The 288,358-nt window shown below is 40.6% G+C and overlaps 1 protein-coding gene across 1 annotated transcript; it reads right to left on the bottom strand.

Moving 5' to 3' along the window:
• Positions 1–47,463: 47,463 nt before the first annotated feature.
• fgfrl1.L (fibroblast growth factor receptor like 1 L homeolog) lies at positions 47,464–183,036 on the bottom strand. The gene is given in 7 exon segments (NM_001092951.1): positions 47,464–50,257; positions 52,258–52,611; positions 53,665–53,949; positions 57,236–57,316; positions 110,808–111,080; positions 177,750–177,841; positions 182,729–183,036. Coding segments are annotated over 6 exon segments (1,455 nt in total). The 5' UTR covers positions 177,811–177,841; positions 182,729–183,036; the 3' UTR covers positions 47,464–49,856.
• Between the last annotated feature and the right edge of the window lie 105,322 nt (positions 183,037–288,358).

The raw sequence follows: 288,358 nt of genomic DNA, 5'->3' as shown, positions 1-288,358 counted from the left end.
TAGATAGATATATGATAGATAGACGATAGATAGATAGATAGAGAAGGACATTTATAGATAGAAAGAAAGAAAGAGAGAGAGAGAGAGAGAGAGAGAGAGAGAGAGAGAGAGAGAGAAAGAAAGAAAGAAAGAAAGAAAGAAAGAAAGAAAGAAAGAAAGAAAGAAAGAAAGAAAGAAAGAAAGAAAGAATAAAGATAGATAGATAGATAATAGATAGATAGAGACAGAGAGAAGGACATTTATAAATAGAAAGAAAGAAAGAAAGAAAGAAAGAGAGAAAGAAAGAAAGAAAGAGAAATAGAGTGAAAGAAATAGAGAGATAGCTAGATATAGATGATGATAGATAAATAGATGATAGATATATAAATAGATAGATGATGATAATAGATGAAAGAAAGAAAGAAAGAAAGAAAGAAAGCATACATAAAGATAGATAGATAGATAGATAGATAATAGATAGATAGAGACAGAGAGAAGGACATTTATAAATAGAAAGAAAGAAAGAAAGAGAGAAAGAAAGAAAGAAAGAGAAATAGAGTGAAAGAAATAGAGAGATAGCTAGATATAGATGATGATAGATAAATAGATGATAGATATATAAATAGATAGATGATGATAATAGATGAAAGAAAGAAAGAAAGAAAGAAAGAAAGAAAGAAAGAAAGAAAGAAAGCATACATAAAGATAGATAGATAGATAGATAGATAGATAGATAGATAGATAGATAGAATTGGCACCATATTACAATTACACTTTGTTTTCCATATTAATAAACCCATGTGTTACTATTTATATGTACACACTGCGTAATAAGGTTAATGTTAATAATGTGCACTCCCCTGTAAGAAATATTTTATGTATAAATTTCACCATATATTTCCCGAACCTGACAATTCCAAGTTTTACAGCTCAGATTAATATTATTCTCGGCTGCTACTGCAGAATTACATTTATGACTCTCTTTATTAATCTTACTTAAACCCCTGGCAATGCTTAAATTCCTTGTCACCGAACTCCATTTGCCCCTGTTCCATGTCGGCATTCACCTCTTCCACACAAATTCTTATATTGCACAGTAATATTTCTCTCTGGCTTGGAGGGGAGAAGCAATAATGGACTGTAGTGACTGAACCAACCACAAAATGTTTTTAACGGCTCCTGGAACGGAAAAGAACCTCTCGTGGGTGTTTTCATTGTCGGGACAAATAACCGCAAAGCCGTCTGCTGCACAAAAAAACTCCCTAAAAAATTGTCCTAGGAGAATGAGCAGGTATAATAATATTCATTCCTAAGACCCGTGCGCCTCTTAAAAACCCTTGAAAAGTCCCATGACATCAGGAGAGTCACAGTCTGCCTTGTTGTAGAGATTTGGGCCAATTACAAATGTGCAGGAATTTTTTTAAAAAAGGAAATGATTTAATTTACAAGGCTGCATTTGCCAAATGAAATAATGAAGGCAAAAAAGAATTTAGTTATTTAATCAATTAGAATTTACACCAAGAAATGGATTGTTCTAAGCATACAGAGCCAAGGAATGCCAAAGACTTTCAATGCATTGTTATTATCCCATAAAATTCACTCCAATGTGATGCTCAAACCTGTTTTCCGAGTCCAAGATTCAGCGGCGTTTTTTTCACAGGCAGAAAAAAAGAATCCAACTGGAATTGAATCAGACCGCAAACAAAATTCTAGTCATTATCTAACCAGAAAGGTGCCCGTTATCGACAGTATATTTTTAGATTCAGATATATTTCCCTATTTGCCTTGGTTACTAACTGCTCCGGTTAAAAAGGATCTCCTAAATGTCTCATCTCTTCTTCAAAAGCCTGCTCTCATACAGTCAGATCAAAGTTATTGACTTGGATGCTTCAGCTGTCTTTCCTATGGCATTTGACATTAACCACGCTGAGACCATTCAAAGCTTGTGTATGTTTCTGATATGCCAGCCATCAGGTCCTTAATAATTCAGTGAATGTCGAGAGCTCTTTAGTTATTTATGTATTCAGCCTTTATTTAAATATCATAATGGCCATTGCAGAGATCTTTAAAGGGCCATTGTACACTAATGTTTCCTACAGAACAGAGATTTGCACTAGGTAATAAGCATGTTGGTTTTTTGTAGAACTTTGTACAGGAGGGGTGTATCTGCTAATGCTGCGGCCATTTATAATTTCATCTTTAGATGTTTCCGACCTGCCACATCCACTGATAATATGCTCCTCCTCTTTGTCCTCTAGAACTTATCCCCTTAATTATAAACTAATAAAAGGGGTTATAATAAGAAGAAAGCCAATGAATGCCATCTTAGGCAGGATTAAATCTAAATACGAAAGAAAGAAAGAAAGAAAGAAAGAAAGAAAGAAAGAAAGAAAGAAAGAAAGAAAGAAAGAAAGAAAGAAAGAAATAGAGAAAGAAATAGAGAAATAGAGAAAAAGATAAATAGATAGATAGATAGATAGATAGATAGATAGATAGATAGATAGATAGATAGATGATAGATAGATAGATAGATAGATAGATAGATAGATAGATAGATAGATAGATAGATATCACTGTTTTATTATTAAAAGTAATATTTAAAAATAGAATTATTTCTTTGAAATGTACTCTATGGCATATGGCCTAATTATATTTTAGCTTGGATTAAGGAAAGAAAGAAAGAAAGAAAGAAAGAAAGAAAGAAAGAAAGAAAGAAAGATATCACTGTTTTATTATTAAAAGTAATATTTAAAAATAGAATTATTTCTCTAAAATGCACTCTATGGGATATGGCCTAATTATATTTTAGCTTGGATTAAGGAAAGAAAGAAAGAAAGTTAAAAAGAAAGAAAGAAAGAAAGAAAGATATCACTGTTTTATTATTAAAAGTAATATTTAAAAATAGAATTATTTTTCTAAAATGCACTCTATGGGATATGGCCTTCCCTCAATTCCAAGATTTCTGGATAATGGGTTTCTGGATAACGGATCCCACACCTGTATCGAACATCCAGCATACCACAGGACTTGTTCAATTCATGTAAATTCAATTAGAATCAATGTTTCAGTTTTTGTTGGAAATATTGGTAGGCTCCCAGGCTGAAACATTTATTTATGGATACAATTTGTTGTGGGACCATAGTCACTCATTTGGTAAATGTCTTCACATGCTTTTCTAGACTGAACGGTCTTATCAGCTTAATTAAATATGAAGTTGATTTGTTTCAAACAGAACATATCCTTTCTTAGCACTGTGTTGTTTAAAAATCCAGGTATGGGATCCATTATCCCGAAACCCATTACCCATAAGGCTTCAAAATACAGGAAGGCTGATGGATATACTACATTTTATCCAAATAATTTAATTTAAAAACAAACATTTTTCTCTGTAATAATAGAAATAATAAAACAGTAGCTTGTACTTGATCCCAACTAAGATATAATTAATCCTTATTGGAAGTAAAACCAGCCTATTGGGTTTTTTATATGATATTTTAATAGCGTTAAGGTATGAAGATCCAAATTAAGGAAAGATCCCTAAATAAACCCAGGTCCTGAGCATTCTGTATAACAGGTCCCCTACCTGTACTCAGAAGTGGGAAAATGAATTTTATAACACGGAATTAGTTTACAAATAACCCCATGCATTTCTATTCTAGGATGTAGGTAATATTCCCAATGTACATCTGGGCACTTGTGGGTTTATTGGTGTGCAGGCGCAGTTAAAGAGCCGGACACATGGCTTTCATCTTGGTACGGGAAGAGAAAATAATTTATAGGCCAAATGTTTATTGTTTCGGGGATATGGTACAGCTGTTTCCATTGCGGGGAAACAGAACGTGTAAAAAGTTAACCAGTTTTTATGAACAGATGACTTGAATTATGACATTTTGTATTGGAGCTGACAGGTTTCTATTCAATAACGCTGAACCCTATTTATATGAAGTATCATTAGCTTCCATCTTTGTGTTACTTTCTCCTTCCATCACCCGGTGACTCGTGTTCACTATAAGTTAATTTCACATACATCACATAGGCAGAGTCTTGGCAAACCAACCAGGTTTTCAATTGAAGTCCAAAACAGTAGTTATAACTATCCTGTATCATATCTGATTCAGAACTCACTTGGAACGTTGGTACAAACTTTACCTGCCAATAGGTTGGGCCTATAATACAGTACTTAGAAGATTTAGTAGCAGGCTGCTCAACCTAATTGATTATTTGTCCAGAACAGATAGTACAGTCTCTTAAATCAATGCATAATTTAGCTGAATATTTGCTGAAATTGCATATTGTAGAATAAAAAGATAAGTAACTCAAAAACCACAAATAATAAGAAATGAAAACCAATTGCAAATTGTCTCAGAATATCACTCTCTACATGATACTGAGGGGCCGATTCACTAACTTCGAGTGAAGGATTCGAAGTAAAAATGGTTTTTTTTGGGCTACTTCGACCATCGAATGGGCTACTACGACCTTCGACTACGACTACGACTTCGAATCGAAGGATTCGAACTAAAAATCGTTCGACTATTCGACCATTCGATAGTCGAAGTACTGTCTCTTTAAAAAAACTTCGACCCCCTAGTTCGGCATCTTAAAGCTACCGAAGTCAATGTTAGCCTATGGGGAAGGTCCCCATAGGCTTGGCTAACTTTTTTTGATCGAAGGATATTCCTTTGATCGTTGGATTTAAATAATCGTTCGATCGAACTATCTGCGCTAAATCCTTCTACTTCGATATTCGAAGTCGAAGGATTTCAATTCCTAGTCGAATATCGAGGGTTAATTAACCCTCGATATTCGACCCTTAGTGAATCAGCCCCTAAAAGTTCATGCAAAGGTAAACAATCCCTTTAACGTTTGACTTTTAAGGCTGAGGAGCTGGCTAACCAAGGGAAAATGATGCAGTATAATTACAGGTTGAAATGTAGAGAAGAACCCTCAATGGCTGGCCACCTTCCCCCAGTTCAAGTAGGTTGACACAGTTTCTGTGTAGAGCCACTCTAATTTATGCCAAAAGGGGCATATTTTAATAATCTGGCCATTCTGTATAAACAAGTGTCTTTTCTTAGTCATCCAAGATGAGTTCTGGGTATAGAGTTTTCCAACTCTACAGGTTGGTAAAGTGCTAGTTGAGTTTGTGAGGGTTAGTCTGGAGTCAATGAAGGTACCCTAAACCTTAGAATATATTCAAGTATAAGCAGGCATTCCCTAATACTAAAAGGGCAATACACTTTGCCAGTTGTATCCCAGGTCATTTCAATAATTGCATGAAGGCTGGATTATTGTCAGTCTGGTTCCCAGGGAGAGAACTGAAAAAGCTGTGACCCAATCAAAGAAAAGGTTCAACCAGCATCTGTGCGTATGTGCAAAGACAACATGCAAAAAAAACATTGACAATGTACAATGGGTTTATATAGTTCGTGTGTTGTAACCCCTGCAGTTTGAAGAGTTGGACATATCATTCTAGAGGAAAACCCTATGAGTAATAGCTGGAATAGGTACAAGGCAGACTTCAGACCTCAAGGATGGTTCATTCAGTACATATTAGGATTTGTAGCCTTTAAGTGCATATTATATGATTATGACTTATCTCCACAAACTGGACACATCATCAGCCTGGCAATGGCTGCCACATTGAGCTAAGGCATAGGAGGGCAATCACAATATATATAAACTGAAATATATCCAACAGTCCACTCCGTGCCTTGGAAGTCAATCAAATCCTTGCTCTACTAAAGCTGTACCTTGCCTGGGATTTCCATAAATAGTGATGCATTCTGGTGCATAAGGAAGGGCTGACTTGTAATATTGCTTAGACTTGAGTAGATATTAGCATTGTACTGTCTGTTTACAGTGAGCTCTAATTTTGAGCTCAATGATAGGAGCCCCTAGTTATACGTTTCCAACAAATGAATTGTGTGCTATACTAGGTGCTTCTAAACAACCCCTGTCTTCTCTTGCTTTCATCTGCTAGCCCCTGTTTAAGGATGACTGGCCACAACCTTCTTATTGACCCACCACCACCACCATATTGAGATCTGACCCTAAAACAGCCAAAACATGATGATTTTTTTTAACCCTGTTCATCTTTACTCTTAATGGTAACATGAAATAAGGGCTTAGAAATTCCCAGAGTGGATATGGAGTTAGTTGGCATTTCTGCTGTTCAGCACGGTCAGACAAGATGTGAAACAAAAGAACATAGTAACTTATAATTTATTATATATTTTGAGTAAATGCAATAAAAGTTGAAAAGATTGCACCTGATTGGCCCTTTACAAACACAGTTCACTGCACAAAACACCATTTTAACTTGCACGTTGCCATATTTTGTTGACACAATGCAGTGTTTTTACTTGATTCCAGTATAATTGTGAGTGCACTGCAATTGCACCAGATGCATCTAAATGACTATTGCACATGCGCTTTTCATACATCATGTGCAGTTTGGGGCTGTATCACTTCTAGCACACCAATGCACTCTATAGTAACAATACATTACCGTGTAATTGTTTTGGCATGTCTATTATGGATATTTATGCAACTTGCTGGGGGAACCCTGGACTTCCAGGGTTCCCTAGTGCCAATGGGTGCAAATGCTTCATCAGGTAAGATGGGTTTATTGGTGCTCAGTGCAACTATAACAATAGCTTTTTTTTAGCAGCTCTCCAGTTTGCAATTTTAGCAAACTGGTTGCTCGGGTTCAAATGACCCTAGCAACCCTCCATTGATTTGATTAAGAGACGAGAATATGAATAGGAAAGGCCTGAATAGAAAGATGAGTAAGCAATAACAATAAAGGTTTAGCCTTACAGAGATGGGGTCAGTGACCTCCGTTTGAAAGCTGGAAAGAATCAGAAGAATAAGGAAATTAATTCAAAGATTAAAAAATAATCTTCATAAATCTGCAATATATAGTGAATAAAGTACCCCCTCTTGTAAAATATAAGGATATTATAAGTTACCTCGGAGTTCCATGACCTGTATAAAAACACTCGGCCTTCGGCCTCGTGTTTTTATATGGTCATGAAACTCCTCTGTAACTTATAATATCCTTATATTTTACAAGAGGGGGTACTTTATTCACTATATATTGCAGATTTATGAAGTTGGCAACACCTTCCACCAGTTGATAAACAAATAAATGATGTGCAGGGTCAAGTAAAATACGATATATAGCCCTTAGAGAAAAGAATGACCTCCAAAATTGCACCACCCCATTTAGTATTTCATAATTCCCAACTCCCAAGAAAAAAAAAATAAAACTTAACATTTAATGATATGTATTAAAAAATCCAAAGTAATAGAGAGGCTTAAAATTACAATTAGGAAGGAGTACATTACGGGCTTAAACTTGCAGTGTGACCCAGGATGAATTAACCGTTATAAATGTTGGATTGGTTATGTAAGAAGACTCCTCATCGGGATTATCTGCAGCCCCCCTGCATTGGTGCAGTCAGCAAGGACCCTCTACAATCAAACATCCCCCTCCCCCAGGGGCTTGTGCACAAATAAGTGAGATTGCGTTCGGGGTTGAGAGTAAAGGTCCCCGTAGACGCAAGATTTTTCTTTGCCGAACGACCGATTTTGGCGAAATCCGACCAATCCGACAAATTATCATGAAGTTAGTGGGATTCGAACGATCGTACATTTTACGATTTTTCGTCCGACATCTGTCAGAAAATTGATCGGCCAGGTTCAAAAATCTTTATTGGTCCCAGTGCACTATGTTTGCAGGGCCAAGCAGGCAGCTACCCTTCAGTTTTGCTGCCAATATCGGCTGAAATGGTCTTTTTAGTTGATGGACACATCGTACATTTAAACGATCGTTTCAAGATAATCGTTGTCTCACGATAAAGAAAAGATCTTTACATCTATGGCCAGCTTTACAGTCCCTGCCTGCTTAAGCTACGTCGTCGGCATTTCTTCCCGTACTCATGAGAGTCAATTGTGCTTAAACTCTGATGCCCAATCAGCCCAAAAACAACCGCGAGTTCCCCCGCATGTCTGTGGAAACGGCCGTTTAAGCCCGTAATGTACTCCTTCCTAATTGTTATTTTAAGCCTCTCTATTACTTTATTTTTTTTTTAATACATATTTGATATATTTTTAAATACAAGGGTCGAATTTCGAGGGGTTAGATCCAACGAAATTTGACTGGGGAATAGAATCGAATAGGCAATTCGTGCAAATTTACACGCTGGCGAATAGTTGAATGGGCGAATATTTGCCAGGCGAATAGGCGCACGATCGAATATTCGATCGAATGATTGATCGAATGCCTTTGTATTCGATCAAAAACTTAGAAAACAAGCCTATGGGACTTTCCCATAGGCTTTTAAGAAATTCGGTGTGTTTTAGGTGGCGAAGTAGGCAGTCGAAGTATTTTTAAAAGAGACAGTACTTCGACTATCGAATGGGCGAATAGTCGCAGCGTTTTTGCGCTCTATCTATTCGAATCATTCTACTCAGGCGAATTTACGCCAATTCGATAGTCGTGGAGCAAAAAAAAACTACTTGAAATTCAAGCTTTTTTCCCTCTATTCATTCACCCGAGTTTGGTGAATGGGCCCCTAAATGTTAAGTTGTATTTTTATTCTTGGGAGTTGGGAATTACGAAATACTAAGTGGGGTGGTGCAATTTTGGAGGTAGTTCTTTTCTCTAAGGGTTATTTATTATACCAAAATATAAACAAGCAAAAAATCAACCGCAGTCACAGGACTTTTTAGTGCAAAAACTAGTTTGTGGTCTATTACAACGTTTCGGCTCCTACACTCGTGCCATCTTCACTTCCTGAAGAACAGAGTGTAGGAGCCGAAACGTCGTAATAGACCACAAACTCGTTTTTGCACTAAAAAGTCCTGTGACTGCAGTTAAACTTTTGCTTGTTTATATATATATATACATATATACATATACAGTATATATAAATCTGTATATCTTCCAGGTATAGAATATGGGCTGAATAGTGATGGGCGAATTTATTCACCAGGCACGAATTTGCGGTGAATTTGCGCAATTCGCCGCCAGCGAATAAATTCGCGAAACGCCCGCGAAAATTTTGCCGAAAAAATTATCCGGCATCAAAAAAAATAGACACCGGCGCTGTTTCGCGAATTTTTTGCCGTTTCGCAAATTTTGCGGGAAATTCACGAATTTTCCGGCGAAGCGAAACAGTGCAAATTCGCCCATCACTAGGGCTGTATAGAAAATGTGTAAAATCTTAATCAGTCGTATATTTTTCATGCAGGCCCTTTGGTTCCTTAGATGCACTTCCCTTCTCCCAAAAATAATGATCATTGGGTTTCCAGATGGCTATTCTGCGTTGTGTTACTTTCTGCTGCCTATATGTTCCATGAAATAATGGAATTTTACATTGCATATTCATGTTTGGAGAAGGGGAGCTCAATTACGAGATGAATGTTCCACTGTCAGGGAACAACAAAGTATCAAGTTAAATGTATAATTGAACAGGAAGCCGGAAAATTATTTTAATGAGGTGAGGGATTGAGATTGATCTTGAAGTACAAATAGCGGGAGACATTTGGAATGTGGAAGAGACTGGAGGCAATGGAGACTTTTCACAACAAGCACAGAATACAATGTTCTTACTGTTCTTATGCAATTGGTCATGAGCTTTATTTAGCCTTTATGGGGAAAGTTCCTTTATGAACCTTGACTAGACTGCAAAGTAGGAGATTATTGTGGGTACCCAGCGCTAATTCTCTGCCTTTTAAACCATGCATCATTGCTTGTCTATGCAAAATCCTCCAGACATGCCACAGAAGAGAAACTTTAGTCTAGCGGTCATAAATACAAGCTGAATCTTGTGGACAGCATCTGTCTTAGGAAAGCAATATGGCTCCCATTCAGCTGGAAGTTGCCAATGTTCAAAGAACAGCCAACTGACTGACTCTCTAGCAACTGACGTGGTGGCACATTTCATTCATTTGAAGTAGTCCTCACCCTTCCCTGATGGTCCACCGTATAATCTGATCATTAAAACCAATGACTGGATCAACTGATTGGGTTCCACAAATGGATTGCCACAAAGATCTACTTGTTTGGTGATCTTCTTGCCAAACTTGTATGGCCAAATCCAGCCTTAATGTAGATGATCAGTCAGAATTTACTGCTGATTGGTTGTTGTTGTTGTGAGCCACTAATCCAGAGCAAAACGATGGACACTTTTAATATAGATAAATATGTATAGTTTTGAGGCCAAAACTGTATTTAGAAATGGAGAATACTATTTGGCTAGATAATTCAATGATAATGCCAACCAAAATATCTCTATCAACATATATTTCCATATCAGCAGAAAATATCGATGGGGACAGCGGCCGCCTATTAAAGGGTGACCCCATCCAGTTGGAATGCTATAATAGGTGGCAGTTGATATCTCTGCTTTATAGCACTGTCACTTCACTAACAGCCTCCATGCGATCTAATTCCTGTACAAGTGTACAACATCAGGCCTGAGGGACCCCCGGCCCCTGTATCTCTTATCCATTTCTAGAAAACTGAATGTAAATACATTTTGAATGACTTCAGAATAAATGGTTTTTTAGTATTCCTGTGGTTTTCAAGGTCCCTGAATAACTGTTGTGAATTTAAGATACAGTCCTGCAAGGAAATGATCAATGGTGAATGGAGGTAACTAGCAGTCCAATTGTCAGCTCTTTCCTATTAAAGGGAATAGTCACAAAAGATGTCCAATTAACCCAAAATAACATAAATTACCTGTTCCATTGCTTCACGAGGAATATTATAATGAATGACAGATAATGTAGAAAAAAGCTCACACATAAAACAACCTTGTAATACACAAGAGAAATGTAACATATATCCTTAATGTGCTGAATGATCTCACTTGTGCCACATGACTCCCCTGAAACCTCATACATGAGACATACTGCAGCCTTGTGCCTTTATATGGTCACAGAACAACCCCTCAGTGACTTCTAATATCCTTATCATTTACAGTAGGGGGTACATTATCCCTTATAATACATGAGTGATACTCAGAGTTCCCTGTATAACTCAGCCTGCAGCCTTGTGCCTTTATATGGTCACAGAACAACCCCTCAGTGACTTCTAATATCCTTATCATTTACAGTAGGGGGTACATTATCCCTTATAATACATGAGTGATACTCAGAGTTCCCTGTATAACTCAGCCTGCAGCCTTGTGCCTTTATATGGTCACAGAACAACCCCCAGTGACTTCTAATATCCTTATCATTTACAGTAGGGGGTACATTATCCCTTATAATACATGAGTGATACTCAGAGTTCCCTGTATAACTCAGCCTGCAGCCTTGTGACTTTATATGGTCACAGAACCACTCAGTGACTTCTAATATCCTTATCATTGACCGTAGGGGTACATTATCCCTTATAATACATGAGTGATACTCAGAGTTCCCTGTATAACTCAGCCTGCAGTCTTGTGCCTTTATATGGTCACAGAAAAACCCCTCAGTGACTTCTAATATCCTTATCATTTACAGTAGGGGGTATATTATCCCTTATAATACACGAGTGATACTCAGAATTCTCTGTATAACTCAGCCTGCAGCCTTGTGTCTTTATATGGTCACAGAAATTCTCAGTGACTTCTAATATCCTTATCATTTACAGTAGAGGGTACATTAACCCTTATAATAAATAAGTGATACTCAGAGTTCCCTGTATAACTCTATTTAACTCTATAACCTGTATAAGTCTGCAGTCTTGTGCCTTTATGTGGTAGGCGGTGGTCAAAAAAGATTTGTGACCAAAACAGTTCACTTGTGGGCCCATTTATTAAACCTCAAATAGTTCTGGTCGAGTTTTTAACGGGAAAAACTTGAATTTTTTTTCTTAGCAAAGGGGGCGTGGGTAATATTCAATTGTTAAATCCTTGGGTGCACTTGTTATTTGATATCAGTCCAGACATGAAAATTGCCAGTTGAATTCTTTAGACAAAGCAAAAATACAAAATCCGAATAGACCAATCAGAAGAGAAGAGTCACGGTTCAATAGGATTCCACCAGCCCTCTATTGTACAATAGCCCGGCATGAAATCCTTAAAAACACAAGGTGTAATGATTTATAGCACTTATATATTGCTTAATCTGTATTTTGTTGAATTCTTTTTTAATTATTTTCCCCTTTAAAAGAAAATGATCGTCTGTTTTTTTCCTTTTATGGGTGCTGAGTGGCAATTTAGTGCATTTTTATTGTAGATGTATTTATTTGCTTTTGGTGTTCTGGGTATTTTAAACTGCACGCTGGTTTAACAGGAGTTCAGCGAGGGGCTTATGTTCCCGAGCACCCTGTTGTTTTTGGATCCCGTCAATACCTTATGAGTTCTGCCAGTCCAATTTTTCATTTCCAGCGTCTGACAAATGCTCGTTTCACAAATAACAGATTCTGCATAGTTTACGTTTGGAATGAAAGGTGAGCCACAATGTAGTATGCCTTGGCTTACCGACATGTTTGCTTAAATGCTTATTTCCTTGTTGGTATGCCAAATACATTCCTTTTATTTCCAAAAAAAAAAAACTCCTTGAAATTTGGGAAACATCACACCAGCATCTGCATTATGGAAAGTCCCATGGTTGAAAAAGATTTTATTTCCAACGGGGCAACTTCCAAAATGGCTATGAAACTGTTGTGGCTAGTGCCAATTGCTCAGTGCCAGAGAGAAGATATATTCATACAAGGAAGCCACTGAGCTGAGCTATTCATTATTTGTTGGCACATCGCCCCGTGAATACCGATAGTAAAGTCAAGACCAAGACATTTTAATGTGCACCAGCTTCCAAGCACTTGTGGGGCATCACCCATCCTTATCTAGATGCAGAATGTCTAGATGAATATGTCTGCTATTTATCATGGGAAACTGTGTAAATATGCAAAAGATTTGAAAAAATCATGTTTTCCATTTTCATTCAATGCCCTATAAAGTGATTGAGTACATAAATATCTCCTGGACACCCATGGATTCCCCCAGCTGCCCATCCCTCCCCCAGCTGACACCAATGATCACCCCTCTATCCCCTGAAGAAAATGGCCATGCATACACCTGCCGGTCTGTTGTACGGGGCTCAGTCACCAGGATTTCTCCCAGTATCAGGGTGGGCCAGTCTAATGTTGTAGCCAAGATAGGTGCCTCATAATCCCTTCTCTATAGTGATGGGCTCAATGAAGAGCACAATTGCCCTGCATCTGGGGTCTGACCAGCACCTACTCTTGTTGGTGTTTCTATTTGTGACTTCCTGCTAATTTGCCTAGTTTGGTGGAGCTTTGGTCATTATTGGTGCCTTCCAGGGATGAGTGAAATATTTCGCCAAAATAAAACGCACAAAGAAAATAATGGATAGTAAAAAACATGTTGCGCAGTTTGAAAAATTATTGCGTGAAAAAACACCCATTGACTTAAATGCGTTTGGGGTCTTTTTTGCATTTTGATCATTTTTGGCAAAGCGAAATGAGTCCGATTTGCACCATCACTTGTGCCTTTCAGATTGCTGCTGTGCATAAAATAGGAAGATTATGATAATGGATAAATAGATAGATAGATAAATAGATAGATAGATAGATAGATAGATAGATAGATAGATAGATAGATTAGTGAAAGATAATTTATATATAGATAGACAGAGAGAAAGAGAGAGAGAGAGAGAGAGAGAGAGAGAGAGATGATAGATAGATGATAGATAGATAGATAGATGATAGATAGATGATGATAGATAGATAGATAGATAGATAGATAGATAGATAGATAGATAGATAGATAGATAGATAGATAGATAGATGGATGGATGGATAGATAGATTAATGAAATATAATTTATATATAGATAGACAGAGAGAGAGAGAGAGAGAGAGAGAGAGAGAGAGAGAGAGAGAGAGAGAGAGAGAGAGATGATAGATAGATAGATAGATAGATAGATAGATAGATAGATAGATAGATAGATAGATAGATAGATAGATAGATAGATAGATAGATAGATGATAGACATGGAATGGATGGATGGATGGATGGATGGATAGATAAATAGATAGATAGATAGATAGATAGATAGATAGATAGATGATAGATAGATAGATAGATAGATAGATGATAGATAGATAGATAGATAGATAGATAGATAGATAGATAGATAGATAGATAGATGATAGATAGATAGACATGGAATGGATGGATGGATGGATGGATGGATAGATAAATAGATAGATAGATAGATAGATAGATAGATAGATAGATAGATAGATGATAGAAAGATAGATAGATAGATAGATGATAGATAGATAGACATGGAAACCCCAAAACTGGTCCAGGATCCCAAGAAAAAACAAAGCATTATTAATGCCCTGGGATGGTGATCTTGGAAAGGCTAGTTTGAACTAAGCATCTCCCTGAATGGTGTTAGGAGAAGGTGCTCTCTATACAACTCTGCAATATTTTAGATTTATTTAAAACAATCTAACCTAGGGAGGCTAAAAGCTGCTTTCTCTAATTGTCCTCTCCTCGTGTCCCTCTGACTCTCACAAAATGAGTAAGGAAAGGAAAGAGCCGTTGCCTAAATAAACAAAACTCAATCTCGGGCAGTTTCATCCCGAGCCAAAACTGGAAACTATGCCCAGGGCGCTAACAGGAACATTTCTTGTGTGGTTTGGACTGAAACAAATTGAAAATTTGCTATCTCTAATAAAAAATAAATAAGCCAGGCAAAAAAACCTACTAATAGCAGTTTTGAAGAAAAATGTCCATAATTGCATATTTCTGAAATATGTTTTGCAATTGATGTAAAGTTATATAAAGGGTCACTATGACTATACAGTTAAATTTTCCTGTAGAACTGTCTGGGAATTATTATGCAGACAGACAAACTGTAATATCAAGCTGTCTCTTGGTGCAAACTATGAAGAAACCAAAAGCGAGGTTATGGAAGGTGCAAGCTATAAACAAACCAAAAAGTGAGACTATAGAAGGTGCAAGCTATAAACAAACCAAAAAGCGAGGCTATGGAAGGTGCAAGCTATGAAGAAACCAAAAGCGAGGCTATGGAAGATGCACGTTATGGAAGGTACAGTATAAAAAGGAAAGGAAAAAAGTTAGTCCCCTTAGTCCTGTTAACTCCTGCCGGTCCTTCCTCAGTCTCTCAACTGTAATACTGCTTCATAAAAAAACAGATCAGCGCCTCTCGCAATGGAGAAAACATCCAACAAAAAAACAGAAAGCAAAAGATAGTGTAGTATTTTTGAAAATTACACCATTTGTTAAAATATGGAAAAGGACAATGAGCTATATTACTTCCACTTTAACATTTGCTCTTTCAACTCAAATAGAGTGTCCCATGTGCAGTGGCGTAACTAGACACCTAGGGGCCCCGGTGCAGAATTTTTGCAACCGGGCACCCCTCCCCGAGCAAATGTGCCACAGGTAACAATTAATGATCCAATGTCATAGGACTGAACTTAAAAATTATTTTTACATACAGGAACTGGTACACTTTTTTAGGGCAAAGTACTGTACAACAAAAATGTAATTTTTACAACACAGTACTAGTATTGTGAAATAATCTGGTGCAGACTGCAGTGATTAAAAATCAGGGAAGCAGGAACAGCATTGGTGGGCTTGGGACATCTTTGGAGGTGAGCCTGTTAAATGTTTGTGCTCCACTCATTGAGGAGAAATAACGCAGTAGCATTTTTATGTATAATTGCACAGATAGCATAGCATAGATGAACACAGTGGCAATCTCATGTACTGTATTATACCCCCAGAAATCATAGTAAGATACACACAGAGACAACCTCATGTATAATATCCCCAGAACTCATAGCAGGATGAACGCAGGGACAATTTCATGTATAATACCCCCAGAACTCATAGTAGGATAGCACAGCGGCAATCTCATGTATAATACCCCCAGAAATCATAGGAAGATGAACACAGGGTTGACCTCATGTATAATATCCACAGAACTCATAGCAGGATGGCACAGTTGCAATTCCATGTAGAATGGCACAGTGGCAATCTCATGTACAGTATAACACCCCCAGAACTTAAAGCAACATATATGCAGTGAAATTCTAAGTATCAGGCAAAATATTTTTAGCTCCACTTTTAACTTTTGGAATAATGTTCTTTTTAATGCAGTGCAGTCGCACCCCCTGCACCCCTGGTAGTTACGCCACTGGAATCATATAAAGGGAATCATATAAGGGCAAATTATACAGGGGAATCATATAAGGTGAATCATATAAGGGGAATGAAAGGTGGGGATATAAGGGGACTCATATAAGTGGAATAAAAGGTGGGAATAAAAGGGAAATCATATAAGTGCAATGCCCTACACTAGGAGGGAGACAGAAGACAGACTGGCATATTCCTGTGATTTGGGGCAGATGCAGCAGCAGTAGCAGCTCAGGTGTCAGTGGCAAAGACTGGGAGGAATTGGGGGTCTCTGGTCTGTGCCAATAACAATGTGGTGCTGATCCAAAGACTAGGGAGTCCCCATCGCACCCCCTGATCCACAAGCAGCACCGCTCCAGCACCCCCATACCTCGCACTCCTTCTGCCTGTTCAGATGCTACGCCCCGGTGCACCTCGGCTCTTACCCACCTCCTCCCGGAGTGTGTGGCAGCTGCTGCTGCGTCTCGTCCCTAAGTTCCTTTCTGGCTGCAGCTCATCTTGCGCTGTGCGGCCTCAACATTTACCAGGGCCCGACAAAGGAACGGTTTAAGTGCATGAGCGTGCCGTCAGTGACATCACGCGCAATGCGCTAATGAGAGCAGCGCTCAGCGCACTCAGATAAGTAACCGCTCTACAGGGACGCGGGCACCACCAGGGGTGCAGGGGCATGAGCCCTGGTGCCACTGCACCTCCTGCACCCCCGGTAGTTCCGCCACTGCCCATGTGTTTTTACCTTTAGATGATCATTAAGTCCTTTAGGCATGCATATATGTGCAGCCGCTCCAGATACCTCCACCAGAGTCAGCCAAAATGCCTACTTACAAGAAAGCAGTTTTAAATTCAAATGTAATGTTATTTTTTCTTCGGTTTCCTTCCTCCTCCGTTACTTCATATGCTCCCACATATAAAACAAGACTTCTTTAGTGTAAATCATTTAATAAAACTATTTAAAAACATAAAATATTTCACTCATATTTCTCTAAAAGTATATGCGCTCGTATGTAAGTCCTTTTGCGGGTTGCCCAGTTGGATCCGGGATAGGGGTAGTGCCGGCGTCCGCTTCTCCCTCGTGGCTCTTCCCCGCTGCTTACTGTTCTGTCCCCACTGCCTGACGTGTTTCGCTGTCCAATCAGCTTCCTCAGAGGCATGGGGTGTGCAGCTTGTAAAGGTCCCCATAGACGCGACGATTCTTCTTGCCGAACGACTGATTTTAGGGAAGCCCGACTGATCCTCCTAAATTATCGTGCGGTTAGTGGTAAAAAATCTTTGTCGGTCCCAGTGCAATCTATCTATGTTTGCAGGGCCAAGCAGGCAGCTCCCCTTTGTTTTCCAAATTGGTCTAGTTGATGGACAATTCGTACAATCTTTCTGAGATAATCGTGGTGTCACCATGATGATCGGATCTTTTAAAAATCTCAACATCTATGGCCAGCTTAATTCCCTTAAAGAGCCAATCTCGGCTGGTTGTTATGGTTACCCTTCCGCTTCTTTTCCTCCTGCGTTCCATTATGCGGTTGAAGTCTCCTCTTAAGCTTTCCGCTTTACTATATTATTTTACTCTCCTGAGCAACCAAGCATTTTTTTTCTTGAAATCAGAGCTTTTATTCTACCGTGTTTTTCTTCAGTTTTGTCCCCTTTAATTCAAATAAGTCCCGAGGGGGTATATTCAACCCCACAGATATTACGAATATTACAAAAAGCAACATACGTGTTTTTTTACACTTTTCATCCATATTACACATCTTATTGCAGCACAAATACATGGCTGAAACCTATCACCAAGCATAGATGAATTTTATACATTTCTCCTCCAAATGTCTAATCAATTTAACCCTTTCTATCTTAATATATTCTCTTTCCCTTTTTTGGGGGATTTTATACCTTTTTAACCCCTTTTCTGATTTAATGGTGTATTTTTTTCGTTGTGATAAATCCATTATAATAAAAAATGTTTTGTTTTTTTCCAGTTTCTTCTAGATCGTTTCAATGTGTGTGTTTATTATTTTGTGTTTTTTCAGATGAAAATGCTCTGTGCTTCAATTTACATGAAATAAATTATTTATACCTATCGTATTTTTCCACTATTCAATAAAGTGCTCTATGCGTTAAATTATGTGGAATACAATTATTTATACCAATTAATTTCTTACCTCTATTTGATCCTTTGATTCTTTAATTTAAAAAATATATATATATTTTTAAATTTTTTAAAAATTCATGGGTTAAATAGGTTAATTTATAAAAATGCCCGTAAATTCATATCTATGTTAAATCCTTTTGGGGCCAGGATTTGCATATCATAGATCCATTTACTTTCTTCTTGTAGTGTTTTCTTAACCCTATCCCCTCCTCTCCGATTTACTATTACTTCTGTTATGCCCCAAAATTTCAGTCCCTTTGCATTTTTATTATGGTGCAGTTTAAAGTGACACGCTATGATTCTCCACACCCTTTTCTATATTTCTCACGTGTTCGTTTGTCCTTTCTCTCAGGCTTCTGTTTGTTTTTCCAATATACTGCAGCCCACAGGGATACTCCAAGCAGTATACCACATTTTTGGTGGTGCATTTAATGCAGCATTCGATGTTAAATATTTCCCTAGTGACATTGGATTTAAATTTTTTCTTTTTATTCAGGGCGCATGGGTAAAAACCTTTCCATTCCTCTTTTTGTTTTTCTTTCTCGTTTTATTCGTGAGGATATGATTCTTAACCAGTATTTGTCCCAAATTTTTTGCCCTTTTATATATTACTTTGAAGCTATGGAAGGTGCAAGCTATGAACAAATCAAAAAAGAGGCTATGAAAGGTGTAAGCTATGGAAGGTGCAAGTATGAACAAATCAAATGCAAAGCTATGGAAGGTGCAAACTAAGAACAAACCAAAATCGAGGCTGTGGAAGGTGGAAGCTATGAACAAACCAAAAATGAAGCTTTGGAAGGTGCAAGCTATGAACAAACCAAAAGTGAGTGCCACGGTCGGTACCCAACACCAGAACAAATGCCAAGCACTCTGGTCTCGGCTCGTGCTTCACCTGTGTGACCGCCTTTGGCCTCGGGAGGAGCCCTCGGCTACTTGGATGCCACCAGGACTTAAACGAGAGGTGCAAGGCTAGAGGTTCTGGATAAGCAGAGGGGCATGACTGTTAGCAAAGTCTTTGGGGCAGAAGGTCGTGGTACAAGGTGTTAGACGGAATCGTAGTCGGAACTGGCCAGGTCGAGGCAGGTAGAAGAAAATGTAAACAAATCACTGGGCAGGCAGCGTTCTAAGCGAGGTCAGACAGGCAAGGGACAAAACCGGGAGATCAATCAGAAGGATTTAGCAGAAGGGATAGTCGAATTCAGGCAATGGATCAGGATACAGAGGTCAGAATCGTCAGGAACAGGCGGGGGTCTCAACAGAATCAAGCTCAGAATCCAGAATATTATTTACATGGATGACTATATATATATATATATATATATATATATTTGTACAAACTGGAGTGGAGCACTAGACCTGTCCGTGACTTAAGGTGGCCATACACGGGCCAATAAAAGCTGCCGATAGACCGAGTCGGCAGCTTATTGGCCCGTCTATGGGGCCCCCCGACGGGCTTCCCCGAAAGATGGCCAGATCTCGATCGGATGGGACTAAAAATCCAGACGGATCGTGGCCGCATCTGTTCGTTGATGCTGTCCCGCGATCCGACCGCCCGTAAAGCCACCTTTTGGATCCGATCGTTGGGCCCTAGGGCCCACAATCGGATCAGCCCGATATTGCCCACGTCAAGGTGGGCATATCGGGGAGAGATCCACTCATTTAGCGACATCACCAAACGAGCGGATCTCTCTGTGTATGGCCATCTTTAGTCCATTTGTGTGGACAAATAATATATGTCTCCAAAAAAGTCCAGACACCAATGTAAGTGAAAAAAACAAACTTTGCTAATTGAGGCAAACAAATGTGCAAGGTTTTGGAGCTTCCACCCCTGCCTCAAGCATCATAATCATCAATGACATCATACTATAAACTAGTATGGGAGTTAAGTTTGAGATTTTGGTTGTTTAAACACCCTCCAATTTGAGATGTACGTTTTGTAATCTGAGAAAAGCATGATCTAAATGATTGGAACTACAAGTTTGAATGATAGAGTTCAGGAGATAATGTGAGAACTATGAAACTTGCATATTGTATAATTTGGATCATGTTAAATTGATACATATGTTAATTATGGCTGTGTTTATTACTCTTATAAGCAACTGATGTCATTGATGATTATGACGCTTGAGAAAGGGGCTGGAGCTCCTAAACGTTGCACATTTATTTGCCTCAATTGGTAAAGTTTGTTTTTTTCACTTGGACACTTGGTGCCTGGACTTTTTTGGAGACAGTATATCGGCCGACACTGAATGTAGTCGAGACCTGGGTGCTCATGCATGAAAATTAAATGGAAAGTGCATAGTGATGACAATCACAGGATTTGTACTCAAAAATCAATAAGGATAAAAAAAAAATCAAAGTCTAGTTCCTTTTCTAAGGTTGGTGTATTGCTTGTTCCCAAATGGGACCAGATTATCATATAGTTTATAGATATAAATGATGGTTTTTGTTCGGATGACATTTGTTGCCTTTTCTACAGAAAAATAGCTGCTGCTTGTATTATTAACCTGGAGAGCATGTACCAACATTAATTTTGGCTGGAACAGGTAGGTGAACAGTAGGGGAGAAATGAGTTCTGCAGAAAAGTCGGAAGATAAATGTATCGTAAAGAAAAGCGAAAAAAATAGGGTTTGGATGATTGGATACTCATAAAATGATTGCTGTGCAATATGTTGGCGCTCTAAAAATACATGTTAATACTAATAATAAAATGCTGAAACTTTAACTACATTTTCAGAGCTCTTCTTTTGTAGCTCTTGTACTTGAGCCCAGCAAGATGTATTCACAGTTTATAAAGGTAAGTTGTCTTTACTTTGTCCCTACTTGTGCTTGTCTGAGAAACATCTCCCAGTCTATCTATCTATCTATCTATCTATCTATCTATCTATCTATCTATCTATCTATCTATCTATTTATCATCTATCTATTATCTATCTATCTATCATCTATCTATTATCTATCTATCTATCTATCTATCTATCATCTATCTATTATCTATCTATCTATCTATCTATCTATCTATCTATCATCTATTATCTATCTATCTATCTATCTATCTATCTATCTATCTATCTATCTATCTATCTATCTATCTATCTATCTATCTATCTATCTATCTATCATCTATTATCTATCTATCTATCTATCATCTATCTATCATCTATCTTTCTATCTATCTATTTATCTATTATCTATCTATCATCTATCTTATGAACAGTTATGTGGTCGTACTTGATTGGCATATATTTGTATGAATGTGCCCTAATGAAGAAGATTGAGGCAGACAAGTGGAGACAAGTGTATTTTAAAGGCAACCCAGAATGAGCACCCAATAGGGGGACTACTCCATAAATATAATGGAGGGTCAGGAACATGACACAGAAACAATACTGAACCTATAACTTTATCTATCTCATCTGGATGTTGCAAGATGTGTCCATATACATTATCCTTGTCACCATGAAAAGGAATCACCTTCCATTGGGCCATGCTCAAGATGCATTCAAGTGCCATGTAACCTATTAAACCTTCTCAGCCTCTTTGACCCTTTTTGTGTAGAAGGCTCTTTCATCTATTAATGCATAGGTTGCTCTTTACACCATGGCGTGACATAGATCAACGAGCAAACTGGATAATCTAGCTGGCACCATAGGCACTATAGGGTTGGGGTTTTTTTTGTCAATTAATATGTGTTCATAATGTACTATACTCTGATTAAAGGGCAACAAGCTCCAGCGTACATGCATCAAGATGAGCCATGGAAGCAAGTTACATTGCTGCAGATCTAAAGGATGTGGTCAGGCCAATAATATATGTATTGTAATTGACTGATCGCGTAACCATCTGGCATTGCAAGTACGGAACAAAATGACTTGTTATTCTACCAAACCAAGAAATATTTCTTCCAAGTCACTTTAGGGTGTCTATTTTAAAAGGAACAAGTCATTCACCTGGCAAGCGACTTAAAGATGACCACAGACTCTTTCCACACTGTAAGGGTCAGCCGTAGGGAATTTGTAACTGGAAAAGATTACAAGTGAAGTGTGTGACTGCTTGGCTTCTGTGGATGCCATCCAAAACCCCAACACTTTACTTAGCTTCCTTATTTAAAGGCATAGTCATATTTAGAAACAAGATGCTATTTAAGGAAGGTCAAACTTTATTTTAACCATGTGAGTCAGGGAGACATTGCAGGCGCTAAGATTTCGGGAATCTCTGGTTTCCAGTTGCCACAATCCCTTTTAGCAAAAACAATTAGATAAACATTTTTTCATAAATCAAAATTTCTGAAATTATTCACATTTCTGGGCTGAAGAGTGCAAAATGCAATTCCGAAACAAAAATATTTTACCCATAATACAGCATTTTTTACCAATAATGCCACAATAATCTCAACTGTGTTTTGAGTTGCACCTCAAATGCGATTGTTCTTGCATTTTGACACAAGTTGGGTCCAAGATGATGTTTGCATTTGATTTATTGGGCCCAAGTCTGGTGCACCTATTGCTGCAACTCATTGTGGGAACTCTGGAGCTACTGCCAGTTCCAGGATAGACATAGTCCTGCGATTCCTCAGTGTTAGCAGGACCATTTATACTGCATATTCTTCTTTTAGAAAGAGGCGGTTTCTGCAAGGCATGTTAAGTATATAGAATTTTGATTCTACAGGTATGGGACCTGTTATCCAGAATGCTCGGACCTGGGGTTTTCTGGATAACGGATCTTTCCGTAATTTGGGTCTTCATGCCTTAAATCTTCTAGAAATTAATTTAAAAATTAAATAAACCCAATAGGCTGGTTTTGCTTCCAGTGAGGATTATTTATATCTTAGTTGGGATCATGTACAAGCTACTGTTTTATTATTACAGAGAAAAAGGAAATCATTTTTAAAAATTTGGATTATTTGGATAAAATGGAGTCTATGGGAGACAGCCATTCTGTTGTTCGGAGCTTTCTGGATATCGGGTTTCTGGATAAGGGATTCTATTCCTGTATTTGTATTTCCCAGTTCTTCATCTCAGAATGATTTATTGGTGTCAAACCCCTCCTGTTATGTAGTTCTTGGAAATGCAGTAGGTGGATTTCAGTATGAGTAGAGTGTATTTGTGAGTCATGCTTCTGCAATGAGGTCAAGCAGAGATAAGGAACTGACTTTAGAAGGGTGTGGAAAGGTGTTACTCTATAAAAGAGCTGAGCTATTTTAGCAGCAGAGACAACATCAAAGTGCACCATCAATATTTAGCATCCAGAAGCATGGCATGGCAATGCCTCCATTCCCAACAACAGAATAACACATACGTGTTCTTCAGCAGCTCCCCCTCTACATTAACTGGCCATACAATACTGTAGACTTGTGATAACAAAGCTTTGAACACCTTATCTCATGGGAATGAGAAGGAATATCAATAAGAAATGGTCCTAAAGCTGGCCATAGATGTTGAGATTTTTAAAAGATCAGATCCTGATCGTGAGACCACGATCTTCTCAGAACGATTGTGCGATCGTACGAATTTACCATCAACTAAAAAGACCAATTTGCCAGGAAAACAAAGGGGAGCTGCCTGCTTGTCCCTGCAGACATAGATAGATTGCACTGGGACCTACAAAGATTTTTTGACCTGGCCGATCAATTTCCTGACAGATGTCGGGCGAAAAATCGTAAGATGTACGATCGTTCGAATACCACTAACCGCACGATAATTTAGAAGGATCGGTCGGACTTCCCTAAAATCAGTCGTTCGGCAAGAAGAATCATCGGGAGCTTAATATAAGTGGTTTCCCCCAACAACATTGCAGTTGCATAGCAAGATTAGTAGAAACTCTGAAGCCTTACAGGTTATATTAAGTGAACGTATTTCTATTCAGATTGCATTCATGGATGTAGGTATTTAGGGAGAGCCAATTGGACAACAATCAACAACAGAAGTCAATGTTTGTGCCCTTCACGTCTCATCATAGTGAAAAGTTGGCTCCCATCGTTTGAAATGGAAATAAGGATAACACTACTCAATAAAAAAACTAATTATTTATGTATTAATGAGCAACTTTCCCCTATTTAGCCTGGCTGGTACTATTTTAAGTCTTTTGGTGATGCGATTCTGGGAGTTCTATCTACAACTGCCTGTTGTGCCAGAGATTTCTTTTTGTCTCCTCTTTCTGGAGCAGCACATTCCAGCAAACAGCAGAACCAGGCAAAGAATGTCATAGCTCCTGATGCAAACCAACTGCTTGCTGCTCCCACTCCATGCCTGGTTAGGTTTTCCACCTTCTGCTGACACCAAAACAAATGCATATACATATGTTAGTAAGTGTCAGGTGGGACGTGTGGAGCAGGGATAAACTAATTATTCTGGTTTAGCTATGCCAAGAACTCTGAATGATTTATTTAGGGTTGGTTTTAAAATGCTTGGATGTCTTTCCAAAAGGGAGTAAAAAGATATGGCGACAGGAAAGTCTACGCATTTCAAACATACTATTAATGATTGTATACATGCCAATGACTTTTATTCATATACTGGATATACAGTACACATATTGACATCTTCTTTGTGCTCAACTCTTGAAAGACACCACCTTTCCAAGTCAACTCCACTTTGAGCCAAAGATAAATTCCTTTCTTTTTTTTATTTGATTTTTTGTGTGTGTGTGTGCTGGTGGGAAAAGAACAGTTGATGAATGTCATTAGTATCTCAGTCTTTGGAGATGTAATATTATCAGAACTGCAAATGTCAAGAGGAAAACATCAAACAAGGAAGAGCCTTAACAGCTGGGACATGCAACAGATGTTCCTTAGACAGAACCAGCACAGATAGATACTATATATCGATATTGAGTTTCACAAGGTTGGACTGACGAAGTGAAGACACACAATATAGGAAGGTGTCACCCTAGATTAGAACCAGGTGCCTTCTCAAAAGTATCATCTGATGTGTTCTTCGTCTTACACAAACCCCACCGCTTCATGCCCTGAATGCATTTCTGACTTTGTTGCCGCTACTACAAGGTGGTCATGGATGGGAATTTACCAGTAGACTGGAATTAGCACTTCCCGATTTAGACGTAAGCTAATCGCTGCCTTGCACAATGACTCCACCAGGCAATCTTTCATGTTTGACAAGCGATTCCATACATTTCAATTGATCACGCTGGTATCTGTGGGTGTAGAGTTATTGTTTACAGTGTACACAAAAATAGAACCGCAGAGTAGCGCCGGCTGCATAGTTCATTTGTGAAAGAGGATTAGCAGCAGTGGAAAACTAATTGAAATGAATATTCTTACATCAAACCAACATTTTACTGGTTGATAATTAAATTTTGACCTATTTATCTCAATATGTTTATTATATTATTTTCATTGTATGCAGTGCTATTGATTTAATCAATGGTGAAGAAAACCATTTTAATTACTTAGAATAAGGAAAATGACCATCCAACTCCCTGCCCCCATATCACATACACTAATGTGGGATAATCTCAGTCTTATAAAATGAAGGTGTCATATTGGGTATATTCAATTTGTTCAATTTTTTCCATGCAGCAAGATAATTATTCATTATGTACACACAAAGATTGGGATTATTCATTATACAACACTTTAAATGTACTAGATTCTATTACAATGACATACAAATAGCCTTTAACTTGCCTGGGGTCCATCACCACAACTCACTCCTGGGCCTCCAAACAGAAAGAAAATCCATAATTTAGGGCTCTTATCTTTTGGAGGCCCTGGGATAAAATGTGGCTTTCCAAAGCATATGGTCCCCAGTTAAGTCCATTTCTCCATAAAGCTCTTATGTTTTTGTGATCACCCTTTAGAGTATTGTATATTGGAAAACTATCTTGCTTCAAGTCAAAAATGGTGCTAACTGAGTCAGACACCCAACATAGTATAATACAGAGGTTCTCCCAATCTGACTATGGGGAATGGGGGAAGCCTGAAAGTAAATTAGTTTGACAAGAATGTTATTTTGCTCTACTAGATAACACTAGAGGTTTATTTAGTATGAAGGTCATTGATTTAAATATGTCACTTTCATCTGATGCATTAAAGGGGACCTGTCACCCTAAGAAATAATTTCAAATTCTTTTCTATCATGTTAGTTGAGCAAAATAAACTTTACTTACACTGTATTTATTATTTAAATTTTGTTTCCTTCTGTCTTGGAATTATACAATAAAAGCAAGCAGGCAGCTGCCATTTTGTGGTCACGGTTATTAAGGGAAATTGTGCATCACCCCAAAATCTTGTGTATGAACCAGAATGAGGGACCTAATGCCCATATACATTGCCCTACACAATTATAGAGCCTGAGGAGGGAAGGGGGAATGTGAGGAGAGCAGTGACATGTAGGAAGTGCTGAATGGAAAGTGAAAGTAATTGACAGCCCCTCCTCTATGCCACGGGCATAGAGGCGGGGCAGGTAATATTTAATTGACAGTTTAGATATTTAAACACCTTTATAACAGGTATGGCTGTTTTAATGAAAAAAATTTTTGGGGTTTCATATTTAATTTGGAAAAGACTTTCATTATGAAGTTTTTATGTGTAGGTGACAGGTCCACTTTAAGAGTTTGCCTTGGTCTGTATAAATGTTGTGGTCACACCCTCGTGGTACCACTGCTTAATAATTTAAAATTGTTTGGATTTAGAGTAGGTGTTCCCTGTGATGTCCAATAAAAGGTAAAATAGTTTTGGAGTTTTAACCTTGAAAAGCAAGTTGCAGATAAAACTCAGTCCCTATAGAGTTACCTAAATAAATACTAGAATTCATAATAATTCAAATGAAAGTGAGCGTCGTAAGTTAAGAAGATGGACGGAGTTTCACAACAGGGGTTGAGTCTGTGTGTTACCGGTTATGACCAGGGCAAGTTTTAACATTGACCGTGTTGGGTATTAGAGCACATTAGTGCACCCCATGGACCTGTGAATTAGGCAAGCAGTATGCCCCTTGGGAAGTTAATACAGAACCTTATTGCTATTAGTTAGTGAATGTCATGTACACCAAATCCCCACTCCATATATCATGTAGCTTTGGTGCTTAAGGCACAGGGAGATTAAAATGACTTATGCTGACTGTAATGAGCTAACCCAGGAATGAAATACATATTAAATGAGTCAGAGTTAATTGACTTACTTATGAGTCATATTTTACACTTCATATTTTTTTGTACATATTGAAGAGATCTTGGGAGATTGTGCCCACTTACATTTTTGGGTAGCCAACTAATTCTCAAACAATAATGCTGCCATAAGAGTAGACATAGTCAAATCCTCAATTACTGTAGATATGCTAGAGTGTGCCAGGATGCTGAGGCACAAAAGCTCCTTTAGGGTAGGGGCACACGGCGCGATTTCGCCGCGATTCTGCGCTAAGCGAGTTGTCGCTGCGTTTTTTAAGCCGAAATAGCTTTGCTAACTTTGGCGCTGGCGTCAATGCAAATCGCGGCGAAATCGCTGCGCTAATTCACACGCGGCGATTCGTTTTCTATTGTCGTCCGAAGTTGCCTCGCTGGGCATTTCCGGGCGACAGTAGAAAAAGAATCGCCGCGTGTGAATTAGCGCAGCGATTTCGCCGCGATTTGCATTGACGCCAGCGCCAAAGTTAGCAAAGCTATTTCGGCTTAAAAAACGCAGCGACAACTCGCCCAGCGCAGAATCGCGGCGAAATCGCGCCGTGTGCCCCTAGCCTTAGGGTCACCATGTATTATAGAACGTTTGTCCCCATCAACTCCTAACAGCTCCTTCAATAACCTTTTAGATTGCCAACCTCTCTGGTATTCCCTCTTCATAAAACATGCTCATTGGTAAGGAACTCTGATCTTAGGGAATATTTGCACTGTGTCCCTGTGATAGATTAGCCCTAGTGAAACACTGTCCTACAGAGCTTACAGCTCATGGGACAAAGGCCATTTAATTAACACACTTGTATAATACCTGTACTATGGTTTCTGAGACTAACATACACCATCAATGTTCTCTTCTATGCATTCTACAAATTAGAAGCTTCTTTTTCAGAACAATCTTGCCAATTCTTAAAGCTAAAAATCTGCACCATTCATCATTGCATCATTCATAAGATCATTAGCTCCTGATTTCTTTAATGTGATTCAGTAGCAAGCAATATTCTTTATCTACTGCACCCAGAAAAGCTCTGAATGTTGGACATCCATTTACATTACACTGAAGCAGGGGACCCTTATCTTCTTGCATTCCTGTGATATATTTTTTTCTGTGGACAGGCCATAGTAAATAAAAGTGGAAAGGGGCTCTGGCAATGTAGAAACAAATCACGTCAATCAAGTATGTCCAGCATTTAGCCCTCGACTAGTTGCAGTGTATACACTGCTGGGGGGGCAGATAATGCACATCTCTTATATATGTACATCTTATATACCGTAGATATGCTGCCTGATATTTTAGCTACTTTGCACCCAATGAGATGGCCACCGATGCTGGGGGCCCAGGACAATTTCCCTCATTCTCCTTTCCTAAAACCAGCCCTACATTTTGAACAAAGAAGGACTAGGCTGGTGGTAGGAACCAAAGGCATAAGGGCAGAAACATGGCTACATGGAAACCATCATGCACCCACATTAACTACTGATTAGTCATGCAAGATGTGGATTTCCTATGTATCCAGTCTCAAAGAGATGAGGTCAGATCTAGAGATAGTAGGGTTAAAACAAAAACTCCAATCCATAGTAGGACAGCTTATCCACATAACAATTTACTTATGTTTCCTAGACGTTATTCATTTTAGTTATCCAGAACTTGTGAAGCCCTTATCAACTAGAAACTACAAGATCCAGAGAGATATCTTTTGAGATGATTTTGAGCAGACCTCCTTCAAGACGAGACTTGCCAACAGAATATTCTGCCCAGATAATTCTCTTGACAAATATCCAATTGTCTTTTTTTCATGATGACTTTGTCATTGGATAATAGGCACTTCTGCCGTTGATCTTTTGTTCCGAGGTGTTGATTTTCACCTTGAGAAGTCATGGAGGTGAGGTCATGGTGCGGAGGGATGGATGAGCTCATGCTTCAATTAAAATTCCAGTCTCCAGCTGCTGATTGCATAATTGTAGTTCAGAGGTCTGTTCCTTGCCTTAGCAGCACTTACAGATATTACAGTTTCAACAGGTTGGACTCTTTTTGAAATATGTTTAATGTTTAAAGCATGAAAGCTTCTACTGTCTCTAGTTACCATCCTTTTCCTATTTCCAACGTAGTTTAATAGCAATTTTACACGCATTTTTTATAGAGAGTTCATTAATCAGTGGAGGTATATATATACAACGTATTGCATTGGTTCTGAGCCAAAACATGAGACACAAGTCTGTCCATTTACCAGTGAATGAGGCTCTTAAGAACCAGTGAACCAATGGCCATCTTTATTTCACCACAAAAATGATCTCACCCCTACACACAGTACATAGATTGCTGCAGGCAAAAAGTTTGCGTCCTACCACAAACTGGGTCCTTTGTGTTTGAACATCAGTCTTTTGTCCTGGACATACATTCCTGTTTAACACAATTCAGCAGGGCAAATTTTAAAAGAAAAAATTAGGGCTGCACCGAATCCAGGATTCGGTTCGGGATTCGGACAGGATTCGGCCTTTTTCAGCAGGAATCGGATTCGGCCGAATCCTTCTGCCTGGCCGAACCGAATCCGAATCGTAATTTGCATATGCAAATTAGGGACGGGAGGGAAATTGCGTGACTTTTTGTCAGAAAACAAGGAAGTAAAAAATGTTTTCCCCTTCCCACCCCTAATTTGCATATGCAAATTAGGGTTCGGATTCGGTTCGGTATTCGGCCGAATCTTTTGTGAAGGATTCGGGGGTTCGGCCGCATCCAAAAAAGTGGATTCGGTGCATCCCTAGAAAAAATTGTGAGTACATTTTGCACCTTGGGAACTTGATAAATGATGCCAAAACATTTATAGATTGAATAGTATATCCACAAGAAAATCCGCAAAAAAATTGATTAAAAAAATGATAATAAAAGGGCATAAAAGCCTGGTAAAACCCCGATTGTGATCTGGCCACTCACATGGTATGAGTCCAGCAATATTTTATTATTTGGATTTAATTTCCTTGTTGCTATCAACAAATATTCAACTTACCATCTGTTTTTAGAAAACACTTTTCAGTGGTCTATAAATAAGCTTTTATGTTGGAGTGAGACAAAGATGATGAGAGAGGAAGCAAGCGAGTGGGGGTGTAGAGTTTAGAGGTTGGCAGAATACTAGAAAAACTCTTTGGAAGCAGCAATACACCAAACCTACTCTGGGTAGAAGCCTTAGTCTTAGGTGAAATGGAATAAGGTGTCCTAAATATGTTGACAGGGAATTGCACAATATTAATATTAGGATCTGGGCTAGAGTTGGGTTCCGGATGGCGGGAAGAACTATAGCTTTTATATATAAAATATTTGGAAAAAGTATGGTTTTATTGATGTAATGATGAATCTCCCAAGACTTTCTTTCACTGCTGAATAATTTGTTTGTAAGTAGGAAAATGCCAAAATATCTGTTATTGAACTTGAGGAGTTTAAATTGTCCTCACCATACATTTGTTTCCCTGATTTTCATCTTTCTTCTTTTTGAATCCCTCATTGAAACAGCCTCACGTATGTTCCATCACCCTGTCTATCATTTGCAGGACATTTAGATTTGGAATCGTAAATATTTCTGAAATATTTACACTGTTGTCTGAACCACTTGAGAACATGTACAATGAATATGTCAATGAAAGATTTTAGACTATTAATGTCATACCATTAATTGACAAATTACAACACACAGCATCCCCAGCATCCAGTAATTCAGCGCAGTAATTTTGATCATGCTCAGAGATCACCAAAACAACATAAGGATCCATCCATAACTAAGTCTCTGGGCTCAATTTTGAAGCAAAGAGACCTGCAGCTGCCCCAATCAAAATAGCATTGTCTGTGTTCTGCTGCACTAAATTCATGAGGTACATGAGGAAAGGAAAACTTCTTATAGTGATCTGGGCGCTTCTCTTAGCCCAGATTATAGGAGATTCCTTATCTGCATTCTTGTATTACTGTTTTCACTATAAGTGCTCTGGAATTTGTGTGTTTTTTAGAAAAGATAGCTTCTCAATCTAGCTAGTTAAAATAGAATTGAGACCACAGTTCCAGAAGCACTGACTTCTCCTCCTTTGTGGGGTCCCGCAGTTAGTAAAACAATCAGCTAGACAATACGGGACTTCTCCACCCATCTACCAATTTCCTTTTCCTACCTTTTCTTGGAATCAGAGATATTAACAATTGCACTTTAATTAATTCATATGTGAATTAATCCCAGTTGGTGGCACTTTACCATTCTTATTGATGTTTTAGCTGGTTGTTAGTAATTTATTAATTTGATGTTAAATGAATTGTTTATGAGTTATAAATTACTAAGTATACACAATATTTAAAAGGAAAATGTCTTAGTTTTACTCTAATTAATGCTAATTTATTGAGGTTAAGCACTAGCACTTTGTGGGATGAATTATTAAAAAAAGGGGGGGACCTATAGATACTGAATCACGAGATTTACTAGTTTAACTGAAATCAAATCACACAGTGATAATATATAACGTTTTGTGTTTTTTCTGATTAAAAAGACGGGGATACTTTTCTTCTTTTCTCCTATATAAAGAAAGGAGGCATCACCCACCTGCACCCTCATTATTTAGAAAGTAAGGGCAAGTGCAGAAATGCTTTGTGTGTCAAACCTGTCTTGCTTATCCTTGCAGTTCTGCCCAGATGAAATCATATAATGTCTATTTGAACCAAATCCAAACCCTAAAATTGAGTGGCTTTAGCCATTCTTTCGCTGCCAGTTGCATCAGTTAGTTGAGACGTTTCTATAAAGGACAATGGCGTCGTATTGTGACCATTATGCCTATTATATGCCAATTTTCTTTTTCCTTCATTCCTTCCTTCCTTCCTTCCTTCCTTCCTTCCTTCCTTCCTTCCTTCCTTCCTTTCTTCCTTCCTTTCTTTTTTCCTTCCCAACCCTACCCTACCCAGGCAAAACAACATTCCCAGTCATGTGGGTCTAACATAGTTAAAAAAATCAACATGGCTCTTCTATTGATAAAATCATTTTTGAAAACCATTTATGACATTAATTTAATCTACCAACTCACTACTGACTGGTTTTACCTGTAACTATAATATGTTCTTCTTCCTTTCCTTATGATTAATCATGTTTTATCGCATTTTCCTTGGTCTGCAAAGCAAGGCTATTTTTGTTCCATGACAAGGTTAATAGGTTCTTACAGAAGAAATGACTCAGGTAACATACACGGGTATAGTTTGGGGATCTTGCTTGCTAATAGTTTTTTGGCTGTGTAGTTGTGCCACTCTCAGTGAAAGGCAGTAGTTATCTGTTCCACTCACAGCTAAAATGATTTAGTGGATCACGTTTCTGCTGCCTGTGCCAGGTTTCAGTCCCTTCTGATAGAAACACAAAGCAAAAAAGCCAGCCATAAAGCTGTTATCTTTCAAAAAAAAAAGTCTCAGTTGCACCGTAAATACTTTTCCTTTGTGATTTATATGATTGGTTTCAGCCTAGGAACTTTTTCCTCTCTCCATTGATAAGGGCTCTCATTCCTTTTATATAAAAGGCTAGGATAATGAATAGGGCTAAAGAATTGTTATCACTTTCAGCCTCTGAAGCAGTAAGAACATCAATCCAAATTGGCATTGATGCTTATCTTAAATCCAGCAATGAAAGACACACTAACAAGGCTTCTAGAGGGAATTTTGAAACTAAAACAAGACTGAAAAGGCTACCATATTAATTTACCAGAGGGCAATGGCCGCTGCCAAAGAAACAGGGGACATGAAGAAGTTTATGTTGTGATTATATTAAGTATGGAAGCTTAGTGGTGGTGTGTGCCTTGCAGTATTGTGGTTCTTAGTTTTGTTTTTGACCAGTACACTATCTGCAAACAGTCTATTCAGGTCCAGACTGATTTTGGAAATAGGCCCTGGCATTCAAGTGCACAAAGGCCCAAAAGCTCATCCACCAGCCCAAGAAATAGTGACTGGCATTGGCCAGAATCTGCAGTGTTGTGGGTTGGAAGTTAATGAGCCTTATGACAATATATTGTAAGCTGAATAAGGTGAATAATGTTTAATCTCTGTGTAAATGTGCTGTTTATATAAAAATAATAACATCATGGTCCAGGTAACATTACTGAGTAATATATGAAATATGAATACAGCTTATGTCTGTTATTCTTACTTTCCAGTATCTGTTAAAATGATCTTCAAGACTAGAGCCAGTGCTGCATTAGGTGGTTGTGGGGCCGGAAAAAAATGGTCAGTATAACCAGTGGTGCTTCCATTTTGACATTTAATGTGAACTACAATAATCCCACCCTGATGTCCTTTGGCTTGGAATTCAAGTTACGTTCAACATAAAGTTCTGTTTAGCCCATCTTGCCGTACTATAATCATCCTGTCCTACTGTTGCCACCTTGTCCTTGGTTGTTTTGTCATCTTACTCTACTCTCCTCATCATGATCTACATTCACTATCGTGCCGTACAGTTGCCATCTTAGTCTACTCTCTTCATAGTATTCTACATTAACATTGTCCTACAGTTGCCATCTTAGTCTACTCTCTTCATAGTATTCTACATTAACATTGTCCTACAGTTGCCATCTTAGTCTACTCTATCTTATTCTACTCTCATCATCTTGTTCTACATTTACATTGCCCTACAGTTTCCATCTTATTCTACTCTATCTTAAACTGGGCATAGATGCTTAAAATAGATCAGCCGATGTTCTGCCCCTGACAGCAATTTATACGAAAGTTATGTCTCCCACTCAAAATTGTACGATCGGTAACACATGCAGAGAAATTATCGGCAGCCGTCAGAAATCTTTTAACCTGTCCGATTGACCAAACGACCGATCTCCACAGGACGAAAATGTCGGAACTCTCCACACTCCACGAAAATCGTACGAATCCTCGATTCATACAATCAGATCTTTGCGTCTATAGCCAGCTTTAGTCTTTTCTCGTCATCTTGTTCTACATTAACTGTTATCGTGTCCTCATAGGCTCAAACTGAGGGACAGATCATTGTAGGGGTACATTTTTATTTTCAACAGAAACAGACGAATGATAAGGTGACTATTTAATTTTTTGTCTCTAATAGAGGGAGAATGACACCCAGGACAAAAAAACAAGCTACTCACTCCTCCTTACCTGAAAATAACAGCACAAAAGAGAACAAAAAGCTGTTTTCGTAGAATAAGGCTATATTTTATGGTTTGCAAGAAGTTCTATTCTAGTAACATTTCCAGGTTTAAAGAGGGGCCAGGGTCTCTGTTCCCAATTCTGTCTAGCTTTTAGGTTCGCGGGCTTAAGGATGTTGGGAGTGTAAATACAAACACAGCTGAAATTTTGATGAATTGATTGACTTATCTAGGTTTGCTTTTCCAAGTAGTATTTCCTAAGGGAACCGATCATTGCATTTGTTTTTATAAGAAAAGCTACAATGGTGTCATGTAATCAGTGAATCTGACATACAAGTTCCAGTGATATCTGACAGATCAATGCCTGATGGGAGGTGGGGAGGCAATGTTAGGATGTGTTTGATACTGTTACAGTGTTTATTTGTTTGGCAGTATTTCATTTCTTCATTTAAATGTAGTCATTAAAATGACCACATGCTCATAGATTGACTTTTTTCAAAATTGGACCAGTAACGTCATATAGAACGTATATAGAACGTATATAGAAAGAAAAAAAACCCACCAAAACATATGAAACTTTAAAATCGCAAAGTCTCCGTGGAGAAATCGAGCGTCATACGATGGATCGTCGCCCTGTCGCCTTTGCTGAAGAGGAGCGCAAACAGAGTTTCGGTAAGTTATTTTTTAATAAAGTCTTTGCGATTTTAAAGTTACATATGTCTTGGTGGTTTTTTTTTTGTTCTATACAAACACATTTTTTTTTAAAAAAATGTTGACGTTACTGGTCCTTTAGGTCAGATTTTTACATAATTGTGCAATGATCTTCATGTGTGTTGTTCAGTTTAGCCAATGAAACCAAAAATCTAGTCAACCATTGAGTTTCAGGAAATCCTGGTTTTGAACCAGAGACCCATTGTATTCCTGCCACTGCTCCCCCCACTTGAGCCACAGGAGGTAGTGTGGAGACGGCCTGATCTTGGCAGAATATCTTTTCTGACGCTGTCTCCATGTCAATCTTCCACGATCCATGCCCTCTATCCTAGCTTGCTAAAGGGCTATTTAAGTACACTTCCCAAACTGCCCAATTCGGGTTCATTGGTCATTATGACTTGTCTAAAGTTCGCCATAGACGCAAAGATCTGATCGTACGATTCGTAAGATTTTCGGACCATGTGTTGAGAGTCCCGACAATTTTCATCAGGCGGAGATCGGTCGTTTGGTCGATCGGACAGGTTAAAAGATTTCTATCGGCTGCCGATAATATCTCTGCGTGTATTGCCGATCGTACGATTTTCAGAGGGAGACTGTCACTAGCTTTGGTCGGACATAACTTTCGTACGATTGCTGTCAGGGACCGAACATCGGCTGATCTGTTCTTTTACTACTTTATTTGATTGTAATGGTTAGTGGCACGTCGGGAGATGCGCAGTGTTGGACTGGGACACCAGGAGCCCACCAAAAATCCTTAGACCAGGGGCCCACCCAAACACCTTTAGACCAGGGGCCCACTCTAAGTATTATTTTCTTCCTTTCCTTAGTCAACCTCTATTCTCCTATTCTCTTTTCTTTCCATACTATAACATATTATTCCATCTATTTAACCTCTTTATTCTCATAGAAAAAGGGAATGGCCATGAAATACGCCAAATATTTAGAAGCAGGAGGGCTCACTGACACCTTGGCCCACTGGTATCCTGGTGGGCCAGTCCAACACTGGAGATGGGGAAGTCCAATCGTTCGATGATTCCTACGATCGGATTTTTGCTTCTATGGCCAGCTTAAGCTGAGTGCCCCTGTTATCATCTTGTCCCTGTTATCTTGTTCCTGTTATCTTGTTCCTGTTATCCTGTTACTGATCCTGAAACCTTGCTCCTGTGACCCTGCTCCTGAAATCCTGTCTTGTTCCTGCCATGTCCCTGTTCCCCCTGGTTATAACTCTGACTGGTTCTTTCACTTTGAGAGATTAGTATTAGCTACTTGTGAATGGCACATGAGAATCCATGGTACTTGAGGGAACTATGCCATCCTCACCCTGCATAGATTACTTTTTGTAAACACAAATATGTTTGGTGTTGACTATTTTTGTGTATTGCACAGATAAAAATACAGGCTCGCATATTTTTAGAACCTTTGGCATATCTATAAAATGATTATTATGCCAGCAAATAATGAAATTCTCTAGTGCAGTAGGAAGGTCAATGCTAATCTGTCTCCATACTCACTATACAAAGCAAATCATGGTTTAACTTCTTTTTTTTTTCTGTGCTTCATGGTCTGACTTCAGAGTCATTTTCCCCAGAAATCTAGTCCAAGCTGTTTTATTTGCATTGCTACAGAAAAGAAGTTTGCTAATGTCCAAGAAAACGGAGCAATGCGCCTGAGAGTCACAGTGGGATTATAAAACCCAGACATCCCGAAAAAGTGCTATAAAACACTCTGTGTTCCATACGTCTCCATGGGATCCAGCAGTAGAGTTAAACAATTGTGACATCTTCCATAAACAATAACCACAACTAATGGAAACGTTTAATCATCTGGTTATTGCACGATGTCCCTAACAAAATATTGGGCACTTTGCCTAAACTATTGCTGCTTTTTATTTAAAGTGCTTTTTCAGAACAACATTATGATTTAAGAGAAACCATCAAAAGCCTTGGTTATTATAACAGGCATAACTTATATTATCTATTTGCTCTATTTGGACATCTTAAATGGTGTACGGCTGTGTCACATTAGCTTAGTATAGGCTACTGCAAAATACAATATGAGAATATCCTCACTGTAAACTAGGTTATTTCCTGCAAAATCAATTAACTCTATTGAAAGAAAAAGGTCATCCATTATACTGTAATTTGTTATATTTTTTCCAGAAATGCTAAGAGTGTAATTTACCATGGTGGCTGGCTCTTATCCTTGCTTTTTGTCAAAATATATGCTTAAAGGGATTCTGACAGGGAAAAATATGGGTTTTTTTTCAAAATGCATCAGTTAAAGGGGACCCGTCTCTCAAAAAAATTATTTTATCACGTTAGTCAAGCAAAATGAACTTTAATTACACTATATAAATTATTTGAATCTTGTTTCCTTCAGTCTGGGAATTCATAATTATAGCAAGCAGGCAGGAGCCATTTTGTGGACACTGTTATTAAGACAAGTCTTGTATCATCTCAGAATCTTGTTTGTGCACCAGAATGGGGGACCTGATGTCCATCCCCATGCCCTGGCTACACCATTAAACGTTGAAGAGAACGGGGGAATGTGTGGAGAGCAGTGACATGTAGGAAGTGCTGAATGGAAAGTGAAAGTAATTGCCTAAGGCATAGGGGAGGGTCAGGCAATATTTGATTGACAGCTGAGATTTTTAAAAGAGCTTACAACAGCTATGAATGCTTTAATAAAAAATAGAAATTGGATTTCATGTTTAATTTGAAAAGAACTTTTATTATACAGAGTTTTGTGTCTGGATGACAGGTCCACTTTAATAGTGTTGCTCCAGCAGAATCCAGCACTGAAATCTATTTTCAAAAAGTGCAAACAGAATTTGTTATTTATATTTTGAAATCTGACATGGGGCTGAAATAATAATCTGAAATAACAGTATCCACTGGCACTGTTTTGCCAAATCCCTATGCTATGGCAAAAGAATATAATTTCATAATGAGTTGTAGGTATAGAGTTATCAAAAGTCCTTGAAGGTCACAATGCAAAAATACTGAATATGTTGGCGCTCTAAAAATACATATTAATAATAATAATATGGAAATATGAGTAATGATGAAAATATAAATTTTTGACCTATTTATTATTACAAGACATAAACCAAAAGCTGCTTTTAATTTGTACACAGGAGAGGATTTCTGCTTTTTCCATGTATCCTAGTGAGATTCACATTTTTGTGACCATAGTACAATTCTCCCAATATTCCCTTTCCATTGCAAGAATATACAATAATAAGACGTATCCCTTACATCGTTCATATACTTATATTTACTTACATGCAGTACTATTAAATTAAACCTCTCTAAAACTGAAATGGTTCTCTTTCCTCCAACTAACACCAGTAACATCCCGAAGTATCCATCATAGCTAACAATTCCACTATCACCCCCTCTCCCCAGGCCCGGTGCCTTGGAGTTATCCTAGATTCTGCCCTGTCATTCACTCCTCATATCCAGTCACTTATTAAATCATGTCACTTCCACCTAAGGAACATATCCAAAATACGATTATTTATCACCCAAGATGCTGCCAAAATTCTTATTAACTCTCTCATCATATCGCGTCTAGACTACTGTAACTCTCTTTAAATTGGCCTCCCCCTCCAGAGACTGTCACCTCTCCAGTCCATAATGAACACTGCTGCGAGGCTCATACACCTCAGCAACCGCCCCTCCTCTGCCTCGCCATTCTGTCAATCCCTGCACTGGCTTCCGTTACCTTTCAGAATCAAATTCAAATTAATGACACTGACTTTCAAAGCACTTCATAACTGTGTCCCACCCTACATCTCTGAACTCATCTCTATATACTCACCCAACCGCTTACTACTCTCCTCTACTGACCTGCTACTCAACTCTTCTCTCATTACCTCCTCACACGCTCACATTCAAGATTTTGCAAGGGCTGCACCCCTCCTCTGGAACTCTCTCCCACGGTCTGTCCGACTTTCTCCCAACCTTTCTGCTTTCAAGAAATCTCTGAAAACGCACTTCTTTCGAGAAGCCTACCCTCACTCTGCTTAACTACCAAATGCAACACCACATACAGTACCACATTTCTCACCCACTTAATTCAATCTTGCCCACTCCCACACCTTGTGTATTACTCCCTTCCCTTTAGAGTGTGAGCTCTTTCTGCATAGGGTCTTTTGTACTGGTATTGATTGTGATGTATGTAACTCCATATGTTCTATGTATATAATTCATGTGATTTAGTTGTATAATCACATTTACTTTACAGTGCTACGCAATATGTTGGCGCTATATAAATACATAATAATATAATATAAAAATAATAATATTACACTCATCAAAGGAAACAATAATTGGCCAAATAATAAACCAGCTTTCACTAAAGCAATACATTTATTGTGTTTGCTCAGTCGCTGAATCTGTGTTAGACATTTACTGCATGAAGACATGAGTTATGGCCATGAGAGAGGGTGGTCTCGTATCTTCTTCTGACCAAACTATAAATTTTTATCAGCTAGGATCCCATTATGAAATTCTGTATATCAGCAATATAAACATCAAGCTCCGGGGCATAAACATGGATTAACCCTGACAATGTGCAGCGCTATCATCCCTTATAACCAGAACACTGACATCGCTTCCATTTTTGGTAAGTCGTCTCATTGTAAAAACAACACAAGAAAACATTTCTGGACTCTGACATCTTCCCCAGTGTTGGCTAGCGTCTATCTACAAATACAGATTACAAGCAAAATATAATGTGCTAAATGATGAAGCCTGAATTTCTTGAAGATTAATGTTAGTGTGACTAAATAGTGTGTCTCAGGCTCCTTTTCTGGAGCACCATCTGGTAACAGAAACTCACTGTAGTCGTTGCCCCTATAACACTGATTTGCAAAACCATCATGTAAAAAAATAGGCCTTATTACTGTGATTTATTATTGGCTTTGAGATTTTTTGGACCATATTTATAAAAACATCAATATTGGAAAATTCTATTTATGAATTATTTCTAAAACCTCTGTGTTTTGGCTTCAACCATTTCTCTTTCTCATTTCCTGCTATTCATAAAAAGATTCAGCATCGAGTTTGATCTTCATTGCTGACCTGGAAAAATGTGTTATTTCTTATGGGGGGGGGGAATAGTAAAAAGTTATATTTCCTAAACATTAGTGATGGGCAAATAAATTCGCCTGGTACGAATTTGTGGGCAATTTCTGCATTTCACTGGCGGCGAATAAATTTGCAATTCTCCTGCGAAAATTCACCGGCGTCAAAAGAAATTTTGGATGTGTCCAACAATTTGCTTGCGTCAAAATCGCTACGCGTCAACACTATTCGGACGCCCATTGACTTTAACGGCAGCATCAAAATTGATGGACCAACTATTGGACCCGTCCAATATTGGACACGGGCGTCAATTTTAGATTTTCGTGATTTTTCAGAAATTTTCCGCCCTTTCGCGAATTTTGCGCATTTTGCGGGAAATCCTCAAAATTTTATGCGAACCGAAATGGGAGAAATTCACCCATCACTACTAAACATCAATACCATGTGTGAGCGTTATTGAAATCCTTAAAATATCATGGGATTTTAGTAACATTCTACTATTTCTATAAAATCCCCATTGATAACATCTCACTTTCCCTTGGATTTTAATGTATATTTGTATTTTTTACAGGCATTTACCGTTCAAATGGTAATCGACAAGGAACAACAAAGCCACAAATCTTTTATTAGGTCGTTTACTTGACCTAAGGCTGATAGTGGGATGTTTGAAACTGTAGGATTCGCTGAGAATATGGTTTATATGAATATGGAAAAGTCAATATGGAGCAGGCACTCAAAAGGAAAACTTCCACCTGGCAAATGTTCAAATGTGAAAAAGTTTATTGTGTCAAACAGCCTGACGCGTTTCGTGTTCCAAACACTTAGGGGCCGATTCACCAAGGGTCGAATATCGAGGGTTAATTAACCCTCGATATTCGACTGGGAATTAAAATCCTTCGACTTCGAATATCCAAGTCGAAGGATTTTAGCGCAAATAGTTCGATCGAACGATTCGAAGGATTTAAATCCAACGATCGAAGGAATATCCTTCGATCAAAAAAACTTAGGAAAGCCTATGGGGACCTAACCACATGTAAGGTCACATGAGCCAATTAACAGACAGAGTTCTGCCTTTTGCTTCCTCACTTCTTCCTGTTACAGTTAGTGTTGTAGTATTTCTGGTCAGGTGATCTCTGAGGCAGCACAGATAGAGTCACGAAATGGTGGTTCAAGGCAAGAGATGTAAAAGGGCAATATTTATGTAAATATATATTCCAGTTTGGTAAGATACTTTAATATGTCATCCAATTTGATATAAACTATCTGTTGCTTAAGTTTTCATTTTGGGGGTATAGTTTTCCTTTAAGTGGGAGAAGCAGCGGTAGGAATACAACAGGCCAATGTTTTGAAACCAGTTCCTGACACTTGCTTGATGTGCTCGTATTTGCTAGTCCAGCTAAGTAACACTTTTGGGACAAGCCAAAATTAATACAATTTGGTGCAATTAATTCATTTCTTTTCATTTTCTCCTCAGACTGGTCATTGTAGGTAAGTGTGCCGAGATACTCTCCAGGGAACCTCACATTCCATCATTCAATTACATTTTATCTAGTCTCATTTGTCCTGCAAAGTTTGGCATAACTGTATTTACCCAAATTTAATAATGTGTAATAATGTAAGTCTTAACTACAGTTAGAAAATGACTTTCAATTGTCAAAAAGCAGAAAGCTATTTAGTGCCCTTTGTTTTTGAGACATGATTGTTTGTTGGATATGTTAAAGCAGGGGTCCCCAAACTTTTTTACCTGTGAGCAACATTCAAATGTAAAAAGAGTTGAGGAGCAACACAAGCATGAAAAAGGTTCCTGTGGGTGTCAAGTAAGTGATGTTATTGGCCATTTGGTAGCCCCTATCTGGACTGGCAGCCTACAGGAGACTCTGTTTTGCAGTGCACCTCATTTTATGCAACTAAAACTTGCCTTCAAGCCTGGAATTCAAAAATAATCACCTGCTTTGAGGCCACTGGGAGCAACATCCAAGGGGTTGGTGAGCAACATATTGCTGGCGAACCACTGTTTGGGGATCACTGTCTTAAAGGGTAAACAAATCACTCATCTTGTCAGTATTGGAACCTGAGCCCAGGATTTAGGGAGTCTCTTGGAAGAATCTCTTGGAAGAAGGTCTTTTTTTTTCTTTAAGAAAGGTCAGCCAAACCAAGAAAAGTAATGAGTCCTTACCGATAGTGATGGGCGAATTTGCGCTGTTTCGCTTCGCCGAAAAATTCGCGAATTTCGTGCGAAATTTGCGAAACGGCGAAAAATTCGCGAAACGGCGCCGGCGTCTCGTTTTTTTTCTGCGAATTTTCGCGGGCGTTTCGCTAATTTATTCGCTGGCGGTGAATCGCGCAAATTCCCCGAGAATTCGCGCCTGGCGAATAAATTCGCCCATCACTACTTACCAAGGAAACAGGCATGGCTACTGTTAATTATGATCGTTATCTTGAAGTTATGTGTGGGTGGGATATTTGCACTGCTGTATGCCACTTATTTTAATGTAGAAACGCAACCCTAGTAACCAGGCTAATTGGCAGTTGACATAGGGTTCCTATACACCCGAATAATGCTTTTAGCTACTGTTTCCCCCACCAGATTAATATTTTTGAATGTTTAGTGTACATATTTCTTTTGTGTGCATTAAGTAGAGCAACAATAATATCACGTCCCTGCAAAGAAAAACTTACGTGCTCTCTATAAATGATGTGAAGATCATAACTTGTGCAGGTGGGCAACACGCTCCTCTACATATAGGGGTTCCACTGTTTCTTTATGCCCCTCCCAACCTACAGGAAAGCAGAAGACCGGACGTTCCATGTCATGACCACAAAGAGTTATAGTGGACCGATTGGGCTTGTGAATCCCATTTGGCTGCAGCCAAGTCGTTGAATTTTCAACCTTGGGACAATGAAGTGTAATTGGCCTGTCCAATATGACTTGAAAGCAACATGGTAATAAATAAGCCCCTTGTTCTCATTACCCTTAAACATACAGGACTGTAATCCCCTCTTTGGCACGGCATCTTTTTGTAAAGAACCCTTTAACCTTGTATTCCACTAAAACTGCTTTTGTTTGTGAGTAGAATCACTTATAATATCGTCTTTATCCCAGAAAAAGATTTCTGTGTCCAAAAAAGAAAAACATCTCATTCCTGACTATTTATTTTCTCAACAAATAAAAAGTAGCCTATTTATGCAGCGTGTGTGCCAGTTCTCTGCGGCACTCGAAGAGCCAGCCACGTTGGCTAAAAACACTTTCAGTCTATTGTTTCACACAGTTTTTTTTTTTTGTTCAGCAAATGAACTGTGATTTTCTCGGGTTAAAGTGTGTTACAACCGAAACCAAGCAAAACAATGGCACCAGAGAAGGCAGCCAGAGTGGGATCGGAATCATAACAAACTCTGCAGCTACTTTTGCTTTTCTTTCTTTTTTTTTTTCTTTGTGAATAATGGCCAGTAGCAAAACTTCTAAAATGTGTCTGACTGAGTGATTGCCACCATAAGATTTTTATAAATTGTTAAATGAAAGAGAAACTGGCCCAAGAGCACCAGGTGGCAACTAACAAAATACGGCTCTGAACATGAAGGGGGTTATTTGTTAAAGGGATACTGTCATGGGGAAATTTTTTTTTCAAAATGAATCAGTTAATAGTGCTGCTCCAGCAGAATTCTGCACTGAAATCCATTTCCCAAAAGAGCAAACAGATTTTTTTATATTTAATTTTGAAATCTGACATGGGGCTAGAAATTTTGTCAATTTCCCAGCTGCCCCAAGTCATGTGACTTGTGCTCTGATAAACTTCAATCACTCTTTACTGCTGTACTGCAAGTTGGAGTGATATCAACCCCTCCCTTTTTCCCCCCAGCAGCCAAACAAAAGAACAATGGGAAGGTAACCAGATAACAGCTCCCGAACACAAGATAACAGCTGCCTGGTAGATTTAAGAACAACACTCAATAGTAAAAACCCATGTCCCACTGAGACACATTAAGTTACACTGAGAAGGAAAAACAGCAGCCTGCCAGAAAGCATTTCTCTCCTAAAGTGCAGGCACAAGTCACATGACTTGGGGCAGCTGGGAAAATGAAAATATTTCTAGCCCCATGTCAGATTTCAAGATTGATTATAAAAAAATCTGTTTGCTCTTTTGAGAAATAGATTTCAGTGCAGAACTGCTGGAGTAGCACTATTAACTGATGAGTTTTTAAAAAAAAAATGTTTTCTGATGACACGATCCCTTTAAAGTCTGAATGCCAAAAATTAAAAAAAAAATTATTTTTTTTTACCTATAAAATCTCAATTTTAGTGGAAAAAACTAGATTTTTTTAAGATTTATTATACTGCTAGGATGGAAAAAGTCTCAATCCAAAAATCCAGCATCTCAGACCTGCCGAGGTTGTATATAAGTCAATGGCAGAGGTCCCTATCCTATTTGGAAGTTTCTGTGGTCTGTACTGAAATTAGCCCAAAAATCGACTATTTTGGACTTTTCGGCCAAAAATCTAAAAAATGTGGGCTCTTTGGGGAAAAAGCCTGAAAAAAAAGTGATTTGGGAAAAACCTCCAAAAAATGCACAATTTGGGTTAATGCTTGATTTTAACAAATTTGTGCCTGATCCGATTAAATTGTGCTTTATTTAATAATAAATAAGGTCCAATTGTGGATTCTAGTTTGGTCTGACTTTTTTATTTAAATTCAGATTTTGATAAATAAAGCCTGAAGTGATTTCCCCAGGTCAAATCTAGATACCCAAATAATCCCAAGAACACAAAGAACTCTCAATAATGAAGAACAGACTAACACTTAAAAAGGCAATGTATACTGTATACCTATATTCAACATGAACCCACTTAATAAGGGTTTGTGCCCAACTATGTCTTTCTACTTGTTTTATTTCTTTAATAGCCCCTTAATGTATTTATACTTGTACATACACTGGTAGATTTAGGCATTGCCTATTTATAAGGTTTCACAAATTCACACGGGTAATAAAATATTATTGGGTTGTTTTCCCCCCTCATTTCACCCAATGGAAACTCTTTGACCTCCAAGAAGAAATAATGAGATTTCACCGCCTCTGAGCTGAAGAACAAAAGTTCTAATACTGTAATAGAAAATGACCATAAAGACATAAATATGATACACAGGAACAATGCATACACTGTAAAATGTAAATGTAGCAAAGCCTTATAAGTTACAGTTTGGTGCTGCCACTTGGATCATATAACTCACTGAAACTTGTGTATTATAACAAAATGTAATGTTCCACCTTTTGTTTAACCTGAGTATATAAACAGTCACTTTGGAGTTCCATGTTATTTATAAAAACACTTGGACTGTTCCCTTGTGCCTTTAAATGGTCATTGAAGCTTTGTTGACTTCAAGAATTCAAGTTTGTATCAAAGAGGAAAAATCTCCCTGTCTTGGATGTTAAAGGGCATGTAAAGTCTAAAATAGAATAAGGCTAGAAATGTTGTATTTTATATACTAAACATAAACATGAACTTACTGCACCACAAGCCTAATCAAACAAATAATTTATGCTTTCGAGGTTGGCTACAGGGGGTCACCATCTTGTAACTTTGTTATACATCTTTGCAAGACTAAGACTGTGCACATGCTCAGTGTGGTCTGGGCTGCTTAGGGATCGTCATAAACAAAGCTGCTTGAGTTCTGCATGGCTGGGAAGTAAGGCGGGGCTCCCCCTGCTGTTCATAAGTATGACTGTTTCCCTGCTCAGCAGTTAGGGACCGTCTGACAATACCAATCCACAGCAGTAAATGAAGGGAGAATTTCACTGCATACAGTCAGGTTTCTTATAAAAACCGTACACATATTTAATTAAAGTATATTGGAGATAGGTTTCTTTTCCATTAAAGAAAGTAAAAATTGGATTTTATGTTTTTGCCTTTACATGCCCTTTAAAGGAGAACTAAACCCCCCAATAAGAGCTCTACCAACTACCCTAGATAGCCCTCCTGCTTCCCCCCGCATTGTTGATTACTGCTGAAAGTGCCCCTACCACAGTTCTCACGTATCAGTGCAGAGTAAGTGCAGTGGAGCTCATTAGCGCCATCTACCGGCTCTTCGGTCTTCTTCCTTAAGTAAATGCCGTATTGGCACATGCGCAGTTGAAGCAGTCTGCACATATGCCAAAAGTGCAACAAATTGCCGAAGGGAAGGAAGAGGACCCGAAGAATACCAAAGAGCCGGAAGATGGCGCCCATGAGCTCTGCTGTGCTTACTCTGCACCAATACGCATGTACTGTGTCAGGGGCACTTTCAGGGGGAACTATGCGGGGGGGGGACTATCTAGGGTAGTGGGTAGGGGCTTATCTTATTTGGGGGTTTAGTTCTCCTTTAAAATATTCAGATTTTGTTCACATACTTTTTGTGGTGTAAATGGTTTATGAGTGCCCTCCCTTAGCCTTTTTCCTGCCCCAAACAACTTGATATATTGAGACATTTGCACAAATCAATGATCACTGATTGGTTCTGGAATCCTTTCCATGGAAATCACTAAATAAAACAAATAATACAAGTTCTCTCATCTTAAAAATGTATACCTTCTGAACCCAGTTGCCCATTCTTGTTTGGGACTCACATTAAAGGAAATGTATCAATGCTCATATTAGCTATGTTGTTTCCATTTTTTTCATCATAGGTCCATTTTTTCCTCAAATTTTTTTTAAATGTTTCTTGATTTTTTTCAAAAACAAAGTTTGATGATCTGGATGACTTATCAAAGCTCTTTCTAGACTTACTCAATTGTTTATTTTTCTTCCTTAAGAAATGTTTGTGAGCTTTGAGCAGAGGAACTTCCAAATACTATTAGATTTCAAATGAGATGAAAATTTGTGACAAATAAACAAAGGGAAACATTTTTTTGGATCATTCATATATCAGTCTCCAAGAGAGAGTTGTTTGGAGTTGGGAGTTCTTTCAGTTTAGAGAGCCACCTTATGAAATATAATAAATAGCTCAATAACTATATTCAAAAATTATAAAGAAGCAAATTTATTAAACACCCACTACAGTCAGGCGATTCCAATTTATATAGAGGTTGATAAAGAAAGAATAAGAAAAACACACGTAAATCCTGAGCCATAAGCAGATTTTATGAAAGCTCCAAATGGCACATTTTATTTTATACACATCTTACTATACAAAAATGTATAATATACACTTTCACATACCTAAATGCAAAAACAGGGAGCAGTTACAGAGGACATTTCAGGCATTTAGCTTCATTACGCAAAATATTCTAACATTTACAAAAAAAAACACAATCTTTTATTTTAGAAGTATTTACCAAAAATAAAATCTTATTTAAAAAAAACCTACACGGAAACTGGATCTTTATTATGGCATTACAGAAATGGTGCCAAGAGGGCCATCTGGGTATTTCACAGACCAATAGATACTGAAATGTTTTCGAGACCACTGTGGTATTCAAGGATGAAATTGAATTTTGTTTTAATACAATAATTAAAGAAAACATTGAATTAATGATCGGTAATTATTGGCTCTCTCAAATTCTGAGGGATAGTTGTCTTTTAGGGGGGTCCTTTTCTTAAAGAGCCCTTCCAAGAATAAAATGTAGGAAAATGGAAACAACTTGAATTGCTCCAAATATTAATCATTTTTGAGAAAATGGCTGATACAGTGATATAACACGTATAGTAAGGCAAGTTGGTGTTATTAACAATTATAAAAGGAAGCTCCAGGATATAGTAAGTCTCTCTTTCTTTTTTGTCTTTTTCCCTCTGTAAAAGTTTAAAAAAAGATAGTATCTTTGGGAAGAGTTTGGGGAATTTTACTGTACAAGATTGTCAATAATTTGTTGGCAAGGATAAATTCACATCATTTTTTTTTTAGATGTACACAAAAATAAAACTCCAGCTCAGGTGGCAATTTAAAGATGGAATAGTTGGGGACCTTTTGGTAAATAAGCCCCATTTTGACATTAAGGGGCAAATGCATCAAGGGTCGAATATCGAGGGTTAATTAACCCTCGATATTCGATTGGGGAATGAAAATCCTTCGACTTCGAATATCAAAGTCAAAGGATTTTGCGCAAATACTTCGATCGAACGATTCGAAGGATTTTAATCCAACAATCGAAGGATTATCCCTCGACCAAAAGAAGTTAGCCAAGCCTATGGGGACCTTCCCCATAGGCTAACATTGAGTTCGGTAGCTTTTAGGTGGTGAACTAGGGGGTTGAAGTTTTTTCTTAAAGAGACAGTACTTCAACTATCGGATGGTCGAATAGTCGAACGATTTTTAGTTCGAATCGTTCGATTCGAAGTCGTGGTCGAAGTAGCCAAAAAAACACTTCGAACTTTTTTCTTCTATTCCTTCACTCGAACTTAATGAATGGGCCCCTTAATGCTCACAGGCATCTTTAAATTGCCACCCTTGCCTCCTGCTACATTGTTCATTTTTAAAGAGTCACAGCAGAAAGAAAAAAAATACAGAACCTTATATATATTCACTCAAAAATATCTATACAAATTACCGGTTGATGAAAATAATATTTTACATAGACATTATTTTTTTTCTGTTTAACAAAATAAATTAAATATACATGGCTTTAGTTTAAAATCTATATAGAATTACATGGTTTCTATATTCATGGATCGTTTTATAAAGTTTGTATCATCCCGACATGATTAAAAGTCATATTGCAAAGCCGCTGAGAAGCTATTGCTCTTATCGACTTACACATATTACAATATTATTATTATTATGACTATTTTGAAATAAGCTATTTAAATACAAGGAATACAACCAATTGGTAATGGCAAGCACTTTTTGTTTGAATTGCTTGTTTTATCTTTCGTGGTGAATTGTCTAATGCAATCAAGGTTGGCTTTGAGGAGCAACATGAGTATTAACATAAATATGGTTGGTGGCTACAGTTTATTCTGTGGCATGTTGCACCTTTACTATGGTGCATCACTGGAATCAGGCACATTAGAGGGGCCTGAGAACCCCCAAGAACAAGGATAACGACAATAGTGAAGACATTCTCCATACTTCAAGCGACCACGCTAGCTTATATCTAATGCATATCTGTAACTTTCAGCATGAAAGACATTCCACCGTTTCTCCTTTGGTGCTGGTCATCTGGAAGCACAAGCTTTCTGTTAAGAATTCTTATCTGTTAGGGGGATGGCATCAAAGTAGGGTCAAAACCCAAAAGCACCAACAGCAGGACACAATATTAGGATATAACTGGCCCTGAATTGAAACAACCAAAGAATCCCTCCTGTGCTTTTCATAGAACACATTGTTTCTTCACACCAAACTCCCACAAATAAAACAACAAATAAAACCATGTCCCCATTTTTAATTTGGGGCCGTATTTTCCTTCATTATTCCTTCTCTTTGTCGCTCTCAAATTATTTTTTCATCCATGTTTACTGGCAGTGTAAGCTGAACCAATCAGTCTTTCTGAGGTACCGCTGAGAATATAAGTCACTTGAGTTTGGCCAACACCTAGCACTGGTAATGAATGTGCTGGTGCTGGTGGACTTTGGCCTCCACGTGAGAATGTGTGTGAGTGTGGATATCTGAATAAATCTTTGGGTACATTTTTGATGCCATGGCCGGTGCTAAGACAGGTCCTTGTGATAGTAAATGCTGCTGCTGAGCAAGGTACTCATCATAGTTTATAGAGGAGATGCCCTCTTTGTCAGGCATCTGTGGTATGGCTACCCTTGCTGGTTGTCTATGGATGGTGGCTGCAGCTGGAGGAGAACATGGTTTCTTCTTCGTCTGACAAAGCCAAAGAAGAATTGTCCCAAATATAAAAACAGCTCCAGCTGGTATTCCGATAATCACTGGCCACGGGAGGCTGCTGTTTGACAAGGCCACAGGTGCAATGGGAGGCTTTGGGTCTGTAGAATTGGAAGTAGGTAAAGAAAAAAGATACAAATTAATAAAACTGGAAGGGAACAATGAAAAACAGATTTCAAGCACAAAAGAGCATACTACACTATTTTGATAACAAAGCTCCTGCCAAGCAGCAGTGCCGGACGCCAACATATAATGCTTTGCTGGTGGTATCTTATTAAGGTCTTAAAGGACAAACAAACAGTTTGCTTTTGTTCACTGGTTATCTTGTAGGTTCTGTTTAATTTCGCCTTTGGACGTCTAGCAGAATAAACTCAACCCGACCACATATGGTTTCAAAATACGATCGCTCAGCAGTGAGTCTGGCTTCCTTGAACAAACTGGAGATGAAATGTGGTTAATTGTCACTAATACCTTCCTCTTATGTCAACAAGTCAGAAATTTCAACTATGTGGTGCAGTTTTCAAATCAGTTTTGGCCCTGCCAGACAATGTGATGCTCATCGACTGTTTTCAATTTAATAGCAGTCATTTTCTAGTCAAAATTGGACAATGAGGATTATTGCACAGTAACAATTCACAGTGGTTTCCTCTTCAAACTTAACTATCTAGAGACCCTCCAGCTGCTTCAAAATCACAACACCCTTCAACCTCAGCTTGCCAACTTGTCATTCAATTAAACCTGTCCGTCACACATGCTAAGCTTAAGCACTGTGCTAATTCTGCTAGAAATGTGTTGGATGAACGAAAGCACAGAATACTAGGACAATCATGGAGATGTAGTATGACACCTAGCATTAATGATGGCTTCAGAGCTAGTACGTTTTTTGGGAAAGCAACAAGAAGATTGAGGTTGCTAAATATTTGAACAAATATGAGCACCATTTACAGAAAATCTGACTGTGATTAGTCCCCATATTTGTAGGGGCTCATTAAAGGGATCCTGTCATCGGAAAACATGTTTTTTTCAAAACACATCAGTAAATAGTGCTACTCCAGCGGAATTCTGCACTGAAATCCATTTCTCAAAAGAGCAAACAGATTTTTTTATATTCAATTTTGAAATCTGGCATGGGGCTAGACATTTTGTCAATTTCCCAGCTGCCCCCAGTCATGTGACTTGTGCCTGCACTTTAAGAGAGAAATGCTTTCTGGCAGGCTGCTGTTTTTCCTTCTCAATGTAACTGAATGTGTCTCAGTGGGACATGGGTTTTTACTACAGAGTGTTGTTCTTAGATCTACCAGGCAGCTGTTATCTTGTGTTAGGGAGCTGCTATCTGGTTACCTTCCCATTGTTCTTTTGTTTGGCTGCTGGGGGGGAAAAGGGACGGGGGTGATATCACTCCAATTTGCAGTACAGCAGTAAAGAGTGATTGAAGTTTATCAGAGCACAAGTCACATGACTTAGGGCAGCTGGGAAATTGACAATATGTCTAGCCCCATGTCAGATTTCAAAATTGAATATAAAAAAATCTGTTTGCTCTTTTGAGAAATGGATTTCAGTGCAGAATTAACTGATTCATTTTGAAAAATGTTTTTTTCCCATGACAGTATCCCTCTAAGGGCCTTATTTATTACATTTTTAAATAAAAAAAGTCTGACAAAAACTAGAATCCACGACTGGACCTTATCTGTTATTAAAAAAGCATGATTGGATCGGGGACAAACTTGATAAAATCGAGAGAAAATCCGAATCATATGATTTTTTCCCCAAATCGCTAGTTTTTTTCTGGCTTTTTCCTCAAAAGCAGGACTTAATCCAGCGCAGACCACAGAAAATTCCAAATAGGATAGGGAACTCTCCCATTGACTTATACACAACCTCAGCAGGTCTGAGATGGAGGATTTTTTGGATTCTGACGTTTTCCATCCTCGGGGTAATAATAAATCTCGAAAAGTTCAAGTTATTTCTTTCCACTAAAAATTCCGATTTTGTAGTAAAAAAAAGAAATTGATTTTTTTTCTAGTTTTTCGCATTCGGACTATAAAAAACAACCCCGTAAATGTTACAAATGAAATACAATTTTAAAGTTAATTGTGCTTACCTGGCAATACAGTCAGAAATGCACTTTTGAAGCTGTAGCCCATTGTGTTAGCTCCAAGGCAAATATACATTCCAGCATCTTCTTCCCTGGCACGGTTTATAATGAGTTTATTCAAATATGAGCCGTCAGGTCTGGACCAAACGTCTCCTGTCGGAAGCACTATAAACTTCTGCCCGCCAACATCGATGGTGGAATTGTACTTGTTCTCTGTGCCGTACTCAACTCTCTTCAACCACTGGATCACCGGCTTCACATCACTGCGCACCTTACATTGGAAAGACGTTGTGCCGCCAAAGTCAACAGTGGTGTTGACTGGATGGTTCCCAGTGAGTATGGGCTTGGATCGAGTTCGCTCTGCAAAAATAGAAAAAGGGCACATATTGTATTCTGATCTGCATTTTTAACTTACAGATATAGGCAATATAGATATATTTTTTAATTCAGCTTTGTAACATTAGTATAAATTTCATTTTGAACAAACATAAGCATTAACAGTGATATAAATTAGGCTGTAGGTTATACTGAAGATGGAAACCAGGTAGAAAGGTCAAAGAGCGCCATTTAACATACCGTGAAGGATTTAATGTGGGAAATACTATGCCAACTATATGGGGGCACAGTTTAAAAGAAAACGAGTCCTCATTATATATAGACTTAAGAAAATACCTTCTTCAACTCAACATACTTCATATTTATTGATGGCCAAATCCTTCATTGTGACAGTAGGTACACTGATCGCGGGCGGTGTGTGTCTCATGTGAGCGGTGGGAAAATACAGATCATACAAGCTGCTAAAAGTTTACAAGTAAGTGCAAATACAGGTGAGCCTACAAGGTGTTGTTAATAAAACAAGACCTATTAAAAGCATTTGTAGCAAAAAATATCTCTATCCAGAGGCAAACCTATCGGAACTGGTAAAACAGGTGGCGCAGGAAATCTAAAACACCATCCTCGGTGTCAGCAAATATTATTGGACTTTACTGGACTATTTCCTCTTCTTTTTTTTTTTTGGTTGACTTTATTGAGTTACGTTGTCTGCTGGGTGAAGCCAGATTTCTCACAAGTGCGTATCCTTCACAAATCGACAGCGTAACTCGTGTTTCATTGGTTTCGATTTTTTTTTACATTTTTTTTTTCTGGTTTTGATATAGTGGAAATGCCAAATCTGACATAAGGATGAGGTTTGATTCATTTCCCTGTCTCTGCTCCTGGTTTTAGTGTAAACATGTGTTTTCATTGTCTCTACACAGCTGCATCTTTATGGTTACCAGATGTCCATCAGGTTTAGTCATTCTGGACCCAAGATTGGCTGGCGCATATGCTTCTCATTTTTTTGGATTGGAGAGAGCGCAGAAAACAAAACCCCCAGCCTTTGAAAGCATCTGTACAACCGTCATTGGTACTTACGGATGACTTCTACTTTGTACGTCGCATTAATCTGTCCGACCCGGTTATAAACCTGGCATGTGTACTTCCCGCTGTCCTCCGGCTTAAGGCTCTTCAGGTTCAGGGTCCATTTCTTTTTCTTGTTATCCCCAATCTCTTGAGAGGTTAACGGCTTGTTGTCTTTCAGCCAAGTAATATCTGGTCTGGGATTTCCACTAGCGATGCACTTCAGTCGTACGGAGCTTCCCACTGGCCTAGCAATGACTCTTTTCCTCATTTTCGCTGGCTGTGTAAACCGGGGTCGGGCTGTGAATAAAAAGAACAGTAAAATTTAATGGTATAAACTCTCCTCTTAAAAATGGTTTACAGCAGCGATATGAAACTTTCACCCCTACAGCTGTTACTGAACCCCAGTTCCCATCATCCCACGCCAGGCGTGGGAAACCGCGCTCAGCCGCAGATGAAAGGTGGTTACTTCATAGAAATGTGTTAACTTAAAGGGACATTTTTTAAAAAAAATGAATAATTTTAGTTACTTCTATTTTGAGAAAGTTATAGCCACTTTTCCACTGGCATATTGTCTATTACAACTAATTCTTAAAGTCATGTGATTGAAGGTTTACAAAAAAAGTAATTGGTCCTCATTTCCCAATAAAACTTTTTGATGATTTGTTTACAAAAAAAAACATGGAAAATGAGAATATGACCATAATAAATCCTATATAAATAAACTTTAATATAAAAATTTATCACAGACTCAACTATAAATTAATAAACGTCAGGTATGGGAAACGTTATCTGGAAACCGTTATCCAGAAATCCCTGAATTACAGAAAGGTCATCTCCCATTTTACTCCATTTTATCCAAATAATCCAATTTTTTTTTAAATGATTTCCTTTTTCTCTCTAAAAATAAAACAGTAACTTGTACTTGATCCAAATGAAGATATAACTAATCCTTATTGGAAGCAAAAAAAAAGCCTATTGGGTTTATTTAATGTTTAAATGATTTTCTAGTAGATTTAAGGCATGAAGATCCAAATTAGGAAAAGATCCATCATCCGGAAAACCCCAGGTGCCATGCATTCTGGATAACAGGTGCCATACCTGTACTGTGGTTATGGCTTTTTAAAAAACAATCCAAATGAATTTTTTGCCACCCTAATTAACTATACATTTTCCATTGTGTTTAGTTGTTAAATATTGATATGAATGACATTATTCCCTGAAAAAAGTCCAGTAATAAGGGATTAAATTGAAAATGTATATTTGTTCTGGTGTAAGGCATGAAATATACATTTTCTACATTACGATAATAAATCCTCGGATCTAAAGATTTAGTTAAATAAATAGAATTAAAAAAAAACACACCGAATTCCTCCAAGAAAAAACTGCTCGCTCAGCAAAGAATTCTTCAAATACCTTTATTTTCCCCAGTGTGTACAAACCAAAAAAAAAAAAACCCCTGCACAGTCTGAAACTCTGTATAATGAAGTATCTGAATGAAGTGGATGTTTATTTTCACTACGGAACATGGGTAAATTTGACAGGGTCCTGGGTGCGGCAATCAATAATAAAGCATGCCTTTCAATACAAGTTTGACCTTGTGGAATTTAGCATGGCTTCTGTTCTTGGGTTTCGTGCTGGTTGACAAGCTCGCTTGAAATTGTCAGATGTTTGTTTTCATAAAAACTGCTCCCCTCCCCCTCCCCAACACACACACGGGCATGGGGTCACACCGTTTGTGCTGTTTTAACAAAGTGAGCAGTTCTCACCTTATCAATCATGGAACACAAAGAGTGACACGTGAAATGGCAGCCCCAAAGTATCGCCAAAACACGTAATGCAGAAATGCCGCCTCCAGGTGGACCTGTTTTGCCTGAAACTATTATATGTAATACAATGGAAAAAGGATGGACATGTAAATAGAAACTCATTTTTACTGTCACAGTCTCTAATCACTTCTCATCGCCAACCATGATGGCCACCATCAGGCCTGGATTTTGGAAAGGCCACCAAGGCTTTTTGAGGGTGGCATTCTGCCCACCCACACCCACATTGGTTCAGAAACACTGGGGATGTGCAGGAGATACAATCGTTTTTATTTCCTGTGCACCAAGCCCCATTGCTCCAGTCCCGACAGGAGTGTGCCCACTATGTAAATCCGGCCCTGGCCACCATATTGTTTTTTTTTCCCTGTAGGTGTGGGTACTTCCAACCCAGCCTGTCTGTATTTTAGCAGACAATTTTTATTATCTGTATTATTAAAATTAGGGTCACAAAGAATGGCATGGCATTTATTTATTACATATGTAATTCCATTATTGGACAAAAATTGCTTTGAGCCAAAGAACAAACTGGAGTACCAGTATCTCACGCCACACACATATATATATATATATATATATATATATATATATATATATATATATATATATATATATATATATATATATATATATATATATATATATATATATATATGTATGCAGAAAGGCGGCACTCACAGGGTTTTTTTAGTCACAAATAAAAAATTCTTTATAGATCAATAAAGAATTTTTTATTTTTGACTAAAAAAACCCTGTGAGTGCCGCCTTTCTGCATACATGTACATACCTAACTCGGCAGGCACCCAGGTATGTACCGAAGTAAACGGTGTGCACCTTGTGGTCTATGAATATATATATATATATATATATATATACACACACACAACAGGGCCAGGTTGACATTTTTATTTAGGGTCAGATGGTTAATTATGTGAGTTATAAGTAGCTTCGGTGCTTCAGGATATTTTGGGTAGTGCATGGCCCCGGGATGAAAAAAGTTTGCTCTACACTTTGGACATCCTTTCATGAACAGCCTCATGAAACCAAAAAAGTAAAGGACTGAATGTCCCAAGAGCAACAGCTGTGGAAACAAGTGTGTCAGTCTGGTGACTTGATGGGGTGCGGATGACTGTCAAGTTTAGAACATCTTTATCGGACGGATTTTATCCCTTTTCTCCCACCATTAAATAAAAATTAAAGTTTAGGAAGTCTTTAACAAACTCCAAAGTGGGCATCTTCCAAGTCAACTTAAGCGAACCGTGACCTTCAAAAAATGGAAATCTTTCATGAACCTCAATTAATGATCCCATAACTGACTGGTTTACCAGTTAAAACAAAAAGTTGTCCTTTTATATGACTACCCTAAAGCATTTCAATGATACAATTTACCATCTAAATGTATTTGGGATATTTCTATATTTTCATATAAAATGAATGACAAAATATACACAATTTAAATTTTCGGTAAGTGCACAATGATCTACCGCACTTTAGAACATGGCGCATAAGAGTTTATAGCTTTTTCATGCCCAAATGCTCCAAAATCCAACGGTTGAATTTGCCCCTCAATGGAGTAGTGAAAAGGGGTGGGATTTACTACATTTGGGAGGGATTTTTGAAGGTCATAGGAGTAGGTTAGCATAACTTATGTTTCAAATGTGGCATGGATACAGTTTTGGAAGTCAAGATATAATATGGTCTTTAATAAAGAAAATCACCAATAACATAAACCCTAAACAAACATACAAAAGGCAGGTACTTACCCCACTGCTTGTTGGAAGATTCTTCTACTTCTGCATTGGGTCCGTCAGGGGGATGATTTGTTTTTACAGAGCTGGAGTCATCTGCAAAACACATTGTTGTTATTAGGAGCTCTTTTCCATTAACAACTGCCTCTATTTTGATTACAATACATATTCTTGTTACATATAAGGCTATCCTTTAAAAACACTGTAGTTATGTGCACTGCTTTCTTATGCACATTAATTAACAACAACAAAACCAAGGGTGCCCAAGTTTGTTCCTTGAGACCTTCCAATGAGTTACCAAGATTCTCCACTTAGTTACTTGATATTGGAAAATTGGGCATAGGTTAAGCTCATAACTAACAAATGCAGGGGATTCATAGGGTTGAGGATGGTCTGGTCCAGCAAGAAATGGTATATATATATATATATATATATATATATATTTATATTTAAATTACTTAAATGGTTGGCAGGTATAATTAAACATAAAATAAGGTCAAGTATCATGCTTGGGTACCTAGAAAAAGAATAATTCGATGGCATTTTGTGTCCTTATAGCTAACAGCAAATGGGAAGCTCATGAGAACATTATGGCTCCTCTATTAAACTTCAAAGCCTTCAAAATATTTAAGCATGTTTCTAAACACTCCGTCAGCCTGTATAATCCCACCATATATTTTGTGCCGCTCAGCTGAGGCTATATTGAGAATAACTGCCATAGAAAAGCTTTCTGACTGCTAGCAGTCCCTAAAAATCTGGACATTTGCAAAGAAAGCATGCAAGGTATGATATTTGGGAAGCAAAAAAACAAAAATAAAGTCAATTTATTGCAGTTATGTAACACAGACTTGATCCCAACTTTGTGTGTTCCTTCTAGCTCAATGTTGAAAAAAGAACCTTTAGCATATCATGTGGAAGTGCTGATTTCCATATACGATCCATTCTATTATGGCGGGAGATTTGCTTAACATTGTGTGTGGGATTGCAGGTATAGTAGGGAGAGATGGTGCCTATAGTAACAGTGGATAATAGTCTCTGGGAAGGGAGTGTGACTGTGGGATAGCAGGTATAGTAGGGAGAGATGGTGTCTATAGTAACAGTGGATAATAGTCTCTGGGAAGGGAGTGTGACTGTGGGATAGCAGGTATAGTAGGGAGAGATGGTGCCTATAGTAACAATGGATAATAGTCTCTGGGAAGGGAGTGTGACTGTGGGATAGCAGGTATAGTAGGGAGAGATGGTGCCTATAGTAACAGTGGATAATAGTCTCTGGGAAGGGAGTGTGACTGTGGGATAGCAGGTATAGTAGGGAGAGATGGTGCCTATAGTAACAATGGATAATAGTCTCTGGGAAGGGAGTGTGACTGTGGGATAGCAGGTATAGTAGGGAGAGATGGTGTCTATAGTAACAGTGGATAATAGTCTCTGGGAAGGGAGTGTGACTGTGGGATAACAGGTATAGTAGGGAGAGATGGTACCTATAATAACAGTGGATAATAGTCTCTGGGAAGGGAGTGTGACTGTGGGATAGCAGGTATAGTAGGGAAAGATGGTGTCTATAGTAACAGTGGGATAATAATCTCTGGGAAGGGAGTGTGACTGTGGGATAGCAGGTATAGTAGGGAGAGATGGTGCCTATAGTAACAGTGGGATAATAGTCTCTGGGAAGGGAGTGTGACTGTGGGATAGCAGGTATAGTAGGGAGAGATGGTACCTATAGTAACAGTGGATAATAGTCTCTGGGAAGGGAGTGTGACTGTGGGATAGCAGGTATAGTAGGGAGAGATGGTGCCTATAGTAACAGTGGATAATAGTCTCTGGGAAGGGAGTGTGACTGTGGGATAGCAGGTATAGTAGGGAGAGATGGTGCCTATAGTAACAGTGGGATAATAGTCTCTGGGAAGGGAGTGTGACTGTGGGATAGCAGGTATAGTAGGGAGAGATGGTGCCTATAGTAACAGTGGGATAATAGTCTCTGGGAAGGGAGTGTGACTGTGGGATAGCAGGTATAGTAGGGAGAGATGATGTCTATAGTAACAGTGGATACTAGTCTCTGGGAATGGAGTGTGGCCGTGGGATAGCAGGTATAGTAGGGAGAGATGGTGCCTATAGTAACAGTGGATAATAGTCTCTGGGAAGGGAGTGTGGCTGTGGGATAGCAGGTATAGTAGGGAGAGATGGTGCCTATAGTAACAGTGGGATAATAGTCTCTGGGAAGGGAGTGTGACTGTGGGATAGCAGGTATAGTAGGGAGAGATGGTGCCTATAGTAACAGTGGGATAATAGTCTCTGGGAAGGGAGTGTGGCTGTGGGATAGCAGGTATAGTAGGGAGAGATGGTGTCTATAGTAACAGTGGATAATGGTCTCTGGGAAGGGAGTGTGACTGTGGGATAGCAGGTATAGTAGGGAGAGATGGTGCCTATAGTAAAAGTGGATAATAGTCTCTGGGAAGGGAGTGTGGCTGTGGGATAGCAGGTATAGTAGGGAGAGATGGTGTCTATAGTAACAGTAGATAATAGTCTCTGGGAAGGGAGTGTGACTGTGGGATAGCAGGTATAGTAGGGAGAGATGGTGCCTATAGTAACAGTGGATAATAGTCTCTGGGAAGGGAGTGTGGCTGTGGGATAGCAGGTATAGTAGGGAGAGATGGTGTCTATAGTAACAGTAGATAATAGTCTCTGGGAAGGGAGTGTGACTGTGGGATAGCAGGTATAGTAGGGAGAGATGGTGTCTATAGTAACAGTAGATAATAGTCTCTGGGAAGGGAGTGTGACTGTGGGATAGCAGGTATAGTAGGGAGAGATGGTGCCTATAGTAACAGTGGGATAATAGTCTCTGGGAAGGGAGTGTGACTGTGGGATAGCAGGTATAGTAGGGAGAGATGGAGTCTATAGTAACAGTGGATAATAGTCTCTGGGAAGGGAGTGTGACTGTGGGATAGCAGGTATAGTAGGGAGAGATGGTGCCTATAGTAACAGTGGGATAATAGTCTCTGGGAAGGGAGTGTGACTGTGGGATAGCAGGTATAGTAGGGAGAGATGGAGTCTATAGTAACAGTGGGATAATAGTCTCTGGGAAGGGGTGGTCTTTGCAAAATAGCAGGTACAGGAGAGTGTGATGGTGCCTATAAGCAAAGGTGAAGCGCCCAGTATGTTGCCTCAACTTGTGTTTCAGCAATGCTGTGTACCCATTAGGATATACATATACACACACCAACTAAAGGGCATTCTTCTGCCACCTGTTTGATGCCAAGCCTTTGATGTGATGCAAATAATTTTAAATCCATTTGATCCTTTGAAGATGCTTCTCCTTGATATCCAGCCAAATCTCAGAAACTGGTGCACTTACTGACATGACAGAGGCTCCTCCCCAGAAAAGTAAAAAGGCAAACGATCCCTATTGATGAGTTTTGTTTGTGCTACATTTACATTCCAAAAATAGACCACAAAGCACAAGGGCACAGTGTACTCTGCACACAAAACATTCTTTCCACCACTGTACTTATACAAATAAATTGGAGTTGCTATATAGCTTGCTTTGACAGATGTATCCAGAGAACCTTATCTACTGAAACAAAACATTATAGAATGTAGTGATTCTAAAAACTTTAGATGCTATTAGGTTCTTCATTGTAACAGGCTGAAAGTCCAACAAATTTGTAGAAATTATGTCCTTCTATCTAGAAAAACTGCCTGATGCAGAGTCAACTGATGGTTCCACTGAGGATACTGGGTAGGCAATTTGCCCATGGCCAGCCATCCCCAGCTACAAGTGCACCTCCAAACTTGCCCTCTATTAGACAATACCTCTACTACTACTGAAGTCATTGGACAGCTTTGGTTTTGAGAGGCCCACAATGGTAGAACCAATGGCCATTCCTTCTTCTTCTTCTTCTCAGTCCCCAGGAAATAAATGTAGGTGCCCAACTAAGGATGAAAATTCAACACCTTGAAAAGGGATGGACTGGAACTACAGACATGGTGCCATTCAGCACAGACAACCCAACGGAAGGTCCATTAATGAATAAAGATAGGGCAAGTCATTAGGGATTTAGAACGATTAGAAAGGTTGATTTGCAATCTCTTTATTATGTTCTCAAATGCCACTTTGTCTTTTTTAAAATAGAAGAGATCATTTTGCTTTGAAAAAGAAAGGAAATATGTATTGTGCAAGAGCTGTAATGATAAAATTGCATTCATTCAACGCATATTCAGGGGCGATAAAATCATTCTTCTGCCATGATTCATCCACTGCAGCCCGCGCGTTACTTAACCACAAGCTCATATTGGCTGACAGAGAAATTGTAAAGGTGGAAACTTGAGATCTGAATAGCAAATCTGTGTCGGAACATGTGGTTCCAACCTTACATGGCCTCCTTGCTCCATACCTTGAGTTGTGCAGTCATAATAAAGAGACACTTGCTAAGGGTACGCTATAGCGTAAGACCTAGGTACTGTGAGGATGCTGGGGTAGTTGCGTCCATCTATTGACATATCCAAACAGCTGAAAGGCAACAGGTTAGTCGCCCTTTTTTATTTATTAAAATTTTTCTCTTCAAATAGGGACCCACGCTTTACCACAGTGCCAGCAGCTCCCAATTCAGTTGGATCAGGAGTGAGGTTACCATTATATGGTCTAGATTTGTCAACTAGCCCCAAATGCAGACGTCGGCTAACTTTTTAAGTCCAGCCTTTGTTCAGGCCCCCCATTAGTTTATAACAAGGTTAGAGATGTACAAAAACATGGCTGTATCAGTTATTCAATCATATTTCCAAGGAAACTTAGCACATCTGATAAATTTTCTCTCCAAATCTCACACCAGTTGACCTTCAAGCTGGTACTTGCATATGTATATCTAGGAGAGCAAACAGTCATTCATTTCTACCCTAACTGGCTTTCAGGCTACGACCCCTGATGCCAACCAGCCCCACAGTTTATGAAACATGGTTTTAAGGTGATAATGGCATTTTTGAGACCTTATTTGGTATGGTATAATTGAGAGTAAAGAGGAATTCGAATTCTATAAAAATCTAGGACCTTATCATTATCACCCGACATGGAATTAGTTGACATCTCTGGTGGCTTCCATCTCCTTTGAAATCAAAAGACACTAAACTTGTTTTCCCATCATATAGTGAAGCGTGTGTACATCCATTCACAGTTTAACCAGTTTTTCCTCTGACAAGTTCATTTCCTCACTATGTCGAAGGGGAAGTTAAGCTCCTGAATTTCGGCCAAAGCAAATGTCAGCATGTATGCAAAGGTATCGTATGCAACAGATGTTTTTCACCTACTGCTAAATGACCGAATGGATTTCATTCCAAACAAAATGGCTGAGGGATACAAGTGCTGGGTTCCCAATGGACAACATTAACGTAGCGAGTACATTGTACATCTGCTGTTTGTACAGTCCCACGCTGAGACCATAATTGTCTATTTGTATAATGTAAACTGGGAGAGAATTATACTGAGAACTGATATAGTAATTTTTGGACTTGTGATCAAAAACAAGCTCTTATTAGGTGTGATACCTAGGAGTAAAGGCAGTTAGTAATTATTTATTATGCTCTACCGTTAAGTCTACAATGTTCTTTTCATAGAGGAGCCTCTCAGCTATTGGTGGCCTAGGAAAACTGCCCTCTGTGCCCTACCAGGTTGCACATAATTCTTAAAAAACTATGGGGCAAATTCACTAAGATTCGTAGTTGTGCCAGGCATAACTTCGCCGCACTTCGCCAGGCGTAGTTTCGCCAGCGCTCCGCAAATTCACTAAAATCCGAAGTTGCGCTCAAGGGTAGCGTAAGGTTGTGAAGTTGCGCTAGTGTTGATTCGCTAAGCGAAGCAAAGTTACGCTAGCGATGGTTAATTTGCATACGGCGCCAAATTCAAATTTCAATGGAGGTATATGTAGCAGCACTACAAATGCCTGGGAAACCTTCAAAACATCAAATAAAATGTTTATTTTGCCCTACACATGTGCCCACTGTATAGTTAAGGTGCCATGAGTCAGGAAATGTAGTGGGAAGGAGGGGAGCCCCAAAAAAAAATTCAATCTTTTTCAGCCTATCACCCATAATATAGAAAAAACGCCAGCGTTTTTTGGGACTAAGAAAAAATTTGAACTTTTTTTGAAGCAATCCCTATCTACTCTATTGCGCTTCGCCTGGTCTGAGGTGGCGAAGGAAGTCTAGCGTAAAAGGTAGCGTTCAGTATAATGTGCGCGTTAGTGAATTTGCGTAGTTACGTCCGTTGCGCAAATTCGCCAGGCGTAAGGGTGCGAAGTAACAATAGCGAAGTTACGCCAGCATTTGTTAGTGAATTTGCGAAGTAGTGAAAATGCCCAAAGCTAGTGAATTGACGCTAGCGTTAGGCGATTCGGCGCTTAGTGAATTTGCCCCTATGTGCTCAAAAGCCGTCTCTTTTCAGAAAGCATGTACATGGTGTAGCAGGTGGCACCAAGAAATATTGCCCAACAATGAGCTCAGCCAAGTGAGGTCCACCACCTGGGCAAAGTCTGTCAAACAAGCTGGACAAGATGTATTGCAGGACAGTCATGTAATACACAGCAAGAGAGAGAGGGGGCGTTAATAATAAGAAGGTCTCAGGACCAGTTTCTAAACAAAATCCACACTCAGTATTTTCTCTTGAACTGCCGCGGCTGCTTTAATTTGCTCTAAGGCCGGCCAGTTCTTTCTACAACCTGACAGATCTGTAGCCTTTGATGTCAGATGCCCTGAAAGGCCCATTTCACAGGAGACCCAACTCTGCATAAATAAACATAATGACCCCTGAACTTAATCCTGAGACCAGAGACCACTTCAAAGCAAAAGGGCGGGGAATGAAGTAATCAGCGAGAACCATTGAGGCAGCTTCAGCTCGGGACTTTGAGAAAGGGGCGTCCTGAAAATAAAAGGGGAGTTCAGTGAAATGAAGGAGAAAGTGATGTAATCCAGTCAGGCTTAAGCTTCTATAATGAGTATTTTTTTTCCCCCTCCTGCTGAAGAAAGTTTGGACCTATCAGCTACCGGTTTCTTTGTCAAAACAAAGCAGAAATATGTATATATATATATATATATATATATATATATATATATATATATATCCGATATCCGAAACACTAAGAATTTATTGCAGATATAAATACCAGGGAAATTAAAACCAGAAGTACAAATTGGAATATTAGCTGCTTCCCCAGAATCCCAGAAAAGCTACAGCCAAACACAAGATGGAGTGAGATAGTCTGCACCGTGCAGAGCAGCCTTTCTTAACTGTGCTCTATGATTGCAAGGGGACTACATTTCCCAACATTCTCTGTAGGTTGATGCATGCTGTAGTCCAACAACATCTTGAGAGAATTCAGTGTTGAATTGTTAGGATTTAGAAATATGCAATGATGTACCCTTAAGAGCATGGATCCCTAACCAGTGGCTCATAAGCAACATGTTGCTCACCAACACCTTGGATGTTGCTCCCAAATCAGGTGCTTATTTTTGAATTTCTGGCTTGGAGGCAAGTTTTGGTTGTATAAAACAGGTGTACTGGCAAACAGAGCCTCCTATAGGCTACCAGTCCACATATGGGCTACCAAATGGCCAATCACAGCCCTTATTTTGTACCGCCCAGAAACATTTTATGTTTGTGTTGTCCCCCAAGTCTTTTTACATCTGAATGTGGCTCATGGGTAAAAAAGAGAGACAGGGCTATGGTGTGACTTACATATCCATCCATTAGGTCCACAGGATGATTGGTCAGAAACCGTAGATGATCGGCCATTAGAGTTTATACCTAGGACAACACGAGTGTTATCCTATAGCACCATAATGTATTTAAAGGAACAAAGTATGAATTGGACACTGTTATGCTGGTCTTCAGTACGAATCTAATATAAAAGTCAGACACAGAAAAACGATTACAATTTAATTGATAGCAGACAGCTTTTGTGCCAGTAGCACTGAAACCACCGTAGCTGGAAACATTACAGCATTGAGGGTAAAAAACAAGTGAATGTAAAAAGAAGGAACATTCCTGAGCCGGAGAGCAGCCTGCCAGAAGAGTGTGTGATAGGACACAACAATTCACTTTAATGAGGGATCGAGTAAGGTGATGTATAGTCTTGCACTGACTTTTGGCTGGAGACATCGCGTCTGCCTAAACTCAGAAGGAAAATGTGTGAAAAAGAGCATTTGGATAACAAGAATAACCCACACTGAGAGACTATGAATAATATTTGGTAGGTCATGAACTCCCCAGAATGTTCCTCTTTGGCTGAGTCTAGTGAAGATAGTTGGACACAGAGAGCTTGGTGGCAGCACAGAAATACTCGAGATTTATAACCAGTCGCCGCCTGGTGAGGAGAGATTTGCACAAACAGTGTGAATAGTGAAATTGTGGGAATTGTGCGGACTATACAACTGTGATACACTTCTGTGAGCAATGGCAAAGGATGCCAGGGCCAGAATGCCACAAATACCCACCAATCTCAGCCCATTGCTGCCTATTGGGAAAATAACATCTCAGTAAAGTGTAGCCTGAATATGGGGGGGGGTCCAACATGCAACACTTCTAAACTTTAAAGCAAGGAGTAGATTGGAGAAGATTGAATGATTTGTTGGAGGTCCCAAGGTCATGGAACAATATCTGATATCCCATGCCTTAACCACAAGGTTGCCTGATGGCATATGGCCACTGGGAGAACTTACTAGGTCGAGTTAGAAGAGAATCCGTGAAGATTAATGTACAAAGAGTTTGGGATTTTCCAGGCCAGTAATGGATTTCCAAGTGACATTTCTTATTGTAGAGGACACCTAGGCCAGCTGTTTGAAGCTCATCTCATATCAAAGCTTTCATCGCTCTAATCACTTTTTCCCAATAACACATTTCTGACACGTGAGTGGGCGCGGCCTACTAACGAACAACTTGTATCGGTTGTACAAGGCAAGAAGGGAACAGGATTCTCCCCTCTGCCTCTTGTGCACATACCCCGCTACAGCTGTTGCCTGTAACTTAAGCAAACATCAAGGAGAACAGGAGGCTTTGCTGAATTAAAATATTTTGCATACTGGCCAGTCATCGTTCCCTTTGAAACCAATACCCCTCCAGTATTCCACTACATGGATACGGCTGCAGTCTCTCCATACCAAGAGTCCAAAAAAAGTTCAGAGGGAAACACATTGTCTTGGAGTACTTGTAAATAAACCGACACACTACTATGTGCGTGAGCTTCTCATTTACACACACACAACTTGTTGCACATTGCATGGGTCATGCTTGCTTTGACCCACAATGCTGCTGCCTTACTTTAAGGACACAATGGAAGGGGCAGAGCATTGGTTAGACTTGCTCAACCCCTTACTTGCCCCTTCTTGTAGGACATTCGAATCTCTCAGAAGAAGGAGCACCAGGGGTATATAGGCACTGTAGGGACCTGTACTTCACCCACCTCAAAAAGTTATAGGAAAGGCTGCTTCGGGAGTAGGTAAAGTAGGACAAGATGGTGACAGTAGAGCAAGATGCCAGTTGGTAGCTGTTACTCCACCATTGGCCCTTCAGTAGGTGAAAAACAGCTAGGGGAATGCTGATTGGACGTGGCTGGTGTATATACTGAAGATGTCAAACAACTGTTACACACTATACTATGTTCTTTGCACATACCTCCCAACATTTCGGAAGTAAAAAGAGGGACAAAAATTTTTTTCCCGCATGTAGTGCAGCATTTTTGACCACACCCCTTTATGTGGCCACACCCCCTAATTACCATGTTTGTTTTACAAAATTTGGCAGGTTATGAAAGTTTGAAAATATTTCTTCTTATCAAAACTGTGTTTTTGTGTCTCAAAATTGTTACAAAGTATCTTATTTGCACCTGTTAGCTGTTCTGGGCTCTCTGCTAAAAGCCAATTAAGTGAGAAACTTTGTTTCTTTTTCTGGCTGTTCAGTGCAAAGAAAATAGGGACTTTCCAGTACAAATGAGGGACTGCGGGTTGAGCTGTCAAAAGAGGGACTGTCCCTCCAAAAAAGGGACAGTTGGGAGGTATGCTTTGCACTTCATCTAAACCCACCATCCCCAAGGGATTCCTACGATATGGGCCCCCAAGAAACATCTTACCTACACACATAGGGGGTTGTTTATTACAGTCCGAATGCCAAACACTTACAAAATTGGAGTTGTTTTTACTATAAAATCCAAATTTTTAATGGGAAAAAACCCTCAAATTTTATGTGATTTATTATACCCCGAGGCTGCTAAAAGTCCGAATCCAAAAATACTCCATCTCAAAGCTGTCAGGGTCCTATAGAAGTCAATGGCAAAGGTCCCATTTCAAATTTGAATATATAATGGTCTTTTGGCCAAAAATCCGAAAAAATTGGGGGGGGGGGGGGGGTTTGAGTGATTTCACAAAAATTTGAGTGTTTTGGGCATAATACACAAAAAAATTAGGTGTTTTTTGCAAAAAAACGGAATTCTTCAAGTTTTTTTCTGAACTGATTTTATCGAGTTTCTTCAATGATAAATAAGGTAAAAACGTGGATTCTAGTTTACTTAAAAATCCGAAAAAACTGATTTTGATAAATAACCCCCTTAGGGTCTGTTGTTTTTGTTTCTTTTTTTCTCTTTGCAGAAAATGTTTCATTTTACTCTGCAAACCGAGTCCCCAAAAACGACAGCAACACTGGGAAACGCCAAGTAATATCGGCATGGCTGATTAACCAGTGGGAAAATAACTGAACACTACTATTTTCTTTTCTCTGGTAATAATCGTTCAGAAGGTGCTTAAATTAATTGGTTCACCTCCTTTGCATCTCGCCTCTGTTCCACTATTTCACAGGGGTCAGCCGAAACTGGTTAAACTCCACTGAAGTTCATAATTAACAGCGACGGGAACAAAAGAGGAAGGGTTGTAAGAAAATTCCCTAATAAGAAAAGGATCCTGTTCTTACAAGGTTGGAGACAAAAGGGGAGGCATTAGGAATCCGCAGGGAAGAGAAGAAAGTTCTTGAAGATAGCCAATCTTTTAGGAGTATCTCTAGTGGCTTTTCAAAGCAGTCTTCCAACATCGTTAATCCCTCCGCTGCTTAATGAACTACAAGCTTCGCTTTCAGCCAGACAAAGCCCCATGCCATTCTTAGGTCTAATCGTGGACAAACGGCCGCACCATGGTATCTGTTAAAATCCTATTCGCTATTTTAATACTGAGAGCCAAGGCGGCATGCGTTTGGGAAGAATGGCTACTCTTGAAATAATCTCTTTTTACACTGCTGGGAGCTAAGTGGGACGTGACATGGGAGGCGTAATATAAAAGAATATCTCACGGGGGCTGCATCTGTGCTTTTAGTTAAATACATTCTCCCAATTTCCATTATGGCTTTTGTGCCTGGGCCGGTCCCTTTAGGGGGACTGTAAGCTATTCTATAACTGGACCATTTACATTTGTTTATTGGTGATGTTTATTGGATGTATTTTTAAATAAAACTTGTACAGGTATAGGATCCCTTATCCGGAAACCCGATATCCAGAAAGCTCCAAATTACAGAATGGCTGTCTACCATATCGCTTATCCAAATGATCCAAATTTTTAAAAATGATTTCCTTTTTCTCTGTAATAATAAAACAGTAGCTTGAACTTGATCCCAACTAAGATATAATTAATCCTTATTGGAAGCAAAACCAGCCTATTGGGTTTATTTAATGTTTAAATTGATTTCTAGTAGACTTAAGGCATGAAGACCCAAATTACGGAAAGATCCGTTATCCGGAAAACCCCAGGTCCCGAGCATTCTGGATAACAGGTCCCATACCTGTATCATTATTGTACAGGAGACCTGTTATCCAGAATGCTCGGGATCTGGGGCTTTCTGGAAAATGTATTTTTCCGTAATTTGGATCTTCAAGTCTACTAAAAATCACATAAACATTAAATAAACCCAATAGGCTGGTTTTGCTTCTAATGAGGATTAATTATATCTCAGATGGGATCAAGTACAGGTATGGGACCGAGAGCTTGGGACCTGGGGCTTTCTGGATAACGGATCTTTCCATAATTTGGATCTTCGTACCTTAATTCTAAAGAAAATCATATAAATATTAAATAAACCCAATAGGATTGTTTTGCTTCCAATAAGGATTATATCTTAGTTGGGATCAAGTACAAGCTACTGTTTTATTATAACAGAGAAAAAGGAAATTGTTTGTAAAAATGTGGATTCTTTGGATTAAATGGAGTCTATGAGAGATGGCCTTTCCATAGGATAATGGGTTTCTGTATAATGAATCCCAAACCTGTATTGGGTATTAGCAAACCCAATAGCATGTTGAACAAAGCACTTCAGTTGTGTTATTTACCATTACAAAAATGTACATCGTCTCCCTGTGTAGGCTGCATCATATCGCCTAAGTCTGCCTACTATTGGTGCCCACCCATAATCATGTCTGCCGCCAGTAGCCAGGTGTATGTCTGCAGTCCAACTGATATGTCTGACAGCTTGGAAGAATTCCAGATATATGAGACTGAAGATGTTGAGGGAGACAGGCTTGTTAGACACTCCTGGTCAACGCAATCAATATAGCAACACCGGATACAGTAAACATGAGTAAATATGAGTAATAACTACACCTTTTATTTTTAGATGGCATGCATGCGAGTTTCATTTTCCTTTGTACTTGTGTTTCTTACACGTTATCGATTGGCGCTGCTAATGAGATTCCGGAGAATTGGTCTTATTTTGGAATTACCGCGTGGCCACCTTATCAGAGGAGAATGAAAGGCATATTTGATTGACAGAAGTCAACCTTTAATCCTGTTTCGGTTAAGGCTCCCTTTGCCTTTCTATCAAGTTGCAGATGGAGGAAAATAAACATGGAAGCATCTCTCTTCAAGCAGAAGGATGGACTATCAGTGGTAGATAAAGACTACCTGTAGGCCAGTAGCCTTCCAATAGTGATATGCGGGTGATGAACAACTCAACTCTTGTACTCACCCCTAACCCACAAACCGTAACCCACAAATTGTTGTCATTGTAGGACTCACACCCACCCCATACCCACATCTTCCTGCTCCGTATGCTACTTCTGAACATTCCTCTGGTTCCAACAGACGGAATCTTCTGGAGCAGACGAGGAGTTTACTTCCCTTGTCTAATCCGAACCCAACCCACACCCACAATGGTCACTCACGTTTCATCCCAAACCCACCAAGGTCAACCTGCACATTGCTATCCACCCGCACCTCCCCCCTCGCCCATCAGTAATTATAAGTCACAATGTCAGGTGGGAACAGAGAGGCATAACCAACAAACCAAAAAGTCAATGCTTGCTGTATTGCTCCAATTATTACTGTGTATATTCTCATTTGTGGCTCATCTGTGAAACATAAAGAAATAATTTTTAAGTTATTTTTTGATATATTGGTTTATAATTTCTGTATGAAATTCATTACTACAAATTCCATGCTGCAATAGAGAACAACAAAACTGGGGTAAAAACTGGGGTTGAGAATATTATTTAATTTTGTGGGTTTTAATTATTTTGCATTAGCTTTACAATATACATTTTCAAGACTAACTGCCCCTGTTCAGCATTAAGTTCATCTTAATAGTCTTTTAACCAAATTACATGTTGTTTTTTTTGTTTTCTTTTGGGAAACAAATGGTTGAGTCCCATGTGCTCTAGTTCTCTAAGAGTGGCAGTTGAGCTGGGGCATAAAGGTGTAAAAATGACCATTAATCAGCTTACAAGAGCCAAGCTAGCAAGCAAAGCAAGGGCTTTTATAGACCAGACATACACGATTTGGCTAAGCTCTCTGCATGACTTCCCTGTACCTGCTGTGCAACACAATGGCAAATCTTCACAGAGCACGACGGGACAATTAGCCAAGTAAAATGGATGGAAATCGTCACGGTAGGGATGGTGCAACTTTATATGTCAGGGAACAACTTGCTTTTGACTTTCTGAAACGAGACACGAGCAAAACAATGCCTGTCCCTGAATATATATGTATTATGTTGGATGGAATTAAGGATCCTATCCAAGTCAAAGATTTATTTTTCCTACTGTATTAAAAGCCAGGGATGAATGTTTGTGAAACCTCGGGCAACTTCGGAAAACAAAGCGCTCCTAGTGCCATCCCGCAGTCGATTTCGATTCGAGCCGGTGGGAAGGCAGTAGAAGAAGAGGTGATTTGGTGCCGGGCAACTAATCTCCTCAAAATCTCCACATGTCTCTGCCCTTAGGGCAGAAACACATTATGCTATATCGCGAGATTAGTCGCCCAGCGCCAAATCGCTTCTTCTTTGGGCAATTAATCTCTCTCCCAATTGTGTGTCTCTACTCTAAAGGGGAGGTTTTAGCCAACATCTATGTTGCAAAGCTGATGACCACCTTAAGGCAGCCGTACAGGTGACCCATAATGAGAGTAGATTCGAATCCAGAGTGGCAAAAATAAACAAACTTGTGACAAGGTTATGCTTGGCACACAGTGAACTTTTCTTTTCATTTAAAAAAGAACCTGCTCCAGTTGCACTTCTAACAAACATGAAACTTTTATGCCCAAATCCGTGTACTTCTCTGCATCAAAGACAGCTCACTTTTGTTCCATTCTTCCATTAAAAAAACTGCAAATCTCCTAAGAATAGAAGGAAAATTACATATTTGACCAGCATGTTGAAAGAGCGGGGGCGAGGTGTCTCACCTGCCACGCAAGCAAATTCACAGAATCATTGCTTGTGCCGTTTTTATTACTTTCAAAAGGCTTGGTAAACCTTAACCGCTGTTCCTACTTGCACTGAGACAAGACCCTACTTTGAAAAAAAGACTGATTTTTCTCAAAGAAGTGGATTTTACCTTTAAACCTGCCTTTTCTTTGCCGCACCTCCCCAACACAATGACAAGAGAAAGGGGATCGTTTGAGCACAAAAACCAGAGCTGTTTGATCTCAAGGAGGATATCTTGGGTAAATATTGTAAATGACAAAGCATAAAAGTCACAGATGATAAATGCTGTATGTTCTGGGAGGAAAAGTATGTTGTTTTGCTGTGAACTTCGACTGAAAAGTGTTAATCACATAGAGGAAAGCCTCTGGGGAGGGTTATATATACAGTAGAGCACTGCTAGCTTGGTATAAACAGTAGGATAAAGGCAGAAAGAGCATGTTGTTACTGTGTCTCATGAACATGGGACCAATTTTAGGGTACCTTAACCCCAAACTGTTTTGATTTAAAAGAGAATGGCCTCAAATCATAGACCTAAAAAGAGGTGAGTAAGTAGGGATGAAATAGTTCAAAATATCTTGAATATATATTTAACTGAAACCCTATCCAAATTACCATGTCCTTTTTTGGCCCTTCAATGTATTTCTTTTTAAAGACAATGGCAGAAGCAAGAGGCCAGTTTAGGCTTAAAAGTACTAAATGTGCCATTGGCTAAGGGTTTAGATTTGGTTTGGCTGGGAACCAAAGCTCTAGGCCATTCCCTTTTAGAATTTTTTGTAGGTCACCTTGCTCTGCACCCACCTCTCTGCTGTGTCTCTCCTACCCAAGTGTCCGCAAGGCTTCCCAGCAACCCCTCAATACTCTGCTTGTTTCTCCCAACTGAAGGTTCCATGTTGTTATTTGCCTTTGGCTTAAAGCAGCTTCATGAAAAGCTGAGATTCCCACATCTGGCTACTTTTCACCCTACCTAGCCAGAGCTGTGGAGTTGTGGAGTCAGAATCAATTTTGGAAAAATGTACCAACTACTACTCCTAATAACTATAAATACAAGCACTGAAAATAATCATGAAGGTACCATAAACTGAGGAGTCGGAGTCAAAGGTTTTATGTACCGTCCATAGCCTTGTACCTAGCTAGGGAAATGTTCTAATGAGAACTCAGGATTCAGCCAAATCTGAATCCTGCAAAAAGTTATATTATTCGAATTAATCGCTAAACGAATCCTAAAGTCCCTGGACTTGGTCAAGCTGGATCAAGAGCCTGGTCTATGAAATCCTGCTCTTAATTTAAATATTATAAAGGTATGGGATAAGTACACAGAAAATTAGGACTGGTGTCCATGAAGATTTCCTAACTAAGGTCAGCCCTGGCTACTGGCCATGGGAGACAAAAACTTGCCATAGGACAAAAAAAAAAAACCCAACACCGAATTGAAGCTTGAAGCAAAAGAAATACAACATTATTTTGCAATGTTGCCTATATATATATCCCGTCACTGCTACACCTAGAGGAGTGTCGTGCTCAACCTGCAAATTGTCAACAATAAAAAACAAAAAGAGGGACCACAGAGTTCAGTGTTTAGATAGAAAAAGAAGCTGAACTGAAAGAGTTTCCAGCTCTCCTAGAGGCTACACTGTGCAAACAGTGGATAAACCCCCTGACAAACATCCTTATGTAATGGGTACCCCAGAGTAAGTCTACAGACACATACATACATTTTACAAAATATGAGTTAAGACAATTAAATCTAAGATCATAGCACTGTTCATGCCGCAGATATACCAGTAGGTAGTGGGTGGTCATTACAGATGTGCATTACATTTTGCAGACCATCTGCTACATAGTAAGGATTTTTGGTGTCACATTCATCTATAATTTTGTTAGTGACCAGGACTAAAAGTTAAAAAGGCAGTATTGTATATCACTTTGACTGAGATAACAGATTCTACCAATATTTCCAACTGGTCCCTATTTTATTTTAATTGAATTAATTGTTTTGCCTTATGCTGCACATTTCAACAGATGGCAAATTCACAGGAATCTTTTTTTTCCTACATCAGTTTGTATGTTTAATCTTGTGTTAAATGCCCTGCATAAAAATATACATGCTGTACTATACAAGTAAATAAAAATAATATAAAGGATAATGCAGCCTCTGCTATAAATGTTAACAATACAAGACCATATAAATAGGGGTCCCAAACCTTTTTAATCCGTGACCAACATTCGGATGTAAAAGGAGTCAGGGAGCAACACAAGCATGAAAAATGTTTCTGGGGGGTCCAAATAAGGGCTGTGATTGGCCATTTGGTAGCCCCTATATGAACTGGCAGTCTACAGGAGACCTTTGGCAGTACACCTGGTTTTTATACAACCAAAACTTGTTTTCAAGCCTGGAATTCAAATATAAGCTCCTGCTTTGAGGCCACTGGGCACAACATCCAAGGGGTTGGAGAGCAACATGTTAAGCTGGCCATAGACGTACAGATCCTATCGTACGAATCGAGTATTCGTAAAATTTTCGGATCGTGTGTGGAGAGTGCCGACATCTTTCGTCCGGCGGAGATCGGTCGTTTGGTTGATCGGACAGGTCGGATCTAGGCCCGCCGGAGACCATCGTCATCGGATCGTTCGGCCATACGACTAAAAGTTCAGATTACCACCGATATAGCCATGCTCGTTAATGGCATTGATGTAAACCTTTTAGCATTATCATTACTTGCCACTGCAGAAACTACAATAGCTTCAGTATGGACAGGCAGCCTACAGGGGGGGTCTGTTTGGCAGTTTTTATTCAACAAAAACTTGTCTTAAATCCAGAATTTCAAAAATAAGCACACACTTTGAGGCCACTGGGAGCATCATCCAAGAGGTTAGAGAGCAACATGTTGTTCACCATCCACTGGTTGGGCATCACTAATATAAAGGCACACAACCAAGTGCAGGCTATATTTTATTGGTCACAAAACTTCAAAATGACTTCTAGACTCTCTAGATTTCCATGGTCTCCATGTTTTGGGAAAATTGTTGGAGTAATTATGACATCAGGTGACTGAAGGTGTAAGGCCAATCCAGAGCTGCAGCAGGAATCATGCAGAACATGAATTTCTTGGGCTAGCAATGACAGGACATTCCATGGCTGAAACTGTCTGCATGTTGGACAGTAATATTAAATAGGGGATGCATAGTTAGCATGGTGCCATGGTGATAGGAACATTTCTACAATATCAACCTTACATCTAGTAGAAGTAATTCATATGCAACTGGACTTGCTGAATAATCGTTGAAGACGTTTAACTACTCATCCGAGCAGCAGAAGCTTCTTCAATGATAAATCATGATTAATCATTGAAGACATTTCACAACTCATTCGAGCAGCTGATTAGTAAAACATCTTCAATGATTACTCAGCAAGTCCAGATACTCTAGATTTACTTCTACTAGATATACCATGATCTAGCTGGTGAATGCATAGCCACAAGAACATTGGATCTGCCAATCACAGCATTCATTGAGTCAGTGGGGCTCATTTATCAACACTGGGCAAATGTGCCCATGGGCAGTTTACTAGAGCAACCAATCAGTGATTAGCTTTTTAAAGACCAGCTACAAGTAGAAAAATTAAGCAGCAATCTGATTGGTTGCCATGGGTTACTGCCCATGGGCAAATTTGCCCAGCGTTAATAAATTACCCCCAGTGAGTCTCCAGCACATCCAGAAATCATAGGGCCAAAGGTCCCTCTAGATGAAGTCTTTGGGCCACTAGACAAGCAAGTGGATCAGGAATATCTAACCACTGATCTGGAATGACATATCAATGATGGTGCTTTCAGTGGTTCTACAAGACCCGTCTGGAGTAGTGATGAGCGAATTTATCCGTTTCACTTTGCCGAAACATTTGCGAAAAATTAGCAAAACTCCAAAATTTATGCGAATTTGCAACAGGCAAATTTATTCCCATCGCTAGTCTGGAGCAATGTGCATTTTATTATACTCAGTGCTATGTATATTTGCAGGAATCTTTCCTTGCGAGAAGGCTTGTGCTTTAGGTAAGAGAACAGAGGCAGTCTTACACAAGCCTTGGCATCAACTATCACGTTACTTCATTATCACATAAGTGGAAACAGCAAATGTGTCACACGAGTGTTTTCAAATCTGAAGCCATGTGGAACGTCTGCTCTGGAGCCCTACCCAGGCGGCGTTTGTGAAATTGATACGCCAGACTCATATTAACAAACAGCGAAGCGTGAAATACAATCTCCCATCTGCGGTACTTCATTCCCTCCATATAGTACTGGATTCGTGTCAGTCTCTGCTCAGTGACTCTGTTCAGATTATTATTCAAGGTTCCTTTGCCATCGGCACACACCTGTGCACATACTAAACAGCCAGGGCTCCTTCTGGCTTCCATAGAGCTCTACTATGACTCCATAATACTCCATTATTCACAAGTGGGCCTGCTGGCAATCAGAAGCAAGCTTGTACACACTGACAGCAAATAAATGGTCCATGACTTACAAGAGGCGAGAAACCCAAAGGGGAGTTTATAAACAAAATGTAGCAGCTTTGATCCTGTGCAGACTGATGGGCCAGTAAAATCCCAGCATTACTGAGTTTCTGCTAAACTTCACTTATTTGACAGAAACCCGACACTGCTCATGCCCAGACACCGCCGTTAACATGATCTGTACAGTAACGGCTACAACACACAAAGCATTTGAATTATTTGCTAATAAAAATGGCAACGATCCCCACAGGTCCCTTTAAAGGCCCACCATAATTTTTGTTTTTCATTTACATGTTATTCCGAGTTGCTTGTATCCACCTCTATCTATTTTTAACCCAACCCATTTTAATAAATAGTGCATTCCACCACTAGGTGGAGCAGAGAATATTTTCCACTAAAATCCTTGGAATTGTGGAATATGGCGCTGCTGCAAAGGCTCTAGACATCATTAAATCCAAGATTATTTTGACTTTTCAAACAGTAGGGTCTCTTTAACCAAAAGAGCTCATGGACACAGTTGGTTTCTGATTACAGTCTCATTGAGGCACGGCAACCTAAACACGACCATATCCTGGCCAAACCTGTACGTATCCAACCAATTAGTCCACAAGTCAATATGAAGGATATCATACAGGGGGGATACAAGGTATGGCCACCTTTTTGTCGCTCCCCTTATTCTACTGACACCTTCAGCCATTGAACAGTAGGTTGCCTGTCCATGACTCTTGCCTACAGGACAATTTGAGGGCAGGATCTAACACTCAAGATGGAACTGCCATCTTCTCTTTTGAGAAAGATTTGAAAGTCATCCTTTGCTGATGAATTCAGTCCATGCATGGATTTTAATTGAATTTCCCGAAAGCTGGACAAAAAAAAAATCAATAAATTCTATTAACCTGCTGGCTGCAAACATGAAATGTAGCCAGAGGATTTCTGAGAAGTGTCTTCTAACGTATTAACAGGTCCTCTGTATTCTAAGTCTACAACTTACACAGTAGTCTATAAATCTGTGTGCCTGAGCCTTTTTATCTGGAGAATGCCAGGTCTCATAAGCAAGAAAAACATAACTCACTTCTTCAATGCGTCGTTTCTTGGGGGGAAAAGGGGGAACAACAAACCCGAAAAGCAATCCAAAGGCCTGGCGCGAATTTCTGGAAAATGATGTATATCGGTTTTATGGTGTTTCCGGAAAGTTTCAAAGTTTTGAAAATTTGAAGGACATGCTACGTCAAGCGTATATTTGTTAACTTGTTTTCATTGGGAGAAGGGAGAGAACTGCTGTCTGACAGACCTAAAATAAAACTGGTATGACTCATGTAATGATGTTGATTTTTGGACTAATAAACAGGGATGTAGAACAAAATGTTTATACTGGGTTTGATACTGACGGGAACCTTGTATGGACTGATTCACTATAACAGAACTATCAAGTCTATATTAAAGGGGTGGTTCTCCTTCAAGTTATCTTTCAGTATGTTAAAGAATACAAATACTAAACAACTTTTGAACTGGCCTTCATTTATAGTTTTTGAATTATTTGCCTTCTTCTTCTTTTCCAGCTCTCAAATGAGGGTCACTGACCCCATCTAAAAAACAAAAGCTCTGTAAAACTACAAATGTATTGTTATTGCTACTTTTTATTACTCCTCTTTATATTCAGGCCTCTCCTTTTCATATTCCAGTCTCTTGTTCAAATCAATGCATGGTTGCTAGGGCTAAATAACTCCAAAAACACACATAATAAAACTTGAAAACCAATAGCAAATTATCAGAATATCACTCTTTACGTCTAAATTAGAATGCTGGGAGATGCTTTATTTTAGCTATGGTCAGTCAGCTACTTGATGATGCTAGGCACATTGATCACATCCCATTAGTATAATACAGGTGTGGGATCCTTTATCCGGAAAACCATTATCCAGAATACGCCGAATTACAGTAAGGTCTTCCCCCATAGACTCCATTATAAGCAAATAATTAAAATTTCTTAAAATGATTTCCTTTTTCTCTGTAATAATATTAGGGATGCAGCGAATCCAGGTTCGGGATTTGGCCAGGATTCTGCCTTCTTCAGCATGATTACAAATCCGAATCCTAATTTGCATATGCAAATTAGGGTGGGAAGGGAAATCGCATGACTTTTTCCCTCTTCCCATCCCTAATTTGAATATGCAGATTAGGATTTGGTTCGGGATTCGATCGAATCTTTCACGAAGGATCGGTCGAATCCAAAATAGTGGATTTGGTGCATCGCTAAATAATAAAACAGTAGCTTGTACTTGATCCCAACTAAGATATAATTAATCCTTATTGGAAGCAAAACCAGCCTATTGGGTTTATTTAATGTTTACAGGATTTTCTAGTAGACTTAAGCTATGAAGATCAAAATTATGAAAAGATCCGTTATCCAGAAAACCCCAGGTCCTGAGCATTCTGGATAATAGGTTCCATACCTGTAAATACTTCTACACAAATTACTTTTTGTATCAAGAATATGATTGGCCAACCAATACTTCAGTTGCGGGTTAAGACTGACTGTGCAGTCTATACAGCTGCCTTCAATTCCCTACTTTCCCTCGTTCCCCAATTATAACACACAACAACTCCCCTACCCCTTCCATAGAAGAAATTCTATTCTTTCTTTTGGTCACATTGTCTGCCGCCTGCCAAAAAAGGGCCTAGATTCCACCCCACCCCTTCTTCACAGGCCAATTAGTGCATGACGTCCCTGCCCAAATCACCCTGCCCGCAGACACATGCCTATTGAGGCCTCACAAACTACAAGGGAAGACAAATTTACCAAGCTGGGAAGGACAATCCCTTAGTTAGCACATGAAAGGCTTTCTGGGGTACAAATGATCCAATTCTGGCACACTTCCAACATGGGGAGCAGGTGGTGGCCGGACAGCAGCCTATCAAAACGCTGCCTTTCTGAAATTAAAAAGTGAAGGCATCTGCTGCTTCCACTGAAGGGCTGTACATTTCTGCAAGGAGTGGTGGAGCGCAGAAAGATAAGGAAAAACAGAAAGGAAAACGACTTACAGGTGACCTTTCTGCAGGGATTAAAGTAGAATTTATGACGAGGTCTGTAACTCTGTAAATACTACAGATACCGCCACCATGGAAGCACTTACCAGTGCCAAGACACAAAACAGCTGCTGGGTATCCGCTTAGATTAGCCTCTGCAACAAAAACAAGGATTTTCCTGAAAAAAAGGAAAAATATTTTTGTACCCAACAAGGGGCAATAGGGGCTACTGTATGAAACTCAACCTGTAAGCAGATGGCACGTTATTGCAGAGGAATGTGGTATAATAAAGTTTCCTACGTGAAAGGGCTACGAGGTTCTCCAAAGGGAGAAAAAAAATTACGCTCATCAAAAAAATTAGCCCATAGACTTTAATGCCTTTCGCCGAATTTTCGCCAACGGGGAATTTTTGTTGAATCTAAAAGGGACCCACAGGTTCTGGCAGACCACTCACGCTTCTTTCAAATTCTTCAAACGCCGGCTTCCAACTTCCGAGTTCGTCTTTTATAGACGCTGTGCCTGCTCGCCCCACCCTTTTTTGACGTCATCGGCGGGGCAGGTCTATAAAAGAAACCCAGAAGCGCGGATGCGGGCTAAGGGAGTGCAGGTTAGGGTCGGGTACGGGTCGGAGAAATCCCGACCCACACATCACTACTGCAGCTCATTGGCATTAGTATTTACTAAAATCACTTCGTTCCTGCCTCTGAGTTCTGCTCTGGATCATTTGTACCCCAGAAAGCCTATCCCATTCAGCCTTTTTAGAAGCCTACGGATCAGCTCCAAGCTATTGTAGTTTCTGCAGTGACAGGTAATGATAATGCTAAAAGGTTTACATCAGTGATCCCCAACCAGTGGCTCGTGAGAAAAGGTGGCCATAGATGCAAAGATCCGCTTGTTTGGCGACATCGCATACGATGCGCAATGGGCTCCGACGGGTCTAGATCAAACCTGTCCGATCGACCAAACGACGATCTCTGCCGGACGAAAGATGTCGGCACTCTCCACACACGATCCGAAAATCCTCGATTCGTACGATAGGATCTGTGCGTCTATGGCCAGCTTAACATGTTGCTCTCCAACCCCTTGGATGTTGTGCCCAATGGCCTCAAAGCAGGTGCTTATATTTGAATTCCAGGCTTGAAAACAAGTTTTGGTTGCATAAAAACCATGCCAAAGGTCTCCTGTAGACTGCCAGTTCATATAGGGGCTACCAAATGGCCAATCACAGCCCTTATTTGGACCCCCTAGGAACTGGCTCCCCAACTCCTTTTACATATCAGTGTGGCTCACGGGTAAAAAAAGGTTCGGTACCTCTGGTTTACATGATGCATATATAGTTTGCAGCAATGCCATTAGTCAAGGATATCAGTGCTAGTTTTCACTGCATGCTCCACCTAGTGGCCAAATGTCACATTTATTCAAAACTCAATAATTTTTCTGCTAGGATAAACTCAACCTCAAGTCAAACTTAAATCCAGGGTGCCTTTAATTTTGTAGCTTTTGCCATTGGTAGAGTAATTGCTTTTAGCGAGTAGGATAACTGGCACGAGTTATTATTTCTTTGCTGAGCTTTTGTTCTGTCCCTCGTTCTGCCTGCCCTGGAACTAATTGGCGGAAGAACACAAACACTGAAATGAGCCTATTGTTTGATGTAGGCTTTACACACAAATAAGAATAGGGAGAGCTGTACATGGGTGTGTGAGCAGGAGCAGGTCATGGAGTAAATTTACACAGGAGCCATGACACTCATTTCTGTTTGCACAATGGAATAGCTGAACACGAGTGGCTCGGTAGAACAGGATTATAAAAAGTACGTGTGACACTCCATCAAATTTGTCAACAGATATAAATTACAGCACATAAAGGTTTTAAAGGGGAACTAAATTCCTCCTATGCTTTTTTTTTTTTACTAGAAAACCCCCTACACAGTTCCCACTTCTTTCTCAAACGTGATGGCCTGAAGGTGGCGGCTGTAGCCTCCATGTTTGACCAGGTCACATCTAGGTGCCTCGCTATAATGCTTCGTAAAATGCCACAAAAAAAAACAGTGCCATATTTATAAAGCTGTGCACTTTGATTTTTCTGCTGTCCAATAACCATATTTGACATCAGTATTTTTTACCAAAAACCCTGTTGTTCACCTTTAAATTAACTTTTAGTTAGGGATGCACCAAATCCACTATTTTGGATTCGGCTGAATCTCTGAATCCTTCGACTGAATACCGAAACGAATCCGAATTTGCATATACAAATTAGGGGTGGGAAGGGGAAAACATTTTTTGTGAGAAGAAGTCAGGCAATTTCTATCCCCTCCCTAATTTGCATATGCAAATTAGGATTTGGGTTCGGCCGAGCAGAAGGATTTGCCCGATGTCTGGATTTGGTACATCCCTACTTTTAGTATGATGTAGAGAGTGATATTCTGAGACAATTTGTGATTGGTTTTCATTTTTTATTATTTGTGGTTTTTGAGTTATTTAGCTTTTTATTTGGCAGCTCTCCAGTTTGCAATTTCAGCAATCTGGTTGCTAGGTTCCAAATTACCCTAGCAATCATGCATTAGTTTGAATGAGAGACTGGACTATGAAAGTAGCAATAACAGTACATTTGTAACCTTACAGTTTTTTTTAGATGGGGTCAGTGACCCCATCAGAAAGCTGGAAAGAGTCAGAAGAAAAAGGCAAATCATTGAAACACTATAAAAATAAAAAATGATGGCCAGTTAAAAAGTCGTTGAGAATTAGCCATTCTATAACATAGTTAAAGTTAACATAAAGGACAACCATCCCTTTAAGTTATGTGATAAATTCAAGCAGCAGATTGGGATGATTGCGGAGAAGGAGCGTGGAAGTTGGAAGCCAAACGGGTCCTGTCAACCAGTGCATGTGCCCCTATATCTATAACTATAACCAAAACATGAAATATTGGTTTTTTGATAAATCCTGACGAGTATCATTGGTGTCACATGACAGCATCCCTAGAATAAAAGATCCCAGAGAGTCTCGCATTCTCCTTTACATAAAAACCAATAGCTGACAGTTGAAGTTCCATCACAATGACCAGACCCAATTGCCGGATGAGTTTTAAAGCCTGTTAGATCTCTCTGTTCTGCACTTCTTTACTCATTAGAGCTGCTTAGTTCCCAATTAAGTCTGAAACTCACTTTCAGTTATCGACACGCTTGAAAGCGTCACAAAATTATGTTCTTTAAAGGGATACTGTCATGACATTTTTCAAAATGAATCAGTTAATAGTGCTGCTCCAGCAGAATTCTGCACTGAAATCCATTTCTCAAAAGAGCAAACAGATTTTTTTATATTCAATTTTTAAATCTGACATGGGGCTAGACATTTTGTCAATTTCCCAGCTGCCCCAAGTCATGTGACTTGTGCTCTGATAAACTTCAATCACTCTTTACTGCTGTACTGCAAGTTGGAGTGATATCACCCCCTCCCTCCCCCCCCAGCAGCCTAACAAAAGAACAATGGGAAGGTAACCAGATAACAGCTCCCTAACACAAGATAACAGCTGCCTGGTAGATCTAAGAACAACACTCACTGAGACACATTCAGTTACATTGAGAAGGAAAAACAGCAGCCTGCCAGAAAGCATTTCTCTCCTAAAGTGCAGGCACAAGTCACATGACCAGGGGCAGCTGGGAAATTGACAAAATGTCTAGCCCCATGTCAGATTTCAAAATTGAATATAAAAAATCTGTTTGCTCTTTTGAGAAATGGATTTCAGTGCAGAATTCTGCTGGAGTAGAACTATTAACTGATGTGTTTTGAAAAAAACCATGATAGGATCCCTTTAAAGAACAGAATTCAAGCTGTAACCCCTCGGAGGAGCCGCTGCCTGATGTCTGCTCGGCCAAAACGACACAATGCAAAGAATCAGTCACTGGTCAAACCCCATAATTAGAAATGAGAGCTTCACCTTCAGACACGGGGTGATTAGTAAGGTGCATTCTACTGAGACGAGGGATACTTTGGCAATACATTTCCTCTTTCTTTATAATACAGTATGGGATCAGTTATCTGGAAACCTGTTATCCACAAAGCTCCCAATTACATAAATGCCGTCTCCCATAGACTCAGTTTTTTCAAAATAATGCAAATTTTTAAAAATGAATTCCTTTTTCTCTGTAATAATAAAACAGTAGCTTGTACTTGATCCCAACTAAGATATAATTTATACTTATTGGAAGCAAAACCAGCCTATTGGGTTTATTTAATGTATAAAAGGAGGAGGAGATCTTTAGCCAAAAAGCAGGACAGAACTGCTGTAAAGGAAAGGAGGAATAGTTGCTAGGGTCACTACTGTTTGCAGCTTGGGAGCCCGGGCAGGGGACGGGGCTATGACATCAGGGGCAGGTGGATGATGTCAGGGGCGGGGCTAATCCTGACGAAGGTACTGTTGTACCGTTGATACTTTTGTAGTTTAATAAATGGGGTAAGCTCCCCAACTTCATACAAGTGTGTGTATGTGCGGCTCCATCAAAATACTTTAGGGGCGGGGCTGGTGACATTTCGGGAGTGGGTCTATGGCATCAGGGGGTGGGGTTATGATGTGACACTCAGTCAATCACCATTCAATTCAAAGTCACTTCCAGATTTCCTAATTCGGAAATCCAGACAGGCAGTTTTTACCCGGACAGCCCTTCCAAACACTGGGCTTTCCGGGTTAAAGCCCAAACAGGTGGCAACCCTAATAATTACACTTTCCTATTCAGCCACAAGTTCCTGTAATGTTTCCAAAATGTGAATTCATTAATTAGAGTAATGTAAATGTAAAAGCAAAAATATGTAAATTCATGCAATCTATACATAATTATAAGCATCAGTTAAAAAGTCCAGAATCGTGAAACAGAAATATTGTTACATGTTATATTGAAATATAAACAGAAATATTGTTATATGTTATATTGAAATATATATTGAAATATCGTTGTATGTTATGTTAGGGTGATAGTATCCCTTTAACCATAATGAGCGCTGTTTTTCAATATTAACTCCTTTATCTGGTTTGCATTAAACAGGATAAATCTCTGCCTGGAACGTAAACATATGAAGAAATTAAAACAAAAAGAAAAATACTAGCTGTAAATTGCCTCTAATATCCTTTGACAGCGTACTGACAGATTTCTTAACTCAAAGTGCCAAAAACACAAATAAATGAAAAAAAAAAAGATCTCAACTCAGAGCCTTGGAATTTTGTATGTTAGATACTGAACTAACTGTAGCAGCCCTATAACAGTAATGATCCGTGATCTCCAAGGTGTCCACAGTTACTCCCCATCTTCTGATCTTGTTTGGCATCTTTTAAGTGTCAGTGGCACTGCACATGCTCAGTGTGATCTGGGCTGCTGGTGAGAAGCTGAGTTTAGGGATTGTAGGAAATCATCAGAACATTAGCAGAAAGTATGGTAAGCTCTGTCACATAAAATACAGGGATGATTACAGATTTTTATGCACATCGTTTAATAAATTATGTATATATATTTATTAGGGATGCACCGAATCCAGGATTCGGTTAGGGATTCGGCCAGGATTCTGCCTTTTTCAGATGGATTCGGATTCAGCCGAATCCTTGTGTCTGGCCAAACCGATTCCGAATCCTAATTTGCATATGTAAATAAGGGACAGGTGGGGAAATCAAGTGACTTTTCATCACAAAACAAGGAAGTGAAAAAAATGTTCACACTTTTTCCTTTCCCAGCCCCTAATTTGAATATGCAAATTACGGTTCGGATTCGGTTCGGTATTCGTCTGAATCTTTCAAAAAAAAATTCGGGGATTCGGTCGAATCCCAAATAGTGGATTTGGTGCATCCCTAATATTTATATATTAAATATATTGTGAGTGGGTCCCTAAACTCAATGACAGCAGCACAGAGCAGAAAAGAAGATGGGGAGCTACTGGGGCATCTTTGGAGACACAGATCTTTACTGCTAAAGGAGTGTGGTGCACACCTCCCAACATTTGGAAATAGAAAAAGAGACAAAAAGATTGGCTGTGCGGAGACATTTTTTTTGACGACACCTATTTTTGTGGCAACACCCTCTAGTTACCATGATCAGTTTACAAAATTTGGCAGGTTATAAAAGTTTGAAAACATTTCTGTGTTTTTTTTATGGATGCACCAAATCCAAAATTCGGTTCGGGATTTGGTCAGGATTCTGCCTTTTTCAGCAGGATTCGGATTCGGCCGAATCCTTCTGCCTGGCCGAACCGAATCCTTATTTGCATATTCAAATTAGGGACGGGGAGTGAAATCGCATCATTTTTTGTCACAAAACAAGGAAGTAAAAAATGTTTTCCCCTTAGGATTCGGATTCGGTTCAGTATTCGGACAAATCTTTTGAGAAGGATTCGGGGGTTCGGCCGAATCCAAAATAGTGGATTCGGTGCATCCCTAGTTTTTTTATTTGTTATTACAGTTTTGCTAATGAAGGTGAATTGCCCTTTAAACTGCAAGTCACAGTTTCCCCAAGAGACCTGCTTATCTTAAATTGCTACAATTGTTTCTTTGCTTATCTTAAATTGTTACAAATATATCTAAGTGCATTCTGAGCTCTCTGCAAAAAGCCTATTACGTTTTAGAAACTTTGTATGTTTTTCTGGTTGTTCAGTGCAGGAGATCAAAGAGAAAGTCGGGACATTTCAGTAACAATCCGTTTCAGTAACAATTGGGACTGTCCTGTGAAAAATGGGACAGTTGGGAGGTATGTTGATATGCTGCCATATAAATTGCGCTCCTCTCCGTGTAAAAATGTTTCATTCAGTCGAGGTTTGTTTTGACAGACTAAAATAAACTGTTATTCATGTGTGTGTACTCAGCCTTACACTGAAATGCATGTCATGAAAAATTGATTCTGACGTAGAGAAATATTGTGTTTCTTGGATCTAGTGCATGATATCTACCTGGCAGCTGTTAAGCAACCCCCCAATCTTCCCCTGCTGGAACACTCCTAAAATAAAAAGAAATCCTTAATATCATGCTGAGCTCAGATCTACTTGATAGATTTCCCTTTTCATAAATGAATACATTATTCACATACCAGGAACGTGGTACAACTTAGCACATTCCCCAATTCCTTATCCCTTTTCATTTCGCAGCTACTGAATAGTCCAAAAGAATGTTGTTTTTGGCATTTCCCCCTACATCCCATGGACATTCAGTTACATTTTATACCAATTAAACAGTTTGGCTAAGGACGAAGGCACGAGAAGCGCTAATTTATACATCTCCGATGGATTCAGAATGTATAAAAGGAGGCTTCGGAGTTCTGGGCGTGAGAGACACTGGGATGAAATGGGGGAGTTCTCTTGTGGAGTTCATGTAGAGTTAGTGGGGTGATAAATAGAGGGGACTGCTAGGAAGTGAGACTCATGAATCACAGAAAAATGTTTTATATAAAAAAAATCTGATTGGTAAAGTTCATTAGTAGGTCAGTATTGTAGTTGTATATGAGATGAGGAAATAAATGTAGGCTAAGCTAAACAAATAAGTAGGCTATAAAGTCATTCAGCTTCTATTATTGGGGTTCTGTACCAGCCAGGGTCAACACTACTGTCCCTTTTTCGCGGGACAGTCACGATTTTGACAGTTCAACCCGAAGTCCCGGGTTTGTTACTAACATGTCCTGACTTTCTCTTTGATCTCCTCCACTGGACAGCCAGAAAAAGATACAACGTTTCTAAATTAATTTGGTAGAGAGCCCAGAATACGGGTGCACTTAGATACAGTTGTAACAATTTAAGATAAGCAAAGAAACATTTGTAACTATTTAAGATAAGCAGGTCTCTCGGGGAAACTGTGACTTGCAGTTGAAAGGGCAATTCACTTTCATTAGCAAAACGGTAATTACGCCTAAAAAACACAGAAATGTGTTTATATGCTCATAACCTGCCAAATTAAGTGAAGTGAACATGGTAATTAGGGGTTGCCGAAAATATGGTTGAAAATGTCACCGCACGGCAATTCTTTTTGTCCCTCTTTCTATTTCCAAAATGTTTTGAAGTATATACATTTCTGCAGCAAACAGGCAGTTTTCACAAACAAGATTATTTTTCTATTCAGGCACTACTGGCCCATAGTTGAAAGATTATTCATTCCCATTCATTCTGGTAACCAACTGCCGACAGAACCACTGCATTCCACCTGACCAACATGGGCTACTAGTTGCCCCAGGGGAAACATCAAGTTAGAAGGAGAACAGTAACTTAATATGTGCTACAAAGATTTGAATAGCCCACCCAGATCATCCTAGCTGAGACCATTTGGTGCTTTATTAAATATATTCCAGTTCCCATTCCGCGTGACTGGTGCCAGGTAGGTCTCTCAGCTGAACGATCGTAAAATAAACAAAGAATAAGGTCCTGTTCGGCAGCACATGGCTCAGCACTTTCCCAGCTAAAATGGAAATGCTGACAGTTTGAACTTCCTTCCACTGTATATCTGCCAGCGCACCCGCATTTCAACCCAATTGTCTCGCTAAAGGATTCCTTTTAAAACAGAGCACTAATCTTTCTCCTAGACCTGAAGATAAACACTCCGAATCCTCATGCCGGCCGTGAGGGGGGGCTGAAATATCTCGGCAGTGAATGTTCAACCTGAAAGAGAAATTGTGTTCCTTTACCTTTCATTGTTTTCCTTTACCTTTCATTATCTTTCAGATAACAGACCTTTTAATACTGTATGTTGTAGAATGGCCATTTCTAAAGGTGGCCATAGACGTAGAGATCCACGCATTTGGCGGCAAACGAGCGGATCTCTCCCCGATATGCCCACATTAAAGTGGGTGATATTGGGCTGATCTGATCATGGGCCCTAGGGCCTGATGATCGGATCATAATGGATCTGATACGGGAGGTCGGATCGAGGGACCGCATAGACGCACAGATGCGGCCTCAATCCGACAGGATTTTTAAACCTGTGATCGAGATCTGGCCGACTTTCGGGAAGCCCATCAGATGGCCCCATACACACCCAATAATCTGCTGATTTGGCATGTCCATACCATTTTACAAAATTTGGCAGGTTATGAACACTTTTCTGTGGTTTTTATGTGTTATTACAGTTTTGCTATAAAGGTGAATTGCCCTTTACAGGGATCCTGTCATCGGAAAACATGTTTTTTTCAAAATGCATCAGTTAATAGTACTGCTCCAGCAGAATTCTGCACTGAAATCCATTTCTCAAAAGAGCAAACAGATTTTTTTACATTCAATTTTGAAATCTGACATGGGGCTAGACATTTTGTCAATTTCCCAGCTGCCCCTGGTCATGTGACTTGTGCCTGCACTTTAGGAGAGAAATGCTTTCTGGCAGGCTGCTGTTTTTCCTTCTCAATGTAACTGAATGTGTCTCAGTGGGACATGGGTTTTTACTATTGAGTGTTGTTCTTAGATCTACCAGGCAGCTGTTATCTTGTGTTAGGGAGCTGCTATCTGGTTACCTTCCCACTGTTCTTTTGTTTGACTGCTGGGGGGAAAAGGGAGGGGGGTGATATCACTCCAACTTGCAGTACAGCAGTAAAGAGTGATTGAAGTTTATCAGAGCACAAGTCACATGATTTGGGGCAGCTGGGAAATTGACAATATGTCTAGCCCCATGTCAGATTTCAAAATTAAATATAAAAAAATCTGTTTGCTCTTTTGAGAAACAGATTTCAGTGCAGAATTCTGCTGGAGCAGCACTATTAACTGATTCATTTTGAAAAAAAATTTTTTTTCCCATGACAGATCCCTTTAAGCTGCAAGTCACCATTTCCCCAAGAGACCTGCTTATCGTAAATTGTTACAATTGTTTCTTTGCTTATCTTAAATTGTTATAAATGTATCGAAGTGCACCTGCCACGTATTCTGGGCCAAAAGCCATATAGTTAGAAACTTTGTATCTTTTTCTGGCTGTTCAGTGCAGGAGATCAAAGAGAAAGTTGGGAAATTTCAGTAACAATCCAGGAACTGCGGGGTGAGCTGTCAAAATTGGGACTGTCCCGTGGAAAACGAGACAGTTGGGAGGTATGTTAGAGTGTGTAACAGTTAAAAAATAAACATGTTTGAAATTTATCACAAACACCCACTTCACCAAATACTTGTGGCAAACGAAAAATATCCAGCGTATTTTTACAGTCAGAGGCCGGTTCTTAACCTATTAGGTGTTGGATGCTCCCGCGTTCTTTTTCGTGATATTCCCTGTACGGATGGGGTTAAAACAACAGAAAAAGGGAGCAAGCTCAGCTGTTGGCTCTCGCGCTGCAAAACCACAGAACATTCTTTATACTTTCGTCTCCACCATAAGGGAAAATGACATCACTGGGATTCATTGGACTGAGGAGCCAATAAAAATAACCGTTATAGACCAAAAAGGCTATTGCAGGGAATATTTTTGGAAGCACGCTCTACATTCCAGTAAGTCCCTTGCTTCCTAGTGCAAACATATCGTGGCCTGAAAATTCTCGACATTTTCTATCTGGTTCATTCCTTGGGGCTCGTACAATAGAGCACTTCTTCTCGGATAATGAAAACCACTACTTATAGCAGCTGCTGAAGACACAATATTTGTATTTCCACGTACAAGTAGAACGTGGCCTTCAATTCTGCATTTTCATTTTTAATGGGACACCAATATTCCAATATCCCAGATTCATAAATCTGTCAATTTTACAAATGTTCTGGGCAATCAGGAAGGTGTTGTTACAGGTGTTTTAACTCCTGGGAATCCTTCAGAAGAAATCTGCCCCTAGGTTAAAGTTCCGTTTGTGTTTTCCCTTTCAGTAGACAAAAAAAAAGATTCCTCTGTGAATCTACAATTTGTTTGTTCCTTTTATTAATTTCCTTTCAATTCAGACCCTCACCTATTCATATTCCTGCCTCTCATTCAAACCACAGTCTGGTTGCTAGGGTTCATTTGACCCTAGTAACCAGACAGCTGCTGAAAATCCAAACTGGAGAGCTGCTGAACAAAAAGCTAAACACTTTAAAAAAAACCCATAAAAACTGAAGACCATCTGCAAATGCATCAATGTCTGCATCATATTGCAAGTTAATATAAAGGAGAACTAACTATGAACTTTTTGAAAAAGCCCCATGAAATAATTGTGTGTCTGGGCCCAGGAACATTTTTTTCTTTAATGAATAGTGCTGCACTGAAATCCATTTCTCAAAAGAGCAAACAGATTTTTTTTATATTCAATTTTGAAATCTGACATGGGGCAAGACATTTTGTCAATTTCCCAGCTGTCCCAAGTCATGTGACTTGTGCTTTGATCACTCTTTACTGCTGTACTGCAAGTTGGAGTGGTATCAAACCCTCCCTTTTTCCCTCCAGCAGCCAAACAAAAGAACAATGGGAAGGTAACCAGATAGCAGCTCCCTAACACAAGATAACAGCTGCCTGGTCGATCTAAGAACAGCACTCAATAGTAAAAACCCATGTCCCACTGAGACACATTCAGTTACATTGAGAAGGAAAAACAGCAGCCTGCCAGAAAGCATTTCTCTCCTAAAGTGCAGGCTCAAGTCACATGACCAGGGGCAGCTGGGAAATTGACAATATGTCTAGCCCCATGTCAGATTTCAAGATTATTTATAAAAAAATCTGTTTGCTCTTTTGAGAAATGGATTTCAGTGCAGAATTCTGCTGGAGCAGCACTATTAACTGATGTGTTTAGAAAAAAACATGTTTTCCGATGACAGGATCCCTTTAAACTGGAAGATTTAACATAAATCAACCCTGGATGTTACGCAGCAGAGTCTACCAATTCTTTCCAACCCTCATAACCCTAAGCATGTACAGAAATCTGATTTGTTTCTAATTTTTACAAGGTTTATAAAAACTTGAAGGGATATTACGTTTATGGATCTCAGAGGACCCTTGCACAGAAGGAAGTGGGTTTCCCAACCTACCGTTTGCACCAATGCTGCGGAAGAACAAGGTTTACAGCCTGAAGAGAATCATGCTAGTGAAAAAAAAGCTTAAAAAGTATAAAGGGAACATGTGCTGGTTTAAAGCATTACGGTGGCCATACACAGGCATACTTTTATCGTTCTGTGATGAAGGATCGTATTGTTAAACGATCGTCTGCCGATTGTTTTACCATACGATATGCCGTCCACGAAGAACGATTATATGAACAGATATAATCGTATCATTTGCCTAAAGAAACAAAAGATTATACATCAACGTACGATGTGATATAAACTTGTGGCGGAGGCAGGATGTTCAGCATACAGGAAGTGATGTAATACATTAGTCATCGGTGGATGGTTTGTGGCCAAACGTTCCTTTGTGTATGGACGAACGTGATAGGGTGATATTCCTGCAGTCAACACCAATTTATTTCTTTACATAGTTCATATGGTTACAAATGAAGCTTTCAGCAAAGAACGTCCGGGTCTTCCGTATATATTCGTTGGCTTGTGCTACTAACCTGACATGCACAAACAACAAGATCGTTCTACGACAAATGTCTGCAATTCACATCCACTGCCCTATTTTATCCCTGAACGACGAAAATTTTTAAACTCATCGGATCAATTTTGTGAACGTTAATGTCAAGACGATCGTTCGTCCGATGATCGTTGATACACCATTAAGCATCCGATAAGTTACCAATATTATCGCAACGTTCTGGAATCGGTCGTTTAGATGTAAAAAATCTGCCCGTGTATGGACACCTTTAATGGGCTCCTGTCAGATCAGAAACAAAATGTTTCCCCCTCCAAAAGATCTGGTTTTATCAAACTATAGGGGCAGATTTACTAAAGGGCGAAGTGACTGTCGGTAGCTTAATTTCAGAAATCCAATCCACAGGGAGATCACCAATTTACTAACAGGTGTAGAGGATAATTTGCTAGCGAAGGATCGTTACTACACAGATTCACTAAAATGCGAATTTTATAGAACTTTATCGCTTTCGCCAGTTTCCTTCGCCACCTTACACCTGGCGAACCTATAAGATGAAGCTACATCCTCCTCAATCTTATGTCAGTGACATCATATCCTGTATGTCGAAAAGTCATAAAAATTATTAAAAAAAACACTGGCATTTTTTCATATTTTAACTATTGCAACTATTATAATTTTTTGTTTTAACCTTTTTTTTTACCATTTGAGGGACATGCCACATTTGTTTTAGGGTGGGATCATGTCTAGGGCATTAGAGAATCTCTTTTGTCTTTATTTTGCTTCCTTGGACATTTGTAATAATAATAAGTGGCCACATTTGCACCAACATCTCTAATAAAGACGTATATATGACCTATATGTACCCGCCTTATTCAAATTGACTTAAGCGTAAGTGTATTAACAAAGTTTTGCTAGGAAGAAACGAACGTTAGCAATAGATTAATATGAAATGGCCAAGCTGACGTATTAACGCTAGTGAAACTTCGCCAGCGTTCGGCTGCCGAGATGGAACTCCGCATTTTAGTGAATTAGCGTAATGGTAGCGAATTTGCACCTGGTGAAGTGACGCAAAGTGTGACGAAGCCTTTGCAGTCGAAAATACGCCCCTTAATGAATTTGCCACATGGGGCAAATATTATAACAGCTTTTTCAAGCTTTCTCCTGGTCTTGTATCCCACAGCAATTTAAAGCAGCCAATCAGAAGTATCCTTTCAAACAGCAGATCCCATGCATTTTTTGCCATGAGTTGATTTAGTTAAACAAAAGGAAAAGTACACCCAAAAATGAAAGTTTGCCGAATTATAATTTTAAGCAGCATTCCACATACACTCATTAAAAATGTCAATGTTTTTTTTAAGTTTAAAGTAGGGATGTGCTTATTAGGATTCATTTTAGGATTTGGCCAAATCTGAATCATGAAAAAAAATAAAAAAAAGCTCGGATTTGCGTGACTGCTGAACCAAATCCAAATCATGTTGACTCTGAAGTTGATAGATTCTTATTTGTAAACTAGGTTTTCAGATTTGGCCAAATTCTTTGTGATGGATTCAGCATTCGTATTCGTAGATTTTGTGTATCCATAGTCTAAAGACTGTATGTAAAATGTATCTCTCTCTTTCTGATCTCTGCCCTGGTGGTTCCCACTCTTGAAGCAATGTAGCAGAAGCTAGCTGATAAACTCATCCTGTTACTTCTGCTGCATTGCTTTAAGAGACATAAGCTGCAGCACAAAATGAGACAGACAAATACTACTTTACAACTGCAATGACAATTACAAATAACTTTAAAAACCATTGATAATTTATAATACATTTATTTTGGAAAGTTGCTCAGAATGACTTTTATTTTTCATTAAGCAAATTTTCCTTTTTTTTTAGGGATGCACCAAATCCCCTATTTTGGATTCGGCCGAACCCCCGAATCCTTTGCGAGAGATTCGGCCGAATACCGAACCGAATCTGAATTTGCATATGCAAATTAAGGGTGGGAAGGGGAAAACATTTTTGACAAAAAGTCACGCAATTTCCCTCCCCGCCCCTAATTTGCATATGCAAATTAGGATTCGGTTCGGATTAGCAGAAGGATTCAGCCAAATCCGAATCCTGCTGAAAAAGGCCGAATCCTGGCCGAATCCCGAACCGAATCCCGGATTCGGTGCATCCCTAATTTTTTTGGTTTACATTACTTTGCAGCAGCTCTGATGGCTACAGTATGTGACCCGTGACAGGCTGAGCAATCCAATATGGAGTCACTCGCGCTATCCTCCATGATCTAACGGAGCTTTGCTGGACTCTGTTATCATTAGCTCTATCTGAAAGTTAAGCTTTTTGGTAGCCACAGGAAATCCAAAGTGAAGGAAATGGACATGCACTCACTGTTTATTTAGGACTTGCTCCACAAATACGCTCCAGATGTTGAGTTTAATTGTCACACATTGGTATGTTTCAGCAGCAGGACTTGGAAAGAGCAGTGTATAAATCAATCTGCCAGACTCATCACTTTGTGCTCTCGGCCAATTTTTTTTTTTTTACTTAATTTCTTTCCTTTGCCTTTTGTTACTGAAAAATGTCGGACAGAGGAGAAAGCAGAAGCGTGGCGGAACAGAGGCTATTTGTATTTGGGATACACCGTATATTGACTCTTTTTGTATCCTTATGTTTAACATCATTGCCCTGGCTAGCCGACCTCTCAGATGGTAGCGTTAAGAGAAGGCAAACAAAGTAGGTGCAAAGTGAAACTCCAGGAGATTTATGGATTTAAACGAAGTGAGATGGGAAGATGATTATTTAGATAACAAGTTTGGAGGGTATTAACTAAATAGCAAAATCCTTTGAGCATTTAATTGTAGTGATGGGTGAATTTGTCCCAAAAAATTTGCAAAACACATTGAAATCAATGGGCGTCAAAATTATTTTGTCGACGGCCGAGACAGTTTTTATACGCACGCCTATTTTGTCCAAATGCATTCAAGTCAATGGCGTACGAATAATTTTGATGTTCGCCAATTTTTATGCGTGCGTGAGGCAAATGTTTTTGACGCAGCAAATTTTCACAAATTTATCGGCAGCGGCAAAACGTGGAAATTCACGGCAAATTTTCGCCTGGCTAATTTATTCGCCCATCACTAGTTAATTGTTTTGATTCGGTTTGGTATTCGGCCAGGATTCGGCCATTTTCAGCAGAATTCGGATTCGGCCAATCCTTGTGCCTGGCTGAACCGAATCCGAATCCTTAAGATCATAGGACTTTTCGTCACAAAAATTAATATAATTAGTAAAGGCAAATATAACATTTTATATAAGCTTCATCATACTGAAATAAAAAAACTTTCTAAATACAATCAATTAAAAATCCTGTGCTGTTTCTAAAATAATCAAGTTTATCTTCACTATTCCTCTCTCTCTCATGCAGCAGTTGGGTGTCAGATATTAATGACAGTTAGATCCAATATATCTTATAGGGGGCTCCTTTTGCCTAGAAGATGTATTAGAGCTCACTCTATTAAAATCACCAGACATCATGTCTCTCTACATGCAGGATTTGTGCAAAAGGCAGTTATTTTGTTAGATTTTGTTTGTACTGGAATCAGTTATTTGAGTGAGCTCTAATACATCTGCTAGGAAAGGAGCCCCCCTATAAGATATATTGGATCTAACTGTCAATGAATATCTGACACCCAACTGCTGCATGAAGACAGAATGAAGAGAAACAGATGATGAGAGAGGAATAGTGACCATAAACTTGATTATTTCAGAAACAATACAGAATATTGATTGTATTTACAAAGTTTCTTATTTCAGTATGCTGAAGCTTATACTAAATTTTCATTTTCATGAGTCCTACAGTAGAATGGGTAAGAGGGTGCATAAAATTACAAGAGGGGTCCTTTATATTGAGTTTTACTTGCCTTCACCAGTTCACATATACCTACCATTGGACGCATACAGATGGTACAAATGGGTAATGGGTGATAACTTTAACAAGTTGGGTATGAGGTGTCCTAATATCCAGGCGTGAATTGCCTTCTGATATGTAATGTAGTATAGTTAAAGAGAATGTTGGAGCTAACATGTAAGTTAGCTCCTCCTGGTGGAACAGCCTGGTTGGGTACAACCTACTCAAACCAGCTGGTTCACCTGTACTCGCTTGATCTATAGGATGCACTGGACTCTACATTTATTTGCATTCTTGGAATTTCTTGCTGGAAAAGTGCTTCATTTGCTTAGGAGATTACATCTGGCCTCAATCATGGCCAGGAAACAGCAGTTTTTTTTCACTCTGGCTGTTGAACTACAACTTCCATCAGCCATTATCAGCAGATCTTGAAAATAATAATAAGAAATGAACATTGTGTCTGTGGTGGTTCCTTGCCCTGTAGCAAAGAAAAATGTCTGCTAGTGGTTTGTGCAACTAGAAGGTTGGTTTTGCTAAAGGTGGTTGGTGGGCTGCAGGAACTAACAGCATCTAAAGGGACACAGTTGACGAGCCTTGATTTGGCAAAGCAGCTCTGTTGCCCAAGGGTACTTAAATATTTACCAGGAACTGCCACAAGGTTGCATGGAAAATGTCCTAAATTGGGATTTTGTGTTTGTTTATTCCCCCCCTAAGATTCGTGTTTCAACTGGCAGGGACAACTGGACTTCCTGGCATGGTCTGTAGGGTATACACTTTTCTCTTTTCTGCTTGGCTCAGTTCACAAAAAAACATATGAAAGAAAGAATTTCATCTTGTCGACAGCCTCAAACATTTAAAAACTGCGGAGGCAATGTAATAACAAGTACAATGTTTGCTCCATATCTACTATTCCACAGCAACCAATCAAAAGGGAGAATTTACTCTTCTACCTTTTGAAATCAAACATCTGATGGACTACCAGAACTAAAATAAACCGAGAACCTGTTCTTAAAAGACATCCTTACGGATATTACCATGAGTGCCCTCAAGTCTTCAGCTTCAGACCCAGATGCCAAGGTGCTAACCATGACACCATGAGTAAAGTCCAATAGCCACAACAAGTGCATATTTTGTCTTTTCCTCTTTCAAGAGAAGTCACCCTGGCCAGTCAGTTGATTGGAGGCACCCGAAAAACAGCACAAATAAAGAGGGATTGAGAAGGCACCTCTCACTCTTCTGTGAGATTCTTGGCATTTCTCTGGGGAGTTGAGTAATTCTACTCTACATGTCAAGTAGAACCCTCTCCCTTGTGTTGTCCACTCTCTTCCCTGAGTCCATCCCTCACCCCCACTCCTATAAAATAGAGTCTTTCCCTCTCTACTGTACTATAGATACGTTCAGAAATCCCTGAAACAGAAACACTGACCAGTTTTTGGTCAGCGGTAACATATTATATCAATAAAGCAGTTTCTTTTATTTGATAAGGCCAATCCAAGGTTGTATTAATACAATAGTATGGAATTGGTCCTCCTACAATTGTATATTACTTTCTTGAACATTAGAAGTTATACAAGTACAAACAGCATTTTGGAGAGTTCCAATTTTATGTTTTTATGTTCTGTAAAGGGTGCAATAAAACTAGGGTTGGTTATTTATATATATATATATATATATATATATATATATATATATATATATATATATATATATATATATATATACTATAACAAACAAGGGAAAGTTGTGCTCACCACTATTTTTTAAAACCATTAGGCGGGGGTGCAATGAGGCTGTGACCACAAAATACATATAGTCAAATACAAGAGTCCTCTGCACTCAACCCATTATCAATATATTTAAGACAGCGACATTTTGTGCATACTGCTACTAAAAAATGCCTTACCCTTTAAACAAAACAGGGATTGTTTGTCCATATATTGCAATATATTTAAGCTGGCCAACTACGTCAAAGTCATCCCATATCTGGCCAGTCCTATGCTCAATTTTATCTGATTCATTAAGAATTATATTGCTTCATTATACATTTTACAAAGGGACTAGGTATTACCTGCAACTTAACTTGCTGCTTTCAAAGTAAACCTCCATACTTGGCTGCCCTTTTATTAGACACCAGTGGGATCACCTGACTATAGCTGGGAAGGGTGGGAGCTACAACATGGAGCTGGTCACTGCTCCTGTATAAACTATAACAAACAAGGGAAAGTTGTGCTCACCACTATTTTTTAAAACCATTAGGCGGGGGTGCAATGAGGCTGTGACCACAAAATACATATAGTCAAATACAAGAGTCCTCTAGTAGCAGTATGCACAAAATGTCGCTGTCTTAAATATATTGATAATGGGTTGAGTGCAGAGGACTCTTGTATTTGACTATATGTATTTTGTGGTCACAGCCTCATTGCACCCCCGCCTAATGGTTTTAAAAAAATAGTGGTGAGCACAACTTTCCCTTGTTTGTTATAGTTTATACAGGAGCAGTGACCAGCTCCATGTTGTAGCTCCCACCCTTCCCAGCTATAGTCAGGTGATCCCACTGGTGTCTAATAAAAGGGCAGCCAAGTATGGAGGTTTACTTTGAAAGCAGCAAGTTAAGTTGCAGGTAATACCTAGTCCCTTTGTAAAATGTATAATGAAGCAATAGAATTCTTAATGAATCAGATAAAATTGAGCATAGGACTGGCCAGATATGGGATGACTTTGACGTAGTTGGCCAGCTTAAATATATTGCAATATATGGACAAACAATCCCTGTTTTGTTTAAAGGGTAAGGCATTTTTTAGTAGCAGTATGCACAAAATGTCGCTGTCTTAAATATATTGATAATGGGTTGAGTGCAGAGGACTCTTGTATTTGACTATATATATATATATATATATATATATATATATATATATATATTTGCTTCTGGTATTTAGCCTCTGAAAGACACAAGTGAGAATGTGAACTATGTGCTTAAGAGCGCATGCCTCCAGCCCAATGATACACATTAACCCTTGTAATGAAACTTTAATCCATAGGAACTTACAAAGCTAGGATGCCACTTGATTTTATATTTGGATACCCCAAATGTAAGTTGTGCTTAAAGTGCACCCACATATGGGTGCAGAGCACTATCTGGATGCCCCCCTCAGTTCCTATAAAAGAGAGGAATTGGAGCAGAGGTTAAGAACTCAGAAATGGAATCTCAAGCTGGCGGAACTGGACTGATCCCTAGTGTCAGCTACATGTGATCTCCAACAGCCCCACTACATAAATGTGCCCAAAGATGGCTTTTGGTTTTAGCACTGTATTTGTATGCACTTTCCTCAGGGACTCCTCACACCCTACTGAGACTGTGTGATACCGGTGAGACCTTAGATTGTAAGCTTTACTGCGTCAGGGACTGATGTGAACAATGGACAATGTCTGTAAAACCCAGGACATCATAAAGGATAAAAATAGCCCTAGACTTGGATAATGGATATACTGTAGATGGTCTGGCAGAATCCTGGCAACATCTGCCAGGCAAATCCATGAATATTATGGCAGGTACAGCCTAATTTTAATACAAGACCTTTTTAAAGTCATAGAACTTTTTCCTAATCTTGGAGCATGTGAAAGGGAGTAATGAAAAGGTAGTGGTCCGGCTTTGTCAGTCACTTTATTCTGCAAGGTTCTTACAGTAAATCAGTCTAAAGGCCCCCATACACAGGCTGATAAAAGCTGCCGACAGACCGAGTCGGCAGTTTATTGGCCCCCTGTGTGGGGCCTTCCGACGGCACCACCAATCGATATCTGGCCGAAAGTCAGCCAGATCTCGATTGTGCAGGCTCAAAAATCCCGACCACTTGTATCAGATGCATTATGATCTGATCATGGGCCCTAGGGCCCACAATCGGATCAGCCCAATATCGCCCACCTCAATGTGGGCGTATCAGGGAGTGATCCGTTTGTTTGATGACATTGCCAAATGAGCGGATCTCTGCATCTATGGCCACAGTAATGGTGTAATGTTGTACCAGATACAACTGGTACAACTGGTCGAGTACCCCGTAACAACCAAAAAACCTCTAAAATGTCAGTTGTTTGGAAACAAACCTCTGAGTGGGTGCTTTAGATTACTAGACCTGGAAAAAAGTTCTCACCATTGAGTTAGGCTGAGTTTATGTTATATGTTCATTACTTGATTTTATAAGCCTGGTGAAGGATGAAGAAAGAGCTTGCACGAGAGAAGGTCGCCTCTCACCATTATGAGTTCATGAGGCATAAAGGTCCATTTATTAAAGGTCTAATTTTAGTACTGGTATGGAACTTGTTATCTAGAATCCTCGGGACCTGGGGTCTTCCGGATAACGGATCTTTCTGTAATTTGGATCTTTATACCTGAAGTCTACTAGAAAATCCTTTAAACATTAAATAAACCCAATAGGCTGGTTTTGCTTCCAATAAGGATTAATTATATCTTAGTTTGGATCAAGTACAAGCTACTGTTTTATTATAACAAAGTAAAAGTAAATCTTTTTTAAAACTTTGAATTATTTGGATAAAATGGAGTCTATGGGAGACAGCCATTCCGTAATTCGGAGCTTTCTGGATAACAGGTTTCCGGATAAGGGATCTCATACCTGTAGTATAAAAACCTTTTGAAACCATGATTAAACTCTATTTCTCCAAAATCATAAATGCCGCTTAAGTTCGTAAAAGAACGTTAAAAAAAAGTATGTATGTAAAAAAAAAGTGCAGAAAAAAAAAACCTAAAACCTCTAAATATTTGAGTTTTTTGGATTATTACTAGTGAAAAAAACATGAATACCTCTAAAAGTCTGAATGGCTAAAAAAAAGTCCAATAGGGTCAGTGCAGCTCCAACTGACTTCTAGGAGACCTTGACTGCTTTTTCTTGGAGAAGTTTTGTATTAGCGTTTTTTATGGGGTTTTTTTTTGTGCTGCATCGGGTTGGGTACCGATGGTTACCTGCGGAACACCCGCAAAGTTGTAGGGTTACGGGCAAAAAGTCCCCGATTCCTTGGCCTTGCAGGCAGTCCATGGGTAACCTGTCTGGGTACCCAACAAAGGTGCAGGCTTGATCCCTCTCACCCACTCTTGTGATTTTTCCATTTTATTTAAAAACATTTTTGGGAAGATTCGGCACTGGAGTGATGTCACTTCAGGTTCCACATGTCCCCTGGGTTGGAAGGTTAGTTGGCTTATAGCGGGTCGGGTAGTAGCAACATTTGGGTCAAATTTCAGGTTGGGGGTCAGGTATGGGTTACAAAAAATGGAACTCTACTACATAGGTCACAGCCCTTTACATATAGCCATGCCCTAATCCATATAAGCTCCATCCACTCTTCAGGAGTTGTGTTCTAGAATTTTAGGCTAAAAAATTCTGTATGTCAGGTTTAAGTTCCCTAAAACTGGAATGTGGAAGTTATAATGCCTTGCTTGCCTCATGTTAGGTTAAGCCAAGCCCATTCATTTCATAGGTTCACAGTGGTTTCTATAATTAAACTGATCATTTAATTCGGTCTTGCCTCAAGTGTTGGCCGACCATAATGATCAGTCCAACCATGAAGAAAAAATGAAGCTGGCAGCAGTGGTACAAGCTGGCCGCAGTTAAAAAATAAATCAACCTTTGGGTGTTAAAATACATAAATCCGTCATCATTAGCGAGGGTAAGGGGTCATCATACTTTCTGTACAATGAAGGAACTGTGCATAATTAGTGGGCCAGAGAGTTCAGAACAAAGTAAGCCTTTAACAAATACTCGAGCGCTGATAGATGGATGTTTGCAAGGAACTTAATGTCTTTAACAGCGTTTAGTGAAAGCAGAGTCTAGGTTTCAGAGCTCTCGGGAATACGGGTCTCGACTCTTCTTTTCCAGATGCACTGCCAGAAAGAAAGCTTTCAGTCCCCAATTTCAACTCAGAAAAGGGCTCTCTGAAATCACATTTCTGAAATAAAGTTTTAACAAAAAGGGGGTGGATATCGTTTTTAGAAGGGGAAGACAGAAGATCTGAGTTTACTAAAAAATTTAACCCTTGTATCTGCAAAATGAGAACTACCCGTTGAAGTCCATTAAAATAGTGTGAGTCACTGTCGGGAATGAAAAATAAAACTTGGGCCATACGTCCTTCAGCATGAACTTTAAACATATATGGGGCATTTACAAACACTGCTACAACCGGTCGCTATAAAATAGTTTCAAATGTCGCCATTATTGTGCCATTCATGAAATGGGGGGTTCACCTTTAAGTAGACTTTTAGGGGGTTATTTACTAAACTCCGAATGCAAAAATCAAGAAAAACCTGTGATTTTCTTTTATAAAATCACTTTTAAAAGATCATGAATTTTTCGGAATGTATTAACCCCGAGGATGGAAAAGTCCCAATCATATAAGTCAATGGGAGAAGTCCCAATGATTTTTTGATGTGTGCTGGGTTTTGTGCAATACTCCAGAGTTTTCAGGTGGAAAATCCGAAATAATCGTGAAAAATGATGAAAAATCCGAAAAAAACTATTTTTTTCTCGCAAAGCAATTTCGGAAAATTAAATAATAAATAAGCGGAAAATAATGAGATAAATTCGGACTTTGATAAATAACCCCCCTACTATGTTATAGAATGGGCAATTCTAAACAACTTTGGAACTGGCCTTTATTTATTTTTTTTTATAGTTTCTGAATTTTCTTTCTTCTGACTTTCTTCTGGGTTATTTATTAAGTCTGAATGCCAAAAACTTGAAAAATTTGAGGGTCTTTTTTTTTTGCTATAAATCAGATTTTATATTGAAAAAAAAAACCCTCAAATTTTTCGGGTTTTATTATACTCCAGGGATGGAAAAAGTCTGAATTCAAAAATCAGAGCTTCTGAGGCTATATATCCTGATCTGCACTGGGTTTCGTGAAATTATCCAAAGATTTTGTGGTTTTTGGGCAAAAATCCAAAAAAAATAGGAGCTTTTGGGCGAAAAATCAAAAAATTCATATGATTCGAATTTTTCACAATTCTTTTCCTGCACAGGATATTTTTGGGAAAATGTATTGATAAATAAGAGGAAATAACCCATGTGGATTTGGTCGGAGTAGATTTCAGAAATATATGAGATATTTTTGGATTTTGATAAATAACCCCTATAGTGTTAGGCATAATAAACAACTGTGTTTTATTCAGTATAAAAATTGTGCCCTAAACATGAAATTGACCCGTTTACAATAAATGATCAAGGACAAAAAAAAAAGATGTCTGATCAACAGAAAATGAAAATCTCTGATCTCTGAAAATGAAAATATAACCTGCAGGGTTCAAGGCAAATATTTATTTAAGAACAATGTTTTCATAATGATTTAAAAATATATATATTACATGCCTCAGACCACGATTAGCCAAGAAAAGCTGTTTCCATAGGCTCATGCTTGTCACTGTTCTACAAGAGTTCAAACCAGTGTGACTTGTGTTTCTACAGTATATGAACAAAAAGCTTATTTGTGATACTAAATAGGAACATTAAGCTGCCAGGCTAACTAAGCACGATGGGAGTTGTAATTCAGACAAGATAGTGCAAGTTACCTAATTATCCATCAGTTATTTAAATGGACACTATAATTAAATTTTTATGTAAATATTTAGACTTGAATCACTCTATTGATATTGTAGTTTGGGGGGTTGTGAGTTATATTCTGCCTTGAATAAACTCAACTCAAATGTTTGCTTATTTATAGAAAAAAACTCAATTGAATGCAATTGTGGAAAAAACTCTGAAACTAAAAAACATTGAATACCTCAAATCTATCAAGTTTTCGAGCGAAAACTACGATGGCAAAAAACAACAAATGGTTAAAGGGAACTTGGCCATTGACTTCTACATGACCTCGATATGTTGTAGCTGGAGTATTTTCAGAATCGGGCTTTTAGCAGCTTCACATAATAAATATTGTTTTTTTGTGAAACTAGCTTAGAAAAACTCGAGTTTTTTTGAGAAAACACAACTCGACCTTTAATAAATAACCCCCAAAGTCTTGCCCCAAGAACCATTAGATCAGCTTGGCTGACCACAATCTCATACTTTACTTTCTATGTAAAGAAACAATCCCTTACTAACGGGATCTATTTTTTTCATATAAGATTGGATGATTATTTAAGATAATGCTTAGAATTTCAGGAAATGGCTAGTTCTTGACAGCAAAGATATCCGATGCTTTGATCCAAACCAATAATGTATGTGAACTAAGCTTTTCAAAGATATATAAAATGAAAAGCATCTGACCAGCCTTTGATCCTATCATTGGCATCACAGAGAGAGAAAAGCAAAACACCAAAGCACATTACCCCTAATACCCTGCAGGGAACTGAGCACACTCTCTTTCTCATTAGGGTCTAAAGATACGATCACCTTAGACAACTTGTCACCATCTAGGTAACTTACATTCAACACTATCAGGGGCACTGGGAAGGGGGAATGTTAAAGGAAGTTGGTTGAGAAGTTAAAGAACTGACAATGGTCTTGCATGATATTCAAGAAGTCATTTTGTAAACCCACAGATTGAGGGCATCACAGAATCAACTAAAGCTGGCCATATACAAGATGAGTCTTAGGCAATCACCAGCCAACCAGTTCACTAGACATGCACGGGGGGGCAAATATCACATGTTCATGCATTTGACCACTTGGAAAGAAGAGTGTACTCCTAGCATTTCCTTGTTGGACAAGTTCACTAGATAAAAAGCTTTTGTTTATAGAAATTTGATTTGGACGACTCAGAACAAGGACCTGGACTAAAGGTTGGCACATGCCTTGGGGTACAAGTAGGGTTGCCACCTTTTCTGGAAAACAATACCGGCCTTCTTATATTCTTGCAGTTTTTTCCTATTAATAACATTGGCATCAAGCATAATTTTTACCGGCCAGGTGGTAACTCTAGGTACAAGCGAAGGGAGGAGAGAAGTATAGCAGCAAGGGGAGCTTGAGATCATGGGGAAGTTCTCCTAAAGACCAGAAAAAAGGCAAGGTCAATGTTGAGCTTGGGACATACAAGCAGGGCACTGGGTTAAGTAGTAATGCCTTGGATACCAATACTAATTGGCCTGGCACTGCTTGGAAAAATTATTTGAGGGCTCCATACACCCAGTGATCCCCAACCAGTAGCTCGTGAGCAACATGTTGCTCTCCAATCCCTTTGATGTTGCTCCCATTGGCCTCAAAGCAGGAGCTTATTTTTGAATTCCAGGCTTGGAGGCAAGTTTTGGTTGTTTAAAAACGAGTGTACTGCCAAATAGAGCCTCAATGTAGGCTGACAATCCACATAGGGGCTGCCAAATGGGCAATCACAGCACTTATTTGGCACCCCAAGAACATTTTTCATGTTAGTGTTGCTCCCCAACTCCTTTTACTTATGAATGTTGCTCACGGGTTCAAAAGGTTGGGGATCCATACACTAAAGTATACCATTAGGAAATTGGCAATGAGCATTTTGTGCACTGCATTTCATACCCCAAAACACTCCCATGCAATTATTCTCAGCCATACTTAGGAGCAAGCTAGGTCTCTCTTAGGGGCAGATTTATCAAGGGTTGAAGTGAATTTGAGGGAATTTTCGAAGTTAAAAAATTCGAAGCAATTTTTTGAATACTTTGACCATCGAATAGGATACTACGACTTTGAATTTACTTCGACTTCGATTTGAATTAAAAATGTTTAGACTATTCGTCCATTCGATAATCGAAGTACTGTCTCTTTAAAAAAACTTCGACTTCAATACTTCGCCAACTTAAACCTGCCGAAGTGCTATGTTAGGTGACCTATAGGGGCCTTCCAGAGCAATTTTCTAAGTGTTTTATATTCGAAGGAAAATCGTACGATTCGAAGTACGGTCGGAGTATGATCGTACTACGCCTGGAATATGATCGTACGATGAATTAAATCCTCCAACTTTGAATGTCGGAGGATTCTATTCAATGGTCGAATTTCGAAGTATTTTCCACTTCGAAATTCGACCCTTGATTAATCTGCCGCTCAATCTCTAGCGTCAAAGAGGTCAGGCAGTCAAGTAATTATAACCAGGGTTCCATAAAAACTCGGTTCATAGCCTCCGTATATTTGTATAATGAAAACAGCCATTATTTACTTTTTTTTCAATGGGTAAATGAAAAAGGGAGAGAGAACCAGCTGCAATCTCGTTTAAGTTCCCACGTGTATAAACTTAACATCGTCATTTTAAAAGACCGGCTAGGGGATCTAACTGATGGTAAAATATATTTGAATGAGTATTGCTGTTTACATTATTGTTCTATTCCGGAAAATATGCATTAATAGGAAACACACTTACTTCCCCTCTAATCCCTATGGGATCCTGAATGTAAACCGTATTCAAGAGAAAATGGGCAGTGTTACACTTTCAGACGTGTGAACGCCTAATTTAAACTTTTGTTCTACAGCTTTTCCATTCTTGTTGCTTTTGTGCTTTTAAAAATCATTTTTTTGGGCATTTTTTTCTACTTATGGTTTTGTACTATAAAGTGATTGTTGCTGCTTAAGATGAGTTTTTTCTCCCAGAGCTTGTAATTTTTGTTCTTGTACAATAATTGGCATTCCAAATGTTGTGGTAAGCCACAAAGCCTGCTAGACTTGACTACTGGTAAAACCATGAATTCTCTGTTCTCTGCTCTCATCCTGCTCTTCCTGTGACTGGATAACATGGATAGTTTCAGACTTCTTTCAGACAGTTTTGACCCTTTTTCCAATTATTGTCCTTTGTCTATAAGAGCTTCATACATTTTTAGATGATTTTTGAGATTTAGAGAGTTTTTGTCTTCATTTATGAAAATCACTGCACAAAATCATGACTTATAGGGGCCAATTCACCAAGCTCAATTGAAGGATTCGATTAAAAAAAATTCGAATTTCGAAGTGTTTTTTGGGCTACTACGACCATCGAATGGGCTACTTCGACCTTCAACTACGACTTCGAATGGAAGGATTCGAACTAAAAATCGTTCGACTATTCGACCATTCGATAGTCGAAGTACTGTCTCTTTAAGAAAAAAATCCGACCCCCTAGTTCGCCATCTAAAACCTACCGAACTCAATGTTAGCCTATGGGGAAGCTCCCCATAGGCTTGCCTAAGTTTTTTTGGTCGAAGGATAATACTTCAATCGTTCGATTCGAAGGATTTAATCGTTCGATCGAAGGATTATTCCTTCGATCGAACTATTTGCGCTAAAATCCTTCGACTTCGATATTCGAAGTCGAAGGATTTTAATGCCCAGTCGAATATCGAGGGTTAATTAACCTTCGATATTCGACCCTTGGTGAATCGGCCCCTTAATATTTTTGACTTTCAGTTTTCATGGTTTATCAGTCAAAAAGGTTTTATGAAAAGATTTGACAACTAAAACCTTGCAAGCTTCAATGTCATCATAATTTATTTATATAGCGCCAACAAGATACATAGTGCTTTAATATAAGCAATGGGGGGGGTGTATTTTCAACGTTCAAGCTATTTCTTTTTTTAAAAATGTTGTTACACATTTTTAGGAAAAGGAATAAAGGAATAATTCAATTTTGGCAATCAAGGTATGTTCGGTAAAAACACAATCCAGTTATTTCATTATAATGTTTTTTTAAATAAATGTGTTAATGGTTGGAGAAAAAAAGCCACAGGTATCACGGAAAAAAGTTGATTGAATTTATTAAAAATGCTTTTTGTAATCAAGTTCCATAAAAATAAATAGCTCATCAGTCTCACATTTTAGTTGGAAGGTAGACTCTAGGGATGCACCGAATCCACTATTTTGGATTCGGCCAAACCCCCGGAATCCTTCGAGAAAGATTCACCCGAAACCTAATTTGCATATGCAAATCAGGGATGGGAAGGGGAAAACGTGTTTTACTTCCTTTTTTTTGACAAAAAGTCATGAAATTTCCCACCCCGTCCCTAATTTGCATATGCAAATTAGGATTCGGATTTGGTTCAGCACCCGATGCATCCCTAGTAGAATCTGACTACATACCACCTCCTTCTCCTACATATGCCCTGCAAAGAACGTAGGATTAAGAGCAAACTAATTCTTAAACTTAACTGTATTGCATTATCTTGTACAATATTTAATAAAAACTTTAGAGTATTTGCAGCACTGTTTACACAAGCAAAAAAATATAAAACCTACAGCTTTTGTAAGAAGACATGCTAGCTGAACGTCTGTCTCCATGTCATGGCATTGGGTATAAATAATGGAAAAGGGTATGAGTAAAGTTGCCTGCAACAAGGCTTTTCTGTGAATCATTGTTCTGCACTTGCAACCTATATACAATGAGGTTTATTTTAAAAATATACCCTGCTCATCAAATTATCACATTTTCAAGCCATATAACCTACTCATGCGTTAACAGTCCTCGAAAAAGTATCATGTAATGGTATTTATCAAATCAAAACTGAGACTCCAATCAAATAATTCATACAATACTACCCAGTAACTCTAAGAGCAATTAATCTACACCCCACACATTACTCATGAGATCTTCTATTCTTTCTATCAATAGCAAGTAATCCCCACAATACCCCCAAGATCTTCTTATTCTAAGGACCATTAAGTTATAGCCCGCACAGTAATTGTGAGATCTTCCTACTCTTAATACCAATAGCCAAGACTCCATGAAATACTCTCGAGATTTGATTACTTTAAGAGCCATAAACCTATAGCCAACACAGTACTCGTGAGCTCTTCTTACACTTTATACCAGTAGCCAATAATTCCCACAATACTCCTAAGATCTTTACACTGAAGCATTAACTTATAGTTCCTACTCTAAATACCAATAGCCTGTAATCTACATAATACAGGTATTGGACCTGTTATCCAGAATGAACGGGACCTGGGGTTTTCCTTATAACAGATCTTTCTGTAATTTGGCTCTTCATACCTTAAGTCTACTAGAAAATCATGTAAACATTAAATAAAGCCAATAGGCTGGTTTTGCTTCCAATAAGGATTAATTATATCTTAGTTTGGGTCAAGTACAAGCTACTGTTTTATTATTGCAGAGAAAGTGGAAATCATTTTTGAAAGTTTGGATAAAATGGAGTTTATGGGAGAAGACCTTTCTGTAATTCTGAGTTTTCTGGAGAACCGGTTCCCGGATAACCGATCCCATACCTGTACTCCCAAGATTTTCTTACTCGGGGTGGCCCATTTACCGAGGGTCAAATATCGAGGGTTAATTAACACTCGATATTCGACCATCGAAGTCGAAGGATTTACCGCAAATACTTCGAAGGAAAAATTGTTGATCGAACGATTAAATCCTAAGAATCGAATGATTCGAAGGATTTTAATCCATCGATCGAATGATTTACCTTCGATCAAAAAAAGCTTAAAAAGCTTATGGGGAAGGTCCCCATAGGCTAACATTGGTGCTCGGTAGGTTTAAAGTGCCGAAGTAGGTAGTCTAAGTTTTTTTTAAAGAGACAGTACTCCGACTATCGAATGGTCAAATAGTCAAACGATTTTTAGTTTGAATCGTTCGATTCTAAGTCGAAGTCGAAGGTCGAAGTAGCCTATTCGATGGTCGAAGTACCCAATAAAAAAACTTCGAAATTCAAAGTTTTTTCACTTCGAATCCTTCACTCGAGCTTAGTAAATGTGCCCCTAAGGGTTATTAACCTTAAGCCCACACAGTATTCATGCAACGTTCCTTTTTCTTCCAGTAGCCAGTAATCCACTCAATACTCTTAAGATCTTCTTATTTTACGAACCATTGACCTATAACCCACACAGTACTCAGGAGGAGTTCTTCCTACTCTTAATACAAATAGCCAATAATCCACGCATTATTCTCCAGATCTCACTACTCAAAGAAAAATGTATAACAAAAACCTGGATTCATTACATAAACACAGACATACTATAATCTCACAGCATATGGTTCACCAGGTTTCCAACTCGATAAAGCACAAAAATGGAAGAATGAAGATAATACATTTTTCATGTTTCATGTCATAGGCGATAGAATTGTTTGAAAATGGAAAAGCCTCATGTTTATATCTTCAGATGCTCTGCAACTGTTGGGATGTTCCATTCATTCCATGTGATGGTAGTTCTGTAAGGACCATTTGAGGAATGTAAGAAGTGGATGTTTATTTTGTATCACGCATAATCCTTCTACCTTAAATTCTGATAAACCAAGGCATCTGGAAACAGCATGGATAGGATATGTGGTCAAATTATATGGGATTTTGTTTTTAACTTTGCAAGCCATCTGAAAGCATTAAAGAAGGAGTCAAAACTATATTACAAGAGGATGTTGCTGAGACTGATAAGCTATAAATAGTAGTGCAGCATCTGAAGTCAATCTAGAGCGGACACAACTTATTACAGACCACTGGGGGTGCTTCTTAAACTGGAGTTGTAAAATATGATGCAATTCACCTAAACAAGCCAACCAACCCCGGTCTCTTAAAAAATTGACTATGTCTGGAATTAGCTTTTAGCTTATTGTGAACATTTTGTTATTTTAAATATAAATACGGGTCTGTCTTGTTGAGTTAAAGGATTTTTAAGTTCTAATTTCTTCTTCAATCTTTCAAAAATATACACTTTAAAACTTGAGCAATGGGTTTATTCCCTAATACAGAAAACCTAATACTTTTCACATATATGTTGGCAAAATAAAGAAAAAAAAATTCCCCCATCTGATATTACGTAAGGATTAAAGTACTCATGGAAGTGATAAATAATAAAAGCAAGAGTTGACCAGATATCACCATCACAAAAGAATGGAAAGGCCCAATAACAGCCTCAGGGTCCCAAGTGGTGTCAGTGCTCATCAATGGATAAATGGATGAATATTTCAGGAGGCAGTTGAATATTTTGCTATTAATGTACATTTTTCCACTTATTTACTAACAACTTATATTATATGTATAATTCTAAAAATATAATTAGAATTAAGTTCTTCATTTCATTTTTAAACCTATCCCCTTTTGGTAGGCGATAAAGAAATTGTAGTTCTTATGCTAGAAGGATTCTTGGCAATCTGGTACTTACCTATTACAATAAGTGTATAATTAACGTTGATACTTCCAAATCCATTCGTCGCCTTGCAAATATAACTTCCTGCATCTTCACTTTCCACGTCTTTGATTTTCATCCCATGTTGGTAAACCCGAAACCTTGTCCAACCGCTGTGGATAGTACGCCCATCTTTCATCCACATTATAAGAGGAGGTGGGTCCGCTTCTACCGGACACAAAAGTTTAATGGCTCTTCCCAGCCTCACAGTCTGTCGGTGTATCACTTTGTCAGAAATGCGTGGGGGACCTGAAGAATGTAAAACATTTAAAAATTATGAATTTAAATACAATGCTCAGGTTAAGAGTAAGCAGCTGTGGTTTTAATGAACCAAACATTTTGTGGAGGAACAAATTCCAAAACATGTCTCTTTTAATTAGTTAGAGAATAAAAAGACACAGGTTGAGACTAGACTAATATGGTAAAATGGACACTTATGCCAAGTAACCCACAGCATCCAATCAGAAGTTACCTTTTGCCGGTCTACTTAATAAGAATAACAAAAAGCAAACTTCTGATTGGATGCTATAGATTACTGGAAATCTTTACCTACACCACTTTAGATCTCAAAAGGTTTTAGAAAAGAGAGATTATTTTTACCAACTCAGGAATTTTTAATAACTGTTATACTAATACGAAGCTCATTAATTTTCTACCAATTTAAGCTCTAAAACCATAGAGCTTACAATGGCATCTGACAGCTCAAAGTAGTCAAACAGAAGGTTTGATGAACGTGTCAACACTTCTCCCAAGTGTCAGAATTATTCGGACAGTCAGAAAAAGGGTAAGTAACGGGAGGAAATCTCCTTCTGGGTCCCCTATTTTGAAGTCATAATTAAGTTGGACTGTCATGCCTCCATTCCGCCATGAAGTTTCAGTCCTTATATTATAGGAATATTTTAGATTTTTGCCAATGTATTAATGGTGCAGAGAGGAAGAATCCCGCGGCTATATTCGGTGATGCAACGCCTGCACTTCTATATCTTATTTCAGCGAGGGAGGGTTTGCTGAAATGCTGTCCTGCAGCTGATAATTATTTCTCACATTGATATGCTTTGGCGCACCACCTCTTCCATGTCGATAGAATGGTGTTTTATAGAAAATAATTCTGCTTCATTCCACCCCCTATAATTTGAGTCTAGAAACATACATTTCATAAGGACACTTTTATTTTACAAAAAAAAAAAGGAAGAAAGTCTAAAATGAAGTAAACTCAGAAATCTATATCTGTCCTTGTTACAAATCTGGTTGAAAAAAGACAAAGTCCATCAAGTTCAACCCCTCCAAATGAAAACCCAGCATCCAAACACACACCCCTCCCTACTTTCACATAAATTCTATATACCCATATCTATACTATCTATAGAGTTTAGTATCACAATAGCCTTTGTGTTGAATTCTAAACCAAAAATTACGTTTTAGCAATAAATCAGGGTCATTTAATAAAAGTTGCAACACATGTCCAGAGTAGCCTGTATCAACCAATCCAATGTTTGCTTTAGAAAACTTGGCACTTTTTATTTATTACATTTCCCGTCAATATTTTATGAAAATTTGCAAACTTTTTGCCAATGTAGAAATGGTTGGCTGGAGTAAATATAAAAATCTCAGGGGTATAAAAAGCGATTTTAGGTTGGGGACTGATATTACAAACCACCTTGGGATTAATAATTACTCTCCTTTACATAAAAAAAAATATCACTGCGTCTTTGATGTTTGGCCAATAAGGATCAGCTCATGAATTTTTTTTTTTTTTTTAGAAGTGAACTGTGATGTTATTCCTGTCTGGCTGAGTCTGCCTATGTGACATAATTAGCTCAATACAGAGACCAGAAAGTAGAAAAACAAATGTGGCAACGCAGAGGTGACGGTATGATGTGATGTATAGAGGCCAGCAATAAAGCATAATTAATTCTGCAGTCAAGGTCACCAATAAGTCAATGCAATTATCTTATGAAATGTGTGCTAGCTTATCACAGTATACCACTGATACATCAGCTACTTAGGTGGAACTTAACTCTTCCATGTATAGATCCTAACACATCCCAGCTGAGCACCAGAATATGTGCCAACATACCCACATGGCTACAAGAGGCTTATTTAACAGTATCCTATAACTAGAAAAGAAGATCTAAAGAGCTTGGCCCTTCAAGCAGTGCAATTATTCCACTAATGTTTCTGTGATGTAGGCCATCTGGTCCGAATGATTAAATTGTGTTTTGTACTGTACGCAGTTTGTAATGGGCGAGCATTGCATCATCTTTCTTTTAACCCCTCAAAAACACAAAACGCATCATTAAACAGATTATGTTCTCAAACTGAACAGAGCCAATAAAATATAAAAAATCATTTTGGCGAATTTCGCGTGGAAGTATCCCAGTCACAAAGGGCAAATCAACAAGTGAAATGTTGATGATAATTTAAGAAAAAATAAGAAATAATTAGCTTTGTAAAAATTTGCAACACAAATATTCATTTTAAAAAGCTTCAAGGGATTCCTTACGGAGCGAACATATCAGGGGATTTCTTCACTAGAAGAATTGATTAATATCAACTGAAATAATGATATCCCAACAAAACAGGCATATTTAATAATACATTAACAAACACTATTTAGGGCAAGGCCACACGAGTAGATTCAGGGAGATTAGTCGCCTGGCGACTAATCGGCTCGTCTTTTGCGCGACAATCTCCCCGAACTGCCTCTGCGTTTTTCCCCAAAGGCTGCAACGCAAAGTCACCTGCGCTAATGCACACTGAGGCAACTTTGGGCGACTATTGAAAACACATCGCCACGTGTGCATTAGCGCAGGCGACTTTGCGTTGCAGCCTATGGGGAAAAACGCTGAGGTAGTTCGGAGAGATAGTCGCGCAAAAGAAATGGCGATTAGTCGCCAGGAGACAAAATCTCCCCGAATCTCCTCATGTGGACTAGCCCTTACAGTATTGGGGTGTTTACTAAAACTGTAATTTTTCCCATTTTTTTATTAAAACAAAGTCGACCTAACTCTCATCCACGAATTTACATAATTTATCAAAAAATAAGAAAAAAGTTGGTTCGGGAAAAGGATTGCGTGACAATTCAAATTGTACAACTTTTTTGAATTTGACACTCGAATCATACGACTCTTTCGAGTTGTCGCCCAATCGCCTCAACTTTTTTTGGATTATCGTAAGAAATCCAGCGCGCATTATGATGTCAAGAAACATCTTCAGATTGTAAAAGGGACATCTGCCATTGACTTCTACATGAATTTGACAGGTTTTAGCTGAAGTATTTTTTTACTAGCTTCGGGTTATACTCAATCCCTTAAAATTAGAGGGGTTTTTTTTCTAAAAATTTGACTTTTCCCGTTTAGTAATTTGACCAGAAAAATCAGAGGTTTAGAAATAATCCTCAGCTTTGGTTTTGGGGCTGTTAAATTCATAAGAATAAAATGAATGTCTCAACATAAAATAAAAAGTATTTTTTTCTCAAGTATTGTTGTAAGAAATGAGGCAAAATAAATGAACATGAAATTCATCAGAAATTAGTTTTATGTGTAAATATCAATGCATTTTAAATATGTTTCATCAATTTGAATACACAATGAAGCAAACTCTGCCCTGCCTTGTTTTTGAGATGCACAGATGAAGATATACAATATTGCGTATAATTCACTTTGCAAAGCGATTTTCTCTTTTGATTTAAACAAAAGCGCCACTACATCTCACGCTGCGGAGAAAAGAGCAACTGCTTTTTGCCCTTTCTGTCCAGTGCAAAAAAAGAAAATCCCCCACCTGTCTTAACTGAACAGCTGGGCAACTTATAATGTATACTCAGCTACTGTATGTTCTAATCGCCCATCCATGGAGAAAGAGAGGAGAAAAAGAGGCGCTGGCAGATAAAACGACAAAAAAATCTATGAAAAGAACGACTGTTGCTGTATGAATACAATCGAAATATTGATTTACGGTAATTTACTTAACTGCTGGTTTTACCATCACAAGGGGGAAGTGATTTCTTCTTTGCAGAACTCACTTTGTCTTCATAAAAATAAATTGTCTCATAAATATATCATTTATGACTATACACACATACAAGGTTGCTCTTCAGTAATTCCGTATTTAAACATTTGTTCATTAATTCATTGATAAAACTTGATACAATAATTCCTATTTTTTTCTTTTCCCAAGCAACTAAAATACGACTATCTGGGTAAAGCATCACGTTGTTGCCTTCATCCTTTGCTGTGGGACCCTCTGAGTTCAAATGTTATATTTCTAATAATGTCTAGTTAAACTGTATATTATGATGCAACATCAACATCATGTTATACAATTATATTGGCATCACTGTTCATTTCATGTTGACTTTCTGAATACTAAGGCGTTAGAGATCATCCCAAAATAACCCTTTATTCTGCATTCCTAGCCTTAAATGATCCATGTTTAATGCTAACCTGAGATAGAGCAGTTTGCATATGGTCCCCATCTCCTACATAAAACAGTTCCTAAGAGACCATTTACCATGATCTAGTTCAAAGAGAACTTTATTAACACATTAAACATAATTACAAGAAGGAAATGCCAAGAAGTTTACGCATATTGTGCTGGGCTTTTTTTCTTTTTTTGGAAAGAGATGTAATTTACAGTAAATAACCTTGTATTCTGCTGTAAACTTTAAGATGAAGTAGAGACTGAGAGTCTTGGTTATGTTATTAATTCCATTTTCTTTGCTTCCAACTAATACTGATACCCCCAAACCATCCCCAACCTTTTTTTACCCATGAACCACATTCAAAAATAAAGAGTTGGGGAGTAACACATGCATGCAAAAACTTCCTGGGGTGCAAAATAAGGTCTTTGATTGGCTATTTGGTAGCCCCTACATGGTCAGCCAACAGGAGACTCTGTTTAACAGTACACCTGGTTTTTATACAACCAAAACAAGCCTGGAATTCGAAAATAAGCAGCTCCTTTGAGGCCACTGGGAGCAACATGTTGTTTTGCTACTGGTTGGGGATCACTGCTCTAAGCCAATGGTTCTCAGGCTTTTGGGTTCAAGCCCCCAGCATGGATGTAAATGATTCTTTCTCCCATTATAGGAATAAATAAATACTGCTTGTGATTTGTTGATCTGAACATTTCACTGAACAGTAACGATAGTTGGTAAAACATTTCCGAGTTAATTTATTTTAATTGCAATAAAAAAAAAAAACATTGTCTATATCCTTACCATCTGCATGAAATTGCATTGGGCAGTAAGGATTCGGATGGGTGAAAGTGCTCAGGGCTGCTACTGAGCAACACTGAGTACTAACAGTTTATGTTTGAATAAGGAATATATAGGACAGCAAACAAGAAATCTCCCCAAATTGCTATTCATGTTAGTTCTCCAACCTTAAGGGGTGCAGTCCTACAGTTTCTGAAGCTCTGCTTAAAGCCAAGGAATTACCAAATGACTCTATTGCTTGGCCATGCAGAGAAAAATCCATTCATGTGATGAAGATAACAAATGAGTGGATATTTGCAATCTGTATATTCAGTACGTGCACCCATTCATTGTACAGTGCTGCAGAATATGTTGGCGCTTTGTAAGTATATGTTAATAATAATCATAATAATAACAAGTACAGCTTTAGACATCATGCTAGAACCCAGTAGGGAAAAAATGTCTGGATACTGCAATTTTGGTCACCCCAGCCTTCCTCCAGCTAATCTTACAGGAAGGAAGGGCCATGCAGATCAAAGTACAGGGTCTCATCTTCACACGTCTAAGCGCAAGACCAGCGGAACTGTTTATGTGCCATTCCCGTGTACTGGATAGCAGGGTCTGTCAGCACTTGGCGCTGATTTTTCTGGGAAGAATATTAACCTCTCGGCTGACAGTGTGGGCCTATTATTAACCAACTCAATGCCAGGGATTCTGGCATCATTTTTTAACATCTTTTTTTAGATCCAGAACATGCAGATAAGCTCAGAATCAGAACAGAAACCTTATATTGGTAGTTCTTTATGCAATATATATATATATATATATGTATATATATATATTATTTTTTTTTTATAACTTCTTCTTACAAGGGCATAACTGCAATAATGTGAAATTACTGCTGTGTTACAGCCTAACCTCCAAACTAAACATGTCACTCCTTTTCAATCACATTTTAGCTGCGGCTATCGCTGTAAACAATGTTGGGACAGAGCGGGAATGGAGAACTGCAAGTCCTTCGTTAGTACTGATCTACCATGTTGCTTCTGGAGCCACTTTCTGAGCCTAGGAAATCTCTGGTTCTGATTTAATTTGAAAATGTCCATATCTAGTTATGCTTCTTAAAATCGAAGATTCTATCACACTCACCCATTCCTCTATGACCAGTTTTATGTCGCCAAACGAGCGGATGTCTCCATGATATGCCCACCTTGAGGTGGGAAATATCGGGCTGATCCGATCATGGGCCCCAGGGCCCAACGATCGGATCATAACGATAAGTAAACGGGTGGTCGGATCACGGGACCACATCAACGAACTGATCCCAACGGGATTTTCGATCAGGGAAGCCCGTCGAAGGACACTATAAATGGGCCAATAAGCTGCTGACTCAGTCTGTTGGCAGCTTTTATTGGCCCGTGTATGGCCACCTTTATTGCTTGAATGGAAGACTGGAAGATGAATAGAAGAGGATCCCATGAGATAAATGATGAAAAGGGACACTACTACTTCCACCAGCATCTAGTGGTTTGACCATTAAGTTCCTCCAGGACAGAGATAACACTAGATAAGAGCAATCAGACACAGTAGCTTCTTGGACCATTCCACCCTTGAAAATTAAAAAAAAACACAGCTAAATTTTCAGTAGAAAACCCAAAGCCAGCATCCAATTGGCTCTCCTGTAGATATCTGGCACTCCACACGCTCTGGTTTATCTGCCCCAAATCTATTTACACTCACTGTTCAGCAGATACCAAGTGTCACTGACAAAGGCTCACAAGGGTCTTGCAAGGAGGGAACACCGACAAATATTTATGGAACCTAAAAGGAAACTTTAGACATTGTTCAAATAAAGATTGCCTTCTTCACAAGGAAAGAACCCGGCATTGTTTGGCAGATTTTAACCCGTTTCAGATGGTTTTAAAATGCACTTTTAGCATTTTATAAGAAGTGAATGCTTTGCCTAAACTATTCCTTTCACTTCCTTCTTTTTTTTCTTCTTCTCTATTTTCAGGCAGAGAACAGTAAATCAAATCTGACAATCGCCATGCAACTGGCCAAGGAATATCTTGGATAACGCTTTTAATACTGAGAATCCATGCCAATTCCAGAGAGGTAATGAAAACGAACAGGAAATAAATCACCGACTTACTACTATTATAGTAATCTTGCTTACATGTCTACAAGGAAAAGAAAGTATTCCTCCTGATGGTTTCAAGCAGCAGATCTGAAACTTGTTTCATCAGGGCCTCCCAGGCTTATTCTAGTCAACAGGCTGGCCTTAACCATCTGAAACATCACAACTAAAATTGCATTTACAGCTATATGAGGGTATAAGGTATCATTTCTCAGTTGATCATTGCCTCTACAGAAGAATCTACTATATTGACTGCTTGGCACCTGGAGTTTTCAGGGTAATTGGAGCACCATTCTTTTAAGCTACCAGTATGCAAAATAAATTATTTTGGAAGCAAATTCTGCAGAATAATCTTGAGTAAATCTCCATTTCATTAAGGAGGAAGAAGAGGATGGTATTTAAGCAAGGCTACATTGTTCTTCCACCCACCATTACATGCTGATATCTCTTCCTCCTGGTATATAACCTATGACATTTGCAGCACCATGTTGTCCAGTCTGTGGGGCAAGTAGTCTTTTCTGTGCCCATAGGAAGCAAGAAAACCCATCTACAGCCAGCTAAACCAGAAGCTAGTAAATTGCCCAATGCAGTGATTTATAATCTGTAGGTCGGCACCCGAAATTGACCAGAATGATGCCTTTTATGATTGCAAATTTCTTTTTAGAAAATATCAATAAGCACCATGGTGGATAAGTATTTCTAAGCAAATATCTAGGGAGCAATGCTGATTCTGCAAATCTAAAATGATTAAGGAACACTGTGGCTCAATGTGACATAAGCGTAGGAGCCTGACTCACACTGACATAAAACTAAGCACTTTCTCCCCTTATCCAAAAAGAATGAGATGAAAGTTCAAGTCTCTGAGACAGTCGATGGTGTCATGCATTAGTCAGCGGCCAGGACATAAATTTGGCAATATTAAAAGTGAGACCGATGCTCTGAAGGAGTTACTCAGTCAAGAAACTATTTGTTGGAGAAAGGCATCTTCAGCTCCAATCAATAACCACTGAATGCAAACACCTTCTAAATGACCAAGCTCCTTACTCTTTCCTACTTGGCTGCCTGGTGCCGTCTGGCATTCATATTTAGACATAAGCAAAGAAGATGGATGAAGGGAGGGAGGGTGGGGTGGCCCAAACCTTATTACGCAACCGAATGAATCTTGCCAAGATGATGGTTTACACTATGACAAGGTCTAATGTATCTGACAAAGCTGATTAGATAGCTCTTGTTGCAATGAAAATACACTACTTAATGCAATATTTTTACAGTATGTTTGTTTTATATTTACGCCCACTAGGAGTGTTCATTGATGGTTATGAATTAGAAGAGCGTATAAGGTGTCAAAGCCATGAGGAAATATAGCAATACCATGCAATAACATTTGAACAAAGGACCTCTCAGATGTTTCAACTCAGCAGGAAAAGATACACAAATCCCACTGTGTTTTCCAAACCCATAGAGGGTCAATTTAATGTCAATATCAATGCCCCTTTTTTCACAGCAGAAGAAAAACATCAGAGTTCCTTGTGTCTGAGTAGACTTCTTGTGCTAGAAACAAGTTTGGGGAGAGGAGAAAGCGTTTGCCGGGAGACCCAGCCTCTCCGATGAACATGCTGCTCAGTGTAAGTCACTCCCTAGATCGCCTGAAGTGACAGCATAACAGTACGGAGCTCAATAAATACGCCACTTAGGCAGGTCAAACCTTTATCTTGTGGAGCTGTCACACAGGTCAATTGCAGACAAGCTGAAAACAGTTTCATTTTTACTGTTCAGCCCTGGGGCTTCTAATGCTCATTTTGAAACTCACAGCTAAAACTACTGCCTTTCCTCGTGGGACACCTGGAGTCCAATTTCCAGGTCTCTGCGGGAAACATATACTGTATTTCACTGGCAGTTCCATGTGCGGGGATCGGAGGGATAGCCATGGGGACACAGGCTGGAAGAAAAGCTTCCCACACTTCATAACAACAACTTGAGACCAACAGAGTGGTTACTCCTATTAAAAGGCAGAGGATTATGGGTATTGTAGTTACTGGAGTTACCCATTCCATGGGCATTCAGGAGTCAGGGGAAACATCGCTGGAGCTTCCTGTATTGGAGGAGGCAAATGAGATTCAATGTTGATAAATGTAAAGTCATGCACCTGGGATGTAAAAATATCCACTTATTTTTACCCTTAATGGGACTGAACTAGGCAAATCCATAATGGAAAAGGAGCTTGGAGTCCTTGTAGATGATAAACTTGTCTGTAGCAAGCAATGCCAGTCAGCAGCATCAAGGGCAAATAAGATCTTGAGCTGTATTAAAAGGGGCATAGAGTCATGGGAGGAGGGGGTTATTCTTCCACTGTATCGAGCACTGGTAAGGCCCCATCTAGAATATGCCGTACAGTTTTGGTCTCCATCACTCAAACAGGACATTATTGTATTAAAGAGGGTACAGAGAAGGGCAACTAAGCTGGTAAAAGGTATGGAAAATCTTAGCTATGAGGAAAGACTGGCCAAATTGGGGATGTTCACGCTGGAGAAGAGGCGTTTAAGGGGTGATATGATGAGTATGTTTAAATATATAAGAGGATCATATAATAATCTCTCTAATGCTTTATTTACCAGTAGATCTTTCCAGCAGACAAGAGGGCACCCATTCCGATTAGAAGAAAAGAGGTTCTGGCTAAATATTGGGAAGGGGTTTGTTACAGTGAGAGCTGTGAAGATGTGGAATTGTCTCCCTGAATCAGTGGTACAGGCTGATACATTAGATAGGTATAAGAAGGGGTTGGATGGTGTTTAGCAAGTGAGGGAATACAGGGTTATGGGAGATTACTCATAGTACAAGTTGATCCAGGGACTGGTCCCATTGCATCTTGGAGTCAGGAAGGAATTTTTCCCCCTCTGAGGTAAATTGGAGGGCTTTTTTGCCTTCCTCTGGATCAACTGGCAGTTAGGCAGATTAAAATAGAGTCAAAAGGTTGAACTTGATGGACTTGTGTCTTTTTTCAACCTAACTTACTATGTTATGTTCCAGCTGTTGCTTGGCTACATCTTTCAGTATCCTCCAATACACAACAGCTGTGAAACCCCCAGTATGTATTCCTGCTAGGGATATAGTATTGTCCTTTTAGAAATAAAATCGCTTTCTTAAAATAATTGGTTGTTGTTCTGAATCCACACCTGTGAGGTCTCTCACGGAGCCTTCATGATTAGGAAGTTTACTATTAACCAGCATCAATTTGACCCCAGTAGCAGCAGCCAGGCCACTCTCTCATGACCCTTTAGATCAGAGCAACAATAAAGAGCCTATATTATAGGATAGTCTTGTGTAATCAACTGTGTATTATTCTTATTAGACGTATTATATTTATTATTATACCAGATTCTATACTGTTCCGTTCTGGATGCTAAATTGCATTATACTAACACCGTGTGCTTAAAGTGAGCTCCTTTGTGTCTACTTGTGTGTAGTGATGGGCGAACCTGACCTGTTTCGATTCGCAAAAAATCTGCGAAACGGCATAAATTTGCTGAAATGCATTACATTCTATGGGCGACAAAAATTTTTTTGGCCAGCGACAAATTGGTGAAATTTTTCACCCATTAGAATCTATGGGCGTCATTTTCACGGCGAAACTTGACGAAAAGAAACAGAAGTGTATTGTTCATTCATAACCACTTGGGGTTCTGCGCTATAGTCTATATACATTATATACATATATACAAGGGAAAGTTGTGCTCACCACTATTTTTTAAAACCATTAGGCGGGGGTGCAATGAGGGTGTGACCACAAAATACATATAGTCAACTACAAGAGTCCTCTGCACTCAACCCATTATCAATATATTTAAGACAGAGACATTTTGTGCATACTGCTACTAAAAAATGCCTTACCCTTTAAACAACACAGGGATTGTTTGTCCATATATTGCAATATATTTAAGCTGGCCAACTACGTCAAAGTCATCCCATATCTGGCCAGTCCTACGCTTAATTTTCATCTGATTCATTAAGAATTCAATTGCTTAATTATACATTTTACAAAGGGACTAAGTTTTACCTGCAACTTACTTGCTGCTTTCAAAGTAAAACTCCCAAACTTGGCTGCCCTTTAAAGGGTGGTGATCACAACTTTCCCTTGTTTGTTATAGTTATACAGGAGCAGTGACCAGCTCCATGTTGTAGCTCCCACCCCTCCCAGCTATAGTCAGGTGATCCCACTGGTGTCTAATAAAAGGGCAGCCAAGTTTGGGAGTTTTACTTTGAAAGCAGCTAGTAAGTTGCAGGTAAAACTTAGTCCCTTTGTAAAATGTATAATTAAGCAATTGAATTCTTAATGAATCAGATGAAAATTAAGCGTAGGACTGGCCAGATATGGGATGACTTTGACGTAGTTGGCAGCTTAAATATATTGCAATATATGGACAAACAATCCCTGTGTTGTTTAAAGGGTAAGGCATTTTTTAGTAGCAGTATGCACAAAATGTCGCTGTCTTAAATATATTGATAATGGGTTGAGTGCAGAGGACCTCTTGTAGTTGACTATATATATATATATATATATATATATATATATATATATATATATATATATATATATATTCATGTAGAAAGCTGACGCACACTGGGATTTATCAAAATAAAACTTATTTTATTGGATCGACGTTTCGGTCCACACACGGACCTTTATCAGACCTTTTTCTGACCAGCACCTGGGTTTTTGCTTCAGTAAGTGTGTGCCACAGCCCTTCTACATGTGTATATATATATATATATATATATATATATATATATATATATATATATAGTGTATGCTCCATAGGCAGCTGTAGACCAGCACCTCTAGTGGTAAAGAAATAACAGTGCACTTCCATTCTATGACTCGCAGCAAGGCTATATAATAAAATGACTATTATTTTGGAAGTCCTTATATTTTATCCGGAGAGAAAGGGAATTGGAAGGGATGGTGAGCTCACAGAGCCTGGGGCCGCAAGCAGATGTCATGAGCCGCTTCCTACAAATTAGGGAAAAGAAAATCACTCCGCAGGTTAATTACAAGCAAAGGCCACACACAGAGCTACACAACCACCTCCCAGCCATTGAAACTAAATACCTCCTATTGTATTATGGGAGACAGCCCAATAAATCCCTTGTCACAATCAGGATACTGTATAGGATATTAGGCTGGTTTGTGGGCTCCTTTAAAGGGGAAGTTCACCTTTAGGGCAGAGACACACGGTCAGATTCATGGAGAAAAATCTCCTCTTCTTGGGGCAACTAATCTCCCCGAACTGCCTTCCCACCGGCTAGAATGTAAATTGCCGGCAGGATGGCACTCGGAGTGCTTTGTTTTCCGAAGTCGCCAGAAATTGCCTGACGAGGAAGCTTCAGGCGAATTCGGAAAACAAACTGCTCTGAGTGCCATCCCGCCGTGATTTACATTCTAGCCGACAGGAAGGCAGTTTGTGGAGATTAATCGCTCCGAAGAAGAGGAGATTAGTCGCTGGGCGACTACTCCCCCTGAATCTGACCGTGTGTCTCTGCCCTAACATTAACTTTTGAAATTTAATAAGCAATTTTTCAATTGGACCTCAGTATTTTTGTGTATTTTATCCCTCTGCCTGAAACTAAATCTGGTCGTCGGGGGTCACCCCTGCCCCCCCCAAATAAGAATTAATATACAACATCAAATAACAGTAAATAGTAGAATGAATGAATGAGGCGTGTAAGTGTTCCACGCCATATGGTAGTGGACCTCAGGTGCTCCCTTGCCGCTCTCTGTTGATATGATGACATCACAGTAGAATGTTCCTGCCGAGGCAAATCCAAGTGAAATGTTTTGACATCAGCAGTTTATGTGAGTGTGTGCGACTGTTAAATGGTGCCTAAAACAAGAGTAGCTTTTATTAAATATGCCTGGGGGGGGGCGACACATTTTGCTCTTCTACCAATGAGGAATATCATGGAAGCAGATTCTTATATCAACGCCATCTTAACTGAACTGGCAGTTGCGGTGGGACAGGGATGCTGGGAATTGTAGTGCTGCAGGTATTACAGGGGGATAATAAGAAGCATATAAACCCTCCCTTCACCCAGCAGGTGCCTGGCAGAGCTGTTGGCTAGGTGCAACCCTCACCCCGTGTGCAGGATACTAGCGTTTCAGCCAGCAGAACTTTGTAACCTTATCCAATCAGAAGGAAGCTGGTCGGTCAGCTTACCCTCAATGAGAAGGACTGGAGCCAAAATATGGGATAAATTATGGCCTGAACAGTAATTACCGCAATCGGATTTCACTTGTGTCACAATTCAGAGATTTCTTGGGATTTGCTCGTTAAACCTTCACCTGCTCGGCAGGAGGGAGCAATCACTCCGCTGTAATTCTGCCCCCAACCTCAACATTGAGGCTGATACACAAAGATCTCTGCTGGAGCTGCAGCCTCAACCTGGGACCCGAGAGGGGCCCCTACCTATGTACAAAGTCTGGCGCTCAATTTTGAGACAGTTTCCCTATTTAAAGGGGTTGTTTGCCTTTTCATTAACTTTAAGTATGATGTACGGAGTGATATTCTGAGACAATTTGCAATTGGTTTTCATTTTTTATTTTTCGTGGTTTTTGAGTTATTTAGCTTTTTATTCAGCAGCTCTCCAGTTTGCAGTTTCAGCCTTCTGTTTGCTAGGGTACAAGTTACCTATCAACCATGCATTGATTTGAATAAGAGACTGGAATATGAATAGAAAGATGAGTAATAAAAAGTGGCAATAACAATACATTTGTAGCCTTACCGAGCATTTGTTTTTTTTTGTAGATGGGGTCAGTGACCCCCATTTCAAAGCTGGAGTTAGAAGAAGACAAATCATTTAAAAACTATAAAAAAATAAATAATGAAGTCCAAGAGAAAAGTTGCTTAGAATTGGCCATTCTATAACATACTAAAAGTTAACTTGAAGCATCCCTTCAACATTATCCCCAGATCATAAAACTTGTTCCGTGTCTACAGTTTGGAGTGGAACTGCCATACTGCTTGGCTGAGCTACCCTGCACATGTTCATAGATACATCTTCTGATGTTCCTACTTAAACCTATAGAGCAGTGATCCCCAGCCGGTAACTTGTGAGCAACATGTTCCTCTCCAACCCCTTGGATGTTGCTCCCAGTGTCCTCAAAGCAGGTGCTTATTTTTAAATTCCAAGTTTGAAAGCATATTTAATTGCATAAAACTAAGTATAGAGCCAAATAGAGCCTCTTGTAGGCTGCCAGTCCACATAGGGGCTACCAAGTAGGCAATCACAGGCCTTATTTGGCACCCCAAGAGACTTTTTTCGTGCTTGTGTTGCTTTTAACATTTGAATGTGGTTCACAGGTAAAAAAGGTTGGGGACCCCTGCTATAGAGAATGGCAGCTGAGTAAGCAACATGGCATCTCCTACTTGTATAAATAGAGATGACCCTCGTGATCTCAAGTCCATTCAACCGAAAATAACACCAAATTTAATTTTAGGAAACATTTTCCAGTAACTGGCCAACCCCTTGTGCCAAGACATATTAGAGCCGCGCTGGCAGTAAATGGACTTATCAGTTTCATAGTGGAACCATCTGGGTGTGAACAATGTGTCATTCGTGTGGCGACACACTCATCACTGACTAACCCTCCCCTCTCCTGGGTGCTGTGCTTTCACTAACTGCTAACAACAAATACATTGAAAATTCAGATTTTCCTATTTTTCCCCCTTTTTTTAAACTATTGCAAAAATTAAAATTTAATATATGACCCAGTATATTGAAATAAGAAACGTTTCCTAAATAATCAAGTTTATATTCACTATCCCTCTCTCAGCATCTGTTTCTCTTCATTCTGTCTTCATGCAGCAGTTGGGTGTTGACCGTTAGATCCAATATATCTTATAGGGGGCTTCCTTTCCTAGCAGATGTATTAGAGCTCACTCAAATAACTGATTCCAGTACAAACAAAATCTAACAAAATAACTGCCTTTTGCACAAATCCTGCATGTAGAGAGACATGATGTCTGGTGAGTTTAATAGAGTGAGCTCTAATACATCTTCTAGGCAAAAGGAGCCCCCATTTTCACAATAGTCCCTCAACAATTGACACAATTAATGTAAGGCCTTGTGCTTCACTATAACATTATTCCTTGTGTCTCTATCCGCTGAGCAAGAACCGTGCGTGTCGGCCGCTCTGGGCACTGTCAGTGCTGTGATGTGCGTCTGCCAAGAGATGACTAACCGGCCCACCTAAAAATCACAATGACATGAGCGGCCAGGAAGCCGGATCAAAAGGATCAGCTACTGAGACAATCTGTCTCCCTTCCTGGCTTTTTCTACATTCAACACCTTTCAAAATGGATTGTTCTTCACTTGGCTTCACATTGTCTGCATTAAGCCCCTTCATATCCAACCAGTCATATAACAACAGCCCCGGGACCAGCAGCCGCAGCTTTACCGCTTCCCAAACTTCAATGGAACAGGTAAAGGTAAGGGCAGAGACACATGCTCAGATTCGGGGAGATTTAGTCGCCCAACGATAAATCTCCTCTTCTTCTGGGCGACTAATCTCCCCGAACTGCCTCCCGCCGGCTACAATGTAAATCATAGGTGGGATGGCACTTGGAGCACTTTGTTTTCCGAAGTTGGCCGAAGTTTGCTTGTGAGGCAACTTCGGGCGACTCTGGAAAACGAAGCGCACCGATTGCCATCCCGCCAGCGATTTACATTGTAGCAGGCGGGAGGCAATTCGGGGAGATTAGTCGCCCAGAAGAAGAGGAGATTTATCGTTGGGCGACTAATCTCCCCGAATCTGAGCGTGTGTCTCTGCCCTAAAGGGTATCTCCGACATAATGAGACGAAAAATAATTGTAAGCAACTTTTTATTATACATTCATTACTCTTTATCATTTAGAGTTATGTGTACATGTTAATACTACTGAAAGCAGTATCCGTCTGGCTGTTTATATTCCCTGCTCTGCTGGTTCTGACCCCTGAAATAATGTAGAGGAAGCCAGCTGACAGCAGCTTTATTTTCAAGTCTGGGAGCAACATAACAAACAATATCAATAATTAAAAAAAATGAACACAAAAATGAACCAATGTATATATCTAATTATTATTATTTAAACAGAGTGAAGAAAGCACCAACATATTCCGCAGTGCTGTACAAGTTAAGGGTTTATACCTGAATCATACAGATTACTTACAAATACTGGAAGATACAGGAGGTGAAGGGGCCCTGCTCATTAGAGAATACTTGGCCGTCATGTCAGTCTGAAAGCCAAGTGCTTCTGCTTAGGTTTGTAGAATACAAAAGGTTCATTTTACCCCCATATTGCAAAGCGTTTATTCTAAGTGATTTTGCAGAATGCGACCTGGGTTTCTACTGGGAGCCTCTGTAACCCTTGATCACATTATGTTCCTACAGAAAGAAGAGAAACAAATCTGCTCACAAAACTCAATTTCCCATAAAGCATCAATCAGCTCAGATATATATTGGCATCAATCACCCGGATCTGGGTTTGGCGCTGCCTTTCAACTTACGGCTAATATATTTTTGGAAGACAAAATATTTGATGAAGGATAAAGATAAATCTTTCTCCAAAATCCTTTGTTCAAGAAAAAAGCAAACCATTTTCTAGGGTGGGGTATGGCATGATTGTACAGGTATATGATCTGTTATCTGGAAATCCGTTATCCAGAAATCTCTGAATTATGGAAAGGCTGTCTCCCATAGACTCCATTATATCCAAATAATCCAGATTTTTAAAAATGATTTATTTTTACTCTTTACCGGTAATAATAAAACAGTGGCTTGTACTTGATCCCAACCAAGATATAATTAATCCTTATTGGAGGCAAAACCAGCCTATTGGGTTTATTTAATGTTTACATGATTTTCTAGTAGACTTAAGGTAGGAAGATTAAAATTACGGAAAGATCCGTTATCCGGAAAACCCCAGCTCCAGAGCATTCTGGATAACAGGGCCCATAATTGTATATCATTCAGGTACTGGATCCCTCTTCTTGCAAACTGGTACATGGGAAACTTCAAAATCCATGAATTAAGTGGTCCTAAAAAGTCTACTCCAAAGCCAGAATTTTGTTGAACTTGAGTAGGTTGTGCCCCTTACTTTCTTCACCAGTCTGAAACAGAGGAGGAATGATGGGGCAACATAGTCCAAGTTCGAAAATTCTGTCCAATCAGTGTAGCTCTCCATATTCCAGTAAAAGGTAAGTGGGTAGGTTGAGGTAGTGACTGGGAGGATCGAGGGAAATGCTGTGCACAAACCGAGACTGTGATTTAAAATAGACCCTGGCATTTTGAGTACACCGATGTCCAAAAACTGCTGCTTTGTGAGGAAGGGACCCCCTTACCTCCTTTATTAATCTCATCTGTGCAAACACAATTACTTTTTAATAAATTACCCTTTTTTTTAAGGGACAAACATTATTTCTTGATGCCAGTGTTCTTTTAAGAATCCAATAAATACAGGTCAATTAATACAGTCATAGAAACAGATCAACAATGTAGGAAGCCAAACCAGAAAAAAAAAATTCTTCCTATTGATATGTTTAGTAAACATAAAGATAATATGGAGTCTGGGCAGCACTGGACAGAGGCACAGAACAATGCGGCATGTCCAGAACTGCTGTGGTTTTACAACTTGATGCACCGTTTATGTTTTTACTGTATTGACGGTATAGTTGCTGCCTCTTCCCTCAACGTACACGTTCTGGAGGCCCGATCCTTTTTAATGAAAGCAGCCCGGAACAACATGTAAGAATTCCATTTGGGGGCATAACGTGATGATCTATAAAAGGGATGTATTATACACATTGATTGCCTTATTAGTCCTGGAAAAGAGGCAAGCTGGTTTCGGTTGGGCATAATATTTACATAAGCTGCCTCCAAGTTCCTCTTAAAGAAAGCAAATTTCAAAGCCTCCGAGGTTTCTGTTGCTGATGGTCTCAAACACTCTGCTCTTTGATATACAACACACTGGCATTAATGTCAATTTGCCATGATCCAGGAATCTGCCTTGGAACGCAGACTGGGCTCATATTTATATAACTCCAACCCTCTATCATATTTACAAATGGTTATTACCACTGCTGCTTTGTATATTAATACATTCACAAGATAAATGGAGCCAGTGGTAGATCTTCTGAGTGGTTGTATCACAGAATCCTCAGAAACATAAAAACCCATTGAATGATGAAGGCCGGCATACATTTGGCAATGGCTAGTAACAAAAGTAAGAAGCTGTAGTATTTTTGTCTGCACCTGACTCTAAATTCCAGCTGAAATGTGAAGCCTAAAAGATAGAACCATCTTTATTGTCTTTTGTCAACTGGTGAAAGCCAATACTCAAGAGCTTCCAGTTAACACTTTCAACCACAGTGTGATACCATCTTATACTTACTGTTGCACTTCAGAGACCATCAGATAGAATCATTCTCTTTCAGGAACGGAAATTACCAAAAAAAAGTGAATGTTTCGAAAGGTCCCAATCTGAACAGAGCAGGTTATCAGCCCTGAAGCCTGTATGTAACAAATGCCGGTGCCATAATCAATTATACAAATGGGCACGGACATGGGACAAAGCCTCTTTATTCCTTTCCCTATGTGACTTTGCTATACAAACCCAATTCATGGAGAAGGGCAACACAAAGCTGGACGGAAGACCTGTATCGGGTAACATTAATGCTCAGCTGTGATATGGGCCTTGTGGCTTGAAAGAGACGGCACCCTTTGAAGAACACGATCCGGGCAGCCTCAATGGTTGTAGTAAAACGAGCTGCTTCACTGAGTTTTTTTAGGATGGACCATGAGAGTATATCAGGATCCTCATCAGCCTTTCCTTTTTATTCAGACCGATTCAAATGGTAATGGTCAAGAGCACAACACAACGTCTCAGGGGATTGATTAAAAGCTTGAGTTTCCCGGTTACCTTACTCATCGACAAGGAAACAAAGGGATCTCCATCGGTTAAAAATAGAAGCCTGAAACATTTCAGAACGTCTAAGTGCTCTCAGCACATTCCAGAACATTTCTAAACATAAAACAGCATTTTAGAAACGCTTATAGGGGTGGATTCAGTAATGGGCACAGCTGGTGTTAGGGGATCTACCTAAAGGGACCTGCACATTATAGGGGCCCATGAGTGCAGTATTTGTTTATAGGAAGAATGCAGCAGCTTAAGGTGGCCATACATGGGCCTGTAGGAAGAATGTAGTTTAAGGTGGCCATAGAAGGTTCCAGTTTAAAGGAGAAGGAAACACTTCTTCCACTTGGGGCTGTTAGGCACCCGCAATGAATGTATTTACTTAACTCACACTCCAGGCCAGTGCTCCTATCAGCAGAAAACTGCACCGGCCCAGGGTACTTCCAGCGAGCACCACAAAGCGATCCTTTTCCGGCTTCTCATTTCTTCTCGCTGCTGTGCATGCGCAGTAGAGCGAAAAGTCGAACTTTAACTAAAAAGTCGCCTATTTCGTTCAACTGTGCATGCGTCTGCCCTGGGACATTTGAAGAAAGAAGAAGACGGAAGAGGATCGCTCCGTGGTGCTCGCTGGATGAACCCCCGGCCAGTGCAGTTTTCTGCTGATAGGAGCACAGGCCGGGGGTTTCAGGTAAGTACCCCCAAGTGCAAAACGACTTTCCTTCTCCTTTAAACCCTTCAGACCAAGTCGGCAGCTTATTGACCTATGTACGGGGACCTCCCAATCTGGCTCAATATTTGTATAAACCAGGTAAGAAAACCTCATTAGACTGTATCAGAAATCGTCAAATTGATGTGTCCTCTCCCAGTGGGTCTTGATAGAACACCTTTATGATCTAATCTACGGTCCAGGGTTCTCCTTGTCTGCAACTTTTGGGTTTTCATTTATATCAATTTTTATTAACCATGTTTCAGTCTTATATATCTCATGCACATATGTTCATACCATATAACACTTTAGTCACCACCTCCTAAATACTGGAATACCCTGGACACTTGCTGCATCAGACAGCCATGCCCTTGTCTGCATTGTGACATTTGCTGCAATTATACAGCATGTGACACTGGTGACAAACTTTCCAACGAGCAAAATAGTCTTGAGATAAAGAAATGGCAGAAGGAAACCATAAGACACGTTATATGAGACAAAGACTGGAAGGCTACAAAGAGGGCCCCTTTGCTTTCTGTAAGTAAGTGTGAGCCATTTATATAATTCTGTGCTTATCATCAAATGTCTGAGAAAAGGCGGCACAAATAGCTCACAATAGATGGAGGAGACGGGTGCAAACAAATCACGGAGACACTCTTATCCTTGGATTTTCCAAAATAGCGTCCTGATTGATTTCTGGGAAAGCCCATTTTCTGCCAGCTCCAAACCAATACTCGGCAAAGGTTATTTAAGGGAATTTGTTATATATTTATCATTAAAATCACTGGAAGCTGTAAAAAAAACTCCAATTAAACAGCGCCCCAGGGTGTCATATTATAGTGAATACTGGTATACCGTATGAGTGCAAGCTGACATACCATTTGCTTTAGAAAGTGGATGTAGGCATTTATGAACAAGGCCTTAAGAAACATTATATTCATTATCAAAAAAGCAAGTACTGGTATGGAACCTGTTATCCAGAATGCTCTGGACCTGGTGTTTTCTAGATAATGGATCTTCATACCATAAGTCTATTAGAAAGTCATGAAAACATAAAATAAACCCAACATGTTGGCTTTCCTTCCAATAAGGATTAATTATACCTTAGCTTGGATCAAGTACAATTTACTGTTTTATTATTACATTGACAAAGGATATCATTTTAAAAGATTTGGATTATTTTTATAAAATGGGAGTCTATGGGAGACGGTATTTCCATAATTCCATTATTCTGGATAACAGATTTCCAGATAGTGGATCCCATACCTGTAATATGGCAGCCTTTTTATAGGGCTAAGGTGCTATTTATATATTGGACATTCTTGGTCTATTGTAAGTATGGCATCAAAATAGGTGATTAGCTACCAGTTCAGCTATGGTTGAACTATATCTCCCATAATCCACTGCTCACATGAGAATGCTGAGGATATTCAGCCACAGCAGAACTGTTACGGCCTTCATCTCTCGGGGTCATGAAAGTTGTGGGACAATGTTGCTGGGGAAACAAAGAACAGACACCCCTAGTGTGCATCTTTTTTTTTAAGGTTCCAATTCAGAGCCTGTGATCAAGAAGATGAACCGACCCTTCCGCCTTCAAGTGAGTGTCTTAACAATGTGAAAAGTAAAAAGAAAAACACAGCAATCAATTGTGCATGTAATCCCCAGTCTCTCTGTTTCACCTCAAATGAACTGTTTATGCTTCTCTGAACTGCCGGGATTCCAGTTTGTCTCCTCTAGACAGTGGCACGGTTACATAAAATCATGCATGAAGGCAGACAAAATAATTACTAAATTAAAAAGAAAAAATCAAAGGCTCCCGTGTCAGACAAAGCAGTGGGATTGGAGAGAGGCAGCACGGAGGATCTAGGCTATAGTGTTTTCATGCCCTATTAAAAAAGAGTCTTTTGCAAGAGGAGATTCAAGCTGTTTAATGTCACGCAATTAGGTTTGATCACAGCCAAAACATGACCTATAAATATTATTCCTCCCACAAAGAACATTGGCGTGTCTCAGTTTACATTTTTAGGGATATCCTGCTGATAAGTGGATAAGATATTTTATAATTTGTTCATTCACGTGAATGACAAAATCTCACCTTACCAATCCGGTAGTAATATGGACTAAAGCTGGCCAGACATGGGCAAATTTAAAATGGCTCCTTCAGACTGTTTTGGCAGCTTATGAGTCAGTGTATGGCACCTATCCGATGGCCTGGCTTAAAAATTCAGGTCAGGACAAGGACTGCATTGATGTGGTCCTCTCCTGATGGCCTGCTGCTGATCATTTTGCCCAAGGCCTCAAGGTGAGTAGGGTATTGGTAGAAAATCTGTTTGTTTGGCAACCTTGGGCACCCTAAGGTTCCATCTTGTCCCTTGTGGGCCTTTCTCTTGGTTTCCATTAGATTAGAATTGTATAATGATATCATCATGAGGTTTTTCAAAATGTTCTTACAGGGGCCCCACAAACTCATATGTATATTAATGGGCATACGGATTTATCTGGAATGATAGAATTGTTTTACCATGTAGGCTAGCTTGTCTTACTTTAGCTAGCAAAGGTGACCCACCAAAGGTGATGGCAACTATTAACATCAGGCACGGACTGGCAATATGTGGGTTCTGGCAAATGCCAGAGGGGCTGCTCTAAGATGCCATAGGCAGTCACCATCTAGGGGGCTGTTGGGGGCTGTTTGGGCCTCTGTGTACTTGAAATGCCAGAGCCTATTTACAATGCCAGTCCAGATCTGATCAATGTCATATAAAGTGGAGAAAAAGCAATTTATTTAAAGATAGTGTCTGAGAACTAACAATCTCCCAGTGGGTCCGAGCCAAGCATAATTTTGTTCCGCCCTTTCTTAATTGCACCATACGTCTATTTAACACCTATTACATTTAGCACTGTAATTATTTTGAGCGGGCCCTTAATATAAGATTATCTGGTGAGCCCTAGGAGGTGACTAGCAGAGAACATATTCTAGTATATAGAACACTGAATATTAAGTTAAATAACCAAATTCAAATAATAAAAGGCAGCTGAAGGTTTTCCTCAACATACATGTATGAGATGTGGAATGCTTGGGACGTGAGATTTTCCACAAAAGGGATGTTTTTTATGAATTATATTTGTCCAGCTGGGTCTTTGACCAGGAGCATCAAACAACCCTGATGAAGTAAGCCATATGAGTACAGATACTAGTTCTATAGGGGCAGAACACAGTTGATAGAGGCCTTTCCCAAGGCCCTCAATACATTGGAAAGGACAAATGCAGACCTTGAATGTTGCATGTTGACAGTCATGGTCCATGATTTTATGTCTGTCTGGCTTTCCCAACCATTCATTGATGTTGATCAAAGCCAGTGATGTGTGTCTGAAGGGCATACTGGCTCCATTTCTAATGTAAACCAACAGTAACTCAATCAGACCACAAGGAAGTACCTCAACAGCCCTTTGGCGGCCTCATCGATTAAAGATCGATTTTTCTACACTTAGCAAAACTTTTTGGCCTACAGTGAGGTGCACGGTCATGAAACTGCTCAATGGCTCCCCCTGATACCTTGGTGGGAGTGCTGAGCATTTAATCTGCGTGGCAGCTCCCCCTTTTCTAAACATCCCCAAGAACGTGTTATCTTTATGAATGTGCCTTTCTAAACTGTAAGGATTAAAAGTGGCAAGTTTCATCTGGCCAATGCACTTTTACTAGCTAGTAAAATCTAGTGATATAAATCAAATTTGGGCCTTTTTTTACCCCTCCTTCTTAAGTTGGCGGAGACTGAGCAACGGAAGTGAAAGGTTAAACAAAAATCTTAATGAACGCATAATTGCATTCAGGGTAATTAGAATGTAATGTATGTGTTAACGTTGTTAAAAAAAAATACAATGTATCGAAATTCAGCTACGGGTACGAGAATTCCTTTTGCCTCGTTACAAGAACAACACAATGACCAACAGAATATTAGCTCACTAATGGGCACTACATCAAGAAAAATAAGCTGAAATTATACAGACAGTTCTCAGACTTACTCGGCTCTAGCAGAGGCCATACATGGAAGGACTATTGTTCTGCTGCCTGACTGAAACACACATTTTACTGTACAAAACAAATTTTCACACAATATTTGGTACGTGTATGGCAGGAGACGAGCCTATATCTGCAGAAGACTTGGATATCGTTCGGCTCGTCGATCGGGCCAGGTGGAAAATTTGGATCGAGCCTTTGAAGGCCATTGTTAGTGCTGAAACGTCAAAAACAGGCAGAATTCTATTGTTTCTACCTGTATATATGACGAATAAGCTCTACTAGTGCATGCAACAAACAAGCAATCTTTCTTGGAAAGATCTTTTCCAGGAAAGATCGTAATTTTTAAGTCTATGGCCACCTTTAGAGTTTGGGCACCAGAGGGCACCTACAGGGGCACAGGGAGAACCACTCAAACCTGCAACTCCTGAGCTGCCTTCAAGGCAGCAATGTTAGCCACCACCATTCTGCCCCATATATATGATAAACCTCCTATTTTATAGTGCATAACCCTGGCTAAACTGGAAGGCAGCAGAACATGGCAGGGCAGAGGGAAACAAGTTATAAGGTTAATAAGAGCAGACAACTTTGATCAGACCCAGATTAAAAGGGCAGGTCTCTATTATTACCATCTGGCAGGGTATCGTGCTAAACAGACAACAGAAGCAGCTACCGCACAGCAATGCAAGCTAATAAAAAACACTGGAAATGCAAGAAATGGGATCAAGCCAGAACAGCACTGTGGGAATCTCGAGGAGCGTCCTCAGTTTCCTACTTGCACTACGAAATGCTACAACCCAAGCACAGGCAGCCTATACTAAAGGGACACTATGCACGTGTAGAGGGTTTATCTTCGATTTATTTGCAATCTAGATTTTTAAAGAATGTCTTTTGTGTCTATTGTCTATATGGAAGGGGCTGCAGCTTCAAAGAAGACATTCTCTGTTGACTTCTCTGTTCTCAACTTCTCTGTTGACCGGGGTTCCCCCTGCGGCCATAAGAATTCAGCAGTTGTATATGCAGAAGTGTATCTACTGATGCAGACAGTATGGCAGTTCCAGCTCAATGGAATATATATGGAATATATATAATTTTTTTTATTTTAAAGAGGATATAAAAGGTAGTATTTATAGTTACTTTTATTTGGTTGCTGTGTGGCTTTCAAGGATCAGATGCCTTTTTATATGACAGTTCTTCTTTTACTGTTATGATACACTAAGGGTCATGCATGTGCTATGCTCTGGAAGAATAGGCTGTGCCAAAGCGTTACCCTAAATCAGGGTGATAAGATGGGTCAGCTGAAGATAAATACAGATAAATAAATACTATGCTTACCCTTGGTTTGACTTGGCCTTTAATATTGTTATAGTTTTCTAAATTCAATACTGATCAGTATAATAATCATCGAGTTAGCGAGGAAGATGCTGCACTTTTCATGGCATTTATCCCCTGTGACTTTCCTCTGTGACCCCCCCCCCCCAAACACTAAGTGGAATTGGCACCAAAAGTTATAGACTTGACTTCTGCTAAACTCTGTGGGTCACAGGCCAGGCAAAATGAGAGCCATGTAAAATCAACAAAGCGCCTCAGCTCTCTTTAAAGCCTAAAACATGGGCCAGGCAGATGGCAATGCTACAGATGTTATTGAAGTACAACTAAAAAGCATTCTGGGAGTTGTAGTCGCACATCCTATGGAGAATCCCAATTGTCTGGCTAAACTGGGTTGACTGCCTCCTTTGCTCGTGGAATATCTAATCTTTTTCCGATGAGGACGAGTACTAGGAATGCCTGTAGGCTGCTGCCGAGGTGGCACAATCTCGGATCCCACTTGCCATGGGAATGCGGAGCTGTGGGGCGACAGAGTCCCGTTTCAGAGTAATGGGGTGGGAATCATGTCCGCGTGCAACCGGATAGGGGGGCTGTTACTTGTTGAGCATGACCGGTACAGCTAAAAATGAAAGCAGGAGAGGGATGGATGCTGTCTGCACCTAACATATCGGAATTCCCCGGATTAGTGCGAAATGCTCAGTAGCTGAGGAAGACCAAAAAGCCTCCTGCGGTCATGCCCTTTAAACCACACTCTAACGGTTACACTCTGTCAAGGCATCACCTAATTTCACTCCAGCAATAGATATATTTCACATTTATCCCATCAGGGTGATCCGATTGGGTGTCTGTGCACAGAGCCCAGCAGAGAGAAGCAGCCATATATTGCACAAGTTTGAGTTCATCTACTCCTGGGCTGTCCAATTGGAAGCCAGTTGGCCAAATGGTTATGTTATTAATAATAATAAAAATCTGTTTGATAATAATCTGGCACATAGACATGAAATAGCAAATAACTGGCCCATGGTCAGACAAAACTCATATGTTATTTACCCCAAAAAAAAACAGTTTTTTTGCAGAAAGAAAGAAAATGTTCTTCTATGTAACTAACGTACATTGTTTTGGAAATGTTACTGCAACTGAAAGCAGTATTGCTTTTTCTTTTCTGGTTCTGACTCTTGCAACAGTAGTTTTCCAGCTCTATCAATCAGCTGTTTCTACAACAGGAGTCATGAGTCACAAGCAGCAGTGCAGACATGGTAGATACCGCTTTTATTCATCCCCTGCAGCTCTGTACAACAGAAGGGCATACACATCAAATCTTGTCACCAAGGAGGTTCTGAGTATTTCCATATATCATAGTAATGGAGCTGATAATGCAGCTCTGCAGACTGGCATTCCAGAAATGGAGAGTTATCAAGGGTTGCAGGGCAAATATGCAAATATAGCAAATATGCAGAGGAAATGATATGCAAAGTGAAGGGAGAGATTGTGCAGGGCATGGTGTGTGTGTACAGGAATCCCGGCAATTTGCTGCCCATTATAGGTCTGTTACAGTCACAGATCTTTAGCAGTTGGGAAAATCTAACATCCCACCCCTTTAGTAAATACATAAATATTTATTTAAAGGGATGTGGTGCTCCATCTTCTGTTAGAAGATTAGATACCCGGAGCAGTGCTCCATCTTCTGTTGGGCGCAGAGGGGACATTCGCACTTAGACAACAGCGTAGGGGGACCAATTAGCAACCAAAGTGGATCAATCGCCAGCAACCAACCAATCACAGTGCTGTTTTATTGGGTCTTTTGTACAGTCTTAAAAGCAGTATATAGAGCGGCCAGAATTAGCACAATGCACTGTGATACCATAGGCCGGCTAACATGTGTCAGGCTGTAATCTCTTACAAGCTAATGTGAGCACATTCCAGAGATATTTCTGTCCTTCTACGGAGCTTTTTTCCTCTATGTAAAACCTTCTATAGCTGCTCCCTGCTACTGGATACTCTGGAGCCTATTCAATACAATACAATGTAAATAAAAAAACACAATATAACTGGAATCCTTGGGGTCAGGGCACACTGTCAGATTCGGGGGGGATTAGTCGCACCGATGAAGAGGAGATTTGTGGCCGGGCGACTAATCTCCCCCAATCTGCCAGTGTGCCCTGACCCTTATAGTGGAACTATGTATTTTAAAAACTGAAACAGCTAATAATATGTTGAGACGGTTTTACCATTAGAAGAGTTAGAAGGTGAAACAATTGGATGAGGCCAGAGATGGACATATTTGCTAAAACCTTGCCTCCTCTATGCATTTCCCCACCCATTACCCGCCTACTTTTAACTATTTTGTACCACTCTCCACCCACCTTGCTCCTCTCCTGACCTTTAATCCTGCCCCAAATTCAAAAAGATGGAAACTACCAAATCTAATACAGGTATGGGATCCAATATCTCAAAACCTGTAATCCAGAAGCTCCAAATTATGGAAGACTGTCTCCCATAGACTCAATTTTATCCAAATAATCCAAATTTTTAAAAACGATTTCCTTTTTCTCAGTACAGTGTACTTGACCCAACTAAGATATAATTAATCCTTATTGGAGGCAAAACCAGCCTATTGGGTTTATTGAATGTTTTAAATTATTTTTTTAGTAGATTTAAGGTATGAATATCCAAATTACAGAAAGATCTGTTATCTTTAAAACCCCAGGTCCCCAACTTCCTGGATAACAGGCCCCATATCTGTAACTTGTTTGTACATCATGAGTTGTATTTGTACCATGTGCAAGTAATCTGTTAACCATATGCCAATCTGGAACATTTTGCAGTACTCAATATTAGGGTTGGCCAATATCTGATATGGGTAGGGCAGTGACGTATTGAGGGTGGAGAGGTGACATTCCAAGTGCAACTGGGCAGGCTGGGGGCCTACTACGGAGCTGGCTGTTGTAGGGGTAGGAAGGATCAAAGATGTAACTGAGTGGGTCAGGGAGGAAGGATGGGGATTACTGACCTCAGTCTACTGGTGATTTACCATGTAGGCTAGTGAAATACCAACCAGGTTGCAACCCTGTTCATCATACCTTCATGAGCATGTGTGGAGCATCATCCAAGAATCTGATTTACTCTGTAATAGAATCTCTGAACCAAGTTCTAAATTAGGAATAATGTACCTCTACTGTAATATATAAGATACTCTGTAACCCTTGTTTGTTATCCTACAATTATTCCCTGTTTGTTATAACTAAGGTAAAGCACTGCGTATCTTGTCGGCGCTATATAAATAAATGATGACGATGATGATTACAAATGACCGAGGAGTCCCATATAACTCTGAGATTTATTCTAATATCCTCATATTTTATTTATTAGTAGATGCATAAAAGTTTTAAAATACACACGGTTTGATTAAACAAATTACACCATTGACATCACTAAGCATAAATTATAACTGATGACATCACTAGCACCACTAATAAGGTTAACGTTTACAAGACATTCAGGGTTTGTGTGTATATGTATTTATATGCAAAATATACATTTTTGGGGGGCATATTGTATACAGTCCAGAAAACATGCTATAAAGTGTCTCCACCATGTTGCAAAATACCATATGCAGGTATCACTGGCTCATGCGTTTTTCTTTTTAAGATCAAAAATGAAGCAAAATAGGCTATTTCAGGAATTCAACATGTGTTAACAGAAGTTCCCATGCATCAACACCGCCGTTCCGTGTAATATGGAACTGTTGAATGAGCTTAGATTTCGGCCTCCTTCACAAGCCATTTTTGTTGCTGAAGTAAGGGGATGGGGGGCAGCTGTACATGCACAGAGCAGGTGTGAGAGACAACTAGATGTTTAACATTGGTGACCCTTCCCTGATTGGTGTAAGGATGGCCATGCATCAGCTGTGAAAACACAGTATGAATAAGAAAAATACAGAGTGATACATTCAGCTTCTACCACATTTATGCCCTGAGCATGTATTAAATGGGAGAAATTCACAGGCCTGCATTAAATAAACCTGAAACCCCATGCTCGTGATGATAGAATTTTACAAGAATCTCGCGCGCAAGTCTAGAAAACATGTTACTGCAACTACAAGTTTAAAATAAAAAATACTAAAGTAGTAAAGTATTTAACTAGTGTAGTAATACTAAAGTAGTGATTAGTAATGCATTATAACACATCAGATGGCTGGCAAAATACCTCCATATTAAGCAAAAAGACTTTTATTTTTGCAAGTTTTTGAAAAGCTGGAGGCAAAATACATGAGCCATACCAAAATTCTCCATTTAATGATATACCCACCAAATGGAACACAGATGGCTTCCAATACTTGCCTGGCTGCATTTTAATCTAATACTTTACAATGCTTCAGATGAGACTAAAAATATTTGGTGAATAAAGTCCATCATGGTCAACACCTACCTTGTTGATCACCCTTCCCACCCTGTAGACCAGCTGCCAAGCTTTACGGGGCTGAAAAAAATGTCCTTCTTTACACCAAAATGACAGATGTCAGAACATCTTGGATCCTCAGTCAAGATTATTTGATTGGTGCATAGGGCATCAATGTGCTATTGGTAAACAATATGCATACTAATACAGCCATGCTAAGGATGAGTAAGTAGGAGTCCCAAGAATACAATGGACAAAGAGCATCCATAAATTTCATTTGCTATTAATGGTGGTAATAAAGAGCTTGACTTTTGTGACATCATTAGAAAGGTGGCTGTCAGAGAAATGAGTATGACATGACACTGAGTTCTAATTAGGCGTGTTGTTTTGGAAACATTCAAGGCCTGAGGCGTGGGACTACCCTTTCAGCGATAACCATTGAGGTGAACATTATTGGACAGCAATGATAGGTTCCTCTTTAAAAAGAAAAATTAGACCAGAAATGATAAAAATTTATTGCCTGCAGATATCAGCTTGAGGACAACCACGACTGGGAGTGGCAACGATTAAAAATGATTAAAATGTTAATTGTACATATTGACTTATGACCTGCCATCAACACTACTAGATATTGTGAAGTTACTAGATATCGTGAGAAGAAGTTATGGTTCGAAAAAGACAATTCCACCAAGAGACTTACTGAGAATATACATTCCATCTATTAAAGGCCAAATAAACCAAAGATGAAAACATTGGTAAGAACTTGAAAAGGCAGGTGCAAATTCTCCTCCTGTCATGCTTTTATAGGTATGACGTTTATTAAATGAATGATTTTTGGGAGGAGGGAGATAAATCATGTCATTACTGTAACTTCAAAGGGCATCTTGATCTTCAAGAAGTAAATGAAAGAACAACTTTGATTTGTCTTTTTCCATCCTTCAGAATGACAGAAGCCTAACAATCTTCACTCAAGGTACTATACATCAATCAGATGTAATCTCATTAGCAGCTTCTAGCCATTCATTCAATTAATTCTAAAGCAGGGACTGGAAAACAAAACATGGCCCTGGCTTTTCCTCTCTTTAGTGAATTGTTCTCTTTAACAGAATTATTATTATTTCACTTTGTTTATATTCAATTGGCTAGGTAGACAAATTAACTATGTATGATAATCTAATAATTATCTAGCCTTCCCTACTTTACTTTCTATTCTTTATATTTCACTTCCCCTACTTGAAATTACTAACATACAAAAATCGAGAGCTCTGCAGGCAAGAGCGTATGAGACCAGTCAAACGGTGAAAGAGTTAAATCCTTCACAAACAAAAAAAGCACATTATCAGCCGTCTTGGCGTTGACTTCGCAGCCATCTGTCCTTCTATCAGCACTGTCAGCCAATCGATCCTGTTGGCTAACATCTTTCAAAGTATGTTATGGTTTAAATCTTGTTGATTGCCAACTGAATAAGGTGCTGAGGACTCCATCCTTCAAGAACAAGAAGAGTGGGTCTGGGAGATTTTTTTTCAGAATTTGTAGACAGTAATGCTCACACCTCCAACTGAGGGGGAGGAGGCAATATTCAAACAACAGTACCCAACTAGACATGCCATCGTTGTATGTAGAAGCATTTTGTAGAAAATAATATTTTGCATTCTTTACAGCTACAAGTGGTAAGAAGGCTTTATCAATGTGCCGTAAAACATCATTGATCTGTTCAGGGCTGTCCATAGTGTTGACCAATCATGGAGCAAGTTGTCCAGTTGTGGAGGGCTACTGGAAGTTGAAGTCCAACAGTAGCTTCATGTGTTGCAATGCACAAGAGTTACAAGCCCTTAACCAACAATGACTGCTGCTGAACTAAAAAGGCAGTGGCTTGCACGACCATGTGTACTATTGAGTTGTCGTTGCATCTCATACACAAAATGTGTTGTTATGTAGGGAGAAAAAAATGAGTTTCCAAGGATTAGGACGGCCTGGCGGATTGTGCTATTTCTACAGCTGGCTTTTCCCTTAGCCTCCTCCACAGGGAGACCAGCCTCACAGCTAAGATCTGTAACCTCACTGGTCCTCCTCAATCATTCCTCTTGATTGCTTTGCTGTAATGTGAAGGAGCTCGCAACCCCCGTGTTCACATTTTTCCCTCATTAGTTTGGTGACCTTTCTGATGTTTTCACTTTTTTTTTTCCTGGTAACCAAGGGGATGTTTCTATAAGTTATTCCTTAGAAGCCAGATGCCTCAGTTAGTGAGGGACAACTTAAAGAGCTAATGAAGCATAAAATACATGTTAATGGATTGATCAGCTATGTGCAATATTTCTAACTGAAAGAAATATACTGTAAGAACCCAGTCAACAGTCAATAACCAAACCAAACCAAACTTCCACTGCCATGCACAGGAATATATTTTCACAATTTCAAACATTTTTATGAACAACCTACTATTGGTTTTGTTTGTGTACGCAACCAACTTTTTGCAAACAACAGAACCTTCAGATGGCTAGACCAACCTGAAGCTAGAACCTGAAGCATGATGTAGCAATATGGACCTCTAACCAATCAGGGCATTATAATTCTCCCATCACAGTTGGTTACGTCCAACGAATCTCCTCCAAATGCTTTCCCACAGGCAATATTGCCATCGAACACACAAATTGGTGCAGTATTTTGGTCTAATCAGTCTCAATGCCAGTCTGCAGCAGTCCAAGCTAATAAGACAACCTTGGTCATATAAAAATCTTCTGTAATGTTCTTGGGTATCAGCATAAAGTAAAACTGAATTTTACAACCACAAATGCGAAACCCGTAGCTAGCTATCAGCTGCACTTTTCGATTAGCCTAGGGCAGTTACAATAATGAAATGTATTTAATTGATAACTTAGAGACATATTTACAATGGTGTTTAAAACAAAGTGTTGAAATTATACAAATATTGCCACTTTAAAAAAAATGGTTGCATAAAATCAGACAGTTATACCCTGAATAATTATTTTATGCAAATATGTAGCAGTGTAAATTTCCAATTTAAATTTTTTATTAACCTGAAAGAAATCCATGTAGAACCAGAGCTGAAATACACTGTTTTGTACTCTGCACTTTGCTAAATCTGTTCCATGGACTTCAATGGATTACGCCATGTCTCAGGTGGTGTTACTTAATGGCATTATATTTTTGGCACTCATATGGCATGGATTAATATACACATCTATATAAATAAACCAATTACCTCTTTTTGTAATAGATTATTTCAGTGATTGCAATGCATGGCGTTATTTCATGTGTACGGACTATAACTGAGCTTTAGAAACACGCCATCTTTATTACGCCATTTTTAACACCTTTTTTTAATAGATTTTACACTGCTTTATACATGGGAGCCTAAGTGTGGACCAATTTCATCAAATGAGCCCATTTAAGATTGTTTTTCCTCCACTGTAACATCATTACATATTGGACCTACAAAAGTCTCTTTATGATGACATTTTTAAGCACAAAGGTCTTATTGAAAATATTATTAACCAAGCAAGTACTATTACATAAATACTGTGTGCTGCTCTTGAAACTTGTGGTTCTGGCAGGTGTCCTAAACAAATATCAATAAAATATTAAGGGGAAAATTATATTTTCTGTTAAAAAAAGTGAACATCAAACTCACAAGTGATCTTTCAGAAATAATTAGATCATTTGGTCTTAGCTTAAACCAGGGTGCTGAGTTCAGAGCTTCATTTGGTGGGGGAAGGCCGTGACGGCAGCCAGAGGGGCCAAGATGGTGACAGGAGAACAAGATGGAAATAAGGACAATACCTTGCATGATGTTCTATGAGAAGTATGTATGGTATTATGGGATATGGGGGCAAATTCACTAAAGGGCTTCACCATACTCCGCACCATTTTGCCAGGTGCAAATTCAATATCACTGTGCTAATTCACTAAAGTGAGTTGAATCTCGGCGAAATTTCTAGTGTTAATTCGTCAGCGTGAGCATTTCATAGCGAACTTTTGCTAACGTTCGTTTCTGCCTAGCGAAACTTCATAGTACACATGCGCTTGGGTCAATTTGAATAGGGCAGGTATATATAGGTCATATATACGTCTTTATTAGAGATGTTGGTGCAAATGCTTGAAGTGGCCACTTATTATTACAAATGTCCAAGGAAGCAAAATAAGGACAAAATAGATCCTCTAATGCCCTAGATCAGTGAACCCCAACCAGAAGCTCGCGAGCAACATGTTGCTCTCCGACCCCTTGGATGTTGCTCCCAGTGGCCTCAAAGGAGGAGCTTATTTTTGAATTCCAGGCTTGGTGGCAAGTTTTGTTTGTATAAAAACCAGGTGTACTGCCAAACAGAGCCTCAATGTAGGTTGACTATCCACATAGGGGCTACTAAATGGCCAATCACAGCCTTTATTTGGCACCCCAAGAATATTTTTCATGCTTGTGTTGCTCTCCAACTCCTTTTACTTCTGAATGTTGCTCACGGGTTCAAAAGGTTGGGGATCCCTGCCCTAGATATTAGCCCACCTTAAAACAAGTTTGGCATGCCCCTCAAATGGTTAAAAAAAATTGTAATAGTTACAACTTTTAAAGACAATGTCATTGACATAAGATTGAGGAGGATGCAGCTTCATTTAATCAGTTTGCCAGGTCTAATCTGGCGAAGGAAACTCTGGCAAAATACGTAAAGTTCTGTAAAATTCGCACTTTACTGAATTTGCAGAGTAACAATTGTTTGCCTGAGCGAAAATGTGTCCGGTGATAGGGTGTGAAAATTTGCTAGCGAATTCTCCTCTACGCCTGTTAGTAAATTGGTGATGTCCGGTGTGCGAGGGGATTTCTGGCAAATTTTCGCTAGCGACGGCCACTTTGCACCTTTAGTAAATCTGCCCCATGGAGTACTAGATGAAGAAGAGCTGAACACTGCAATATTCAGTACAGGTATGGGACCTGTTATCCAGAATGCTCGGAACCTGGGGTTTTCAGGATAACGTATCTTTCTGTAATTTGGATCTTCATACCTTAAGTCTACTAGAAAATCATGTAAACATTAAATAAACCCAATTGGCTGGTTTTGCCTCCAATAAGGATTAATTATATCTTAGTTGGGATCAAGTGCAAACTACTGTTTTATTATTAAAGACAAAAAGGAAACCATTTTTAAAAATTTGGATTATTTGATTATAATGGATTCTATGGGAGACAGCCTTTCCGTAATCCGGAGCTTTCTGGATAATGGGTTTCCGGATAACGGATCCCATACCTGTACTTCAAAGGTGCATGGAGTCATAACCAGCAGTGCAAGGAGCATTCAACTGAAAAATTCACTGGAAATCTGTAATCAATGTATAGTGCAAAGTTACCTGAAATCATATTTTCTTCTGTTATGCAGAAGTGTATTTTGTGCTTAGAGTTAAGGCAAAACAATAGTTTTTTTTAAATATATATATATGTTATGAAAGCTTAATGTTTGATGACAGAAAGAAAACACAGATCCTTTGTATATATATATATATATATATATATATATATATATATATATATATATATATATATATATATATATATATATATATATACACATACATGGAATTATAAAGCACAACAGAATTAGTATATGTATATGCTGTTCATAAAGGACTGTGGAAATAACCATTCTTCCTTGGGGCGCCATCTGACGCACAATGCGCCGTTTAATTTAATCACCTAGGGTGCTGCCACAGCCAAGTCACATTACTGCAGTGCTGAACAATGCCAGCCTACTCACTATCCCCTGTAGGCAGTGGGGCCTGCCAAATGTTTGCTAACAGCCTAAGGGCCACGCTCAGCCACGGAATATTGTTTGACTGAATCTGTCATCGCCGCCCTGTTGTACCTGTCATTACAGTCTGATTCCCACCTCATCGAGAATCGAGCCGCCGGTGTCAGGCAGTTCAATCTTTTTAACCAGCTACTTTTACAGACGATCACGGAAGGTCACAATCATTGGCTCGGCGGGTTATTATCCGAACAAGGACCTTCTCTGTCTGAAGCGCCAGATTTTAATCCCCCCTTCCCACCATTAAGTATGCATTTATGTGCTTGCTTGAAAAGTTGCCATCTTTTGTAAAGCCAGGCATGAAACCTGAATCAACTGTAGAAAACGTTTCAGTTGGGAAAGCAAACTACTGAGTATCAACATGGCCGGCTTCCTCTGCAGAGAAGTGAAAGCCCTGCAAAGAACTTGTAACAGGGCCCCCAAAATCCCCAGCCGTTCATTACAACCTCAGTACAACGAGTAGGGGAGATATTTAAATCTAAATCTGCCCCTGGTCAGCCAATAGATTTTAGCGTAGCTCAAAACTTGGGCCCTAAGACTCTGGCTGTGGGGTCCCCAGCTAAAAACTACTGCATCAAGTCTGGCCTCTACTCTTGCAACAAACATGGAGGCTTCTCTGTTGTTTTACTGTAAGAAAGGGCTGTGGCGTTTGCAGATTAACAGGTATTATCATGCATGTGGGTGTTCTGCCTCGGCTTTAATAGACTCTCAGGCTTACTTTTATTTACCAGGAAGCTAATTGCGTGAATGTGAGGACAAATCTTTCTCGAGACGGCATTCAATCATTCTAACCCAGGCACTAATCCACTATATAAATAAAGGGGGGGGGGAAATCCCAGTTAATCATTTTTTTTTTAAAAAATGACACAGTCTAAATCATTTTACCACACAAGGCGTTCCGCGTATCTAGGCCTGTCTTGTTCATTGACAAATTTGCTTATACCATGTGACTCATGCAAACAGAACAATATGGGAGGACTATATGGGACGTTTCCTGTGACAAGTCGTTTATATGCGGTGTTTCTCATACGTAGCCATGTTTTGACTTTATTTGGTTACACCATGTGACACATTCAAATGGATTGATGGGTAAGTGGGTGGAACACGCTGGAGTTTCTCATATCAAGCTGGGCTTTGGTTTTCTCGTTTGGCTATACCATGTGACACATTTAGATGGAATGCTGGGTAAATGGGTGGAGCCTATAACAAGTCATTTATATCAGAGGCTCCTCATATGTGTTCCTTTGCCAATGCTGGTATTTTAACTATACCTCCCAACTGTCCCGTTTTTCGCAGGACAGTCCCGATTTTGACAGCTCAACCCGCAGTCCGGACTTTCTCTTTGATCTCCTGCACTGAAAAGCCAGAAAAAGATACCTTAATTGGCTTTTGGCAGAGAGCCCAGAATAGATACTTAGATACTTTTGTAACAATTTAAGATAAGCAAAGAAGCAACTGTAACTATTTAAGATAAGCAGGTCGCTTGGGGAAACTGTGACTTGCAGCTTAAAGGGCACTTCACCTTCATCAGCAAAACTGTAATAACACAGAAAAAAACACAGAAATGTGTTCAGACTTTCATAACCTGACAAATTTTGTAAAATGGACATGGTAATTAGGGGGTGTGGCCACAAACACAGGAGTGGTCAAAAAATGTTCCTCCAATGTGCTGCAACCAAGCAAATCTTTTTATCCTTCTTTCTATTTCCAAAATGTTGGGAGGTATGTATTAACTGATAAACATTGTATTCATTTATATGAGGTACACCTAGGGTTACCAACTTTTCAATAGGCAGAAAACGGGCTTGGATTTCCGGATTTCCTAATTTGGCACTTTTCACCCAGACAGTCCTTCCAAAACCGTGCTGTCCAGGTGGCAACCCTAGGTACACCCCCATATCTAAAGGGGTTAGTCGATCCGAGTGATCCAGTTCTTTGTAGGAGAGTCACAAACAAGGACCCCAAATGGAGCAGGCCTTGTAAAAAGTGGCTTCAGGTGTTACAGCCCATAACTAGGGTTGCCACCTGGGGGCACGCCGATAACAACATGGGGTGGGTTATACCATGTGACTCATTCAAGTAGAGCAGAAAGAATCCCAAGGCACACAGGATAATTGCAAGCAAGCTGCCTTGCGTGTTTATTGCGAAGTGCAACGTTTCGGGGTCACGCCCCTTTCTCAAGCATGGACTGTTTGGGAGGCGGACGATCCTCTACCTTCGTACACCAGGTGTCGTTACTCTAATTTACTAAGGGTGTGCGAGAGCCATAGTTGAACTACTCATTCAAGTAGAACCTATTTTAAAGGGCATTTAAGCAGACATTGTTGTAAAATGGAAACATTTCTCCAGATGTTGCTGGACCACGACTCACAGCATTTTCTCAATATATAAGAGATAAATGGAGAGCTGCTGAATAAAAAGCTAAATAACTCAAAAACCACAGATAATTAAAACCCAAAACCTAAATTAAAACCCAAAATTGTTAATTGACTCAAAATATTTCTCCCTACGTCATACTAAAAGTTGACTCAAAGGTGAACAACCCCTTTAAAGGAGAACAAAACCTTTAAAATCAACATGGCTAAAAATGGCATATTTTTTATAGTGATCGTATTTGCACCAGCCTAAAGTTTCAGCTTGTCAATAGCAGCAATAATCCAGGACTTCAAACTTGTCACAGGGAGTCACCATCTTGGAAAGTGTCTGTGACACTCACATGCTCAGTGGGCTCTTAGCAGCTGTTGAGAAGCTAAGCTTAGGGCTCGTCACTAATTATCCAGCAGAAAATGAGCTTCCCCTGTAATATAAGCTGATGCTACAGGGCTGATTATTCAATTCTTAAAGTAATTAAGGTTATTAAAGTGTCAGCAGCACAGAGCATGTGCAGCGAATCAGCAGATAAGGGAGCTACTGGGGCATCTTTGGAGACACAGATCTTTACTGCTAAAGGGCTCTGGTTGCCTTGGGCTGGTACAGAAGCACAAAACATAATATACAACATTTCTAGCTACTTCTTTAGTTACGCTTTAGTTATCCTTTAAGGCACCCTGGGATTTGTAGTGCAGCAACGTATGGGCACCCATGAATGAGTTGGTGATTTAATATTATTTTTTTTCCCCTAACTTTCTTGATACACTTGTATCACCCAGATTTGTTTCTTTGGACATGGTCATTATAGCATGAATACTGTATGTTGGAAAACAAAGATACTTATTTAGCAGGAACAGCTAATCAGCTGACGCAGACTCCACACAGTGTCCTTTTCTGTAGTCTGCGAGTCTGACATGTCTAGTGACCTTGCTGGTATCAGGGAAAACATTTTATCTCAATACCAAGCACGAAACACTTGGGGAACGGGAGTAAAGGGGAAAATTTACAGCAACATATCTTCTGGAAATAAAAAAAAATAAAAATATCAGCTAGGTCAGCCAGCCAGGTACACATCATTTGCATGAAACAGCACGAGTTTGTGACCGAGGCCGCTGAACTACAATTCCCAGCATCCTCTGACAGCTGTAGTTGAACATCAGCTGGAAGATGGTTGAGGTTGTGCCATTGGAATTGATAAATGGCATTTTTGTATGGTATTTGATAATTATTATTGATAACACTACTATATTTCATATAAAAAGGCTGCTGTATACCAATGGCGGAAATTGAAAAAAAGACTATATGGCACAGGTTAAATAGTGGATAACAGATAACACCATACCTCCGAAGCAATTTTGGCCACGCCCGTTTTTTTGTGGCCACACCCCCTAATTACCATGTTTATTTTACAAAATTTCATTGATTACTCAGCAAGTCCAGTTGTTTTTAGATTAACCTATACTAGATAGTTACAATTACTTATTTGCTTATCTCAAAATTGTTACAAAAGTATCTTATCTGCAGCTGCGGCTGCTCTGGGCTCTCTGCCAAAAGCCAATTAAGTTAAAAACATTGTTTCTTTTTTTGGCAGTGCAGTGCAGAGAAAGTCGGGACTTTTCATGATAAACGCGGGACTGTGGGTTGAGCTGTCAAAAGAGGGACTATCCCTCTCAAAACGGGACAGTTGGGAGGTATGGATAACACCATTGTGTTCTACAGAGCGTATCTGCTATCTGGTGTGTAACCTGAGCCTTTTCTCCTTTGAATGGCTGCCCCCATTGCTACAAAGCAGCTTATTTATATAAACTATAGTAGTACTTATCTGTTATCTACTGTGTATCCTGTGCTTGAATGGCTGCCCCCATGGCTACACAGCAGCTTTTTTATATAAACTATAGTAGTACTTATCTGTTATCTACTGTGTATCCTGTGCTTGAATGGCTGGCCCCATTGCTACACAGCAGATTGTTTATATAAACTATAGTAGTACTTATCTGTTATCTACTGTGTATCCTGTGCTTGAATGGCTGGCCCCTTTGCTGCACAGCAGATTGTTTATATAAACTATAGTAGTACGTATCTGTTATCTACTGTGTATCCTGTGCTTGAATGGCTGCCCCCATGGCTACACAGCCGCTTGTTTATATAAACTATAGTAGTACTTATCTGTTATCCACTGTGTATCCTGTGCTTGAATGGCTGGCCCCTTTGCTGCACAGCCGCTTGTTTATATAAACTATAGTAGTACTTATCTGTTATCCACTGTGTATCCTGTGCTTGAATGGCTGGCCCCTTTGCTGCACATCAGCTTGTTTATATAAACTATAGCAGTACTTATCTGGTATCTACTGTGTATCCTGTGCTTGAATGGCTGCCCCCATGGCTACACAGCAGCTTGTTTATATAAACTATAGTAGTACTTATCTGTTATCTACTGTGTATCCTGTGCTTGAATGGCTGCCCTCATGGATACACAGCAGCTTGTTTATATAAACTATAGTAGTGTTTCTGAAGCAAACACGTCCGTTTTACCAGTGCAGGGCAGCACTGACATTACATTTTTATTACTGTAAACACTTTTATTGTTTTATGTTACTTTTCCTTTAAACGTGTACAGCCACCACGTTACTAGTGGACAAGCTACGGATAAAGTCACTTCCCAAACTTTGGTAGGCCTTTAGAGCATGAACTGTGTCTTACAGCTTATCACCAGTTTCGGAAGAATCACCGTGGGAGGATGACATTACTTTTTTTCATAGTCCATTACCCTTCGGTTAATTACGAGTGCAAGGGATACACAAAGGAACATGGCATTGATATTTATTATTTTTAGCCATCATTTATTATTTCTGAACTGGGAGAGCAATTGGGACCTAATTACTCCACTTGTCCTGACTAAAGCTGGCCATAGACGCAACGATGCCATTGTACGAATCGTGGATTTGTACAATTTTCGGGCCGTGTGTGGAGAGTCTCGACATTTTCACACGATTCGTTGATTCGTACGATGGGATCTTTGCGTCTATGGCCAGCTTTATACCTTTTTATGCAACCCCAAGATGTTCTGGGCCACAAATGAAAAGCATAGGTGAGCTATGATTGCTTGTCCCTGCTCCATTTGGCTCCTTGGCCGCTCTGTGGCTCTAGCATATCAAGTTTCTCTCTCAATATTATCATTAAGCCAACAGTGCTTTGCACAGTCTGTCACCGACCCCTTATCTCAATCAATGGAGGAAGGCGAGGGCAAATAGGGGGGAAGAACAGCACAAGGACGAATGGAAGCTTAGCAGCGTTAGGTTATATTCTGACAGCTCAAGGGATTTTCATGGGAAAGGAAAAAGCGGAAGGTGATGTAGAACGCACCCCCAGTGTGGGCCTGTATGGACAAGCACTGTGTCTGGCTTTATACAGAGCTACAAAGAATTAGATTCCTTTTATTGTTTTTTTCTTTTATAGACAGAAGAAAAACACAAGTTGTCAAATCCTTCCTAGAGTCAGCCCTAACCAGCCTTCAGCTGCTCTGTGACTCTGGACTGGAGAGAATGATGGGAGTGGTAGTGCTTAAAGGGATACTGTCATGGGAAAAAAAAAATTAGAAACCCATCAGTTAATAGCGCTGCACCAGAAGAATTCTGCACTGAAATCCATTTCTCAAAAGAGCCAGCAGATTTTCTTACATTTAATTTTGAAATCTGACACGGGGCTAGACATATTGTCAGTTTCCCAGCTGCCCCCAGTCATGTGACTTGTGCTCTGATAAACTTCAGTCACTCTTTACTGCTGTACTGCAAGTTGGAGTGATATCACCCCTCCCTTTCCCCCCAGCAGCCTAACAACAGAACAATGGGAAGGTAACCAGATAGCAGCTCCCTAACAAAAGATAACAGCTGCCTGGTAGATCTAAGAACAACACTCAATAGTAAAATCCAGGTCCCACTGGGACACATTCAGTTACATTGAGTAGGAGAAACAACAGCCTGTCAGAAAGCAGTTCCATCCTTAAGTGCTGGCTCTTTCTGAAAGCACATGACCAGGCAAAATGACCTGAGATGCACCTACACACCAATATTACAACTAAAAAAAATACACTTGCTGGTTAAGGAATGAAATTTTATATTGTAGAGTGAATTATTTGCAGTGTAAACAAGAAATGAAAACGACATCATAAAAATCATGACAGAATCCCTTTAAACAGTTGTCTACTGCCGCCCAGTTTTACCCTGACAAATGTAATCACACAAGTGCAGAAATAAGGAAATATATGATAATTCAGATAGTATCAGGCCTACGCACCACCCTTGTCTGATTCTCTGGAATTCTATGTAAATATTAATGCTGGGAACTGCTGCCCGGGCATGGAAAGTGCATAATACACACGTAATGCTGCCCAAAATTCGACAGCACTAAACATAATGTATTTTGTAATAATAAGATTATATTGAAACCGCGGTTTGAGTTTTTTTCCCTTTTTTAGAAATCGAATGAATTCCTTTTGCAAATCTAATACAAAGTCAGACATCAGGAAAGCATTAGCCAATGAATGATTTGCTTTATAAAGAGGCAGCATTTTTATAGCACTATGAGAATGACGGGGGTAGACAAGGGAATGTATATTAATACACTAAAGGGAAGAGGTGTGTCCAGATGTATTAATTGTATTTTCACTAAAGGTGGCCATACACAGGAAGATTAAAGCTGTCAATATCAGTCCTTTAGCATATCTCCCAACTGTCCCATTTTTCACGGGACAGTCCTGATTTTGACAGCTCAACACGCAGTCTCGGATTGTTACTGAAATGTCCCGATTTTCTCCTTGAAGCACTGAACAGCCAGAAAAAGATACAAAGTTTCTGACTTAATTGGCTTTTGGCAGAGAGCCCATAATAGATACTTTTGTAACAATCTAAGATAAACAGGTCTCTAGGGAGAACTTACAAAAAATTGGAGCGCTCACCTCTCAATCGAACACCATTGAGGTGCCAGGTGCTGAACTACAAGGCCCGATCCTGTCCTCGGGTCACATCAATCCATAGACAAAAAATAGCAGCACACTGTTGAATTGCAAAAAGTGCTCAAGTGCATAATTTTTATTTTAGCCCACAGCATACAAAGGCAACGTTTCGAGCCAACCTGGCCCTTTATCAAGCCCCTTGATAAAGGGCCAGGTTGGCTCGAAACGTTGCCTTTGTATGCTGTGGGCTAAAATAAAAATTATGCACTTGAGCACTTTTTGCAATTCAACAGTGTGCTGCTATTTTTTGTCTAGGGAGAACTTAGACTCACAGCTTAAAGGGCAATTCACCTTCATTAGCAAAACTGTAATCACACATAAAAACCACAGAAATGTGTTCAAGCGTTGCGGGCGCCAAATCTTTTTGTCCCTCTTTCTATTTCCAAATGTTGGGAGGTATGCAGTTATCTGCCCGTGTATGGAACGTTCTGACGGTTTTCCCGATCTATATCAGGCCAAAAATCAGGCAGTTGATGCAGTCTTCATCCCGTCGGCGCCCAATTCCTTCGTTGTAATCCGATCGTTTGGATCTAGAATGGAACAATTGGAATAACCAGATTTCACCCTGTCTTTAGTGGGCATTGGGTTAAGATCAGCTTGTCTGTCCACCTTAAGGTGTGGGGGGGCAATAACCGGCAGCCAATCAGAGTGTTAAGATAGTACCACGAGCCTTAATATGCTAACAGGGCTAGACCTAATCTGTAGCCAATAAAATCATCTGAAGATGTACAATATTAAACAAACCTGTAGCCAATCAGAGCATTAGAACATTTGCAGGGCCTGATCACCAAGCTACCAATCACATTTGCAGGGTCAGACCAACCTGTAGCACTGGAATAGATATGGGGCAATAATGGGCTATAGCAGACTATAACAACTTAAGTAGATCACATGACCAATCGGAACATTAGAACCTATTACATGGGTGTAAAGGGAAGTGTAGTTCAACAATAGCAGGCTGGGCATCTCAGATCTATATACTGTATATTTTGCCCTCTCAGACAGGGGCTTCAGTTGTCCTCTTAGGAATGTAACCAGAAAGGTGTATTAGGGAACACTAAGGGGATTATTTACTAAACTCCAAATGTCAAAAACCCAAAAATTATGTTTTTTTAAGTATAAAATCCGAATTTTTCGTGAAAAAAAAAACAACAAATTTTTCGGGATTTATTATACCCCGAGGATGGAAAAAGTCAGAATCTGAAAATCCGGCATCTCAGACCTGCCAGGTTGCATATAAGTGTGGAGAAGTGTTTTTTTCAAAAATTTTTTGGTTTTTTTCCCAAAAAAAAACAACAAAACTTGAAAAAAACCCGTACGAGAAAAATTTGACAAATGGGCCTCCCCGAGAGATAAAGCTAATACGACTACAGAGAAACACAAAACGAGCATCAAAGGTGCTTAGCCCTAACCCAATTAAATGTAAATCTTTATAGTGGCTTTTGTGAATATTAAAATACGGATCCCCTGCTGCGATAATAAGGGTCTTTCAAGCGGCGTGAATTTGAATAATTTGCTTGGGTAGGTGCGCTCCCACCATGCCGCAGCCTCTGCCTGATGCCAGCTCTCAACTATCTCCTATCTACCGTGAGCCTGACAGATGTTATGCCAAGACAGCACCAAGCCCCCTGCTTCAAAGCTCCCTCATCAAGCTGGGGTACATAGGGCCACAATAGAGACGTAAGCACAGACAGCAAAAGCAGCCTGCAGGGATCTCACCACAGTCTAATAGGGCTCTGGGATTAAAGCAGCCCTCCCCACAGCTGGAGAGCTCGCTGCCAAGGAAAGACTCGAAGGTGGCATAAGATCTGCAGCTGCAGGGGAAAATATATGGGCCAAGTCCGTGCTGCTATAAATACGCAGCGCAGCGGCCGTTTATGCATAAATAAAATGTTTTAAAGATTAAATGCCAGATAAAGTGATTTCATGGTCAGGCTGCTCATTCTATGGACATGCTAGTTATGGTGCTGAAAAGTCCTAATCCAACCAACATTTTTCTCCAAATAACTTCTCTAATGCGGTACGCACACACACACGCTACCATGTATGCACACACGTACCCCAGCGAACACATGTATATAAATGCTCACACACAGGACAAAAATAACTGTATGCACAAATGCACATGTACCCATATATATATATATATATGTACATACACATAGGAACAAAAGCATGCATGCCAGTATGTGCTTAAAGGAATTTTGTCATGATTATTATTATGTATTTTTCACTGCTATATGACACTGTTTACACTGCAAATAATTTACTCTACAATATAACATTTCATTCCTAACCAAACAAGTGTATTTTTTAGTTGTAATATTGGTGTGTAGGTGCATCTCAGCTCATTTTGCCTGGTCATGTGCTTTCAGAAAGAGCCAGCACTTTAGGATGGAACTGCTTTCTGACAGGCTGTTGTTTCTCCTACTCAATGTAACTGAATGTGTCCCAGTGGGACCTGGATTTTACTATTGAGTGCTGTTCTTAGATCTACCAGGCAGCTGTTATCTTGTGTTAGGGAGCTGCTATCTGGTTACCTTCCCATTGTTCTGTTGTTAGGCTGCTGGGGGGGGTGATATCACTCCAACTTGCAGTACAGCAGTAAAGAGTGACTGGAGTTTATCAGAGCACAAGTCACATGACTGGGGGCAGCTGGGAAACTGACAATATGTCTAGCCCCATGTCAGATTTCAAAATGAAATAGAAGAAATATAAGAGTTGGAGCAGCACTATTAACTGAAACATTTTTTCCCATGACAGTATCCCTTTAAATGGTAAGTCAATGGCAATCAGATTGCTGAAATTGCAAACTGGAGAGCTGCTGGATAAAAAGCGAAATAACTCAAAAACTACAAATAATAAAAAATGAAAATCAATTGCAAATTGTCTCAGAATATCACTCTCTACGTCATGCTACAACTGTTTTTACAAATAACTTTAAAAGCTCAGAACAATTTTAATGGGAAGTTGCTTAAAATTATGTTTTCTTTTATTAGGCAAATTTTTATTTTGCGGTTGACTTGTTCTTTAATATGCTTTTCGATTATTTCTGTAAAGTAACTGTTAGCTCATGCCATCAGTTTTATAAGTGGTTCATATTATTGCCATTGGTTAATCTATATTTGGCGGCCAAGGGCCATCTCTGTGCTGCCCTACAAAACAATATAGCCCTGCTAGGAAAGATAGAAACAGCTCGTTACACAAGAAGAACAATCCCACACCCCTGGAAGCAGATAATGGGTGCCTCTTTCAACTCCAATATCTAAATGAGCTCTAGACTTGTTTTCTCCAAAGCCAGCCAGGCATCTCCGCTGCCACAGTGACTTTCAATCAAGCCTGCAGAGCATAACAAAACAAAGGAAGAAGGTAAAAGCATGGGAGATTTGCAGTGAATGCTGAAAAGCCAGGGAATGCAGATGGATTGGGGAACTGTGCAATCATGTTATTCTTAGCAAGGTAGGCCTTTCATTTGTAGGCTGGCTCCGCTATACAACTGATGGGGGCCAGTCATAGGGGATTAATACGGCTTGTTGACAATATCCTTTTAGGGCGAGGAAATCACAAACAAAGCCGCACGGGATGAAAGACATTTGGGATAGAGAAGAGAAGAACGCGGAGGTGTGGAAACTTGTTGGGCCTTTTAAGATGCGCCAGGTGTTCAGGTATATCAAATAAACTGTACAAAGCCACTGGGAACACAGAAGTGCAGGAAGAAAACGGGGATTCCTCACATCACGGGAAAGTTAAATAGTCCCAAAAAGAGATGTTAAAGGTTTTCTGTTTGCAGCAGACACAACTATTTACCGAAGAAGCCCCTAAAATGATGTGTTTCATACTCAAATAATTCCATATAAGAAGGCTGGTTTATTTGGACCTGTGTCTTCTCTATGGGGAATGTAGCCACAGAAGTGCAAGTAAAGGGTAAAATTGGGCACTCAGTTGCACTCTCCATTCTAAAAGAGAAACAATTCTGTTTGAACATTTAAACATGTCATACTGAAACCAGTGTCTGACTGGGGTGCCCGAGGCCCGCCGACTTAGACACCCTCCCACCCCCATGGGCCCCCATGGCTCAATCCCCACTCTGCCCCAGCTTCAACTCCTTATTTTCTCTTCTTGCAGTCGAGATCAGGGCGGGGGGGGTCAGGGTGTTGTACCCAGGGTGTCAGAAAGGCAGCGGGTCTGGGTCGGTGGGTCCACGAGGGTCGGGACCCACTGGGTTTTTTCCTGGGGTCCCGCTGGCCCAGTCCGACCCTGAACTGATTGGAACTATAGGAGCTCTCATGAGAAGAGGACTAGTTCAAACTATTTCTGACCAGCCTTGAGTCTTGGTGACCATAGACATAGAGATCACATTGAAGTGGGCGATATGGGGCTCATCCAATCGTGGGCCCTAGGGCCCAACAATCGGATCATAATGGATCCGATATGGGCGGTCGGATTGCGGGATCACATAGACGCATAGACTTTCGGCAAGATATCGATCAGGGAAGCCCGTTATATGGTCCCACACACAGGCCAATAAGCTGCCAACTCGGCCTGTTGGCAGCTTTTATCAGCCCCTGTATGGGGGCCTTAATGGTGGAACACACCAAATGGTTACTGCAGTACACTGGGATGCTTCAATCATGAACATTGTTATCATAAGAAGTAAATCTGATGAGAATGGAAGAACTTGACTGGTCTACACAAAGCCTTGATCTCAACCCAACGGAACCTCTGTGGGATGAAACAGAAAGAATGACAAGCCCGGCTTGAACCCAAACATCAGTGCCCAAATTCTTACAGAAGCAAATTCTACCAATATTGTTCCAATACCTAGTGGTAACCTTTCCCGAAGAGTAGAGCAAAGGGACCAACGTCATGTTATTACCCTTGGTTTGGAAATCAGATGTGGGGCAGGCAGATGTCCCATGCTTTTTGTCCTTACATTGTATATTCAAATGACACCCTGCCAACCTCTTCCCTTGCCATAACAATAACAAGCCGCTCTGATAGCATGCTGCCATGTGTTTCAACCGCTCCACAAAATGAAAATATTTAGCGCTTTGAGATTACTTCAGCCAAACAAAAGCTCCTCTGTTTCCCCTAACGGATATTTCCAGAGCGCTAGCAACATCTCGACACCCCAAGCTCATTAACTTCCACTTCAAAAACAAAAGGCAAGTCGTGTTATCAGCAGAATGTGCTTCATCATCCCAAACACTGTTTTTCCAATAACACTTTGGCGTAACTGGCGGGGACGGGAGGCTCTCTTTGCCCTCGTATCTTATTAAAAAGTTTGGATTGCCCAGACTCCTACATAGTTACCAAGACAAATGTGATACCCACGCTAGTATCTAACACACGGGAAAATTCCATTCACTATTTTCACATTCAAGGCCAGGTTATAATTATTCACCGGCAGCCTATGGGATCTACGGATCAGCAGTTTTTCCTTTCCTACAGCTCCAAGAATCCTCCGACTTTGTACCTTGTAAATGACCCCCAGTGACTTCTGTATGCATGAGCTGTGGTTTTGTGATTTACCATCTTACCTACCCTAAACCCAGACCCCAAATCCAAGGAAATGCAATTAAAGGCATGTAATCTGCACACTAATTGTTCCCACCTGTAACATCTGCTGGTGCACTAAAGGGATCCCATATATCATATGCTGGGTGCCTCTATGGGCACAAGTATGTCGCCTGTAAGTCACATTAAGAATGTACATTGCCCATACCAGAATTCTGGAACATTTTTTAAAAAGAAAATCATTCAAAAATGTCTCTTTTATAAATACCTAACTAATTAGCGTTGGGCACTTTTACATTACTATATAGAGTACATGCAGTTTAAATAAAATCATTATCATTTAATATAACCATTGAGTATTTTTCCTTCCCCTTACCTATCTCAGTTCCTTTGCTAGTTAACCCACTTAGGCTACTGGCTAGCTGTCCACCAGCAATAAACATGGCAGCCAAACCTCATCCAGGATGGATGCCAGATGATGTGATGGTCAAAACACTCCGGGTGCCATAAAATTAACGTCTCAGAATCCTGCAGTGATGGAAACAATCGTTTTCAGGTAGGATCTCTGACCACTAGGACTGCAATACCCTGTTATAATGATAGCTGGAATCTGAGCCGTAAATCATGACAGAACTGCTGCTTTGAAAAAAAAGAGAGAAGACTAGTCCATTATACTCTTCCCAAACACCAAAGGGGTTTATGGCTTCATGTATAACGATTTTCCCAGGAAATGAACTAGGATGGTCCTATAGAGCTAGGTAAGTGTGCTCTAGTAGTGGTTTGGACCACAGTCATATGTACATCTGTGCTAATGGGCATCCGGGTCTCTCTTCCTACCTATACTAGGGGCGTATCTAGAAGAAAGCACTAAAACTGCGGAGGTGGGTATAGAAGGCCAACTGGGGCTTTACTAAATTACCATGTTTACTATAAACAGCTCAACCTGTAGAAGTTCTGGTGGCCCTAATTGACTGTTGGATCCATTAACATCTAATTACACCACAGCCCCCCAGGACAGCCGTGCTCCATACTGAAGAGTTCCTTCAAGCTGAAACAACAGAAGTGGGGCACACAGCCTTGCCTCACATACACTACCTTTGTGTCCCGCCTGCATCTGAAATTAATTTCAAGCAGCTTTCCAATTAACAGTCATTTTCGTTGCCCAAGAATTCACTTATAAAGCCGGGCTTTCTCGGTCCTGGAAAAGCGGTTTTGACTCTGAACATGACATCAAAAAAACAAAATCCAGCTGCGCCATTACATTTGTATTTCATTTGGTGAGGGGCATCTATAGCACAGATGGAGAGCGAAGGAATAGAAAAGGCTCTTTGTTAAAAATCCTTCTCACCTGTATCCCCAGCATCTGGTAGTCCTGTACCCCAACCATACCATGGGGTGCATATGTATTATTCAACATGGCCCACGGGACCCCAAGCCATACTTCTGCAAGGGGCCCCCCAGACAAAAAGTGGGATTCTCCCATAGACTCCGTTTTAGCCAAATAATACAAATTTTGAAAAATTATTTCTTCTTTCTCTGCAATCAGTAGCTTGTACTTGATCCCAACTAAGATATAATTAATCCTTTTGGAAGCAAAACCAGCCTATTGGGTTTAGTTAATGTTTATATGATTTTTTAGTAGACTTATGGTATGAAGATCCAAATTCCTTTTCCAGAAACCCCAGTTCCTGAGTATTCTGGATAACAGGTCCCATACCTGTACTTTTTTTTCTATCTATTGGGAAAAAAAGACTTTTTAATAAATCATTATGGGTAATCCTGAAGCCCAGGCAGCCTACAAATTCAGGAACCATTAGGTCACTTCCCTTCCTAGGTCCCTTCTTATGAGAACATAACTTCTCTCGCTGGCAAGTCACCTATCACATTGTAAGCGCCACCAAACAGCAGCACCCTGACACCTTGTAGAGTCAATCTCCAGACACATTTAACCAGCGACCGTGCTGAATAATGGTTGGCTCTGTATCGTCGAAGCCCAGCAGACCTTAAAAACTTGCAGTAGCCGACGCTGTGCATTAAAATTCCCGGCAGTTTCCTTTGGAGAGAGAGAGAGTGAGTCTATGCCTCATAATCGGGTTATTGTTCCCTTTAAATGGACCCAGACTCTGTAAACAGTGTTAGGGGGGAGTTTAGAATTTGTCTTGTTTTAAAAACAGTAAATTATGTTAATTCATTTCCTCTGGCCAAACAGCGGTAATAAAGTTTGGAGCAGAAAGGGGGGGCGGTCAGGATAAACAAGAGTCAATTACTGAGGCATTGAAAGAGGCTTAACAAATACCTCCATTTTTTAAAAGGGCTTTTATATGATATGATGGTCTAGATGGGTCTCACACTGCTTTCTTTTCAGAGAGGTAATTAAGTGGCGCTTTTGTGGAACATGTTTGCAGAACCTGATCATTGACCTTAAAGACGTACAAATATGTTCTAGGTGTGACTTGTATAGGCCAGGCAGCCTCACCGCTGCTCTGATCCTGTCGCCCAGGGGCCATAAAGTGGGGAAGCTGAAAGGGAAACTACGTTCTCTTTAAGGGCAGAGACACACGCTCAGATTCGGGGAGCGCCCAGCGATAAATCTCCTCTTCTTCGGAGCAACTAATCTCCCTGAACTGCCTCCCGCCCCCTAGAATCTAAATCGCCGGCAGGATGGCAATCGGCAGAAATAAAATGATATTGCGTCATCGCTTTGACTCGCTCGTATTGCCGAAGTAACGATATCAAAAACTCACCAGCGTTCGGCGTTCAGGACAAAACTCTGCATGTTAGTGAATTAGCGTTGTCTGGGCGAATTTTTGCCTGGCGAAGTGTTTCGGTGGGTGCGAAGTGGACGCTGGCGGATTTTCCCCGGGTAGTAAATCTGGGGATTTGCCTGCACTGATTCGGTTATACCATGTGACACACTGAGGTGGGCAGGTGATTTCCAGTCCCCAACTCAATCTATGTCAAATTATTTAATATATTAGGAACATTTGTACAGGAATCGGTGAGTGTAACAAGCAGTCCTTTGATCTAACAAAATGTATATTTCAGCAAAGGTTGTTTTTTTTCCCCCATTTCTGGAAAGGATCAAGGTTCACGCTCGACCTTAAAAACTGAATTACCAGCGCCATGAAAAATCGGTGTTATTAATCATAATAATAATATATTATCTGGAACCCAAAAAAAAAGAAACACAGAGCGGTGTTTTATAAAGTGTCAGCCCCATAAATCCGTCAGCTGGGTGTAAAGTGGAGAGAGTGGCAGCACAATGGAGCTCTGTAGCTGCCAGCACCGAATCCATTCAGGCATTTCCAATCCGGGGAGAGAGAGAGAGAAAGGTTGGACTGGGGGAGGCTGGCAAGCACTGAATACACTCACAGTAGGATCGTACATGAACAAGATAGGGCTCACTCATTCACAGATATGTGCCTATTCATTCACAACTGCTTTATTGCTCTCACTCCATCACAAGTGTTTAGGAAAACAAACTGCACGCTGGGCCGTCAAATGGCAAAAGCCGTTTATCCCAGGTGGGGGCATAATCTTTTAAGTGTCTAATTACTGCTTCTGGGGTTTGTTTACTGTACATGACGTGCAAACTTGCCGATCATTGTTAGGGTAAGGTCACACTGGGTGTTTTGGGGAGATTTAGTCGCCTGGCCACTAATCGCCTCCTCGTCTTTGAAGCGACCAATCTCCCCAAACGCCTTCCCTCACTCTGCGCTGGCTAAAATGAAAAATCGCCGGCCCCAATCACACGCGCCGAGTTTCCTTGTGAGGCAACTTCGGAAAACGAATGGCCGCATGTGATTAGCGCCGGCGATTTTTCATTTTAGCCAGCGCAGAGTGAGGGAAGGCGTTTGGGGAGATTGGTCGCCGCAAAGACGAGGCGATTAGTCGCCAGGTGACTAAATCTCCCCAAAACGCCCAGTGTGACCTTACCCTTAAACTACAACTCTCAATACTCCCCCCTTTGAGCAAACGCACCCTGGAAGCAACATGAGTGGGGAGGGCGAGAAAAACTGCCCCTCAAACAACTCTGTGTACAGGGCCTCAAGAATGGTGGGGTCCCTTACTACTCCCCCTCTGGGGGTCCAATTACTAACACATTGATCACCTGGGCAGAGACCCATGTCAACAAGTATTATGGGGCCCCAATCATAAATAATTGCCTGGCAAGCACAGCCACACACCCCTAAAGCAGCAGTTCCCAAATTGTGAGACTGGCCCCTTCAGGGGTCCCCTTTCTCACCTTGATACTTCTGGAAAATTGAAATATTCTGAAAAGTATATAGGGATGCACTGAATTCAGGATTCGGTTCGGGATTCAGTCTTTTTCAGCAGGATTCCGATTCGGCGGAATCCTTGTGCCTGGCCAAACCGAATCTGAATCCTAATTTGTATATGTAAATTAGGGGCGGGAGGGGAATCACGTGACTTTTTGTCACAAAATAATTTTTTCTACTTTTTCCTTTGCTGTCCCTAATTAGCATATTCAAATAAGGATTCAGATTTGGTTAGGTATTCGGCCGAATCTTTCACCAAGGATTCGGGGATTCGGCCAAATCCCAAATAGTGGATTCGGTGCATCCCTAAAAGTATATAAACTTATATAACATGCACTTTAAAGGAGAAGGAAATGCTAAAACTAAGTAAGTTTTATCAGAAAGGTCTATATAAATACACCAGTAACCCCTCAAAGTAATGCTGCTCTGAGTCCTCTGTCAAAAGAAACACAGCATTTCTTTCCTTCTATTGTGTACTCATGGGCTTCTGTATCAGACTTCCTGTTTTCAGCTTAAACATCCAGGGCTTGGGCTTGGGCATGCTCAGTTTGCTCCTCTTCCCCTCCCCCTCCCTTCTCTGCTGTAATCTAAGTCCAGAGCTATAAGTGAGCAGGGAGAGACTCAGGCAGGAAGTGATGTCACACCAAGCTAATATGGCAGCTGCTATCCTAAACAAGCTGAGAGCTTCTAGAGCTTTTTACTCAGGTATGGTAAAGCATTCTACAGAATAAATATAGCATTCTAGCTTGCACTATTGTGGCTAATCTATTGGCAATAAAATGCCCCCGTAGCTTTCTTTCTCCTTTAATATAAAAATGCTGGTTGTGTAATCTATTTATGACCACTAGGGGGATGTCTAACTGATTTCTAAGGAGAAAGAGGCAATAGTTATGGCAACTCCCATTAAAAAGTATAAATGCAAGTAGGGAGGAATGTTCTGTGGCTATAACCCTATCTTCTCATACTGTACAGCAGACTGAATTCAAATCTGCTACTGTATAAACCAAATGTTCCCTTTAAAGGAACAGTAACGCCAAAAAATGAAAGTGTTTTAAAGTGATTTAATGCAGCGCTGTTCCCTATCCAGCAGCAGAACTATAATTATGATTGGCACAAATCACTGCACAGGAAACAGATGGAGACCCAGGGGTCAAGGCAATTGGCCCTGGCTGGTCGGGGAGGTTAAAATAATTTTGAAAAAAACTTCTATATCTCCAGGACTGTTATTTGCCCTTGTATGGCCCCATCATCTCCATCATCACCTATAATGCCATACCCAGAGTAACCAATCAGCTACTGGCTCTGATTGCTCAACTGCACTGAGACAAATAAAAGGAAATTGCTGATTGGTTTCAATGGGTAAAGACCTGTTTTGCAAGATCCCCCCTGCTCTAAAGAGATTTTATACTGCAGACAAGGCCAGCAGAGGATGCTGGGAATTGTAGGACGGATGTAGGTAATATTGTGTTTTCTGTTACATTCTGCTCAGCTTTCTCTGCCTGGACGTATTTGATTCTATAAATTGGTCACATTACAGGGGAAGGGGGGGAGGGTAAGAATAGGAAAATAACTGTGTTTCCTGCCAATACAGAAACCACTTTGACTTCTACAGTTACGCACAGAGGGGAAAAAATATTAGGAGAAACAGAACGAGCCTTTTTCTTACAGTTCTCTGTTCTTAATTTATATCCACCCCCTCCCCTTCTCTTCTGCACTTTCAGTCCAGCGCAAGGTAAACGGACAGATGTTGCCGGACTACGATTGCCAGCTGGAATTCTGGGAAATGTAGTTCAGTGGGTGAAGCCCGGTTCCCTGTAAAGAGGTTGTTCACCTTTAAATGAACTTTTAGTATGATGTAGGGAGTGATACTCTGAGACAGTTTTCTATAGGTTTCTATTTTTTATTACTTGTCCAACTTGCACGTGGTTTACCAAATCCGGTGCTAACTTGCCCGCAATAATGCTGGAATTCTGGGCCAGAAACATGGCAATTTAGCTGCATGTTTTGCACTTAGTAAGTAAATGAGCCCAACTGTCTGTAATGTGCATTGGCAGCTTTAATACTGCGCAATCAGAGCAATCAGCCAGTCCATGTTTATTTGGAAGGGGTGGGTGGGTAAGGGAAATAAATAGAGCCATGAATGGAGGGGCAGCGGCAGACGGCATCGATTAACTAGTTACTTGCACCTTCTGATCTGTATCCAGAGCCCTGCACAGTGCTACGAAGCAGGGCTAAAGGTAAATCAAAGAATACTGGCACAGTCATGGCAAGCAATAACACGACATGTCTCATACCTCCCAACTGCCCCATTTTTCAAGCAACAGTCCCGATTTTGATAGCTCAGCCCGCAGTACTGGATTGTTACCGAAACGTCCTGACTTTCTCTTTGATCTCCTGCACTGAACAGCCAGAAAAAGATAACGTTTCTAAAACGTATGACTATGAAGCCTCATTTCGGACCTGGGGAGTGTTTGGCTTGCTGCTTTTGTGGTCAGATAGTTTATAAAGAGGAAATCTATTAAATAAATACAAGGAGCTTGGATGAAGTCATTTGGATGAAAGGGTTTTTGAACCCCTGACACTGCAGCATGCCTTGCACCTCCCTATCTCCTTCATGATCCAAACTTCTGTCCCCCACCCGCACACACCATGACCTGGGGACCTTGCACCATTTCTGCACTGGTCTGTGTCTCTAATAAATAGAGACATTCCTAACTTCTAGATCATATCTACAGTTTGCAAAATCCTAATTTCCAGTCTGGCTCCTGTTCTGCTATGGTTTGAGCCTGGAAGGGCATCTCTTCAGGTGAGAACCAGAGTCTATATGATCCAGCTGCTGAGCCGGGGGCAGAATATGTCAAATAACAGAGCAGGGAGATCTTTCTGCTTGTGAGACAGAGATTCTGATGTGCCACCAGGAACCTATTAGATGCTCATCTCTCCTGTAATGAATAGGCTGCTTGGGGGTCATCTTTGACCAGTCTCTCTCCTTCTCTAATCATATTAATAATACTGCCAAAACCTGTTGTTTCTTCCTCTGCAATATAGCCAAGATACGCCCGTTTCTTTCACAAACAACAGCCAAAACACGAATCCATCCTTATCTTATCACGTTTAGACTATTGCAGTCTCCCACTAACCGGTCTTCCTCCCATCTCTCTCCCCTCCAATCAATATTAAACTCTGCTACCAGGCTCCTTCTGCGCACTCCTAAAACCTGCTCAACCCCAACTAAAATCCTTAGCGTGGCTGCCTGTTAAGCAAAGGATAGCATATAAAATCCTTCTACTCCTCTGCTCCTCACTTCATTTCTTCTCTTGTCTCACTATATGTTCCTGGTTGTCTTCTCCGCTCCTCTCAGATTCACCTTCTCTTCACACCATCCACATCATCTGCACTTCTCATCTCAAACTCTTCTATCTTGCTGCTCCTTACCTCTGGAATTCCATCCCTGAATTCCTCCGTAAGGAATCCTCTCTCAATCTCTTCAAGCAAAAACTAAGAGTTTACCTTTTGGACCACTAGAACTTTAGTCTAGTCCTGTACCTACTGACTATGCCTTACCATGTGCACTTTTTCAGCTCCAATTTGTGCCTGTATGTTAGCCTCCCATCCACTTAGACTGTAAGCTCTACGGGGCAGGGACCTCCTTCCCACTGTGTCTTTTACCACATAGCACATAAGCTCTTTGTCCTGATATGATGATATATATATTTATATCTTGTACTTTTATGCATTGTATAGCGGTGCAGCACTTTACAAATAAAGTTATACATACATACAAATAAAGTTATACATACATACAAATAAAGTTATACATACATACAAATAAGCAAGGTCCCAATGCTGGGGGTGGAAGAGTAAACATTAATGCTTGTTCCTTTTGATGTATACGGTTGTCAGACTTATTGAAGCAACATTAAAACTTAAAAGAACTGAACAAAACCAGACTTTGTGTCCCCCCCCCCGTGACTTGTTTCCACTCACTAATGCTGCACTGCGACTGCCATTCCATCTCAGCCTTTTAAAATAAATTTATAGCGCACATCAAACGTGTGTGACGTCCCGTGTCTCCCGTTGATAGCCGCACTTCATAAACAAACGCTAAAGATGTCAGGGAAGGCAAAACAGGGGCATTATTATCCCTACGCTCTGTGGCCTCTTTTAGAAGGGGAAAAAAAAAGCCAAACTCATCAGGCGTAATGGTGAAATAATTACAGGGGTGGTTCACCTTTAAATTAACTTTTAGTATTCTTTATAGTGAAGAGGAGTTTGTTCTGCTCTACACTCTGGTTGCTAAGGCCACAGGTACTAACAACCAGGCAGTAGTCTGAAGGTCAGAATGGAAGACTTACAGGAGAGGGCACCATAATATACATAAACAATAAAAAAAAATAATCTTATTTCTGGATAAAAAAATAAAAAGGAAAATCATGAAAATTAATTAAAAGTCAGAATAGACACAGAAGAGCAGGCGGTTACTGAGGGGGCTGCAGAATGGTGCCTTTTTATAACAGGTTAGAAGTAGTGTAGGACCACGCACACCCTGTGGAAATTAAGAGACGCCTGGTGCACAAGGGTAGAGGCTCGGCGACCTCACAATAGAATACAAATCTGCGACATCCGATGGCACACAGGACTACAGGAATTCTTCCAAAAATTCTTTATTTACGGATTGCAAATGCAAAGTTTCGGGGAACAAAAATCCCCTTTGTCAAGCATGCTTGACAAAGGGGATTTTTGTTCCCCGAAACGTTGCATTTGCAATCCGTAAATAAAGAATTTTTGGAAGAATTCCTGTAGTCCTGTGTGCCATCGGATGTCGCAGAATTGTAGCCTTTTTATAACAGACTTTGAGCTCTTTTATGGAACTTTCTAGAGGCAAAACAAGTGGATCGAATTCAATCCATCATAATCTATTCTACCTCCATACGGGAACTTCTGATTTCCCAGTGATTCCGGCTCCTTCCACTCACACCAGATGACTTCACACTGGAGGTATGTCCTGGCACACTTTGTGCAATTACTAATTATGATATCAACCTCATGGAAAAACAGTCATTTCAATAAAAACAAAGGCAGATTTATATATCAGCAGAGCCCTGTGCAGGGTGCTGAGATTGTGGTATATATATATATATATATATATATATATATATATATATATATACACATATGATTAATAAATAAATGATTATTTAAATGCCCAATATCTGTGGTACAGTTGGGTTCGCTCCACCTGTTCCTACTGTAAAAGGAATGGAAATGGGGACCTTCTGTAATAAGAACAAGAATGGGAACTTACTGTAATAGGCGCAACAATGGGAACCAACTGTAATAGGAACTAAAATGGGAAACTATTGTAATAGGAATGGGAACCTACTGTAATAAGAATAGGACAAGGAATGGGAACCTACAGGAACTGGACAGGAATGGGAACCTATTGTAATAGGAACTGGAATGGGAACTTACTATAACAGGAACTGCAATGGGAACCAACTGTAATAGGAACTAAAATGGAAACCTATTGTAATAGGAATGGGAACCTACTGTAACAATAATGGGAAGGGGAATTTACTGTAATAGGAAAAGGAATGGGAACCTACTGTAATAGTACCGGGAATAGGAACCTACTGTAATAGGAACGGGAATGGGAACTTAATGTAATAATAATGGGAATAGGAACCTACTATAATAGGAATGGAAATGGGAACTTAATGTATTAAGAATGGGAATAGGAACCTACTATAAAAGGAATGGGAATGGGAACTTAATGTAAAAAGAATGGGAATAGGAACCTACTGTAATAGGAATGGGAACCTACTGTAACAGGAACAGGAATGGTAAACTATTGTAATAGGAATTGAAATGGGAAACTACTGTAATAGGAATGGGAAACTACTGTAATAGGAATGGGAACCTACTGCAATTGGAATGGGAACGGAAATCTATTATAATTGGAATGGGAACGGGAACCTACTGTAATAGGAACAGGAACGGGAAACTACTGTAATAGGAACTGAATAGGAACCTACTGTAATTGGAATGGAAATGGGAAACTACTGTAACAATAGGGGTGGTGGAGGATAACTATGAAAAGAGCCTCTATATGACTATACATATAGGTGTCTACATCAGCAATTAAATATAAAGTTGTAATATAAGAGGGAATATAAAATAGAGCTGGTTAAAAGGAATGCCTCTGTGCAGACACTACACGCAGCAGCTGGATACAGAACCCACATTTTCTTAACTGGAAACCACACTGAGCAGTTACTGGGCTGAACACCTATAATTATGACAGCACAAAATATACATCTGAAACATCCGTGGCAATAACTTTCAGAGGAGAATGGCCGAGCGCCTCTGATTTATTTCTAGGAAAACACAAAACCTCTTTTATCTGACTTTTTTTTTCTTTTCTGTCTTTTCTCATTTTAAAGAGTGAGGGGCAACAGAGGTCACAAAATGAGCGGTGCTGGGCTAAGAGGTTTTCATGCTCCACGGGAGGAATAGCTGGAACCTCTTTATTTCTAGTGCTTCTGCTGACCCTTAAAGATATTTATATGCCTTGTTTTTACATATGGGGAAAGATCTGCTTGTTTGGCAACCTCATCAAATCTAAAAGTTGATTCTGCCATTCACTAGTGGGTTGAATAAATAAATAGACCATGAGAAGGTAGAGGGGAAGGACAGAAATACTCGCCATAAATATAGTCAAACGTTTAGTAATTAACTTGCACTCTCGTTGCCATGATCACAGACCCTAGAAACCAAAAAGCCATTTAAATCTGGAAAAGAGGAAGACCTCCACTGCAATGTAAAGATTTGCTCTGATTACATTAGCCCATAAGACAGTAACATTTCATTTTGTCTGTTCATTACTCACAGGAGAGCAGCCACAGTTTAGACGGCAGGGCGCCCAAGGATATGTGTAATTCGCACGTGTATCACAACATTCCGGACCAAAAAAAATGTGTCGGGAAAAATTAAAACAAGAGCAGGCGGCTGAGAAATAAACTCTCAAGCGAACGTGTTCAGATAGAGAAACAAAAGATCTTTTGTCAGTTCTAGTGCACCGCAGGTTCATTCATTTTGCTATACCAGGTACTTGGGCTCCAGGGGATAAATATAGATCCTTTATGTCTGGTTTAAAGGAACAGTAACACCAAAAGAGAAAGTGTTTTAATGTGAGGAAAATATCATGTCCTGTTGCCCTGCACTGGTAAAACTGATGTGTTTGCTCCAGAAACACTACTATAGTTCATATAAACAAGCTGCTGTGTAGCCATGGGGGCAGCCATTCAAGCACAGGATACACAGTAGATAACAGATAAGTACTACTATAGTTTATATAAACAAGCTGCTGTGTAGCCATGGGGGCAGCCATTCAAGCACAGGATACACAGTAGATAACAGATAAGTACTACTATAGTTTGTATAAACAAGCTGCTGTGTAGCCACGGGGGCAGCCATTCAAGCACAGGATACACAGTAGATAACAGATAAGTACTACTATAGTTTATATAAACAAGCTGCTTTGTAGCCATGGGGGCAGCCATTCAAGCACAGAATACACAGTAGATAACAGATAAGTACTACTATAGTTTATATAAACAAGATGCTGTGCAGCCATGGGGGCAGCCATTCCAGCACAGGATACACAGTAGACAACAGATAAGTACTACTATAGTTTATATAAACAAGCCATGTGTAGCCATGGGGACAGCCATTCAAGCACAGGATACACAGTAGATAACAGATAAGTACTACTATAGTTTATGTAAACAAGCTGCTGTGTAGTCATGGGGGCAGCCATTCAAGCACAGGATACACAGTAGATAACAGATAAGTACTACTATAGTTTATATAAACAAGATGCTGAGTAGCAATGGTGGAAATTGAAAAAAGACTATATGGCACAGGTTAGATAGTGGATAACAGATAACACCATTATGTTTTACAGAGCTTATCTGCTATCTGCTGTGTGACCTGAGCCTTTTCTCCTTTGAATGGCTGCCCCCATTGCTACACAGCAGCTTGTTTATATAAACTATAGTAGTGTTTCTGAAGCAAACACAACAGTGTTACCAGTGCAGGTCAACACTGCATTATATTTTTATTACTTTAAAACACTTTTATTTTTGATGTAACTGCTCCTTTAACAAAATATAACTTAATTCTAAGAGCAGCTCACCCACCATGACAGACCATTTCTGAATGTTTGCATTTCTATGTGTTATAAACACATACAAATGCAGCAGAGAGTACATTTTTTTAGATTTTGTTTTGGGCTCAAGACCCCCACATTTGGTCAGGCCTCCCCATAATGTTTTTACACATTCCCTGCTATAGAACCAGGAACATCCAAAGATGTCCAATAAATAGGAATTCACCCAAGATGTCATTGTTACTGTCCGTCTTTCAAATGGCAAAATCGCTCTGATTTCCACCATCCTTCTCCGGTCACCTACAGTAATAGTTTGGTCCCCCACTGTAATTTGCACCCAAATTTTTCTTCCCCGCTGCTACTGAGAAACATCAATAAGGCACAGAAAATCACTAGAAATAGGGAGAGGACCCAGACCTGAATCTGCGAATATGCATAGAATGTTCCATAAACAAAAAAAGCAACACTATACATTACATTGTAACGGAAGCCAATCTTGCAAGTCTGTTTATCAATTGACTTTTGCTACACTGTTCCAACAGTCGCAGGGCAGGGAATAGAAGTTTATTTCTAAGCAATGATAAAGGGGCAAACACAGTATTGGACTGGGACACCAGGGACCCACCAAAATACTTTAAACCAGGGGCCCACTCTCAGTACTATTATTCTTCCTCTCCTCACTCAGCCTCTATTCTCCTAGTCTCTTTTCTTTACATACTATACAGACCTCCCAACATTTTGGAAATAGAAAGAGGGACAAAAAAAATTGGACCACACCCATGTTTATAGCCACACCCCCTAACTACCATGTTCATTTTACAAAATTTGGCAGCTTATGAAAGTTTGAACACATTCGTTTGTTTGTTTTCTTCAGTTATTACAGTTTTGCTAATGAAGGTGACATTTTTATCTTAATTGTTACAATTCCTAGGGATGCACCGAATCCACTACTGAATCCGAATTTGCATATGCAAATTAGGGGTGGAAAGGGGAAAACATTTTTTACTTCCTTGTTTTATGACAAAAAGGCTCGCAATTTCCATCCCGCCCCTAATGTGCATATGCAAATTAGGATTCGGATTCGGTTGGCCGGGCAGAAGAATTCGGCCGAATCCGAATCCTGCTGAAAAAGGCCAAATCCTGGCCGCATTTCAAACCGAATCCTGGAATCGGTGCATCCCTAACAATTACTTATTTGCTTATCTCAAAATTGTTACAAAAGTATCTTTGTGCACCTGGTGTCTGTTCTGGGCTTTCTGCCAAAAGCCAATTAAGTTTTTTCTGGCTGTTTAGTGCAGGAGATCAAAGAGAAAGTCAGGACATTTGAGGAACAAGCCGGGACTGTGGGCTGAGCTGTAAAAAGCGGGACTGTTGGGAGGTATGACTGTAATCTATTATTCCATCTATTTAGCCTCTTTGTTCTCATAGAAATAGGGAATGGCCATGAAATAAACTAAACGGCTAGAAGCATGAGGGCCACTAATATCTGGGCCCACCGGGAGTTTTCCTGGTATCCCTGTGGGCCAGTCCGACACTGGCCAAACATGTCCCGAAAAGTTGCTATAAAGTCCTAAAAATGTATGCAATAAAGGCATTTGTATTCTACAAAAGTCAAGTGGTGATGTTCCGTCCTGGATTTTGTATATTTGCCAGTGGAAAGTCTTTGGGGAACCGGCAAAATGTTGAGAATTGAAAATGTTGTGCCGACTACCTTCTGTTTGTTTGTAAGCAATGCATAATGGAAATGTATTTGAAAATTCATTTGAAATGACAATTTCTTTCATTAGGCAAAATTTTATTTTTGGGTTTGCATCCCCTTTAATGCTCATGCAAGTTGAAGCCACACTGTACAGAGACTTTTGCTGACACCGTCCACCATGTCTAAGGCACACACTATGCCGCATTCCTTACGAGTTCACAGATAGTTTAGGAGACAAATTAGGAATTACCCACTGCACTTTCACCATTTTCAGCACCAAAATGTAACCGGAAAGCTGTGCCAGATGTGCAATGTTTCTTTTTCTGATGTTTATTTTCTTTCCCCCTGTTCTTTAACAATCTGTGCAATTTCACACTTCTAAAGCGTAGGCTCAGGTTAATGTGAGCTGAGAGGCAAAAACATCATGTGCAAAGCCAGTGGGTGGGGGGATACTGGAGGGGATTAAGCAACCAGCAGAGTAAAAGGATAAATGAGCAGAACACAGAGACTGGGCTTTAGCAGGTAGGATTACGCAGAACACATGCCATTAGCCATTGTATGCTGAAACACAACAAAGGAGGAGCCATTCTAAAGAGACCCAGTTGTTTTAATGCTACATTACACACTAAGTGCAATCAGCATGACAGCTCCACAGACACCAAGTAACCCCATGTCATAGGGGGGCAATAACATTCCAGGCCTGAGTTTTTTTAACTTCATTCCTCTTCACTTAAAGAGATCATTTGGTCTCAATCTTGCTCAAAGTGAACTGGCATCACATTACTGGCACCAGGTTAGGTGCAACTCCTGGTTATCAGATCATTTAAAAAACCAGGGCCACCTCTAAGAGTGGTGGCAGATGGGGAGTTTAGTCGCCCAGTGACAAATCTCCACTTCGGGCGACTAATCTCCCCGATAGGCCTTCCCACCGGCAAGAATACAAATCATCAGCGGGGTGGCATATGAATCGCTTTGGATTTCTGAAGTCGCCTGAAGTTTCCATCCAAAGAGATTCGTATTCATGCCGGCGGGAAGGCATTTGGGGAGATTAGTCGTCCGAAGAAGAGAATATTTGTCGCTGGGTGACTAATATCCCTTTCTGCCACCACCCTTATAAATGCAGATAGCTGGGCTTAACAGACTGCAAACTTGCAAATGCCTGGAACCCAGGGTTTTCCATCTAATGGATCTTTCCGTAATTTGGATCTTCATACCTTAAGTCTACCAGAAAATCATGTAAAGATAAAGTAAACCCAATAGGCCGATTTTGCTTCCAATAAGGATTAATTATATCTTAGTTGGGATCAAGTACAAGCACCTGTTTTATTATTACAGAGAAAAGGGAAATCATTGTTAAAAATATTTGGATAAAATGGAGTCTACGGGAGATGGCCTTTCCGTAATTCAGAACTTTCTGGATAACGGGTTTCCGAATAACAGATCCCATACCTGTACTAGCCATGTGCCAACTGCGGAGCACAATGGAGACAAAGTGAAGTGAAGACGGTTCGAACGTAGGGGCCGAAATGATGAACAAAATCACTTTGTGAATGTTAATTTCTTTTTAATTAACTATGATGTGAGTGCATGAGTGCACCAGGTGGGTACACATACACATGCTATATATATAGCAAAGTCGGAATATCAATATTCAAATGCCTGAGTGCAGTTTTCAAAGGGTTCCATAAACATGTAGTTGGAGAAACCACACGTCTCAGGTCTTATTAAAAATGAATGTATTTTTATTTGGCACATAGAGACGTTTCGGCTGCTCCTAGAGCCATATATCATATCATTAGAATATTCCACACTAGTCATAATGCTGGGCAGGGTTGTGTTCTGAGTATCTCTTAAATAGACATTTACTGTTTCAGAACGAGAAGAGGGCTCAGAAGTTAAAGGCAAGCCAGCACTCGGTATATTTGTTCTGTAATGAGATACTGACAGACTCACACAGTTTCCAATTTCCTCTTTATTTCAACCAAATTCCAGACAACCAACTGCAAAAGCACTAACACACACACAACAAACTAACAGCCTGAGCTAAATCTTGCAAATCAGTCTCGGATCCCAACAAACACAGAATCCTCCAAGAAAAATGGGCACATCCGAAACCCCAATTTGCATATTCATTTGCACAGACATCTAAATGAATGACATCATCCAATAATTAAAAGCATTAGAAAAGTTGCTCAGTGCTTTAAAAATTACATGACTTTAAGGGCTGGGACACACTGGGCGATTTGGGGAGATTTAGTCGCCTGGCGACTAATCGCCGCGACTTTTCTCCTCGAATGCCTCCCCTCGCTCTGTGCCTGGATAAAATGAAAAGTCGCCGGCGCTAATCACACGCGGCGATTCATTTTCTCAAGTCGCCCGAAGTTGCCTCACGAGGAAACTTCGGGCGGCTTGAGAATACGAATCGCCGCGTGTGATTAGCACAGGCGATTTTTCATTTTAGCCAGGCGCAGAGCGAGGGGAGGAATTCGAGGAAGATTGGTCGTGGAAAGTCGCGGCGATTAGTCGCCAGGCGACTAAATCTCCCCAAATCGCCCAGTGTGTCCCAGCCCTTAGGGTTAGGCCACACTGGGCGTTTTGGGGAGATTTGGTCACCTGGCGACTAATCGCCCCGTCTTTGCGGCGACCAATCTCCCCGGAAAACAAATCACCGCATGTGATTAGCGGCGTTTTTTTTTTTTTCATTTTAGCCGGCGCAGTCAGGGAAGGCGTTTGGGGAGATTGGTCGCCACAAAGACGAGGCGATTAGTCGCCAGGCGACCAAATCTCCCCAAAACGCCCAGTGTGGCCTTTCCCTAAGGGTTTTGGCTTCAGTATAAATTTTATTCTGTTAGGGATTCATCCCAGGCTGCAAATGTTAGCATTTCAGCCTTATTTGGGACAGTTATTGACATATATTCATATGAAGCTTCACTGAAGCAGAGGTTAAAGGGCTGGTTCACCTTTCAGTTAACTTTTAGTATGTTATAGAATGGCTAAATCCGAGCAACTTTTCAATTGGCCTTTATTTTTTATTTTTTTTATAGTATTTGAATTATTTGCCTTCCTCTTCTGACTCTTTCAAGATTTCAAATGGGGGTCACTGAACCCCATCTAAAAAAACTAATTCTTTGTAAGCTTACACATTTGTTATTGCTACTTTTTATTACTCATCTGTCTATTCAAGCCCAATTTTCCAGTATTATATTTAAAACAGTGCATAGTTGATTAATTTGGACCCTAACAACCAGATTTCTGAAATGACAAACTGGAGAGCTGCTGAATAAAAAAGCTAAATAACTCAAAACCACAAATTGCAAACTGTCTCAGAATATCACTCTCTACATCATATTAAGAGTTAAAGGTGAACAATCCCTTTATCATAAAAGAGATGCATTATACAATAAGCAACCGCTGTATGTAATATATTCACCCCAAACTGTAGCAAAACAAATATATTGATTTTATTAGTGTACATTTTTAACACTGCTCATTAGAAACCACATAACATTTTATTTCATTAGATAACCCAGTCACCTTCCTAACAACCAGTGTAGAAGTTTTGTTTATGGGGAGATTATCTCCTAATAGAAAGTGTCATGGCAGGTGATGACTGACAGACAGGGTCCCTTGGAAAAGCACACGGCTGTTTGATTTAGTAAGGGAAACAGACAGCAACGTTTGATGGATTGCAGAGGAGGACACACTGGTATTCCATTAGTATTCTTGTTTTATCTTGGACTCCTCAGCCTACAATAGAGGCCAGTAATGTAGCAACCAATTAAATGGAAGATAAGGGAAATTAATTAGATCTGTACATAGGTATTGTAAGGTGGCACTGGGGTGATGGTGAGGAACAGAGGAAAAAGCAACAATATTTTAGAAATCTGGCAGCATTTCAAGGCTACAAAGTTGCCCTAAAGGCTGGTTATTGTGGGCTGGCATTTAGTGATGGGGCAAAACAGTCTTATAGCCTTTTAAATTACAAATTAAGCAACTGCTGTCTTCACCATCTTGCCCTATAGCAGCAGCCCCATGCCTCATCTCAGAGACTTTATATAGCTCCCAATTTGGGCAGTTAGTGGGGATGTACTGAAGCTTCTCCCACTCTTCCTACCTGCAACTGCTACTCTGTGTGTAAAGCCCATGGCAGTCTGCTGGGTGGGTTCAACAGGGGGTGCCTTGTACTTCCACAGCACCCCTCCCCCAAACCAGGGCATTTATTAGTGTTGCCTTTAAAAAAACATCAACTATTCTTCCCCCTTAAATAAATAAACCATGGTTAGCACTTCGGCAGGAGCCACAGGATTTCCACGTGTGCTTACAATTAGCACCCTTACCTCTTGCTGAGTCCGTGAAGGCAATTATTCCCACAATCAGGAGAGCCACTTGCAATTCCATTTTGCCAGGTAGATGCACAGAAATCAATCACCTAGGATGAAGAAACACAAATTGGAGGGGGTGGTTTTAAAAGGAGAAAAGTGCAGATATTAGTGTTTTATGGAGAATATGGTCCATTATCTTCAGTCCCAGGAGAGCCTGCAGTCTAGTTTCCCTACTACAAGTACATAAACCCTCTAGGGTAATTTTTCCCTTATTTTGTTCTAATTTTTTAGACAAAAAGTATATTTTACATGAGCTTTTATTAAGTGTGCACACAATGGTGTGTGAGACTATCCAAGCACCTCACAAATCAGCACCCTGTTCGGAGTTGACCCCAATACCCCACTGATACACAGCAAAAAGCCACCTAAACTTGTACATAATTAATATTATCCTTTATTCATATGAATTATGTGGTACGGAGGGACAGTGAGTTAGTAGAATTAGAGAAAGGCTGTCTCCAATAGACTCCATTATAATCAAATAATCCAAATTTTTTTAAATTATTTTCTTTTTCTCTGTAATAATAAAAACAGTAGCTTGTACTTGATCCCAGATATAATTAATCCTTATTGGAAGCAAAACCAGACTATAAGGGTTTATTTAATGTTTAAATGATTTTCTAGTAAAACTTAAGGTATGAAGATACAAATTACAGAAAGATCCGTTATCTGGAATACCCCAGGTCCTGAGCATTCTGGATAACAGGTCCCATACCTGTACTGGCTTCTTTGGTTTGGTTCCGACTACAGAAATACCTGCCTACAATTTGTATGTTCCCTCCCGCAGTCCAAAAACATCGCAATAGATTAAACGAATGTCAATGAATTGCCCCCTAGTGTAGGTGCCCGTGGCAGGGACATTAGATTGTAAGCTCCTCCGACCAGTGTCGAGACTTGTGATTTTGTCAGAGCTACATACAGGAATTGAATCCAGTACAGGTATAGGATCCGTAATCCAGAAACCCGTTACCCAAAAAGCTCCAAATTATGGAAAGGTAGTCTCCAGTTTACTCCATTTTATACAAATAATCCACATTTTTAAAAATGATTTTCTTTTTTCTCTGTAATAATAAAACAGTAGCTTGTACTTGATCCCAACTAAGATATAATTAATCCTTATTGGAAGCAAAACCAGCCTATTGGGTTTATTTAATGTTTACATGATTTTCTAGTAAACCTAGGGCATGAAGATCTAATCACGGAAAGATCCATTATCCGGAGGTCCCGAGCATTCTGGATAACAGGTCCCATACCTGTACTGGCTTCTTTAGTTTGGTTCTGACTACAGAAATACCTGCCTACAATTTTGTATGTTCCCTCCAAAAACATCGTAATAGCTTAAACAACTGCCAATAAATTGCCCCCCAGTGTAGGTGCCCGCTGCAGGGACATTAGATTGTAAGTTCCTCCGACCAGTGTCGAGACTTGTGATTTTGTCGGAGTTACATACAGGAATAGAATCCAGTACAGGTAAAGTATAGGATCTGCAATCCAAAAACCTGTTAACCAGCTCGGAATTAGGGAAACATAGTCTCCCATAGACTCGATGTTATCCAAATAATCCACATTTTTAAAAAATTATTTCCTTTTTTCTGTGTAATAATAAAACAGTAGCTTGTACTTGATCCCAACTAAGATATAATTAATCCTTATTGGAAGCAAAACCAGCCTATTGGGTTTATTTAATGTTTAAATGATTTTCTAGGAGATGAAGATCAAATCACAGAAAGATCCATTATCCAGCAAACCCCAGGTCCCGAGCATTCTGGATAACAGGTCCCATACCTGTAATTTGCTAGTGAAAGTGAAGGCTTTAGAAGGCTAATTTTGTGACACACCGCAAGCGTTGCGAGTGAAATACGGATGTTAGGGGACAAGTGGATTTAGGATCGCACAGGAGAGTATATTAATTACACTTCAATTCTCAGCCTTAAACTCTCACTCTCTAAACAGTGTCTGAATTCCAGGCTCTTGTAAAAGGGCTTGATCTAAACGCTCAGTACCCCGAGGACACACAACAACAATCCTTGTACTGAATCCAACAAGTTAAATAATTACACCTTGTATTTGGCTTACAAATTCTCTGCAGGAGCTCTTAACCACTTTCGTGCCGGAGGGTACAACTTTTTTTTGGCAACAGGGGTTAAAATACTTGTTATAGGAAGGGAAAGGGGAAAGAAACATGTGCTGCTGCTTATACACTATACAGTAAGTCACATTGATAAACTGCAGTGAAAAGCTTTATTGAGAGAACACAGAGGGGCTTCAGTGCTGCCGACTACTATTAGTTCCAGGGGATGAATACACTGCTTCATCTGTATGGGGTCTTGCGGATGTTTGTCGGGGTCAGGCCCCAAATTAGCTAATGAAAGCAGCCACATTTTTATTCCTGAATAAACAATATTAACTACTGTTTTTTTTTTAATGCTGAATGGCAACATTGAGAAAACAGCATTTTCGTTTGATTTAGTCTGAAAGTGCAGTATGAGGCCCTCGGAATGTTGTTGTACAGCGGACGGCTTTGGGTGGAATGCTGGGAGATGTAGTCCAACAAGACTTACAATCTATATCTAAATACATGAAACACTAATCAATATAATCCATAAAAGCAATCTTGTAAAAGGGGGAAAAGTGCAGGGGATTGCTGAAAAAGCAAAGGAATGGCACAGAGGAAGGTACGGTTGCCACCTGGCCGGTAAAAATGATGCTTGATGCCAATGTTATCAAGAAACCCTAAAGGGGTTATTTATCAAAGTCCCAATTTATCTCAATATTTTCTGCTACAAACTCTGATCCAATCTGCTTGTTTTTTTTTTACACTTATTTATTATTACATTTTCCCGAAAATTTGCTTTGCGGGCAAAGTCCGATTTTCACCATTTTTTCGTAATTTTCACCCAAAAAACATCGGGGTGTTGCCCAGCGCACATCAAAAAATCATTGGGACTTCTCCCATTGACTTATATGCAACCTCGACAGGTCTGAGATGCCGGGTTTTAAGATTTGGACTTTTCCATCATCTGGGTTTCATAAATTCCAAAAAGAAATTGTGATTTTTTAAATGTCAAATTTTATATAAAAAAAAAAATCGTGAATTTTTTGTGATTTTTGAATTCGGAGTTAAATAACCCCCTAAAGTGTTACTACAGAGGAAGCAGAACCTGTGGCTGCATGGGAGCGCAGGAGGTATAGGGGCCCCATGAGGCCCTAATTCATATACAATTTCAATAAATATTGGTAAAACAAATCAAGCGCTAAACATTTTGGGGGTCTGAAAAATAATTTGCTGTGGGGCCCAGTAATATCTAGTAATGCTACAGCGCAGAGGTGCCCTAATATTAGGGGGTTTTCAGGGGGGTTCTGCTTGTTAAAGGGGGGTTCACCTTTGAGATAACTTTTAGTATGATGTAGAGAGTGATATTATGAGACCATTTGCAATTGGTTTTCGTTTTTTATTATTTAGGGTTTTTGAGCTATTTGGCTTTTTATTCAACAGCTCTTTAATATCCATTTTAAGCAATCTGGTAGCTGGGGTCCTAATTCCCCTAGCAACCATGCAGTGATTTGAATAAGAGACTGGAATATGAATAGAAGCCTGAATAGAAAGGTAAAAAAAAAAGGCAATAACACTTAATGTGCAGCCTTACAGAGCATTTGCTTTTTAGAAGGGGTCAGTGACGCCCATTTGAAAGCTGCAAAGAGTCAGAAGAAACTATAAAAACTATAAATAATGAAAATTGAAATGTTGCTTAGAATTGGCCGTTCTATAACATACTAAAAGTTACCTTAAAGGTGAACCACCCCTTTAAGTTCCAAAATAGTGGAAAGACACAGCACGTGATCAGGGCATCAACCAGGGCACGGGGGCTTTAATGAGGCAGCGCAGAGTGTTGGGAGAGAAGTATTTTGGGATTATTAGGCATAGGAGTCACAGAATGTATGGGATTTGCAGCTATGACAGTGATATATGGGGCTAACAAATGCCTGCAGCTGTGGGGTTACTAGGGGTGTCATGAACCTTTTACCAAATTCAACGCTACTCCGCAACAGATTCTCGCTAAGCGATCGCAAAGAGACGAGAAAATCGCCCGAGCTCGCTGATGTGCAACAGGAGAGCCTTGTACAGAACAAGCGCTTTTTTAATCTGGGGTCAGGGGGGATTAAACGTTATATCCCTTCACATCGATCATTGTATCGCAACTACGTCTCAAGATGTGAAGATTTTTAAAAGATCTTTTCGTTCGATCTTTTTAGCTTATCTTGAAACGATCGTTTAAATGTACGATTTGCCCATCAACTAAAAAGACCAACGCGTAAAGCGATCACTTGATCCACGATGCAACTTCTGGGGGAGCTTTATGCTCAACTGCCACCCACTGACTGTCACCTTCCTCCTCACTGGCACTTTCACACATAGGCGGCACTTTATAATCAATGATCCTGGTGTGATAGAAAAGCTTGATCTAAAAGATACGTTGATGATATAATATGGAAGTATGTGGCTAAATCTACTGCTACTCTTTATAGTCAGCTCAACATGACAGAGGTAGATGAGATACATTGAAATAGATGAGGGCAGGGAAAGAAGAAGTGAGTAGGAAAGGGACAGACTGATTTGGGACTTATGTACTAAATATGCCCAAGAGATCCTTTGCTTGAGTTGTTTCCCAGCACTGATGCCTGATTGTCCGGTTGTAATGAAGGGGAATGGGGTGTCCCAGTTGTAGGAGGGTGATGATGATGATGGTTGGAGGAATGTGCAGCAGGGCGCAAAGCAATCCCGTGGGGCAGATAAAGTGATCTAGATGTATATAAATGTGGCTATTGTAGTAAAGATTCCCATTGGCCAACCTGCAGCCCTTCAGTTGTTGCTGGAGCCCCCAATGCAGGAGGGTCGCCGGGAGTTGTTCGGGTCGCGGGATGATGTGACTCACCTCTCAGCTCGGGTGTCCCAGTGTTTCCCCCCAGCAGCAGCAGCAGCTTCAGTCAGTGTAAATCCAGTCTCGTTGGCTTCCCCGTGTGCCCGGGGTCCATGTCAGTGTTGGGGCGAGTCAGAGTCCAGTACAAGGCGCTCCCCCGGGGGTGAGGCTGAAGCACAGTGTGGCCACGGGCCCCAGTCACTATCTATATATACAGAGATCGCACCGAGGACTTTCCGCTCGGTGTCCCTGGAAGATGCCGGTGTGTGCGGGACTGAGTGGGACTCGGCGCTGCAGAAAGAACGCTCCGTGCTGCCCGTGCACCTCCCCGCAGGCTTTGTGATTCAGGGGACCGCAGACTGCGGCTCAAGCCCCGCCCACTGCAAACTTCTGGCCGCTCAGCAGCCTCTCTCTTCCCCGCAGCCAATCAGCGTCTGACCTGAGCTTAACCCCCAGCGCGCCGCAGCTGTTCTTCTAGCAGTCCCCTTGTGTACAGCATTGGCTATGGGAAGGGCTTCGTGGGCGAGATGTTTGGACACACACTTGTACTACACACAATTATATCAACCCACAACTTCTATTACACACAACTGTATCAACCTACAACTTGTACTACACACAACTATATCAACCAACAACTTCTACTACACACAATTATATCAACCCTCAACTTGTACTACACACAACTATATCAACCCACAACTTCTACTACACACAACTATATCAACCCACAACTTCTACTACACACAACTATATCAACCCACAACTTCTACTACACACAACTATATCAACCCACAACTTGTACTACACACAACTGTATCAACCCACAACTTCTACTACACACAATTATATCAACCCACAACTTGTACTACACACAACTATATCAACCCACAACTTCTACTAAACACAACTGTATCAACCCACAACTTCTACTACACACAATTATATCAACCCACAACTTGTATACACACAACTATATCAACCAACAACTTCTAGTAAACACAACTGTATCAACCCACAACTTGTACTACACACAACTATATCAACCCACAACTTGTACTACACACAACTTTATCAACCCACAACTTGTACTACACACAACTGTATCAACCCACATCTTGTACTACACACAACTATATCAACCCACAACTTGTACTACACACAACTGTATCAACCCACAACTTGTACTACACACAACTACACAAACCCACAACTACACACAGTTGTACAATATATACAACAAAATGATATGTACTTCTAACTACACACACATACCCTAATACACACACACAACTATAAACCAGGGGAACTAGTACAGCTATACTCACTACCCATTAGGGATGCACCGAATCCACTATTTTGGATTCGGCCGAACCCCCGAATCCTTCACAAAAGATTCGGCCGAATACCGAGATAGATGAAGCCGCGATCCGACGGGATTTTTTTACCTGCCCGATTGAGCTATCGATTGGGGAAACCCATCGGATGGCTCCACACACGGGCCAATAAGCTGTCGGCAGCTTTTATCAGCCCATGTATGGCCTTTAGATGCAACTATTCTCAGTGTTTTAAAGTGTTGATGCCCAATTCAAAACCACACAGGTATCAACCCTATGTCTAGCTATATTCTGCTTGATGAGTAAACCCAATCCTTTAATTACAGGTATGAGATCTATTATACCGAAATCAGTTATCCAGAAATAGCTCTGAAATACTCATTTAGAAAGAAAAATCTTATTTTTGATTCATATGCTTTTTTTTTTTTGTATCTGTAATAATAAGAAATGAACTGCACTTGATAGTAACTAAGTCATGTTGAGGTGAGTATTTTAGTATTGAAATGTTTTTCATGTATTGGCCAGATTATAGTTTGCGTTTCATAAGGCTGAAAACCAAACAGAAAGTTCAGACCTGAACAGGCCTTACAAAAACCGAACTCTTCGGGTCAAAACCGAACAGGTGACAATCCTAATCTAAACAATATACACACCTGGCACAGGTATTCACACACTACACACAGTCATACAAACTACACAGCTAACTATACACAACTAGACTTACACACACAACCGTTTCGGCAGCGCACTCCAGAACCACCTTGAAGAACCACACTATTCCAGATCACGGGTAAAAGTTGACAATCTTTATTTTCACATCTGATTTACAAACATAGCGCCTGAGGTCTGACGCGTTTCGTGGCTACGCACTTCCTCAGAGACCTTACACACATATACACACACCGACAGAACAGTTCGAGGATACACACAGACAGACAACACACACAGAACTACACACAAACACACAGGACAATACATAAATGGGTATGGGATCCGTAATCCATAAACCTATTCATGAGAAGAAGATTAGAAACTTGCTGCATGACAATTTTATGGTACAGGTTGTTGAGGAGCCAACCAGACAAAATACTATACTGGATACAGTGATCTCTAATGACCCAGAACTTATAGCAAATGTGCAAGTCATTGAACCCCTGGGTAATAGTGACCATAATGTTATATTATTTAATGTCTGGTGCAAAAACCAAATATATACTGGCACAACAAAAGGCTGAAACGTGTGTCTCGATGTTACTATTTATTATCCAGAAAGCTCCAAATTACGGATAATACGGAGTCCCATAGACTCTATAGAAATAATCCAAATTTTTGCAAATGATTTCCTTTTCTCTGTCATAATAAAACAGTCGCTTGTACTTGATCCAAACAGAAATAATTAATCCTTATTGGAAGCAAAACCAGCCTATTGGGTTTATTTAATGTTTACATGATTTTATAGTAGTTTGAGATCCAAATTACAGAAAGATCCCTTATCCGGAAAACCCCAGGTCCTGAGTTTTTTGGATAACAGGTTCCATACGTGTAACTATACACTCGCTCACAACTAAATAAATATACAGTACATTATAGACACAAAACCTCGCCCAGGCCTTAAAAACATACTATGCTTTCAAAACTATACAATCAGAGATATATGTAATATACAGTATATACATAACCTCCAAATCCCATGCACAAAGAGCTAAACACAGATGTGTGTATGTCAGTTTATATATTTATACACACACATACTAGGCAAACGCACATCTGTGCACAGATATACACACACACGTATCATTAAATCGGTAAATACTGCAAGGCTGCTACACACGTGTGCGGCTGTGGAAAGGACCCACATAGTTATGGTTTGGATATACACAAATATAAATATGAAAGACACACACAACTGTTGAATGGATATGCACACACTATGGGCTGGACACACACTTCGTTGTTGGATGGATATAAATACACACAATCTAGAGAGAAGACAGACACACTACTATGGAATATACACACACATTATCAAACATACAAACACACATACACACAATGCCATGAGCAGGATACACACAGACCCATTGCTACGGGATAGATATAAATACACACATTGCTTTGGAAAGAAGACAGACTTATTAGACAGACACACATACACACAATGCCATGAGCAGGTTACATACAGACACATTGCTATGTGATGGATATAAATACACACGTTGCTGGAGAGAAGACAAACACACAAGCATGGAATACACACACATTATGGAACATACAGACAAACAATGCCATGAGCAGGATAATCGCAGACACATTGCTATGGGATAGATAGAAATACACAAATTGCTGGGGAGAAGACAGACTTTATAGACAGACACACAAACACACAATGAGCAGGTTACACACAGACACATTACTACGGGATAAATAGAAATACACACATTGCAATTGAGAACAGGCAGACCTTATGGAACCGACAGACACACATCACACAACTGCCATGAGCAATTTAAAGCCGCACACACACACACACTGCATGCCGTCACACTAAATGTACCCACAAATATGAATTAGCAGGAATGGTTTGTGTGGCTTTGATGTGCTGTTTATTCTACAGTAATGACAGCCACACACAAGCTTCTCCTTCATCTTCCCTTTCATCCTGGGAGCTTAATGGAAACCAGTGTGACTGCACCTTCCACACACAGTTGTATGAGTGCACCCGGGAGTGAGTGGGGCTGTGTGTACCAGCAATACCATGGCACCAGTGAGGGGCAGACTATGCCCACACCAGATTTACCAACATGTCTATTTATTCTCCACTACGTCTCTTATTACTCTTATTATAGAATCAATCTAATAATAGCAGGGGCATATGTATAGCCCTTATTTACTAAGCAATTCTAGTTAGAACCATCTTTAGTAGTGATGGGCAAATTTGTCCCGTTTCGCAGAGTCGTAAAATTTCGGAATTTTGCCAGAATTTCCAGCAAAATTCACGTAACGGCAAAAAATGTGCAAATTTCCGAAACGGCAAAAATTAACGTAATGCAATGGGCATCAAAATGATTTTGATGTGAGTCAATTTCGACAATTGTAATACACGCCTATTTTGCCCAAATGCATTAAAGTTAATGGGCGTCCGAATAATTTTGACCATGGACAATGTTTATGTGCGTGACTATTCTCAAGCGCACCCAAATTCCATGACGGAACGGATTTTTCATGACGGTTTTGCAAAATGTATTTGCCGGCGGCGAAATGAGGGAATTCACAGCAAATTCACTCCTCCCGAATTTATTCGCCAATCTCTAATCTTTAGTACTGGCAGCGTCAGGGCCAAAAAAACATATTGATAGAAAGTTCACTGTCCAGCCGATGGCTATTCGTTCATTGTAAAACTACAATTCTCTGTACATATCTACTCATAAACTACCAAAAAGTCTATAATGAGAGGGCACAGATAAAAGGGCAGTTAGAGTTAGGTTAGGTTGACCTAGACCCACATACCAGGATACATAAGCTGCTTATTTACAGGCAAGAACTCACTCTTTGCCTTGGAACATGGAGGTGATGAGCGGTAGAATGCTCTGGACCTGGGGTTTTCCAGATAATAGATCTTTCTGTAATTTGTATCCTCATACCTTAAGTCTACTAGAAACTCATTTAAACATTAAATAAACCCAATAGGTTGGTTCTGTTTCCAATAAGGATCAATTCTATCTTAGTTTGAATCTCGTACAAGGTACTGTTTTATTATTACAGAGAAAAAGGGAAATATTTTTATATTGCTAAAATGGTATCCATGGGAGACAGCCTTTCCGTAATTGCAGCTTTCTGGATAATGGGTTTACAGGTAACGGATCCCATACCTGTATATCAAAATGCTCTACTAGACCAACTTGCACCCTGCCAACATTCATGTGTTAAACAACCCTTGTGTAATATAATACAAGGGGCAAAGATTGCCCAGGTCTAGTAACCTATGCTTGTTTTCAGCACTAAATGCTACTTAGTTGCTATGGGTTACTAGACCTATAACAAACACTGTTATCTGCTGGATGACTGTTGGGAAATGTTTTTAAAGTATCAATCACTGTGTTACTGGGCAAATGCCACAAATAAAAGATGGGGGGGTTGCTTAAACTAAAGACGTCTGTAAATACTTGTCCGGGGTGTTCCGATCCCAAGATTGAAAAATAATGGGGTTACAGGTAATGCTTAGAGATGTCATCTTATTGGATCTTATTGGATTCGCAAAACGTGAATTTTGATGGCCGCATTAAAGTCAATGGGCGTCTGAATAATTTTGATGCGCGTCAGTTTTTATGTGTGCGACTATTCTGTCCAAATTGTTTTGATGTGGCGAATATTCGTTGGTAAATTTTTGCCGCAACTTTGTAAATGTATTTGCCACCGAAAAATTCGCAAAATTCACGCAAAATTTTACACCTGCGTCAATTTTGATGCCCCCATTAAAGTCAGTGGGAGTCCAAATATTTTTGACGCACATCAGTTTTTATGCGCTCGACTATTCTGACGCATGTCCAAATTCTTTTGATGCATTGAATATTTGCCGCAGCTTCTCAAAACTCCGAAATTCGTCGCTTATTTGCACCTGGGGAATTTATTCGCCCATCACTTTATGGGGGCCCTCCAATGACTTTAAAATCCCATTGGAACGAGAACCACATCGGTTCGTTGATGCGGTCCTCGATCCGACCGTATTCTTCTCTTTACAATCGTTGGGCCCTAGACATCAAAAACGGGTCTCCCTATATATGGCCGGCTTTAGGCTTTGCGCTGATCTTATTTGCCTTCTCTAATTTTTGCAAGGAACAGGCAAAACGCCTAGAAGTAATATATATGCCATGGGCATAAGAAGACTCCTGTTTCCAAAGGGCACAAGAAGGCTCATTAAAATACATTTACATAAGGGAGGGAGGTTCATTCAGGGAGTAAGTGGAGATTTTGTGGGGCATGAAAGATTTTCTTTTTGCTTTGAGTTTGTGATTTTAAACAGATCTGACTTCTTGTTTTTGTGCCTTTGAGCCAGCTAAGTGCCTATCTAACAAACGCTGATCTTGATAAATTGAGGCTTTAGCAGCTTTGCGGCGTTGCTATGTGTGTATATATAAATGTAAGCATCTGTACAGTACAAACATCTGGTTCATTTCATGGCGATCAGGCTGAAGACTGTCACAAGCAAAACCCCAATACCACTCCCAGGATTGTTTGAAAATGTAATTTCATATTGTCAGCGTATTTCTCCTGTGATCTATGGAAGGCAATCCTGGGGCCAGTAATTCCGCCGGCGAATATTACATCACATGGGTTATGTGTTAATTAGCGGCTATTTACACATAGATTTGTTTGTGTTGTTGAATTGGCGTTAAAATACAAATTGCCACTGAGTTCTCAGATCATTTTAGGGTAATCCAGAGGCCAGGCCTGTAGTGGGAGTCAAAATAGGCCCTGCCATTCCAAGTACACAGAGGCCCAAACAGCCCCCTACCAGTCCAAACAGCCTCCTTCCAGCCCACTATATGATAACTTTCTATGGAACCATACAGCAGCCCCTCTGGCATTTGCCAGAACCCACAGATTGCCAGTCCGGGCCTGCCAGAGACTGTGTTAAGCGGGGGAGGAGTCAGAGCCAGGTCAGCCTATGAGGAGTCCCTTTATGTTATTTTTACTTGCCTTTAGGTTTTGGAAAATTGTTATGTTACCATCTTGCCTTCATCAGACATTTTTGGAAATGTATATTACAATGAGTTAGAACTGAGTTAGTTCTACCAGTCGCATTGGGGTCTATTCCCATATTCTCTCTCCTCAGTTCATCCTCTCTGTCCAGTCTTTCTCCCATCTTTTTGTTCTCCTTCTTCTAATCATCTCATTTTTTTCATTTATTCTCTCCCCTTTCTAATCTGGTCTTCTCTTTCCCTTTCTTCTCTCTTCCATTATTCTTTTGTTCTTACCTTCCTTTTCACAATTTCTCTTCTACTCTCCACATGGAACTTGCATTTAAGCTGTCCCTTTAATTACCCTTCTGCTGTTTATCATCCTTTCCTGCCACCCTTCTCTGATACTCCTGCAGTTTACACCATGTTTGTCTCCCCAAAATTCTATTTATCCTATATATTCTGCTCCACCATAGACTTCTCCCTTTTGCTCCTCATTTCTACCTCACCATTTTATCCCATGTTTCCCCTTTCTTGTTTTCTTCTGTTCACCTTCTGATGTGGTTTGACCTGTATTCCTTCCTCTTCTGATATCCCATTGTTTCCTGTTCCTTTTTTCCCTTGCCTATCATCCCTACTTTATGGTTTCTCTTTTGTCCTTCAAGGTGGCCATAAATGAGCTGATAAAAGCTTCCAACTTGGTCCCTCCAGACAGAGTCAGCATCCTATTGGCTTATGTGTAGAGGCCCTCCCAACACCCTACCTATCTGCAGGTTTTAATATTTCATTGAGCAGGAATCTTCATAGGCCCTTAGTACAAGCTGACCCAGACCCAGCCCTGTCCTTGTTCCCCCCCCCCACAACCCCAATGGTGTTCCTTGCAGGGTCGGACTGGGACACCAAGGGCCCACCAAAAAACCTTAGACAAGGGCCCACCAAAAAACTTTAGACCAGGGCCTCACCCACACCAGTACAATTTTCTTCCTCTCCTCACCCAACCTCTATTCTTCTAGTCTCTTTTTTTTTACATACTATAATCTATTATTCTATCTATTTAGCCTCTTTGTTCTAATAAAAATAGGGAATGGCCATGAAATAGGCCAAGCGTTTAGCAGCATGAGGGCCCACTGACACCTGGGCCCACCCGGAGTTTTCCTGGTATCCCTGTGGGACAGTCCGACACTGGTTCCTTGTTTCACTGCTTCTGGGAATTTCAGGTGACCATTGTATGCATTTCAATAGAGCAGAATACGTGTGGGTGCAAATAAGTTACAGCACATGATAGGTCTATTAAGGTGGGTGGTTGGATGAAGGATGGTTGAATCAGGGTGACATAGACTTGTCTGTTGTTAACTGTAATCAGCTTGATTTGTTGTTGCCAAACTGTGGATCTTAAGTAGTGATGGGTGAATAAATTCGTCAGACACTAATTTGCAGCGAATTTCCGTGCTTTGGAGCAAGCAAATTAATTCTCAAAACAATTCACCGGCGAAAAATCCGACGCGTCAAAATTGGTGCGCTTATAAAAATTGACGCACGTCTAAATTATTTAGACTCCCATTGACTTTGGACCAAATGCATTTGGACCAAATAGTAGCGTGTATAAAAACTGACATATCAAAATTATTTCGCTGTAAATTCATAAATTTTTCAGTGAAGCAAAACTGCATAGATTTGCCCTTCACTAATTTTAAAGGGCATGTAAAGGCAAAACAATAAAATCCCATTTTTACTTTCTTTAAAGGAAAACTATACCTCCAAAATGAACACTTAAGCAACAGATGGTTCATATCATATTAAGTGGCATATTAAAGAATCTTACCAAACTGGAATATATATTTACATAAATATTGCCCTTTTACATCTCTTGCCTTGAACCACCATTTCGTGACTCTATCTGTGCTGCCTCAGAGATCACCTGACCAGAAATACTACAGCTCTAACTGTAACAGGAAGAAGTGAGGAAGCAAAAAACACAACTCTGTCTGTTAATTGGCTCATGTGACCTAACATGTATGGTTTGTTGGTATGTTTGTGAGTACAGTGAATCCTACGATCCCAGGGGGCGGCCGTTATTTTTTAAAATGGCAATTTTCTATTTATGATGACCCAATGGCACATACTACTAGAAAAGTATATTATTATGAAAATGGTTTATTTACATGAAGCAAATTTTCATGCAATATCTTTTTATAGAGACCTACATTGTTTGGGGGGTATAGTTTTCCTTTAATGAAAAATAAACCTATCTCCAATACACTTTAATTAAAAAATGTGTACCGTCTTTAATAAGAAACCTGACTGTGTGCAGTGAAATTCTCCCTTCATTTACTGCTGTGGATAGGAATTGTCAGACGGTCCCTAACTGCTCTGCAGGGAAACAATCATACTTATGAACAGCAGGGGGAGCCCCCGCCTTACTTCCCAGCCATGCAGAACTCAAGCAACTTTGTTTGTTTCCCTGTAGAGCAGTCGGCGACTGTGTAGAGATTTGTATTGGATTTTATTTTTGCCTTTACATCTCCTTTACTGTTTCCAACTCCAGCTGCAAGGGCAAAGATCTTGGAGCCAGATTTAAACAGATAAATGGTATTCTATTTGGAGGATTATTTTGCTGCAGCCACTGGTTCTGCAGAGTTGGAGAAAGTTTGTATTAAACAATACAAAAACTATAAAATCCACATTAGATTACATGACAACACAGGACCCAGTGCAGTCTGTATATTCTGATTATTAATCAGTCTTGCTGTATCGGCTTCTGGCAGATATTATTTGACTTGTGATATTTTGATAATTTATGATAATTTTGATCATTTATAAGCAGCCCAGACCACACTGAGCACGTGCACAGTCTTGGTCTTGCAAAGATGTTTAACAAAGTTACAAGATGGTGACCCCCTGTGGCCAAATTTGAAAGCATAAATTATTTGTTTGATTAGGCTTGTGGTGCAGTAAGTTCATGTTTATGTTTAGTATACAAAATACAGCATTTCTAGCCTTATTCTATTTTAGACATTAGCTCCCCTTTTAGGCATATGGCCAGTTTATTCTGTTTTTAGCCTTCTCATACCATCATTCTTACCCCTATGGAGAGTCTCCCTCTGTATTCTTTGTAACTCTATAAAGGAGTCCTTTGTCATTTTCCAAAATTATGATAGTACAAGAAGGATGTGCCGCTAATTTAGTGAGTCATAAATTGTAGGGGCAGGACCCCACATTCCATCCCCACATTATTAATAGCAAGTCTTCAGGATCCCCTTTGTAACAGTGGATTTCCTTCTAGTAGCCAATTGTAATTAAGAGGTGATAGGTAATAAATTAAATTCTCGGTCCTGGATCCTGAGTTGGTATGACAGATTGAATCTGGGTCCCATTGGAAACTGCTCTAACTACATGAGATGTATAAGATGTCATTGTGTCCCGTATGGGTCCCCCAACAGCAGCCGCTGATAAGAAATATAGATGGAGTAGAGACGCACAACACTTCACTGAATATTTGTGAGAGAAACTTGATCTTTTTGAAGCTTTACTGTCAATGGCTTGAGCAGAGTCTGCGCTGGCACCAGTGGAATCTGTGCACTTTCTCACTCTGTGGATTTGTTACAGGCGGGAATTGGAGACAAAAGTCTGTGTTTGGATTCACATAGTTTACGTTTGAATTTGATGTGGCTCTCGCTTCTCTAGACATTACCAAATGTCTGACGCTTCTGGTTTTTGTGTATTTTTTGTTTCTTTCTTTTTTTTTTTTTTTTTGAAACAATTATTTGATTATCAGTAACATGGGATCAATTAAAGTGCCAATCCTTTTTTCTCTTTGATATTTGTTATAATGGACTCTAAACCAACAATTGACATATAATAATATATTTAATATATTATGATGTCATAGTATATCTTTAGGCATCCTTAAAGCTGGCCATAGATGTTGAGATTTTTAAAAGATCAGATCCTCATCGTGAGACCACGATTTTCTCAGAACGATCCTATGATCGTATGAATTTACCATCAACTAAAAAGACCAATTTGCCAGGAAAACAAAGGGGAGCTGCCTGCTTGGCCCTGCAAACATAGAGAGATTGCACTGGGACCGACAAAGATTTTTTGACCTGGCCGATCAATTTCCTGACAGATGTCAGCCGAAAAATCGTAAGATGTACGATCGTTTGAATCCCACTAACCGCACGATAATTTCGAAGGATTGGTCGGACTTCCCTAAAATCGGTCGTTCGGCAAGAAGAATCGCCGCGTCTATGGGGAGCTTAAGGGGCTGTTACTGCTGAACTGTGCTTGGTGCAAGGAAATGTTCCTACTATTTTACTCAGTACAGACTATCTCCAGATTAAGGGGCTATTCCTACAAATATGAATTCCTATATAGTCAGATAATTCTGTGGTGCCTTACTGTACACGTCATGAGAAAACGTCCAGGGTTGCTGCTATACCAGCTGTTTCTGGACGGTTACATTCCTAATGACTCACAAACGTACCCCCTTCATGGTGTCTTGAAAGAGGATTATACCACTAGAGAAAACACTGCGGGAGAAGATAAGGAATCTCGTTGCCAGACAGAGAACAATGGAGTATTGAGCAAGACTGAATATGCTATAATGCTGCCATATGAGTTGAAACATAGCAGCTGCTAAATAAGTATATATTTTCCTTTTGATATTTCCATTAGACAACACAACTTGTCACATAAACTTGTTTCCCCCCACCAAACGACCTGGCTAATAGGGAAAAATATGATTAAGGCCAGAATATGCTGCCCTAAGATATTTAATATTTTCATAACTTCTTCATTCTGCCACTAGGTGGAGCTTTGAGAGAAACCTAACAGAACTGCTTGGAAGATGGCATTGCTGCAAAAGGCTTCAGATATTCGTGAACTCAGCTCTTTCTGCATTCTTTTCACTCCCCTCAGCATAAACTACAATCAGGGTCAGACTGGGCCAGCGGGACACCGGGAAAAAATCTGGTAGGCCAATGGCCCAGATCTGCACCCACATCTGTAGACTTCTTCCTGCCACGACTTCCCTTTTTCAGAAGGTTGCGGCAAAAACATAGTGTATGTGCGAGCATCGTGGGGGGGCATAGGCGGGCCCCAGTGGGCCCCGGGCCCTCAAGTCTGACACTGACTACAATACCTTGGAACAGGTCAAGGATAATATACAAATGCATTGTACAAATTGCTGTTTTCTATATAGTTTCTTTAGTTCAGAATCATGTACGGGAATAAGGTTTCATTTATGACCTGGAAGTCATGAGTGCAAAATGCACTTTAGGACACAACTGCTGTGTTTGTCCCCTATATTGCAGCATTTCCCCCTTAATTCCAGCCTAATTGAGAGATGTACCTAATAAGATTGCATTCCATGCATCCACATTTGCACGGTTTCACTTACATTTTGAGGCAAATCAGATGCAATATGCAATTTAACTGAAAATGTTTTTAGTCCAGTGTTCATCTCCAGAGAGAATGATGTGTGCGCCTGATGCACCCTGGAGCTACCACCACCTTTCCAGTGCCTAAATCAACATACTTGCACAAAATTCATAATAGAAGTCAGTGGCACACAATATTGATGTGATGGCCAGTCCAAAACTCACAGGACCCATGGGTCAGGCAGGTTTTGGCTGACTTCTGCACAGAGTTTGCAGGTTCCGGACTGGTTTTGGGTGAGCTCTTTCTTCCACTCTCTCCACCCGCAACCTTCCTGTGCCGACTTCTTCTTCTTCTGGTGACTTCTATATATAGGCACATGTTTGCCCTGTCCTGCCCCCTTTTGCGATGTCAGAGATGGGGAGGGGTCAGGCATGGGCCTATAAATAGAAGTGCTGGGCAGTTTCGGGTCAGGTACAGATTGGGAGTGGGCAGGTTAGGATCAGGTTTGATTCAACTTTTTGTCGACCCGCACATTACTATCGCACAACTATAAGGAAGTGCAAGGAGTAGTTTTTTTTTTTTGTGCAATGATTGCGCCCAACTGAGCATGACCACAACTGCACTTGAGGCTGTAAATGAGCCCTATAATCTATCTAGAGCAGCCACAGGGAATGGAGCATTTATGGAGAAGCAATAGGGCAGGTCCCACACATACACATAACTGGGGAGAAAACAGAAGGCAAATCCAAATAATTCACAAGAATAAAACCTGTCATGAAGCTGCTGCTATAAACTTTAATCTGCAGCATACTAAAAGTTACTCAAAAAAACGAACTTCCCCTTTAAAAACACAGCATGAACGCTGGAATCTTTTTAGCAGTTTTCCTATGAAACTGGGAAACCATCATGGCTAATTCTGTGGGATCTTTTTAAACTGACATTTCAGACCCCCCACCCCAGACGGCGCAGTTAAATCGGGGGAGAGGCCCGCTGGGAAGCTCTAAAACTGGAGATGGCATCTTTCTGATCGACCCTCCAAATGGCAGCTATTTAAGCAGTGAGTATTTTATTGATCAATTAGCAGCTCCATCATGGGGAAAGCAGATGCTGCGGAGCAGTGGGGTGCCGGGGGCCTTACACACTTGTCTAAATATTTCCTCAGACAATGTTTTTTTTTAATTCCGACTCTCTCCTCTTTGGCTACCCATGGACTCACCACCGGAGAAAATCAACTGTTTGTTTTAACGCTCAAGAGCCCTTCCTCAGGCCTAATAAAAATACAAACTTTGCATGATTTAAACCTCGAGGATGTTTTTGCCCTCAGTGGAATGGCTCAGCTTTACAGCAACTCCACTTGGGTCTTGTTGTTCTTACCCCAGATGTAACACTTGCACAAGGTGCCAGAAAAAGGTGGGTTCGGGAATGGCAACTGTCATTTATCTGCCTCACAGGGGCAAGGACTGTATGTATAACATCTATAGGGATATTATCATTATCCTTTATATTGCACAAAGCTTTACAGAGATTATGCCCCATTCCCTGCCTGAGTGAAGCTTACGGTCCCTGTGATACGCAATTTTATCCGGAGCCAATTAACCTGCCTCTGTGTTTTCAGAGTATGGTTGATAACATTAGTACCCAGAGAAAACCCGTACAGACCTACAGAGAATATACAAACTACTTATGGATGTTGCTGTGGCTGGAATCAGTAGCCAGTGTCCTGGTGAGCAGAGTTGGGAATCAGACATGAAGATCATTCTATAATCAGATTGGCTATACACAAATATATATGATTATTATTATTATTTTATCATGTATTTATAAAGCACCAACAACCGATAGCTGAGACAAGAGGTAAAGAGTGCCACACCCCAAAAAAAAAGCTTACAATCTCTATATGTGTATGGCCACCGGGAATCCCAATGACAGAAGTTTTATTGATTACAGCACAGGGACACGTCTCTATTTTTACATATTATATTAGATTATATTTTTCATTTTATTATACCATTAGAGAAGGGAGTACAACACCCCCAGAACATTATACTTAAATGACAGTGGCCACTGGCATCTCAAGCCCATATATACGCTGAGAGCTTCTGGATACTGGCACCCCGAGCCCATTTATACACTGAGAGACACCGGTACTGGCACCAGAGCCCATATATACACTGAGAGACACTGGATACTGACACCCTGAGCCCATTTATACACTGAGAGGCACTGGATACTGACACCCTGAGCCCATTTATACACTGAGAGGCACTGGATACTGACACCCCAAGCCCATATATACACTGAGACACACTAGATACTGGCACTACACCCCATAGCCAATAGAAGAAAGAACTGATACACTATCATGACTTACATGAGCATAGGCACATGGGGAGATTTGTTGGCTATAGTAACAATGTAATCACTTTCAATGCGGCAATCTGACTTTATCGCTGGAAAATGGAAGATCTTCAGGATTTTTCAGAGATTACCCTGAATTGCTGCAACTAAAACTCTTGTTAAACTCTCATTGTTTCTTATTTCACCATTTTGTGTAGAATTCTTTTTATCAAAAATTTGGTTTGTTAAGCAAAAGTATGACCTTGTATTGCCATGGCATGGTGATAGAAATGACATCACTATAGTGGATAATGTACCCCCTACTGTAATTTATAAAGATATTATAAGTCACCATGGAGTTATGTGACCATATAAAAGCAAGAGGCTGCAGGCCGAGTGCTTTTATACAGGTCACATAGCTCCAAGGTGACTTCTGATATCTTTATAAATTTCTAATAGGGGGTACATTATGCTTTATAATCTACATTTTGTGGGGGGGGGGGTCGGAGTCGAAATTCTGTTTTTGACACGCCGCCGTCCATTCCAGACGCGACGGCCTCCGTTTCGGGCCCGTGGTGTCGAACGCGATTCGTCAAATTCAGACTGGGGCCCCTGTTATAAACGGCGCCATCAGAACGCAGCCTTTATAAAGATATAATTTACAGTCTGGTCCCATAGGGAAATGACCAGACTGTAGATTATATAGTGAATAAAGTACCCCCTCTTGTAAAATATATGGATATTATAAGTTACCGAAGAGTTTCATGACCATATAAAAACACGAGGCCGAAGGCCGAGTGTTTTTATACAGGTCATGGAACTCCGAGGTAACTTATAATATCCTCATATTTTACAACTGGGGGTACTTTATTAATTATAATACACAAATTTTAGTGAGTCACTACTCACCGTTTATAACTGATGACATCACTACTCACCGTTTATAAGGATAGAATTTACAAGATATTCATGGCTTTTGTGTATTATAAAGCTATATCAGCATAGATATTCCCCAGTGATAAGAACAATTCTTCATGAACAGCCGTCAGAGAGAGAGAGAGAGATACTATGAAGCTATTCCTGCAGGAACAGCCCCAAAGTGTATACATTGCCATTACAGAGAAATACCATAAAGCTATTCTAACATAGGTATTTCACTAAGAACAGCAGTGTCGGACTGGCCTACCGGGAAACCAGGAAAACTCCCGGTGGGCCCAGGTGTCAGTGGGCCCTCATGCTTTTGGCCTATTTCATGGCCATTCCCTATTCTATGAGAACAAAGAGGCTAAATAGATGGAATAATAGATTATAGTATATAAAGAAAAGAGACTAGGAGAATAGAGGGTTAGTAAAAAGAGGAAGAATAATAGTACTGAGAGTGGGCCCCTGGTCTAAGGTTTTTGGGTGGGCCCCTGGTGTCCCATTCGGACACTGAAGAACAGCTATGCAGGAGAATGTATGTGTGTAGAAAAGAAGGCTGTTGCTCTCAATCTGGGGCCCCAACATTTATTCACCGGGGTCTCCACTTCCCAACCTCCAGCCTTGTTTGCAGTATCTAAAATTTCATTGGGTTTATACAGGAGACTGCCAGAGATGAAGGAACCATACACAAGCCAACAACCAAGTTTATAGGATAAACATCTTGAACCTGTACCTCCATAAATCTAAAAATTACCCTGTAGCCTTTAATCCTGAGTGCAAGGGTTGTTCTTTCAGCTTTATCAGGGATTTATTAAGGATTATTGGAGAGTGTTGCATAACACACAGCAGAAACAGGACGGCGTAGAGTGAGCTGCAACAATTCAGTAAATATGCCCATAAATCTCAGCAATGTTATTTGGGGAAATTACGATTTCCAGCACTGCCATCAACCTTATCTGCTGATTTCTATTTTTTCCTTCTTTTCCTATTTTTCCTTTTACGTGACACCCCATCTTTCAATCAAATCACACGCCATATGTAAGGTGGGTATGGCTAATAGGGTTGCCACCAATTCTGGTAAAAAATACCGGCCTTCCAATATATTTATCTTTTTTCCCTATTGATAACATTGGGATCAGCCATCATTTTTACCGGCCAGGTTGGTAAAATACCGGCTAGGTGGCAACCATAGTGGCTTAGTCTTCTAACACCTAGCTGCCATGTCTGTGATTTTTTACATTACCTCTAGTCGACTAGTAATGGTATCTACTACTACACTTAGTAACTCTGTTGCTGTTTAAGCAAAAAGTATTATCTATAGTTTATATATTACTACTAGTTTACAAACACAGGCTCAACTAATAAATCCGACTACCAACAGATAATAGCTGGGTCCTGGATAATATGATACGCAATATTTTTGTCTACCGCATGTTTTTATTATCTACAGTGTGACTTTTTATGTTTCCTGTGAAACTGACGATCAGTACAAGATTACCACGCTTGCACACCCTGGCTCTCCACGATAAGATGACCCGGTGCACTGTGATGGAGGCCTCGGCAACCTCAACAATACGAATACAGGAAGAATTCACTGGCACACAAGGGTTCTTTCAAGCAGGTACAAGCCCTTGCTATATTTTATTTGCAGAGGTGCAACGTTTCGGGGTAAACCCCTTTATCAAGCTTCCTGTATTCCTGTGAAACTGACCACATGGCAAACTTTTGTCGCTGTTTCGTTAAACTTTTCATTGGCGGCGAAACTCAGAAATTGGCGGCAAAACCTTACATGGCAAATAAATGTGCTCATCACTAGTAACTAACAGATATAGCAACATTGTTATAGGACACACCTACATTATAGGAATAATATGTTTTTAATGAATCTGCCTATATAAATCAGTGTCCAAATGGGCCCCCTTATTCCAGTAGCTCTGATTACTCTATAGCAGTGGTGGTCAGACTTTTACAGTTCAGGTCTCCCTAGGAAGTCAAGGGCAGGCCCGGACTGGCCATCTGTGGATTCTGGCAAATGCCAGAGGGGCTGCTGTAAGTTGCCATAGACAGACACTATTTATTGGGCTGGTGGGAGCTGCTTGGGCCTCTGTGTAGTCGGAATACTGGGGCCTATTGTGAATCCCAATCCGGCCCTGGTCAAACGGGTCAATGGGTCCCTGTAATTCATATCAAGGTTACAGATATAGGGAGACATTGCTGTATCAGCCATTCAGTCAAAGTTCCAAGAATATCTAGGGCTGCAAATATCTTCTTGCCCTTATTGGTCTTAAAGATGGGATTTGAGGTGTATCTAGGACAGCAAACTGTCTCCACATCTAACTGTAACTGACTGTCAAGCTGAGATTTCAGGTGTATTTAGACAGGGTCGGATTTGTACATAGGGCACCCCTAGGCTGGGACCACTTATCGCACCCTTGCCCCCCTCTTTGCTTCCCGCCTCTCCCCCTTCATATGCACACACACACGTATGGTGTGGAGAGAGTGCAGAGACGTGCAACTAAATTGGTTAGAGGGACGGAAGACTTAAATTATGAGGGGAGACTGTCAAGGTTGGGGTTGTTTTCTCTGGAAAAAAGGCGCTTGCGAGGGGAAATGATTACACTTTACAAGTACATTAGAGGACATTATAGACAAACGGCAGGGGACCTTTTTACCCATAAAGTGGATCACCGTACCAGAGGCCTCCCCTTTAGACTAGAAGAAAAGAACTTTCATTTGAAGCAACGTAGGGGGTTCTTCACAGTCAGGACAGTGAGGTTGTGGAATGCACTGCCGGGTGATGTTGTGATGCTGATTCAGTTAATGACTATAAGAGGGACTTGGATGATTTTTTGGACAGACATAATATCAAAGGCTATTGTGATACTAAGCTCTATAGTTAGTATAGATATGGGTATATAGGATTTAATTAAAAGTAGAGAGGGGTGTGTGTATGGATGCTGGGTTTTCATTTGGAGGGGTTGAACTTGATGGACTTTGTCTTTTTTCAACCCAATTTAACTATGCAACTATGTAACTATGTATGCGCAAGTCTTATCTTGTCAAGCTAGCAAATTTTCCAAACCCATTGCGATTCGGCCCTAAAATTCTGCCACCCTAGGCCCAAGCCTTTGTGGCCTGTCCACAAATCAGGGCCTGTATCTAGGAGATCAAATCGACTTTCTCCCCAAAACCAGTCCCCTATTCAACTGCTCTAGGCATGATTAGTCCCACAGTTTGGGATACTCTGCCCTGTACTGAAACCCCAGCTCTCTTTGCACATTGCACTCCTTATGAAATTGCAATTGTAATTATAAGGCTGTGACCTGACAGGGAGAGAACTAGGGGTGCCAGATGAGGCTCATGCCTATAGTTAGAGTTGGAGGCTCTGGGCATGTACCTCATGTCCCTAGTTTTGGGCCTAGTAAATTTCCCACTCCCCAATGTGCTGCTGTCTCGCTGCAAGGGAATTTGGATCATGAGGGGGGTGTGGGTAGATGCCAGCAGGGGATTGCCTTCAGTGTCCTTACTTTTAGGTCTGGCACTGCGCCAGCACGATGCCCAGAATGTCCCAAGTGTCCCAACTTGCATGCCATTTTTGCATAATACCAATTTTGGACAGACACAATTTAATGTAATTTTGGTTAAAATGCTGCATTGTGCAGTGCCCCCCCCCTTGCTAATTACTGTCTGTTCAACAAAGCACTGGGTTTTATAGAAGGGAGGTAGTATCTCTGTACATCTAGAACTAAACTCATATTTTCTTGTTTTTATAAATAGTTCAAAATAAATATATACACCTATTTATGACACACACACACCACATAACAGATACCAATTATTATTCTGTATATTAATCCAGTTTCCATGAGTTCAATGAGAAGACCCATTGCTGTCAAGGCAATAAAGCAAAGCTCTCCATAAGTGTTTATTATCTTTTGAGTGTAGACGTCAGTGTTGTGTACCAGTGTAATTGCTTTGCTTTACAAATCAACATAAACTTTGAGATGTGGGCCCCTCTGGCCACCCTGTTCCAGACTCCGTGGCTTGTATCGGCAGGTTTCCCTGCTCAGCCCATGGCAGCACACAAAATAAGGATAACTTTTCACATATTGACATCAAATCTCAAGGACTTTTTTTTTATAAAACTTTACTATTTGCTTTTCAAGTTGATTCTTCATTTCTTTGATAAAAGTTTGTTGTTTCTGGTTTGTTTGGGAATGGATACACGCTTGGGTGTGCATTAGAAGATCTCAATGGATGTCCCCATAACCCCACCCGGGGTGTGTATCCGAATCCCTTAAGTAGGGCCTGTCATGTCGTGTTGCCTTCTGATAAATCACATCATGTAAACATGTGAAGTGGAAAATCCACATGAACACGTTGCTAGGCGGGCTCCTACAACAGGTGATTAGTGGTACAACTTAATCCCCACTTTGCAGCAAACCTTTTAGCATGTCAGTAGGTAATTGAACATGGAAAAGACTTTGGCTCTCGTCAGTATCAATAAGTGGAACCAAGGCTGGTCTTTCATATATAAATATGTCAGTGTTATTATAATAGCTATAGCAACAGCATGTATGGCCCCCTAGGGATGCTCTTGTTCTCGCTGACTAGTAATGTTTTAATACAGGTATTTAATATGGCCTCTCTGACTTGTATTTGACTCAAAATAATCAAGGAAAGTGTTGCTATGCACCCATATTTCATTGTTATTTTAATATCTATCTATTTATCTATATAGCTGTCATCTATCTATCTATCTATCTATCTATCTATCTATCTATCATATATCTGTCATCTATCATAATCTATCTATCGTATAAATATCTATTATCTATCTATCTTTCTATCATCTATCTATCAATTATTTATCTATTATCATCTATCATCATATATCCATCATCTATCTATCTATCTATCTATCTATCTATCTATCTATCTATCTATCTATCTATCTATTATCTATCTATCTATCTATCTATCTATCTATCTATCTCTCTATCTATCTCTCTATATTGATCTATCTCTCTATATTGATCTATCTATCTCTCTATCTATCTCTCTATATTGATCTATCTCTCTATATTGATCTATCTATCTCTCTCCCTATCTATCTATCTATCTATCTATCTATCTATCTATCTATCTATCTATCTATCTATCTATCTATCTATCTATTATCTATCATCTATCTATCTATCTATCTATCTATCTATCTATCTATCTATTATCTATCTATCTATCTATCTATCTATCTATCTATCTCTCTCTTTAATTATCTATCTATCTCTCTATATTGATCTATCTATCTATCTATCTATCTATCTATCTATCATCTATCTATAATAATAAGTCATTATGGACGTACAGTAATGACTAGTGATTACTTCTTTATAAAGCTTAGCTCTTGCTACAGAAAAAATATATATAGTTGTAACCACTGTCTTGTCCTATAGGGAGGGCAGAAATGGTGTTAAACTCTACTAAAGTCTGTCACATGGTTACCTGTAAATAAACAGGAAATGGTTTCTTTGAACAAGATTTGGGGATGGAGTACCAAAACTTTTAAGTTGCAAAGTGCACTTATGGTCGACATACAAGGGCAGATATAATCTGTCGACAAGTCGGCAACTTATTGGGCAGTGTATGGGGCCACGCGACAGGCTTTCCTGATCAATATCAGGCCGAAAGTCGAGCAGATGTCGATGGGGCAGGTTTAAAAATCCTGTACGATCGAGGACTGCATTGGTTCGTTGAAACTGTCCTCAATCAGATCGCCCATATTCTCCTTGTTGTGATTCAATCATTGGACTCTAGGGCCAATGATCAGATCAGTCCAATATCACCCACCTCAGGGTCACCATATCAGGGAGAGATCCGCTTGTTTGGTGATAGGGTTGCCACCTTTTCTGCCAGCGGGCCGTGACATCTGAGGCGTGGCTATGACAAGCGATCGCCAATTGGCTGATCACCGTGTCAGTCATGGGGAAACCTGCCCGGTTTTCCTAATTTGACCCGGGCAGCCCTTTAAATTACTGGGCTGTCCGGGTCAAAACCAGACAGGTGGCAACCCCTTTTTGGCGACTTCGCAAAATGATTAGATCTCTGTATGTATGGTCAGCTTTAGATATTGTTGGCTTTACAAACATGAATAACACCAGACAGGGCACATCATCAATGAACTACTGGCTATATGTATTAGCCCCCTAAATTATAAAGGTTGAGAAATCCCAGGGGCCTTCCAGCTGTTGGTGAAATGAAAACTCCAGCCTTGTTAAGATAAAACAAAAAAAGCTACTACAGCTTCGATCCAAGATCACCTATTGTCCTCCACTAACTTCTCTTGCTCGTTAAAGGGACTTGATGACTGTCAGTTCCATGTAACCAGGAAAGGAAATTTCCTGACGTGTCAAACAGAATTGTAATATTTCTGCCCAAGGCCTGTCTTACCTGTCAGGAAAGATTGAGGCATTGTGTAGTTTAATTGTTCCAGACCTGCTCCGCACATTCCCTGAATCCTGACAATCCTTCGTTGGAGGGCCAAAGGCACACGCAGCTCTGAAAAGAAAGTGTAATTGGCAGAAAGTTATTTGTAAAGAGATCTAAACACTAAACATGTGTTTATGGAACTGGACGGAAAAAACGTGTTTATTTCAACGTCTCATATAAACAAATAATTTCGTTACTGTAACCAAACTGCAAGAACATTTTAATTGCTGCAAGAGGACGGCAATGAATTCTCCTTTCTGATCCTTCAATTGTGCTTTCTTGGAGGTGGGTGACATGGGGTTTTTATATTATGGGGCTTTTATATTGACACCTGAGCTGCGCTTTGGTTCTGCCTTTGTATCCGAATTCAGTGATTAAAAGGCTTAAATTATATAGAAAGTACATTTTGTACGTCTGTGGGGCAGGGGGTGTAATTAAGGCCCAATTCAATTCACCCCAATGAAAAGAAAAGCCGACAGAGGAAATTGTGTAATTAAGGGCTTCTGAGATGAAGAAAGAGGAGCTGCTAGTATATGAAGATCAAACTAATCAGTCCTACAAAACTCCTAGAATCCTTAGCCAACTGTTCCATCTATTTATTTGTTCTGCAAACTAATACTTTGCCATCAACAGTTTCCCCTTTATTGCTCTTTAACACGAATGAATGCAAAATAAAGGTGTTGCTTGTGCCCCTTGTTATGTTTTGGGTAGCCGAGGATGAGTAGAGTGCTTTATTAGCAGATTCATGCAGCCATTTCACAACAGTAACTTTCACTTTTTAAGCTGTCAGGAAGTATGCACAGTCAGGCCCGGATTTGCGGCACGGCCGCATAGGCCCGGGCCTAGGGCGGCAAAAAATAGGGGTGGCATGCCACCCAGCCGCATTATGGGGACGTTCGCGTCCCCGTTCAACTACACCAGCTGCGCCGGCGTTTTTTCACCGGCGCGCTGGGAAGGCGGGCACAAGGACCGCGCGGCCGCTTGGTCGGGCCGTGCGGGGGCCTGGTCGGGCCACGCAGCCTAGGAGCGGACGGAAAAGAAATCCGGTGCTGTGCACAGTATAAGTCTGGGCACAGTGACATCTACACCCCTTAAAGCAATATTTTGGCTTCATTTAGCAGTTCCACAGTCCAGAAAATAGGGACATTTTGCATGTTCTTTCTAAAATGTCAGCATCATGTCTGTTACATGTTACTATATGACTATGTATTGGTGAAAGGGATGTACCAGTGTAGGACAAATTGTGTCCCCCTATATAAATTACATGCAAACTTACATTTGTATTAATATAGGCATCATGCTTGAATGTCTAGGCATTCTCTCACCCTGCATGTGTCCTCACCATTCCTCTTTACAAAGCAGCAGAAAATAAAGTGAAACCAAATCCAACTTATAATTAAGGTATATATTCTCTCTCAGATCTTAGTTTACGTACATCTTAGAATGCTGGAGAGTGAGCCATTTTATCTGGCACACTTGTCCTTCATTAGTTTAATTATGTTAATTGTTGGGGGTTGGACAGCCCCGGTGTAGGATTTTTGTATTCTCTCAGTTATTAGGGTGGGAGAGCCTGGGGCAAGAGTCAAAAGTGAAGGGTAAGCCCTGAGCAATATGTTATTTATATGTTATTCAAGTAAGCTATAGAATGTCCTATTCTTAGCAAGTTTTCAATTGGTCGTCATTATTTATTTTGAATAGTTTAGTAATTATTTGTTGTCCACTTCTGCCTTTTTCCAGTTTTCAAATGAGGGGTCACTGACCCCAGCAGCCAGAAAACTGTGAGGCTACAATTTTCTTGTTATTATTCATTTTTATTACTTATCATCTTATGGAAATCCTTTCCTATTCATATTCCAGTCTCTCATGCAAACCAGTGGAGTAACTATAGAGGAAGCAGACCCCGCAGTCACAGGGGGGCCCGGGGAACAGGGGGGCCGAACTGTGGATTCTGCTCTCTATAGTTAATAAGAAAACCCCTTCCTCCCCAGCTGCTCTGTTACTAGCGAGGAAGGGGGGTGGGTAGAGTCGGGGTGGGATGTGGGAGGGTTGGAGGGAGCACATGGGTGGGGCAGAGGTGGCCCGTGGGCGGGGCAGGAAGTGGACAGGAGGATGAGGATCGGAGTGAAGATTTTTTTGCAGGGGGCCACGGCGCACTCTAGTTACGCCACTAATGCAAACCACTGCTTGGTTGCTAGGGTAAATATGACTCAAGCAACAAGAGAGCTGCTGAAACACCAAACTGTAGAGCTGCTGAACAAAAAAACTAAATAACTGAAAATCTCAAAAGAGAAAAAATTAAGACCAATTGCAAATTGTGGCCTACCTCTTTAATAGACCAGTTAGGATAAGAAATGAGAGCTTTGTGCCCATATTCACTGCCAGTTGCAATGTTACTCAGAGGCCAATGATAAAAAAAGGAAATAAGAGTTGTCACTTTCTACACATTTCTTGCAACTGAGCTGAATGGGGCAACTGTACTCAGGGCTCAGCCATCCCTCTGCCTCAGGCCAATATTTAAATATATCCCTACACTTACTATATTTACTATAGACAAGGTAATTAGAGTTTTAATCCCCTCAATCCCTCCTTAATTGAAATACCTGGCCTGTTAAAGGGATGGTTCCCCCTTTAAGTTACCTTTTAAAAGTATGTTATAAAATTACCAATTATAAGCAACTTTTCAATTGGTCTTCATTATTTATTTTTTATTGTTTTTTTTCAAATGAGCTGCTGCATTATTTTAAATATTTCCATCTTTCCAATGGGGGTCACTGACCCCATCTAAAAACAAATGCTCTGTAAGGCTACAAATGTACTGTTATTACTCATCTTTCTATTCAGGCCTTTCCTGTTCAAATTTCAGTCTCTTATTTAAATCAGTGCCTGGTTGCTTGGGTAACTTGCAACTGGATTTCTGAAATAGCAAACTGGAGAGCCGCTGAATAAAAAGCTAAATAACTCAAAAACCACAAATAATAACAAATGAAAACCAATTTCAAATTGTCTTCAGAATATCACTCTCTATGCTACTGTACATAAATACAATTGAATGAATAGATAGGTACATTTGTTGAATTTTTTTGCTCTGATGAGCTACAGGTTGATCCCACCATCAAAGCCGATTATTTATTTATTGGGCCTGTGGACCACAGTAAGGGTAGGATGGCTGAAACCAAATCAAAATCAACCCTGCGGCCCAGCCAAATCTGGCCATGTATAGGCAGCTTAAAGCTATTTATAAGTAGAAGGACTTGTCTCTGCCATTGATTCCCTTAGGTGGATACAGATGTAAAGTAAATATGCACAGTTACCCTGTTTGTTTCCGAATGATAATATTTCAGTATCAGGATTTTATGAGGATGTTTTAGTCAGGACTAAAGTGGCTATAAAAAGCCATATAACTCTGGGTTAAATCATTTAACAGCACTTCAGAATAGGAAATAGGGCAATAAACCTCAGACTGTATAATCAGTGAGTAACAGATAAAGTGTCACTGCTGCAACAGATAAGGTTGCCTTTATTTGGGTGGTGCCCCTCTCTGTTTATATAAAGAAGTGCCATCCATAAGGATGACTCTGACTCCTGTGATGCTGCCCCCTCTTACCTATTCTATAAGGGGCAGGGGTGTAACTACAGATGAAGCAGACCCTGTGGCTGCAGTGGGGCCCAAGAGGTATAGGGGCCCCATGAGGCCCTAAATAATGGGCACTTTCAACATATATTGGTAAAAAAAATGTTGAAAACCCTAAAATAAATTTGCTGTGGAGCCCACTAACATCTAGTTACGCCACTGTCCGGGGGGAAGGGCGCCTCTCTGCACTAGAGGAGCTGTATTTCTGATTCATTATCCTGAAATTCTGCTCTTAAAGATACCGGGAGCAGCTTTTTGTCATCCCAGGTAACTTGCAGGGCCATGCCACCTTGCCTCGTTGATCTACCACTTCTCTCAGAGTTTAGCTGAAGGTCCTCAGCCTGGACCCATGAAGTGAAAAGTTGAAGAAGAGTAATTTTGTTTTTTTATATGGAGTGGTGGGCTAAGCTTATTTGGCATGTAATAATACACAGCCAAAAGTATTAGAACATCCCCTGCATGTCCTCAATTGGAACATCCTCTCGTTTCCAAACTGTTAGGGCAGAGACATATGGTCAGATTCGGGGAGATTAGTCACCCGGCAACAAATCTCCTCTTCTTCGGGGCGACTAATCTCCCCGAACAGCCTTCCCTCCGGCTAGAATGAAAATCACCAGTGAGATGGCACTCGGAGCGCTTCATTTTCCGAAGTCGCTCGAAGTTGCCTCATGAGGAAACTTAAGGCAACTTCGGAAAAGTAAGCAACCCAATTGGCATCCCACCGGCAATTTTCTTTCTAGCCAGAGGGAAGGCTGTTTGGGGAAGGTTGTTACCACTGGACACCAGAGCAGTGGAAAAGTGATGAATTTGTGTTTCACTATATGGAAGTTGTGTTTTTGCGGATGCCAGGAGAACACAATATCCCGAAAGTAAGGCTCCACGTTTAACATTTGGTGGAAGAGAAATACAGGTAAAAGCCCCTTGTTTCGTTGAAATCAAACTTAAGGCCACAATATAGAATGACATTCTTGACTATTCTGTGTTTCCTACTTTGTGCAAACATTTTTGGAAGTCTCTTTCCTGTTTCAGCACAATTATGCTCCATGCTAAATTTGAGGTCCATAAATAATGTGCTTATTGAGATGGGAGTGGAAGAACTTGACTGTCCTGCACAAAACCCTGCCCTAAACTCAACTGACCACATGTAGGATGAGTCGGAATCTCACAATGTTCTCGTGGCTGACTAGATACTCAGCCCACCAACCATGTTCCAACATCTAGTGGAACCCTTCCCAGAAGAGTTGATGCTGTTATAGGAGCAACTTCCTATTAGAACCCTTAGTTTTAGAATCAGACGTTGAAGAGACAGGTATCTTGTTACTGCAGTTAATATAGTGTTTAAAAAATCCACAGAAATTAAATATATACATATATTATATACAGTATAATGTTGCATTTTACACATTTTGATCAAACTAAATAATGTGGCTGAATATTTAATTGTCCGATATTTCTGTTTTTCTTCTTTATTTCTCTTACCAGCAAATTCTGTTGTAATGCACTCTCTGTTCCGATAACAGTGAACACTTAATTTACAGAATGTGTTCTGTGCCACGGAATTCATTAATGTGTGGTGAAATGAAAAGGTGCAGGGGAGTAACAAACTGCTGATTTGTGCCCCCTCGACTCCTTATCAAACTCTAGGTTGGACTTTAATATTTGACTTTCAAGCCCGCTGTTTACTTCTTAGTTACAATTTTAAGAGTTGACCTTGAATATACATCACATGACCAGAAAGAGCAAATAAATGCAGGTTTGAACTTTTAATTAGCAGAAAAACAGTGTCCTCAGATGTTGCCCAACTACAATAGAACCTTGTTTAGCTTTATCTGTTGCCTTTTATCTATATGTTCCTGAACAGTGGGGCTGCTGAAAGAGCTGGAGAGGAAACTCTGGTACAAACATCTTCTCACCCCCTGAGTAGTGTACACAGTATATCCACAGTATATCCACAGTATATCCACTGTATGGCAGTTAGGGGTCAATCACTAGCCAGGACACAAATATTGCCTATTCCATGTAATGAAATGCCTGTAAACCTCATTTCCAACAAGGTGGTGTTATAGGAGCCGCAATGTAACTTTTAGGGCTAATGGCACACTATACATTTTCTCCACAAGCCACAACCTTATGTGTGTGTGTCGACAGTAGGGAATACTGCCTATTACTGAACACAGGGCAGAATTTGGACAGAAAATGCACACAAGCATTTTCTGGATGAATTCCACCCTGAGTTTTAAGACTTGTTGGGTTCAAGCCCAACAAGGACCAATGTATTGGTCAAAGTCCTCCAAAAGCTAAGGCACATGGCATTATGTACAATGAGGTGCTCTTGCAGAGATGTGCTGCAGGTAAAACACATACACACACTTATGTTCATTGGAGTGGAGGCCACCAGTCACCACCAGTGTATCCCCATGCTTTGCACTTTGGGGCAAATGGATCATTGCAATTATCTGCAAAGGCATTGTGATGGTCAAAATACCCCAAATCAAAATATTACTGCATTAGCCAATCAGCAACAGTTCTAATAATATATATGGAAGTACTCTCACACTAAATTCCACCCTTATTGTATAGGTTATTGTATAGGATTTTGGGTGTATCTTGGAATGCAAATAGCCAATTATCCTAGATTTTACTTTAAAGGAGAAGTAAAACTACCTAGGCAGTGCATTGCCAATTGATTAGCCACAACAGTGCAAGCTAGAACTTCATTTTTATTCTTTAGAATACTTTACCATACGTGAGCAAACAGCTCTAGACACTGGGGGGTCATTTATCAACACTGGGCAAATTTGCCCAGGGGCAGTAACTCATGGCAACCAATGAAATTGTTGCATTCATTGTTCTACCTGCAGCTGGTTGAAGAAAGCCACTCACTTATTGGTTGCTAAATTTGCCCAGTGTTGACAAATTAGCCCCACTGTCTCTGTTTGTTTAGGATAGCCGCTGCCATATTGGCTTGCTGTGAGTCTCACCCCAGCTCTGAGCTCAGATTAGTCTTATTTGTTCTTTTACTACTTTATTTAATCTGAATGGTTAGTGGTGGGTCGGAAGATTGGGACGTCTGATCATTTGTTGAATACAGGTAAAATAAGCACGTCTATGGCCAGCTTAAGTTGGACAGGACTGGTCTACATCATAATTATTTGGACAACTGCTGTTTTTCATTTTCTTATATTTCAAAAAACTGATAAACATAAGAAAATATATAGCAGGTTTTGCATTCGTATAATATATTTGGATTCCCATATGTTTATGACTCTTGTCATAAATGGCAGCAGAGCTGGGCCACAGAGACACTATTAGTTTGTTTGTTTTGCAATACAAATGCAATGAATCCTGAGCATAAACACTAAGTGGTTACTCAGAGATAAAGCAGCTGCATTGTTCACACTCCTGTTAGTTTACAGTCTTTAGGGGGGATATTGGCCTTTAGTAACAGTAATTACCCATATTTGCAAAGTAAAGTAAGTAATGATGGCTCTTCACCTTTAACCTGCCTTTAACCTGACACAGGTGTCCACTATCCTCCTCCTTATGTCAATAGCATTGTCACTGCTTGGACTTAATCTGTAGTCACTTCACATTCCACTCTTCCTCACTTCTCTGTATCCATGCTGTATATGCTTATTATCATAGTTATATAAAGTTATTCTTTAAGTTGTACAGTAAAAATAGATAAAGCTATGCTTAAGGGTGGCGGCAGACCGGGAGATTAGTCTCCTAGCGACAAATCTTCTCTACTGTGGGTGACTAATCTCCCTAAATGCCCCAAATACATAGCACTTCATTTTCCAAAGTCGCCCAAAGTTAACTCACGGGGAAACTTCGTACGACTTTGGAATTTCCAAGCGATGCGTATGCCATCCCACCGGCAATTCGCATTCTTGCTGGTGGGTAGGTATTTTGTGGAGATTAGTCACCCGCAGTAGAGAAGATGTGTCGCTGGTTGTCTAATCTCCACGTCTGCCACCACCTTCAGAGCTTTCAATACACAACTGGGATAAAGTCCCTACCCCAAAGAGCAGGGAACTGCAAAATTACTTTTATGTTGGGTGCTGTTTATTAAGACACTGGATGCAAGATCACTGGGGGGGGGGGCAAAAGCACTTACATCTTTTAGTGTTCTGCAACTTTTGTTAAATAAAAATAATCCATCACAAGGAGCAGAGCGTATCTCCAGTGGGCACAGAGCTCTGTTGCACAATATAGTGGGTGGGAGGCAGATGTCTACATGCCTCCCCCCATCAGCCTCGGCAAAGGCAAATGCAGCAAGCTCTGTATTCATAAATATCTCTGCGCTCCAATTTGGAACACAGGAACCATCAATTCTTCTGCCTGCCAAGCAACATGGTGGATTGGGTCAATCTGGGCATATTGGGGAGAGACCTGCTCGTTTGTCGACATTGCCAGACGAGCGGATCTCTCCGTGTATGGCCACCTTTAGATGACATTCACACACAGGAGGTCCAAGACAAGACACCAAAAGAGCATACAAACCATTTCCAGATAGTGCCCTGGCTGGGAAGGAACCCCAATGAGTTGATAGAGGCTAAATTTGGACCACTGCCCATTGCAGTGCCGTACAAACTGCAAACTTTCATTGGCCTATGGGCAGAATGGACATTAATACATTACTAATATATATACACTAATATATCCATTTATAAAGTTTGATTTGGCCTCAGAAAGTAACTGGCAATTAGCTTATGATGGACCAGGATATAAACTCATTGTAATCTCATTGAGATCTGGCATTGTGCCGAGAGACTGGCGAATTGCTAATGTGGTGCCTCTATTCAAAAAAGGATCCCGTTCTCAGCCTCAAAACTATAGGCCAGTTAGTCTGACGTCAGTATTAGGAAAGCTTTTCGAAGGGTTAATAAAGGATAAGATACTGGACTTCATAGCAAATCATAATACTATGAGTTTGTGCCAGCATGGTTTTATGCGTAATAGATCTTGCCAGACTAACTTAATTTCTTTTTACGAGAATGTAAGTAGAGACCTCGATTCTGGGATGGCAGTGGATGTGATTTACTTAGACTTTGCTAAAGCATTTGATACAGTGCCACACAAAAGGTTACTGGTTAAATTAAGGAATGTTGGCCTGGAACATAGTATTTGTACCTGGATAGAGAACTGGCTAAAAGATAGACTACAAAGAGTGGTGGTAAATGGAACATTTTCTAATTGGACCAGTGTTGTTAGTGGAGTACCACAGGGCTCTGTACTAGGTCCCTTGCTTTTCAACTTGTTTATTAATGACCTGGAGGTGGGCATTGAAAGTACTGTTTCTATTTTTGCAGATGATACTAAATTGTGCAGAACTATAGGTTCCATGCAGGATGCTGCCACTTTGCAAAGTGATCTGTCTAAACTGGAAAACTGGGCAGCAAACTGGAAAATGAGGTTCAGTGTTGAATGCAGGTTATGCACTTTGGCAAAAATAATATAAATGCAAGTTATACACTAAATGGCAATGTGTTGGGAGTTTCCTTAAATGAAAAGGATCTTGGGGTCTTTATAGATAACACGTTGTCTAATTCTGGGCAGTGTCATTCTGTGGCTACTAAAGCAAATAAAGTTCTGTCTTGCATAAAAAAGGGCATTAACTCAAGGGATGAAAACATAATTATGCCTCTTTATAGGTCCCTGGTAAGGCCTCATCTGGAGTATGCAGTGCAGTTTTGGACTCCAGTCCTTAAGAGGGATATAAATGAGCTGGAGAGAGTGCAGAGACTAAGTGCAACTAAATTGGTTAGAGGGACGGAAGACTTAAATTATGAGGGTAGACTGTCAAGGTTGGGGTTGTTTTCTCTGGAAAAAAGGCGCTTGCGAGGGGACATGATTAGACTTTACAAGTACATTAGAGGACATTATAGACAAATGGCAGGGGACCTTTTTACCCATAAAGTGGATCACCGTACCAGAGGCCACCCCTTTAGACTAGAAGAAAAGAACTTTCATTTGAAGCAACGTAGGGGGTTCATCACAGTCAGGACAGTGAGGTTGTGGAATGCACTGCCGGGTGATGTTGTGATGCTGATTCAGTTAATGCCTTTAAGAATGGCTTGGATGATTTTTTGGACAGACATAATATCAAAGGCTATTGTGATACTAAGCTCTATAGTTAGTATAGATATGGGTATATAGAATTTTAATTAAAAGTAGGGAGGGGTGTGTGTATGGATGCTGGGTTTTCATTTGGAGGGGTTGAACTTGATGGACTTTGTCTTTTTTCAACCCAATTTAACTATGTAACTATGTAACCTGCTTTGGTTTAACACCACAGAAACAAAAGAGATTAGTTAGCCTGGATTCAGCAAATTTCATGACAAAGTTCTTCAGTTTGACATTGATGTTAATGATTTACACTAGATGCACATCTGGAATTGTCATTGTGAGGACTGGAAGGTGTGAATCGCTTGGTTTGTGTGAAGGAATCAGCTGAGCTAACGAATTCTTCCCGAGCAGAGGAATTCAGAATACAATGCCCGCTGATCCTCATGAAGATAAGAACGTGACAACATCTGGGGACATTAGATGCAGCCCCCAAGCTAATTATATGGGCCAGTTTGTGCAGTGTCCCCTGAGAGCTGTCTCAGTTTCATCTTATTTTTAAAGGGAAAATAAACACAAAACAGTTGCTAGATATAAAAGAAGCAACCAACAGCATTTTGTGAAGTTTGTGAAATTTGTGCAACAATTTGGTTATGAAGGATTGTTTCCTGGAATATTATTCTTGCTGTTATATCTAGGCTTAAAAAATACTTTATTTTTCCCCCCCAAACGCTCAGTCAACCAGATTGTTGACTCTGTTATAATAGGAAACATTACTGGATGCATTTCGGAGGCCGTACTGAGCATACTCCCAGGATGTTACATTAGATACATTAGTTGCTCTAACTTCTCTGATGCTCCTGATAAGGAGGCTGACAAATTATCAAAGTTGCAGTGCCCTGTGTGCAGTATATGGACTATGGGCGGTATGCCAGGGTATAGGCTGGACAAGCTGTATGATAGTTGTGTAGAAACCCGATCTCCAACATTGTGGTGTAGACAAAAACAAAGTAGTGAGAAAAAGATTGTAAGATTTACATTGGTCTTAATCTGGTAATCCTCTCAAAAACACGGGCTATTGTGCTGGAGTTGCAAAGTGCTTCCTTTGAACATTTGTGCTTCAAGAACGAGGGCCATCATGAGTTGTGAGCATGTTTCCATATGGAGTGGTGGCCCAGGAAAGAGAAGAGAATGTGTAGATTTCAGACTGATTGCGCGCTATAATGAAGTTCTGCTGTCTGTATACTGTATATAACTAACAAGAGGGAAAAATTGGCCTACTGACCATTTCCCCAGATTGGATCTCATTCTGAGGCCAAATATCATCAGAATAACCTTGTAATATCCCTCCCTCAGAGCATGAAAATGTCATGCTGCTCATTGTGACTTCAAACAAGTCCTCTGTACTTTTAGGCGCCCGTCACAGTGCATTTAGTTGAGCAAAGCATTACACATAGTGCAGCATAAATAGAAGCAAATTCAGTTATTCCTGATATGGAGCAGAGACCTTTATATGCCTGTCTGTGATTTGTGCTCATGGGATTGTAATGTAACGGTTGGATTTTGTTGATCGCTCTTAAGGTGGCTATTAAAGAACCATGAAAGGAAACCATGACCCATGTGTGAGGACTGCCTAAATGCTATCTGGCCAGAAATTGGCTATATTTTACTGTGCAGGGGCATGGGTGGAGGGGTGGTAGTAGTGTGGATGCAGAGAAGTGCGGGTGGGAGTGGGTGGTGGACCTTTTTGGTCCTCCAGTGGGTCACAAGTACACCAGTCTGACACAGGGCCAAATAATCAGATCAGCCGAATTTGGCCTGGCGTGGAAACCCCACAGACAAGCTAATTATATTGTGCATGCCAAGCTTTAGAACAGGACTTAAGGTTTTTAAAGATTTTAAGTCTTGCTTATGTTATTGCTTAGCTAATCCTGGATGCAGGAGACCTTCCAGAAATTCGGCAATACTCATATGGCAGTGGATCACTTTTAAGATGGCCCTTCCAGTAGGCTGCTTATAAGTCGTTGTATGGGACCTCTCCAAAGCCGCAGCAAGAAGCACTTTGGAGCAATGTACAGTCATAGGAAGCCTTTACTTACCAGTGTATAGCACACGGCAGTACCCTTTAATTTCCCAGTAAAGGTATGTGCCAGGTAAGGAACTTTGGAAAGGCTACGATGACCCCCATCGCAGGGGGGAAGCAGACTGATCATCCTGTTAAAAGTATTAATACAACTCCATTTGACAATCTTATTTCATTTAAGTTGTTATTACAGGAGTTGGGGGTAATTAATACTCTTTGCCTCACACTGGCACCAAGAGTAAGGGCAGTATAAATATTAATCATCAATTGGGAGTCCACATCTGATTTCCACCTTAGTTAAGCCTAAGGGACTCGCCCCAGTTCTCAGGCAATTATATGCAAAAGATTCCTTTATCAAAAGATAACTGTGGTGGGCCTGGTGGGGTCAGTATGTATCTGAGTTTTAACGCTAATTTAAATAAAATTATATTTTTTTACTGAAAAAAGCCTCGGGACAGTTATCTTTTGATAAAGGAATCTTTTGCAGTATAAATATTAAGCCTAGCCCAACCAAAGTCTTTATGTCTTTAGGTTTCCCAATATCTCCTTCAACTCATATGCAGGATTCTCATGTTTCCCTGATCATCAGAAGGTAAGTGACCTAAGTTACTTTGAGTCTTATGTCGCCATTAAAAGAAAATCCTGCCCTGTCTCAAATCCAACCCAAACCACATGACTTGGGGCAGCTGGGAAATTGACAATATATCTAGCCCCATGTCGGATTTCAAAACTGAATATAAAAAAATCTGTTTGCTCTTTTGAGAAATGGATTTCAGTGCAGAATTCTGCTGGATCAGCACTATTAACTGATTCATTTTGAAAAAAAAAAAATAATCATGACAGTATCCCTTTAAGAACACCCACTGACTTGAGAAAGTGTCTGTGCAGTTTTCTCTTTACAAGTTGTGTCCCAGGGGTGTGTGTGGTGGGAAACAACTGTACTTCAGCATGCTGTCTAGCAATACTCTGAGAAGGAAAGAAAATCTGCTCCACTCGATTCAGCTGCCACCGGCAATCCCTGTCCCCAGCCGAAAATACCAGAGGGAGAAATGGGGCCCCTTGTTGTGGCAGCTGTGAGAACTTTGTACTGTGAGCTTACTTATCTCCTACGTTCTACACTAGGGGAAAGGGATTTGTTAGCAGAACTGCAGGTAATTGTACTCAGTCTAGCAGAATTTGCTATTAGTCAGGATACAAATCACAGGCATCCTTTGCATCTGGAATTGTTACAGGGGGAGATGGAGGACTTGTAGCCCTTAGGGTTTAGGATATTAAAAAAAAAGCCAGCTGAGTGATGTATAGTGATTTCAGCTTGTTTTAGCACAAATTTCTGTTTCCGAACATCAAAAATAGTTACTGGACAGCAAAAACATTTCAGAGCATCCCTTTCTGAGTCCTTGAAATGGCACCTTCTCCACGTCCCCATGGGCCCACCATAGTCCTTGGTCATTAGTGTATCAGACCTGGTAGCTGTTGTTAGACCTGGTGGATAGGGCGCCTGGAAAGGATCATTGATCCCCATGAGATGTATATTCACCTGGGATCATGGGCCCTGCACATGGAGCAGATGGGGCCTCAAAATAAGGTATTCCCATGTCCTTGGACATCCTCAAAACTATCCAAAAATGCATGGGTTTCCTCTGGGTACTCCTCCCACACTCCAGAAACATACAGACAGGTTAATTGGTTACTGGTAAAAAGTAATCCTAGAACTACATTCTCTTTCATTATGCAAAGTGTCATTATTTTCATTATTTGGGCGAAGTTTTCCTTCAATATTTGTCACATGGCAAAAAATTGTATTTTTGGGGTTCACGTTCCTTTAAAAAGAATCGCTTGTGGCAGTTTGTAGCCTCGGACTCTTTTAAATTCGGGGAGTTGGTTTTCCTGAAAATTCTCACTATGATTAGCACCATTTCTTTTTTTTTTCGTGTTTGCCATGGAACCGGGTAACAGGTGCTTGTTCTTCGTTGTCGACTGATTCCAAACGAAGAATTCCCCAGTGCGAGGCCGGGACATGTTGACTCAATGAGAGATGTTGGACACACAAAGCCGTGGCCATTACATATGTTTCACTTAGCACATGCTAACACACCAAAAAAACTCAGCTCATGTTACCCAATCTGTTGTGTCGCCTTGAGAAAGAGATCGCCATTTGTCTACCCCGAGCCAGCAAATCCCCAGATATATTGTTACACAAGTGTTTTGTTTAGGAGCCCAGCGTGAATGGGGAAACTTAAATACATCAGACCGGAGATGTCAAACTTGCAGGCTTCCAGCTGTTGTAGACTTCAACTCCCAGAACCTTCCACCAGCTAACTGAACTATTGGGTGTACTGTAATAAAAGATGCAAGATGTTCCAGCATCCACTATTGCTTATGATGTGTAGATCAGCTACGGATTAGACTGAGGCTCCTGGGAAGCAAAAAAAGAGACAATTTGGGGGGGAGTCAAAAAGTGAGTTTATTAGGAGACGTAAAGCAGGGTTGTCCAACTGGAAGCCTCCAAGAGATTTGTATGGCCCCCAGCATGGCCAAGAACTTCACATACCTCTGTGTATGACATCAGTTCCATTGTAAGTGTTCTCAAGTAATGATACCATTCATGTCCCAAGGGCTGCACTGTTTGCATTTCATGTATATACAATCAGCGCAGCCCAGATGCTGCTATTTTTTAGAAGCGTCCCAAGGTTGTGTTTCTCCGTAAAAACTATCCCTGGTATTACCACCAGCAGGGGTCACTTTCTTAACACCTGATCACCTGAGTACAGTGTCACTACCTGAACCCCCTGATCGTCTATTTAAATGCGGAGGTCACTTTCTGAACCCCAGACAATTTGTTTGAGTGATTGAGTGAGTGCAGGAGTCACATTCTGACCCCATGAATGTCTAAGTATAGGGGTCGCTTTCTGAAGCCCTGATCATTTGTTTGATGGTAATGCTTAGCTGGTGAACCCCTAATATCTGTTTTAGTGCGGGGGTCACTTTCTGAACTCCCAAACATTCTAGTGCAATTTTTGACTGCCTGCAGGGGTTATTTTCTGAATTCCTCATGGGTCATTTGCATGCAAGGTCTCTCCTGATGGTTTGTTTGCATGCAAGCTCATTTTTGTAGCCCCCTGAGTTTCTAACACACTGCAGGGGTCATTTTCTGAACTCCTCGTGGTTCATTTGCCTGTACAATTGTTTGCATACAAGGTCACTTCCTAACTCCCCCCATTTTCTGTTTGACTGCAGGGGTCATTTTCAGAACTTGTTTGCATTCAAGGTCACTTTCTGAACTCCTGATCATCTAAATGAGCACAGCAGTCTCTTTATGACCTCTGGAAGTAGTGCATGGGCCTCTTTATGAACCCCCTAAAAGCCCTTTTTGTGTTTCCTAGAACTCATTCTAGGCTTGGGCAGAAAGGGCATTTGTCCCACAATTGCCAATCCAAAGGGCAACTTGGAGCGAGAATGTAGATGAAAGTACAAATAATGTATTGTATTTTGTAATGATTGTTGGATAACACATACAGAAGTGGTGCCCAGTCTTCCTGTCCCTTTAGGGTCAGGGATCACACTCCGATTCGGTGAGATTAGTCGTCCGGTGACAAATCTCCTCTTTTTCAGGGCGACTAATCTCCCCGAACTGCCTCCCGCCGGCTAGAATGTAAATCGCTGTCGTGATGGCACTTGGAGTGATTCCTTTTTTTTAAGTTGCCCAAAGTTTCCTCTTGAGGCAGCTTCGGGCGACTTCAGAAAACGAAGCGCTCCTAGTGCCATCCCTCCGGTGATTTACATTCTAGCAGACAGGAGGCAGTTTGGGGAGATTAGTCACCTCAAAGAAGAGGAGATTTGTTGCTGGGCGACTAATCTCCCCGAATCTGAGCGTGTGCCCTGACCCTTATACTTCAAGATTACATAATGCAGCCCCAGGGTAACAGCTCGGTCTTCTTCTCTAGAACTAAATCTGTAATTATTTAGCAATAGGGTTTATAAACACCTTTTAAATCCAGCACCTGATCAACAGACGTATCCTCCTAGATATATAAATAGATCTGTTCAGTTATTTTCCCCTTATTGCTCATGACTGTGATTATTGTCACTGGCGCTAAAAGTTTTGAATGTTTCACATTTGTTTAAGTGATACCCTGGGATGGTGCAAAAGATTGTGACAGCCCCAAAGACTTAAAGCAGCTGTTCCTCTCCTTGTCAGACCCCTAAGGTCAGAGAAAACATTCAGGAGGTCTATTCAAAAAGTCATTTACAAAGAAAATACACTGAGAACAGGCTGACATTTAGGGAACGGGCTGAGTGTATAGAAAGGCTGTCGGCAAGCAGAATGATTTAAATTCAATTATTATTATTATCCTTTATTTATATAGCGCTGACACATTTACGCATGCTACACGGAGCTTTCATCATTCACATCAGTAAATAAAATATACTAGTGATTTTCCTCAATTAAAGGGAAATTAGCATTAAGCCTTACAGAGAAGGATGTCACGGCCTGGAGAAGAAAAAGGACTCATTGATAGACTGTGCTACAGTTTTGCTGGCGAACCCAGGAAACTGCCGGATATTATATCATATGTACTTAAGCTGCTCCTCGCTGCTTGTATATAGGAGCTTGATTCACTGGGCTGGGCTCAGAAAACTGTCCGAAGGGAATTCATTGCTCTGGCAAAATGCATTTTGTATTCTTCCCTTCTACTGAATATATTAACACTTTATAATTACATTTTATTAAAGGAGTTGCTCCTTTAAATAAATTTTGAGTCTGATGTAGAGAGGGAGACAATTTGCAATCGGTTTTCATTTTTTATTATTGGTGGTTTTTGAGTTATTTCGCTTTTTATTCAGCAGCTCTCCAGTTTGCTGTTTCAGCAATGTGGTTGCTAGGGTCCAAATTACCCCAGCAACCATGAACTGATACTGGAATATGAATAGGAGAGGTCCTGAATAGAAAGATGAGCAAGAGAAAGTAGCAATGACAATAAATGTGTAGCCTTACAGATCCTTTGTTTTTAGATGGGATCATTTGAAAGCAGGAAAGCAGGAAAGCAGGAAAGCAGGAAAGCAGGAAAGAGTTAGAAGAAGAAGGCAAATAATTCAAAAACTATAAAAAATAAATAATGAAGGCCAATTGAAGTGGCCATTCTATAACATATTAAAAGTTAACTTAAAGGTGAACCAATCCTTTAATTATTCTGCTTCCCTCCTTCCTGACATCCAAAATATTCTCTGGTTGTCGGGGGTCACTGAACATAAATGAATCCTGAGGTTGCATTTTTAATGGGACCAATCCCCAAGTGCCAGGGAAATAATAATATGACAAGTGGTCACATCCCGAAAACAAAATTTAGCAAAGCAATTTGGGCCTATCCGGCACTCAAAGGAATCCACCAGGGCCAAAGCAAATACATTGAGAATAATATTTATTTGTAGAATTTAAAATACACACATCTCCGTGGTCACAAAATGGTATGTCACCATAATTAATTAAACTCTAATATACCCCAGACCATGCTGGTGTTTCCAGAACATTCCCTCAGGGAGCAATGGAAGAGGATTGGTTGTAATTTGGGGTTTTGATGCAGCATTTTTTGTATGAAAAAAGACATGGTGTACAAAATACCCCAAATTGCTCTATGTGCCTTTGTCCTAAAGACATAGTAGATATTTCACACAATGTGCAAAAGAAACTGAAGATGCCACCATCTTTACTGTCCACTGTACATGGCCTAATCTCAACATCTCGCTCTATAGTCTATATCTATTCTTAATGTCACTATGTTGCTCTACTGCTGCTATCTTACTCTTCTGTCACCATCTTGCCCTACTGTCACTGTCTTGCTCTACTAACTCCATCTTGTCGTAATTTCACCATGTTGCTGTAGGCAGTATGACTCTTCCATTACCATCTTGCTCTACTGTCTCCATTATGTCCTAATGTTGCCATCTTACAATATTTTTGCGATCTTCCCCTGCTGTCACCATCTTACTCTTACCAACTTGCCCAACTGTCACCATCTTGCCTTAATTCCACCATTTTGCTGTATTGTTACATTCTTGACGCACTTCCGTGTTCTACTGTTTCTATTGTGTTCTACAGTTTTTATTGTGCTCTACTGTGACATCTTCCCCTACTGTCGATACCTTGCTCACTGTCACCATCTTGCCCTTTTGTCTCCACTATGTCCTACTGTCACCATCTTACCCTAGTGTTCAAATCTTGCTTTAATGTATCCATTCTAGTCTTAGTGTCTCTATATTGCCTTGTCCTACTGTTTCCATCTTGCTCCACCATTTGTGATTAATGCTGATGGAGTGCTTATAAACCCTGTCAATTCAACAAGTTGCCTTTGACTCTTTCCTTTACCGCCCATTTAGACTGTAAACTCTGCAAGGCATGGACTTCATTCCTCACACTCATATCCTGCCCTTATTCTGTCCTCCCTAGACTACTGCAACCTACTACTAACTACCTCTACCTGGACAAACACCTGTTCCCTCTTTAGTCTGTCTCCACTATGTCCTACTGTTTCCACTATGTCCTACTGTTTCCACTAGGTCCAACTGTCACCATCTTACCCAAGCCTAGTGTTGAAATCTTGGTTTACTGTATCCACCAAGTCGTAGTGTCTCTACTTTGCCTTGTCCTACTGTCACCATCTTGTTCTACTGTCACTATCTTTGTCTTCACTGTGTCAGACTGTCACCATCTTGCCCACTGCTCTTACCTTAATGTAAATTGTATCCCTCACTCTTCCTTCCTTCTCTGGATGCCCTAAACACTCAGCTGCAGGTAGAACAATGGAAGCAAACACCTGATTGGTTGCCATGTGTTACCGCCCAGGTGCAAATTTGCCCAGAGTTTATGTGACCCCCAGTATTGTTAAAGGAACCACCCATGTGATTTTCACACGACAGCTACACATTTTATTGTAATTGAATGCACATGAGCAGGAGAACCCGAGTTACTGTTTTTGGAGCGGCTGTGGCTCCATATATATTGTTCAAAGGAATCTCTGCCAGCGATAAGGTTTCTCCTGCTCTGTTATATCTAGGAAACAGATATGTTTTCACAGCTCGCGACATTTATTTTTAATGCTCTCCTTTATTAAGGGGAGAAAGTTCTGCTAGGCCCTGACACGATAGAATTACACAGAGTGAGTCACTTTATTTATTTTCTTTTGTGCATTTTGCTAGATATACAAATACAGGCCATCTGCTACACTGGGGAACATTCTCATAAGCGACCGTCTTTGGTGATGTGCAAAGGATGAGTCTACAAGACATGAGATGCAAGAGAAAGAAGCCCAGATAAAATCAGAGAATGTTTGAGGCAGTGATGTGCTCAGGATTGGAAGGGATCAAGTTCAAATTCACTGCAGAAAAAAAGTCAGAATGGAATATGAAATATTTTAGAAAAAACACTCTGGAAAATTAAGTAAAAATAGGAGATGTTGCCCCCTAGTGGACAAACATGTTTTTGTGCATGTGAAGCGCAGCTGAATGAAGAATCACTGATCACTTTATCATCATCATTATCATTTATTTATTTATATAGCCGACAAGATACGCAGTGCTTTACCTAAATTATAACAAACTGAATAAATGGAGGATAACAAACAAGGGTTACAGAGTACAATAGGATTAGGGGGCCCTACAGATTAGAGTTTACAAACTAAAGGTTAGGGCACAATTGAGACACTAAGATTTTAGAAACAATTTTGTGATTTATGATACAGCAATGATTGATTAATTAAGGTACATTGAATAAGCTTCTTTAACCAGGTGGGTCTTTAAAGGAGAAGGAAAGCTACGGAGGCATTTTATTGCCAATAGATAAGCTGCAATAGTGCAAGCTAGAATGCTATATTTATTCTGTAGAATGTTTTACCATACCTGAGTAAAAAGCTCTAGAAACTCTCTGTTTGTTTAGAATAGGAGCTGCAGTATTAATGTGGTGTGACATCACTTCCTGCCTGAGTCTCTCCCTGCTCTGGGCTCAGATTACAGTGGAGAAGGGAGGGGTGGGGGGAGAGGAGCAAACTGAGCATGCTCTTGCCCAGGGCAATGAGGTTTAAGCTGAAGGCAGGAAGTCTGATACAGAAGCCCATGAGTACACAATAGAAGGAAAGAAATGCTGTGTTTCTTTTGACAGGGGACTCAGAGCAACATTACTTTGGGGGTTTACTGGTATATTTATATGGACCTTTCTGATAAGGCTTATTTAGTTTTAACCTTTCCTTCTCCTTTAAAGAGCCCTTGAAAGTTTGGAAAGAAGGAGAAAGTCTGACAGCTCGAGGCAGAGAGTTCCAGAGAAAAGCAGAAGCCTGAGAGAAGTCTTGTAGACTAGAATGGGCAGAAGTGAGTAGAGGAGAAGGTCAGAAGCAGAGTGAAGTTTGGGTGAAGGAGAGTATTTGGAGATCAGAGATGAAATATAGGGAGGGGCTTCATTATTAAGTGCCTTGAATATGAGTGTTAGTAATCTGAATATGATTGTAGAGGAGATTGGGAGCCAGTGAAGGGACATACATATGGGAGCAGCTGATGTTGAGGGGTGAGTATTTGGATGTGTGGTGAAAAAGACAGATGTGAGTCTAGGATAACTCCTAGGCAGCATCAGGCCCGGATTTGTGGAAAGGCCACCTAGGCCCGGGCCTAGGGCGGCAGGATTTTAGGGGGGTGGCATGCTGCCCAACCACACCCACATTGGTTCAAAAACAGTGGGGGATGCGCTGGAGATAGATCATTTTTTTTAAATTTCCCGTGCACCAATCCCCATTGCTCCGGTCCAGATAATAAAAGGGGACGGGACAGGGGCGACGAACAGCAGTGGCCTAGGGGCTCCCGCTATGTAAATCCGGCCCTGGGCAGCGTGCCTGTGTGGTTGAATGAAAGGTGGTGTTGTTTACTGTGAGTGATATCTGAGGGACAGGGGAAGATCTTGGAGGAAATATTATAAGTTCTGTTTTTGAAAGGTTCAGTTTCAGGTGGTGCTGTAACATCCAGTGTCTGGTAGCACTATGGAATAAATTGGGATCAGCCCTGTTGCAGCATATCAAGGTATTGGCGTTCTTTCTATATTGGACATCCAGGAGGAGACAGCAGAGAAACAGTCTGTAACTTGGGAAAGGACAGAATCAGAGAGGTCAGGAGTAGACAAGTAGAGTTGGGTGTCATCAGCATAAAGTCATATTGAAGTCCAAATGACTGAATAAGTTTCCTAGCGAAGTAGTATAGAGCAAGAACAGTAGAGGGCCTAGAGCAGAGCCTTGAGGTGTAAACCATGAAAGAGCAGTGTCACTATTGCCAGCTGAGTGTAGAATGTCTAGGAGGAGTAGGTGGTCAATTGTGTCAAAGGCTGCAGAGAGATGTAGAAGGATTGATGTGGAATAGTGACCTTTAGACTTTGGCAGTAGAAGAGCATTGGTTACTTTGGTGAGTGCAGTTTCAGTTATAAGGAAGATTGCTTACGTTTTGCACGTTTTTGTACGTTTCCATATGTGTATATATATATATAGACTCTTTCCTTCCCTCCCTAATCCCACCCATTTAGACCGTAAACTCTGCAAGGCAGGGAATTTATTTTCTCACACTCATATCCTGCCCTTGTTCTGTCCTCCCTAGACTACTGCAACCTACTACTAACCACCTCCACCTGAACTCACACCTGTTCCCTCTTCATTTCATCCTCTGGCTCTCACTTAACAGATAACCAGTTCTTTATTACTATAGCTCTGCCTCCTTCTGCTACTTTTTACTACTCCACACTACATCAGTACATGCCTTCCCTTGTGTCTCCATGCGTTCAATGTGGTCTCCTCTGTTCCTTTCTGTGCCCAGCTTTGTTACCCCACCAATATCCACTGCCATCTCCCATCTTAAATCTTTCTCTCTCTTCCTGCTTCTGACCCATAACTTTGGTTTCTAGCACCCTCTCTATATAATGTCCATTAATGAGGGTATATAGGCTGCCCATGCAGTCATGTAAATAAGTTTGGGAACCCCTCTTGATTCTTTGGAGTTTTGTTTATCATTGGCTGAGCTTTCAAAGTAGCAACTTCCTTTTAATATATAACATGCCTTATGGAAACCGTAGGAAACAGTAGTATTTCAGCAGTGACATAAAGTTTATTGGATTAACAGAAAATATCATAAAAAAATTAGACAGGTGCATAAATTTTAGGGATGCACCGAATCTAGGATTTGGTTCGGGATTCGGCCAGGATTTGGCCTTTTTAAGCAGGATTCGGCCGAGTCCTTCTGCCTGGCCGAACCGAATCTGAATCCTGAATTGCATATGCAAATTAGGGGCAGGGAGGGAAATTGCGTGACTTTTTGTCACAAAACAAGGAAGTAAAAAATGTTTTCCTAGGGTTCGGATTCGGTTCGGTATTCGGCCGAATCTTTTGTGAAGGATTCAGGGGTTTGGCCAAATCCAAAATAGTGGATTCGGTGCATCCCTAATAAATTTGGGCACCCCAACAGAGACATTACATCAATACTTGAGTTGATCCTCCCTTTGCAAATGTAACAGCCTCTAGACGCCTCCTATAGCCTTTGATGAGTGTCTGGATTGTGAATGGCGATATTTTGGACAATTCGTCCATACAAAATCTCTCCAGTTCAGTTAAATTTGATGGCTGCCGAGCATGGACAGTCTGCTTCAAATCATCCCATAAATTTTACATGATATTCAAGTTGGGGGACTGTGACGGCCATTCCACAATATTGTATAAATGACTTTGTAGATTTCCAAGTGTGTTTAGGGTCAATGTCTTGTTGGAATATCCAACAACTTCAACTTTGTGACTGATGCTTAAACATTATCCTGAAGAATTTTTTGATATTGGGTTGAATTCATCGGACCCTCGACTTAAACAAGGGCCCCAGTAGTCCCTGAACTAACCCCACAGCCCCACAGCATGAAGGAACCTCCACCAAATGTGACAGTTGGTAGCAGATGTTTTTCTTGGAATGGGGTGTTCTTCTTCCACCATGCAAAGCGCTTTTTGTTATGACCAAATAACTACATTTTTGTTTCATCAGTCCAAAGCACTTTGTTCCAAAATCATTGTGGCTTGTCTAAATGAGCTTTTGCATACAACAAGCGACTCTGTTTGTGGCGTGAGTGCAGAAACAGGTTTTTTCTTACAGTTGTTGTTTGTTCAAAATTGTGCTGAATTGTAGAACGATGTACAGATACACCATCTGCAGCAAGATGTTCTTGCAGGTCTTTGGAGGTGATCTTTGGGTTGTCTGTAACCATTTTCACAATCCTCCGCATATGCCGCTCCTGTATTTTTCTTGGCCTGCCAGACCTGGGTTTTACAGCAACTGTGCCAGTGGCCTTCCATTTCCTGATTACATTCCTTACAGTTGAAACTGACAGTTTAAACCTCTGCGACAGCTTGTTGTAGTCTTCCCCTAAACCATGATACTGAACAATATTTGTTTTCAGATCTTTTGAGAGTTGCTTTGAGGATCCAATGCTGTCACTCTTCAGAGGAGAGTCAAACAGAAGCACAACTTGCAATTGGTCACCTTAAATACCTTTTCTCATGATTGGACACACCAGCCTATGAAGTTCAAGGATTAACAAGCAAATCCAACCAATTTGGTGTTGCCAGTAATCAGTATTGAGCAGTTACATGCATAAAAATTAGCAAAATTACAAGGGTACAGAATTTTTGCACAGCCAGTTTTTCACATTTGATTTAATTTCATACAACTGAATACTGCTTCACTAGAAATCTTTGTTCCGAAAACACCCCAGTACTCAGATGTTCCTGGGAAATGAAAGACATACCACTGTTATCTTTTTTTGTTGAAAGTGGAGTCAATTATTATGCAGGCTGAGAGGGGTTCCCAAACTGTTCCATATGACTTTAGGTTACAAACAGAGCTTAGTTTTAGAATTCAGGCAGAAGCAGAGAGTTGCAGACAGCATGTAGCAAGTGCTTAGGACAGGGTCTGGCCATATGGAATAACTTAAAATGTAATCTTTATTGATCTAACGCAGGCGTTCCTGCAGCACAGAAAATGTCCAAATGCCTTAAGTGATACATCCTCATTTTGCTTATTTTGTGTATCCACTTGAAGCTGCTGAATCACATCTAATGAAAATATTATTTCCAGCCAAAATGGAAGTTATTACTCAGTGAATTGTAATGCCAATGGCACATTTGTAAGACCTGCTTCAGGGTGGCACCGACCATGCCAGTGCCCGTGGGACATGGGGGGCATTTCACATTTAGGCTGGATTTCTCCCTCTGTTTATTATGCCATGATAGACCATTTTCCATGTGCGAGTATCAGATAACGGCTGGTTTTCTGCTCTGGCATCTTGACAAGGATTTTTATCCTGCCATTGAAGTTGAAGAGGGCTACAATTGGCCATGTAATGTGTCTACGCTCAAGAACATTTGGAGTCTTGGCTGAAAGACAATGTAATGCAAAGTTATTTTGTGCAAGCTTGTCCAATGCCAGCTTTTATTTGTCAAATACATTTCACTGATTGCATGGCAAATTCTTGCAAATGGGTCCCTGTGGCACTTTATACCAGAATTAAACACATTAGGGTGTTAATGATCACATGGTGCGGAACAAGATTCTGATATCACACCAGCTTTTCTTTCATTTAAAGAAGAACTAAAGCTTAGAAGAAGTAGCTAGAAATAATGTTGTACATGATGTTTTGTGCTTCTGTACCAGCCCAAGGCAACCACATCCCTTTAGCAGTAAAGATCTGTGTCTCCAAAGATGCCCCAGTAGCTCCCCATCTTCTTTTCTGCTGATTCACTGCCCATGCTCTGTGCTGCTGTCACTTACTGAGCTTAGGGACCCACTCACAATATACAGTACACATAGAATAGAAATGTCACAATATAAGGCTAATTAGTAATTAATACAGATAATTACTACATCGCAGCACAGAAACCAGTGCAATTAGCATCAGAATTTAATAATCAGCAAACCTGTAGCATCAGCTTATATTACAGGGGAAGCTCATTTTCTGCTGGATAATTAGTGACGAGCCCTAAGCTTAGCTTCTCAACAGCCAATCAGAGCCCACTGAGCATGTGAGTGTCACAGACACTTTCCAAGATGGTGACCCCCTGTGACAAGTTTGAAGTCCTGGATCATTGCTGCTATTGACAAGCTGAAACTTTAGGCTGGCACAATAAGCTCATCATATAAGAGTTTTAGGGTTTAGTTCTCCTTTAATTATATATTTACCCTGTGCATCATGCTGGTTGTGTCTATTTTGTAGATTCAGGTGAAACTCAAGGGTTAGCTTTGGGTTGCAGCAGTTGTAGGCTCTCTCACATATATGTTTGGCCCATAACCGATTCCTTAGTCTGACTATAACTGGGTTTTAAGGTACCAGGACTGGTTTTAGCCTTGGGACAAGTTAAGAACTTTGCCTTGGACAACACTCTTGAAAGCACAACTCCTCTGAAACCACTCCCTAGGGGCCACTCCCCTATGAACTGTCTCCCACAGCCTATCAAGATTTTTGGTCTAATGTTCCCATAAGTAATAAACACACTTAATGTAAATACATTATTGAACAAAATGATTGTAAAATAGAAACACACAGTTGTATTATATGGATCAACCCAATTTTTTGGGTTGATTTATACTTGTTATATCCCAAGTGCATGTACTTTGGAGGTCAGTTGCCAGTGACTAATCTTCTTCAACCCACAGGCCCGAAGGAAAGTCATTGTGCTTAATGGTACTTAAAATTCAAACATTGCCTTTCTGGGCATCTCCAGTTCTAAGACAGAGGAGACAGACAAACGTTGGACAATAGACACAGAACAGAGAGACCAGACACGGAGGAATCTGTATCATGCGATACGATGACCTTCTTTCACTCTGAACCTGTTTGAATTGATAGTTCTTTCATTCCAGGGCGAAATCCATTCTTCCCTCACAATCAGACCATCCATTTTCCACACAATATCTATGAAGGTTTGAATACTAATGTGGGGCATTAAACTCTAATATAATCTGCTTCGTTCACTGCCTATTGTGGATCTTCAAGAGCTTTGTTGGTATTATAAACACTTGTGCTATTGTTCCGTATTTGTCCTTGTCATGGGACCCACAAGTCATCAGTTCCCTTGTGGTAGACCAAAGGCCAAGGTGTTTGGGACGAATGGCCACACAAGACTTTAATGAGCTCTGATTCCTGACATTTTGACGAAATTCATAATGGAAGTTACCTCCAGTCAGAGGTTTTTGGCACTGGAGGCAACAATCACTCAAAATAAAAGTATGGTTTGATAATGTTTTGGAAATATTTTGGTTGGTTAAAAACATATTGTTTTGGCTGGAGCTTCTGCAGCAAACCCACTAATAAGCATAAAGTCCTAAAACGTACAAGTTTACTGTCTCGTGATAAAACGGACTTTAGCATGTGTGCATGGTAGGGACCTTCTAGTGCGGAAGTGCCCAACTTTTTTTAACTCATGAGCCACATTCAAATTTAAAAAGAGTTGAAGAGCAACACAGACATCCATAACGTTCCTAGGCATACCAAAAAAGGGCTGATTGGTAGCCCTTATGTAAGCACCTGCTTTGAAGCCACTGGGAGCAACATCCAAGGGGTTGGTGGTGAGCAACTTGTTGTTTGCGAGCACTGGTTGGGAATCACTTTTTTAGGTTGTGTGCATGGTAGAGACCTTAAGTTCCACTGGGCAAAGACTGATGTGAATGATGAACAACCTCATTAAAGGGCTATTGGTGCTCCATCAATAATAGAGAATTATTGGGCATAAATACAAACTGATTGGGTTGGTGGGCCTATCATTTCCTCCAAGTGAATTGGCTGTTTTCCTCTGTACATTTTCCACAGACAGGAATTAAATGACTGACCGTGAAAAATTCCTGAAAACTTCTCAGTCCTAACTATGGCTTGACTATACAATATATGACTTGTTTCTCTTGGCAACTAACTGGAGATGTTCAGGCCATCAAAGAGACCTCGAAACCTAGGAGAAATGAAGGCATGCGAGTTATGCTGACATGCCCATCTATGCATTTACAGTATAAGTAATTCTATAGGATGGAAAACTATTTATGAACAGCAGATGGCTCGCAGCTCCATAACGCTGTAGCTCCACTCACATTTTTGGGAAAACATATGCAGTAATGGTACCAGCAATGCTCGGGTTCTGTAGTGTCCCAGTTGCCATGGCCTTCCTTTATCATCAGTGTTCTAGAATGTCCACCTGTGATCCTTGGCAGGCTAACAAAGTGAAAAGTAATCTTCAGTGTGTTCCAACTGATATGAAGGCAGATGCAATCAGGAAATAAATGATCTAATGCTATCTAACCAACTGCAGCAGCCTCTCTGGGAAAATACAGCAGTGATTTCAAGCTGTGAGTTTCAAGCTCCCAAACTGCCTCAACACAGCCCCCTTGACCTTATAACAATTGTATATGTCATATACACATATATACATTGTCATTGTGTTGACTTCAAATGTAAACTTATTGGTCCCTAAGATGGGCCTCAAGCAAATTCTAGCAGAAATTAACATTTCCCCAGACTTCAATTTAACAGGCCATCAAGGTGCCTCTTCCACCCAATGCTGTGGGACACTTAGCGTAGACAGCCTCAAGAAATATGTTCTTTAATAGGAACAACCTGCTTGTATAAATACCTAAAGGGAGCCAAACATGGCCAACGGGGTACACTCTCCTCCATATTGTCCCATGGCCTAAATGAATGGAGATCATACACAGGCCTACAAACAGTATAGCTACCTTCATATTTTTACCAAAGTTCTGGAAAAGGGCAAATATGATCAAAACAGTAGGAAGTGGAGGTAAGCTAAGGGTCTTCTTCACACCATCTTTTGATTCACCAAAAACTGACTGACATGGGGCATCAGCATTTGAAATGATCTAACCAACCTAATTCCCAAACTGGATCACCGGAGCACCATACACATACCAATAATTGTACAAAACATATGCTCCACAAAGCCATAGCAGGTTAATACCATTTGGAGTGACATTTAGCTATTATGCTGAAGGCAGCAGAAGGGGTCTAAATGAAATAGGTTTTTTTAAAACTTAAAATGTTTACATGGAAAGAGTGGGAGTTTAGAACAACCTCTGTCATGTCTTCCAAAACAAGTTCTTTACCTCAACCTTTACCCTTATAAAAACCCTAAATGCATGACTTTCCCAACAAGTTTTGGCACCTAATGTCATCATCGTGCCTCTTCTCCCTTTTAAGGGCCACTTACCAAGCTTGCTATTCAAGCCCTTCTCTACTAGGGTTTCAACTCAAGATAGTTGAGGCAAGTTCTGAAATTTGACAGACCCTGTAGATTGACTTTACTAAATAGCATGGAGAAGTAAGTAGCATTGCAACGAATAATAAATAGTTGTACTCTGCCCTGGTACTGACAGGAACTGAAGTGTAGGGTTCTCTTGGGAGACATGACTTCTTTACATGCATATTTGCAGACACAAGAAAATGGTTATGCCTATAAACATCAAGTGTGTAGAGCTCATAAAACCCTCCAAGTTGCTTAGAAGTTGACAAGATGAGAAAGGCAAATAACTCTTCCTTAAAGGCAAGGAAGTTGTGACAGACCAGGCGCCTCAAGATATGTCTGAAACTGGAGGGGAAATGGCCTTGGCTAAACTAATAATAAGCTTTGAACTTATAATAAGTATTCTAAACATATGAGTTATATGCTAACCCAAACCCAGTGTCCTTCAGTAAGCCCGGTCTCAGAGTATTTCTCCGCCTATACCAGCCACCTCTGGCCTCAGATCTGAATTGAAACTCTTAACAACTACAGCTGAGGGTGCTTAACATGCAATATGTACTGGGTGTGCATCGTAGACAAGGGTGTAGTCATACAAGGCTGTCACATAACCAGTACTAGCAGACAACTGTCAGGCTGTTAAAGGAAAACCTTTAGGGTAGGACTCCACGAGTTTGTCGCGATCCGACGCACTGCGACAAAACGCATTCGACAAAAATAAGGTAAGAGATAGAATTGTCGCATGGTGTCACAGCATTGATCCGACGCGGCACGACTGTCGGATGCAGACGCTGCATGCTGCCTCTGCATCCGTCATGTCGCGTCAGATCAACGCTGCGACACCATGCGACAATTCTATCTCTTACCTTATTTTTTTCCGCATGCGACAATTCATCGGATCGCGACAAAATCGATTGTGGAGTCCTATGGGTCAGGGCACACATGCAGATTTGAGGAGATTAATCGCCCCGTGACAAATCTCCACTTCTTCAGGGTGACTAATCCCCCTCAAACTGCCTCCCCGGCCTTCCCGCCGACTAAAATGAAAATCGCCAGCGGGATGGCACTCTAAGCCATTCGTTTTCTGAAGTCGCACGAAGTTTCCTTGTGAGGCAATTTCAGGCTACATCGGAAAACGAAGTGCTCCGAGTGCAATACCGCCAGCGATTTTCATTTTAGCCAGCGGGGAGGCAGTTCGGGGAGATTAGCAGCCTTGAAGAAGAGGAGATTTGTCGCCGGGCAACTGATTTTCCCGAATCTGCCTGTGCACCTGATCCTTAACTTCTTCATGCAGGAGTCAGATTTTTATAGACAGTTAGGTCTAATATAGCCTTTGGAGGGAAGGACTCCTTTTGCTTAGAAGATATATTAGAGTTCATTTTTTTTTAAAAAATTACTTGAAATCCTGTCTCGCTACATGCAGGGTTTGTGCCAAAATCAGTTGTGTTTGGTTTTCTTTGTGCTGGTTATCTGAGTAAGCTCACATACATCTGCTGGGAAAAGGAGCCCCCCAAAAAGATATATTAGATCTAACTGTCAATTAAAATCGGAATCCAGACACCTGCATAAACAAAGAATGAAGAAATGCTGAGAGGGCGAGAGTGAACTTAATTCAAAAACAGTACAGAATTTTTACTTGATCATGTTTAGAAAGTTTTTTATTTTAGTATTGAGAATTCACTTCAAGTGACCACAAGTGACTCAAGTGACCACAAACATATCAGTGGACAAAGGAATACTAGGCTCTAAACAGGAACTGTGGCTGTGGGATAGCAGATATAGTAGGGAGAGATGGTGCCTATAGTAACAGTGGATAATAGTCTCTGGGAAGGGAGTGTGACTGTGGAATAGCAGGTATAGTAGGGAGAGATAGTGTCTATAGTAACAGTGGGATAATAGTCTCTGGGAAGGGAGTGTGACTGTGGGATAGCAGGTATAGTAGGGAGAGATGGTGCCTATAGTAACAGTGGATAATAGTCTCTGGGAAGGGAGTGTGACTGTGGGATAGCAGGTATAGTAGGGAGAGATAGTGTCTATAGTAACAGTGGATAATAGTCTCTGGGAAGGGACAGTGGCTGTGGGATAGCAGGTATAGTAGGGAGAGATAGTGTCTATAGTAACAGTGGATAATAGTCTCTGGGAAGGGAGTGTGACTGTGGAATAGCAGGTATAGTAGGGAGAGATAGTGTCTATAGTAACAGTGGATAATAGTCTCTGGGAAGGGAGTGTGACTGTGGGATAGCAGGTATAGTAGGAAGAGATGGCGCCTATAGTAACAGTGGGATAATAGTCTCTGGGAAGGGAGTGTGACTGTGGGATAGTAGGTATAGTAGGGAGAGATGGTGTCTATAGTAACAGTGGGATTATAGTCTCTGGGAAGGGAGTGTGACTGTGGGATAGCAGGTATAGTAGGGAGAGATGGTGTCTATAGTAACAATGGGATAATAGTCACTGGGAAGGGAGTGTGACTGTGGAATAGTAGATATAGTACGGAGAGATGGTGCCTATAGTAACAGTGGATAATAGTCTCTGGGAAGGGAGTGTGACTGTTGGATAGCAGGTATAGTAGGGAGAGATGGTGCCTATAGTAACAGTGGATAATAGTCTCTGGGAAGGGAGTGTGACTGTTGGATAGCAGGTATAGTAGGGAGAGATGGTGTCTATAGTAACAGTGGGATAATAGACTCTGGGAAGGGAGTGTGACTGTTGGATAGCAGGTATAGTAGGGAGAGATGGTGCCTATAGTAACAGTGGATAATAGTCTCTGGGAAGGGAGTGTGACTGTTGGATAGCCGGTATAGTAGGGAGAGATGGTGCCTATAGTAACAGTGGATAATAGTCTCTGGGAAGGGAGTGTGACTGTTGGATAGCAGGTATAGTAGGGAGAGATGGTGCCTATAGTAACAGTGGATAATAGTCTCTGGGAAGGGAGTGTGACTGTTGGATAGCAGGTATAGTAGGGAGAGATGGTACCTATAGTAACAGTGGGATAATAATCTCTGGGAAGGAGTGTGACTGTTGGATAGCAGGTATAGTACGGAGAGATGGTGCCTATAGTAACAGTGGGATAATAATCTCTGGGAAGGGAGTGTGACTGTGGGATAGCAGGTATAGTAGGGAGAGATGGTGCCTATAGTAACAGTGGATAATAGTCTCTGGGAAGGGAGTGTGACTGTAGGATAGCAGGTATAGTAGGGAGAGATGGTGCCTATAGTAACAGCGGATAATAGTCTCTGGGAAGGGAGTGTGACTGTGGGATAGCAGGTATAGTAGGGAGAGATAGTGTCTATAGTAACAGTGGATAATAGTCTCTGGGAAGGGAGTGTGACTGCGGGATATCAGGTATAGTAGGGAGAGATGGTGCCTATAGTAACAGTGGATAATATTCTCTGGGAAGGGAGTGTGACTGTGGGATAGCAGGTATAGTAGGGAGAGATGGTGCCTATAGTAACAGTGGATAATAGTCTCTGGGAAGGGAGTGTGACTGTGGAATAGCAGGTATAGTAGGGAGAGATAGTGTCTATAGTAACAGTGGATAATAGTCTCTGGGAAGGGAGTGTGACTGTGGAATAGCAGGTATAGTAGGGAGAGATAGTGTCTATAGTAACAGTGGATAATAGTCTCTGGGAAGGGAGTGTGACTGTGGGATAGCAGGTATAGTAGGGAGAGATGGTGCCTATAGTAACAGTGGGATAATAGTCTCTGGGAAGGGAGTGTGACTGTGGGATAGTAGGTATAGTAGGGAGAGATGGTGTCTATAGTAACAGTGGGATTATAGTCTCTGGGAAGGGAGTGTGACTGTGGGATAGCAGGTATAGTAGGGAGAGATGGTGTCTATAGTAACAATGGGATAATAGTCACTGGGAAGGGAGTGTGACTGTGGAATAGTAGATATAGTACGGAGAGATGGTGCCTATAGTAACAGTGGATAATAGTCTCTGGGAAGGGAGTGTGACTGTTGGATAGCAGGTATAGTAGGGAGAGATGGTGCCTATAGTAACAGTGGATAATAGTCTCTGGGAAGGGAGTGTGACTGTTGGATAGCAGGTATAGTAGGGAGAGATGGTGTCTATAGTAACAGTGGGATAATAGACTCTGGGAAGGGAGTGTGACTGTTGGATAGCAGGTATAGTAGGGAGAGATGGTGCCTATAGTAACAGTGGATAATAGTCTCTGGGAAGGGAGTGTGACTGTTGGATAGCCGGTATAGTAGGGAGAGATGGTGCCTATGTAACAGTGGATATAGTCTCTGGAAGGAGTTGACTTTGGATAGCGTTAGTAGGGAGAGATGGTGCTATAGTAACGTGGATAATAGTCTCTGGGAAGGGAGTGTGACTGTTGGAATAGCAGGTATAGTAGGGAGAGATGGTACCTATAGTAACAGTGGGATAATAATCTCTGGGAAGGAGTGTGACTGTTGGATAGCAGGTATAGTACGGAGAGATGGTGCCTATAGTAACAGTGGATAATATCTCTGGGAAGGGAGTGTGACTGTGGGATAGCAGGTATAGTAGGGAGAGATAGTGCCTATAGTAACAGTGGATAATAGTCTCTGGGAAGGGAGTGTGACTGTGGGATAGCAGGTATAGTAGGGAGAGATAGTGTCTATAGTAACAGTGGATAATAGTCTCTGGAAGGAGTGTGACGGATATGGTGTAGGAGAGTGTGCCTATAGTAACAGTGGATATACTGAGGTGTGACTGTGGATGCAGGTTAGTAGGAGAGTGGTGCTATAGTAACAGTGGAAAAATTATTATAGCGGTATGTAGGAGATGTGTCTAGAACAGTGGTATAGTTTGAAGGAGTGTGACTGGGGAATAGCAGGTATAGTAGGGAGAGATGGTGCCTATAGTAACAGTGGATAATAGTCTCTGGAAGGGAGTGTGGACTGTGGGATAGCAGGTATAGTAGGGAGAGATGGTGCCTATAGTAACAGTGGATAATAGTCTCTGGGAAGGGAGTGTGACTGTGGATAGCAGGTATAGTAGGGAGAGATGGTGTCTATAGTAACAGTGGGATAATAGTCTCTGGGAAGGGAGTGTGACTGTGGGATAGCAGGTATAGTAGGGAGAGATGGTGTCTATAGTAACAGTGGATAATAGTCTCTGGGAAGGGAGTGTGACTGTGGGATAGAGGTATAGTAGGGAGAGATGTGTCTATAGTAACAGTGGATAATAGTCTCTGGGAAGGGAGTGGACTGTGGAAGCAGTATAGTAGGGAGAGATGGTGTCTATAGTAACAGTGGATAATAGTCTCTGGGAAGGGAGTGTGACTGTGGGATAGCAGGTATAGTAGGGAGAGATGGTGCCTATAGTAACAGTGGATAATAGTCTCTGGGAAGGGAGTGTGACTGTGGGATAGCAGGTATAGTAGGGAGAGATGGTGTCTATAGTAACAGTGGATAATAGTCTCTGGAAGGGAGTGTGACTGTGGGATAGCAGGTATAGTAGGGAGAGATGGTGCCTATAGTAACAGTGGGATAATAGTCTCTGGGAAGGGAGTGTGACTGTGGGATAGCAGGTATAGTAGGGAGAGATGGTGTCTATAGTAACAGTGGATAATAGTCTCTGGGAAGGGAGTGTGACTGTGGGATAGCAGGTATAGTAGGGAGAGATGGTGCCTATAGTAACAGTGGATAATAGTCTCTGGGAAGGGAGTGTGACTGTTGGATAGCAGGTATAGTAGGGAGAGATGGTGTCTATAGTAACAGTGGATAATAGTCTCTGGGAAGGGAGTGTGACTGTTGGATAGCAGGTATAGTAGGAGAGTGTTATGGTAAGGTGGATAATTCTCTGTGTCTTGAATGCAGTAATGCAAATATTCTTGAAAGGGAAGATAGACTCTAAAACTTTAGTATGCTAAAAATGCCCTATTCTATATAAGTGAACGTATTTGCACGAGGCGTAAAGTTTAGCTTGTCAATAGCAGCAATGATCAGGGACTCAATTGTCAACAGGGGTCACCATCTTGGAAAGTGTCTGTGATACTCACGATGCTAGTGGGTGATTGGGCTGTTGAGACAGCTAAGTCTTGAGGGCTCGTCACTAATTATCAGCAGAAAGAATGAGCTTCCCCTTGTAATATAAGCTGATGCTACAGGTTTGCTGATTATTAAATTCTGATGCTAATTGCACTGGTTTCTGTGGCTGCCATGTAGTAATTATCTGTATTAATTACTAATCAGCCTTATATTGTGACATTCTATTCTATGTGTATGTATATTGTGAGTGGGTCACTAAGCTCAGTAAGTGACAGCAGCACAGAGCATGTGCAGTGAATCAGCAGAAAAGAAGATGGGGAGCTACTGGGGCATCTTTGGAGACACAGATCTTTACTGCTAAAGGGCTGTGGTTGCCTTGGGCTGGTACAGAAGCACAAAACATCATGTACAACATTTCTAGCCACTTCATTGAGCTTAAGTTCTCCTTTAAAAGAGGTGCCAGGGGACTGACATGACAAATGTTGAACAGTCCGAGTTTATACTTTTTCATGTTATAATTACAGGTATGAGACCTGTTATCCAGAATGCTATGGACCTGGGGTAATTTGGGTCTTCATGCCTTAAAGTGATACTGACACTTAAAAATTAATTTTAGCATATGAATGTACATTAAATGTTACCTATAGGTCATGTTGATCATTTGTTGCTGAGAGGTTTGTTTTTGTATATAATTGTTAGTTAAAGTTCCTAAGCCTGACTCTCTGACACTGACTTTGCCAACCTGACTGTCCCATCTCAGCCTGTTAGTTACAGTTTCTAATGCTAACGGACTCCTGCTGCACAAATATGGCAGCCCCCTCATACAGTAACATGGGGGATCAGACAGGTAATGTAAAAGCATCATGCAAATACTTTATGGCAAAGTTAGAAGTAGCTTGCAAAGCCAATATTATAATAGATGTAAAAAAAAGTTTAATTTCAGGTGTCAGTATCTCTTTAAGTCTACTAGAGAATTATTTAAACATTAAATAAACCCAATAGGCTGGTTTTGCTTCCAATAAGGATTAATTATATCTAGGGATGTCGCGGACTGTTCGCCGGCGAACTTGTTCGCGCGAACATCGGCTGTTCGCGTCCGCCGCAAGTTCGCGAACGTCGCGCGACGTTCGCCATTTTGGGTTCGCCTTACCTGGCGCTTTTTTTTTACCTCTCACCCCAGACCAGCAGATACATGGCAGCCAATCAGGAAGCTCTCCCTCCTGGACCACCCCACACCCCTGGACCACTCCCCTTCCATATATAAACGGAAGCCCTGCAGCGTTTTTTCATTCTGCCTGTGTGTGCTTGGAAGAGCTAGTGTAGGGAGAGAGCTGTTGAGTGATTTGAGGGACAGTTGATAGTAACTTTGCTGGCTAGTAATCTACTTGATACTGCTCTGTATTGGAGGGACAGAAGTCTGCAGGGATTTGAGGGACATTTTAGGGTAGCTTTGCTGGCTAGTAATCTACCTTCTACTGCAGTGCTCTGTATGTAGCTGCCTGCTGTGGGCACTGATCTCTTCTGATCTCATCTGCTGACTGCTGTAATAACCCAATAGTCCTTGTAAGGACTGCTTTTATTTTCTTTTTTGTTGTTTTACTTTGCTACTTTAACAGCCAAGTGCTATTAGTCTAGCAGTGTTGGGGAGTGGGACTGGTGTGCTACTGTGCTGCTCCTAGTAGTTCAGCAGCACCAACCCGAGAATATTTTTTTTTTTAATATACATATAATTTTTTTTTTTATTTTACTTATCTTACTGTTCTTTAAGGTGTCCAGTGCTGTTTGCTGTTCTTCATAGTAGTGCACCAATAGTAGTGCACTTGCAGGCATTATTTGCCCAGTGGCCATCTAGCTGTGTGAGCTTGTTCACATTCTGTCTAAATATCAATAATAATACCGTCTCCAGAAACACCACCTGAGTGACGTTTTTCAAGCAGCAATAATATATTCCGTATCCACCACTGCTGTAGTGTATACGTTGACCTTGTAGGCATTATTTGCCCAGTGTGTTCTTCATTTTCAAACCACTGCCACTTAGCTGTGTGAGCTTTTTCACATTCTGTCTAAATATCAATAATAATACCGTCTCCAGAAACACCACCTGAGTGACGTTTTTCAAGCAGCAATAATATATTCCGTATCCACCACTGCTGTAGTGTATACGTTGACCTTGTAGGCATTATTTGCCCAGTGTGTTCTTCATTTTCAAACCACTGCCACTTAGCTGTGTGAGCTTGTTCACATTCTGTCTAAATATCAATAATAATACCGTCTCCAGAAACACCACCTGAGTGACGTTTTTCAAGCAGCAATAATATATTCCGTATCCACCACTGCTGTAGTGTATACGTTGACCTTGTAGGCATTATTTGCCCAGTGTGTTCTTCATTTTCAAACCACTGCCACTTAGCTGTGTGAGCTTGTTCACATTCTGTCTAAATATCAATAATAATACCGTCTCCAGAAACACCACCTGAGTGACGTTTTTCAAGCAGCAATAATGTATTCCGTATCCACCACTGCTGTAGTGTATACGTTGACCTTGTAGGCATTATTTGCCCAGTGTGTTCTTCATTTTCAAACCACTGCCACTTAGCTGTGTGAGCTTGTTCACATTCTGTCTAAATATCAATAATAATACCGTCTCCAGAAACACCACCTGAGTGACGTTTTTCAAGCAGCAATAATATATTCCGTATCCACCACTGCTGTAGTGTATACGTTGACCTTGTAGGCATTATTTGCCCAGTGTGTTCTTCATTTTCAAACCACTGCCACTTAGCTGTGTGAGCTTTTTCACATTCTGTCTAAATATCAATAATAATACCGTCTCCAGAAACACCACCTGAGTGACGTTTTTCAAGCAGCAATAATATATTCCGTATCCACCACTGCTGTAGTGTATACGTTGACCTTGTAGGCATTATTTGCCCAGTGTGTTCTTCATTTTCAAACCACTGCCATCTAGCTCTGTGAGCTTGTTCACATTCTGTCTAAATATCAATAATAATACCGTCTCCAGAAACACCACCCGAGTGACGTTTTTCAGGCAGCAATAATATATTCCGTATCCACTGCTGTAGTAGTGTATACGTTGACCTTGTAGGCCTTGTTTGCCCAGTGTGTTCTTCTTCTTCTTCATTTTCAAACAACTCCTATCTAGCTGTGTGAGCTTGTTCACATTTTGTCTAAATATCAATAATAATACCGTCTCTAGAAACACCACCCGAGTGACGTTTTTCAAGGCAGCAATAATATATTCCGTATCCACTGCTGTAGTAGTGTATACGTTGACCTTGTAGGCCTTGTTTGCCCAGTGTGTTCTTCTTCTTCTTCATTTTCAAACAACTCCCATCTAGCTGTGTGAGCTTGTTCACATTTGTCTAAATATCAATAATAATACCGTCTCTAGAAACACCACCCGAGTGACGTTTTTCAGGCAGCAATAATATATTCCGTATCCACTGCTGTAGTAGTGTATACGTTGACCTTGTAGGCCTTGTTTGCCCAGTGTGTTCTTCTTCTTCTTCATTTTCAAACAACTCCCATCTAGCTCTGTGAGCTTGTTCACATTCTGTCTAAATATCAATAATAATACCGTCTCCAGAAACACCACCTGAGTTGTTGTTGTTTTTGTTTTAAAAATAATGCCAGGCAAAGGCAGGCCGCCACGCAGAGGCACTAGGGGCCGTGCTGCTATGCTATCCTGGGACCTAGGAAATTGCCCAGTTTTAAAAAGGCAATGACCCTGAACTCCCAAAATGCTGAAGAGGTAGTTGACTGGCTTACACAGCACACCCCATCCTCTACCGTTTCTAACTTTACCACAACATCCTCATCCTCCACTGCTATGGGCACCCCACGTAACACTTCCTCCACCACCGGCGCCCCTTCTTCACTGGAGTCAGAGGAGTTATTTTCACATGAGTTTCTTGAACTGAGTGATGCGCAACCATTATTGGCAGAAGAAGATGAAGGAGATGAGGACGTTACACCAGATTTAATTCTGGCAGAGAACACAACAGAGATGGACATAATGAGTGATGACGAGGAGGTCCCCGCTGCTGCTTCCTTCTGTGATGTGTCAGAAGAAATTGATGCATCTGAGGAGAATGATGATGAGGAGATTGATGTTTTGTGGGTGCCCAGTAGAAGAGAGCAAGAGGAGGATAGTTCAGATGGAGAGACGGAGAGTCAGAGAGGCAGGAGGAGAATAAGACTTAGAAGAAGCAGGGAGGACAGCTCGCAGGGAACAGTAGGGCAACAACATGTATCGGCACCTGTGGTCAGCCGGCCAACGCACCCGCCATTGCCGCCAACGCCGCCGGACTTCTACTTTTACCCCCAGATTGCAGCCTCAAAAAGGTCAGCAGTGTGGGATTTTTTTAATGTGTGTGCCTCTGACAAAAGCGTTGTAATTTGCAATGAGTGCAGTCAGAAACTGAGTCTTGGGAAGCCAAACAGCCACATAGGTACAACTTCTATGCGAAGGCACATGAACGGCAAGCACAAAGCACTTTGGGAGCAACACCTCAAAGGCAACAGGCAAACTAAAAGCCACCACCTTCTGGTCCAGCATCTTACTGCTCTACCTCTGCTGTCCTTGACCTGTCTGAACCACCCTCCACTCCGCCTTCCACCTTGACCACCAGTTCCCATTCCCAGTCATCTGCCCCAGCCAAGTTTCTGTGAGGGCCATGTTTGAGCGTAAGAAGCCAATGTCTGCGAGTACACCCCTTGCCCGGCGTCTGACAGCTGGCTTGTCTGCACTCTTAGCCCGCCAGCTTTTACCATACCAGCTGGTGGACTCTGAGGCCTTCCGCAAATTTGTAGCAATTGGGACACCGCAATGGAAGGTACCCAGCTGCAATTTTTTTCAAAAAAGGGAATACCACACCTGTACCACCATGTGCAGAGCCAAGTCACCGCATCTCTGTCACTTAGTGTTGGGCCAAAGGTCCATATGACTACTGACGCATGGTCCTCCAAGCATGGTCAGGGCAGGTATGTCACCTACACTGCCCACTGGGTGAACTTGGTCATGGCTGGGAAGCAGGAAATGTGTGGCTCAACAACGACAGTGGAGTTGGTGTCACCGCCACGGATTGCACGCGGTTCTGCCACCACCTCTACTCCTCCTTCGCTCTCTACCTCGTCTTCTTCCTCTTCTTCGTCCTCTGCTGCTGGGTCCTCCTCCTCCTCCACACCTGTGCACCCCCAGCTCCCCCTAGGCTATTCGACGTGCCAGGTACGCCGTTGTCATGCTGTCTTGGGATGACGTGCCTGGAAAGCAAAAACCATACCGGATCTGTACTCCTGTCATCTCTGCAGTCACAGGCCGATCGGTGGCTGACCCCACACCAACTGAAGATCGGAAAAGTGGTGTGTGACAATGGAAGCAATCTGTTGGCAGCACTGAGACTGGGCAATTTAACACATGTGCCCTGCATGGCACATGTTCTGAATTTAATAGTACAACATTTTGTCTCAAAGTACCCAGGATTCCAGGACGTTCTCAGGCAGTCCAGGAAGGTGTCGGCCCATTTCAGACGTTCCTATACAGCCATGGCACGCCTTGCTGACATTCAGCAGCGGTACAACATGCCAGTCAGGCGTTTGATTTGCGACAGCCAGACTCGCTGGAATTCAACGCTCCTCATGTTGGAACGTCTGCTGCAACAACAAAGAGCCGTCAACGAATACCTGTTTGAACTGGGTGGTAGGACTGGATCTGCAGAGCTGGGGATTTTTTTCCCCGTTACTGGGTGCTTATGCGCGATGCCTGCAGGCTCATGCGCCCTTTTGAAGAGGTTACAAATATGGTCAGTCGCACCGAAGGCACCATCAGCGACCTAATACCCTTTGCTTTCTTCCTGGAGCGTGCCGTGCGACGAGTGACAGATGAGGCTGTAGACCAGCGTGACGAGGAGCAGGAAGCGCACGATTTCTGGTCGGAATCACCAGAACGAACCCAGGCACCTGCTGCAACGCAGGGAGAGGTGTCAGAAGTGGAGTCAGAGGAGGAAGGTGGCTTTGTGGAGGAGGAGGACCAACAGGAGCAGGCTTCCCAGGGGGCTGGTGGTGACCTTTTGGGGACCCCTGGTCTTGTACGTGGCTGGGGGGAGGAGACCGTGGATGATGCAGTCCTTGATAACGAGGAAGCGGAGATGGATACCTCTGCATCCAACCTTGTGAGAATGGGGTCTTTCATGCTGTCATGCCTGTTGAAGGACCCCCGTATCAAGAGGCTTAAGGAGAAGGACCTGTACTGGGTCGCGACTCTACTAGACCCTCGGTACAAGCATAAAGTGGCAGAAATGTTACCAACATACCACAAGTCTGAAAGGATGCTGCATTTACAAACCAGCCTGCAAAACATGTTGTACAATGCTTTTAAGGGTGATGTCACTTCAGGAACTCATCAACATTCCAGGGGCAGAGGTGCCAGTAATCCTGCCACGAGTGCACCTGCAAGGACAAAGCACTTTGGCCACTCTGTAACGTCAGACATGCAAATGTTTTTCAGCCCAAGGCAGCGGCAGAACCCTTCGGGATCCACCCTCAAAGAACGCCTCGACCGGCAGGTAGCAGACTACCTGGCATTAACTGCTGATATCGACACTCTGAGGAGCGATGAACCCCTGGACTACTGGGTGCGCAGGCTTGATCTGTGGCCAGAGCTGTCACAATTTGCCATGAACCTCTTGTCTTGCCCCGCCTCAAGTGTCCTCTCAGAAAGGACCTTCAGTGCAGCAGGAGGGATTGTAACTGAGAAGAGAACTCGCCTAGGTCACAAAAGTGTGGATTACCTGACCTTTATTAAAATGAATGAGGGGTGGATCTCGGAGGGTTACTGCACGCCGGAAGACTTGTTCTGAGTTTCTGATTCTGACTCCCCATGCAGCTGTCCTTCTCTGCACGCCTCATGACTCCACATACAGCTGTCCTTTAGCGTCCTCCTCCCTCCACCACCATTACAAACTAGGGTGCAAACCCTACTGGTTTAATTTGAATCCAGGTAAATCCTGAGTTTTTCTGGCCTCTGTGCTTCAGTGGCTGCGACTAAAAAAAACAGAATATTTTCAGCATTTATATGGCATATTTTTCCTGGCCTCTGTGCTTCAGTGGCTGCGACCAAAAAAATTGAATATTTTCAGCATTTATATGGCATATTTTTTCTGGCCTCTGTGCTTCAGTGGCTGCGACTAAAAAAAACAGAATATTTTCAGCATTTATATGGCATATTTTTCCTGGCCTCTGTGCTTCAGTGGCTGCGACCAAAAAAATTGAATATTTTCAGCATTTATATGGCATATTTTTTCTGGCCTCTGTGCTTCAGTGGCTGCGACAAAAATAAATGAATATTTTCAGCATTTATATGGCATATTTTTTCTGGCCTCTGTGCTTCAGTGGCTGTGACAAAAAAATGAATATTTTCAGCATTTATATGGCATATTTTTTCTGGCCTCTGTGCTTCAGTGGCTGCGACTAAAAAAAACAGAATATTTTCAGCATTTATATGGCATATTTTTCCTGGCCTCTGTGCTTCAGTGGCTGCGACCAAAAAAACAGAATATTTTCAGCATTTATATGGCATATTTTTCCTGGCCTCTGTGCTTCAGTGGCTGCGACCAAAAAATTTATATTGTTAGCATTTATATGGCATATTTTTCCTGGCCTCTGTGCTGCAGTGGCTGTGACAAAAAAAAAATTTATATTGTTTGCATTTATATGGCATATTTTTTCTGGCCTCTGTGCTGCAGTGGCTGCGACCAAAAAAAAACAGAATATTTTCAGCATTTATATGGCATATTTTTTTCTGGCCTCTGTGCTTCAGTGTCTGCGACAAAAAATTTTTATATTGTTAGCATTTATATGGCATATTTTTCCTGGCCTCTGTGCTGCAGTGGCTGCGACAAAAAAAAAATTAATATTGTTTGCATTTATATGGCATATTGTTTCTGGACTTCTGGTTCAGTGGCTGCGACAAAAAAAACATAATTTTTCAGGAAAGTACACATGCCTAATTTTTCAGGGTTCTGCAACAGTGGCAAAATCGCATCTTTTATGGTCACCGCAGGTGATCAATAAAGTAGACCAAAACTGGGCCCACACTGCAGAATCAGTGTTTTTTGGTTCGCTTCACTGTACATTGAATTACCTCTGCCTGACCGTGCACGTGCGCACAAGCACGGTGACTGCTAAACACACCACTACAGAAATATTGCCACCAACAGGACGAACATCCTGGAGGTGAGAAGCAACTAGTAATTAAAAACTATTATTTGCTCACTTGACGGTATCATTCATTAAAGCTCTTTGCGTCTTTTTGCGTTGCAGTAAGCACCGCGTTTCGTCTTTGCGTGTGAACAGGCTGTAACTTTTACACGACTTGATTGGCATGTAGACGCCGGACGTTTTAAAGCATTTTATTACACAGGTTTAGAAATGTAGTGTGATTTCTGCCCTTTACAGCACAAAACGCAGCGCTGTGTCAACAATGTATTTTTTAGAAACATTTTTGCCCTTGATCCCCCTCTGGCATGGCACTGTCCAGGTCGTTGCACCCTTTAAACAACTTTAAAATCATTTTTCTGGCCAGAAATGTCTTTTCTAGCTTTTAAAATTCGCCTTCCCATTGAAGTCTATGGGGTTCGCGACGTTCGCGAACCGTTCGCATTTTTGACGCAAGTTCGCGAATATGTTCGCGAACTTTTTTTCCGACGTTCGCTACATCCCTAATTATATCTTCATTTGGATCAAGTACAAGCGACTGTTTTATTATTACACAGAAAAGGGAAATCATTTTTAAAAATCGGGATTATTTGGATAAAATGGAGTCTATGGGAGGCAGCCATTCCGTAGTTCGGAGCTTTCTGGATATCGGGTTTAAGGGATCCTATACCTGTATTACTAATGAGCCTATCAAATGATGTTTTGCTCCAGGTCCTGCCACCTCTGCCGACAGCTCTCCAATGTGTTGCAACTAAAAAGTCTGTGGTTATAGTTCCCCTTTAAGTATCTCAGAGGTTAATATTTCTCAATATTTCCATATTTTCACCCTCATGGGAAATTGGACGTGTAAGGTGAAAAATAGTGGAAAGTGTTGGCTATCTGGAAATATGGAAAGAGCGTTGCATTTTATGACCAGTCTGAGCCAGGAGCTGACTTCTTTGGGAAATGCAATAAAAGCCCTTTCTGGAACTTCGCCCGCTCACCGGATATTATTTATGGCCAAGGAAAAAGATACTATTGTGTGAGCAATAATTTCAGAATAGTAATTGGCAATAATTGAAACTGCCAAAGAAAACAAAGATTTCCTTTAAAACCGTCCGGGCGGCTGAGGAATAGAAAGGCAACATTCTGATTCTTACTGGGAGATTTTGAGTGAAATAATTAGAAATCAGTGATAGATGGGAAGAGTCTGTCTGGTGTGTGTCTTCCCTACAACAAACAACAGCCTGGGCTGACAGGGGCCAAGGAGAAATAAATGGTGTTACAAGAAAGTGATCAGGGATTATTCATTCCAGCAAATCAGTTGGCCACATGGCAGGGCTTTTGCTTGGGGAGAGATGAGGGGCTCGTGGTTATTACTGGCACTTTCCCCGCTCACATCAGCAAGTCTGGAAAATGGTTTGTTTAGCATGAGCCGTATATTAATATGGGATTATATGTGCTGCCTATCAGGGCCGCCATTAGAAATCACGGGGCCCCGTACAACAAAAGTTTTTGGGGCCCCCTGGCCACACTGACGACCAAGCTCCACCCCATATGCCGCCCACTCCACATCGCAGTTAAAAGACCACACAGACATCAGCGCTAAAAAAGTAACCCCCCCACACACAAGTTGTAAAAAGCTATTGATGGTCAGGGCCCCCTTATAAAAAATTGGGGCCCCAAAAAAAAAAAAAGTGGCAGGGGCCCCCTTACAAGGTAAAAAAAATTGGGAACCCAAAAAAAAATGTTTTACAAAAAGATTGGTGGCAGGGGCCTATAGAATATTAAAATAATACATTGGTGGCCAGGGGATTAAAAAAAAAAATACACAAACTGGTGTTCAGTAGAATTGAACTCATGGCTTCAGTACTTCAACTTCGCCTCCTTTCTTTGCGCCGATTCAGGACTTCGGCTGTTTTCGTTGCTTCGGGTCTTTTTGGCGCTTCGTGACTTCGGGTCTTTTCAGCGCTTCGGGACTTCGGCTTTTTCCGTGACTTTGGGTCTTTTCGGCGCATCGGCTTCGGCTTTTCGCCACTTCCGCATTCGGCAACACAGAGGGAGGACGGATGGCTCGGGTGCTCGTAAGGGGGGCCCGGATCTTCAAAAAATGCAGCGCTGTCGGGCCCCCCTTCATGCCCGGGCCCGGTATGCTTGTCCCCCCGTCCCCCCCTGATGGCGGCCCTGCTGCCTATACACCGGGAAAGCTCATCACAAGGCGGCAACACATGCACATTATCTCTTTAATAGGGTTGTTCATCTTTCAATAACTTTTAGTATGACGTAGAGACTAATATTCTGAGACAATTTGCAAATGGTTTTCATTTTTTATTATTTAAGGTTTTAGTATCTTATAGAATGACTAATTCTAAGCAATTGGTCTTCATTTTTTGTAGTTTTTTAATTACTTGCCTTCTTCTTGTGACTCTTTCCAGCTTTCACATAGGGGTCACTGACCCCATCTAAAACAAGGCTACAAATATGTTGTTATTGCTGCATTTTATTAGTCAACTTTCTATTCGGGGTCCTCTCCTGTTCATATTTCGGTCAAATAAATACATGGTTTCTAGGATAATTTGGACACTAGCAACCACATAGCTGAAAATGCAAACTGGAATAAAAAGCTAAATAACTCAAAAAACATAAATGATAAAAAATGAAAATCAAATGCTAAATTGTCTCAGAATATCCCTCTCTACATTATACTAAATGTTAATTTAACGGTTAATAACCCCTGTAAATAGGGCCACTAAGGAGAAATTAATTGCGCACAGCAGGGTTGCAATTAGCTCATCTGTATCAGGTTGGATTTTGTAGGAAGAAATACCAAAAGGGAGGAACTCCACCATGCGACGAAACGCATGCAACATGTCAGTTGTTGTTAAGAAACAAGAAGTGAAGGAGATTTACATGTAAGAACTACATTTATCTAACTCGGCGTTTTCATCTGACAGTTGGATGAATGTAGTTCTTACATGCGATTCTCCTTCACTTCCTGTTTGTTCACAACATCCCGACACATCGCATGCGTTTGGTAGAGATGTCGCGAACTGTTCGCCGGCGAACTTGTTCGCGCGAACATCGGGTGTTCGCGCTCGCCGGAAGTTCGCGAACGTCGCGCGACGTTCGCCATTTTGGGTTCGCCATTGTTGGCGCTTTTTTTTGCCCTCTCACCCCAGACCAGCAGGTACATGGCAGCCAATCAGGAAGCTCTCCCCTGGACCACTCCCCTTCCCTATAAAAACCGAAGCCCTGCAGCGTTTTTCACTCTGCCTGTGTGTGCTGAAGAGATAGTGTAGGGAGAGAGCTGCTGCCTGTTAGTGATTTCAGGGACAGTTGAAAGTTTGCTGGCTAGTAATCGTTTTGATACTGCTCTGTTATTGGAGGGACAGAAGTCTGCAGGGGTTTGAGGGACATTTAAGCTTAGGTAGCTTTGCTGGCTAGTAATCTACCTTCTACTGCAGTGCTCTGTATGTAGCTGCAGTGGGCAGCTGTCCTGCTTCTGATCTCATCTGCTGACTGCTGCAATAACAGTAGTCCTTGTAAGGACTGCTTTTATTTATTTTTTTGTTGTTTTACTACTACTACTACTACTATAAGAGCCCAGTGCTATTAGTCTAGCAGTGTTGGGGAGTGGGACTGGTGTGCTAATCTGCTGCTCCTAGTAGTTCAGCAGCACCAACTTTAATTTTTTTTTTTTAATATTCATTTTTTTTTATTTTACTTTTTTTTATTTTACTACCGCTGTAGTAGTGTATAAGTTGACCTTTTAGGCATTATTTGCCCTGTAGGCATTTTTTGCCCAGTGTGTTATTCAACCAACTGCCATCTAGCTGTGTGACCTTGTTCACATTCTGTCTAAATATCCATAATATTACCGTCTCCAGAAAAAACACCGGAGTGACTTTTTTCAAGCAGCATTCATATATTTTACGTAATCCGTATCCACCGCTGTAGTAGTGTATACGTTGATCTTGTGGGCAGTATTTGCACAGTGTTTTCTTCAAACCGCCATCTAGCTGTGTGAGCTTGTTCACATTTTGTCTAAATATTGATAATATTATCGTCTCTAGAAAAACCACTTGAGTTACTTTTTTTCAAGCAGCATTCATATATTTTACGTAATCCGTATCCACCGCTGTAGTAGTGTATACGTTGACCTTGTAGGCATTGTTTGCCCAGTTTTTTTGGCCGCAGCCACTGAAGCACAGAGGCCAGAAAAAATATGCCATATAAATGCTGAAAATAGTCATTTTTTGCCATACGTTGACTCAACGTATATGGCAAAAAATTACTATTTTCAGCATTTATATGGCATATTTTTTCTGGCAACTGTGCTTCAGTGGCTGCGACCAAAAAAACTGGGCAAACAATGCCTACAAGGTCAACGTATGGCAAAAAATGACTATTTTCAGCATTTATATGGCATATTTTTTCTGGCAACTGTGCTTCAGTGGCTGCAACCAAAAAAACTGGGCAAACAATGTCTACAAGGTCAACGTATGGCGAAAAATTACTATTTTCAGCATTTATATGGCATATTTTTTCTGGCAACTGTGCTTCAGTGGCTGCGTCCAAAAAAACTTGGCAAACAATGCCTACAAGGTCAACGTATGGCAGTTGTTTAAAGAGAACAGTAGATTACTAGCCAGCAAAGCTACCTAAGCTAAAATGTCCCTCAAATCCCTGCAGACTTCTGTCCCTCCAATACAGAGCAGTATCAAGCAGATTACTAGCCAGCAAACTTACTATCATCTGTCCCTGAAATCACTAACAGCTCTCCCCCTACACTATCTCTTCCAAGCACACACAGGCAGATTTTTCAGATACATTTTTGCCCTTGATCCCCCTCTGGCATGCCACTGTCCAGGTCGTTGCACCCTTTAAACAACTTTAAAATCATTTTTCTGGCCAGAAATGTCTTTTTTAGATGTTAAAGTTCGCCTTCCCATTGAAGTCTATGGGGTTCGCGAACCGTTCGCGAACCGCTCGCATTTTTGAGCAAGTTCGCGAATATGTTCGCGAACTTTTTTTCCGACGTTCGCTACATCCCTAGCGTTTGGTCGCAATGGCGACGTGTCAGCACCAAACACATCGTGGAGTTCCTCCCAAAGGGGTATCCCAATTTGGCTGCATACAGTTTTCTATGAGTTTCAGCTGCAGCAATTTGCAATAGTTCTGAGATGCAGATGGCGAAGTGCGTAATTTCGCTGCAAATCCATGCCTGGCAAAAACATTTGCACATCACTAGTTGGGAGTAAGTGAGTGGGTGAGTGGGTTAGTGAACTGCGTGAGTGGGAGACTTATGACTGGGGCTAGAAGGGGCTGAAATCAGCCTGGTTGAAACTTTTCACATAGTTGAGGCTCATTTATAAACACTGGGCAAATCTGCTCTTGGGCAGTAACCCATGCCAACCAATCAGATGATTGCTTTCAGTGCTCAACATGCAGCTGATCATTGATTGGTTGTTATGGGTTACTGCCCAGGTGCAAAATTGCCCAGTGTTTATAAATGACCCCCAGTGTGTTCTTTCCATAACGCCAAAAGCCAGAAAGGAGGCCACAAGTTAAGGATGGATGTCTTGTTTAAGGCTAGGACCAACTGAAATGCACAGGCCGACCACTAACGGTGTCTTCCTTCTTCACTTACATCTGGAACCCTTGTGTCGGCTTCAGGGCGAACACACATGGTGGATTTAGGCGCTAAATGCAAAGTCTCACATTTTTTCACCGAAATCCACCAACTGTGTTTGCGCTGAAGCCGACACAAGGGTTCCAGACGTGAATGAAGAATAGGTTTGCCACCTGCCTGGTAAAAATGAAGCTTGATCCCAGTTTTATTGATAGGGGAAATGCATAAAAATATAGGAAGGCAGGTATTTTTTTTAAGAAAAGGTGTCAACCCTAATGAAGAAGGAGGATACTGATCATATCCACATGCTGATTTCAGATGGCTGATTATGGCCCTAACCTGGCGCTAGCCTTAAACAAGACATTCAGCCTTGACGTGAGGCCTCCATTCTGGGTTTTGGTGCTAGGGCAGAGACACAGTGGCATATTCGGGGAGATTATCGCCCGGCTACAAAGCTCCTCTTCTTTGGGGGGCGACTAATCTCCCCGAACTGCCTTCCCCTGCTCCTGTGGGATGGCACTCGGAGCGCTTCATTTTCCGAAGTTGCCCGAAGTAGCATCATGAGGAAACTTCGTGCGATTTTGTACAACGAAGTGATCCGAGTGCCATCCCACCGGTGATTTACATTTTACTGGGAGATTTTGGACTTCCGTCGGGAAGTCAGGGGAAGGCATTTCAGGGAGATTAGTCGCACTGAAGAAGACAAGATTTGTTGACGGGCGACTAATCTCCCTGAATCTGCCCGTGTGTCTCTGCCCTTATGGAAATAAAAAACTATCTGAAAAATTTCAAGTAATCAATCCCATACGTAAAGCCCCAATTTCTTCCACAATGACCTTTCTTGGATACATTCTATAAAAAGACAGAAAGTCTCAAGTGCTCCCCCCCCACCCTTCCGATTTAGTGAGAATTTGATCAATGTGTGCCTCCTTCCTTGCTGCCCATGCTGAAAGCTTTTATCCAGGAATGCTGATAGTGTGTGTTTATTCTGGCCTATCTGCCATGAGGATTAACAGATGCACCAAAATCCTATTTATCTGCAAGGAATAACATTTAGCTACCTTAGCTCTGAATTCACAGTGGGAGGTGTGAGAAATGGAGCAGTGAAATAGATAAATCCGATACATCACCCACATCAAAGAAAGAAGACAGGTCCTAGTTTTAACTACTGTCTCTGGTCTAATTCGACCTTCTTTGTTTATTGCTCTTTGTCATTTGCAGCCTAGCAATTGTATTACTTATCTCTTGTTTCTAACGGGCCAGTGATTAGACACATTACTCATCCCCGGTAGCCCCTGTCACGTTTCTGGGTCTTTAATTATTCATTTAAATTTCTTTGACGCTATCAAGGAAAAACTCTTCATTGTATCTGATCACGCTGTGGGAATAGCAGATCTTAAAGTGAAATCGACGTATTTCTGTATTATAAAGGATTTGTGACTTAAATCTCCAGTCTTCTCTATGGTAGATTGAAAGTTGTTCAAGAGCCTTCATGATGGGCTTTGCAGTTGTATGAGCTTCTGAAATACTTAATAAAGGCTGGGGACTTTACAGATAACATTGTGGTACCCAGTTTCATGCCAATCATAAACAGGTAGATCCTCTAGTTCTAGTATAATGCAGAGGCCAAACAAGCAGATAAGTGGGCAACTTGATAGAAACAAAACTGTCCAGCAATGGTCTTAGGGCAGCGACAACACTCTGAATACCTCTTAGAGTCTAGTTGTCTATTTTGTAGACAAGCAGCTGCTACTAGCAGTGGCATAACTAGATGTAACTGGGCCCCACAGTAAATTCATTTTAGGGGCTCCAACATATCTGTTTTATCAATATATATTGAAATTGCTCTTCATGGGCCCCCTATAACTCCTGGGCCCCCTGAAGCCGCAGGGTCTGTTTCCTCTGTAGTTACACCCCAGGCTACTAGTAGCTCTGTGTGTCTTCATTTGGCCAATGAAAACTTGAACTTGCAATCTGCTGGTTAAGTATATTTAATTATTCAGGTTGACTTGTTTTGGACCACACAAGGCCGCAATGCACTGAAATGTCCATAGCAGCACACGCTTGGTGCTAGCGATGTGCAGTTGACCTGAAACCTTTCATGACCTGCGGGTTGACCATCAGTTGGGTGCGTCAAACTGGGGAAATACAGTTCTCCTGAAGATTCTGTGTCTTGGAACCAATGGCATGCACAGAAGTAGCGTACATAGCGAGATGACATTGGTATGGGTCAGAAGCGGGTCCCACAATGGCAACATTTTGTGGGTTAGGGCCAAGTGGGGGTTGAGGTTTTCCTGACCCGCACATCACTACTTTGTGTCTCTTTACCCTTGGTCCCCTTTCTCTGTTTTGCTATTGCCATTAGGACAGTGGTTTCCAAACTTGTTTTTCGGGGGGTTCAACATGAACGACGGATAATGTGACAATTAAGCATCATGGCAATTTGATTCTCCCTAAATATATCTGAAAGTGCAGCTTGAAGGTCAGTGTATAGCTAAATACATATTGTTGGATACACAAATATTTTCCTATATCTGTACCCATTTCACAAGCTTCAGGGAGTCCTAATCAACGGATGGACCTTCAAGGCGGGGGTTCTGACCAAAGTTGGACCCTCATGATGGCATCTCCCAATAGCCCAGTCCACACGTTTAATGCTGAATGCAGCTTCCTTCTCATGACTAGGGTTGCCACCTGGCCGGTATTTTACTGGCCTGGACGGTAAAAATGATGGTTGATCCCAATGTTGTTAATAGGGAAAAATGAAAAATATATAGGAATGCCGGTATTTTTTTCCAGAAAAGGTGGCAACCCTACTCATGACACCAGGCTTTATGAGAGAGGACCACATCTGGATATAGATTTCATTGGATTCAATGCTTTGAACAAAAGTCTCCAAAGGGAAGCCTGTGCAGCATTGCATGGACTTCTAGAGATTATGGATCAAGGAACAACCAATTATAAATCTCAGCAATATGTACCTTCTAAAGCTTTACACTGCCCTGAAATGAAACCATCCGGCGGCTGCTCTATTGGGTTTCACACATGTCTCAGTCTGCTAAAATCGAGTGTTTGAAAATGTTTCTTTTTAACAGGTATCATAGAGTATATATATCTCAGGACATACCAGAGGCAGTAGGAGTATCAGCTTTCAAATGTCTTCCCCTTGTTCTATAGAATACAAAGTAAATAAAGACTTGGAGCCGTGTGTGATATTTTATTTCTCTATTCTAAGGGCAATTAAAACATCTGGGATTCTTTCGACTGACGTGTGAATATTTGTTTAACGCTCTGATCTCCTCACCTTTCCAATAGGCAAGTGGGTTGTTTACAAGTACATCGGATATGGATGGCAATTATTTAAACAAGAATCTCATATTCTCCCTGTCACCACAGCCCCAGACGCACCCAATGATGGCTCTGCCCCCCCCAAGCCAGACCTCGAAAAGAGAAATTGTAGTCTTTGTGCAGATGGAGTTCTGCTGTCCTCTGCCAGATGTCCAAAGATGTGCAGCGGGGCTAGTGCTCACTATGTTTTTGTTTTTCAGGAGTCAAACCAACCCTGCTGCACAGCCCTGCCTTATGCCACATGGACAGAGCATTATAAAATCTAAATGTAAGTAATGTATCTCCAGGTCAGACAGGAGTTAACACTCTACAAAGGGGACATTACCTCTCTGTAGTGAGGCACAGGATCACCAGATGGAGAGGCACAGGTTGGGGAACTCTTTCTCTAAGAACAACAAGACCCTAAACTCCAGCCAAATTCTGCTAACATACTTATCCATGAGCTCATGTCCCGCGTTGGCCAATTATTTGATGCACTTGCAAGCCAGAACACTTTCATAAAGAGAGTCGCTGCACACAGTGGAGCGTCGGACAAAGTTTGAGCTGGGGATATTATGCGATCATCCTAAAAGGCGAGTTGGAAAGGCTGCACGTGAAGGATTACAGGAAAGGTGGCAAACAAATAAAATTGAATTAAAAGCAGACAAGGCCATTCATGTTGCCAGAAGACACCTGCTGAGTAACTTGTCCTGGAGCTGCTCTATCCAAGCCCCCGCAAGAAACAGAACATTGGAACGGCTGGAAACCAAGTGCAGAACAAAGATTTGTGCTCAAGTCGTAACCCACCAAAACTCCAGAGGCTGTATAAACACCAAGGGCATACAGATCTCAGCCAGCTTCAGTTGATCGTCCATATGATGGGTGCTAATTACACTAGATATACATATCCAGGAAGGAGAATTTACCTACAGATGGAGCAAACTTTGTTTTGCCATACTGCACATCAACAGTAACCTCTGCACAACATGAAAAGTGAAAAGCAGTGTCAGACTGGGGTAATCAGGGCCCACCAGTTAACCTGACCCCCAAGGTCCCACCACCCTGGCTGCCAATGTGACCCCATCACCCAATGCTTCTGCACATCACCGAGCAATGCTAATCACCCTGCGTGCCTGACTGCCTCCACCTTCCCATCTACCTACTACACATTTCTGACCAAGCCAACTACAATACCTCCGCATGTCTCTCTGCACAACACCAGCTGCCCTCCACATAGGTGAGTGTGGGGCCCACCGGCATTTATCCTTGTGGTCTGGCCTTGCTGTTAAGATAATGATTAGTGAGGGCCATGGTGGGACATGGTCTCGATGAAGATAAGCAAAAGACAACATAGCTATGCATGGTACATTTGCAGAACTTCTGTGGCCCAAATCTAATAAGTGAGAATTTGAGACCTCGTCTATTCATTTAGATCTAAAAAGCAGGGACTGTTATGGCCTCCAGACTGTGCAGTATCTCAACAGACTTCATCATTCCTTTAATTCAATACAGTCCCCCAAATGTTCTGTTTATTGGACATATGGAAAGAAATTGGACGTCACTTCTATTTACCAGCTGCTATCAAAGAAATGATAGCTGCAAATTCACTCAGGGACTTCACACCATTGTGCTCATATCTACCCACCAGGTTTAGCAAACAAGAGTCTGAGAGCTTTGTGAGTGATGGTGGGATACACATTGTATGCAGTGAATCTGTTTACCTAAGGCTTATTCATAGGGGGTGTTTTGCAGGTTAATGGTGTGAATAGAAATGATCACAGTAATCATGGCCACCTAGATAAGCACTAGCCGCAGATAGTTCTGGAATGTTTAGCTTACTGGCAGGGGTACTCACCTCTTTTAGGCTAGGGCCACACGGGAAGATTCAGGGAGATAGGTCGTCTGGCGACTAATCGCCGCGTCTTTGAGGCGACTAATCTCCCTGAATGGCTTGCTGGTATCTCGAATAGGAGCAGGCGACTTTAGCGTTAGCGGGTTCGAGATACCAGCAAGCCATTCAGGGAGATTAGACGCGACGATTAGTCGCCAGGCGACGAATCTCCCTGAAATCTTCCCGTGTGGCCTAGCCCTTAGGCTTAGTTCACACGAGGAGATTCGGGGAGATTTTGTCGCCTGGCGACTAATCGTCTCGTCTTCTGAGCGACAATCTCCCCAAATTGCCTCAGCATGTCTTCCCATAGGCTATAATGAAAAGTCGCCTGCGCTAAAGCACATGTGGCAATGCGTTTTCCGAAGTCGCCTGAAGTTTCCTCCATGAGGCAACCCCGGGCGACTACGGAAAACGTATTGCCGCGTGTGCTTTAGCGCAGGCGACTTTTCGTTATAGCCTATGGGAAGACACGCTGAGGCAGTTCGGGGAGATTGTCGCTCAGGCGACAAAATCTCCCCGAATCTCCTCGTGTGAGCTAAGCCGTAATTCTCTCAATACCTAATGTCGTTAAATTATGATGAACAATAGGCGCCCTACACGGCCCTTGGAGAGGGTGAATAAAGGACTAAGGTGGAGGAAACTTTGGACTTCCAGTGAATACAGTAGAAAGAATAACATGCCAATGAGCGTAATTTGAACAGCCGTGCAGAGTCAAGTTCTGGGAGCCGCCTTTTAATTCTTTGCAGATGTTGCTGCTTTTTGAAATGTTATGATCCAAGTTATTACTTGATTGGGCAGAATGTATCACAGAGGTAAATCTGTTATATTTTGTAATGATGCAGGAAACACATCTATAAGTGTCAGGTCCCAACTATTATAGACTGATACTTAGAAATAGACGATAGATAGATTAGATAGATAGATAGATAGATAGATAGATAGATAGATAGATAGATAGATAGATAGATAGATAGATAGATAGATGATAGATAGATAGATAGATAGATAGATAGATAGATAGATAGATAGATAGAGAGATAGATAGATAGAGAGATAGATAATAGATAGATAGATAGATAGATAGATAGATAGATAGATAGATAGATAGATAGATAGATAGAGAGATAGATAATAGATAGATAGATAGATAGATAGATAGATAGATAGATAGATAGAGAGATAGATAATAGATAGATAGATAGATAGATAGATAATAGATAGATAGATAGATAGAGAGATAGATAATAGATAGATAGATAGATAGATAGATAGATAGATAGATAGAGAGATAGATAATAGATAGATAGATAGATAGATAGAGAGATAGATAATAGATAGATAGATAGATAGATAGATAGATAGATAGATAGAGAGATAGATAATAGATAGATAGATAGATAGATAGATAATAGATAGATAGATAGATAGATAGAGAGATAGATAATAGATAGATAGATAGATAGATAGATAGATAGATAGATAGATAGATAGAGAGATAGATAATAGATAGATAGATAGATAGATAGATAGATAGATAGATAGAGAGAGAGAGATAGATAGATAGATAGATAGATAGATAGATAGAGAGAGAGATAGATAATAGATAGATAGATAGATAGATAGATAGATAGATGATGGATAGATAGATAGATAGATAGAGAGATAGATAGATAATAGATAGATAGATAGAGAGATAGATAGATAGATAGATAGATAGATAGATAGATAGATCAATATAGAGAGATAGAGATAGATGATAGATAGATAGACGATAGATAGATAGATAGACAGATAGATAGATAGATAGATAGATAGATAGATAGATACTTAGAAATAGATAGCCATACTTAGGCTCTTTTGGTTTGAAAACAAGCTGGAGTATGGCTCGAAATGTAACTATGTCTTTGGTCTAAGCCAAGGATTAAAAAATACTTTTTAACTCGTTATAAGGTGCTGTTCCTTACTGAATCAAACTTGTTTGAGAATTAACAACTGACTAGTTTCTATTGGTTACTAGAACTAGGTCGATTCTTGAGCCTTTTATGATATTATCCTGTTAAGACAAGGACAAACCTGGTGGGCCTCAGCATTTATGGGCCCCTCTGACACAGGCTCGCTCCCAGATCACATGCAAAAAGTTCAGAAGGAGGGCGATAAAAGATATAGAGTCCAGGGGGGTGGAGGATGTTGGGAGGAGGGCCTTTGACGTCAGCCTCAGTGGGCCCCGGATGATTCAATCCGACCCTCCTTCTCTGGCACAGACTGGAACATTTTAGTCAAAAAGAGCAGCCATTAACAAACATTTTATTTAGGGTAAAAACTCCCCCAACATATCAAAAACACAGCTTCGATTGTGCAGGCCACTCTGAACTCTGAGGAGCAAATTCACTAAGATTCGTAGTTGCGCCAGCGTCCACTTCACTGCACTTCGCCAGGCATATTTTCGCCAGCGCTACGCAAATTCACTAAAATCCGAAGTTGCACTCAGGGGAAGCGTAAGGTTGCGAAGTTGCACTAGCGTTAATTTCGCCAAGCAAAGCGAAGTTACGATAGCAATGCTGTATTTGCATACGGCGCCAAATTGAAGTTACAATGGAGGTATATGTAGCATCACTACAAATGCCTGGGAAACCTTCAAAACAGCAAATAAAATTTTTATTTTGCCCTACACATGTGCCCACTGTATAGTTAAGTTGCCATGAGTTAGGAAATGTAGGGGGGAAGGAGGGGAGCCCCAAAAAAATTTTCCATCTTTTTCAGCCTATCACCCATAAAAAAAGAAGCAATCCCTTTCTACTCTATTGCACTTTGCCTGGTCTGAGGTGGCGAAGGAAGTCTGCTGTAAAAGGTAGCGTTCAGAAAAATGCGCACTTTAGTGAATTTGCGTAGTTACGTCCGTTGCGAAATTCGCCAGGCGCTAGCGTTAGGTGCTTCGTCTTTTAGTGAATTTGCCCCATAGAGTCCAGGGGGATGGAGGATGTTGACGTCAGCCTCATTGGGCATCTGTATTTACCATTAGGGCAGTTTTACATGAGGGGATTAGAAAACTCTACAGGTGATTTTGGAAAAACAAAGTGACGCATAAGTTTTACCTCTGGCACTTTACATTGTCACCAGTGGGGAAGCTTTTAGAGGAGATTAGTCTCCCGCAGAAGAGGATATTTATCCATTGCCCTTATGGACACTCTGGAATGGTTCCCGTTGATGCCAATGATTGCTCACAACATAACATTGGCCTACCAAAAGATGGACAGTAATACAGATTTAGGAAGGCTCATCCCCCTACCTGGACACCAACTGATATTTATATATAAGTATAACTTCTCCAGTGGAAAATGTTTTATTAGGATCCTCCCCAACATATTTATTACTAAATATTTCTAAATATACGGATCCAAGGGCCTGTGGGTGACAGTTTCAAAGGGATGTGCTGGGGTGCCTATATATAATATATCATTTATAATAATATTTTTTTGTTGTTGCAAAAATGTAGAATAGGTTGTAAAAACCATTTACAAGTCGCAAAATTGTGACGAAAAGTAAGTTTAGCCTACATTCATCACCACAATCATTGGGTTGTCTAGGGTTTCTGTGTACTCACCTGCCCATCATGAAACAAAAGAAAAATTCAGGGGACTGTTTATTCTGGAGCTAAGATCAGACAAGAGAGCAAAAAACAATAATCCATTACGGTGTGGCGGCGGCTCCAGGAGGAGCAGAGATAATGCATTGCATTTACTAAAGATGTAGCTTCCTGAGCAATAAGCAAATACTCTCTAGTAACTGCTGATTAGCATCATAGCTAAGTGTTTATCTTGGCCAGTCTGTAGCAAGGTTTTCTCCTGGCTGAGGGCATGGAGTATCTGAATGTTCTGGAAAATGCGAGAGGTTGATGTAAGATACCATAGACTGGCACTTTATATCGGGCCTGTGTGGGGTTATTTGAATTTAATTCACTTTAATGTGCCACTGCCAGGGCCTAATTTGAATGTCACTCTGTGAATTACTTCTACTCTCGAGTGAGTTGACAGAAAGGTGCAGAGATGGCTTAGCTCTGGGATCCCCAAGCTTTTTTTCATCCATGAGCCATATTTAAGGGTAAAAAAGAGTTGGGGAGCAAACACATGCATGAAAAAAAGTTGCTGGATGCCAAATAATGGCTATTCGGTAGCCCCTATGTGGAATGGCAGCCTACAGGTCCAAACAAAACTTGCCTGGAATTCAAAAATAAGCACCTGATTTGAGGCCACTGAGAGAAACATCCAAGGGGTGAGAAACATGTTGGTACAGAGCTACTGGTTGGGGTTCACTGACTTTAGCCTGATGAGAAGAGAAGTGCATTAGATTAAAAGCATGGAAATGTGGGAAACATGATCATGGGTAAACTACTGCCTGGTCTTCCTTATAGCAGGTCAGAGAATGCCCTCTCTTTATTATATAGCAAGAACCCAATGGGGCCCTCTAGTGCCAAGACAATGGATTAAATAAAAGGCAAACGATAAAAAATGTACATTACCATTTTCACCGAGCCTCATTTACTGCTAATAACTATGCAAATTCAGTCCATAATTAAACTAACATACTGTGCACTCCTGAAAATTGGATTTAGACATCAATAGCTCTATCTTTATCAAGATAAGAAGGAGTCCTGGGTGGGCCGGGGTAGGAGGTTATGTTGAAATTCCATTTCCCCCCTGGTTTGCTTGTTTTTCCCATTTATTACCAGGTGTTCATTCTACTTCTTTTTCTTTGCATCTTTTTTTTTTTACTTTTTTTTGTGCCTTTTGACTTTTTGAGATTTCATGCTGGAATATGTTTTGCACATTTTGCTAAATTTTATTGGAGCTTAAAAAAATCTAGAATCTAGAGGCATATTTAAGGCCTATTTAAAGAATGAGTTTGATTGCAATGCTGCAGATGTTTGGCTGCTGGGGGATGATGAGGTTTTGCATCCATCCCACCTCCTCCTTGTTGATGCAGACCCTGGAGCTGGCGCAATGTTGAAGCTGGTAGTAATTCTAGTGCTACACTAACAGATGCAGCAAACTTGTGCCCAATCATTTACATGTAGGGTCAGACTAACCAGGTGTAAAAACTCATTGAGCCCCACCAACCCTCTACATGCTCGTCGCTACCCACTGGTTGGCCAGGACCACCTTCCCCATCCCCTGGTCACTGCAGCAAGTACAATGCAAAAGGTGCAGCACCAGCGCCTGGTGGGGAGGGGGGAGTCAGGGCCGGACTGGGAGCAAAAAGCAGCCCTGACCCACATATAGGTATGGGATTCGTTATCCGGTAACCCATTATCCAGAAAGCTCCAAATTTCAGAAAGGCCATCTCACATAGGGGCAAATTCACTAAGGCGCAAAGCGCCGAACGCTAGCGTTAATTCGCTAGCGTTTGGCATTTTCGCTACTGCGCAAATTCACTAACGAACGATGGCGTAGTTTCGCTAGTGTTACTTCGCAACCTTACGCCAGGCGAATCTTCGCTAGCGACAAAACTACGCAAATTCACTAACTTGCGCAGTGTAGTGAACGCTACCTTTTACGCTAGACTTCCTTCGCCACCTCAGACCTGGCGAAGCGCAATAGAGTAGATAGGGATTGTTTAAAAACAAGTCAAAATTTTTTCTAAGTCCCAAAAAACGCTGGCGTGTTTTCTACATGATGGCTGATAGGCTGAAAAAGATCGAAAATTTTTTGGGGCTCCCCTCCTCCCCCCTACTTTTCCTGACTCATGGCAACTTACCTAGACAGTGGGCACATGTGTAGGGCAAAATATAATTTTTATTTGCAGATTTGAAGGTTTTCTAGGCATTTGTCGTGCAGATACGTGTTCCTCCATTGAAATTTGAATTTCGCGCCGTATGCAAATTAACCTTCGCTAGCGCAACTTCGCTTTATATAGCGAAACAACGCTAGCGCAACTCCGCAACTTTACGCTACACCTGTGCGCAACTTCGGATTTTAGTGAATTTGCGAAGCGCTGGCGAAACTACGCCTGGCGAAGTGCGGCGAAGTTGCGCCTGGCGCAACTTCGCATCTTAGTGAATTTGCCCCATAGACTCCCTTATAAGCAAATAATCCCAATTTTTAAAAATGATTTCCTTTTTCTGTGTAATAATAAAACAGTAGCTTGTACTTGATCCCAACTAAACAAAACCAGCCTATTGGGTTTATTTAATTTTCTAGAAGACTTAGGATATGAAGATCCAAATTACATAAAGATCCGTTGCATACCTCCCAACTGTCCCGTTTTTCACGGGACAGTCCCGATTTTGACAGCTAAACCTCAGTCCCAGGTTTGTTACTGAAATGTCCCGACTTTCTCTTTGATCTCCTGCACTGAACAGCCAGAAAAAGATACAAAGTTTCTAAAACTCAATTGGCTTTTTGCACAGAGCCCAGAATAGATACTTAAGACCCCCATACACGGGCCGATAAAAGCTGCCGACAGACCGAGTCGGCAGCTTATTGGCCTGTGGATGGGGCCATCCGACAGGCTGGAGTGTCCAATTCATCAAGATGTTGTCCCGCTGTTGCCTTCCTTTTGATTCATCCGGGGCTACTCAGCTAGCGGCGCGGCTATTATGGGGGGAATAAACCACTGCATTGTGGGTAAAATACATGGCGAATTGCATCTGAAATTGCACACTGTATTGCGTACATCAATGAGCCCTTTGGAGTCAGCTGCATCAAGCCATTTATATACAGTAGCTATCATTAGAGTTTCTTACAAATAAATCATGCATTCGGGTTTTATTTTTTGCAGGAAATCTGAAGTGCGTTCCTTGACAACTGGTTAATTTGCAGAGATAAAAGCAAACATGCGGCTGTAAGAGCACTTTGTGCTGATCACACTCACAGACGTTCCCGAGCCCTTCTACTTGGTAACCAAATCCTATCCCAATTAGAGCCACATCATGCCCATGACCGATTCATCTTTTCTGCCGTGAATTCTGCAGTGTCCCATATCCTGCTAAACCGAAATATTCCTCGTGGGTTTTATGCCCTTAACACAGAACAGATGCTGGAGGAATGAGAGAGGCTTGAGTTGCACAACGAGTGACCGTGTAGTGGAAGTGACCTAACTCACTAGCCCAGACGGCGGCTTCCAGCTCTCGTTTGCTGCAGAAGGGAAGCGGATTCGAGCCTGTATCATATGTTCAGAGAAATAAAGAGAAAACAATGAGTGCATTGTAATGGAGCCATTAGAGACATTATGGTGGGGGGAACTAATTCACTGTAAAACTTAGTTGTGGTACAGAAATCAGGGCATCAATTTGTCCATAATCTGTGGGTACGTATATGTGCTTATATAGATGTTGGCACATTGTTACGGATTAGGTCGCCCAGTGTGGCCAAAGGCTGATGCACATACTGCGTATTCTGCTCTGGCTGTTTTCAGCTGGTGGACAAGTGACTCATTCCAACTCCACCACCCGTCATTGGCTTTAAAGGACAAGGAAAGTCTAAAATAGAATAAGGCTAGAAATGCTGTATTTTGTATACTAAACATAAGCATGAACTTACTGCACCACAAGCCTACTCAAACAAATGATTTATGCTTTCAAAGTTGGCCACAGGGGGCTGTCATCTTGTAACTTTGTTAAACATATTTGCCTGACCCTGACCCTGCACATGCTCAGTGTGGTCTGGGCTGCTTAGGGATCGTCATTAACAAAGCTGCTTGAATTCTGCATGGCTGGTAAGTAAGGCGGGGGCTCCCCCTGCTGTTCATAAGTATGATTGTTTCCCTGCTCAGCAGTTAGGGACCGTATGACAATTCCTATCCACAGCAGTAAATGAAGGGAGAATTTCACTGCATACAGTCAGGTTTCTTATAAAAACGGTACACATTTTTTAGTTTAAGTATATTGGAGATTGGTTTCTTTTTCATTAAAGACAGTAAAAATGGGATTATATTTTTTTTGCCTTTCCTTGTCCTTTAATTGAAACCACTTTTCACCACCTACCAAGTCAATGACAGGTGGTTTTCAGTCCAAAAATATAAGCATTTTTGAGCCATAAGCCCAATGTGCCATCTCTCTTAGTTTAGACTCTATCTATATCTTGGTCATTGAGTACAGGGACTGGCCACTGGTTGTTGTGGGCTTTGCCATTAAGTTTTATTATGTTGGCTGCTCTGCCAAGTATAAACATGAAAGCATAGGAACATCATTTAGGCTCCTTGTCCTTTTCTTCATGTCACAGTTTGAATTGTGTAGTGTCATACTAGGGTACCCAGGATTGGATTGGGTGGGGGGCTTAGTAGTTCTTTTTAGACTTGAAACATGAAAACATGTCATGTGACGGTGAATAAAGGCACCTGTGCAGCAGTTATTGAGCCTGTTGGTATTCTTTCCCCACACTGGTTTGCATTACTGGATTTTGCTTTGGATGGAAGCAGGGGTTTAAGATACCTATAAGAATACATCCTAAAGGGTAACTATACCAGATTTCTATATTCATTGGTTGGGGAGCCCCCAGCCCCAGCCCCAGCCAAACACCCCTTCTACCCCCTCAGCCAGTGCATACCACTCTTCTCTTCATTAGGGATGGGCGAATTTGACCAGTTTCGTTTCACCAAAAAATTCGCCACGGGCAAAATGTCGCCGACGCCCATTAAAGTCTATGGGCGTCAATAAAAATTTGTCGCACAGTGGAATTTTTTTGACGCGCGTCTTTTTATTTTGACGCACAACGCCATACAAGTCTATGTGCGTCATTTTTTCGGCGAAACAAGGCGAAAAAATCTAATGCTTCCATGGGAAGCAGGTCTGGGCAACGAGGGCTGGATACAAAGGGGGGTTGTGGGTGCACTCCTAATGCTAAGTAAAATGTATGAAAGTATAAGGGAGGTGCTACTGAGTTGGCCAAATTAATCAATGCACATTCCCTGGGCCCCTGTCCAAGCAATTCAGTATATATGCAAGTTTGTTAACAAAGACAGGGGTTTTTAGTTACAAAGTTATGATCATAAAGTTGATAAGCCACCATACCAGGTAGATTAGTTGCACGAAGGAGATGCGATTTGTCACTGGGCGATTAATCTCCCCGAAAGTCTCTGCCCTTACTAGTTAGGGCTCTCTCTCTATCTCTTGTATCAGTTATGAGTTGTATTTTTGTATGTCATTTGTATGTTTGATGTAAAGACCCATAGATAGGTATGGGATCCGTTATCCGGAAACCCGTTATCCAGAAAATGCTGCATTATAGAAAGGCTGTCTCCCATAGACTCTATTTTATCCAAATAATCATAATTTTCTCTGTAATAATAAAACAGTAGCTTGTACTTGATCCCAACTAAGATATAATTAATCCTTATTGGAGGCAAAACCAGCCTATTGGGTTTATTTAATGTTTACGTGATTTTCTAGTAGACTTAAGGTATGAAGATCAAAATTACGTGAAGTATCCCACTTCCCGAGCATTCTGGATAACAGGTTCCATACCTATACAATGCTGTGGAATATGTTGGTGCTTTATTACTATGTGCTAATAATAATTATACACTTGCTGAGCTGGATAAAAAGATTATTTTTCCCATTATTGGGGTCGATTCTCTGTAGAACGTTAATACCCCAAACATCGCCTAGTATCCAAACAGAAACAGGTCTTTGTAGTATTTCAAGTCTATTCTGACTTTATTAAAATACTCTTGTAGTGTTCGAGGCGCCGGTCCTGGACACATGCATTTTATGAGAGATGAGGGATTTATACATTCGCAGCTACATTGAAACAAAAGACAGCTGTAAGTGAATTTAAAGGTTTGCCAAATCCCGCAGAGATAAAATAGTGGTTAACATGTCAGATACTCCAGTGGAAATTATGGCAAAGGCTTGAACTCGCTCTGGAAAATAAAATTAGAAGAAAGCATGAAATCATCAGATCTCCAGATAAACCAATTTGAACTGACCATGTCACCAACTCACTCACCAGTACAAAGGTAAAAAAGCAGGTCTGGATTGGTGGAAAGGCCACAAATGCCCTGTCCTAAGGCAGTGGGATTTTAGGGGGGCGCATTCTGCCCAACCACATCCGCATTGGTTCAGAAGCACTGGATATATGGGCAGAAGATACTAAAGTTCTTTCATTTCACCTGCACCAACCCCAAGATCCAATGATGAAAATTTGAGCATGTGCACAAATGAAGGGGTGGGGACGGGGGCGATGAATGTCAGTGGGCCTAGAGGTGCCCACTATGTAATCCGGCCCTGGCCAAAAGCATAAGAACTGAGGCCAAATACCTTGAGGTATCTGGGACTTCATGGGAGTCATGTCAACATTCTCCCAAGAAGAAACCACCAGCTCCAGTCGCTCTCCTGTTATTGTAGATTCTTTACATAGTTGCATAAAAGAGACCAATTATCTGAAACACCATGGTGTCCTACATAGTGATGGGCGAATTTGCGCCATTTCCCTTTGCCGAAAAATTCGTGAATTTCACGCGAAATTCGTGAAACGGGGAAAAATTTCCGAAACGGCGCCGGCGTCTAGTTTTTGACGCCGGCGCCATTTCGTGAATTTTTCGCCGTTTCGCAAATTTGGTTTTTTTGCCCGTTTTTGACGCCGGCGTCAGTTTTTTCGGAAAATTTTTTTTGACACCAGTGAATTTTTGCCGCAAATTTTCACGGGCGTTTTGCGAATTTATTTGCTGACGGCGAATGGCGCAAATTCGCCGCAATTTCGCGTCTGGCGAATAAATTCGCCCATCACTAGCTACAGTAAATGCTGCCAATACATGTACCAAGAACTCAGCTTTGTGATGTCAGGGGCTTGTATATTGTAAAAATCCAGCATGTAATGGTAAAGCAGGGAGAACTGCAGGATATGTTTTTGCCAGAGCCTATCAGGAATAATCTTATTTACATTTATTCCTTTAGGGCAGAGAGACAAGCTCAGATTCGGGGAGATTAGTCGCCCAGCGACAAATCTCCTCTTCTTCGGGGCGACTAATCTCCTGAACTGCCTCCCGCCGGCGATTTACATTCTAGCAATCTGATGGCAATCTGTGCGCTTCATTTTCCAAAGTGGCCCAAAGTTGCCTCACGCGGAAACTTCAGATGACTTCGGAAAATGAAGCGCTCTGAGTGCCACCCCACCGGCTAGAATCTAAATCGCCGGCAGTTCAGGGAGATTAGTCTCTAGTGATGGGCAAAATTTCCTGCGAAATTTGTGAAACAGTGAAAAATTCGTGAAACATGTTGACGTGCAACAGTTTTGATGCGAGACACTTTTCTGACGCGCGTCCAAAATTTTTTGATGCCAGCGAATTTTTGAAAGTTTCACGAATTTATCTGCTGGCGCGAAACGCGGAAAATCGCCACAAATTCACTCCTGGCTAATTTATTCGCCCATCACTATTAGTCGCCCGGAGAAGAGTTGATTTATCGCCAGGCAACTAAGTCTCCCCGAATCTGAGCGTGTGTCTCTGCCCTTAGCGTTTCTAAAATGGAATAGTGTTCCCTACAAGAGGAAGAGGCAGTCGAGTTAGTGGGAATGTCAGGGAATTCTTTAATCTTGAAGTGCTGGCTGCTACCAGTAAACACAGTATAAGAAAAGCAATATTAGTCCTTTGCCCATGCAGAATTTAGCCCCAACAGGATCTGGGGGGGGACCTCTTACAGTAATAAGGCAAAGATGTGAATGCACAGTGAGGGTAGTAAGTTTGAATTGTAAGATGTAAGATGCCATAGACAGTCATTATTTACTTGACAAGTGGGGGGCTGTTTGGGCCTCTGTGCACTTGAAATGCCAGGGCCTAATTTAATTCCCAGTCAAGACCTGAACCCACGATAATATAAATGTAACGGTAACGCTATAGTAAAGAATGCTACCAGGGCTCCTTAATTGACACGAGTTTTAGGTATAAATTCCCAAATGAAACTCTCGGTCTCAAGCATGAGCCCTTGTTTATACTGGAGGCCGGTTGCTGTTAATTGCAATTATCTAGTATAAGACAGCACCAATTAATCTCTTCTCTTAAAACTCCTCTCCAAGCGGAACCCAGGGGGGCTATCTAGTCCCTAACGATACCCTCTGATGTCACAATGCCACCAGGAACCTAGCGCTCTAACACTCCTTGGTGGAACCCAAACTGCTCAGCTAAATAGCCCTGAGCTATAGGTCTCTTCCAGAGAGATTATTTGCCACTCACTAAGTCCTGCTTTATCAGGGGGTTCCACTTTTCAGGGAGCCCCAAGCAAATTGCATTGATCCCTTATGGGCTCCAACTAGGGTTGCCACCTTTTCTTGAAAAAAAATACTAGCCTTCCAATGTTTTTATGTATTTTGCCTATTAATAACAGTGGAATCAAGCTTAATTTTTATAGGCCAGGCTGGTAAAATACTGGGCAGGTGGCAACGCTAGCTCCAACTTATATATCCTCAAACACTGCCACCATGTGGCTAAACTCGGGAATGATAAAGGTCATGATTTGACCCAGGAAGAGGAGCCCTTTCTCCTTCTATGAATTAAGGATTCCCTTATTGACCAAACTTCAGGGGACTATAAACATAAATAGGAAACTATTTACCAGTTCACTACATATATATTTCTCTTTCAGCAGCAAAGAGTCTTGGGGCGACATGGGAGAAAAGAGCAGAGGAGTAATGTGCGATTGTCTCTGCCTAGACAAGTCATGCAGGTGATACTCTACAGATAGTTTTCCATCCCTCAAGGTCAGTCACATGGGCAAGCAACCTGATTGTATGGGGTTGTAAATGGAAAAGTTTATAGATCTGCTGTAGGAACCCTAAGCTCATAACCAGCAAATCAACCCTAGTTCACCTTTAAGAAGCCCCAACCTTCAGATCATTGTTGAAACCTGTGCCTATTTACAAAGTTTAATACCACCGCTGTTTTATTTGCTGCCTTATATATATATATATATATATTTCCACTAGATATAAGAAGAGTGCCCATAAATCAATGACTTTGAGGTTAAAACGTGACAAGAACATTAGTCAAACAGATGTACAGAGATATTAATCATCTCTTCTCCTCACCCTGGTCTCGTTCTTTTGTGCAAGAGAACACTCGAGGTTATTAAAAGGAGTTTACAGAGACAATGTCGAGGGCTTGGACTACGTCTGGAATTCAAGTAAACAAGCCACTTGACCATGTAAAACGCACAGGGGTTTGTTAAGACGAAGAGCAAACATGAATGGGGCAGAGAGAGAGAGGGTGGCCGCACATTCAGCAAGTCATTTAGCAGCCAATGCAAACAGTCATGGGGAAGGCATGTTGAGTGGAAAGGCATTTTCATCTTTTCTAGGGCAGATACAAATAAGGCCATAGAAAAGAGCTTCAGCTATAGGAAAAGAATCTGCTACATCTGAAGATGGGCCTGGCACCGACACAAAGGGGGAGATATTTCTTAATACGTGGAGTCTGCGGCCTTCAAGGCTGCTCCCTTTAAACTAAGCAATCTAGGCATCCACAGTCAATTTATAATAGACCTGATGACAAGAATGTTGTGTGAGTATGTGAGCGGTGCTGACGTGAAGCCGCCGAGCAGACAGCCAGGCTAAATAGTGTAGGTGAAATGACGAGGTACAAAATGTTTTTAATGTGGATTAACCACAAAAGGAAATTTAAGGGCCAGGGCTTTATGTTAACAAAATGTTTCCTTTATTTCAACAATAACAATATAAAAAAAAGTGTCAAGCGATATTAAATTCCGCCGGATTTTTACAATTAAACACCCTTTCTCCACAATTTCTGGGGTGGATTTCTTGGCATGATTCCGAGCAGCCTTGAAAGCAGAACTTCCACAAAAGCCCCCTTCTTTTTAATCTGGACCCAAACTGATTTAATAACAGAAATAAGTGAAACCAAAACGAGTGAACTCAGCTGCCTTCAGTCATTGCTGAACTTCTAAGACGTGGAGGGGCTGCTGTCAGAGATCTCTCCTGCAGATAGGTGCTGAGCTGAAGGTCAGAGCTTGGGTTACTTTCAGCCCTGATGTTTCCAACAAGCAGATGGTTTAATGCAGAGACACAACAGCAAGTGGATCTAAATATTCAATGCTTATTCTCTAGTGTTACCTTGTCAACTTCACCACGCAGGGACCACCAACAAGTGCAGGCTTTGAGTTTAGGTTCATCTTCCAGAATGCCTGGTCTTCAGATTCATCCACCTGTGTTTTGGCTGAGGGTACCCACTGGACCTGGCAGACAGGGGTATGGGGTGTGTAGCAGTTGCCAAAAAAAATATTATTATTATGATAAAAAAAAAGTCACCCCAAGTCTAAGGATCCAATAGACTTCAAAGTATTTTGACCAAAAATAGAGTTACAGAGGAAAAAGGGGTGCCCCAAAAACACACATTGACTTTTGTGAATTTTTGCCGTTTTGCTCATCACTATTTATGTGATTATGTACATTGTATTCATTTACTCCAAACACCAGGTCAGTGCTCCTATCAGCAGAAAATTGCCCCAGCCCAGGGTTGTTGTAAACAAGCACCATGGAGTGATCCTCTTCCTGCTTCTTCTTCTTCCTTTACATGGGTGAGCATGGTATGAAAAGTCAAAGCTGTTCTTTTCACTCTTCTGTACATGCGTTGGGGGTCACACAGAAGAACCCAAGGCCATGGCAGTTTTCTGCTAACAGGAGCACTGGCCCAGTGTATCTGGTAAGTGATTACAATCACTTGGGGTGCCTATCTTTTGGCACCACCCAATGATGGCTGCCTTTCCTTCATCTTTAAGAGATGGGGGCCCCAAAGATATACTATAGACACACTAATCCTCAAATGTCAGCGCAAGAGCAAATCTCTAAAATAGATGCATAATTATGTCTCCACATTGGCAACATAGGGGGAAATTTACTAAAGTGACTAACGTTAGCGAAAATTCGCCAGCAGACGCCATTTTGGGACTTCGCCGATTTAATAACGTGCACAGGCGTAAGGAGATGGACTCTAGAGCTACTTCGCACTCTTACGCCAGGCAAAGTTTCTCTTTGGCAAAAGAGCGTTGCTTCGCAAATTCACTAAGATTCGCCTTTTACTCAACGCTACCCGTTCCGCCAGACTTGCCTTCGCCACCTCAGACCAGGCGAAGTGCAATGGAATGTATAGGGCTTCTTCAGTTTTTAGTTGAAAAGTCCCAAAAAACGCTGGCGTCTTTTACTTTTTAAGGGTGATAGGCTGCAAAAGTCCGTAAAAATTTTTTGGGTACTCGGGCTCCCCCCCTACATTTCCTAACATATGGCACATAAACTATACACTGGGCTCATGTTTAGGGCAATATAACAACTTTATTTTATTTTATTAAAGGGATACTGTCATGGGAAAAAAAAAAAATTCAAAATGAATCAGTTAAAAGTGCTCCAGCAGAATTCTGCACTGAAATCCATTTCTCAAAAGAGCAAACATATTTTTTTATATTCAATTATGAAATCTGACATGGGGCTAGACATATTGTCAATTTCCCAGCTGCCCCAAGTCATGTGACTTGTGCTCTGATAAACTTCAATCACTCTTTACTGCTGTACTGCAAGTTGGAGTGATATCACCCCTCCCTTTTTCCCCCAGCAGCCAAACAAAAGAACAATGGGAAGGTAACCAGATAGCAGCTCCCTAACACAAGATAACAGCTGCCTGGTAGATCTAAGAACAACACTCAATAGTAAAAACCCATGTCCCACTGAGACACATTCAGTTACATTGAGAAGGAAAAACAGCAGCCTGCCAGAAAGCATTTCTCTCCTAAAGTGCAGGCACAAGTCACATGACCAGGGGCAGCTGGGAAATTGACAAAATGTCTAGCCCCATGTCAGATTTCAATATGGAATATAAAAAAATCAGTTTGCTCTTTTGAGAAATGGATTCAGTGCAGAATTCTGCTGGAGCAGCACTATTAACTGATGCGTTTTGAAAAAAAAAAATTCCCATGACAGAATCCCTTTAAGGTTTCCCGGGCTTTTGTAATGTAATGTATTTGCTGCAACATATATGTCGATTCAACTGTAATTTCCCGCCATGTTCAAATTAGCCAACGTTAGCACAACTTTGCTTCGCTTGCCGCAGTAACGATAGTGCAACTTCGCCAGAGTTCAGCGCCCTGGACGCAAATTCGCATTTTAGTGAATTAGCGTTGTCCTGGTTAATCTACTCCTGGTGAAGTGTTGCTCTGTGAGCGAAGCTGGCGCTGGCGAATTTCCGCAGGTTAGTGAATTTGCCCCATAGTGTGTTGTGTTACTGTGAGACCTCGGTTCCACTGGTGCAGGGACTGATGTGAAGATTAACAGTATAAAAATAAAAACATAAATCTGTTATAATATATTGCCAGGATGCAAGCGGAACCCTGATCACATAGTGGACCATGAGGCTTAAAATATAGTCCTGTTATTTAAGTAGAAGATGGTGAGGGACATCCATGTCTGTCCCGAGATGTAGAGACTTATGTTATTGCCATAATATTCCTTATAAGTAAAAGTGTAAAGTTCCCTTCACGGATTGAGCCAAAAAAGCATTTATTAAGGTACAACCAGCTTATAAATGAGACTTATTCTCTCAGTGTCTGGTAAAATAGTAGTTGTTTACACTCCTTTTCATGTCCCGCTCTTAAAGGGGAAATTATGTTTTCTTTGAATTCCTCTCTTGTTTTGCTTTCAAGGTAATGAAGACTTTTTCGTGGCTAAACCAAGAGATGATATTACTGAGCAAACTACCTAACATTTCAGCAAAACGCCATCGTTATTCTTCTCATGCCGACCACCCACTACTCGTGTTTTTATTATAAAAATAGCTTGTTCCTATGAGAAAATATTGAACCTGGAAGAGGCCTGACCCAACCAATAATATGGACGTTCTTGATCTTTTTTTTTCCCCCTTCTAACCAAGCTCTAATATAGTCCTACAAAGGTACAGTATGGCAGGAAATACGCCGAGCTTTTAGCGTGAGGTTTGGTTCTGGAAAATTAGAGGTCTGGAGCTAAATAAAGAGATTTGACTTACACTGTCATAATTCACAAGAGGGGCCACTATATTAAAAATGCTGACCTCTTTTTTTCTGTCTCATGAGCTGTTTACTTTGTGGAAGGCAAAATATAGGCCTTTTATAGAAATTGTTAGCTTTATATTTGGTGATGCACAGCGGTGCCAACTGTTTCACATGGAGGGGCTGTCCGTTTCCAGATCCCACTCGCAGAATTTAGGAACCTTTGTTTATTTCACCTAATCTATCTTATGTTATTCATGCCTTGACAAAGACTTGCAAGCCAATGAACTAGGTTGCTTAAATATATAAATATATATACAGTCCAAAGTATTTGCACTCAGTCCAATGGATTCAATTTTGGGTGCTCGTCAATTGTAAATATACATTAGCAAGATGGACCGGCACTCCAGATATTGTACAATGTTATCTTTTATTGTGTATCACAGTGTATCCAATGTTTTTACATCCATGTGAAACAGTTGGCACCTCTCCTACTGACATTCTCCTGCTATAGACCCTTTAGGTGTGATTAGGGTCAGTATTTCACTACAGCCAGTAAATGTCCAGCTTAGGTCGGGGTCAGTATTACATAGTTAAAGGTAAAGTAACCTCTTTGGATCTGGGATTAGTGCCGGATACTTTCTATGTGGTTTCCAGGAGACATGGCGTTCCCTGTGCGCCATAAATGCAATAGCCTTTTCAAAATCACAGTCTGGACCTGCCCTAAGATACCCCCAGGTGCAGGGCAGCCATTAGGGGGGGACGGAGGGGAGAGTTGTAGGAGGCCCGAGGGTAAGGGGGGCTTGGCCACGCCACACTTACTTGATTAGCCGGGCCCCCCATCTTTCTGAGAGCTGCTGACTTCGGGAAGGCATGGATGTTTAAGGGGCCCTGGCCACCAATTTTCTCATAATGTGGGGGGGGGGCCCTGGCTACCAATTTTGGCCACCAATTATTTTTTTCTCATGTGGGGTCCTAGCCACCAATATTTTTTAATGGGGGGGCCCTGGCCATAAATGTTTTTTATGGGGGGCCATGACCACCAATATCTTTTTATTTTTTATATTTTTTTAGTTTTTTTACTGTATGGTGAGGGGCGGACCTGTAGGTGGGGCTTGCAGTGCGTGCATCCCAGGGGGCCCAGGAAATTTTGTCGTATGGGGCCCTGCGATGTCTGATGGTGGTCCTGCACAGGTGTACCAATACTCAACATGGAGCATAGGTTCTGTCACTGACGCTGGCTTGGAGGTGCAATCCTTAAATGTGCTGGAGTGCTGTATACATTTTTACACCAGTCTACAGGATTGTTCTGCTCCCAGTCCAGCAAGCATGATGGAACAGCTCTTGTCCTCCCAGCTAATGAATGGAAAGCCCCAAAGCAAATAAACCTTCCAACATTGGTTTACCAATAATGGGTTGTGACACTCATGCTTGGCAGGAGATCTCAATCCTTCTACAGTCCTCTTGCCTATAGCAGTATCGTCCCACCCCAGGTCCAAAAAAGACAGCGTGACTCCTGCTTGTAGCTGACAGTGCAGTGCAATACCTTTGGCTTTGCTGGGGTATGAGTTAAAGCAATTAATAGTGCAGTCCTGCATTACTAGTGGCAGCAGCAAATTCCTATAAGTTATCACTTTAACAGGTGAGTTGGCACATGGAGAAGAATTACTACAGGGTTTGATTTGTGGGAAGGCAACAAAAGTCCAACCTAGGGCAGTAGGACTCTATGGTTAACATGCTGCCTGGGCTACAGCTACACTGGGAACTGGCTGGGAGATTCAAATAAACATCAAAATCTCCTGTCCCAGTACTGCCATTGGGTGGCAGTTGCGAGTATATGGGGTATAAGGTGAGAGTTGTGGGAAGTTTGGGGGCTAGGGGTACCCAACCATTAAATTCGTCCCTGTGCTTAATGTACTGTATGTTATTAATGGGAGCACAAGCTAATGTGCATTTTTCATATCACTTCTGGTTACATTAAAATGAATCTCCAATTTAACAAAGTCCAGTGTAAACGCAACTAAATTTTACAGCCAAAATCTCCCCAGTCCTGCCCAACAGCCAGCTTGGCCAAACCCGAAAATGAGCAACTTCCCCTTACAAAATCGTCATATTCTACATGGACCAAATTACAAGATGACAAAGTTCTGCTGAAATGAATAGTCTTTTGGAATGGATTCGGGAAACCATATCCCGGCTGAGATTTATAATGACCCCGGCGTAGCTGAGAGACAAATATTTAGAGAGCCGCACGAGTTGATTGATAAAACCAGATGTGAGATCAGCACAATTCCTGCAAATGCCACCATGTGTTTGCAAGTATTTAAACTGCCTCCTGCATAAGAGAGAGGTAACAGCTTATGAGTAGGGATGGGTTATAATATACTCCTTCGGTCATATATACAGTCAGCATATTAGTCACCCATAGGCTGTAGTCTTGTATCCTCATATACGCATCAGTGACTTTAAATATCTTTATTTTTTTTTACAATATGGGGTACATAGCCTTTATCTTAAGCTCCCCACACCCACTAACAGGTCAGGCACCTGCTATTGGAACAGGACAGAAAGAATGAGGAACTGGGGCAGACGTGGTCTAGATGCACCTAAATTCCTTCGAATCCAGGTTGGCATCTCTGAATCGTTTTTACTGTGTATAATGCATCTACAATGCATTCCTTTTGCGCCTCGTGAGAAATCCCAAAAACTCGTTATGACTGCTCCCCTTCCTTGTATTCTAAAAGGCAGTCCCATGTGGTCACCTAACTGTTGGTTGAGCAAAGAACATTAGTATGTTTTTTTTCATCGGTCGGCAGGAGGGTTCGCCAGATGAAATTTTCAAACCTGTCCAATCTGAGAACTGACTAATGTCCATAGTACATGGATATCTGTATATATACTGTATATAAATATAGTACATGGATACAATTATATTTGTGGGTTTGGTGGCCCAACTAATATCTATGTGTAATGTGTGGTATCCAAAAACCCAGAGCAAACCACAAGGTCCCGCTTACACTTGTGCCTTCAGCAGCCTCCTTTGGCTTCAGGAGGAGCCCTTCTCTACTCAGATGCCGCCAGGACGTAACAAGAGAGGATCAGGTCCGAATTTGTGGAAAGGCCACCTAGGCCGGGCCTAGGGCAGAAGGGTTTTAGGATTTTTATGTAAATCCGGCCCTGGTGAGGATCAAGGGGGAAGCTCTGGGCAGACAAGGGAACCGTAACATTCATAGAAAGGACGGGGAACAATGAGTATGGTCAAAGGACAGGCGGGGTCATTACCAAACAGACAATACAGTACCAAACCAGGAGCATGCCGGGGTCAAAACCAAACAGGAACGCTGTACACAATCAGAATCTGAAGGGTGCTCAAGAATAGGCTAGGGTCAGTACAGGTAATGGTCAAAACCAGAAACAAACATGATTATCACTCACAGGAACTATGTGTAAGGAAGTCTTAATGGCGATGTTACCGCTGCTCCCGTCTGCCTCCCCAAGATGGCGGCGCCCAGGGATTCCACACGGCACGTGCTGACGCCAGTGCATCAGAACGGATGCATCGTCATGTCGTGAGCGTCATGACATCATCAGGATCGTTTGGCGCCAAAAGAGGCCTATTTAAAGGAATTGTTCAGTGTGAAAATAAAAACTGGGTAAATAGATAGGCTGTGCAAAATAAAAAATGTTTCTAATATAGTTAGTTAGCTAAATATGTAATGTATAAAGACTGGAGTGACTGGATGTCTAACATAATAGCCAGAACACTACTTCCTGCTTTTCAGCTCTCTTGGTTCACACTGACTGGTTACCCTGGTTACCAGGCAGTAACCAATCAGAGACTTGAGGGGGGCCACAAGGGTCATATCTGTTGCTTTTGAATCTGAGCTGAATGCTGAGGATCAATTGCAAACTCACTGAACAATTATGTCCCATGTGGCCCCCCTTCAAGTCGCTGACTAACTAAAGAGTTAGAGAGCTAAAAACTCAGTTTTTATTTTCAGACTGAACTGTTCCTTTAAGACGCCAGGACATTACAGACATTGCCCTAATATAGGTTCTACCTTGTGATGATTGATTCTCGTGTTTGACTTTGGCCTGTTTATTGGACATTGAACCCTTCTGCCTGCACTGACCCATTTGCCTGGACTTGACCATTCGTTCTCTTCACCCTTGTCGGATACCTTGAACTGTGTTGGTCTGGTGTTTCCTCCTTGGTCTGCAATCCTGATGGAGCCTTCAGGCCCCTTACACTATGGAACGTAGACATATATTGGCCAATGATTCAGTTCAGAGCAGGGGTCTTTATAGGCAGCCTAATGGCTTACACTAATCACCTGGGGCCCAGATAGATAACAGGTGAACAAAGCCACACCTACTTGTAATTACAATTAGAGCAATGGGAGTGAACCACAGCCTCAGCTGTCTCCTCACATAGAGCAGCGGTAACTCAGACAACCCAGAAACACCAGGTTCCTTGTTCAACTCCAGGCAGGTTATTACACTATGAATGTGGATGTAGAACTTCATTCACTAAGTTCCTTCCTCCCCTTTCTTATTAGGAACCCTAACGTTGGCTACACGTCCTTCAAGGGGTGCATAACCCTACAATGGTAAATGGCCCTTTCCATAAACAAAAACAGGTTTTACCAACACAACAACTAACATAAAAAATGTATAATGACCCCTATTGCGATGTTTAATAGATAAATAACTATATTTGTTCATAGGTAGGTCAACAACGTTCTTATGATGTCTTGTAATACCATAACATGAAAGTCTCAATATAATGCAAAACAGGCAGCATGTGGCAGTTGTATAGGTATATATGGGGTCTAAGTATCCGTATTTCAATGTGAATTATGCGCAGGTGGTGGAATTCATGCATTACGCTTCTGATTGATTAGATGTGTATCTTTAAAGAACAATGAAAGTGCTCTCCTTTCCCACATGTAATCAGGGTGCAAGTTAACTGGGACGGGACAGCAGTTCTTTTCTTTATGGCTGTTTATGCTTCATAAGTATTGGAAAGCATCCTGCCTCTGTAATGTATATATATACAACCTCTGAATGGTATATACACATTACTCTGGTATATACACAGATACATTAGCTTGCTTGTTGACCGGGACCGTTTGCTGCCGGTTTGGTCTTAACATCTGGACTATCTGGTTCTCAGCTGTGACCGACTCCATGAAAAAGTCAGAAACCTGCCAATGACCCTGCTACCTCAACCAGAAAAATATTAACAGCCGATTCGGATCTATTTCTTCGACGCTTGGAATGATAAGTCTGATGTCTCGCTTGGGCCAACGGCTTTCTGTAGGGCTCTGATTATTTTGGCAATGGCTCAGGAATGTCCTTCCTTTCCTGTAGGGGTGAAAATGAATCCTTATTGCTAAATTATGGATGTGTTTTTAATTTCATTACAAGATTCTTGTTCTTGAACTGCTCAGAAGAAATATTCCAGTGTAGGAAGCTACAGTCCCATGCAGGTTCTTTTTAAGGCTGGACCTCACCAGCAGCTCCCTGAAGAATGATTATAGTAACCAACGTCCTTCATACCATTGTTGACTTGGATTGGAAACCAAGAAATCTAGGAAATAACTGGAAAGCCTGGTTCCACACCCTCCATGAACCGCGTTGATTGATGTTAAGAATTAAGACCGCAGTAACCTGCCAAAATAATGAGAGGTCTGGCATGGAAGTGGAAATGCTTCTGTCTAGCCCCATATTGTGTAAATGAGTGGTTTTTTTTTTACAATTGTGAGGCCCACCTTGCACTTAAAGTTCTGGTGAGTCAAAAATCAACCCTTTGCTCCTATTGTCGTTCATGCTACTTCCAACTGAATAATGTTGTATTCATGTAGAAATGTGAGTAAATAAGATGTTCTTCTGTATGATATTTAACAAAATTATCAGTGAATCTGTGTAATACCTACAGATACAAATGTATTCAGTGTCGGACTGGCCCGGCCAGAACCCTTCTCTAGATATTTCCAATCGCGATGCGCAGTGCCGCCAGCGCATGCACGCCGAACGGCGCTGTTGTGTATGCGCGCCGAACGGCGCTCTTGCGCATACGCGCCAAGCGGCGGTGTTGCTGGGCCGACGCATTTTAGTAGGGGTGCAGGGGGCCGGAGGGGGGCCCCTGGACAGCAGTCCCGGTGGGCCCCGGGCCCCCTAGTCCGACCCTGAATGTATTTCATGTTTAAGAGTGTTGACTACAATAGGCATTTGAGACTTTGGGTCAAATTCATTAAAGGGCAAATTTTTGCCTGGAAAGGCTTCGCCACACTTTGCACCACTTCGTCAGATATTAATTAATTTAATCAGCACATAGGTTAATTCATCAAAATGAGAAGGTGCGTCTCGGCAACTGAACACTGGCGAAGTTTCGCTAGCGTAAATTCGGCAGTGTGAGCATTTCATATTGATTTTCATACTTCGTTAGTACACTTACGCTTAGGTCAATTTGAATAGGGCGGGTACATATAGTTCATATATATATGTCTTTATTGATGAAGTGGCCACTTATTATTATTACAAATGTCCAAGGAAGCAAAATAAAGACAAAAGAGATCCTCTAATGCCCTAGACATGAGCCCACCCTAAAACAAACGTGGCATGCCCCTCAATGGTTAAAAAAAATTAACAGTTACAACTTTTAAACACAATCTCACTTTAAAATATGAAAAAACGCCAGCAGTTTTTTTTTTTTTCCATTTCTATAACGTTTCGGCATACAGGATAGGATGTCGCTTCATCTTATCAGTTCAGGTGGTGAAGGAAACTCCGGCGAAATAGTTAACGTAATGGAAAATTCACACTTTAGTGGATTTGTGGAGTAACGATTGTTCGATTTTAGTGAAACTTCGGCTGGTGAAAGGGAGTGAAACTTCATTAGCAATGAACTCTTTCGGTAGTGAATTGTCCTCTACGCCTGTTAGTGAATTAGCAATGTCCCTGCAGATGTATTTCTGGCTGATTTCCGCTAGCGACAGCCACTCTGCCCTTTAGAGAATTTGCCCCTTTGTTGGGAAAATGTTTGAGAGCCACAGTAGAGCAAACGTGGCAGGAACAATTTTTATCTTTAGCTCCAGTACTTTTGTAGATCAACAATTTCAAAGTTCATAGGACAAACAGCCCTGATTTAAATAACTGATGGGAGTCTGCAAAGCTAATGTAGCCAAGATTAAAGAAGACCCCACTGCCAATGCCAGCTGTAGATCTTTAAAGGGATCCTGTCATCAGAAAACATGTTTTTTTCAAAACGCGTCATTTAATAGTGCTACTCCAGCAGACTTTTGCACTGAAATCCATTTCTCAAAAGAGCAAACAGACTTTTTTATATTCAATTTTGAAATCTGACATGGGGCTAGACATTTTGTCAATTTCCCAGCTGCCCCTGGTCATGTGACTTGTGTCTGCACTTTAGGAGAGAAATGCTTTCTGGCAGGCTGCTGTTTTTCCTTCTCAATGTAACTGAATGTGTCTCAGTGGGACATGGGTTTTTACTATTGAGTGTTGTTCTTAGATCTACCAGGCAGCTGTTATCTTGTGTTAGGGAGCTGCGATCTGGTTACCTTCCCATTGTTCTTTTGTTTGGCTGCTGGGGGGAAAAAGGGAGGGGTGATATCACTCCAACTTGCAGTACAGCAGTAAAGAGTGATTGAAGTTTATCAGAGCACAAGTCACATGACCTGGGGCAGCTGGGAAATTGAAGATATATCTAGCCCCCATGTCAGATTTAAAAATTGAATATAAAAAAATCTGTTTGCTCTTTTGAGAAATGGATTTCAGTGCAGAATTCTGCTGGAGCAGCACTATTAACTGATTCATTTTGAAAAAATTTTTTTTTCCCATGACAGTATCCCTTTAAACAAACACAGAGAATGCTTATTAAAAGTAGTTAGTGGGCACCTTGTAAATCAGAGAATAAGCTTGTGTGAGCAGGCCTCTCATTTCTCTTTTACTCCTCTTTTAAAATTGTATTATAGAAAGAACATAAACGTGAATATCTAAATCTACAACCTGCTAGATTTCAAAAGACAAATGGCCCAAACATTGTTTCAGGATATTACCTACAGTGTAACACCGCCACCTTGTGCTGAAATTTTATAATGCAGTTATTCCAGTTGAAAATATTCGGGGTACATTTATGTTGCAGAGAATTGTTATTATAATGAGAATTATGATAATAAATCAACTCATTCTGCCGAATGGCTCCACTTGGGTTTAAATGTGTATTTCTAACTGACAAGCCATGGTAAAATTTGGTTTTGTGAAAACTACAGGGGTCCTTTCTGAAGACGCCAGGCAAATATGCAAGAACACTAAAGGTGGCAGGAGAATGACCCTTTTCACTCCTGTAGAGAGTACATATGCCCAAGACCTGGCTGTTTTCTGCACTTCACACTGCATAGAAAATCCCATGCAAGTCACAGAGCACAGCTTCAGCAGCCTCAGACCAGTTCTTCCCATAAGGCAGTAAGTACAGGCGTCTCTTTCAGCCTCCGTCCACCACTAATGCAGAACTTAGAGGAAAGGTAGGGATACCAACTGTCACCTTCTCCTGCCTTTAATGAAAACAGCTCTGCCATATTCATGGGGTCATCTGCAGTTCTCTGTGTTCCAAAACAAGGCACAGAGATTGGTGGCAATTCATTTAGGCAAGAAAGCAGTGTGCAAATTGCAAAACAAATTTCAGTTTGCACTGCTTTTCCAATCCTAAATAACTCCTATTGTTTTGTGTAATAAAGTATTTTGTAATCTTGTAAAGTAATTGTGCAACACAGTATGATAAAGAATGGCTGGACATAGCCATAGCCAAATATTATTATTATTATTATTATTAACATGTATTTATATAGCACCAACAAATTTCGCAGCGCTGTAAAGTAAATGTTTTTATCTGACTAAATCACATGTATTACATACATAGAACAACCAATGCCGGTACAAAAGGTGAGGAAGGCCCTGTGCAAAAGAGCTTACAATCTAAAGGGAAGGGAATAAGACACAAGGTGTGGGAATGGGCAGGATCAGAATAAACTGGGTGAGAGTTATGGTACTGTATGTGGTGTTGCATTTGGTAGTTAAGCAGAGTGAGGATAGGCTTCTCTTAAGAATTGCGTTTTGAGAGATCTTTTGAAAGCAGAAAGGTTGGGAGAAAGTCAGATATACTGTGAGAGAGAGTTCCAGAGGAGGGGTGCAGTCCTTGCAATCTCTTGAATGTGAGCATGTGAGGAGGTAATGAGAGAAGAGTTGAGTAGCAGGTCAGAAGAGGAGAGTAGTATAGAGATGAGTTCAGAGATGTAGGGTGGGACAGAGTTATGAAGTGCTCTGAATGTCAGTGTCATTAATTTGAATTTAATTCTGAAAGGTAACGGAAGCCAGTGCAGGGATTGACAGAATGGCGAGGCAGAGGAGGAGCGGTTGCTGAGGTGTATGAGCCTCGCGGCAGTGTTCATTATGGACTGGAGAGGTGACAGTCTCTGGAGGGGAAGGCCAATTAAAAGAGAGTTACAGTAGTCTAGACGTGATATGACGAGAGAGTGAATAAGAATTTTGGCAGCATCTTGGGTGATAAATGATGGTATTTTGGATATGTTCCTTAGGTGGAAGTGACATGATTTAATAAGTGACTGGATATGAGGAGTGAATGACAGGGCAGAATCTAGGATAACCCCAAGGCACCGGGCCTGGGGAGAGGGGGTGATAGTGGAATTGTTAACTATGATGTATACATCTGGGAAATTACTGGTGTTAGTTGGAGGGAAGAGAACCATTTCCATTTAAGAGAGTAAATTTAAGGTAGCGTTGCGACATCCAAGTAGAGAAATCGGACAGGCAGGAGGAGACGCGAGTTAGGAGTTCTGGGTGGAGATCAGGAGATGAGAGATAGATCTGAGTATCGTCAGCATAGAGGTGGTAGTGGAAACCATACGCGTTGATTAGATTGCCGGAGTAGGAAGTATAGAGGGAAAATAATAAGGGGCCCAGGACAGAGCTTTGTGGAACCCCAATAAAAAGAGGTAGGAGAGAAGATGCTATTCCATTGTAGGAGACACTGAACGATTAGTGATGTAAGAAGAGAACCAGGACAGGGCTTTGTCACGAAGGCCAAGCGACTGGAGGGACTGGAGGAGGAGAGGGTGATCTACAATGTCAAATGCGGCTGAGAGATCAAGCAGTATTAGTAGTGAGAAATGATTGTTGGCTTTAGTTGTTAAAAGGTCATTTGTTAGTCGGGTCAGGGCAGTTTCAGTGGAGTGTTGTGGCTTAAAACCAGATTGTAGGGGGTCCAGCAGGTTATTGTCAGAGAGGAATGAGGTAAGTCGGTTGTAGACTAGGCGCTCAAGTAGTTTAGAGATGAAAGGTAGCAGAGAGATAGGTCGAAGGTTGTCAAGATTGGAGGGATCAAGAGAGGGTTTTTTCAGAATGGGGGTGACAAGAGCATGTTTTAGTTGATAAGGAAATATGCCAGTTGCGAGCAAGTGATTAAATAGATGCAGTTTGTGTGTAAAACCAAAAATTTGTACAATTTGAGTTTTTTTTTATTGAGTTTTTCCCGGCCCCAACTTTTTCAAGTTATTTTATTGAATAAGATAAAATCGTGGATGGGAGTTTGGTCAAGCTTGGCGTAATAAATACATGAGATAAATTTGAGTTTTAGTAAATAACCCCCATCAAGTGTGATACTGCCTACTGTTAGTATTACTATGCTGTTTATTTAATGAATGTAGTAACAACATCAGCACAGAGCAACATCACAACTTTCTTACTCAGTTTCTGAAATGACCAGCAGGTGACAGTGTTGTTACAAAATTCATTTAATTGGCAGTTTCAATTTTTTTTGTGTTTAGAAGAGAGATCTGAGCAATTTCACATTCATTGGTTTTCAGAGTTTACACATCCTTTAATACCATCCTTATATAGATTCATTGATGGATTCATAGAAAGCACATCTACTCATATTGATTCTCTCAATTATTATTCAAAGTGCACAATAAATATGTAAGTTCATAGTAAGGTAAGTAAGTTCTATGATACCAGACTCTACAATTATTAGTCCAAGTGCATAATAAATATGAAGGTGCATAGTAAGGCAGAGCAATGAGGCAAGACTCTACATCACAAGCACCATAAAAGTGCAAAATAATAACACATATACTATTTCACAATAAGCAAAAAAGTGCATGATAAGTCTATGACTGCATTAAAGCAAATATTACTGAAAATGACATTAAGACATCAAGTCAGTGGGGCTTCCCTAAAAAGGAATAGTTTCCTATTAGCAATATTACTCCCTGCAGGGGGGCACAGGGGGTACCTTTGTACGGAACCCGGGCCTAAAGGATTAGCCGGGCCCCTCTTGACAGAGCAGAACCACTAAAGTCCTGAAGATCCGAAGTTTCGAAGACCCGAAGTGCTTAAAGGGATACTGTCATGGGAAAAAAATTTTTTTCAAAACACATCAGTTAATAATAGTGCTGCTCCAGCAGAATTCTGCACTGAAATCCATTTCTCAAAAGAGCAAACAGATTTTTTTATATTCAATTTTGAAATCTGACATGGAGCTAGACATTTTGTCAATTTCCCAGCTGCCCCTGGTCATGTGACTTGTGCCTGCACTTTAGGAGAGAAATGATTTCTGACAGGCTTCTGTTTTTCCTTCTCAATGTAACTGAATGTGTCTCAGTGAGACATGGGTTTTTACTATTGAGTGTTGTTCTTAGATCTACCAGGCAGCTGTTATTTTGTGTCAGGGAGCTGCTAACTGGTTACCTTCCCATTGTTCTTTTGTTTGGCTGCTGGGGGGGGGAAAGGGAGAGGGGGTGATATCACTCCAACTTGCAGTACAGCAGTAAAGAGTGATTGAAGTTTATCAGAGCACAAGTCACATGAATAGGGGCAGCTGGGAAATTGACAATATGTCTAGCCCCATGTCAGATTTCAAAATTGAATATAAAAAAAATCTGTTTGCTCTTTTGAGAAATGGATTTCAGTGCAGAATTCTGGAGCAGCACCATTAACTGATTCATTCATGACAGTATCCCTTTAAGACCCAAAGCTGCGAACGGAGCTACGAAAGGAGCCGAAGCCGAAGTCCCGAAACTGCGAAAAGACCTGAAGCCATGAAAGGAGCCTAAGGTACACCAATGTGTTTTTTTAATGTTTTATTTAAACCCCTGGCCACCAATGTAATATTTAAAAAATGTTGTTGTACAGAGCCCGTGATTTCTGATGGCAGCCCTGGGGCTTTGTATAGAGAGGGTTACAAGCTCTGTTGGGCCCATTGTGCGTAATGCTCTAGACAATAACTAAAGGGTTAAATGCTCTTGCAGACTCTCTGCCTCCGATTGATACAAATATGGCAGTGCTTATTGGCTGCCCCAGCCCCCAGGTCATGCACGTGTCAGTCTCATAGAGATTGAGAGGACAGGGATTGAGGGAAGGACACCCATATCATCAAGGCAGTTCCACCCAAATCTAAAGCCAGTAGCCAAGAAACTGCTGTTAGCAAAGCTCAGAACGTATTCCTACAGCAACACCATGGAGTATTATCCCTGGAAAGTCTACAGACCTCAGCTGGGTGCGCTGGTCCAGAAGATGGCACGTGGGAGGGGAAGGCTCACCCAGAATCCATCATTAGCCGAAAACCAGATTCAGTTCCTGTACTTAAGAACATGCCAGCTTGTTGTCAACCAAGGAGAAGCCAAACTAGATTGGAAATACCACCCCTCAACCTCTGTTACCCAGAAAGCTTGTTCATGTTCATATGCTTCACTGTCTGGAGGAGAAGGAGGACACTGGATTTTTTGTGCAGAAGATGGACAGTGGGAAGGGTAATTATACCCCTAAACTACTTGCACCCAGAAGTCCTACGGTGGGACGACATTCAAGATAACCCCCACTATGGGGCAAATTTACTAAAGGGCAAAGTGACTAACGCTGGCGTCATTTTGGAACTTCACCGATTTACTAACAGTCGATGGCGTAACTTCGCTAGCAAAGGGGCTAGAATCTAGCTGTACTTCGTTCCATAAAGCCAGGCGAATTTGCGCTCTGGCGAATGGACGTAACTACGCAAATTCACTTAGATGCGGATTTTACTGAACGTTACCTCTTGCGCCAGACTTGCCTTTGCCACTTCAGACCAGGCGAAGTGCAATAGAATAGATAGGACTTCCTCAAAAAATAGTTGAAAATTTCCCAAAAAATGCTGGCGACTTCTTTTTTTCAGGGTGATAGGCTGCAAAAGAGAGTAAAAAATGTTTGGGCTAGCCGGCACATATGGCACATAAACTATACACTGGGCTCATGTGTAGGGCATTATTAAAACTTTATTTTATTAAGGTTCCCTGGGGTTGTGTATATAATGTTTTTGCTGCAACATATACGTCCATTCAACTTTAACTTCCCGCC

The sequence above is a fragment of the Xenopus laevis genome, chromosome 1L (assembly GCF_017654675.1).
Source record: "Xenopus laevis strain J_2021 chromosome 1L, Xenopus_laevis_v10.1, whole genome shotgun sequence".
In the NCBI taxonomy this organism is placed as follows: Eukaryota; Metazoa; Chordata; class Amphibia; order Anura; family Pipidae; genus Xenopus; species Xenopus laevis.
Note: the sequence above shows the minus strand (reverse complement) of the source record. Positions and strands in the feature narration are given on the sequence as shown.